Consider the following 224,981-nt stretch of genomic DNA (forward strand, 5'->3'; position numbering starts at 1 on the left):
AATGGGTTCAGTCCCATTCTTCCAGGACCTCAGGCTCCTAGCCCAAGCAAGGGTCCTGTGACTCCTTCTGTACCACAGTGAGGTTGAATGTTCTGTGAGGCTGGGCGTGTGACTTTATGTGACCCCTTGTTTGGTTCTTTTAAAGTAGCCCGTGTGAGCATGGCGCTCTTAGCCAGGAGGCTGCCTCGCTATGGAACCTTCTGGTGCATAGCTGGTTAGAAAAGGAACGATATTCTGTGGAAGCACTTGGAAAGGTGAGACCACAGAAGTCGCCTTCCTTCCTGGAGACAGATCAATATAAATGGGAAAGTGTCAATGTTGCCTAAAGGCCTGAGATGACACAGGCAACTCCAGCGGTGGGAGATTCTGCTTAGGTCGCTCTGCCAGGAGGCTGAGGTCTGAAGACCCAGCCAAGAGCTCCATACACCCCAGGGAGGTGAGGGGAGCGCAGCGGTAGGTCACTTGCCTGCCTCCCTGGGTTCAGTCCCTACAGGGACAAGAGCAAAGACACCTGAAGTCAAGAAAAACTTCCCCAGTGTCCCAAGGCCTCTCAAGCTTACAGATCTGGGGACACTACCCCCATTATTGTGGGGACTGTAGTCTGGGGGTATGACTTCCTGCCACTCTGTCACAGGTGAGGCAGATGGTGAAAATGGAAGGACAGTGAGAATCGGCTGAGGGTTTGAGGGAAGGTGTCCGTGAGTGGGGTCGACCTTAAGATAAGAGAAGGGGCTGGCGGGGAGATGGGATGGCTAACTCTTTTTCCAGGAGAGCTGGGAAGGGGGTGACCAAAGGTGAAGGCCGGTCTAAGCGCCTAGCTGAGGAAGCACAGAGGCTAGGGAGTAGACCGGGCATCCGAAACGGCAGTAGTGAAAAGCCACCAGTACTCTGCTGGCCCGGCTCAGAGGAAAGATCGTGGGTTCTGAGATAGTCGACCACAAGATGGAAAGGGGGTAGACCCTCCCTTGTTCCATAGGTCCCCAAGGCCTCAGAGCCCAGCTGCAGTCGCAGCCCAAGAACGCACGCCCCGCTCTGCCCGCCAGGTGTCGCTGCGGCCCCGGGGAAGCGAGAGCGGTTGCTGGTCCCGCTCCAGGAGCTGCCAGCCGACAAACGTCCCCCCACTACTACCACCCCGGGTCCGACGTGCGTCCCTCCTCGTCCTCCCCCACGCTGAGTCGTATTCCTGGACTCGTGACGTCTGGCGCGAACCCTGACCCTCACCAGGTGGCTGCGGCAGTGATGACAGCAGCCTCCCTGTGCCCTGGTGTCGTTTGGGGACGTCTGTCATCGGGGCGTAATTCCTGACTGCCCTCAACCTGCAGAAGGATTATCTGAAAAGCCAAGTCGGCCCACTCAGGACCCGCCGATCTCCGTGTCCGTTTGTCTGCCTGTCCTGAGTCTGATAGCAGCGCATGAGTTCATCAGCATTAGCCCCTTCTCCAGGACCTAACCTGATCCAGGCCTACCATCAGCACAGAAAGACATTCTTGTGTGTGTTCCCCGTCTCCACCGCTCCGTGTTTCGTTGCACCTCCTGCACTCCTTCCCTCAGCCCACTATCTTGCTAGGGTCTGTAGCCTGGGGGACCTGAGGTGGGCCCAGAGAAGTCAAGAAAAATCTGCTGTCGTCGGTGGTTATGCTCTGACCTCAGCTTGGCTCATCGTTGTCGTCGCTGTGAGTCCTTAAGCCCTGGTCCACCCTCTCTGAGTTTAAGTCTTTCCTGAGTCCAGACTGCGGCACGGTGGAGTCATGGAAGTGAAAGCGAAAAGCCCCAGCAGTGGCGGGAAGGTTTTCCTCTGCAACAGAGTCTCTGAGGCATTTGTTGGGAAAGGGCCCGGGCGCTGTAGGCAGCCTGCTGGGGAAGAGTGTGAAGAAACAGTGAGATCTTTCCCTCCCCTCGCCCTCAGCCGTGGAATAGTTCCCCCAGAGGGGCAAGGCCCAGAGATTATGGGTCAAAGGCCACTTGAAAAATTTAAGGGGGTGGACCTCTGCTTCTCCGCCTCTGGCCTCCCTTTTCTATCGCGCTTTCGTGTGGCCTCAGAAGTTGATCAGGTTGTCTAACCTTAATCTCCCACATTGTAGCCAGAACAGAGGCCTAGGTCCAGGGAAGGGAACACCCTGCCCCCGTCCCCAGGGTGCGCGCGGGGTGGGGGGGGGCGGAGATGCTAGAGCACAGCTTAGCTAGCAGAGGGGTGTACCCTGCTCTGGAACTGTCAGTTCAGGCAGTTAAGTCACAGCCTCCCTACCCCTTTCTCGGAGGCTGCTCTCCAGGCCCGGTGTCCCGGGGACGCAGGACGAGAGTAGTGGGGATGACAAGGGCCTGGGCATCCATCCTGGTCCATTTCGAGTCATGAGAGCGTAAAGACCGCTAACCCCCAGACGAGGGACTAGGAAGGAGTGTGGTAAGACAGGGGAGGAGAGGGCTGGTTTCGTGGGCACTGGGGGGCTCTGCCTCGTACTCCTCTCGGGGATGCTAGAAGGACCCTGGAGTTGATCTCGGGTGTGCCAGAGCGTCGGTGCGAGACACCAAAGAGCAGAACGGACGAGAGTGTGTGCAGGAGAGACCTGGCCAAAGCTGAGAGTGTGCTGAGCGATCCCGGGGGTGGGTGCGCGCCCCGCCGCCCTAGGAGAGCGGGCGGAGTGGGTGTGGGTGTGTGCGCGCGCGTTTGCGAGACCCGCGGCCCGGGCTGCACGTGAAGCACAGGGTCCATAGGCGTCCTGAGGGCACGCTGGAGAAAGGGCGAAGGCGAGGGGGCCACGCGTGCCAGTGCGGGCGAGCGTGCCAGCGGGGGGTAGGACGCCTGCTTGCGCGGGGCTAGTGGGAGTGGGGGCTCACAGGCCTGCGCGGGCGAGCGTGCCCCCGCGAGCGTGCCGCGCGTGCCAGGCGCGGGAACGTGCCAAGGCGGGGGCGCGCGGGGGCCGAGGCGGGGAGGGGGGTCGTGGCGCGCTGCCGCGGAGGCGCGGGGAGACAAGGCGAGAGGGGGAGGGGAGCAAGGGCGCGCGCGGCCGAGCGGGCGCCCGCGGTCACATGGGCGAGGGAAGGAGGGAGGGAGCGCGCGAGGGAGGGAGGAGGATGGGGGGGTTAAAGCCGCGGAGAGCCGAGGAGCCGGTGCAGAGCGGGCGGCGGCGGCGGCAGTGGAGGCGGCGGCTCCAGCCGGCGCGGCGCGGGGCTCGGCAGTGGGATCCGGCCGCGGTGCTCGCTCCGCGCTCCTGCCTCGCTCTCCGCCTGCAGCGGCCGAAGGGCGCGGCGCGGAGCCCGGGTGGCTCGAGGGCGCGGTGAGTGTTCCGTGGCCGTCTGCGCGAGGCTAGACCCTCGAACGCTCAGGCGGACAGACCTCGTGCGCGCGGGTAGAGAGAGTGAGGGGACACGCGTGGACCCCGCGATCGGGGGAGGTAGGAAAGTTCACGAGAAACTTTGCCCGCAAACTCGGGGGCGGGGGCGCACGAGCAGCAGCCCCCCACGTCCTGGAGTGCCAGGGGTTGGGCGTGGTGGTGTTGGTGAAGCTGGGCAACCGGCTGGAGGGAGGTGGCCGGGGCGGTTGGTCCTAGTGTCCCTGTTCTTCCCACCCTTGAGCAGCATGCACGGGGTCTGGGAAAATTCTAGAGCTGGGGGATTTCAGTGGCCCCCCACGCACGCAAAGCTTGCTTCTTTTTCGGAGAGAAAAAAAAATCTGCACTTGAAAGTGCCCGGGAGTGTAAAAGGATGGCTGCGCTTCTTCCAGTGCCCAGGTCTCCGTGTGAATCCGCGTGTGTTGTGTGTGTGTGTGTGTCGGTATGATCCTGCTGTGGTTTTCTCATGAGTCCGCCTAGATGTATCTCCACGCAGTGAGTCCCCTTCAGTGTGTCTCTTTGTAAGTCCTCTGGTTTGTGTGATTCCATGACTGTGGCATACCCCCCAAGCGTCTCTTCTGTGAGTCTGCCCATGTGTGCCTTCTCCGGTGCGGCTGGGTGTCCCCAGGTTGTTCAGAGTAGTGTATCTCCCGGTGCGTGGGGGGCTGGGCCGCGAGGAGGTCACCAGACGGACAGCTCTCCTCGACTCCTCTTCTCTGCCGAGCTTCTCCAGCGTCTAGCTCGCTGGCTCCCCGGGCCCCCTCCCCCTCCAGTAGCTTCAGGCGGGCAGGACTATTTCACGCCTTGTTGAAAATTCAGGATTTTCTTTCTTTCTGTCTAGTCTCTCTGTTTGAGAATTCATCCCCCCTCACCCCCGCATGTATGTATGTATGTGTGTGTGCAAGCGTGTCTGGCACCTTATCTTGTCGGCAACACTGGGTGTGGGTCTGTATTCTGTGTCTTTAACACAAGTTGTTGTGCCTGTGATATATTTGTGTCTGTGTCACAGGATGTATTTGTGTGCCATATTCACCGAGGTGGTAAGAGTTGGGAATACTGAGTATGTTTGTGCATCAGTTGTGGGTTCTGGAGTGAAAAATAGGGTGTATTTTTGTGCATCTAACCAGGGTGTCTGTCATTACGTGGAGATGCAGGGCTAGCTTGGATCTGGGAGGTGACCGAACGGTGAGTCTCATGTCTTGCCCCTATCTCCACTCTCACAGCCCACACAAATCCTTTCTGTCGGTTCCTGCAGCTCTAGGAAGGATTAAGATGGAGCTAAAGGTTCAGCCCCTGTCAGAACTGATACTCCAGTTGGGACTGAGTCTACCCAAAGAGTAAGAGTTTAAAGTTCACACTCAAGACTTCCTGGGGTTCTGGAATTCACACTCTGATTCACACTGGAACACTTAAACTCCTTCCAGAGACTTGGGGGATTACACTCATGGATTTGCATTCAGAATCACACCAGGACAGCAGGGTTCACGTTCAGATTTACATTTCCTTCCTGGGGTTTGCTCTCCTATTTGGGTCTGCTCTCATGTGGGGCTCATACTTGCATATATATCTCTACCCTTTAGCTTGTAGGTTTACGTGGAGACTTAGAGCAAGCCCACGGAAGCTCGCTGGGGCTCAAGGACTAGTACTTTGACTCCTCCTAAAACCATTGGAGCTTCTTCAGATTGACGCTTTTATTCCGAGGTTCTGGCTCACAGAGATTAGAGGCATGGGACCCAGCAGAGGCAGATGCGTCTCTGTGAGTTCGAGGCCAGCCTGGTCTACAGAGCAAGTTCCAGGACAGTGAGGGCTGTCAGGGGGTGTAGCGGGGTGGGGGGGACAGCCCATTTGTGAACTCGAGGACTCTTTTGGGACTCTGCGGTTCGAGTCAGGCCCACATGCTCTGTGGCATTTGCGTTCTGACTTTCATCTCTGCTCACATTCAGATTCAGCAGTGCTCATATGAGGACCTTTGGTTCACACTCAGATTCACATGGGGATTCGAAGCATTGAACTTAAGGGGGGTAGCCTTGGACTCCTTCCCTCCGGCTCAGGCGATCCTGACTCACACTCAGACCCACAGAAGGATCTGAGAGCTCCTACTCAGATTCATAATAGAACTCATGTGCCCACACTACGGATTCTCTTTCTGTCCTGTAGATCGAGTAGACTGTAGCGCAGGGACGGAACACTTGGATCTACAGAGACACCGTGGGGTTAACATTCATCCTTAAAAAGGGAAGCTTGGACTCACACCCAGACCGACCGCCTCGAGGGCCAAGAGCTCACTCTGTTTAACACGGAACTGTCTGGGGCTCCCAGGACTCAGTTGAACTCTCTGTGCTCACTTTCTGACCCCCTGGGGCCTACAGTCCAGCACACCTCAGGACCTTAGTTCTTGGGTCTCCAGCACTGCCAGAGAACCAGCCAAAGGAATAAACAAAAGAAACCTGCACTCGGGCTGCAGAGTTCTCACTCAGTCTGACGTTAGAGCCGGGTGCTTACACAAAACTCATACTTCTGTCCTGTGGCTCGTACTCAGACCCTTACTAAGATTGCGATGTTCACAGTTCCGGTTTGGAACATAGACTTAGTCACGTGTGTGCTCGTGTCTTTCTTCGGGTTGTGGTGCTGCATCAGGGCAACCGAGGCAGCGGAAACAGAGCCATCCTGAAGACTGGATGAAGATGGGGCATACTTTTGGTTACGGTGGTGAGAAACGCTGACTGGTCAAGCCTCCCTAGCAGCCTTCCACAGCCAGCTAAGCCCTCGGCAGGATGTCTGAGTGGTTTGTTGGTACGAGGGTCAGTGAACCGTCAGATTCCTTCATGTGCCATGTACATGCTCCTCAAATAGTTGTGGGCACCACTTCCCTGGAGGAAAGGAGCGGGGTGAGGTGGGGGCAAATGAGGCTCTTGTCTTCCCCAGACATCCCTCCCTCAACCCACTCATCCTGGGGGGGTGGGGGGTGCACCAGGAAAGTTCCCAGGTGCTGCATTTGTGATGCTAAGAGAGGAGAGCCGCCTGTCCTTCTCTTTCTACCTCTGCTCACTGGGAGAAGGGCAGGGGCCAGGTTGTACGTTTCCTGGCTCCAGTGTTTACCCAGGAACTCTCCCCCCCTCTTCCCCTCCCCCGCCACCCGTGCACGCTCCCTGAAAGAACAGTAGCCCTAGGGAGTCTGGGTTGCAGCCAGCCCTGGGACTTTACCTGCCTTAGAGAAATTATCCCAGAGTTCACAAGCCCACTGTGGAGACGAGTGGGTGGGGCCACCCGAGGCATACTGCCCCCACCCCTAGGAGCTTATACAGTAGAGCCGTGGTCCCTGGAGGGGACACATCAGGCTGAGGTGGTCAGGCTTTAACTGTTCCACAGCCTTGAAGGATGTACCCCTTTGGACACGTGCTCTCCAGCTCCCTTATGGGGGGAGGGGGCTCGGAGGCGAGGCGTCCTGCACTCTGCCCCCCCATGGCGAGTTGAAGTGTAAATGAATCGGAAACATATGGAGTGGATTTTCTTTGAAATGCAGATTGGTTGTGTGGGGGGGACCATGTGTGCCTGGTTGGGGGGGGGGTCCCAGAAAGCAAGAAGGCTGAAGTGAACTGACCCCTCCTCCAGAACCATTACCTGGTGGGGGAACTCCCGTGCCCCTGGGTGACCACACCCACGTAGGCTCTGGTTTCCTATGGGAAGGGACTATGGGTGGAGGGCAAGGGGTCATTGTCCCCCTTTATCTTTGCAACAGGCAAGGGGAGTCCCTTAAGTATGGGCTGGGGGTCCCCAGAGGCAGGAACTCTGGCTGCCAAAGGGTGAAAGGAGGGGCTGGGGCTATGGCAGAAGCAACTGAAGTTAGACCGTGGTGGTGACTTACCAGGACCTGTGTGGCGGGGGGGGGGGGGGGGGGGGGGGGGGGAGGATGGGCTGGAGAGCCCCTGAACCTGTGGGACAGATCTCCCAGAGCAGCGTCCAGCCAAACCCCTATGAATTCTTGCCGTGCATAGCTCAGTGAGGTGGTAGAGTTGCCTGTGAACTTGGTGGGCTCTGGATCTGGCTGCTTCTGCACTGTACCTGCTGTGATACAGATGGGTATATAGTAGGAGAACAGCATCTTTTCTCTTACGTCTAACCAGGTGCTTCTTGTGAGCAGCACTGTATTTGCAGGAAGTAGGTTCTCAATACATGTTGAGGTCTGATTATGGGGAGAAGAGTTTGGGGTTCGAGGCCCAGCAGCTCCTCTATACAGCCCTCTTTGGTCCACAGGGTCTATGAGTGACTTGCAAGTTAGAAATAGGAAAAGCTTCCCTTTGCTTAAGAATGAGGGTAGAAATTAGACATTTCTTTCGTTAGGTCTGATTGAGAGCAACAGGACAGTAACCTGGTCCTGAGGCGCTGATTGGAGGTCATTCTGCCCCTCCCCACCTAGGCGATTTTTCTGATGATGGGATAGTGTCGAATGTATCCCCTCACTCCCTGTAGGTCCAGAGAATGGAGCCCAGATCCGAGTCACCAAAACTTGGCTCTGAAGCCTGGTAGCTGCTTCAGGCGGGGTGGACTGTCCATATTGATTATTAATGTCTGAGAACACAGCATTTGGACCTTAGAAGTACTCAGTCCTCCTGGATCCTGGGAGTTACGGGGGGCAGTGTGAGCATGGCTGCACCTTAGATGAAGAGAGAAAAGGAGAGACTCACACCCATGTTACAGTGAGAGTCTCCTAGGGAAAGCTAGGTGGATGTGAGCATGGGGAAACCGAGCATGCTTGGGTGGGAAATGCAGGAGAGACGGAGCCTTTGATTTGTACAGAGCAAAAGTTTATAAAATCAGTTGTGTGAATTAGTCAGACTGTGGCAGCGTTCAGGGCCCTTGGCGGTCATAAACACTGCAGGACTCCCTCCTCAGCAGGCCGAGAGCACCCAGAACTAAACATTAAGTTGTCAGTAGGCACCTTTTCAAGTTCTGAGCAAGTGTGTGGTAAGTAAACAGACTCCCTAAGTACCCTCTTCTGAGGCGCTGCGCATCCCTGGCCCTCTTCACGCAGAGACCCCCTTTTGTAGACTTCTACCTCACTTCTGACCTCAGGCCTTTGTGTGGCTCTCTCCTCAGAAGGAGGAACTACTCTGCATGGTGGTCCCCCCAAAAAAGGCAAGGGTCCAGTATCAGAAGGCAGATGCCACGTGACCTTGGCCCGTGACCTTTCCAGGCCCCTCCGTGAAATTGCAGGATGGGGGGGCTGGGCCCTGGCCCAGGCCTGGAGAGAAGGCGGTTTTGGCACCCATCCAGGCCCCTGACGTCAATGTCTCTCCAAATAATGGAATCAATATTGGGGTGGGGGGGCAAGCGTGAACCAGGCCCCAGCGATTAGAAACAGATCAGCACAGACCCGCAGCTGATTCTGATAGACATGCTTTGGAGCTTTAGGGTGGGAGGCCTGTAAGGAGGTACACTGGGTGGGGGGGGCATAGGGAGGCACTGAGGAGTGGGGAGCCAGAACCACCCAGCATCCAAAGCTGGAGGGTATACAAGTGGTCGGAGCGCCGGAGTAGGGTTTGGAGGTCCCTTGTCCTGGTGCCCCTTTCCTTTGAGACCAAGTGTGGGTGGTGCCGCCTGTCTCTAAACCTATGCCTATGGTAGGCGTGAGAATTCACCTGCCTGCATCTCAGCCTGGGCCCCTTGGCCACATCAGCGTCAGGGTTCTAACACAGGTGTGGGGGAGGTGCGCGTGAGACTGAGTGGGATGACGTCTGCCTTGGCACCTGAGGGCACTCGGCCAAGTTAGAGAGATGGGTGGCCCCCTGCAGAGCGGGAATCTGGCCTGTCAGCTCACATTCTCAGTCTCCTCGAAAGCTGCAGGTGAGGCTGGAGAGGGTCAGGGGTCCGCGGTGGGGAGGGAGGGGGCTGGCCTGGCGGCAGCTGACAAAAAACAGGAAGAAGGGCTGGGGGAGTAGCTGTAATTACAGGGCATTTATTATTAATCAGATGAAATTGCTGGAAGCAGCTGGTGTAATGTGCGTTGCGATACTGCATGCTTCTCCCAACACGCACACTCGCACATACATGCCACACACAGGCAGCTTGAGCCTAGCTGGCTTTTTTTTTTTTTGTAGTGAAGGTCAGATGGCTCTATATTTGTCTGTGTCTGTATATCAGTGCGTATCAGTCTTTGTTTTCGTGTTAGCCTGTCCCCTCTGTGCTATTGTCTCTGTCAAGCTACCTGTCGTTCTTCTACTTGATGTCTGCCTGTCTTCCATCTCCCTCTCTTTGGGCCTTGGTGTGTTGGTATCTGTCACCACCAGCCAGCCTGTCTCTCTAACACACTGTTTTAGTTACTGGCCTTTTCTGGTTAGTGATGTTTCTGGTTTCTGGGCAGGATTCCATGACAGAGTCCCTTTCCTCATGAGCGTGCATGTAGGCCCCTAATCATACCGGCAGATTTATTCTGGGACCTGTTGAGGGAGCAGTCAGACCCTGGATATCTCCTGGGAACTTGTAGAAGGCGAGGGGTCTATTGAGTGGCTAGATTTCATGGAAGCTTTTCGACAACCCTGAACTCCCAGGGCCCTTGCCAGTGGCCAGTTGTGTGATTTGGGACAAACTGCATTTGCAGTCTCAGGGTTCTCACGACACGACAGAATAGAAATAAGGTTGTCGCCGAATGCTGTTTTGATGATTCAGCACAAAAATGTAACTTAAGGGGCTTGTGAGATGACTCAGGCTTGAAGAGCTCCTTCCTGCTCTTGCAGAGGATCCGGGTTCAGGTCCCAGCATCCACATGGCTTGTGACTTCCGTTAAGGGAGTCTGATGCCTCTACTGATTTCTGCAGCCTCCTGCATGCATGTGATACACATACATATACACACCTAGCATGCACACAGATGACACAAGTTAAGGGCTGGAGACAGGACTCAGTGGTTATTAAAAGCATTGCTGCTCCCACAAAAGACCCAGGACCCGCATGCGGCTCATGTGGCTCTGGAACTCCAGTCCCAAGGGAATCTCCCGAGCTCCAGGAGTATGCACAATCACATGGTGTGCACAAATGCGGGCAGAATACTCAGACACATGAAACAATAAAGCAGACAGCTCTACAAAAGTAAAGGAAGATGCAGGCCAGTGGTGCACGCCGTTAATCCCAGCTCTCGGGAGGCAGAGGCGGTCAGATCTCTGTGAGTTCGAGGCCAGCCTGGTCTACAGAGTGAGTTCCAGGACAGCTAAGGCTACATAGAGAAACCCTGTCTCAAGAAAAAAAAAACACCAAAAATTTATAAAAAGGAAGAATATCTGTAAGTTAATCTGGGTGTAGTGGCACACACTTTTGGGGGGCAGAGGCAGGAAGCTGTCTTGAATTTTAGACAAGCCTGGTCCGTATAGTAAGAGCCTCTCTGAAAAACAAGAAGGCAGAAGTCAGTTAAGGACTTAATATAAAGTCTTCCGTGCCAAGCCCCTGAGCAGTTCCTAGCTGGCGGGCCACGGGTGTAACTCGGTGAGCGTGCGTCCTAGCACGGGTTCCCCGGCACTGCAGGCATGAAGAACTAATCCTAGCTGTGTGTAGCTCTGGAAAGGCACTGTGTAAATGGGTGGGAGCCACAGAGGCAAGCTGGTAGAAATAAGGCTTCAAAAGGGGGTACTGACTCCACCCTAGGCTCCAGGAGTGATCAGCTCCACAGTCTTGTCCAAATTATTTAACATCTTTGAACACCAGGTTACTTTTTAGCTGTCAAGTGGCAAGACACCTAGCTCTTGAGAGATCACCAAGAGGGGATAGTGCAGATGAGCGTAGCCTTTCCTGGCACTTGGTAGATGCTCAGCAAATTGTAGTGGGGATGGGGAGGGTATCAGAATGATGCCACAGTGCTCGGTGTGTGTGTGTGTGTGTGTGTGTGTGTGTGTAAGCGTGCGTGTGTATCTGCACAGGCGCGTGTGGCGGGGAGGTCCTTCCGTCTGAGCCCTGCTTGTGTGGGAATTTGTGGTATGTATCTGTGAGTGGTGTCAGGCCTGTCTTGTGCCCTTTGTTTGTCCCTGTGGTTTAGAACTGAAGTCAGCGAGGAAACGGTAGAGGAACGCTATACTGTTTTCTTCTCTTCCAGGCATATCTGCTTCTTCATATATGATAATAACAGCTAGCTTGCAGGGACGGGCAGTGCTGGGAAACCCACGCTAGGTGCACACTCTCACAGAGCTGTAGCCCCAGCTCATCCACTGGCAATGGCTCAGGCTCTTGTTTCAGCAGACACCCCAAGTCCTACAGTTACGTTTTTGTGCTGAATCACTAAAACAATGCTCCAAGGAAACCCTGCTTCCCTTTCCCAGATAAGAACCCCGAGATGGCCAGTCTCCCCTTCAGTGGGCCTGTGAGGATGGAAGGAGCTACATGAGACCTGACCTGTGTCCTTTGCCCTTCTAGAGACCCGCCACACCACTTTGTCCTCTTGGTGTTGGAAGTCCCGGGAAGAGTTTGGTCTGGAGAGGAGGGTAATATTGATGTGCCTGCAGTACAACTGGTGTTGGAGAGGTAGGTGCTGAGAGCCCAGGCGGGGCTGGAGGCCCTTCACGCCCCTGGTTTAGACCCCGAGAAGGAAAGGGCACCACCAGGTCAGAATACACTTCTGCGCCAGGGGAACCGAAGGCCGGATTTAGGACCGCTTGTCGCTGTCTTCGTGTCTTCCACATCCTTCTCCCCCCTCAACCATCTCCCTGGCCCTCAGGGAGCAGCTGACCTAGGAGGAGGTGGACCAGCAGGTGGGAAGGCCCCAAATCTTCTGAACCTGACTCCCCTTGCCTCTTATTCAAGCCAGGCAAGGCCCCTGGATTGGCAGCCCCGGGGTGGGGGCATCTGAGGAATTGAGGCACTGAAGCGGAACGGAAGGGCCTATTGTCCAAAACCCGCCAAAGGCCTACAAAGGCCAGAAGCCCACAAAGGCCGGTTAGGCTTTTCATCTCAGTTCCCAAACAGACTGGCCATTTTCCCGGCTTGGGGCGCTGGGGGGGGGGGAGGTAGGTTGCCCGGGGGGGGGGGGTTGCTTGCCGGGGAGGGGGGGGGGGAGCGGACACCAACCCTTCAAAACCAGGAGTTCATGTGAAGGATATTCTTAAGTGGGGTATCCCAATGTGGCGGGACATTTGATCACACTGCAGTTCAGAATGGCACATGGCCTTACAGGGAACTTAGGTGGTTCGGGGGCCCAGAAGAGGAAGGACGATGGCTGTAGTGTTAGGAGCCAAGGAAGTGGGTGAGGCCTGTGTTAGCAGCTCTTATCGGGAGGGGCTAGGAAATGGACTTGCAGAATAATAGGTGATGTTTTGGGTGTACCCGGGAATCTGATGTCCTGTGAGGACAACAGACTGCTGGACCATCAGAGGACATAATTCATACCCCTCCCGATTGGGAGCCCTGTAGGAAGCTAGGAGACAGCCTTGAGGAGGAGATGGTGGTGCTCAGGAGAAAAAAATGAGCTCCCTGCAGCAAGAGGGACTGAGGCCAGACAGCAGGAAGGACTTCCTGCCAGTGAACAGTAGCTCAGATGCCCTGACCCTGTCCCTGGGGATCTCGGAGGATCGCAGAGAGCAGGGGAGCTGGAGACACCCCAGGGGCTCAGGCTGCAGCAGCTTCTGTGGGGCTGAGGAGGCTGAGGAGGGAGGGCTTGGCAATTCCGTCCTCCCTCCCCCAGCAGCACCTCCAGCCCCGCTTTAAAAACAGTTTTCTAATTTAACAAAGTGGATGAAAAACTGTTTTTGGAAATAAAAGATATGTGCTGTCTCCCAGGCTAGCACTCAGCCCTTGCAGAGAGCCTCTCCCTGGGTCTCCGCTGCTGCTGGTGTCTGCTTTCCTCTCTGTCTTTTTGTGTTTGTTTCTGCTCGGCATCCCCCACCTTTGCTATGGCCTCCCATCACCTCTCTCCATCTCGGCCTCCACAGGAGTCTTACCCTTAGTCTTCTCCCCTCTCAGTCCTCTGCATCTACTCCTCTCTCTCCTCCCTGTCTCTCTCTTCCGGGCGTCTCTCCCCCTATTTGTCTCTGTCTCCCTGCCCGTCTCAATCTCTGTCTCACTCCACCCCCCCTTCTTCTCCCCCAACCCGAGCTCTAAATGGGTCTATTTAAAACGCCCGACGCTGCCAAGTCAGAAAAACGTCTCCTGATAAAGCGCATTAGGCGGAGGGAGGGAGGAGGGGGGAAGGAGGGAGCGGCAGGCGGACAGATTGATCCAAGCCCGTAACCCCATTAATCAGGCAGCGTGGATCCCCCTCCCTCCCCCGACTTCAGCCCCTTCTAAGCTAAAAGCCCCTTAAATATTTATCACCCCTCCCCCACGGGGGCGAGGGGAGGGGCATGTGGCCCTTGGTGAGCATCCCCGGCTGCCTGGTCCATCCCCGTGCCAGTGTGTGCAAATGTGTTCATGTGCTCCCGTGTACATGCGTGGGTGTGCGAGCCTGACCGGCCCAAGGCCTAGTTGCTGTCTTGGCCCACTACTATGTGAGTAGCTGAGTCCTTTAGGTAGCTTTCTGGTACCCCAGGAGCTTGGCCCTCCTGAATGAGGCTTGGGCAAGTAGAGCAAGAAGTGTGTGTGTGTGTGGGGAGGGGGGGTCATTGGAGTGGAAGTCCGGTGGCCTTTGCACTGTCCTTCCAGAGTGCAAAGCAGTCAATAGGGCTCAATTTCTCCACTCCATCAGATTCCCAGTGCAGGTAGTTAACTTGGGAGAACAGTCCCAGGCCCAGTTTCCTGAAGTGCACAGTGGAAAGCAGGCTGAAGGCTGAAGTCTCTCTCCCCTTTGCTTCGAGGGCAAAATTATGGCTGGGAATTGGGGATGTCTGCCATTTCCTAAAAAATGCAGATAACCCGGGCTTCGGCAGTTCCCCATCACTCCCAAGAGAATAGGAAGGTGGCCCTGAGCTGGGATGAGTCGCGCGCCTCCCGGCTAGCTAATACCCGGGCAGCAGGGGTCAGCCCCGAGCCCCCACATCCACGCCGCGATTGGGGGGAGCGGGACCCGCCACCCCCGGCTGTGCCGAGGGTCCCCACCCCTCCCCCAGCATCAAGTGCCACATCTCCTCCTGACTCAGACAATTAGATTCAAAGGATGACCTCACTGCATGCCGTCCCTCACTTGCTGCCTCGGCTCGCTCGCTCGGCTCCCGGCGCGCTGCCTCCCCCTCCCGGCCCGCTGGCCGCCCCGCTCGCCCTCTCGCTCGCCCGCTGGCTCCGGCGCGGCCGTGGCGTTCCTGCCCGGCCCCTCGGGGGTGGGGAAGCCCTGGGGACCGATGCCCGCGGGCTGTCGGGCGGACCCACGGAGCGCCGAGCACCGGCCGGGCGCCTGCGCGGGGACCCAGGTCAGTGCGCGCGGCCGCGGGGCCGAGAACTTGTCACCCCGCCGCCCCGCTGCGGCGAAGACGCCCCCGCCCGCGCCAGCCCGCCAGCCCGCCGCGGCGCTTCCCGCTCCTTCCTCGGCCCCCGCCCCCCGCGGCTGCTCGGCGCTCCCCCTGCCAAGCTGTCTCTCTTCTCTGCGCCTTCTCCCCAGCCCCCCTGCCTCAGCAGCCGGTGGGAGGGACTGGGACTTCCTGAGGTCTCAGGGATGGGGCCGGGGCCCATTGGCTGCAGGCAGACCAGGCCTCTGAGAGGGGAGGGGGCTCTGGCTGCATCCATCGGCCTGGGGGAGGGGGCTACCGAGAGGGAGGCCTAGGCAGTGGGGGTGACATCTAGACAGGGGATGAGTTCCTGATATCTCTCTTCTCTCACATCCTGTGGGCCTCTTGCCTAGTTTCATTTGATCCCCGAAGCCTGGCTTCATTCGTCCACACCTCCCAGCTCACTGTTAGTCCCCAGTGCCTGGCCTCATTTGTCCACACCTCCTAGCTCGGTGAAGTCCCTAGTACCTGTCTTCATTTGACCCCAGTGCCTACGTTCTTGGGCGCCCTGTCCCGTGATTCCCTTATACCCCACTGCCTGATTTCTTTTGTGCCTCGTTCCTTCTGCTTTCCTCAATTGGTGATCACCTGGCCTTTGTGGGATTGCCCTGCCTCGTTGGTTTCCTTCCGGTATTGTATTGTCCTGGTGTCTGCTCTCATGCCTAGCTAGGGACCATTGCAGGCTTGTCCACAGCTAGAGTGGCAAGTGCTAGGAATGTCAGCAGCATCCCGGCTTGTTCCAGGTTGGGGACTGGCCAGCTCAGCCTGGATTCCATTCTGCCCGGACTGTGACTTAAGACCTGGTGTCAGCTCTGGTGATAGGAGTTGAGGGTGGAACTCCTGTGCCCAAGAACACTTTAGGACTCTTGTTCTCAGTGGTTGGTTGGGCGAGCACCCAGGTTTCTGCTGAGCACCTGTCTCCACCTCACTTTGGGCTTCCAGACAGTCAGAAGAGGGCTTGGGTGTGATTGTTTAGGTAAAGACATTTTCATTTTCTTCCCCCTCTCCTCCTCTCACGGAGGCCAGCTCATTGGATGCATTAGCGACAGGGACAGCGACAGGGACAGGTAGGGAGCACCATGTGCGGACGGACAGGGGAAGGGATGGATCCTTAGAGGGAGACCTGTCGCTCTTAGCCTGGAGAAGTCCTGGAGGCAGGAGGGCCTGAGGCACAGGAAGCCTTCCTGGTTCTCCCTCCATCCCAGAATGCTGTGGAGAGCTGGGCTGGAGGAAGAGGAGCTGGCTGGGAAATAACTCTTGGCCTTTACCTTTTTAAAGAAGGGAACCCTCTCCTCCCTTTTCGCCGTCCTGACTTCAGCAGCTTTGCTTTCTCTTCTTCGCCCAAGCACCTCCAGGATCCAGTGTGTGTGTTTGCCTGTGAGCATCTGTGTGTTTCCCATTGTGAGGACAGCAGGCTGGGGGTGACCAGGGAGCTCTGTGTTTCTGGAGGTAAGGGTGGCGTCTGCACGGAAGGTTGGCAGCTCTGAGTGTGATGGCATCCATGTGTGAAAGGAGAGTGTTCTCTGTGAGGGAGTCTCTGTGTGCAACTGTGACTTTAGTGTGTGTGTGTGTGTGTGTGTGTGTGAGAGAGAGAGAGAGAGAGAGAGAGAAAGAGAGAGAGAGAGAGAGAGAGGACCAGTGTATGAAGCTGTGGCAGTGGGTGTCCACAGGGAGGCCATGATATGCAGTTGTGATAACAGACTGAATGTTTGTGTGTGTGTGTGTGTGTGTGTGTGTGTGTGTGTGTGTCTCCTGGGATTGTCTGCAGGGTGCTGGCTGTGTGTATGTGGAGATGGGGCCTTGGGAAGCTCTGGAGGTGACTTTGAGAGCCCTCTAGCATGTGTTTTGTCTTGGGATGAGGTGAACAGTGGGTCCTGTGTCACCCTGCGCTGCTGGTGTGTGTGAACATGTGGGTGTGTGTATTCATGCCTGTGTTTACCATCAGGAACAGATTGTGAGGAGTAGGGAGGGGGAGGGAGGGTGGCTTGCTCTTACCCAGCAGACCAGAAGGTTCCTCAGAAAGAGCATGCATGGTACACGTGCGTGCAAAGGGGGCAGAGAAAACAGAACATTGTTCCGTAAGGAAAAAGAAACTTCTCCCTCCACCAACTCTGGCTCTGCCAAAAACACTATCCTCAGTTCTTCCTGTTAAAAATTCCTGCTTCACATGCCCTGCTGGGTGTGCGTGCATGCGTGCGTGTGTGTGTGTGTGTGCGCGCGTGTGTGTGTGTCTGCATGTGTGTGAGATGCATGCAGGGACTTCTTTTCTGAGGGGGAGTGGGTTTTGTTGTGGTGGTGGTGGTTTTGTTTTTTGTTTTGTTATAGGGTCTCTCTACCTAGTCCTGGCTGTTCTGGAACTTACTATGCAGACCAGGCTGGCTTCTAACTCAGTGGAGATCTACCTGCCTCTGCTTCCCCAGTGCTGGGATTAAAGGTGTGTGCCACCATGCTCGTGTGTGTTTGTACTATGACAGTGATCTGGCAGGGGTGAGGGTGGGGGATGGTAGAGATGCTGAAGCAAACAGGTCTGTGAATTCGGTCCCAAGTCTGAAGCGCTGTTTTGTTCATCCCGCCTCCATGGAGGGCACTGCCTGCGGTCTCTTTCCTGCTGCCACACTTGCAGACCCTTTCCTTCCTCCTGCCCTGGCTACAGAGTCTTCCCTCCTCCCTCCTGCTTTGCCCATCCCCCAGGGATCTTGGCGTTCTGGCCATCTGACCTCCTACTGCTACTGTCTCTCCGAAGGAGCAACACCCACCCCTCACAACCCTTCACCCAACCGTGGGCCTTTCCTAGGTGGAGGGGTCCCCCTGATTCTTCTGTGATCCATAGACTGGACTGGGCTTGCGGAATAGGGAGTTTGTCACCTGTGCCTCAGGCTCAATGAAGCTGTCCAGAGTATGTGCCCTAAAAAACATGAATTCACCTGCCCTGTGCTGCTCTCCATGTGAGAGGCAGGGACTGGAGCCATTGACTTCTGAAGGAAAAAGCTCAGATCCTCTGCACCTAGAGGGCCGTTTGAGCACAGCTCCCAGGGCTCCAAGTGGACCTCTGCACCTGGGCACAGGCTGGCGGTTGGATTCCCATCTTCCCAAGACATCTCCAGCTGCTCAGCCAGGCTCATCATGTGAGGGCCCCAGGCTCCCCCAACACGCCTGCACACACGTGCAGCTAGCAGGGCACGCACATGCTGAACTCAGGGTCCCCACGGTACAAAAGGCTGGGGGGGGGGAGCACTTAGAGTCCAGGCTGCTGCCAAAATCCATCGGAATCTGTGTGTCGTCGTCCCCCCCCCCCCCACAGGCCCTCATCTCCGGCTGTGGAGGTCACAACAGCAGGTACGGATACCCACCCCCCAACTCACTCACATTGGGCTGCCTCCTTTGCTACCTCAGCCAGCGGCTGGGGCTGGGGGATTGCTCCCCCTGCCTCCTTCCTGCCCAACCACCCCCCCCCCCCCCGCACTGGTGTTCAGCTTGTCCTGCCCCTTCTAAGGAGGAGGGCACGTGTAATGGTGTGGCATCTCCCCCTCCCCAGTACTGACACTTGCTCCATAGTGGGAGGGGGTGTGGCAGCCCAGAAGGAGAACAAGGCTTGAATTCCAACTTCAGTCACAGCTTCTGGGTCCTGGGTCCTTTGAGGTGATAAGCCCTAAGAGATGAGAGGAAGAAGAGGTCTAGATTCAAAAGGAAGGGAAAAGACAGAGACAAGAGAGTCAGAAACACAGGAGGGAGACAGGCTGTGTTGAGCTGGCCCCTGACCGGTGCCCTCCCCTTCGCTGGTGAGGGGACCTGCAGACCAACTGCCAGGAGCCAGGCCTCCTTCCTTGACCTAGTCCCGCCCCCGCCCTCCCTCAGCCCCTGAACCATTCAGGCCTCCACACCAGCCCCACCGCCCACACTGTCCTGGTTGTCTAGGCCTGGTGGGATCTGGGGCCTCCCAGCCCCGACTCCACCTCCCCCTCCCAGAGCTTCCTGCCCTGTCTCTCCCAAGCTCCCTCTTGTCCAGGACAGGGCTCGTTTTTTCCCTGCTCACCCTATCCCTGTCCCTGTGTCCACTCTCTTCCTTGCCCCACCCCAATGTCTCCACAGGTCGGAGGCTTACTGACTCCCAGGCGTTTGAATCAGTGTCCCGTGTGTGTTTGACTCATGCGTATACATAGGACTTTTAGGGCTGTTGTGAGAAGATGAGGCAGAAATGGAGAACCAGTGTACCCTTCCTGCTCATGTTGTGGGAGTTTGGAGTCTGGAGTTGTCGAAGGGGACAGGAGGCTGTGAGAGAGTCCTTCAGCCCTGGACTGGGCACTGAAAGGAGTCCTGGCCAGTGACCACTGAATCTCAATTACCCAACTTGGAGATGGATTGGTAACCTTGCTTTGAGGTCACTGCAGGAGACCGCCCTTCTTCTCTGTCAAGGCCAGAATGAACATTCCTGACTCTCCTGCCAGCCTCCACCCAAAGCTCAGGACACGCTACTGCAGATCAGCACTTAAAACTGAGGCTGAGACCCAGTCAGCGGTGTTCCTAACCCCCACCCCAACCTGTTTTTGGCAGAGATTCCCCAAAGTTCTGGCTGTTGCTCTACAGGCATAATAGGGGCTTTCCAAAGGACCTCCACAAGATTGTACCTTTAGGTAGGTAACAAGTGAGGTGGGGTCATAGGACAACTGGGACATTGCTGGAGCTGGTAAGAGTGGTCTTAGGGTCCTGGATCCTAAGCCAGACTCCAAAACTGGGTAATTGAGATCCCCAGGGTGGAGCTTGTCACTGTGTCTGGCAGTATTACTAATGGTGACTGTCAGCCTCCATGAGCGCTAATATTTCTGTGAACTGGTATCATTCCGTATGTCACTGAGTCTGTCAACATCTCTGTGTCACCATGTGCTACTCTGTGTGACTGTGTCCATCTTAGCAGGTGTTAGTGCATTGTTGGTATTCTTGTGATTGTCACTTACTGCAACATTGTTACTGTGATGACTGTCAGCATCCTTGTGTGTCATTTTGAACAGTGCATTTTACAATGTATCATTTCACATTGCAATTGTATCATTTTCACAGATTTATTTTCACTGTGTGATAGTATCTTGTGTCCCCACTGGGGCAGTGACACTAAATTGGGCCCTGGGATTTGTCTTATATGTCACTTGTATGTATAAATAATGATGACCCTGGGGTTCCATGTGAGAAGAAGTGCTGGGAACCTGTTCTTTCTGTTAGAACACTCTGTCCATCTTTTTCTGGGGCTGACATCTTCAAGTGATCCATAAGGGAGCCTAGGCCAGCATCCTTCCTTCCCTGGGATTGTATGACATTTATCATCTACATCGATCCTAGACTCACGGAGTATGGACTTGGAAAATTCCTGGGAAAGAGCAGGTGGTGTTGGGTTCTGGATGCCTCTGGCTGCAGTCTCCCCATTTGGAGAGTGGGCCTTCCTGGGACTTTGGGGAGAGGTGGGAGCCGAACTTTCCTGAGTCCTTTTGTTGTTTTGTATCCGCTGGAGCAGAGGGATGAGGGTTTATTTCACCCGTTTCCTAGAGGCTAGGCTTCCAGATCCCCAGTGGGAATCCTTCCAAGCGGAGAAAGAACCTGTCCTGGCTGCTGCATTGACCAGCTCCAGGAGTGACGCAGGCTCCTCCAGATGATCCAGGGTGGGCAGAGAGAGCCTTTGCGCCTGTCTTCCCCTTTGCCCTGGAGTATCTGCAGTTCCCAGTGTGCCCTGTCTTCCTCCCTCTATCTCTTCTTCCATGCCAGCCTCCGTTCCTTGTCTGTTGAAGTATCTGCTCAGCACTCTGTCTCACCATGCCTGTTCCCCTACCCAAGGCTTTCCCATTTCTGTGTGCCCAGACCCTGCCGTGTCTGTCTTGGTACCCCACCCCCACTCTGCAGCACTAGCTTGCTCACTAGCTCGCTGCAGCACCCGTCTCCTGTGGCTGCAGCCCCGTTGGCCCAGGGCCCGGCCCTTACAGTAACTCATCGGGCTGATGGAGGCGACTTTGATGAAGAAGTCTCCCCTCCCCCTGTGGGGGCCTGAAAGTGTGTGTGTGTGTGTGTGTGTGTGTGTGTGTGTGCGCGCGCGCGCGCGTGTACATGCTGGGGAGGATGCATGTGTGCCTGTCCTGAATATCTTCCCCTTCCAGCCTGACTGACTAGGACCCAGAAGGAGTAGGGAGCAGAGGTGTCCCTTTCCATACTCTAACCCTCCCTCTGGCTCTACCCTCTCTACCACTCTGCCTGCCTACCTGCCTGCCTGCCTGTGTCCTGGTTCTCGTTCCCAGGTGGTGGTCAGTGAACTGGCACCGAGGCAGAGGATTTAGGAGAAAAGCATGGACAGATGGCAGAGATGGAGGGGGAGGGTCTGAAGGTTACTTTCCAAGGGTGCATGAGGGTTGTCGCAGGGGGACCAGGTAGGATTCCAGCCTGTCTCTTTCTCTAGAACCAACTCTGAATTCTAGCTGACTGGGTTCATTTTGTAACCTGCTAGTTAGGTATCTTTGGTCTTAACCTCCTAGGCCTAAGGAGTGGCTGAAAATGAGGCAGGTTGAGGGTCATAAAGAACCTGGCCAAAAGGTAACCAAGGCTCTAGGAGTCACCGATGTGGAAAAGGAGTCAGGACCACACCGTCAAAGTGTAAAGTGTGCCTGCCACTATGACCATAAGGACAAGCAGGCTCAGAGGAGTTGAACAATCTGGGGTGGGTTAGCATAGCAGAAGGCAAGTGGGAGCTTTTCCCGTAAAGGAGCTCCCAGGAAGTCAGGTTTACTTCCACCCTAGTTACATCAGCTAATGCCCACCGTCCTCTCCCTTGTTATAGCTGTGGTCTCTCCCGCTCTTCCTCTGGGTGTCTCTGGCAGTATTTCTGATGCTATCTCTGGCTGTGTCCCTGACAGTGTCTCTGGCAGTGTTTTCAGTGGTGCGGATACTTCCTGACTGAGCATCCGGCTGTGGCTCTGGTTCTTTCTCTAGCTTTTTGTCTGAGTGTATGCCTGTTTGTGTCTAGCAATTTCTCTGCTTGTGTGTCAGAGTTTCCCTGGCTGTGTTTCTGACGGTGTCTCTGGCACTGACTGTGTCGCTGCTGCTGGTTTCTTTGCCTGAGCTCTTGCTCTTCCTCGGCTGGGGTCTGGCTGAGCAGCTTGCTGTGTTTTTGGCTGCTTCTCTGTTGTGCTGGCTATACTCTGATCACTTCTCTGTCTGGTTATCTGGCTGTATTCATCGTCTGATGCTGTCGCTGACAGTTCTAGTGTGGAGCTGATTGTTTGGGGCTACGTCTGGTTGTTTGGGCAGTGTTTTTGGCCAAGGTCTACTGTGAGGCTGCCTGGACGTGACAGCAGCCATGGTCCAGACTGGACCAGTCATAGTATCTGCTGGTGTCTATCTTTGGGTCTCTACTTCTGCATGGTTGACAGCCCCTTGGTTTCTCTCCTTGCTTTGCAAAAGGGAGGTTATCACAGTGAGAGCCTGTACTACAGGAAATGGTTATTTCCCTGCCTCAGATCTGAGCATGTGCTGTGGTGGGGAAATTGGACTGATTCCAGGGGCAGGACGTTAAGTGGGGGAGACCACTAGATTCTGCCTGGTTTCTGGGGACATGTCCTGGATGTACTTTATGTACCTACATAAGTACATGTAGACACTGATTCTCCTGGGCTGGGGGTCCCTGGCTACTGAGATATGAACAGACTTCATTTTCTTTTGATCACTGATACACAATAAAGCCAAAGCTACCTCTGGTTTGGCTTGTGTGACACTGTACCCTGAGTTTCCCAGAGCCCAGTAGGAGTTTGGGTAGAGGCCAGTGATAGATCCAAGGGGCTCTTGAACATCCAGGTTTCTGGCTCCCCTCCCCACCCAGGAGTACAGCGGGGGGCTTTATATTCAAGGCAATTTGGAGAAGTACAGACCTTCAATTAAGCTAAAGCATCGCCCCTGTAGTTTGTGGTGTGGATGCCTAATTAGCTAAGCTCACTGGTAGAGATATGTTTTTTAATTTTGAAGAATGGCCCTGGCATTACCGACGCTCTATAACTCATCCGAGGTTGACTACATTCTGCAGTCAGCACTCTTACTGAATGACAAACCACCGTAGCTGTCTCCTACCGTTTTAGCAACCCCTTCCCACATTGCTGGAAAGGGAACCCCGAACCCCATTAAGAGAAGTGTTTGGTGTCAAGGTGCCCCGGCTCCAGGGCTGAGATTTACCAGCCTTCCAAGCAGCACCCCCAGCCCCACCAGGGGGTTCCTGCCTGGGCTGATGCTGCCCCTCCACAATCCATTTCTCCCAACAGATGGCTGCTTCTGTCCCATGGGCCTGCTGTGCTGTGCTTGCTGCCGCTGCCGCCGCTGTCTACACCCAGAAACACAGTCCACAGGGTGAGTGTTTGGGAGAGCTGCTTGCCAGTTCCTCAAGAACGGTGCATGAGTCGTTGTTGGCACAGCCGCACATGGATGCCCCCCAGAATCACACTGGTGCACAGTCACATACGCGTCGCCCAAAGGACATGTAGTCATGGGATAGTGATAAACTGGTGTCTCATGGGCACAGCCCCCCACAGTCACACCTGGATTGTCACATGCTGATTGTGTCTCTGGCTTGGAATAGTTTGTTCTGTAGGGAAGGTAGAGGATACAGGCAGGTGGGATAGGACTTGGGAATGGAGGTAGGGGCAGGGCCTCTGAACGGTATTTAGGTAAATTTTGTAGGGATGTAGGGGGCATTTAAGAGACTAGACAAAACTACTACAGGTTACTTCCTGATGTCATCTTTATCACTGAAGGGTAGTGACAGAGATTAAGACAGGTGAGAGGGGACTGGTGCACTAAGGGTGGGCCCTGGCTGAAGAGGGCAGGACTGTTGCAGTTGGGTGATTGGTCGGTAGCTTCTCTACCCATCTCCCACCTGTTTGTCTAGTGAGGCCTGAGTCCCCATAGCTTCTACTGGGGAACTATGTGCTCTCTTAACACAACTATCAGCTCTTTAACCAGCCACCCTGAAGTCTGAACTTGCAAGTTGTCTCCAGTAAGGTTTCTCCCGTTTCTCCTTGGCTGGGGGAGGCAGACGCAGAACATGAGAGGAAGTAACTCCAGGCATTGAACAGATCTTAAGGACTGAGCACCTCTGTCCTCAAGACTGTAGGTTGAAAGGGTAGTGGGGTCAAGGAATCCATGGCCTCTTCCTTCTGAGACTCGCAACTGAGGCCCAGAGAGAGCCCGATCAGTCCCAGAGCTCCTGGCTGGATCAGCACAGGGCCTACCAGGTGCCTCTGCTATTGCGTGTAAAGATCTCTGCTTACACGTTAAGGCAGGGCTGCGTATGGCCAGGGCCCTGGCAGAGGATCACAATTCAGAGTGCATGAGACTTCTTTTGTGTAGGGGAGAGCATGGCTCTGTTGGGTGTCTCTGTGCGGTTGTGTCTTTATGGGCTGTGCATCACCTGGGTGACTGCCCCTTACGTGCTGTATCTTTGTAGTTGAGACTATACCGTGTTTGTGAGCGCATGTATTTCTTCATGTATGTCTGCCCTTGTTGAGATTCCCCCTGTTGATGAGACCCTGTCCCCGTGAGTAACGGAGCCTCTAGGTGACGGCTCCCTTTCCATCCATGCCTGTGATCTTGTGTAAGGTGTTCCCATCCCCGAAAGGGCGTAGAGTCCCTGTGCGATTGAACCTGCGTGTGACTGTAACCCTGTGATGAGCGGCTGCTGTTGCTTTCTTTGTGGGTGACTGTCCTCCTCCTGCATGTGTGGTGATGCGAAGTTGCTTAGGACACCCGGGGGGACTGTTTCCGGCATGTAGTCCCCATGTGAGTCTGTGTGTGCAGGTGTGAGGGAGGCGTTAGCTCTGTCCCTCTGTGTTCTCCATGTCCATGACCTCATCCTGTCTCTGTCTCTCATCCTGGCTTCTAACAACCTTTTCACAGCTGATTCCTTTGGAGCGTTTGTCACTGCGTCAGGGCAAAGAACCCCATCCTCCCCCTGCTGCTTGATTTAATTTCTGAAATGGACAGCACATCAGGAGGGGCACCTGCAGGGCTGTCCAGAGACAGACTATTAAACCAGTGCCATTTCTGAAGCTGTCGCATGGCCACGCACGGCAGTGTGTATTGTTGTTGGTAGTGAAACGGTCATGGCATCGTGTGATCGTCATGTTGTGTTGCTCCTGTCTCAGCACCATGGCCTGCAGTTGTCCTCGGCGGCTACATGGCTCTTCTGCCCTTCCTTTGTCATTGCTCCCAGCTTGTGGCTTCATGGTTTGGTTTCGAGGCAGACAGTGTGCGATGGGGGAGAGCGTTCGTCCACTGCTGTGGCATTTCTTGTCAGATGTTTCCTCCTCTGTGGCTGTGCCACCCTGCCCCAGCACTAAAGGGCCACACGCCGTCCATGTTTGTTCCGAGCGGCTTTTGGACAGTGTTGATGTGTTGCTGCTGGGACCCTGACGGCCACGCCCCCTCCCCAACGGTCAGTTTTCAACCTCCTCCTCAGGCAGCTGGATGCAGAGTCTCTGTTGGGGGGGCTGTGTGGAGAGAGGGGCTTGGCATGTTTCCTGGAAGCTCCAGGTTTTTGGAAGGGAGGTTGGAAGGGGGCTCAGTGGCCGGAGCTATTTGATTGAGGGGGGGGCTCAATGGCCTGAGCCTTGGACACTGGGCCTCTGATCAGGGGGAGGCCTCCATTCAGCCTCTGGTCCAGCCTCACAGCTGTGGCCTCCAAGGCCCCTAGCCACCGCCCTTCCGCCTGTTCATCCTCTGTTCGGCTGGTCCCAAGCCCCACAGACAAGTGGTCAGGGCTGGCTCTGTTCCCTGCTTCCCCCTCCTCTGGACAGGGACAGAGAGGCTCAAAGAGGGGCAAGGCAGAGACAGACAGCAAGGGACACAGACCTGGAGAGACGGAGACCCTGGCCAGCGAGGGCTGCAGGCAGCAAACCGGACAAATGTTCCCACCCAGAGAACAGCAGTCCTGGGAAGGGGGCTACGTTGAGGAGGATGACTGAGGGGCCCTTGAGGGGTCCCTCCGCCTCCCCTTGAAGTCCTGGTGGTGTTAACAAGTCTAATTAAGAGGCCACTGGCCCAACTTAATTGGCTCGTTAACAGGAATTGCCTCTGAAAATCCCCCAACTCAGCGGGGTGGCTCTCTGGAGGGGAGATGTGAGGGAGTGTTAACAGGGATCCTGCAGCCCCCTCCCTGCTGCCCCTTCCTCCTCCCTTCTTCCCTCCCACCCTCACTACACAGATCTGGCTGGGATGAGGGAAGCATCTGTCCTTCCAGGCTCAGGGGGCAGGAGGTGGGGGTGTCTGAAGATTCTGATTCTGCATGCCTGCCCCTCCGCTGCTGCCTGGAGAGCTGCCTCTCTGACTCCCGTCCTCCACCTGGCGCTGCCTTCCGACAGGTGCTCCCTTCTCCCCTCCGAGCTCCAGTCTCCTGGGTTCAGTCCATCACGCCTCGGTTGGCCTGGGCTGCCAGGACCAGGGCAGGAGTTTGGTTTTAGTTCTGACAGGCTCCTCCTGGGGCAATGGAGGAATGGACAGAGTACTCCTTCAGTCCCAGCCCTCACCCCACCGCAAGCGGTCTCTGCTTCACAAAGTTGACAGTTGCCAGAAGTCCCCAGGGCTTCCTTCTTCAAGGCCTGCCTGCTATTCCTGCTGCCACTGCCCAAGCCCTGGATGGTTAAGGTGGGGGCAGGGAGCTTATGTGGAGTGGACTAAGTTAAGGGTGGAGGGGGGGACTAGAAGAAAGATAAGGGAAAGACAACAGGACAGAAAGACAAGAATGAGGGAGAGAAATGAGGCAGAGAAAAGAGTCCAGGAGGGGCACCTCCCACACCATTGTAATGTCAGTGAAGGAGACAGACCTGGAGACATAGACTTTGGCACAAGGAGAGTGACAGAGGCAGCCAGCAGGACATATGTTCCAGTCCAAAGAATAGTGGTCCTGGGAAGTGATGGGCTGGGCTTCTTGATGACAATAAGTTAGAGTCAGCCAGGCAGAGGTGGCTCACGCCTTAAATCCCAGGACTCAGGAGGCAGGGGTATCTTTGAGTTTGAGTCTAGCCTGGTCTACAGAGCAAATTTCAGGGTAGCCAGGTTCTACGCAAAGAAACCCTGTCTTGAACCACATCCCGCCCCCTCTCCCCCCCCCAAAAAAGAGAAAGGAAAGAAGTAGCTATCTAGTTAGTTAGGGTCATAAGGGTCAGGAAACCCTTGTAAAAGATGTAGAATCTGAAGAGGAACTGAAATCTCACTGAGACTAGATCCTTCCAAAGCCGCACAACACCTGCCTTCCCTCTCCCCACAGAGACACTGTCTCCTGTGCATACCAGAAGGAAAACACTCACGCACTTGCACGGACACAGCCAAGTTCCATGTCCAGCGACCCTCACCCTCTCACTCCGGCCCCTTCTGTCTCCAGGAAGGACTCTAACCTGCGCCTTTTGTTTCTGCCCTCCCTGGCCCCACAGAAGCACCCCACGTGCAGTATGAGCGCCTGGGCTCAGATGTGATGCTGCCGTGTGGGACTGCAAGCTGGGATGCAACTGTCACATGGAGGGTGAACGGGACAGATCTGGCCCCTGACCTGCTCAATGGCTCTCAGCTGGTATTACGGAGCCTAGAACTGGGCCACAGTGGCCTGTACGCCTGTTTCCACCGTGACTCCTGGCACCTGCGCCACCAAGTCCTCCTACATGTGGGCTGTAAGTACGATCCTGGGCTGTGACCTCTTCTCGGACGCTTTCCCTTCCTGTTGGGAGGGAAGGTGAGAGGCTGCAGCCTGACCTTTGCTTTCTGATCCTACCTAACCTGTTCTTCTGACCTCTGGGTCTCACCATGCTCAACGAGTCCAAACCCTGGTCACTTTATATATTCTACAGATATCCATGAAGGTCTTTAAGTCCCGAAGTCCTTTTGTCCCCTACGACATAGTGGGCAGAAGAGGGCCGGCAAGGCTTAGTGGGTGGAAATGGATCCTAGGGTCACAGCTCTGAGCTGGAGTGGCCTCCCCATGTCTGCTCCCACAGGAGCCGATCAACATGCTGGAGGGAAGGAAATAGGACATAAGGTTATTACGCGTAGGAGCGGCTGGGAGGCCCCAGGGAGGGAAGAAGGCTTCCTACGGGAGAAGACACATGGAGACTCCAGATTTAGAAGATATATGGGATCAGAATTTATCTGTTTCCCTTTTTCTCTATAGTTTTGTTGTTGTTTGTTTGTTTGTTTGTTTGAGACAGGGTCTTACTATGCCACCTTGGCTGGCCTCAGACTCACAGAGATCTGCCTGCCTTTGACCTTTGAATGCTGAGATTTAAGGCATGCACCACCACCCCCAGCTGGGAACATCGTTTCTTGACCGAGAGATGACCAGGCCTCAAAGTCACTTGGGTTGATGACTGTGGAGACAGGGCACTAAGGGAAGTGACAGAGTCCAGATCACAGTCCTGGTCCTGGGAACTGGCGCGTGATACGGTCAGAATCTGGTTCAGGCAGTGAAGGGAAGTATACTGGAGGGGACCAGGCAAGGGCAGAAAGGAGGCCGTAGAAGATGCAGGAGACACAGTGAGGACCTGGGACCAGAGGATGGAGTAAAGGACATAGAGATGTGGGACCTTCAGGAACTGGTGATGAGCTGGAGACAGGAAAGACTAGAGAACTGGGGGCAGAAAGGTGGAGAGGGCTGGTGGCATGGTCACTGAGACACGTCCGTGACAGGAAGGAACGAGAGAAAAAGTGTGTTCTATTTGGGCAGTGTCTGGACTTGGGTCTCTCTAGATTCAGATTGGAAATGAGACCCTAAAGACAAGTATTTTATTTTGCACGGGATAAAAAGCTCTTAAAGAGTGGGAAGGAGACATAGAAAAGGGAAGTGGTTATTTAATAAGAAATGAGTTATCAGGAAGATGAAATGGCTCAGCAAATAAACCCCATGTCTTCAGATTCCTGCAAGCTGTCTTCTGGTCTCCAAACATACATGCTATGGCAAGAATGGACCACCACCCCCTCACACACACACACTAAATGTAATAACTAGAAACAAAAAGGATAAGTTATTAGTGGGCATAATGGCACATACATACATTCCCAACACTCAGGAGGCAAAAGCAGGAGAATTGCAGGTTTAAGGCCAGCCCATCCATCTGGTCACACCTGTCATGAAAGGGGGGAGGTTCACCAGGGTGGTCTTGTCTCTTGATGACAAGAGCCACCAGTGAGGGAACTCTGGGTATGTGACGGAAGAGGCATCCTCAGAGTTGTCCTCCTGAGAAGTAAGGAAAGTTAGAATTCTTAAAAATAATTTATTTATTCTTATTTTATGTTCATTGGTGTTTGGCCTGCAGATATGTCCATATGAGGGACATACCCTCATAGAGTTACAGACAGTGGTAAGCTGACTTGTGGGTGCTGGGAATTGATCTCGGGTCCTCTGGAAGACCTGGGAACTGGAGTGTTTAACCCTCTCCTGCCATCATGATAGAGGATTCTCCTGGCGGAGTCTATATCTGAGCTAAAGAGTCAAGCTTCTTTGTCCTTGTCACATTTGGATTTACCCCACAGCCAACAGATTATTCTTTTTATCCCCTGGAAGCTACCTGGGAGCAGGCCCCTGTTCACTGTCAGGGGACCAATGTGGACAGCCATGCAAAATGTTAGGCTGAAAAGTTACTTAGGAATGACCACAAAAAATACCTTCGTTGGGCTTGAGTGAGGTGTGAGAATACATTAGCAGAGACGTCCTTTCCTGTGGAAAACCCTTTTTCTTTTTCGTGACGGTTTCTTCTGTTTCCTGGAACTCGCTGTGTAGACCATACTGGCCTCAGACTCAGAGATCCACCTGCCTCTGCCTCCTAAGTTCTGGGATTTGGAAGGAAAAGTATCGGTCAGGACATCCCAAGGCCAAGTTCTCAGCACAAAGGAGATTTATTTACTCCAGAGGAACAGAGGGGATAAGAGACAAAAGCAGGAGATAGAAGACAGGGAGAAGGGGAAGGGAACAAGGAAGAGGGGGCAGGGATATTTGTCCTGGGGAAGGCGGACAGCAGCAAAGAACTGCCTCTGGATAGAGGGGACAGATATGGCATATAGGAAAATGGTGGCATATAAAGATACAAGGGAGCCAGGCGGCCATGGCGCACGCCTTTAATCCCAGCACTCGGGAGGCAGAGGCAGGCGGATCTCTGAGTTCAAGGCCAGCCTGGTCTACAAGAGCTAGTTCCAGGACAGGCTCCAAAGTAACACAGAGAAACCCTGTCTCGAAAACCAAACAAGCAAAGGTACAAGGGGAAACTGCATGTTAGGATGAGGTGTTTAATTTTAATTGGGCATGTTAATTAAGTGAGCCAAAGGGGGCTTCTGATTCCTAGACTCTAGTACTTTGATAGATAAATCTTGGCCAAATAAGGGAATGGACCTCAGGGGCTAGCTTCAGAATGTAATCTAACAGTTTTTAGCAAGGCAGAGGGAATTGAGGAGAAGGGCAGGGTCTGCCAGAGCCACATACTCGGTTGGTCTAGAGTCCCTTCAGGATTAAAGGTGTGTGTAGCTACTTACCGCCCAGTGGCTGGAAAGAAACCTTTTCAAACTGTTTACTCTGAAGAGATGACATTCATTTTAAGTGTGAGCCAAAGATGGAGCAACCCCTGTTGTCCTTATGGAGAAATGCAGGGCCAGCTCAACCAGAGCCTCCTTGGTTTAGCACAAAGCAACAGTGGAAATCAGATTAGCTCCAACCCTTACACTGGAGAGAGGCTGTTTGTTGTCCTCCTCAGTTGCCCACTCTCCTTATTTCTTCCTTATTTCTCAGTTTGGCTCCTCAAATGATGCAGAAGACTGGTGGTAATGGCTTGTGTCTGGTAGCCCTTAACTCGATTTCTGGTGCTATGATCTTTGAGAGGCCTTTGGAGGAAAACTGAGTTTTGAAGTCACATCCATAGTCTTCACCAACAGGCATGGCCACAGCATCTCTACTGTGACCAGGGTCCAGGCCATTTAGATCTCCCTTGCCCTTGCCCCTCGGGGGAGGGCTGGAATGAACCGGTTGTAACATCTGTAACAGGTAGTTATCTCTCATTGCCTTATTTCCGTCTAGAGGAACGGGATATTAATTACGATCATCTCGGTCACTGTGTAATAACAAGAGGCAGAGTTTGACAATGCTCAGTGTGCAGGCGTTCTTCTCGCCAGTGCCCCAAGGGCATGGCGACACTACCGGTGGTTTGTGGGTCCTTCAGACCTAGAATTATTATTGAATGTTTATCCTAAACATATGCCATCTTTATTCCCAAGTCTCCAAAGGGACTTGGTCATGGCGATACTCTGGTGGAGGACTCCCTCACCAGGCAGCTCTGCTCCTGACCACTGCCCTTCTGGCAGGTGAACCCCTCACACAGCAGCAAGGCAGAGCCTGCGGATGTGTTAGGAAATGGGATCACAATGTTCCTTTTAGGAGCATCTTTTTTTTTTTGTTTGTTTACTGGACACTGCCTATCATTCCAATCTTAAGCTAAAACAAACCAGAGATTAAAATAATTTTTAAATGGACACTTTCTTGTTCGGCCCCTCCCACCGAGAGTCATCAGTGAGAAGCTCCTGGTTCAGCACCGCTGCCCCCAGCTCTGTTTGGCTGGGAAGGAAAGAGTAGCTCACGGGACTGTGGTTAGAGATGTCAGGGAGAAGTGCGCGGGAGGAAGGAGGGGGTGTTTGGGAGTCCAGAACTTGGTACCTCAAGAGATCTCACAAGCAAAGGTTAAGACAGGCCATGAGCTTTGAATGCCAGGCAGGAGGAGTGTGGGTGTGGTGTGGGCAGGGCTGCAGTGGAAGGGTCAGTGCGCCCCACCCTGGCCTGATCTGGTCTGGCTCAGGGTGTGGGCAGCCTGCCTCTCCTCCTCTCTAGGCCAGCGGGCAGACCTCATGCGTGCTGGGGGCTCCAGCCCAGGCGGGCTGGCTAGATGAGAGGAAAAACATGCGGTTTGGTGGGCTGGACATGGAAAAACAAGCCAATTAGGAGGAAAACAAACAAACCCCAGGCCAGCAGAGGCACACGCACACGGCCCTGTATGGGACTCAGACACTGTCCCAGCTGACACAGTCACTTTGACATCTCAGTCACCCCTGCTAGGGGAGACGTGGGCTGCCTGCGCATCTAAGAGCACGTTGCACACCCAGGTGGACGCTGTCCTGTGTGTAGAGGAGTTTGCTCAACCTCCCTGACATACTCTCACGTCAGGTCCAGCCCATCTGTGGATTTCCTGGGAACTCAGGGTATCTTCTCATACCCTTGGTTTGAAAAGTACACGCAGAACCAGGTGTAGTGGCGCACACCTTTAATCCCAGCACTAGGAGGCAGAGGCCAGTTTGAATTTGAGGCCAGCCTGGTCCACAGAGTGAGTTCTAGGCCAGTCGGGGTTACGTGAGACCTGTCTCCAGGGGAAAAAAAAAAGCACTCAGACTTAAGCTTCATCACATCTACAATGTAGCTGGCTGGCTGTGTTTCAGGCACAATCACACACTCGGGACATAAGATACCAACCCTTGCCCTCATAGACAACCTCTGGCCAACAGTCTCACCCCACGTCAGCTTGCCCCACACAGCCTCCACTTTACACCACCAAGAGCTGCGTGTGAAGCCCCCTTGCAGCCACAGTGACTTAAAAACAGGTTTCCCGAGCTTACACTCAGCAACAGGGCCTCCCAGTCCCACACTGTCCCACAGCCTCACTCTTGGTCTCTCTCGGCACCCCCATCCCCGCCTACCCGGCCCCTCAGCTGGGCTCCAGCTGCAGCAAGTCAACTCCTTTTCTTCCTTTTCTTTGTTTTTCTTTCCTCCTTTTCCCTCTGAGAAACCTGGTCCCTGTCAGGGAACCCAAATCCTCCTCTTCTCAGGGCCCGGGGCCAGGCAGGAGTAGCCAGATGACAGACCAAACCCCTGCTCGGCCCCTACCCCCTGTGACCTGTCCAGGGGAGGGGGCGGTGAGTCCAGTGCCATGGCCTGCTCTGCCCTCCACACCCCGGGCAGGCAGCGGGGCGCTGACTCTGCAGCTTCACCCCCCCCCCTCCCCAGCGCTCTTCTCCTTTGAAGCTGGGGGTAAGGGGGGGCGGCAGCAGGAGCGGGGAGTGGAGGTTTCTCAGCGACCTCAGAATGTCCTTTCCTCCTTGAGTCTGCTGCCAACTCTGGCCTGGCCCCCAGGCCCCCAGAAGGCACTTCCTGTGTCCTTGGCCACCCCCGTACAGCACTCTATACCCCTGGGGCAGAGAGGGCAGGAACACCACAGGCAAACGGGATGATGTGAGACCAACATACGCCGGGCAGGTTCCCCAGGAAGGGTGAACCGGGAGCCGTGGTGGGCAGATGCAAGGCCTCTGTGTGCTCTCCCCTGCTCTGCCCACTGTGGCTCCACCTGGTGCCCTTCCTGCTCCTCATCTCCCGCCCAGGCGGGTTTGCACTCCCGGGCTTGTGTCTCAGACTCATCCACATTTTCACACAGACTTTGCATACTACATGTGTGCAGGAAGTCACCCCAATTCATGGACACTGTGGAAACCTCAGCTTCCTGAGGGTCACTGCAGTCAGCCTACAGACGTAGACATGTACTCCGCTTCACTGTCCCTGGCCTGTTGAGTTACCCCCTCCCATTTCCTGTCCACCTGTCAGGCAGGAGGCGGGGAGGGGAGAGGCACAGAAGGGAGGTGTCAGTGTCCCTGGGGCCACAGACAGACATTCCTTGCCTGGGTCAGATCACAGAGGCTGCCTCCTTCCAGGAACTTGAGCCGCCTGTGCTCACGCCTTGCCCAATGCCTGGGCTAAATGCTCACAGCAGCAAAAAACACAGACAACAGAAAGAACTTCCCCCAATGTAGTCTTGTGGATGAGTGATACCTTTGTGAGATGCATTTCAATTCTGGGTTTCCACGTGTCCTCTCCGAATCTCCTTATTCCCAATTGAGGGCAGCCACCGATCGTGTCACAGCCTTTCTCAGGGTGGCAGAACATTTGGAGCCAGGAGCCGGGAGTGAGGTGGGGGGAGGGAGGGGGAGCCCACCGGTGGAGCAGCCGCTGTCTTCCAGCAGACACTTTGTACACATAAATATTCACATATGGCCATGTATGACCAAGAGCGACCTGGACGCTTTATACTACCAGTCACTCCTTCATGTCTGGGAAATGTGTTCATGTGCGCTGGTACACGCAGATATGTACACACGTGGACATGCTCGTGGCTAGCCAGCTTGTACTCCTGTGCAGCTACCAAGTCTGTCCTTACAGCAGTCCACAGACGGGAAGCCCGGAGGATGGGTCTCTTCTCTAGAAGGTGCACAGGTCACCCTGGAGGACCACTCGGATCCCTTCAGTGTCCAGGGCGCTTCTTTGGAAGTGAACACATTTATGACAGGAGACATGGGCAGGGACAAGTCCCTGAGACATCGCCTCCGTGCTGTGATTGATGAGCTGGGACTCGCAGCCCCCTCCCCTTCCCACCCCCTCCCTGCTGCCCCCTCCCCAGTTCCTGCCTCCATGGAGCAGGTGTGGGGGGGAATCCTCCACACAGCCTTGTTTTTCTTTAATTAAACATCTGGCTCTCTGTGGCCTGGGAAGCCTCAGACCCTTGCTGACAGCACCCCCCCCACCTTTGGCATCGATGATAGGTAAGGGGGGAGCGCTGGGGCTCTGAGGCCCACCTGTCCCCAGACTAGTACAGGGGACTGGAGGCTTCGGGGAAGCCCTGACCTCCGTCTCCTCACCCCTAGTGCCGCCGCGAGAGCCTGTCCTCAGCTGCCGCTCCAACACTTACCCCAAGGGCTTCTACTGCAGCTGGCATCTGCCCACCCCCACCTACATCCCCAATACCTTCAATGTGACTGTGCTGTGAGTAACTGCGCTCTTGACCCTGTTCAAGCCCTGACCTTTGACCTCTCCCTCTCCTCATCATGTCCCGAGTCCAAGACCCCAGCCCAGCCTTGGGGCTTCACCTTCCCCCAGCCTGCCCCGACCTGACCCTTGATGTTGGTAACAGTACCTGGGCCTCGTTCCTTTCCAGGCACGGCTCCAAAATTATGGTCTGTGAGAAGGACCCAGCCCTCAAGAACCGCTGCCACATTCGCTACATGCACCTGTTCTCGACCATCAAGTACAAGGTCTCCATAAGTGTCAGCAATGCCCTGGGCCACAATGCCACGGCCATCACCTTTGACGAGTTCACCATCGGTGCGTGTGGTGGTGATGGGGGTGGGGGAGCTGCATACTCTGGGATGTGAAGGTGTGTCAGAGGTCTACGTGAGCATGGGGGGATGTTCACATGTGCAGAACTGCCAAACATGCCTTCATAAACACCTGTGATCGTACGAGTGGCTAGCCTTACCCGCAGGGCGGAGACCTCTCTCTCCAGCGGCTCTTTTCGTTGTCTCTCTGGCTCAAAGAACATGCAACAGGGGGGAGGGGGGAGGAGGGAGGACTGGGCCAGACTCCTGTGCAGCTGCAGCCCCCCCCCCCATGCTAATGGCTTCCTTACGGTCTGTGATAAATGAGGCGTCAGTACAGGAGACAGGAGTGGGACAGACACTGCCCTCACCCACCCCTTATCCCATCCAGACCCTCTGCTTACCCTTGCCCTGTGCCAGACAGGCTTTGCCTGCTCTACCCCATCCCAGTCAGACCCTTTATTGGTCTCTGAGACTGTCTCCTGCCTTCCTCTCCTCCATCTTCCTCACAAGCCTCACAGCTGGATCTTTAGTCCGATTAGTTCTGTACGAGCTGGGTCCTCAGACGCCGCCACCGTCACACCCCACAGAGCATCCTCAAATCTAGACCCTAATGAGGGTGTCCAATCTCAGTTTAGAGCTGAAAAGGAAAAAACTGAGGGACAGCCGTCGGGCTCTGGCGTAAGAGGGTGATCTGGTTGTGTTGACTTTGTCCTTGGCGTCCTGGACAGCCTGAGGATGGAGTTGTGATGGAGGTTGGTTGGAATGTAGGATGTTGGTATCAAGAGCCGGTGACTCTGACTGTAGCGACAGCCAGGGACGATGATGGGGAGGTCAGAGCTGGTAATTAGAGGTTGTTCACCGCAGTTGCCAGAGCTGACAACGGGAAAGAGGGATGGCGGCTGTGGCAGCCTCAACAGTTGGCAACACAGATGGAGGATCGGTGGCTGGAGCTGACAGTATGGTGCTGTTCCCAGGGATTAACACACTAATGAAGCAATGTCTCCTTAATAGTGAAGCCCGATCCTCCAGAAAACGTAGTAGCCCGGCCAGTGCCCAGCAACCCTCGTCGGCTGGAGGTGACATGGCAGACACCCTCAACCTGGCCTGACCCCGAGTCCTTTCCTCTCAAGTTCTTCCTGCGCTACCGGCCTCTCATCCTGGACCAGTGGCAGCATGTGAGTGTCTGGCCTTGCCTAGATCCTGGTGCCCGAGTGTGCAGTAGGGTGAGAGAGGAGACTGCCCCAGGGAGTGTCAGTGCCAGTGAGGGACCCGATGGTGGTCTAAGAGGCTTGCCACGGGGAGAAAGGGATCAGGTAGGCTTGGGAAAGTGAATGGAGCTGAGGGAGGCGTCCTCATCAGAACATGTCTCTTGGGGCTCCCAGTAGAAGGAAGACATGCTTAGAGGAAGGCAACAGGGTCTCCTAGCCTGTTCCTGATGTTCCCTATTCCTAATCTCTGGCTGTCAGCCCTGACCAGGTGTCTCCCATGCCACAGTGGGTCTATGATGGACCCAAAGACCAGGATGGCCCCACCCCTCAGAGACTGGCAGATGGGCCCAAGGGGTTAGGACCAGACACTGTGGTCACATTTGGTCTAGGGGGTGAGTTTAGATCATGATGGCTATTCAGGCCCCAAAGTTAGGCCTAGTTTAAAGGTCAGCTTAAGGTTATAGGTCAGGGGTAGCCTGGGCTGGGAACCAAACAGTGGACAAGGGGGCCATCCGGGGCGAGGCTATGGTCTGGATATTGGTCAAGCTGTGACAGAGAACTCTAGGAAACAGCCAGTGTTGTGAAGACTTCTGGCTGTTCTCATATCGAGAGCCCAGGGCCTATTTGGCTGTGGGCACTCTGGGTGGCCCTTGAGCTCTGGGCTAGGACCGTTTGGGAGTGTTGCATGAGGCAAGCCAGCCTGTCTGCTGGGGTCAGCTTGAACCCCCACCAGACTCCAGTGCCATCTCCTTATGCCTTTCTCCTGCCTGGCCTTTAAAGTACGTAATTTGATTCCTAGGTGCCTGTCCTGGTTGTAGGCCTGGCCCCCACAAAGGCTACTCACACTCTCACGTGCTCCCTGACAGAGTCCGGAGTCCCTCCTGCCTGGCCAGCTGCCCGCGCCTAATGCATTGCTAATAACCAGGGTCTGGTTTCACAAGCCCCCTCCCCCGCTAACGAGCTACAGGCAGCAGCCCTGCGCGTCGCAGTGCACACGCCTTGCAGTGGACCTGGCACCCTGCCCACCACACACACGGGAACATGCACACACACACACGTGGCTCCCAGCAGGAACCATACCGCATACATGTGTGAGACCGACATGCCAGGGACCGTACATTGGCCTGTGCTGTGGGCAGAACACGCCTCTACACTGAGAACATCATGTCCTATGGCACATGTACCCTAGTCCGTGACTCATAGTCATCGGAACAGGTTAGATCTGTGGCTCTTTTCAGCTTGAATTTTGTGTAGAGCATCTTCCCTGTCCTTGGTTTTGGGGAGTAGCAGGTGTATGTCTGCAAGAGGAGAGCAGAGAAAAACACCACTTGGATTTTCGGGGACGAGGTAGCCTAGGGATATGTAAATAAGAACAGAGACCAGGAGGTAAGGCAGAGGCTGTCTCAGCACGAACAAGGAGGAAGGCAAGAACTGGAACCCAGTGTGGGTCCCTTTGTCACCTGCTGTGGCCCTAACTCCACCTAATCAGTATCTGACATTTGCAGCCGACTGAGGAGAGGGTTTCAAGTGAGCGGCAGTGACAGCTCCTGTTAATTGAAGAGTTCTTCTCTTAAGGGTTAGTGACAACCTCTCAAGGAGGGTCCAGGCCTAGGATTGTCACTGCCCAGAGATCATGGGCAAAAAGCATAGTGTCATGAGTCCACCAGTGACCTACCCACCTTGGCTCTCTCCTTTGTCTTTGGGGAGGTCTATAGGCCAAGAAGAAAGGAGAGGTGAGCTAATCAGCCAGAGGGGATCTTTATAGACAGAGGAGGACCTGTGGTGCCCACCCACATTCCAGGGCTGGGAATGGGATTGACTGTGCCAGGGTCTGGGCTTGAGTGTATTTCAGCATGACCCTGACCTTTCCCAGGGTCTCCAGCGTCAGGATCACAGAGGCTTCCTGCTCTACATGGGCCTGCCAGCCTGCGGATAGGTGCACGTACATGCACACGCACACGCACGCAGGCATATCACAGACCAGCACGTCAGGTAGTCTAGATCTTATTTTTCTGTGGAGAATATTGGAACGGGAACCAAAAGGCCCTAACGCCAGACGTGGCCCAGAGCAGTCCCCTCCTTCACCCCCACCGGCTGCCCCTGTTTACGAGACGGCTTTAATGAGGCAGCGGGTGCTGCTGAGATGAACCAGAGCCCGGCCTGGGCCTGGGAGGGACGCCGGACAGGCAGGCCGCCCTGGAGAGTCGAGGGGAGACCAGGAGGATGAGGCCAGCAAACGGGGGTGAGGTGGTGATGCCATGCCTCCAGGAAGGAATGGAGCAGCAGTCCTGTCACCCTAGGGCGGAGTGATAACTCGTGGAAGCCTTCCTGGGAGAGCCCTGCTGGGGCTGGGTGGTGGGCACACTGGCTCTGGATAAAACCCACAGTGACAGTGTCAGCTGAAGCCTGATTGGCAGTCTCTTCATAGCTTAGTCCTCATTATAACGCTGAGGTAGACCTATCAGGAACACCAGTTTATGGATAGGAACACAAAGCCAATGGAGGATGAGTAGCTTGATCTCCAAATTAGCAAGAGATGGAGCCAAAATTTTATCTTAGGTATCTCTCCAGTATCAGTGCTTGTGACCTTTCCCCCGTGGCTCCCCGAGAGGAGGCAGCCTACCCAGCACATTGCTCACCGCTAGCCTTCCTCTTGGCACCATTGCATCTTAGACAACAGCATCACGGCTACTGAGCAGAGTCACTCTGGGAGCCTGAGGTCCCCTCCTCGAAGCTAGGTTCTTCTTCCAGATGTCTTTATTCTCCCACAGACAGGAAAGGTCGCTCGTTATGGCCCCTCTCCCCACAGGAAGTCCTCACTCCCTTCAGGGATCCATTCATGTTCCCCTCCCCAGATGTATCTTTGCTTCTTTTGGTGTGTGTGTGTGTGTGTGTGTGTGTGTGTGTGCGCGTGTGTGACTCACTTGTCACCCCAAAGGTGTCTCTTACCCCATCCCGCGATCGGGCTTGCAGGTGGAGCTGTCAGATGGCACAGCGCACACCATCACGGACGCCTATGCTGGGAAGGAGTACATCATCCAGGTGGCAGCTAAGGACAATGAGATTGGGACGTGGAGTGACTGGAGCGTGGCTGCTCATGCCACACCCTGGACAGAGGAGCCTCGACATCTCACCACTGAAGCCCAGGCCCCCGGTGAGCCTGCCTGCCCCCTGCCCTGTCCTCTGCGCACACACCCCTCAAGCTCCTCCTTGTAGTACGGCCTCTGAGACGCATCCTCCCTGACTGTCACAGACCCACCCATCTGCCCAATACCTGTGTTCCTGGGTCTTGCTCTCTAGATATCCTTGGTGGGGGTTATTGGGTACAGTGGTCGCCTATGTGTCTTGGGAAGCAGGATGGGTGGGAAAGACACTAATCTGAGGAAGCAGGGACAATGTACCTCAGGAAACCCCAGCTCTGGGTGGGACCCAGTCCTGGCCCGGCCCTGAGTTTTCCCCATGTTCCCCAGAGACCACGACCAGCACCACCAGCTCCTTGGCACCCCCCCCCACCACGAAGATCTGTGACCCTGGAGAGCTAGGCAGCGGCGGAGGACCCTCCATACCCTTCTTGACCGGTGTCCCTGTCACTCTGGCCCTGGCTGCCGCTGCTGTCACAGCCAACAATCTCCTGATCTGGTAGGTGGAGTGAGGCTGGGCGGCTGTGGAAGGGAGGGCCTTAGGGACCTCCATCCCAGCCGCAGCTCTCACAGCCCCCCCCCCCCCCCCGCCTCCCGCGTGTCTCCTCAGAGCCGGGCATCCCATGAGGACATGCCAGAGCGCCTGCAGAGGAGCAGGAGGCCGGAGCTGAGCCTGTAGACCCCGGCTTCTATTTTGCACACGGGCAGGAGGATCTTTTGCATTCTCTTCAGACACAATTTGTAGAGACCCCGGCAGGCCCGGGCCTGCCGTCACCTAGCCCCACCACACCAAGCCGGCCCTCCTTTCTATCCACGGAGGAGGACCATGCAGCTAACCCACCCACCAAAGACCTCTCTCATCTTGCCCCCCTCGGGCTGGACCCTCCAACGCCAGCGACTCCCAGGAGCCCTTGGGGGACCTAAGGGGAACCCCCCATATCCACAGTTTTCTCCTCCTGCCCCAGCCTCCTGTCTATCCCAGGGTCTCTGTTGCCACCATCAGATTATAAGCTCCTGACACTGGGGGGGCCCAGCCATCCCCCTCCCCCCAGTGCCCACACTTTTCAGTCCCCTCCACCTCTGCCCGTTTTGTACGATCCTCCATTGACCCTTTCCTCCCCCCAGTATTTAATGTCCTGTCAGTCCCTTCTAGTCTGACTCAATGGTAACTTGCTGTATTTGAATTTTTTATAGATGTATATACAGGGGTGGGGGGTAGGGGTTCTCATTAAACGTCACCATTTCATGAGACCTTGGAATAGAACCGCTTTGGGAGGGAACCACTCTTCCGAGGACTTCTGCCCTGCAGGCACAGAAGGAGAGAGAAGCCAGGTTGGGGAAGGTGGAAAACGGTTTAGCCTTCAGGTCACAATCATGTGCTCTGCTTCTTAAGGGCTTGGGCTTCCCTGGAGCGTGCATCCAAGGACAAACTTGTGGGAAATGGGCTCAAGTGCAAGCTGGACCCATGTTGGGTACCAGTCACTTGTAGAGGCTGCTGAAGTTCTGGCTGGCGGCTTATAGATTATCCCCAGAGATTCCTTCTAGAAGTGCCCAGATAAGGGGCATAGTCCAGATGGATCAGCAGGGATTCCGCCAGGCTACAGAGGTTCAAAACACAATGTCCTGGGTCTGGCCAAGCAAGAAGGCAGCCTGAAGGCAGAGGCTTCCTGGAGCATGGATAGGAACTGTACCTGGGCTTCAGAACGGGCATTATACAGGGGTTAAGCCTCAGATTTAGATTATATTCCAGCCAGATGTGGTGGCACATTCTTCTAATCCTAGCACCCAGGAGGCAGAGGCAGGAAGATCTCTTGAGTCTGAGGCTAGTCTGGTGTACATAGTGAGTTCTAGGACAACCAGGGCTATGTGGAGAAAGACCCAATTTCTCTTACAGAAGCCATCGTACCAGAGCTTCTTTGCTGGAAATACCCAGGGCTAGAGTTAGGTTGACAGACTTTTGAGGTAGAGTGGGAAGAGGCTAGAGTCCTAGCCTGAAAGCCAGGCTGTTCTGTGTACTTCGAGTAAAGGGAGGTGTCGTCAAAGCCCCATACACCAGTGCGTTACTATAGCCCGCACTCACCGTAGCAGGTGGGTGCTAGATGCCACCAACAATTCTCCTGATGGTGACACAACCCCACCCTCTCAGACCAGGCCCGTGTGAGGCCATGCCTTGGGAGGGAGATCCCAGAACCTGGAGTGTTGGTGCATCAGGCCTAGACTAGACTAGGTCCAGACCAAGTTAGTCCCGGAGCTGGGACTGCAGAGTGAAGGAGAGAAGCTAGCGGAGAGAGAGTTTCAGGTGGAGACTTGTGGGTAGAAAAGACCTGATTCAGGGCAAACTGGCTTTTCTGTTACAGGATCTCACTATGCATCTCTGGGCACCCTAGAACTCACTTATGTAGACCAGGGTGGCCTCAAACTCACAGAGATTCACCTGTCTCTGCCTCCCGAGTGTTGGGAGTAAAGGCGTGTGCCACTATGCCTGGCTAACCTGTGACTTTTCAAACCGTGGGCACAGGAAGAGACTCCCAGAGTGGGCATCCTGAGAAGTAACTGTGGACCTGCATCTGCACCCTGAACTCTGCCTGCTGGTTTGGGCTCAGTGAGGTGTGGCTCAGGCTGGAGTCTGCATCCTAGGTCCAGCAGGCTTAGAGAGGTCAGGGGTTACCAGCTCCCTTGCCAAGAACAGCAGGGTTAGAGTGATCAGGGGCTACCAGTTCCCTTGCCAAGAATATCATATTCCTGCAGTGTGTTAGAACTTTGCCTATCTTTAAGGTGGGTGGGCTGAAGTTAGGGGGTCTCTGACTTGTGCTGCCTCTCTGCATTGAGAGCCTTGGTCAGCCCTGACCCACCCACCGCCCACCCAGGGCTTGGGCATCAGCAATCTGGCCTCCATTAGCAACATGGGAAAGCAATTATGTTGGGCCTGGGAAGGAGGGGGCAGAACGAGGAGAGGGGGCCTGCTAAAGCCTTAGAAGCTGGTGGCAGGGAGAACTGGGGTATCAGCCTTGTCCCAAGCCCTTCTGGTTAGTGTCATTGACTCTGGCTAAGGGTATGCCTCCTTTCAGGTCCCTCACCCCTTAACCCCGGAGAACATTCACTTTGGGGGGTCTTGGCTGCCTTTCTGAGCACCATCTCTCCACAGCCTTTTGCAGGGGCAGTTCTCAAGAGCCTGGGATGAGGACAGGCATCAGTTCTTGGAGCTGGAACAGAACTCAAAGAATCAGAATATTTCTGAGGGGCCAGGGGAGCAGGGGTTCAGATCTGCAGCCTGGGTAGCAGCAACCCAGACTTCCAGTCCATTAGTTCTCTTTGCACCCACAAAGTGCACTGGGCATGGGGTACCCTCTGTGTCTTGATCCCTCCTCTCAGTGTGGCTGCTGTATGCTTAGAACATTAAGCCTCTCCTCTCTGACCTGACCTGACCTGACTCCTTTCTCTATATTTGTCTCCCTCTGGATCAGTGTTTGTACTGGTCCCATTCTTTAAAGATTTATTTTATTTTAATCAAGTGTATATATGTGGAGGACTGTCCGTGGAGTCAGATCCCTGGAACTGGAGTCACAGGCAGTGTGTGCTGCCTGGCATGGACGCTGGGAAGTGAACTCAGGTCCTCTGGAAGATCAGTACATATTCTTACCTACTGAGCCTTCTCTCTATCTCCCGGTCCCAATTTTTGTATCTCTGTACATCTCTCTGTCTTTCCTCCTCTGTCTTTTATATTCTTTTCCCTCTTTATTCATCTCTTGCCCTCAGACTCCTTCCTTTTCCCAGGGTCTCTCTGCCTGGTCCCTCTCTTTTCTCTTTGCCTTTCTCCCCATCTCCCTCTGCCTCCAACCCTATCTGGTCTGTCTCTTCATATCTCCATCCCCGTCTCTGTGTATAAGTGTCTTTTTCTACCATCATCTCCATCCCTATGTCCATCTCAGTCTTGGCCCCTCTTCCCAGACTCAACCTCTCTTCCTTGGCCTCCCTCTGAGTTCCTGCCCCACATCCAGACCCTAGTCTGTGGCCTTTGCTCCTCTCTGACCTGAGCCAGGGTCTGTCCTAGATTCTGCTGCCCCCTCTCGGCCACCTGCCTGCCCTTCATTCCTGTTCCGAGGCTAGTGGCTATCAGCATAGAAATCCGGTGTCTCCTGCCCTAGCCAGGGTAGAGGTAACGATTAGGCATGGCTCCTTCTGGACTTCCCTCGACCCTGAGAGTTGTCGAGAGTAGGGCGCTCACTACCTCTGTGTGAGGCGATTCAAGAAGCTCATTGCCACAAGGAGAGAACAGAGTGCTTGGCTCCAGATTCTAGCAGTATGTCCTACACCTGTATGTCTTTGTGCCCTCCGTACCCACAGCCAAACGCTCCTAACCTTCAGGAACGTCACATCTCTGACAGTTAAGTGCTAGAGCCCTGGCAGGAAAGATTGGGGCATAATTCCCTCTACTTCCACCTCTTCTCCAGGTGAAAAGGGAGGTGTGAGGAGAGCAGCAGGGGGACCTTATCAGGTAATGCCACTCTGGATTGGGGGGTTAACCTGAGGGTGAGCCGCGTGAGAGGCCTGGGTAACAGGGTCAGCTTGAAGGGGCCTAGCTGTCTGGCCGGTGCATCCTGGGAGATGGTGGTTGAAAGGACTAGTCAGAAGGAGGAGGCCTGACAGGTCCTGGCTGAGGAGACGTATCTGAAGACACAGTGCATCAAAGGAATAAGCTCTCCAGCTGGTCCTGGTTTGCCTGGGACTTGCCCAGTTTCGGTACCGAATATCTCAAATCTCTGAAAACCCATCCCAGGTTAAGTGGGACAATTAGCTTCTCTATCTGCAACGGCTTTGCTGCCCGTCCCGATCTGAGTGGACGGACTGGTGTGGGGAATAGCTTAGGGGTTCTAATCGGATAGTTTACTTTGAGAGGGAGGCTGTTCTGGGCCAGATTTCTTTGACGGGATAGCAGGCCAAGAAGGTGTATGGAGTACTTCCAGGGCGGTGGCTCGGGGGTGGCCACCAGGGGGCAGGGCAGGTTCTCAGGAGATTCAGGCAATGGCCCCAGAGAAGCCAGAGGCCTGGGGCTGTGTGCAAAGGATATGGGTACAACAGCAGATGCCACTGTGGCCTGGCACGCCAACTGTGGTGATGTGCAGATATGCAGCGTTACGTGTTGGGTGACTTGGCGGACAGGGTACAGCTGTGTGGTATGCTGGCTTGTTGCTCGTCCGGTGTGGCCATAGTTGAGGCCTTGCCTGTGGCTGTGGAAAGAACAGGAACACCTGGGGCCTTATTAGGACAGGGATGTAGGTGAACGTAACTGCAGAGGAAAGGGGTTTGGGAAGAGGACGAAGGAGGGCTAGGGTGAGACAGGGCTGAAGCCATCATAGAATCTTTCCACCCGGCCCCGTGAAGAAAATGAACAAAAACCAACACAGAACACTGCCCATGCCCAACCAAAGGACTTTAGGGGAAACCCTTAAATATGACAACCCCCGTCAGAGTAACACGAGAGTCTAGTGCAGTAACCCTTCCCTTCCACAAAAGCGGCACTCGGAAAGGGTGAACTGGCCCGAGACTTTATACTAACAGTGACCCTACAGGTGAACTCATAAGCACACGGAAAGTCGGGCATCGTAATGAAGGAACTACAAAAAAGTAATAATGTCTTTATTGGTTCTTTGGGAATTTCACATCATGCACCCTAATTCTGCTCACCTCCTGGTCCCTCCATATCCTCCCCTCACCCCTGCAAAACAAAAACAAAGCAAATGAGAAAAACAAGAACAAACCCACGCCACCCCCCAAAAACCCCACCTCTCTTTGTTTCTCTGTCTTTCCCGCCTCTCCAGCACCTCTCCATTCGTCCTGCTGGCACTGGGAGTGGTGTGTCACACAGTACACACTTTGTCCCATCAGCTCTACTAGCAAATGTGTGTTGCAGTGAGTCACTGGTCTGGTTTCTGGTACACAGTCATCCCTACACCCTCACCGAGCTCCTCTGGAATATCCCACAGTTGCTCCCAAGTCATGGAGATCCTGCTGGTCTTGTTCCACTGAACCAGTCCCTCCATGAGTTCCAGCAAGTCCTAAATGGGGTAGATGTTAGGGTGGGCCAACTCAAGCCGGGCTGTGGTCCTAGGTGGCCATTCCAGGCTACCTGGGCTATCCACCTCAGGTGAGGGGGCGGAGCCAGCTCCCCAATGCCCTTGCCCTTGCCGACAGGATTGGTTCTCCCTTGCCTGTGGTGAGGAGTGGGGCCTTCTCTCCCAAGAGCAGGGGTCAGCTCTCCCATGGGGATTAGGGCCAGATCTTTTGCTGCAGTGACCAGCGAGAGGCAGGGCCAGCTTTCCTTGGGCCGGTGAAGGGCAGAGCCAGCTCAGCGTGGCCCTATGGTTTTATCATGCATGGCTCTTACGTCTTCCTGAGGAGACACAGGCCACAGACTACAACTTCTGCTGGACCATGGACCCAGACATGGCCCTCAGCAGCAGCCTGGGCCAGGACAGCATCCTGGCTCTGGGTGGAAGCATTGGGCACTGAGATTGGGATGGCGCTAGTGGCGTCATGGCACCCAGGACACCACCAAGGCCTCAGGTTGCAGCCCCAACCTTGGGCTTCTGTGCAACCTTTAGTGGCAATACAGGACTTGGACCCCAGCACAGACCCCAGCTGCTCTAGGATCACAGCCCCAGACATAGTCCTTACAACAGCCAGGTCTGGATGTCACCATTGCCCCAAGTGGCAGTGCAGGCCACTCAGATAGCCACGGCCCCAGAGGCAGTATGGCCCTCAGACACCAACGTGGTCCCAGACCTCAGGCATCCTCATGGCCTTCGATGGTACCAGGAGCTTTGGACGTCAACACAGACCCTGGCTGCAGTAAGGCCATGGACCCAGACATGATTGTCACCATGACATTGGGTAGTCACACAGGCCATTCAGATCTGCATGGCCCAGGCCTTCATCATGGAAGTTGGTCCTCAGACCCCAACAAGGACTCAGGTGGCTGACCTGACCTTGGGCATCCACACAGCCTCCAGTGGCAACAGGAGCCACATACGCCCATCCAAACCCTGGCCACTATAGGGCCACAGACTCAGACATGGCCCTTGACAACAGGCTGGGCCCAAAGGACACCATGACCCTGGCTACAGTATATCCTGATAAAGCAACTTTTTAAGTAGAAGCCCTGTGCCCTTCTGTGACACCCCCACAGAAACAAGAAGAACATGGCATCTTCCATGGTACGGACTGCGGTTCCAGGGGCTTGAGCTAAAACTGTAAGATTGGAATATGCTCCGCCTTCACTTGGAGCCAATGTCTAGTAGGGTCCTGGGTGGACGGATACATAAGCACCAGCAAGGTTGTCTGGTAGTCTCAGCCAGGCCACCATCTAGCCATAGAATTAGGAGGCGTAGCCGGCCAAAAGCAGCATCTGTTTTCTAGGGGAGGATAAATTAGTAGGGATGGAGGGGTCTACAATGCAAAGGAGAAGTTTGTTAAGCATGCACCTTGGCAGGTAGCAGAAAGAGAAAAAGAAGAGGGTGGCTTTTGGGTTTAAAGACCATAAGCAAAACACAGGCAGGAAGGAAAGTGAGAGAGAGGGAAAGAGGAGGGGGAGGAATGTGGAACATAACATACACACACTTGCACACTTGAGTGCACACACACACACACCAATCTAGGAGGAAATATAAATAAGGAATAAAAGCAGATTTCCCACAAGTTCTTCCTATGTAGGTCTCGCTAATATATAAAATGGATAGGACAAGGAACCCAAGGACAAGATGGTAAAAGAGAATGAGGTGAGAAGGGGCAGGGGAGGACAGGAATAATAGAGAACCAAAGCAGTAATGCTGTCTGTGCAGCCAGTAAGCCAGAAATAGTAGCGTGCAGTGGTCGGAAGTGACATGGAGTCATCCGGGAGAAAAAGATGAGGCCAGGAAAGTACCAGGCAGGCAAGAGGACCAAACCACAAGCGTAGCCATGAACATCCTTAAAACAAGTGAAGGCTCTGAAAATGGAGCACAAGAAGGTGCTACACAGAGGAAATCCCCCAGTGAAGAACCGGATACTCGTCTTGAAGAAGATGACCTACACACCAGAGTGGTTGACCTTGGGGCCTGCTGGTCTCACCGGTCCGGCACTGCTCCAGACTTGTGCTGTACGAAGGTAATGGCATCTATCGAAGTTTAAACGACAGGGCTCAGGGGTCATCATGAACCTGAGGGTGGGGCAGGGCTAGGGATGTGGCTCAGTAGTTTGCCTAGCGTGAAGCCCTTGATTCAGTCCTCAGCATCGCTTAAATCAAGATGTGGAGATACAGGCCTGTGATCCCAGCACTCAGGAGGATCAGGAGTTCAAGGTCATCCTCAGCTATGTAGTGCGTCTGAGGCCATCCTGGGATACAGAAAACCTTGTGGGTTTTGTTTTTGTTTTTGAAAGACAAAATCCAGTCAGCCAAGAAATTAATGAAAACCACAACTGGAGGAAAGATGGTTGTAGGAAAAGGGCTGGTGGTGACATTAATTCCATTTAGGTTAAGATTAAACTGTGGGAATTTCAGTTGTAGGACAAAATGTAAATATTATAAATCTTGATAAAATAAAAACAACATTGGCAACACAATCTGGAGAGAAGGGTGGGAGGAGGTCGGTGCTGGTCACATTTTCTTCCCCAGTGCAGAGTAAATTAACAGTGTATAAAACTGAAACATGATGGTACAATCCTACCCCAGCTTTTTAAAATTTTTTATTTATTTATTTTTAAGTTTCATTTTACATTCCAACCACAGTTCTCCCCCTCCCCTCCTCCTATCCCCTCTCACATACCCCCCAGGCCACCCCCCATCCACTCCTCCCATGGGGAGTCAACAAAGCCTGGCACATTAAGTTGGGGCAGAACCAAGCCCCTCTCCCCTGCATTAAGGCTGAGCATGGCATCCCATCCTACGGAATGGGCTCCAACAAGCTAGCTCATGCACCATCGGGCCCACTGCCAGGGGCCCTTCAGATAGTCCAAGCTTCCCCACTGTCTCCCACATATGGAGGACCTAATTCAGCCCCATGGAGGCTCCACAGCTGCCGGTCTAAAGTTCATGAGTTTCCTCGAGCTTGGTTCAGCTGTCTCGGTAATTTCTCTGTCATGATCGTGACCTCCCTTGCTCACATGTTCCCTCCTCTCTCTCTTTTTGATTGGATTCCTGGAGCTCAGCTTGTTGCTTGGCTGTGGAGCTCTGAATCTGGTTCCATCAGTTACTGGATTGAGGTATTCACCAATTTGATTACAGGAGAAGGCCAGTTTAGGCACCCTCTCTACTGTTGCTAGGAATCTTAGGTACCACAGCCTCTTTTTCTTTTGTTTGTTTGTTTGTTTGTTTGTTTGTTTTTCGAGACAGGATTTCTCTGTAGCTTTGGAGTCCTGGAAATCCCTCTGTAGACCAGGCTGGCCTTAAACTCACAGAGATCCACCTATCTCTGCCTCCCGAATGCTGGGATTAAAGACCTGTGCCACCACCGCCCAGCTACCCCAGCTTCTTAATTGAAAGTATTTTTCTAAACTCAAGAGTGGTCTTTTAGGAATGACTGCTTTTTGAGAAATAATTCAACCTGAGTTCATTTATTGTATTTTTACTTGTCTCTTTTCCCGGTTAAATTCAAGTTAATGTTTTGCTTTCGGTTAAAAAAAAATTTGCTGTATCATGTGCAATTAGAACTATATGAACAGTTCCATCCTTAGCTCCACACCGTTCCCTCTTACCTCAATGCTTCTTTCTCTATGTATGCATATGCTAAATCTAACACCGGCTGTTTTAGGATGGTGACACTGACTTGCAATTTTTAAAAATTATCTACAACTTTAATAATAACATTTTTTTGGTGTATTTAAAAAAATGTCTGCCTAAGACCAGTCATGGTGCCACATGCTTTTAAGTCCAGCAATCAGGAAGCAGAGACAGATGGATCTCTGTGAAGCCAGCCTGGTCTACACAGCCAGATCCAGGCCAAACAGTGCTACGTAGTGAAACCTCCTCTCTCTCTCTCTCTCTCTCTCTCTCTCTCTCTCTCTCTCTCTCACACACACACACACACACACACACACACACACACACACAGAGAGAGAGAGAGAGAGACAGACAGACAGACAGACAGACAGAGAGACTTAACTTATATGAACATCAGAGTGCTAGGCTTAAATTTCAGGATAACTAAACACACATTAGAGGGCATTTTGAAGATCATGAGATAATCGGCCACCCTCCTGTGCTGGGTTGAATAATGGTGCCCAACATGTCCAAGTCTGAGTTCCCAGACCTGTGACTATTACCTCACCTGAGAAAAGAAGCTTGAAGACGTGATTAAGATCAGGATCTTGAGATGCAAAGATTACTCTGGACTGTGCTGACGTGCCTGGGAATCATGGTGGTTCTTAATGAAGGGGGGAGGGACTTAGCGAAGGTGCCAGAATGATGGTAGCAAATGCTGGATATTGTGCTCTGAGGATGAGGTCGTCGTCCACAGCCAGGGAGCAGGAGCGTCCACCAGAAGCTGAGATCAGTTTCTCTGACACCTTGACCTTAGCCCAGTGAAATGGACTTCAGACCACCAGCCTTTAGACTAAGTAAAGGCGTGTTGTTCAGAGACACTAAGTTTCTACAAACTTGTTACAGTGGTGTCAAGAAGCTCATTGGCACTTCCTGCACACCCTTCCCATGGCCCAGTCGACCTTTCATCCAGCCAGTTACGACACTCCCACCTTCAACTGTGCTTGTCACTGCCTGTTGTGGATACTCGTGGGTCTCGGCCTCTCTCCCTCTTTCTCCCTATTCTACATCTACCTGCTTTTTCTCTTGTCTTGGACATAATGTTCTTCTGAGCATTATTTCTAGGAAGCTGGTCCCTGTCATTGATTTAAAACACTATCTGGTACTTGTCGAGTGACTCCTGGATTAGTTTATTTTAACATGGGTATATTATGACTACTGACCTGGAACTTGTTTGTAGGACAGGCTAGTCTTGAACTCACAGAGATCCTCCTGCACCTGACTTCCTGAATGCTGAGATTTAAGGCTGTGCCACCATGCCCAGCTTATTATGGAAAAAACAACGCAACAAAAATTTTATTTTTTTTATTTTATTAGGTTTTTAGACACGGTCTCATTTTGAAGTCTAGCCTGGCCTTGGATTTGTTATACTCTTGCCTTGGCCTCCTAAGTGCTGGGTTTCTAGGTGTCTTAATAAGCTTCCAGTTGCTGGGTTAAACACCCCGACCAAAAGCTATTTGGGAGGAGAAGGTTTATTTCACCTTACAACTTAACACTGAAGAAAGCCAGGGTAGGAATTGGAGGCCTGGATGGAAGCAGAAGCCATGGAGGAAGGCTGCTTACTGACTTGCTCCCCATGGCTTACTTATATAACCTAGGACCACCTGGCCAGAGGTGGCACCACACCCATAATGGACCAGGCCCTCCCGTATCAATCATTGATCAAGAAAATGCCCCTTCTGAACTTGCCTACTGGCTGGTCTGATAAGAAACATGTTCTCAACCCAGGTTCCTTCCCAAATAACTCCATCCAGTTTATGTGAAGCTGACAAAAGGCTAACCGTCATACAAGCGTGTAGCTCACTCCCAGATGCCAGTGAACTTTTCTGAGTCAGACTTTCTGTTCGTGTGTTATCTAGGCAATGAATGTCAGACATGCGCATTCTCTGTGTGAACATGTGTTTTTGTTTGCATACACTTAGTGGGTTTTCAAAGGCTTATTTTAGTTTATTTTGTGTTTGTATATTTTTTCTGAATGTGTGCATGCGTGCCACATGTGTGTCTTGTGCCCTTGGAGGTCAGAGCAGGGTGTTGGATTCCCTAGAACTGGAGACCACCAGGTTCTCCTCAAGAGTAACAAGTGTTCACAACAGCGAAGCCATACCTCCATCCCCCACTTAGTGGTTTTTTGAACAATTATTTATTTATTTGAGAGAGTACACAATTCCAAAGTGCACATGTAGTAGTCGGAGGAAAAATTGAGGGATTCCTCTCTATATGTGAGTCCCAGGGATTGAACTCAGGTTGCTGGGCTTGGCAGCAGGCGTCTTTGCCTGCTGAGCCCTCTCTCCAGCCCCGTATACTTAGTGTTTATGAAACAGAAACTATTGATTTTGTACACCTGAGCACACACAGCATTAGATTTAATGTCAGTGGGAAACGCTTGTCAATGGGGAAAAGATTGGGGCTATGATGAGGCAGAAAACACCACCTGTCTGCGAAGGGCACCACATGAAGAAAGAGGAGCGGAAAAAGCCAGACTCTTCTGTGCTTCATGGGGGCTGGGGTAGGAGTTGGGACTGCAGAAGATGGGGGCCACATGCCCAAGGTTTTGGAATCGAGCTGAGGTTCTGAAGTTTTCGCTGACAGTTGAGAGCTCGAGACTGAGACAATAGGTCAGCTTCATGGGCACTGTGCGTAGGAATACAGGAAAGAAAAAGAATGTGGACCGTTGGTGACGGGGGGCTCTGAGAAGTCCTGGGAGAAGCTTTGGTTAGATGGTGTGTAAAGTCACGTGCAGCTTCTGCCGGGGAATGTAGTCAGTTAGTGGGATGCTTGCCTAATCATGCACAGAACCCTAGGTGTCACAACATATGCCTGTAATCCCAGTGTTTGGGAAGTGAAGGCATGAGGATAAATTCAAGGATAGCCTCGGCTATATAGTGAGTTTGAGGCCAGCTTAGACTTGAAGATATCCTATCTCAAAACAACCCAAAATCTCTCGCCATGCAGTCAAGAGGACCAAAGTTCTAATATCCAGGACCTGCATAAAAGCCCAACACAGTATAATTCCAGCACTCCCACAGGAAGATGGGAGCTGGGATGTGGGCCAGCTAGCCTGCATAGACAACACAGAAACATCAAAGACCCTGTCTCAAGGTGGAAGCAAGGGCCAACACACTTTGATAGGTCTGTAATCATCTTCCGTCCATTCAGTTAGCAACCAGCCAGCTACGGCAACACAAAGTTTGGCTTCTTGCTATGTTCAGGCAGAAGGACTAGGGTTGGGCATTGAGAAGTGTGCTTACTGGAATACACGGTCCTAAATCTTGGTGAGCAAGGTTTTGGGAAGGAGAGTGGAGGGAGAGGATAATAAGACCAGCTACTAAAATAGCCGACATGAGAAGACAAGATTTGGGCTATAGTTTGAACATCCTATCACTTGCTAGGGTCACACAGCTGGTGAGGGACAGACAGGTTGAGACTTTCAGATACCAGTTACTAAAGCTACCTCCTGATAAAAGTGTCAGCAGGTAAGATGCTGACTAAGCCTGGGGTGGTGCTAGGTGCCTGAAAATCCAGAACTAGGGAGTCTGAGGCAGGAGGATAGTAGGTTCAAGGCCAGCCTGCATTACATAGCAAGACCATGTTTCAAACAATGACTTTAAGGTCAGATAAATCTTGGCTTCTGCTGACCTCGAGACAAGTTGATATCCTCTTTACTACTCTGTTTTAGGAAAATAGTGTATTAATATCTGCCTCTCTGTGTTCTGGGGATTTAATAAAGTAACACACATAATGAACTTGGCACCACACCTACCTATGGTAACACTACAAACCTCGGGTCTTAATAACGACAGAAGCAACAGTAAATAGCATCTGGGAGTTGGGGAGTGAGATCTGGGTTAGTGGTAAAGCATCGTCTAAACAAAAGTGGGCACTAAAGCGATGCAGAGAAGCTTGGTGCAGATGGGAGAAGGGGATAGGGGAGGGGACAGGGAAGGGACGGAGGGGGGGCACAGGGAGCGGTGTCCACGAAGGAGCTAAGGAGGGCCAGAGAGTCTGGGAGCCAGTGAGCTAGAGTCAAGGGCAAAGGAGTGGTTTAGGTTCAAATACAGACTCTATCACTTGTTGCTATGGGACCTTGGGAAAACTCCTTGGTCGTCTGGAGCCTTGGTTTCCTCACCTGTCTCCTCCACCTGTCTCACGTGGAGGAGAAGGAGTATCTACAAGGATGTAAAGCGCCAACAGAGTACTGGTGCTTCATAAGCAAAAGTTGTTTTAGTCGGAGAAAGCACCTGCCTGGGAGACAAGAACGGACAGTTTCAAGAGGTATCCTTGGCTGCAGCGCTGCCAGACGGGCGACACAGATAAGGGCTAAAAGTGTTCGCTGGAAACGACACAGGTATGAAAGGGACCTTGGTGAGCCAGCCTCCAGGATAGTGAGAGCGGAAGGCTGAGATGGGGTGCTGAGGTTTGCTGTGGGAGGGTGGAGCTAGGAAAGGAGGTAAGGGCTGGGGAGCCTGAGCTGTGAGTTAGGGAGTGGGGACAGTGTTAGGCAGGGTTTGGGGGAAGGGAAGTCAGCACATAGCAAGTGCTGTCCCAGAATGAAGTGGCTCTGCCCTACCCAACCCTACCAGGGAGACCTGGCTCCAGCTCTGGAACTCTGTTCTTCACACAATGCTTCTCTGTCTGGGTACCTGGTGCTCCCATGGCTACAGCTTGGGTCACCCAAAGCTGAGGCCAGGCACCTCCTCTCCCTGTCCTACTTTCTATTGCAGCTTGGGAAAGTGGCTCCTATCTTGTGACCCAGCTCTGGCTTCTGTCCTTGATCCTGCACAACACAAGGGAAGCGGGTAATGGTTTCAATAGCTGTCAGTTTATCCTTCCTTCTGGTTCCTTCCCACCAGTATCTGTACACATAAGAAATTTAAAATTTCATTTAAAAACTTATACTTATCGATGATCGATTGCCGGGGGGCGGAGCATAACAGGTCCTAGGACTAAAATAAACTGGACCTGAAAATGAGAGACTGACTGAGCTGGTGGACAGGAGGCAGTGGGCACCTCCTAACCCCAGTGTGAGAGGGGCCCGTGAGATGGCCCAGTGGGTAGAGTCTTGCTCCCAAGTCTGATGACTGGAGTTTGATACCCAGAACCTGCATGGTTGAAAGAAAGAACCAGCTCACCCAAGTTGCACACACACACTCGGCAAACACACGCACACATATACATGCATACATACATGCATGCACACATACATATGTACATACATAAAAATGCAATAACCCCAGTGTAAGGCTCTGGGAGTCTTTTTCCATGACAGCAGTGCAATTACTTTACTACAGTTGTCTCTTCGGAGAGCTTGCGCCAGCTAAAGCTGACTCGCTTGAAGATGCAGTGATTAAAAAGCCAAGCTCTCCAGAGTGGGTGGTCGCTAGCAGCTAGGAGAAACAGAGTGCTTTGGATCTGGAGAAGAGAATTTGATTTCGCCTTGACCCCAGATTGCTAGGAGTAAGACAATTATGCTGCCTTGCCGAGTTTCAGACGCTGTTATTTGTTCCTCTCTAATTAAGAAACTGTGAGTTACCAGCAATCAGGGCCGGGATACACGGAGCCATCTGAAGACTAGGAACCTCCACTTGGTGTTCCTAGCCTGATGGGCAAATGGGGTAACACTTTCGTTATGACGTCATTGGCTAGGGTGGGATAAAATGAGCACATTATTCTTGGACAGTATAAAAAAAGGCCATTAGCCTGTGTTTCCCAATAAGCCCGAAGGCATGGTGAGAGGAATCAGGAAAAATCACTCAGAACCTTGCCCAGACTGTGGGTCTTCTTGGTGGTTCGGGGACCTTGGCTCCACTAATTTCTTGTGTTGCTCTACTGTACAGTAGTAGAAATATTTGATGTTCATGAGTGTCTTTCATCCTCCACACAGTTTTCCACATGGAAAATGTCCAATTTTAAAATCCTACCTTTAGAAATAAAAATTACTTATGCTTTACCCCGTCTCCCTGACATCTTATCAGGAGTGTTGGTGCAAACTGGAGGTGAGCATAGCTCTGTAAGTTCAAGGTCAGTCTGGTTCACTTCCTAAGTTTCAGGCCTGTCACGGCTGCACAGTGATAACCTGTCTCCAGAAAAGGAAAACAAATCCTGCCTCCATAGGGGGTGGAAATTGGAAGTGGCGTGTGCTCTCTGCAGCTCGGGCTGCTGGTCCACCAGCATGTGAGCTTCTGAGTGGAGGGGAACAACAAAAATAATCTGACTAAAGTAGACTAGTATTTCTGGTTCCCTTTCCTTCAGAGCACAGAAAGATCGACTTCCTGTGTCCTTTGATGTTCGGTGTGGCTGTGAGATTTGATCAATGCAATGACGGCAGAAGCCACTGTCCGATTGCTTTAGTTTGTTTCTTTCTTTGAGACAATGTCTCATGCGCCCAGGCTGGCCTCAAACTTGGTATGTAGCTGAAGCTGGCCTTGGACTCCTAATCCTTCTGCCTTCACCTCCCAAAGTCCTGGCCTTAAAGGCTCAGGAGACGCTGTGTGTGTGTGTGTGTGTGTGTGTGTGTGTGTGTGTGTGTGTGTCTACATAGCAACAGCAAGCCTGACACTTCCGTTAGGAAGGTGGCATCCATGGGCATGGTGGCTCACGCCTGTAATCCTGCCACTTAGGAGGCTGGGACTGGAGAATTTCTGCAAGTTCCAGGCCTGTCTGGGCTACAGAGTAAGACCCTGACTATATACAGGGTGGAACTCCCTGCAGCCTGGCCCACACTGGAACTATAGTCCAAGCAAGAAATGTGTCTGTGCTGTTTGAAGTCAGTACAATATGAGAGCTGTTTGTAATAATTCTGCCTCCTAGATAGTCTTGATTGGCATAGATAGGAAGCATGCTGACATAGGACTTTGGTTTCTGCTGTTGGTAGGAACGCAAGTGTCCAGCTTTGGAGCTGGTAGTGGCAACAGCCGTGGTTTCCCAGTGGTTGCAATAATGAGTTCCTACCACAACAGTGCTGTGGGCTGTAACATTGGCAGGCAATGGAGCTCAGAGTGGCAATGGCTGTGGCTTCCTCATCGGGCTTTGTGATCTGGCTTGGGTGTCGGTCCTAGTAGCTTAGCCTCAAGACCATTTCCCAGTTCCCCTAACAATTCTGGGCTAAATAATCTCCTTTAGCAAGTCCCTTCTCTGCTCTAACTATCCAGTGAAGATTCTATTGTTTGTGAAAAAGAACCCTGGCCGGCAAAATTACTATATTTTAAAAAGTTTATATCCCATTGATTACAAGAGGCAAGTTACTTTGTGAATTCCTAAGGGGAAAAGGGACTAGAAATCTATTACATGCCATTACTTGAAAAACCCCTTCTGATTCCAAAGTTGTTTAAGCTACAGAAGAAATAAAAACCCTTAGGATCAATGAAACACATTTTAGCAAATGGGACCTCCACTCATAAAACCATGAAATTGCTAAGTTGTTTATTGTTGTTTTATTTATTGAGTTTTTACATTTAGTTGGTGGTGGTTGTGGCAGCGGTGGCGGTGGCATTCCAGAGCAGTGGAGATAAGAGGACAACTTGAAGGAGTTGGCGCTTTCCTTCCATTATGTGGGTCACAGGGATCCAGCTCAGGTCATCAGACTTTTCAGATGCCTTTATTGGCGCGCACACACACACAAGAGACAGAGACAGCACACTGTACCTGTGTATTGTATCATCTGGAGAGGGACCTCCACACCTAATCCTCATCAATGCAGAAATCTATGCTCACTCAATCTTAGGACAATCCCTAAAACAACACTAGAAAGGCAGTATTCCTTGTAACAGTCCTTTCTAACACTGAAGAAAAATCTCATCATTGTGAATAAAAGCTGGACAGGTTGGCCAAGTAACGTCATAACCAGAGACGTGAGCCAGCAAACAGGCATCGTGAAGTTGTCTAGTCTCAGAATTTTATTATTTGTGGCCCCAGACATATAGACGATGCTGTGGATTAGTGACAAGTACATAATGTTTCATTTTTATTCCATTTTATTCTCTATTTTTCCATCTCATGGGAGGGACAGATCATTAGTTTAAAGGTAGTCAAAGGGTACTGGGCTTATTAGAAACCATATTCCTATCTCATGGAAACCTAAGCAGATCATGAAGGGACATTACCCAGAGAACCTGTATTTGAATGGTGGTCCTGTAAAATAACCCTCAGAGGTATTGGCTGAGTTGCCCTTCATTGGCAAGGGGGTGAATTTATTGTCACACACACATATGTAATCTCCCATTGTCAACTTGATGAGACCTAGAACCACCTGGGTGTGGCTGTGGCAATTACTTCCATTAGGTTATTTGACGTCAGAAGACTTGTCCACTGTGGGTGACACCATTCCCTGAGCTGAGATGATTCAGGACTTTATAAGAAGGAGAAAGTAAGCCTAACACAATTATACAGTACTCCCTGCTTCTTGACTGTGGATTTGATGTGGCTTTCCTATAATGGTGACTACAACTTCATATTGAAAGCCAAAATAAACTCTTGTTTGGTTTGGCGTCATTGTTTTGTTTGTTTGTTTTTCTGAGACAGGGTTTCTTTCTTTCCCTTTCTTCCTTCCTTCCTTCCTTCCTTCCTTTCTTTCTTATGTATACAATGTTCTGCCTGCATGTATTCTTGCAGGCCAGAAGAGGGCACCAGATCTCATTACAGATGGTTGTGAGCCACTATGTGGTTGTTGGGAATTGAACTCAGGACCTTTGGAAGAGCAGTCACTCTCCGGCCCCTTAACTCTTCTTTAAGTTGCTTTTGTTAGGGTATTTAACAACCCCAACAGGAAAAGTAACTAAGACAGTGAGTTACATTGTTGTAACAAACACTTGAGATACTCAACATTATTTATTTGTCTCTTGGGACTTGGTCTCACTATGTAGCCCTGGCTGTCCTGGAATTCACTATGTAGACCAGGTGGGCCTTGAACTTACAGAGATCCTCTTACTTCTGCCTTCCGAGACCTGGGATTAAAGGCATGAGCCACCATGTCTGGCTGATAGTCAACTTTAAAAAAATAAAAAAGAGCAAGATGGGTTAGTGGGTAAATATTTTACCACCAGGCCTAAATGATCTGAGTTGATTCCTGGAACTCACTGATGAGATCAGAAAACCAACTCCTAAAAGTTATCCTCTGACCTCCACACTGTGCGACTCCTGCGCGCGCACACACACACACACACACACACACACACACACACACTAAAGAAATCATACATACAATAAAAACTTTAAAGTAAAAGGGTTTATTTTGTCTCTCAGTTCTGTAGGAGTCCGTGACTTCCTAGCTTAGTTGCTTTGGGGCTTGTGTACGTCAGGGCAGAAAGAGGGCAAAGCTACCTGCTTCTTGGCCCAGACAAGTAAAACAGAGGAAAAGATTCAATTTCCACAGTCCCCTGCAAGAACACCCCTGCAGTAACTCAACACTTCCCCCCTTCCAATAGCGCCAACCTGGGGCTCAAGCCTGTAACACATGGCCTTGAGGGACGTTCTAGATCCAGATTCTAGTTTCTGAGGATATTTTGGAACTGTATACAGAGAAAATGATGTGTCCATGTCTGGCAGTAATGTATAGAAACAGCGAGCATTTGCCGTTCTGTTCTTGACCTTTCTGGACGCCACCCACCCTACTTCCATAAGGTTATCATGTGGGTCACGCTAGCTGGCTGGACTCCCTTTTCTTGACCTCTGTTGAGCAGTTCAAAGTCAAGCAAATCAGAGTAGTTTCTGAGGGATTTCAAATTGCATCTCAAAAGCAGCAGTGGCGGCAGCAGCCACTCCACCTGTCTCCCCTTGACTACCTCCACAGTAAGATTTTGATATCTGGAATTGCTCAAAGTCTTGTTTTCACCATGTGAACATTAGAGACCATACGAGAGTGGGGATGACCAGGGCATGCAGCAGGCTCTTGGGACAGTTTAAACCAGTTCTGACTCTCCTTAAGTGAGCTCATACAGTGTTTTTGACTTAACTTTCTTTCACCCTGTTGTAAACACTCACTGGACATCCTTGCTGGACTTCAGAGTCGCTTACCCACACCTACTGAACAGCTCCACTAAAGCATCTCATTGGCTCCTCAAATTTGACATCTCCAAACATTGTCCAAGTCCTTTGCTGAAACTTACATTTAAATTATATTTATTAGGTGTGGGGGGCACACGTGTACTACAGTGATTATTAGGTGTGGGGGGCACACGTGTACTACAATGATTATTAGGTGGGGCACACGTGTACTACAGTGATTATTAGGTGGGGCACACGTGTACTACAATGATTATTAGGTGGGGCACACGTGTACTACAGTGATTATTAGGTGGGGCACACGTGTACTACAATGATTATTAGGTGGGACACACGTGTACTACAATGATTATTAGGTGGGGCACACGTGTACTACAGTGATTATTAGGTGGGGCACACGTGTACTACAGTGATTATTAGGTGGGGGGCACACGTGTACTACAGTGATTATTAGGTGTGGGGGGCACACGTGTACTACAGTGATTATTAGGTGGGGGGCACACGTGTACTACAGTGATTATTAGGTGTGGGGGGCACACGTGTACTACAGTGATTATTAGGTGTGGGGGGCACACGTGTACTACAGTGATTATTAGGTGGGGCACACGTGTACTACAATGATCATTAGGTGTGGGGGGGCACACGTGTACTACAATGATTATTAGGTGGGGGGCACACGTGTACTACAATGTTCATTAGGTGTGGGGGCACACGTGTACTACAGTGATTATTAGGTGGGGGGCACACGTGTACTACAGTGATTATTAGGTGGGGGGCACACGTGTACTACAATGATTATTAGGTGGGGCACACGTGTACTACAGTGATTATTAGGTGGGGCACACGTGTACTACAGTGATTATTAGGTGGGGCACACGTGTACTACAATGATTATTAGGTGGGGGCACACGTGTACTACAATGATTATTAGGTGGGGGGCACACGTGTACTACAGTGATTATTAGGTGTGGGGGGCACACGTGTACTACAGTGATTATTAGGTGGGGCACACGTGTACTACAATGATCATTAGGTGTGGGGGGGCACACGTGTACTACAATGATTATTAGGTGGGGGGCACACGTGTACTACAATGTTCATTAGGTGTGGAGGCACACGTGTACTACAGTGATTATTAGGTGGGGGGCACACGTGTACTACAGTGATTATTAGGTGGGGGGCACACGTGTACTACAATGATTATTAGGTGGGGCACACGTGTACTACAGTGATTATTAGGTGGGGCACACGTGTACTACAGTGATTATTAGGTGGGGCACACGTGTACTACAATGATTATTAGGTGGGGGCACACGTGTACTACAATGATTATTAGGTGGGGGGCACACGTGTACTACAGTGATTATTAGGTGTGGGGGGCACACGTGTACTACAATGATTATTAGGTGGGGGGCACACGTGTACTACAATGATCATTAGGTGTGGGGGCACACGTGTACTACAGTGAGGAGCATGGAAGTCAGTGGGCAACTGGGGTCAGGTCTCAAGTTCCCACACTGATCCCAGGACTGGACTCGTCATCAGGCTTGGTGGCAAGTGCGTCTACCAGCTGAGTCATCTCCTCAGCCCCTCCTGTGTGTTCGTTATCACTAGACCTTGCATCAGAGTGTTGCAGCTACTAACCAGCTACCCCGAAATGTCCTCTTCGAATTTCCCCTGTTTTCTGAGCTCTGCCTACTGATGCTCTTGAGTACCCCAAATGCCCTCCCACTCTGCCAGCCACATTTTTAGCTCCTCATCAATACCCCTGTCTTCCTTTCACCCTCAAATGCTTTCAAAACTCCCTTCCACCCAACAGCCCAAATCATCCCTCTAATTTCTGGATATGATCACACCACTCCGATGCTCAGAATTCTTCAGTGACTCCCCACTGTTTCCAGGATAAAATCCGGACCCCTGTGGCGGGGTCACAAATTCGCTCACATCACGCTCAGATGTGCGGCCATATGTCTCCTCTCTTTCCTATCACTGATCTGATCTTCCTCACAATACCCCCACCCTGCTGGGTAACAGGGGGGAAACTAAAATTAATCCATTCTGACAAACTCCACGGGGTCTGTAGTTTATTTTAGACAGCCTCTAACACAGTAGCTTTAGATGATTCAGCCCTCCAGATTACTTCCCCTTCTCCTCTTCAAATCATATCCAGGTTTCCAGCGGGCTTCTTGGAAGGAGGGGCCCTGCCTCTCAGCCACCTGGTCCTGGGGGTTATGTCAGCCGGCATTTGCTCTTGCAGTTGGTGTGGTACTAATGAGAAATCTGAAAAATAGCTATTATTATAACCATCTTGTAGAGAAGAAAGCCCTTGTTAGGAGAGTCAAGAAATTTGCCCAACGTCACAAAGTTAGAAAGTGGAGCTGTGAACCAACACCACCACGACTCCAGTAGACATTTTGCTGTGAGTGTAGTATTCCACAGAGAAGTTAAGGCCGAGTATGCGGCAGTGAGAGTCGCCATGATAAAACTGATCGTCGGTGGACAATATGTACGTGAGGCAAGAGGGCTCAGACAAGAACACTTAGGAATCACTGGAGGGCTCGGAATGTAACTCAGTGGCATGCATGAGTCCAAAACCCTTGTGAGGGTCAGGAAGAGGAAGGCCTGCTTGAGCGCTCCTGTCCAAACTGCTTTGGTCTCAGGAGAGCTATCAGGACGAAGAGGCAGGCATACATCAAGCGCAGATCTAGTTCAACTGAGCCATTCTTCAGGTGTCTGTCTCTCCAGCAAGCAAAGCACAAGCTCCTGACCAACACTGGGTGAGAAATCAGTAAAACGCAACAAAGGTCTTGTGTTGCCAGAGATCACACTGTTCTTAGGACAAGGGGCAATCTATAGGAGATGATGCGGAGTGGGCACGGGCGGTGTAGGAAGATAAGGGGGGGGGGGAGGAGGGTCAGGTGTGGAGACGCTTGTACTTTTTCCAGATAACAGGGACAGACTTCTACCAGATATGGAGGGGTGGACGCCTGGGGTGCATTCCAGGTGTGGAAGGTGCAAGAAATCACTGCAAAAAGGTGAGCCTGGCCCTCCACCCTCAAGGGATGAATCAAAACAAAGTGGCCCCTTCATCCCCCACCACCACCACTCTCGCCACCCCCCCTCCGCCCCTCCCTCCTTCTCTCCTGCACCAGGACAGTCGTGTCCCACCCCAGAGCACAACCAATGGTGCGGGAACTTGGCCCGACCAGCCAATTGAACAGCGGCAGCGGCGCAGCGATGGCCCCGCCCCCGAAGGGCCGCAGGCCGCTGGCCACTCACGAGGCGGGGCTCTTCGCTGTTTTTGCTGCCCGCCGAGCTCCGCCGAGCTCAGCCGACTCCCTCCCGCCGTAGCCGAGCCCAGTCGAACCCAGCCGAACTCAGCCGAGCCCAGCCGAACTCCTCGACGCTCCAGCCGCCGCCGCCCGAGCGCCGCCGAGCGAGCGAGCTAGCGGCCCCGGCCGCGGAGGAGGCGCCGCCCCAGGGGGAGGAGGTGCCCGCTCTCCGCAGACCGCCCGCGGCAGAGGCCGGCCCGGTCGCGCCCCGGCGGGAGCGGCCGGCGGAGGCTGCGCGGCCCAGGGGGAGGGCCCGGGGAGTGGACGTCGCCCCTGCCCGCCTCCCACCGCCCCCCCCCCCCCGCCCGCCCGCAGGCTTTCGAGCCTCAGTCGGCGCTGAGCATCCCGCTGCCCCGGACCCTCCCGCGGGCGCGCACCGGGCTTAACTCAGGTAAGGGAGGGGGGGTGCTCCTCCACGGGCAGGGGGTCGAGATACAGAGATCCTGAACGGAGATGAAGAGACAGTGACCCACACGGAGACAAGAGACATAGCTTGGAGGAGAGATAGACAAAGACAGAGACACATGCGAGACGCACAGAACCACAGATGCCGACCCCATGGAGAAAGGGCAGAGGGCAGAGGGGCATAGTCGTGAAAAGAGAGATTCACAGAGACAGACTGGTGAAGAAATGAGACACACATGAAACACTCAAAACACTCTGAGATAGGGACACAGAGACAGACAGCCACACACCTTCACAGAGGTAGGTATGGAGGGACAAGGATGCAGATCCAGCAAGGGACAGAGAGGCAGGAAGGTGTAACGTTCAGACACACACACCTGACCCAGGGAGGCAAAGTTCCAGGGAAAGGCACACCTCCGCACACAGCCCTGGATATACAAGACCCACACATTCCTGCCAGGGCCTCCACAAAGTTCCATTCTGTGCGACACACCTCTGCAGGTTTCCTCGACTGGCTTACTGCAGCCTTGGGAAAGAGAGGATGCCCTAGCCTCTACAATGATGGTCATAATCCTCTTCCTCCTGGGCCTTGGGCCACCTCAATCCCGCCCACCAACAGCATGTCTGAAAGCTAGAGGCTTGGTGGGCAGGGCTAGGCTATACCCACCAGTTCCGAAGAAAATGAGATAAAGGCTGCCTGCCTACTACTGTCTGCCCACTCTGGCCGTGCCACAGCACCAGGTGCTCGGAGCCAGGCCCGAGGATGGAGGTACTTGAGCCTGCTGGGACTCAGTGCCCTCTGCCTGAGAGGCCAGAGGTGGGAGAGGGGAGCTGTCCCCTTAGGCTTCTGCCCACTTCTTCCTCCTCACCTCCCTCTACTTTCCTCTGTACTTCCCCAGGCTCTGGACTGCATGTGGGCATCTCCACTGCCCAGGAATCATTGTGTGAGGACAGGACAGCCTCCTTGGAACATCGGCCATACCAGAGTTGTGCCTCGGCATGGGCCTTGCCGTTGAGGCAGCTCTGCAAACTGCGCTGGCCTGAGGGTGCTGCCTGTCATGGGGGCAGCCATCTCCCAGGGGGCCCTCATCGCCATCGTCTGCAACGGCCTTGTAGGCTTCTTGCTGCTACTGCTTTGGGTCATTCTCTGCTGGGCCTGCCACTCTCGTTCTACTGACGGCGATTCTCTCTCAGAATCCAGTCCCAACTCCAGCCCTGGCCCCTGTCCTGAGAAGGCACCACCCCCCCAGAAGCCTAGCCATGAAGGCAGCTACCTGCTGCAGCCCTGAAGGCACCTGGCCTACCCTGGAGTCCTGGACCTGAGTGTACCAGAGTCAGAGTGTGGCGTCTGATCCAGTTCAGCCAGTCTGGGGTCCAGAATTTAGAGTCCAGTCTATTTGAAGCTGGACCCAGCAGCCTAGACTGTAGCCAGCCTGACTCAGAAAGCCCTGAGTAGCCCTTCAGAGACAGACCTGGAGTGGGGGGTTAGGAGCTGGTGCTAGGGTCAGGGCCATCTGGACTCTGCTCCATCCCAAGGGCCAAGGGCTGTTTACCTCCCTAAGCTCAGGGCCTCTGGGCTCTCTAGGTTGGGGAAGCAAACTGGAACCCATGGCAATAATGGGAGGGTGTCCGGGCTGGGCCCCTTCTCTGGTCCTCCCACTGTTTGTTGGATAATAAATGGAACTATGGCTTACTCTGAGACTTCTCCTCTTCTTGGGGGCTGTGTGATAGAAAAAAATCAAAGGGACGAGGTGAGTTTTCAAACAGGTTTATTTGTGTAAAGGGAGTGCAATGGAGGTTGAGGGCCAAGTCATGGGAAAAGGTGCTGTGATCTTAAGAAGATGACCGAGGAAAGCAAATACTGGGACTTGATCAAAGTGAGGTACTTAAGCATCCCTAGTGCTTAGGCACCCTGGTACCCAGGCAAAGGGCTGGACATATTGGATTCAAAAAGCAGGGCAGGGCCTGGGGCCAGTCTCTCAGGCTTTGGTTTTTACTTCCCTCACAAGGTTTAGCAGTTTGTCCAGTTTTGCGATCTCCACAGCTGGTCCCTTCTGCACCTCCTGCCCCTTCTTTTCCTGGGGAGAGGGAGATAACAGTGGGGATGGTGAAGGACCAGCTGCCTCTTCTTAGGTGCCACCCTGGCTCCTCTGCCCAGCCTGCCCTAGCTATTCCCTGACCCTCCCCTGCCCAGTAAATATTGGATTCCTGATGCTGGCACTCAGTCCTTCCCCTGCTCAGGTCAGGTGACTCGGAGCCTCATCGGAGGGCCTGGGAGGAGGATTCCAACTCTAGCTCCGAGGCTCAGCCGGGGCTCCGTGCCGGCAGGAGTGGGAAACGGCATTTTTATCCCTAGATTCTCAGAAGTCGGCCAGGGAGAGCTGTAGGCTCCGGGGAGAGCTTTTCATTAGGACCACCCAGGCTCAGCCCTGCAAAGAGGAGATAGATGCTTGCTGCAGGAGAGGGAGGCAAGGACTAGGCCACAGGTGTCCTCATCGGCTCGAGAAGGGGTGCCACTCGAAGCTAGACCTGATGTGTCACGTACCCAGGGTTGGGGAAAGCACCAGGAGCCGCACGGGAGCAGACAATTTTCCATGCGACTCCATGCGGTGGGAACTGTCTCTCAGGTCCCGAGTATCTGACCCTTGGTCCCACCTGCAAGCCTTCTAGTGCCTCCACTTCTAAGTTGGGCCCTGAGAAAATGGAGTTTGGGCACAGATATGTTTGGCCCACAGGCTTAAAAATTCTGTAGCTGGCCACATCGGTCACATTCTCCCTGCTGGCCAGACAGTGGGATGTGGACTGTGCCCAGACAGTCTGGGCAGCTGTCTTCCCTCCTGCCTTCCCTTTCTTCTCTGCCACCTGTGCCCACTGTTTCCTGGCACCTGCCCAGCCACACCTGCTGGGGCTGTAAGGTCAAGGGAGCCTGAGAGCCAGTGGGCTCCTTCCTGGCCCCATCTAGCTGCAGCCACTCTGCAGAGCTCCAGTTTCCTCTGGCCTTGACCGCCACACCTGCTCCCAGGTCTGTTCCCGCAGCCCCTGGCGTGCAGTCTGGTGTGGCTCACTGATCCACTTGGGGGAGGCACAGGATGGTTGTCTTTTCTATCTTCCCATTCTCTCTCCATAATTAAACTGTTTCTCAGTCTTACTCCATCCTCTGGTATTTAAGGAACCTGACTTTTAGTTCCATTGCTGTCATTAGTCCCCCAAGACTGGACAAGTTCCTTCCTGAGCCTCACTTTCCCAACCATACAGGAGGAAACGAAAGGCAGCTCTTGACCTCTGATGGCAAGGGCAGGAGGGATGCCCAGGGGACTTCCTTTTGTATGAATCACTTGAGTGCTGACAGGGTCACCTCACAGGAACTTCTAATCCTCCCAAGTGCTAGCCCCCGCTGTCCTTGCTCAGATCCTGGGTGATTTAGGTTTCCTGAGTCAGAGTTTCACTCCCTCAGTCATAACTGACCCCTGCTTTGTGAGGAGATGGAACTATGATAAATCTTGCTCCCCAGGATCAACTGGGTAGCATTCCTTCATATCTACCATGCTTACGGTGTCAGGGCTGTGCCCCTCTCCTAAAGGGTGGCCATCATCCTCCCAGGGGGCTGTCCAGCTCTGCCATCTTAAGCCTGCCCCTCATTAAATTAAGAACAGATTTTATCTGTTCCACAAACATTGCTGCCTCCTTTCTCCCTCTGGAGGCCAAGGAGTTGGGCTCAGCAAAGAGATTTAGACCATGCCTGACTTCCCCCAACCCCCAGAGCCCACCGCAGCCTGCGGGCCACAGCTGCAGGCGCTTAGCAGCCTTCTGAGTATTTATAGCCAAGTCCACCCCCCTCCCCCAGCTGGCTACAATTATGGGAGTCCATACTTCCAGCCCATGCCTCCCTGGCCATGGTGGGGAATAGTCTATGCCAGTATCCAAAGGATGGTGCACAGTGCCTGGCTGGGTAGGAACACTTGGGGAAGAAGACAGTAGCTGAACAAGACAGCCCCAGACCCTGCCCCAAACTGCAGTATATGCCTCAGATTATACCCTGGAGGTTCAATGGTCAGGGCTACTTGGCCGACCCTGACCCTGGCCCAAAGCTGGGCAGAGAGCAAAGAGTCATTTCTGCTTTCACATACAAATGGGTTCTGTTTTATTTTTTTGTTGGGTCCCAAGGCTCTGGATTCTAAGGCCTGCACTGTGAGGCCTGAGCCTTAAATCTGAATTTGGGCTCAGGTATAGATTTGAAGTCATTGCTCTGGGCTTTGTGTCATACATTTGGAGTCCTTGGGCTGGGTCTTCTCATCATTAAAGACCCAAGAAACAGAATCCAGAACTCAGAAGGAGGCCTGCATCGCTGCTGACCTAGTTACCCTGCTCATGGCTCATTTCCTCCTTCCCTGGGTAGACTCCTGGCTCCCAGTTCAGGGATCACTGGAGCTGAAATTCTAAGCCCAGCAATAATGCTTCAGCTAAGCCTTGAGTCCCTCTCCTGGTGATCTGTCATACCCACAACATCCTGCACTTTCAATAAGCCAATGATGCCTGCCTCCCCCATGTTCCAAGCCCACTTGCCCCTTGGAAATCACCCCCTCCCAGCCCTCCAGGAAATTCACACGTAGCAGGTCAAACTGATTTCTTACTTCACAAAACCTTTTCCCAGCCTCTCCATTCAAGCAGTGGCACTATCCTTACCTTGAAGCCTTCGTTCCAGAAACTTGGGGTGGCCTCTGATCCTCCCTATCACCCCCTATCTCTTGATGGCAGCCAGACTCCCAGAGCCCATACCTTCGGCATCTTTCGCAAGTTAGGAGAGAGCTTGAGACAGGTGATGTGCCCACGGTCATCACCCACGATTATGATGGGGTGGATGGGATTGAACTGCACGTGGGTGATCTTGTTCTTCTTCTTGGCCACCACGGGCTGGTTGCAGATGGCCTCGTACTTGTTGACAGCTAAGTCAAACACATGGGCCTGCGGAGAGGTTAGTGTCACCAGTCACGTAAAGGAGGTCCTGGTCTCCCACCTTGGGCTTTCTGGGAACCCCACAGCAGGCTGAGCTGGAGACAGCGGCGGGGTGGGGGTGGGGCTTCATGTCAGTTACCTTTATTCCCGTGTTGAGGGAGCGAGGATGAAAAAGATTAGAAACCTTAAGTCTATGCAGACTAAATATTAATAGCAGCTGTGGGGGGGGTGGCATGAAAGCAGAGGGGAGGCTGTTAGAGGGGACAAAGGGAGCAGATAAGGGGGAGTCAGAGGGATGGAGAGGATAGTGAGGGAAGAAGATGGGACAAACTATAATGTCATGTATGTATAAAAATACCACAAAGAAACCCGAAGCTTTGTAAAAAGAACCAGTAATGGCAGCTACCATTTATCCAGTCTAATAAACTTACCATGTTCCAGGCTCTGGGCAGGAGTGTTATAAGGTTGGATCATCTAATTATACCCCTCACAACCACTCCATATGGCGGTTCTGTTACTATCCCGATTTTATAAATGAGGATTTGGAAGCTATTGGAGGCTAACTTGCTTGTAAGTGACAGAGCCCAGGGTTTATCCCAGCTAATAAATACAGAGTGCTCTGACTTTGATGCCTAAGTGCCCAGTAAAGTTTGATATTATCTTTGCCTCACCGGGAGTTCGAATTGCTATCAGCCTCTGCTGTGACAGCTCACAGTGCCCCTGCTTCTGCTCTTGCCCAGCTACAGTCTGTGCTCCATGCAGTACCCTGACTTCCCTTTAAAACAATTTCTCCCAGTCTCCCTGGAGCCTCAGTGTGCACAGCTTCCCCGCCTCATCTTCAGAATGCTGCTCCTATGGGGAGGGCATGGTGACACAGGCCTTTAATCCCAGCACTCAGGAGGCAGAGACAGGTGGACCTCTGTGAGTTGGAGGTCAGCCTGGTCTACATAAGAGGACAGGCAGAACTACATAATAGAGAGACGCCGCCTCCAAATAAATAAAGGTTCAAGACTAGTACTTGCCATTCAGCTTCCAGTATGAGTTTCGCCTCACCAAAGAAGCCTTTCCTAAGAAACTACCTGGCTCCCACTGCCACCCCAGGGCCCTACTCTATAGCTGGCCTGCTGGCACTTACTACATCATGCAGACCGGCTTCAAACTTTTGATCTCTGGCTTCTACCTTCTGCATGCTGGAATTATAGGCATAGGCATGAAGTACCAAGCCTGGCTTTCTCTGTTCGATATAACAGCTTTATTGAGATAATAATTCATATTCTATAAGTCTCATCCATTTAACCTACCTAAAGTATATGCTTCTTGGTTTTAGGCATACCCACTTATCAAGCCATTATCATAAGCAATTTTAGAGTGTGTTCTTCACTCACAAGGCAAACTTTGTACTCATTAACTCCCCATTTTTCTCAACCCCTCTGAGGCAAACACAAATCCACTCTGCATCTCTATAGACCCATCTCTTGAGATGAGGCATACAGGGCAAATCTATTTTGGACATACCATATATTTGTTCTTTTGTGTCTGGCCTGTTTGACTTAGCATAAGCTTTTCATGCCCATCTATGTTATCATATGTTCCTTGTCTGCTGAATACGATCCTTTTGCATAGACATTGCCTTGCTTGCTATTCATGACTTGATGGACACTGGCTTCTTTCGTTGTTTGGCCATTATGAATAACGCTGATATAAACATTTGCATCCATGCATCACTCTCTTTTGGTCCTTGGCTCTAACACGGTGAGAACATGGTGCCTGTTTTCTGTTTTCCTCTTTACTATAACGTGAGCTCATAAAAGCGGGTGCCTGAACTGCCAGATCCTAGCCTGGAACGGAGCATCGTGCTGGCCCTTAGTAACATGTTCATGGGCGCTGATTGACATGAGGGCGATACCTTAATTGCTAGATTCTTTCCTTGGGTGCAGGTGCTCGTCAGGTTCTGTCAAATTCCATAAAGGAAACAAGCCTGTACCTAAGAAGGTCCCCCACCAAGGTGGCTTCCGAGTGTCTGTCACACTCTACTCAAGCTCCTCAGACCAGCTTGGGCACTTCTGGAGATGGGGGTGGGGTTACTACCTTACAGACCAGCGACTGGCCCAGAGGTTAGGCATCATCTAACTCCCTCACGGGACCTCAAGGAAGACAACTTCTGGATGGCATCTCAGCTTTCCAGAGGGCTTGCTCCCCAAGGTCCTTCCTTAAGGCCCCCTGTGATGAAGGATTCCTCCACACCTCCCTGCATAGCCTGCCCTTTAAAATACACAGTTCTATGTCCCATGGTCCCCTACTGACCTGGGGTAGCATGTGGCAGGCTCTCTAGAGACCCTGAGACACCTCCAGGTCTCCATGGTGGCTCTGCAGGGTGAGGAAGAACTACTCACCTTCCCATCCGTGGTGACCGCAGCAAACACAGTGGAAGAATATGGTGCCCAGGCCACGTCACCCACAGCTGAGTTCAGATCATAAATGAACATGGGGGTCCTGCAGTGGCAAAAAGGTCAAGCCCATAACTCAGAGGGTTCATAGTGCCAGAGCTGAGGGGAGGCCCTGGGGCTAGGCAGGGCCGAGGCAGGCCTCTCACTTGATGGTGTGGTCCCAGATCTTCACTGTCCAGTCAGAGCTGCAGGACATAAAGACCTTGGTGTGGTATGGGTTCCATATCACAGCGTCCACTGCCATGTTGTGAGCATCATAGGTGTCCAAGAATTGGCTGGAGTAGGACTTAGAGCACTATGGAGGGTAGGGGATGGATGATTCAGGAAAGCTGGGCTCAACGGTGAGAGCAAAGCCAGCTGTAACCTTTTTCCCTAGGAGCCCTAGAGGATCAGCACCTGAGCCCGGCTGTCCATCATCCATCTGCATCACCTCCCAAACTCCCGAATTCCCAAAGCACTTAAGGACTGGGGTTCAGGCTGGGCATGGAGCCCTCCTGGAGAGTGAGGGCAGATGACTGAGTAAGAAAGCGACTTCCCTCTCTGTTCAAGGCAAAGTGGGTCTCACACCCTGGGCAAGGATGCGACACAGCCTAATCTTTTGTCCAGGCGAGCACCTTGGTGGACACAGCCTTGGATTCCCCTCAGCTCAGACATCATCCACGCCACAGTGAGCATCACCCCACCTTGTACAGGCAAGAGCAGGTGTGGAGCCAGGAGCGGACTCAGATCCCCTGATTTCCCGTTCAGTGTTTGTCCTGGCCAGCAAGCCTCTCTCCCTCCCTCCAGGAGACACAGTGACTAGTCTTTCCTTCCCCTGCCTCTCTCCCGCAGCCACTGGGAGAGGTGGAGAGGGGGTGGGGACCTCTTTTGCATTCAGACCAACTCGGGCTGGGCCTCTGGGGCTCCCGGGAGGCTGTCTGTAATTAACATTCTGAGTCTCTGAGCCTAAGAAAAGCTCACAGCAAAGCTATTTCTGGACGATGGAGGTTCAGAGGGATGTTCACCTACTAACACTGAGACACGGCAGAACACCGGCTGTGAGATTGTGTCCTGCTGGCAGCTCTGCCCCTCATACTCAGAGATGAATCTGTTTGATACCTGGCCTTCAAAGCCCAGCTGAGTTCAGATCTCCTCCAGGAAGTCTGCCCAGAATGTTCTAGCTCCCCCAAGCTCCTACTCTCATATCTGCCTCTTAGGAGAGAAGGGAAGAGATGGACTCAAGTTGCTCTCTAGATTCTCCATCACCTTTCCCGATTGTAGCCCCTCTTCCTGCCACCTGAGCGGACCAAGACAAGCACTGTTCAGCTGGTGAGAGGGCTCTGCAGGTAAAGTACTTGCTGCTAAGCCAGATGACCTGAGTTCAACCCCAGGAAGACTACAAGCTGTCTGCTGACCTCCATATATGTACTGAGGCACGCATGTAGGTCACCACCAAATAAATAAATGTTAAAACAAACAAACAAACAAACAAAAAAGAGCTTGCAGGACAACTCAGTGGCTAAAAGTGCTTGCACTAAGCCTGAAGACTGGAGTTAGAGCCCCACCAACTCCACAGAATTATCCTGTGACCACCTATGCTCAGTGTGACATGAATGTGCACATACACATAACACACACACACACACACACACAAATAAGTAACAATTAAAAACATTTAAAAAAGAAATGCCTTTTTCTCCCCCCCCCCCCAAAGGCTTCAGAGCAGTGAACACTAGATGGTGTCAGCACAAGATTTGTTGTGTTCTATACCCGCCCTAGGTCTGGAGGCCTCTGTGAGGAGCTGATGGGGCATGCTGCCTCACCTTGTAGATTTTCCCCTCCTCTGTGCCCACCAGGAACATGTAGTCGATCTCTTTGTGGAAGTCAAAGGCAGTGCCACAACCTTGGAAGAGTAGGGGACAGACTTAGCCTGGTTCACAGAGAGAACCTCCCACCCAGCTCAGTGTAGGACAGATAGAACTGGGCCGCTGTGAGGGCTGGGCTCAGGCCAGGAAGGCAGAAACTGGACCGCGGGCTTGCTTGCCCTAGGCCTTTAGGACTCTACAGACAAGAATGGGGGCCTGGGTAAACAAGGCAGGAATTGAGTTAAACAGGGTCAGGGTCATGGTAAACAGGGATGGGGGTCTGCAAACAGGGACATGGTCTGTGCAAACAGGGATGGAGTCTGCATAAACAGGGTAGGAATTGAGTAAACAGGGCCGGGATCTGGGTAAACAGGGCTTAGATCTGCTTAAGCGGGGATGGCTCTGCAGAGCAGCACCTGATCTGCATAAACGGGGGCGGGGTCTGCACGCGGGAAAGAACCTGCCTGAATAGGGGTGTGTGCCGGGTGCTCAAGGGCTCCGCCCATGAGATTGGGCTCTTTGGGCTCCGCCAGTCTAGGCTCCAGTATAAATGAGGAAAGAGCGTTGGGAAAGTAAATGGCCACTGTCACCGATCCTGAGGTGCTGGGGGTCAATGGTCTTGTCCTGCTGGAGGGGTGAGGGCTGGGGCTCCTACCTACAGTGTGCAGCTGCAGCCCCTCGGGGATTTCAGTAGTGCTGCCCTCCGCCTTCAGCTTGATGACGTCTATATGAACCAGCTCGCTCTATAGTCAGAGAGGGATGGGGAGAGGTGAGGGGTGGGTTGGTTCAGGAGCTCTGCCATTAGCTCCTCCCACCTCCCCCTCCATGACCCTTTCTGGGAAACAGGCACCTTTACGAGGGTCCATGACACAATCCTGCCATCAGATGACACAGAGAAGAAGTTAAGGTTGTTGTCCATGTCGTCCTTCTGCCATTTGACCTGAAGCATCACAAGCCACAAGTTTTGGAATTCTGTTAGAGAGTTGAGTTAGGGCTCAGAAGTACCAGGAGCCCATTTTCCAGAACTGTATGATGAGACCTCTCAATCTCATTTCAGCCAGCTCTTCTTCCAACCTGGGGCCACAGTATCAGCCAGAGCATTGCCCTAAGATGCGCTCTGGGCAGTAGTGGTTTTAGCAGTATGGTTGTGGGAAGTCCTGGTTCTTGGTTTAATCTCCCCACACAGCCATGACCTGGAAAAGTCAGAGCCCCACAACTAGTGTTTCACTTATAAAATGGAAGTCATGATAACAAGTGAGAAGTAAAAATATCTTTTGTATGTAAAATCTTCAGAACATTGGATATAGTAAATGTTCAAAAAATACTAGCTAATGGGGCCAAACCTTCAGTTTCATGGTATCTGTGTGAATTGACTCCCAGCATTCAGAAGACAGGAGGATCATGAGTTCTAGACCAGCCTGGGATAAAGAGCAAGATCCTGTCTCAAAAACAAACAAAGTCTCTAGCTAGTTAGTATCCTCACTACCGCCATCATCCTAGGAAGGAGGGCTGCAAACCAGGGCCTGTTCCCTGCTCCATGACTGAGGGAAGGAGTCGGTCCCCTCTTCTAGGCTTGACCTTTTTCTTGAAAGAGTCCCCTTTGTTCCCACCTTCAATCCGACACCAGCTCCTGCTCCCAGAATCTTGCTCCCAAATCCCAGATTTGAGCTGCATTTCTCCATCTGCAAATCCGGGTTAATTACCCTACCCCACCCGTCTTCTCAGGGCTGGAAGCAAACATATGGGAAAGTGTTTTGGAGACAGAGCTGTTGTCTTATGAAGATGACACGCTTGAGGCTCAAGTTTCTGCTGCCAGATGTGGAGGCTTGGCCAAGCCAAGTCCCAGAAAGCCGGGGTGGGGCTGGGTGCCCAGAGCTTTCCAGCCTCTGACTCCCTCCAGACCCCCCATGCTGGGACCCCTGTCCAGTCCCCTCCCTCTGTCACAAGCTGAGGTCCAGAAAGGGAGGCCAAGAACCTAGGCCTGTTGCCTGTAACTGCTGTTGCCTGCAACCGCAGCTGTCACCATGGCTGTTGGGGGGGGGGGGTTGTCTTTCTCCATCCAGCCCCTAGGCCTGGTGAATCAGATTGGAGCTGCTGCAGGAAGCAAGGCTGAGTCCTGCCTGGGCCTGTCTGGGTAGCGGGTTCTTTTGTGCTTTCACTGGGAGGCTGTAAGGCACAATATGGATGGATCTTGAGACCACTTCCCCTTCTGTGCAAACATGGTCCCTTTAAAGGGGGGAGGGGACAACAGTGTCAAAGGCCAGGCTGTAAGAGGCGCAGGGGAGCTGCAAAGGGAAGTGTTTAATGAGCAGACGCTAGCACTCATGGAAATTGTATTTCACACCCCACTTAGCAGCCTCATACCCAGTGTGCGTGTGTGTGTGCCTGCGCGTGCACGTGTGTGAGCGTGTGTGTGTCTGTGTGCGTGTGCATGTGTGCACGTGTGTGTATGCATGTGCATGTGTGCCTTGTGCACGTGTGTGTATGTTAGTGTGTGTGCATGTGTGTGAGCGTGTGTGTGCATGTGTGTGAGCATGTGAGTGTGTGTGCATGTGAGTGTGTGTGCTTGAGTATGCGTGTGTATGTGTGTCTTGTGCACGTGTGCACATGTGCGCGCGTTTGAGTGTGTGCATTGTGTGCCTGTGTGAACGTGCGTGTGAGTGTGTGTGTGTGTGTGTGTGCAGATCACACACATTTTCCTAGAGTGGAGGTGAGAGAGAAGGAATAAAGCTGAGAGGAAAGGGTTACCAACAGGGTCCAGAGGATCAGTGAGACCCCAGGGACCAGCATGGGAACACTGCCCTGAATTCTTTTTCCCCTTACCTGATCACGATTGAGCATGGGACCAGCCTCTGCTCATACTTTCTTCCTGTTCCTTTTCTAGAACTGTACAGTATGGAGTGGTTGCTAGTTTAGGCTTCACAGTAGGGTTTGATCAGGACTCAGACACCCAGGGGCCGCCTGGGGAAGGAGCCTGTGCTATATAGGACAGACATGAGCACAGTCTGAAAACCCGGGCTCTGCAGCCTCCTGTGGCTTCCAAAGACAACAGGTCTGAATGCTCCAGACTGTTAACTGAAGTCCTTAACGAAGTCTCTCGTGTCCAGACACACGGCACAGCCCCTTTAAGGACCTGGTTCTTAGCTCTTGGGTATCTCATTCAACCAGCCTGGCTCTTAATAGCACACTTCCTGGAGTTTTCCCTCTGCCTTCTTTATTAACCTCTGGTCACACAAGTTCCTCTCTGTCGTTTCCCACATCTACTGATGCCCTATTGGACACCCCAAACCCGGGCAATACAATTCTTCCCTTTCCGCATAGTTAAACAGCTCCTTCTATTGATGCCCCTGCCCCAACAGCTTCCTATCCTATGTCCGCATCTCCATCTCCATGAACTCTGCGCTCTTCCAGCCTTCAGACCTCATGCTGCAGCCAGAGAGCCTTTCCAAAGCACTGTGGTGACTGTTACATCTCCACCCGGTCCTCTGATGATTGGGTGTGATTGTCAAACTGTGCTCTTAGGATGTCTTAGGACCCCTGGGAAGTACCGCAGGAGGCAGCAGAAAATGACAACAGGGGACCCTTAAGTAAGCAAGGCCCTGGTTTTATCAGAGCCGGTCCGCTCTCATCTTTTTTTGATATTTTTGTACTTTTGTATTAACCTTACATTTGAAACTGCTGATCTGTGATGCCCAAGCTAAGCACACTCCCAGCTGGGTGCCTGCTGGGTGCAGACCGTCCCTCTTCCTGCGCATGCTCTGGTCCTACGCATGCTCCGAATGACGCACTGTTTCCCAGTGGACCACTGTACTCGAAGTCCTTTATTATTGCACAGTGGTTCCTTTTGTCACAGTGATGTCCTTTCGATCCAGATCAGGAGTCAGGTGTGGTGGCCGACACCTTTGATCCCAGCATTCCAGAGGTAGAGGCAGAGGCAGAGGCAGAGGCAGAGGCAGGAGGATCTCTATAAGTTCAAGGACAAGTTGGTCTACACAGTGAGTTCCAAGACAGCCAGAACCACACAGAGAAACCCTGTCTCAAAAAATAAAATAAAAATCCAGATCAGAGGTTAGGTCCCCTAGAAAGATCTGCCTGGCCTCCTGCCTTTGGTGCCCACTGAGGACAGCATTCCCTCTGTTCCCTCTGTGCACGCTTACCGAGCACTGAGAAGTCTGCCCCACCCTGGTCAGACTGCGGTTATTTCTCACCAAGAACTCCAGAGACCCTTAAGCATCCTCAGCAACCAAGGAGCAAACAGGGAAGAGTTAATGAATGGATGAATGATGGAGGCCGTGAGCGAAAAAGAAGGAAACAGGAAGTGGACAGATGAGTGACAGATGGGTCCACGTTACGGGCTGTGACTGTAGCCTGACCCTGGATTTTGCAAAGGTAGCTGCCCTGTTTTCCTGGCAGGACAGAGGAGAGCAGACCATCCTGTCTAGATAAACTGGGTATTCTGGGACTACTCCCACTCTGCTATTTGATTTAGAGAGCATGGCAGGGTGGGAACAGACTGCTTGGTCTGGATCAGTTCTACAATCCTGGGTTTGAGGAGAGGAAGGGTGGCCAAGTCAACTATGGCCACTTCTACACAGCTATGGCTGTGTAGTGCTGTGTAGTCTGGGGGAGCAGAGTCAGGGCTCTAAAGCCTTTGGTGACATCCATGTGCGTGGAGATAGTGAATTGGGATGTGGACTTTTGGGTGTATAGGACCCCACTGGGCCCCACTTCGTAGACAGTGAGATAGGTATGTAGCCCAGGGGCGGCCTCTCTGACACCATTTGCCCCAGGCTCTGGGGAGAAGTTGAAGCTGAGAGGATGCTGTATCCCTGGGGCCTGAGAAGCCTACTCTCCACTCAGGCCTGTCCAGAGTGTACACCCAGTGCCTGGGGCAAGGGACTCAGGGTCAAAAGAGGTGAGCACAAGACACCTGCATAAAGATAGTCAGGCTGGAGAACAGAGGAAGACAGAGCCCTAAGCATTGTCTGAAGAGCCCGGAGACTTGGGGCAACTTGAGGCAGAAATCTAACCTCAGCTTCTCAGACCCGCCCATGAAAGCGCTGCACAGTTTAAAAGAGAGGGGGGGGGCACCTTTGGGGCACAGTGGCGATGACCTGCTCTCTGAGTCAGAGGCCACGCCTACCTTGCTAAGCCTGGCTAGAGAAGGGGGTTGCTACAAAGAGGCTCAAGACCAGACTGCCTATCAGACTCTCCAGCCTCACTGAGAGGGCATGCAATAGCATTTTTATCTGGGGATGTCCCCAAGTCTTGCTCGGGTGGCAGATGAGGGCCCCTGTGGGTCCAGGAACCTTGTAGATGAGGATCTGAGCCAGAGGTCCTGAGGCATCCAGCTGTGGCTGCTGCGGTATTGATGGACCAGTGAGTCTTGGCGGACAGCTACGGTTTTCATACTGGAACTTAGGGGCAGCAGACCCCAGCTCTTTGTTTTTTGTTTGTTTTTGTTGTTGTTTTCCTGAGACAGCATTTCTCTGTGTAGCCCTGGCTTCCTGGAACTCGTTCTGTAGACCAGGTTGGCCTCAAACCCAGAGATCTCCCTGCCTCTGTCTCCCAGGTTCTGGGATTAAAGGCGCCTCCCATAGACACCAGTTTTAAAAGAAAACTTTGGACTCCTAAGTCTCACCTTTGCCCCTCTCTGTCCCCTCTCACATCCAGCTCCTGGGCCAGATACCTCTTCCCCAGTCCCTTGCTTGTGGTTGTCTCCTCCCCAAAGTCCCTTGTTCATGGCTCCTAAGCACACATGCTCTTCCCACCGGGTCCCAGTCTGACCTGCCATACGGGGTCCGTGTGCTTGCCCGACTTGGAGGTGCTGCGGAAGCAGGGCTGCGAATGAGGTTTCTTGAGGTTGTAAATGGCCACATTGCCATCGTAGTAGCCCACGACCACCAGGTAGGGGTGGTCTACGTGCATGTCCAGACACATGATGCCACTCTCACTGCTGAAGATGTACTCCGGGAAGCTAGGGTTCTTCATGCTGTAGAGCAGCAGCATGCCCCGGCTCTGTTTCATGAAGTCATCTGCCCAGGGAAGATAGGACACTACAGATGAAGGTCGGTCCATTCTACCAGGGGAGCCCCCAGGTGGGCGCCCCACCAGATGAGTAGGCCCGACCTGGCTGTGCCTATGAGAGAGATGGGATACCTCTGGCCTTCATTCTGTGACTATGACATGGAAGTGTGAACTTGGCACTGGTAAAGGTGACCGGGCCAATCACCAACAGTCACTCTCTAGTCTCTCTAGGGTACAGAACGGGGGTGCAAGCTCAGACTGTCACTGTTTGAAGAATGTGAGTAGATTTGGGGAGGCAGAGTTCCCTCAGCAGGGGTTTGAATACCCAGGTTAGGGGCAAGCACATGTTCCTCACAAATCTCCAGTCGAGGATAGGAACAGCTTGAACTACTGTGCTATTGTCTAACCAGGCATGGTGATATAGGCCTGTGATCCCATCACTTAGGGGCTGGGGCAGGAGGAGTGCAGGTTCAAGGCCAGCCTGGGAAACTTAGTTCAGACCCTGCCTCAAAAATTAAAGAAGAAGAAAAAAGAAAGGACAAAGAAGGAGAAAGTTGAGGGGGATATAGGAGAAATAGAGGATGGGGAGGAAGAGTAAGGAGAGGGAGGAAGAAGGGGAGAGGAGAAAGGAAGGAAAAAGGAACAGGAGGAGGAGCACACAAAGCCCAGGCTTCAGTCTGCAGCTCAGCATGCAGGACAGAGCAACAAAGGCCTGCTGCTGTCTGCGGTCAGCCCATGGCAGTCACCTGGAAGCATTTCCTCATAATCTTACCACACAGCTCCCAAGAGCAGCTGTGCCCCGGCTCTAAGAGACCTCCAATATCTGGAAGTCTCCAGCCAAACAGGTCAAGGTCCAAAGGCCCACTCGGCTCAGATGCAGATCTTGGTAATCAGTGATGGAGCACTCAGCGGAGGTCCTCTTTCCTACCAGCCCCACATCGTCTCCTGCACATCATCTCCTAACTCTCCTGATAGGCAACTAGCACACGGACCCAGCCCTCGCATCCAGACCTCCCAGCCTTCCCAAGCTGAGGGAGCCAGAGCTGGGAAGGTAGAAGACAGTCCAGTATGGCTCTCCATCTTGCACCTCCTACCCCAGGCAGCCTTTGACCTTTGCACTCTCCCTGTCCCCAGGCTTTCTCCTCTAGCCTGACGACTACAGAGCCTGGCCATGAGCTGCTAAGTAGCCAGTCCTGAGGTGTGCAGTGGTGTGGGAGAGATAGGAAATTGTTATCTTGCGGGCAACTTGAGGAGTTTGGGTTAGTCATGTCTTTCTGTTTTTATTGCTAAGGCATCCCACATAGTCCCTGGGCTCACATGACCTTGGCTATTATAGTCTATATTCTAGGTATTGCCACCCCAGAGATTCCGCAAAGGCCAGGCCTATGGAAAAGCCCACCTTCCTTTGCTGTTCTGAGGCTCTGCTCAGGAGCCCCCTCTGGACCCCTTGCAGGCCATGCATGCGAGGAGGAGCTACACTGACAGCGAAGGCTTCTAGGGTTCAGCCTGAGCCATGGAGGAGGTGGTACAGGAAGGAAAATGCTTCTGTCTTAGGAGAAGCAAACTTGGGTCCTCATGGTCTCCTTATAACAGACCCAGATCTTAGAACAACTGACGCCATGATGGAAGAGCCATGCAGGCCATAAAACTTAGCACATTGACAGCACCACCTGCCAAAATGAAAACAAAGACCTAATCCATCAAAGTCCATAGTTCTGGGAAAGGCTCTAAATGTACTAACTTGATTTTTGGCTTCTGTAGTCTCACTTCTGACTAACTGTTCCTGTTAACTGAAGAGTGTCAACCCAGGACTTGGTTTTTGTGTTTAAAAGCTCCCCCTTTGTGCTTAAAAGGCTTGGTGCTACACTGGGCCCTGAGCACCCAATGGAGTCAAGCTAAGGAAGAGTTTCTATTGGCTTAAACCCATGTCTGAGCAGTCTTCTCTGGTAGATACCCCATAACACCTTGAAGCCACTGTCACAGTAGGGGGTTGCCTTGAAGTTGGTGGGGAGAAGCTGGCAGTACCTCCCTTTGTGAGCTCCTAGGTGGTCCCCGAGGGTTATTCTCCAAGGGAAAAGATCTAGATCTGGCCAAGGCCATTGCTACTCTTGAAGAGCTAGGACTGTCACTCTTGCCCCTTATGTCTATCAGACAGACCCTGAGCACCTTCCTCTCCCTACCTCCCACTCCGTCACTCCTGGTTCACCCTGCAAGGCTCATCGCTGGGCCCTCCAGCTGGCCACCAGCCAGAGGTGAGCCACTGGGGCTTCTGATTCCCATCTGTCCTCCATGTTAGCCAAGACTGGCAAAGGGTGTGACATGGACAGGTAAGAGGGAGAATGGGAGACTGGACAAACGGCAGGTGAGGCCAAGAGCAACACACAGCCTGGCCCCTTGACAGGCCGTGGTGATGAGCTACTTTCTCTGAACAAACTCCAGATGCCTCGGCTCCTGTAGACATGCACAGTGCTCATGACCTGTGAAGCCAGGAAAAGGGGAAAGGGAGCCCTGGGCTGCTCAGTAACTGAATGGAAGGCATTTCTGCCCTGTTTCCTGAACCACTGCAACACGCAGGAATCGTGGCCTCCCAACTTTATACATGGAAAAACTGAGTCTCAGAGGGGAAAAATGGTCTACTTGCATGCATAATACATGCCACATGTCACATGGTATCCTTTTAGTAGTTGGGCTTACCTTTCTCTGTTAATCTGGTCTCTGAAGTGATTTTTAATTATTTATTTGCATGTGTGTGGTACTTAACTGCATGGCAAGTGTGTGGAAGGCAGAGGACAACCTGTGACTTCTCTCCTTCTACTCTGGGTTCCAGGGATCAAGCTTAGTTTGTCAGGCTAGGTGGCAAACACCTTTACCTGCTGGCCTGGTAATTTGGTCTTTACATGGAAGAGGACAGAGGAAGGGGCAGAGACAGCTACAACAGTGGTGGTTCTTGGCAAAACCAAAACAAATCTCCGGGTTCTTGATTAGACAACGTGTAAGGCATAGGGCAGACAAGCACAGTAAAGGGAATGGCTGCCCAGAGGGAAGCAGGTTTCATGAATAAGGTACACAAGGAGCAAGCAATCACACAGTGTGGTGGGCACAGGCATGCTGGGATTCAGTTGTGCTATCTCCTCCTGGCTTTAGACATCTCTGTTACTTGAAAGTAAAGGAGTCCTCCTTGCAGGGTGGTGGTGGCACATGTTTTTAATCCTAGCACTCAGAAGGCAGAGGCAGGGAGATCTCTGTAAGTTCAAGGCCAGCTTGGTCTACAGCAAGGGCTACACAGAGAAACCCTGTCTCCAACCCCCTCCCCAAAAAAGGAGTCCTCCTTGATACAGAGCACAGTTCCTACTCCTGGTTAGAGTATGTGTTTTGTGAATTTTAGCTCAAGGATCCTTTTGTCAAAATCTATCAAGAAAGCTGAGAAAAACCTCATCTGACTGGGATTTCCTCTTGACTCTTGTACCGTGAACTTCTCATTCTTGACCCCAATGGCTCTCTGAGATCTCATGATTCCTCTTTACATGTATACCCAGTGTGACATCACAGCTCCAACCCCCAGCAACCCCATGATATCATTCATCTTATCTAGAAACCATTAAGTCAACATTATTGCTCAAATCACCAGTGGTCCTCATATAGCATCATCATTACTAATGATTGGTGTCATCATTGCCAAATCATCCAAAAATCTTAGTATGATATCACCAACCAGAACACCAGAAGCCTGATGATGTCACTGCTCAGCCACCCAATATTCCCAGTACACCATTAGCCAAGTCGCCAGCAGTCCAGGGTGACATTAGGATCATATAGTGCATCAGGTACCAATGAGACTGGAAGCCTTGGGTCTCTGTCCCTGGGGTACTTTGTTCTTAACGCCACAGATTTCCTAGTTCCAGTGACCCCAGATGGGAGCCACTCAGCTTTGTATAACAAGACAAAGACTCTAGTTTGGGGCCAATGAAGAAATTCTAGAGTCCCCCGGACTACAGGGTTTCAGGAATTATGTGTGGCTGGGTATAACAAAAAGTGGATCAGAGGGAGGGAAAAGGTCTAGGAGTGAGAGAGTCTACTAGTCTTGATATTCTCTGGGAATCCTTCCAAAACATTCAGCTACTGGGGCTCTGGCTTCTGAGAAAGTGCTGTTTCCACCATCGGTATAAAGAATGGAAAAAGGTTAAAGTCAATAATGGAACACATCTTAGCACACATCTGGCTCTTTCTGGTGATGGGGATTGTCTCCTGCTAACCCCACTCCACTGTATTGTCACGATGACTCTCCTGTCGATGATCCACAAGACTCAACCCTATTGACAGAGCCTTATGTGACAGTTCTTCTAAAACTCAGGAATGGGAGGGAGGAAGGGAGAGAAAGACAGACAGACAGACAGTTACTCTTACTGGGGACCAAATCTAGGCAAGTTATATACCACTGAGCCTAGCTCTCTTGTTTTTTTTTTTCTTTTTCTTTTGAAACAGGGATCTCACTAAGTTGCCCTGGCTGGCCTTGAACTTACTCTATAGTCCAGGCAGGCCATGAACTTGCCATCCTGCTTCAGCCTCCTGAGTAGCTGGGATTACATGTCTAGGTTACTAGGCCTGGCCTCATGTATATGTCTTAATTCTACCACAGACCAAAGCTCTGACTGTCATCAGCTTCTGCATCTGGAGCCCTGGCAGAACAATCTCCAATGAGCAGGACAGATCAACATCTTCTCAAACCACAGTCTATCACTGGGGCCTCGGACCCACAAGTGCCACCCCATCTGCTGCAGTGCTGGGTTACAAGGGGTGGGCACTGTAGAACATTCTGGTTGCAGAACTATCCTGACTCAAGGAGAGCAAGGCAGGTGGAGGGCATGTTGGGGCACAAGGCTAACACCAGGTCAGCGGTCAGTAGGAAGTAGATGCCAACTGCAGAGACAAAGATACCATGCCAGTCTTGGCTGGCAGGCCCCTTCTCGTACTGTGGCATCCTAAACGAGGCCAGCCTAGGACTGGTTCCAAGGCAGCAGCTGTCTGATGACTCCCTTATTAAGTCATGCAAGAGGCACTTGGAGGGGGCGTGGAGTAGGCAGAATAATGCCCCCCCCCACAAATGTCCACATCCTAATCCCTAGAGCCTATAAATATGTCACTTTGTATGGCAAAAGGGACTTCGCAGATGTGATTAAGTTAAAGACTTTGAGATGGGGAGATTATCTTGGATTACCCGTGTGGATTTGATGTAATCGTAAGAGTTCTTATAAGGGAAAGAAGGAGGCAAGAGAGTCAGAGAATCCGACATGACGGCAGAAGCCGATGTCAGGGTGATGCGGTTGCGGCTGGAAGAGGGCCACAAGCCATGGAATGTAGGCAGCCACTAAAAGCTGGAAACAGAAGAAGGAACAGGTCTCCCTGGGGGGCCTCCAGAGGGAACACAACCCTGCTGACACCTGATTTTAACTCAGTGGAATCCACCTTGAGGTCCCGGCCTCTGGACTCAGAAGAAATGTGTTACTTAAGCCATTGTGTTTAGTCACTTGCTGCTGCAGCAACAGGAACCAAACATCAGAGGCGTTTGGGGAAGGGTGGACCAAATGCTAATTTTAGAAGTCAGAGCAACGACACTTCTTTCTGGGTGACACAGACATCAGATGGATAGCTGCAGTGGTCCTCGGCCCTCTGATACCAGCAGTGAAATGCCCTCCATCCCTACCCCACCCCACCCCCTGCCACCTTGGACTCTGGGAACAGAAATGCCCCCTTGTGTTGGGATTTCCACAATTTCCATAGGCAGAGGACCGGCCCAAGGCTGCCATGGAAAAGCGTCTTGAATCCAGGAGAGCTCCGAACCTCAGCATGGCCAGAGGCACTGGACTCAGGCGGGGCTCAGGCTCTCAGGCAATGGGGCTTTTCCTAGGCATCCTTGTCAGATAGGGAGTTGTATTTAAACAGTGTGGGAAGTAAGAGCAAGGCCTTGGAGACAGAATACATCAATTGGGACATTTAATTTGATTTAGGGAAAATGAGGCAAACATTTGAGAACCTAAATAACTAACCAGTAATTAAACTAACAACGAAATGCCCTCGCACTGCAACCCGGCAAGCATAGTGGCCTTTATGGACTGTATTTACAAAGAGACCTGACAACATAATTAGTCCTGTAAATTTTACGCAGCCTGCAGCTAAGGAGTGATGGATTCTGTGTGCGGAGGATGAACAGGGAGAAATGAGGTGGATGAATTTCCATTTTCAGTAAATGAAATTAACACTGCTTAATTAGTGAGGCTGACAAATGAATGACCGGGAAAGATTTAAATCCTTACGAGTAAATCTCTGGCCTGGGCAAGTTCAAGGGACAGAGCAGCAGTGAGTTGAGTGTTCGGAACCAAGAACTGCCGTTGGCCTCCTCTGAGGCACTGCCCCAGAGAAAGGCTGGGCAGGAGGACAGCTGGCTCCTTTGCCCTTCCAGTGTGGGACCTGCTGGGAAGCTTCCTTCTCCATCTCCTGTAGGATGGTCTCAGGACCACAAAGAGAATCTGTTAGGCCACCCCACCTGGCAGACCCTGAGGAGTCTCTGTTTCCCTGCACGGGCTAAGGAGCTGGACTGGACCCCTTCGGTAGCAAATGCTGGCACAGTCCATCCCAGCTGTTCCAAGACCATCTTTTCCTGAATTGACTTTCTTTTATCTTCCAGTATTCCTCACCCCCATTCACCTGCTGACAGCCTCTTTCTCCCTTGAGCTTGTGACATGGAGCCTGAACTATGGGGCATCCCTGACTCTGTGCTTTGAGTAGCCGAGCATGCTGGTACCAGAAGCCATAGTGGGAAGGCAGATTTACATAGTGGGAAAACAGTATTACAGTTTATACTTCTCTGTCTCTCTGTTTCTCTCTGTGTGTCTCTCTCTCCCTCTCTGTCTCTCTGTCTCTCTCTGTCTCTCTCTGTCTCTCTCTCTCTCTCTGTCTCTCTCTCTCTCAGGGGTGGTTTTTGAGACGCGGTTTCTCTGAGTAGTCTTGGCTGTCCTAGAATTCATTCTGTAGACCAGGCTGGCCTCCAAATCACAGAGATCCACCTGCCTCTGCCTCCTGAGTGCTGGGATTAAATGGGATTAAAGGCTTATGCCACCAGGCCTGGTTTCCTTTTTTCTTCTTGCTCCATATCTAACCCCAGGAAATTGGATCCTAAGGATGTGACAGGCCCCAGTCCTTCCTAGAATGCATGCCTTTCCTTCTTTTACTGGCTAGTTTTTATGTCAACTTGAGACAAGCTAGAGTCAGCTGAGAGGAGGGAGCCTCAATTAAGAAAATGTGTTCATAAGATGAGGCTGTAGACAAGCCTGAACTCTATAAAAGAGCAAGCTGAGCAAGCCATGAGGAGCAAACCTGTAAGCAGCACCCTCCATGGCCCCTGCATCAGCTCCTGCCTCCAGGTTCCTGCCCTGCTTGAGTTCCTGCCCCGGCTCCCTTTGATAATGAACTGTGTGTGATGTGGAAGCACAAGGCGAATAAACCCCCTCCTCCCCAAGTCACTTTGGCCATGTGTTTTCTAGCAGCAATAGTAACCCTAACTAAGACACTACATAATTTTTCTGTAGCTGGGTTATAAAATAAACATCTGAATTTTAGGAGGAACGGGAGCTTCAAAGGCCTGAGCTGCACTTATCAGACTCAATCTCGGAAATAAACCCAAGTCTCACTCAGTGTCTCTTCGGTTTTTCTCCCCTGGGGGAGTGGTATTTGGGAACTTTCAAAGGCTATGATAGAGGCTGATAGGACTAGCTGCTCCTCGTGATGACCCTGTCCGCAACTGGGGTGCTGCAAACCGGGGTGCTGCCTCAGCTTCCGCTTTTCCTTCCATGGAGCACACATCTGAGAACACAAGTTGCTCCAGGTGATCTCAGGAGCCAGTGCAGAATTTCTGGGGCCCCACCTCGGCTGGCCCTGCTCAGGCCTGAGGCTGGTGCTGTAATAGATGGTCATCTGAAAACTGGCCAGGGACAGCGGCGAACAGCATTGCCTCTGCCACGGCTTCTGAAGAGGTCCCCATCTCCTCTGCTCTGCTCAGGCCCTCTAAGGGGTTTTGCCGGGGAGAGAATAGGAAAATGTTCTTGGCCTGTATGTCTAAATGCTCCTGGAGCTTGTGGGTCTCTCCTCCTGCCTGTTGGGAGATGGCTCCAGATGGAGGCCTGGCTGGGTGTCAGTCTTGCCATGTCACTAAGGAGACAGACACACTGAGAAGTGCTCCTGCAGAGGGAGGTCCTTAACTGTGGGCACCACTGGGCCTGTGCCTCCAAAGGCTAAGGAAAGACAAAGAAGCATTTCCTGGGTAAGGGCTTGCCCAAAGGAGCTCGGCGAACCCTCCTGGAAGGTATTACTTTTTCTGACTAAGGCTACCTCCCGTGGATGGCTTCACATGGCCTTGCTTCTAACCCTGGATGGAAGATGGGCTGGAATTTATGGGGTTTCTCCTCCACCCTCTGGGGAGGCTCCCACACTCTCACCTCAGTCTCAAGCAGGGAGCCTGGAGGTCCACACCCACTCCCCGGAGGGCCTACCCAACCCCCAGGCTCTGTTCCAGGCCCAGTAGCTGCGGCAGAGAGGGGAGAATGTGCTCGGTCCCTGCCGGGGGGAGGGGGGGGCTTCACATTTGGCAGCCACCCTCAGGAGTAAGGACACAAAGCAGGCATTTAGGGCACCCTCAAAGGCAGCCCAGACCACAGGGCTGGGAGCAGCTCCAATGTCTCCTCCCTGAGAGGAATAACAAATACCGACTCCTCCTTCCCCTGGATCCCTACCCTGGGCAATCTAAGGGGCAGTGACCAGGAGCTTGTATGCCTGCCAGCCAGCAGCAGCTTAAAGAACGGAAGGATTTTTCTGTTCGCAGAAGCGAATCCTCCCAGCCAGAGAACAAGCTGTTAGCATCAGGGAGTTGTGCCTGGCTTGCCGTGTAGAGCCCTTGCCGTTAGGAGCAGGGACTATCCCCGTTCAGTGGCGGGGGCTCCTGCTTGGCCCAGGTACCATGGACACAGGTGCCACCATGCTGCCCCCACCTTGGGTACCACCCAGCAGGGCCAAGAGCACAGGTAACTGTGGTCTCCGGTGTCTCAGGAACAGAAGAATGAACTTCAAGTACTCATTTTTCCTCACCCCTACCCTGCCTCAGGCCTGGTCAGGAAGGGCCTCCATCCCCCTCTTGGAGTGGCTAGGGTCTTGCCATTTCTCCTTGGCACACCTGCACCAGGTCTCCCAGCCTCTCGTCTCAGGCCTGCATTTCCTTCCTGTACTGGACATGTTTCTGCCTCTTCTAGAATTCCTTCAGCAGTTTCCTTCTTGAATGGCTTACCAGGTCCTTTGAGGGCTGGCCCCACCATCTCTCTCCTGCCCACAGGCTTGGTCTACGCTGGCCCCTCTGCTACAAAGCCTTCTCCTTCATTCTCTGAGGTTCAGTTGGCATATTCAGCTGTATTCTCTTTACCGACACTAATTGCTCAGATGAGTGTGGGTCTTCTCATTAAAACAGTGATGCTCAACCTTCGTGGGTCTTGACCCCTTGAGGGTTGAACGACCCTTTCACAGGGGTCACCTAAGACCACCGGAAAACAGATATTATATTCTGACTCATAACAACAGCAAAAATACAGTTATGAAGTAGCAATGAAAATAATATTATGGGTGAGGGTCCCCACAACATGAGGAGCTGTATGTACTAAAGGTCACAGGAAGGTCGAGAAGCATTGCACTGGACTGTGAGCTCTCTCAGAGGGCCAGTGACAATGTCCTGGTCATCTCTGTATTTCACACACCTGCCAGAGAAAGCTCTGAACACACTAGGAGCCTAGGGTCTGTATATGCATGAGCGAACGAATGAATTGCTAGATCACTTACAGGAGCCGTGTCCCACTGCAAAGAGATCCTTGTACTTCGGATTCCTGCCAAGGAAATGTGAACTCGTTGGCACAGTAAACAGACATGGCCCTCCCCCATGGTCAAGAACATTCCCAAGGGCATGGTGACTACCTACACTGCAGACATCGACTGTCCGGCTTAGATTCTCAACAATAGTAGACATTAGATAATCCTGAAATCCAAAAAGAATCCAGGTCCTTTTTTTCCCCTACTTTGTCACGTGTCACAGTCAAGATGTAAAGTGCAATAGAAGGACATAGGGCTCAGGACTTGGCACGCAGTGGGTGCTCGGGGACCCTAGATTTGCTGCAATATCTGTGCTCACCAGCAGAGGGCGGTGACGGCCAGGCGCTTGGCTTTGTCATTTTGAAACTTCCAGAGAGGCAGCAGCGTACCCTCCTGGTCCCTGTATTCATCAGAAGCATCCTCATAGTACTTAAAATCTTAAACACAAACAGACACAGTCAGCCAGGAGCTGCCACTCTGTAGCAAATCGATACCTCCTTGGGCAATACAATGAACCTCTTTGTGTTTGGGGCTGGAAATAATAGCAGTACCATCTCAAAGGGCTATTGTGAGAATATAGGTTAAGCATAATATATGCAAAGTGCCTAGAAAAATGCCTGACACAGAACTTCCCCCTGTATACTAGTAATGCATCCATATGTGCGTGGACAGAATCCCAGGTTGTATCCCTCGTCCTTGTGAGCTTTCTCAGTGCTTCAGAAGCTCGGGCCAGAGCGGCCAGATTTCAAGGGTTCAGCTGCCAACGGCTGATTAATAGTTCTATTCATCCTGCCTCCTAGATTCCTAAAATACAGCCCGACTTTATGCTCACTGCCAAGCCTCACTGTAATGAAGGCACCAGGACGCTCCTCCGTGGGTTCCCCAAACTCAAGCTTCATCCTCAGAGTCGGCTTCCATTTTCACTAAGTTATCCAGAAGACTCACCTTTCCGCTTACCTAAGCTAGAAAGGTGGGGATTCCTTGGCTGATCTCTTTCTACCCTTTCTTTTTTGTTCTCCTGTCTTTTTACATCCATTTTTTTAAAATATTTATTTATTTATTATGTATACAATATTCTGTCTGTATGCCTGAAGGCCAGAAGAGGGCGCCAGACGTCTTTATAGATGGTTGTGAGCCACCATGTGGTTGCTGGGAATTGAACTCAGGACCTTTGGAAGAGCAGGCAATGCTCTTAACCACTGAGCCATCTCTCCAGCCCCCTTTACATCCATTTTTTAACCCATAGCTACCACTTAGGTTGAGATCACTAAACCCATCACCTGGCTATTGTATTCTTCAAGTTGGTCTCCTTCCTCCTCCCTCATTCAGTCCATGCTCTTCAGGGCCAGCAGAGCAAGAACAAACTCTCCCTCCACCGGGCCACTCTCCACACGCTTCTCATGGCTCTCCTTGAACAAGGCTCCTGGCCACCACCTCCACGTCCTTTCTGACCACTTCTTCTTGTGTTTCCCCGTGTTTCCTCATGCGTTTCCAGCTCTAGAATGCCTTGCCCCACCTGGATGACTCTTCTGCTCTTTCTCTGAGTCTTTATCCTCCTTTTCTATAGGGTCTTCGTTTTCCTTCCTTTTTTTTTTAAAGTGGGGTCTCAGTTGCAAGGCCACAGCATGTGTCGCCTATCAACTCTGTCAAGAGAGTGGCAGAGGAGTGTGGTCTGATTTGCGGGGGAGGGGTTGGGGAGAGAGAGAGAGAATCTGTGCATGGCAGCTGGGGGTCTGTAACCTATTATCACTATATACCCAAGCTGGACTGCAACGTCTGGGCTCAAGTGATCCTCCAGCCTCAGCCTTCTATGCTACAGGTGTGTGCCATTACATTTTTTTTTCACTATGTGGTTCAGGCTGGCCTGGAAATCGTGGCCATCCTCCTGTCTCAACCACCTGAATGCTGCAAGTTCAGGCATAAGCCACTATACCTGCATACCTGGCTCTTTCTTGTAGAGTTAATCTGTCTATCCCAGTCCTGCTTCTCCTCTCCTGAGACATCCATCAGTCTTTCGGCCTGCCCTCTGTGCTGCGCAGCTCCTGGAGAGCAGGACCTATGTCGTTATATCCCTCCGCGTGTCCCCAGTGCGCGGTGCAGGGACAGCCACACAGCAGGGCCCCAAAGTCAGGTGGGAAATGGTTCTGCCTTCTCTCAAGTGGAACGGCCAATTAGAAGGAGCGCCCCGATTCTGCAGTCAGAGACACGCCCAGGCATTGCCTGGACCCTCCCACAATGCCGCATACCTTGAGGCTGTTGTAGGATTACATTTAAACCTCAAAACTGTCTTGGAACAACAACAACAAACACAAAGATTTAAGTGGCCAGTCAGAAAGGTGTGAGCCTTGATCACATCAAGATTCCTGAGCTTGGGGGAGCTTTGAAAATTCCTCATTTCAGAGCGGATTAATTGGTAACACTTCTTTATTTTTATTTCTCCTTCACGATTACACTTTCCCAAAGGGAAAACACTGAGCAATTAAAAAAAATCAAAGTTCAATGCATTTTTATGTGACTGCACTCTTACAAATGAAAGTGGTTCACAAGGCCAATTTCTCCATGGATATTAATCAGGCTTGCAGCCCTGTGGTGGGCCACTTGCTGAGGCTGGGTCTCGGGAAGCCACGCTGTGTGAGTGACAGGTTCATTCACAGCGGCTGTGTACTCTGACAGCTTTGAAAGCCACTCAAGGTCGTTTTCCAGCCTGAACAGTAACGAGGGGGCTTGTTTAGGCTGCTGGGCTTGGCAGCCTTAGTTCTGTGTCCCACGGGTGAGCAATGAACATCAAGTCACCAAGAAGGGCCCGAGGCTGTCAGCAGAGGAGACCAGCCAGCAACATGGCGTTGCCAACTCTGGGGAGGCAGCTGCTCCACATAAGTGTACAGCCTCTCAGGGAGACACAAGCCACTTGGGAATGTGCTCTTCGTACCAGGGAAGGAGGCCATTTCCTTGGCGCTGTCCGAGACTCCAGAATTTCCCAGGCCCCCAGGATTGGAGCATTTTTGAATCAATTTCTATCTTCCCCTCGTCACTAATTAATTGCTAGGGTAGATGTACTGAGTGTGCTCCTGTGACATGCCTCCTCCAGCTCAGAGGCTGCTTAGCCAGTGATGAAGTGGTTCGTCAACAGATCTACCAAGGGCATGAGCACATGCACACAGACACAGGCACACACACAACAGAAAATAAATAAAAATAATAAAAACTTACATCCCTTTAAGTCTTACCTTGAGCAACATCATCATATGTGTTTTGGTTGACCATTCGCTCCACAATCTTAGCAGCTTGGGACACTTTGGTGATATCATCACTCTGTGGGATACAGAAGTCACATGTCCTCATCAGCTGGTGCCTGGCAAGGCCATGCCATGTGCCCTGAGCCAAAGCCCAGGTTTGCAACTGGTTCGGCAGTAGACCCCTGTTGTTGCCTATCTCAAAGGGCTCAGAGATGGCTCACAGCCCAGTTTCCCACAACCACCACGTTCTGGGAGCCCTTTCCTCATGGGTGCGCAGGGTCTGAGAGTCCCTGGATAAAGCTGCTTCTTATTCTCCCATCTGGTTTGTTTTGGAAAAGGCATGGAACAGAGCCCAGGAAAGCACTGGAGGACAGAGTACACTCAAGGACCTGTTAGAGACTTCGGTGGGGCAGAGAGACTTTCTCAGATCAGGGAAGACAGATTCCCATGAAAGGCCTAAGGGAGGGTCTGGCCCAAACGCCTTGCCTTACTTCTTTAGTCTCAGGGTGAGGGAGTCACAGAGGCCCAAGCGGGGAAATAAGCTTCAGGTGGAATGCAAGGCAGAACTGTGCCTGCCAAGCCAGGGCCCTTCCCAGATCACAGACAAAGCGGCAAGTTCTGCCCTGGGAAACGACTCCCTCTGAACCAAGAAGCAGCTTCCAGAGAAGTAAACTGCTTGGCAAGTTAACAGAGATGCAAGAGGTTTAGGGCTGGCAAGAAAAGCACAAACAAGGAGGGGAAGAGATGACGGTTCAGCAGTTAGAAGCACTTACTGCTCTTGCACGAGACTAGAATTCCATTCCCAGTACACATTCTGGGGAGCTCACAACAGCCTCTAACTCCAGCTCCAGGGGAATCTGTGCCTCTAGACGCCAAGGACATCGCCTCCCTGTGCATACAACCCTCTTCCCCTACATACACATAATTAAAAATACAAAAATAAGTCTTTAAAAAAAGAAAAGAACAAAGAGTTTGGGATGAGTGGCAGAAGGGAACAAGCTAAGTATGTATCCAGACAGTGACCACGGGATGGATGTACGAATCCTGGAGACTAGCACTGCTGGGGGAGGCCATGCTGGCTGGGATTAAGAGACTAGGTTGTGGGGGCGGCAAGATTGCTCAGTGGGTAGAGCCTGAAGATCTATGTTCATCCCCGGGACTCACATGGTGGAAGGAGAGAAATGACTCCCACAAATTTACTTCTGTCTTCCACACATGCTGTGGCTCGTGTGAGACACTCTTTCCACAAATTAAATAAGTAAAATCTAGTTAAAAACCTTAAGAAGAGACAAGGTTCTAGATCACACAGGTGTATTTCTTTCCCAGTTAGACACAACCCTGAGCAAGTTACTTTGATTCTCTGGGTCGCAGAGTCCTGGGACAAAGTGAGGATGGATTGGTGGCCTCTCACTCAGAGACCATGTGGGGGGTAAACACAACAATGCAACGTTGATTTAACTCAGTTCCTGGTGGCAGCGCAGTTGGAGGAAACACAGTTGAGTGGTGGAGGCTCACGCATTGGCATCTGGGAAATGGCTCTTGGAGGGCCCTTCACCACTCTTCAGACTGACTCTATCTCAGAAAACTGGGCAAGGAGGGCCAGCGTTGGAGTCTGTAAGTATAGCGCTCAGAGTTCACCTGTTCCCAGATTCCCCCTTCCACTTCTTGACCTAAAGCACAAGCTCTCCTTTCATTGCTTCCGGGCCAGCTTGACTCTCCCTGTGTGCGGCAATGCTTGCTGTGGACAGCTAGCCAGTTAACTGACACTAGCTTTCCTGGCTCTTCTGCTACAATCTGAACTACAGACCTGAAGGTAACCCCTCTGATGCTGCACTGCAGTGCCTCAGCTCCCCACGTCAATGCTCCCTACCGCAATCTCGTCCAAGCTCCACAAGCCTGTGTGGCCTGTTACCAACAGTGGCAATGCTGCTAGCCCTGTGTCTACACATTATTGTGGCTCATCGACAATCTTGCAAAGTGTGACATCATTTCAGATGGCTTTACAATTTGGGAAACTGAGGCTTCTTAAAGCTCCAGCTCATATTATCAAAGCCAGACTTGAATCGCGAGGCTGTGGGCTTCAGAGGCCATGCTCTTGTCCCTACTCCATCTGACTACACTATCCTTGTCCTGGGAGACCTAGGCCGGACTCTAGATGTGCCCAGAGGAGAGTATAGTGGGTATCACCTCCACTGCTCCAGATGCCATCCTGCTGGAGCAGCCACAGCTCTTTGTGGGTTCTGTCTGACCTGGTGGCTTCTGATCCCATTCCCCTATGCCTGCCAAATCCTCCAGACCAGACAAGCTTGCATTCATTTCTGTGTATTCAGCCAAGTCACTAATGAACCTGAGACCTTCTTGTAGGATATCATGAACTTACTCTCTTTTCTCCCTGCCCACACCTGAGCCTTTTACCAACCTAAACAGACAGAGGTCTTTGAGGAAACCGTGTTTCTCTGCTATAGCTCTAGGTCTAGGCAAAAGGGAAGGTGCCGCCATCCTCACTCGTTCTTAGAGACAACTGGGCTCAGCACCTGGCATTCCCAGCTAGAACTCAGTTCCTTTGGGGAAAGGGTTCTTGCCAAGATACTCACCCAGGAATGGTGTACATTATTCACACAGTGTCCTACCTCACCATGGCTTCTTGGCCTAGCGGATCAGTGTGGGAGAATATTCATCTATTCATCTAAGTGAAACTCTGTGAAACTGTTACTTTGCCTCTCTAAAATACCTGATTGGACTAATAAAGAGCTGAATGGCCAATAGCTAGACAGGAGAGGGATAGGTCAGGCAGAGAGAATAAATAAAGAAAAGAATGAGAAGAGGGGGAGTGAGAAAAGAAGAAAAGAAGGAGAGGAAGACGCCAGGAGCCAGCTACCCAGCCAGACAAGGAATAAGAAGAAAAGAAAAGATATACAGAAATAGAGAAAGATTAAAACCCAGAGGCAAAAGGTAAACAGGATAATTTAAGTTAAGAAAAGCTGGCTGGAAATAAGCCAAGCTGAGGCCGGGAATTTATAAGAAAGAATCGTCTCCATGTGATTATTTGGGAGCTGGATGGCAGGCCCCTCAAAGAGCAAAGAGTAAAAGAAGTAAAAAACAAAGCAACTACACATCAGAATCTGCCCATATCCCTGTTTCCCCTATCAGCAAACTGGATGAAGCAGAGTGACAGGAAGTGTTGACATCAGCTTTGGCAGGCTTTAGGTCCCACATCAATTTTCAGTCTCAGCCACAGAGTCTTCTGTTTTCTGGGTCTTGATGACTCTAGTTGGGGTTTCTGCCATTATGGGTTCCAGCAGGGCCAATAGCTCAAACTCTCAAGGATCTTCAGCCTAACCCAGACTAGAGCCTCCTCTGGTGCCTTGAGGAATGGTGCGAGGGAGCCAAGGATACTGACACAGCCCTCGAGGCAGGGGCTCTATCCCACAGAGACTGTGTTCTTAGGATGGCCATGACCACTCAGTGTTTGATCAGTGATTCAAAGGAAATGAAAGTCTCTATTAAGTCATAGCAGGGGACCCTCAAACCTCCTGTCAAGTGTGACATCAGGGTCATGGAACAGAACTAAGAGGACGTGGGCACAGCTCGGGTAAAGAAAACAACTTTCTTAACTGAGCTGAGTTTTAGTGCGGTTGCAGAGGAGCAGAGCCACTTCCCTGTGAGTGCCCTGGGCGCTCTCCAAAGTGCTGAAACCAGCCCCTAGCTTCTTGTGACCCTCTTCCAAAGCAGGTCACATCCATAGAATCTTCACTCTGGGACTCCTTCTCCAAACCTAGATTTCTCTCTGTCTTTAGGAATAAATGAGGTCCCCAGCATCTCCTGTGGTGCTATCCCCCATACCATCGCCCCATGGTTGCATCCCTTTACTCTATGGTGATCCCTAAACTCCTGCAGGCTCACCCTTCTAAGTCCCCAGCCATGGTCTTTCTAAAACTCCCACTTGGCTCCTTATGGTCAACCCAACTCGAGGCAGCCACATCCACTGGCCTGATGATTGTGGTACCTAAGACACTTTTGAAGACTCACTGGCCTAGTTTCACATCTGTAGCTGTGATAGAAATACCCTGACAAGAGCAACTTAGGGGGAAATGGTTTATTTTAGTTCAAAATTCCAGGTTACAGTACATCATAGCTGGAAATTCAAGGCAGCAAGAACTTGAGGCATCTAGTCACATCACAGTCGGGGAAAGACAATGAATGCATGTACGCTTAATACTCAGCTCACGTTCTCCATGCTACACAGTCCAGCACCCAAACCTAGGGAATAGCGCCACCTACAGTGGGTTGGGTCTTTCCTTACCCATTAATGTAACCCAGACAGCCCCCACAGACACACCCACAGGCCAATCTGATCTACAACCCCCTTGAGACTCTTCCCAGGTGCTAGATCATGTCACGTTGACAACTAAAATGATCATGTCACTCACTTTAACTATCAGACGTAATTAAATCAAAGACTGAGGGCAGAAGAACTTAACTCACCCTAAACTCAGCGAAGACAACTTATCCTTAGATTCTCACCCCTAACACAACTTGGTGACTTTCCTATGATATAGGTAATACAGACTTTTCAAGAAACTCCGTCCTAGGCCAGTGACTCCCAAACCCTTCTGATCAGGGGGAAGATGGGGACTGCCAGAGACAATTCTAGCTGTCCTTTACGTCTTCTCCTGAGGTAAGAAATTACCCACACCTCAATATCAGCCTTCCCCCTTGAGCATCTGTGAACCCCTTCTATGTAGCAAGCTTTTATTTACCTACAGCCCAAGGCCCCACTCAGACATTCTGTGACCGAGCTGCAGACACCCCCACCAAACCTGGGACTCCATAGATGTCAGTTTCCTCATGGCCATCTTCTCTGTCTTCTTAGCCACTGGAGTCTTTGTCTTCTCCTTCTCTTTGGTCTTTTCCTGTTTCTCAAGCTCATCTACATAGGCATCATAGATTTCCCACTAGGCGAGAGCAAGACAGAAGAGTCACCAGAGGGCAGAGCTTTCAGAGGGCCAGCTCTTCAGCCTGCAGGAGTCGGCTGTGTTAACCTGTCAAGCTGGCACCCTCCTGTCATTGAATTTCATGTTCAAAGTCCATCTTCCCTACCAGTCATCTGCTCTAGAACAGGAAGGAAGGAGTTTTCAGGGTTCTTCTAGGCTGGGCTTAGCCACCCTGAAGCACAGGGTCTGCATCTTAAGCTGGAAGTCAGTTCTAGGTTTCAACCCACAACAGGAAGAGAAAATGTGCATCCATTTGGTAACTAATAATTTGTTGAAGATATCTAAGACTGAATTAAGAAATATTTTTTAAAAATCTTCCTCAGTTGGTAAGATAGCTTGGAGACTAAAGGCCCTTTCCAGCAAGCCTGATGACCCGAGTTCAATCCCTGGGACCCATATGTTGGAAGGAAAACTGACTTCTGAAAGCTACCCTCTGACCTCCATGCATGGAACACACACACACACACACACACACACACACACACACACACACACACAGAGAGACAGAGACAGAGACAGAGACAGAGAGAGTTAATGGGAAAAATGTCTGCCTCTGCGGTAGTGGAAAAACATATTGGCTCCAGCTGACCATCTACTTCACTGCCCATCTCAAGATTAGAAAGAATAATAATAAATAGGCGTTCTGCCAACTAGAGCTGGAGAAAGGAAAACCCAAGGGCTGTAGCAGCTGTAGCAGAAGCAGCAGCAAGAATCTGGGGCTGGGCAGATGCAGTAGCTCACAGGGAGTGCTTCCCAGACTGGGCAGTCACTGCCACCTGGAGGCCAGATAGGCACACCTTACATTTAAAAATTCTCCCCTCTCTGTGCCGCACTTTGGCGGCGTTTGTTATCTCATTCAGAGCCCGCCAACACCCCTGCATGGCGGCCGGCCATCCTTTGTTGACAAAGAAAGAAACAGAAGGATTAAGAAAGAAGCAAGCATACTATGTCCAGGATCCCACAGTAGGAAGAGCAGAACTTGGGCCTGATTCTAGCACCTGTCCAAGTCAGCACCACAGCCAGGAGGGCTTAATGGAAAGGAGGAGAGTCCCCAAGAATACAAAAGGCAGTCAGAATGTTGGCACTTTAAAGTCAATCACAGGGTGCCACAGGCTACAGAGTCCACGGGAACAAGCATTCTACCATGTCCTGGGGAAGGCTCCAGAAGCCATCCATGCCTCCAGCATGGCGGCACGAAGCAGGTTCAGCACTCACTATGGGGGACCTAATGTGATGTGCCCAGTGTTCGGGACTGATAGCTCAGGACGACATGCAGGGAGATGGATGGATAATTAAGGCAGACTGGAAGACATGCCAGTCTCCTGTGCTGCTGAGTGTTCCAGGACGCATGGGAGGGCAGATGGAAACAGCTTTCGGGCTGACCCAGGATCTTACCTGATTGGCTGTGGCTGAAAAGTTTGTTCTTGGTGGAGGCTCCATCTGACACTCTCGATCCTAGAGAACAGAGACAACAGGGGACCCACAGATGGTCTCTCCTCCCTCTCCCTTAACCCAACAGACAGACAGCTTTAGGAGAAGCATTTTGGTTGGAGCTGAGGAAGGGGTGGGACAGAACTGGAGAAGCAAAGAAGAGCCTGGTGAAAGACGGAATTATTCAAATCCCACATTTGTTTTTCCATTCTGGCCTCCTTCAGTAGCCTAAGCTGGAGGACAAGGGCAGTGAAGATCAATTATGCCAGTTTTAAATCAAGAAGAGGTCCAGGTTGGAGATGGACAGGCTTGCAAGAGGTCAGCCTGTCACCAGTCTCCAGACACAATGCACAGAAGCTAGCCTCCCACAAGCACCAGGGCTAATGTCCCTTACATGAGAAGGCTTCTCCTCAAAACTGGGCTCTCTGCGTCCAGCATGTAAGTTGCTTGCTCCACACTGTGTATAACCCGACTATCCAATATCAACCTAAGGACCACACAGGGTGATGAGGTGCTGCCCAAGACTGACTGACCCTGGAGACCTTGCCTCCATCATAGATGCACTGTGTTCATAGTAGAACACTTAGTGAGCATCCCTTACCTAAAACCGTGTCAGGCTCTCTCAGCCTGCTTCTCAGGACCCTTCATCATCAGGGAATGTTCTAGCTTTTCCAAGCTGATCTACCACAGAGACCATCAACCTCTATTAATATTGTTTCTAGACTCCCCATCCCCCTGGCACACTGTGGTCCTGATTTCTACTCCATCTTCCCAGTCTAGCCCAAGTTGCAGCCTCTCAGTGGAGTCCAAGGGCTCTGGCCTTCCTCTGAATGACTAGATGGCTTACAGGGACTTGAACACATATTCCAGTTTTCCTTGGAGAGGGAAGCTGTGGTCTGTCCTGTCGCCCCTCTCCAGGCTCAGGCCTGCAAGTACTGGTCTTAGGCTTAGGTCTGCCTTGCCATGGTCTATCAGAGAACTTCAAAGTAAAGGGGTGTGGTGAGGGAATCTACCCTGAGGGGAATTGCTGAATATCTGTAAAGGAAGGGGTGGGGGGATCTACCCGGAGGGGGTTGTTAAAGGTCTGGGATGCTCTCTCGCTGAAGTTAAACTGGTTAGTGAGCTTTCGTTCCTTGGGTTGCACAGGAGCCATCAGTTCCTCTTCTGTCACTTTTTCAGTGGTCTGGAAACAAAGATCAGGAGGCCAGGGTTTAGCTGTGGGAGGGAGACAGTGGACAGGAGTAAGGGGAAGGAAGCCCTGGCCGGGCAGGATGGGGGCGGGCAGAGGATGCTGCCAGGAGCGCTGGCACATGCAGCCTCTCTCACCGTTCTTCCCTGAGTCACCCCTAAAGCCTCCATCCATAGCGGCCCTGGAATGGTGGGAACAAAGAGCAATGCTGTCGCACCTCGGTTGCAGCAGGCACGTCTGTTTGACTCCCAGCTTCGGTCTCTGCTTCTTTGGGTTCTTCATCCTCTTCAATGATCTCTGTGTCTGAAGTCACCACCTTGGCCGACTCCTGTGAACCTTGACAGGATACTGCTGATGAGTTCAGGGTCCAAGCCAGCTCAGTCCTGCCTGCCAGGCCCTGCTTGTCCCTTGGGCTCCCCATGACCTGGGTTAGCTCCCAGGTCTGTCCAGACCAGCTCCTCAGAGATCCAGGCTTGGGGCTGCAGTCCTAGGCTGGCCGTGTCCTACCTGCCACCAGCTCCTCTCGGTAGTGCTGTCTCCGCCCTTCATCGGAGTCCTTGGGGATCAGGTTTCCCACCTGGCTGAAGTGAATCGCCAATTGGTTCACAAAGCCAATAAGTTTATATGTGCCTTCCTGGAAAGAGGGGATCCCACAAAGGGCTGGCATCAGAATGTAGTCTGCCTTAATTCTCTAGAGCAGAGATTCTCAACCTTCCCAATGCTGTGACCGTTTAATACAGTTCCTCATGTTTTGGTGACCCCCACCATAAAATTATTTTCATTGTTACCTCATAACTGTAATTTTGCTACTGCTATGAATTGTAATGTAAATATCTATGTTTTCCTATGGTGTTAGGAGACCCCTGTGAAAGGGTTGTTTGCCCCCAAAGGGGTGGTGACCCACAGATTGAGAACCACTGCTCTAAATTAGCAATCCACCTCTGCTACAGGGACTATAACCCCCAATCCTAATGTTTTCACTAAATTTCTGCTTAAGGGGAAAAAAGACAAATAAATGAGGGGTTTTTTTTTTTGTAAGTTCTCATCAAAGACTCATTTTTTAATTTTTTTTTTTTTTTTTTTTGAGATTGGGTCTGACTACATAGCCCACAGTGGCCTGGGACTCTCTGTGGGCCAGGCGGGCTTCAAACTCAGTGCCGCTTAGTTCTACCTCCCAAGTGCTGGGATTAAAGGTACGTGCCATCACACCCAGCCTTAAAGACGTATTTTTAAATATCCTCTGCATGCAGCCTGAAGTGGCCCACATTTACCCATCACTGGTTCAGGAGCTTTGTCTCCTACATTCATGCCAAGGGGTTCCCAGCTCACCTGCCTCACCTTGAGCAGGTCAGACATAATTGTCCAAACACCTAGCACAGCCTCGCCATGCTACTTTAATGGATGTCAGAGGGACCAGAACATCAGAGGTGACCAGATCTCTTGCCTGCTATTTCTGTTCAAGAGGACCACAGAGGTCCAGAGAAAGTTTGGGTTTGGCACTTGTCCAGGTCACATAGCAGATGAGAAGCAGGACTGGGCTTCAAGCCCAGGAAACCGTATTTGTTCGTTCAACAAATAATTTTGAGCAGCTACCATGAGCCAAGTATTTTCTAGGTGCCCAGGACATAAAGTTGAGCAACAACAGACACAGTTCCTGCTTTTGCAGAGCCCATGGTCTGGAGTTCCTGTGTATATCGTGTTGATTGGCCTCCTAGCAACCCCAAAAATGGGCTTGGAGACCAGAGGTCCCTTCCCTTCTTTTTTTTTAAAGATTTATTTATTATGTATACATCTATGTACTTATTATATATACAGTATTTATGTGTTTATTATGTATACTGTATTCTCAGTATTCTGTCTGCATGCAGGCCAGATGAGGGCGCCAGATCTCATTACAGATGGTTGTGAGCCACCATGTGGGTGCTGGGAATTGAACTCAGTACCTTTGGAAGAGCAGGCAGTGCTCTTAACTGCTGAGCCATCTCTCCAGCCCCCCCCCCTTCTTTTAAGACAGTTCTGTTCAACCATTTTACATCATGTGGAAAATAATCATATTTATATGGCACCCTGAGATTAAAAAATCTTGCTGGGCAGTGGTGGCACAGGCCTTCAATCTCAACACTCAGAAGACAGATGCAGAAGGATATCTGAGTTTGAGGCCAGCCTGGTCTACAGAGAGAGTTTCAGGACAGCCAGGACTGTTGCTCATAGAAACCCTGTCTCAAACAACAACAACAACAAAAATAAAATAAAATCAAAGTCCCTATGAAGCCCTTTCTCTCTGTAAAGGACGAGGGACAGGAAGTGTGGTTAAAAGCATGGTCCTTGTGAGCAGAGCTAGAGTCAAGTTCTCGGTCTGCTGTCATTACCTTCATGACCTTATCTTAAACCCCCAGGCCCTGGATTCTTTCTTCTATCAAATAAAATAATTATATCCAATTTCAAGGAAGTTTAAGTTTTGGCAATAATGAAAGCAATCCATTAACACAATCCTAACACACAGTAGGTGCCCAGTATTAACACAATCCTAACACATAGTAGGTGCCCAGTATTAATGCTCAATGAACAGTAACTGATAATCTGATGGAGGTTCCCATGAGAACAAATGATCCATCCAGTTTTCCTCTAAGACATCACCTCAATCCTGTCCTCAACAGCTGACTGGGAACTTCCTCTTCAATTTAGGGATGGAATTTGAATTCTTTAGCACATCAAGAAAGAGTAGCAGCTTTGGAACCTAAAACCAGACCTTTCAGAACCAACCGTGTAGAGACAGCTGTGTGGGAGAATGTTCTACAGGCCAAGCTAAGGTGAGTGTCCCTGGAGAGCAAGAAGAGGATACTGAAGTGGAAAAACAATGCTTGCCCTGAGGTGCACCTTCCACAGCCAGGCCACTGAGTCCCAGCAGGCCCCTATTTCTAATGTCAAGACAGGGTACAGGAAGGTATAACCCTGTCTAACATGACTTCAGGGAGTGAAAGACAGCTCTCCTCCAACCTCTGTAAATTGCCATGTAGCAAAACTCTTGAATAGCTTCTTTTGGGAAACATATCTGGATTTGCTTCAACATCTTTGTGGAGGAGCCGACTACACAATCTGAATAAGAAGCAGTATATTCATGAAATTTTCATAAGACATACACAGATGTTCATTATTTAGCAGCATTATTTAGAATTGCTCAAAAAAGAAACAATCCAAATGTCCATCAACTGAACAATAAGGAAAATGGAGCATATTCATAGAATATAAAATATTATTTGGCAATAAGAAGACATGGAGTATTGACATGTGCTATAACATGGATGAGTTGGAAACATCATGCTGAATGAAAAAAGCCAGTCACAAAAGACTAGAAACTATAGGACCCATCTCTTCACATGTCCAGAATACACAAGTCTAGAGACAGAAATTAACCTAGTGCTTCCCAGGGCTAGAGGAGATGGAGACTTGAGTAGTCACAGCTATGAGGTGTGGCGTTTTCTGGGAGGAAATGTTCTAAGTCTGGCAAGGCAGTGCACACCTATAACCCTAGCCTCAAGAGTGAAAGCAGAAGGACCAGGAATTCAAGGTCATACTCAGCTGCACAGCAAACTCAAGGTCATCTTGGATTACAAGAGAGTTTGTCTCTAGGAAACAAAGCTAGGACAGAAATGTATGGAAACAGGTTGTGTTGAGAGTTGTACCTGGCATCCTACGTAAAAATACTTCATCTAGGGCTGGAGAGATGGCTCAGTGGTTAAGAGCATTGCCTGCTCTTCCAAAGGTCCTGAGTTCAATTCCCAGCAACCACATGGTGGGTCACAACCATTTGTAATGAGGTCTGGTGCCCTCTTCTGGCCTGTAGGCATACATGTAGACAGAATATTGTATACATAATAAATAAATAAATATATTTAAAAAAATACTTCATCTAGGATCTGAGACTGGCACAAGGAGTGGAACTAAAAGGCCTCAAAGTGAAGTAAGAAACAGAGGCATGACTTCCACTTTAGCTCAAAAGCATTCTGATTCTCTCCAGGCCTTACAGGAGCTGACCTGCCGTGGTCTAAAGCATGGTGCTGTCTCGTATGTATGTATGTATTTATATATGAATGTATGTATGTATTTATTTATTTATTTATTATGTATACAACATTCTGCCTCCATGTATGCCTGCACGCCAGAGGAGGGCACCAGACCTCATTACAGATGGTTGTCAGCCACCATGTGGTTGTTGGGAATAGAACTCAGGACCTCTGGAAGAGCAGCCAATGCTCTTAACCACTGAGCCATCTCTCCAGCTCGGTGCTGTCTCTTATGAAGACATGCTGCAGGTTATCTGCTAAGAACTTTCTCACACCATGATCACTAAAAGATGGCCCTGGGAGTCATCCACCTGCCTGGATGGCTCACATATCAAGAGACTCTGCCCAGAGCCTGCCAGAATTCCTCTCAGATGGGAAGGCCCTGTGTGATTTGAGGCCAACATCTCTTGCAGAGAGGACTCTGTTCTACCCAGGTGCCTTGCTGGAGGAAAAGCTAAGCTTCTAAAGATCCAATACCTTGTGTTGGTGAAAAATGTGTTCTGTGTATTGGAAACATTGAAACAAATCATTTTCTTTTCTTTTTTGGGGGGTGGGGTTTCAAGATAGGATTTCTCTGTGTAACAGTTCCAGCTCTCCTGGAACTCACTTTGTAGACCACGCTGGTCTCAAACTCAGTGAGATCCACCTGCTTGGAAAAAAAAAATCATTTTCTAACTAAATGGTTCAATATTCTTAAAAATAAAAATATATTAAAAAGCTGGGGATGTGGATCAGTGGCAGAGCACTTGAGTGGTATGAGCAAAGCTCTGGGCTTAATAAATTCAGTCCCCGCACCACAAACAAACAAACAAAAACAACTCCTCAGGTACTGAAGGCTTTGCAATTAACAAGACTTCTTCACTGAAAAATTCCAAAGGGGCCTGTGAGGTGGCTTAGCAGATGGGGGCACTTGCTTCCAAGCCTGACAGCCTCAGTTTGAAACCCTGGATCTTCTCTGGAAAATTGTCCTCTGACCTCTGAGCTCCGCATGCACACTGGAATCCTGTCTCCTCTCTCCTGCTCTTCCCTCTTTTGTGCATGCGTGTATTCTCTCTCTCTCTCTCTCTCTCTCTCTCTCTCTCTTTCTCTCCCTCCCTCCCTCCCTCCCTCCCTCTCTCTCCCCTTCTCTCCAAATAAAATGTACTAAAATGAAAAAAAAAAAAAAACAAACAAACATCTCTGGAACATCCCATGCAAAACACGAGGTTTCTAGCCAAGGACCTCAGTTTACAAGTGACTTTGTACAGTGGCCTGGAGCCTTGTGCAATGTGCTCAGCCACTGCCCGGGAGGGCATGACTTACTTTGAAGCTGTACCTGACAATATTCTGGGGTGCATGTGGGTTGTTGGCTGTCAGGATGCGAGTGAACTCCTCCTTTAACTCCTGAGGGAGACAAACACAAGGGGGTCATGCAGAAAGCTCTCCCTCCCATCGCCTCTGAGACTTGGCCCCCCCCGGGGTACCTGTAAGCTCTGTGAAAGCCTCTAATCTACCCTGTGGAAGACCCCACATCCGAGATGTGCAAGGGATGGAGTTTGCTCACTCACCGCATCAGTCAACTCCAGCTGGTCAGGGGGTCGAACGGTGGCTCTGGATTGGGACCACTCATCAGTTCCTTCTCCCACATCCGTCCCTGAATCTTCATCCTGAACAAAACCACAGTAGGGTCAGGAGGGCCCAATCTGCTTGAGCAAGCAAGCAATGCTGCAGGAATCCCCTTTATTCACAAGTCCTCCCTGAAGCCAAGTTCTATCCACTGTGCACAAACTACTCATGGAAGACTCTAAAGGAGCTGCGGATGCCAGGTTTCTCAGTGCCTAGGAGACCATAGCCACCTCTATGTCAGGGTTCACCTGAAACACTGTTGTGGGCCTTTTGGCCCCAGCAGGGCATCAGAAGAACCGGCTCTTCCTATTGCCTTCCACAAAGCCTAGAAGTTGAAGTCCATGACCAGCTGCCCAATACTTTATGCAATGTGCTTAGACAGCCAGAGAGAGCCCAAACTGTTCTCCAACCACTGTGATCCAAATTTGTACTTGACCTTCCAATCTGCCACATCAAGATTAAAAAAAAAAAGACTCTTTAAACAAATACTGACTTGTACTTTGCTCCTTGAAGCCAAAAGGAGTCCAGAAAAAGAAGTTCTGCATTGTTAAATGCCTTGCCAAAGTGGCCATGGGGTATCTGAAATGCTCATCTTTACTAACAGTCAAAGACATTCAAAACAAAGCAACAGTGAAACTGGAAAACAACAAGAAGAGCCTCTGAAAGGTGGGCTCCCAGGGATGGGCACAACCTTTCTAAAGAGTAATGTGGGAATATTTACCCAAGTCTAATAATTGTTTATACTCTTTGACTCAAATATTTATACGCAGGAATTTACAAAAAAAAAATAATAATAACTAGCCAGGCAGTGGTGGCGCACGCCTTTAACTGCAGCACTTGGGTGGCGGAGGCAAGTGAATCTCTGTGAAGTTTGAGGTCAGGCTGGTTTACAAAACATGTTCCAGGACAGCCAGTGCTGTTATACAGAGAAATCCTGACTCAGAAAGGAAGGAAAGAAGAGAGGGAGGAAGGGAGGGAGAGAGGGAGGGAGGGAAGGACGGAAGGAGGGAGGGAGGAAGAGAAAGAAAGAAAAAGAAAGAAAGAAAGAAAGAAAGAAAGAAAGAAAGAAAATCACAACCATGCCCAGAGACACAGGTGATAGAAGGATGGTCATAATAGTGAAAAAGGGGAAATGCTGACATTTTTCCTCTAAAGCGAGGCATGGTGGAACTTATTAAGACATGACCTTAAGGAATATATGGTTGAATCTTGTGCAATAATTTCAAGTGTTATAATAAAGTGTATATATATATATATGTATATATATATATAGAGAGAGAGAGAATGGAAAGTACCCAAATATTTATATTTAAAATGGTTATAAAATAATAAATACTGTTTTTGTTACTTTTAAATATGTATATATTTATTCTATGTGCATAAAAATATCTGGGAATATATGACATTGCATGTTAAATAAAAAGCAATCCTAGGGTAGTAGCCTAAGCATAATTTTAAGGTCCTTCTAGCTTGTTCAAATTTTTTAAAACTATGTGGTTAATTTTCAATAGCCAAAATGCCACCAACATCTTGCTTGGTGCCTGGTGGTCCCAACACTTACTCTCTTCCTGGCTCCTCTGGTCACACTGATACTCTAAAGGAAGATAAAAACAAAAGGTGAGTCAGAGGTGAAATGAGAAAAGAACTACATCAACTATGCCTCAAGGAGGCTTCTGCCCAAGGACTTCACCGCAAAGGGTTGTGAACTCTCCCAGATCTCAGAAACCATCCTGGGGTCACCTGCAATGGCAGCAGGTGCTTCTTAGGTGAGTCAAGGAGGCCCTGTATCTAAGGCAACCCTGTTTTAGCATCACCACAATTAATCCATAAGTAGTATCCCGGGAAACTTAGCACTGGGAATTTCTTACTTGTAACTAATTCAACAAATATATTTTCAAGTAATTTATCTAATTTTATTTTATGTGTATTGTGTGAGGGTGTCAGATCCCCTTGAACTGGAGTTGTAGACAGTTGTGCGCTGCCATGCTGGGAACTAAACTTGGGTCCTCTGGAAGAGCAGCCAGTTCTCTTAATCTCTGAGCCATCTCTCCAGCCCAACAAATATTTTTGACATATATTCTAAGAGTCGAGGATGGAGCTTGGTTGGTAGAATGCTAACTGCCATACACAAAACTCTGAATTCACTCCCTAGTAACACATAAAACCAGGATTGGTTGGCTAGTGAGATGGTTCAGTGGGTAAAGGCACTTATTTCCAAGGCTGGTACCTGAGTTTTATCCCTGGCACCCACCCACATGGTAGAAGGAGGGAGGAGTCTCCCACAAATGTCTCTGACCTCCATATAAGTGCTGTGGCACATACACTCACATGCTCACACACATGCTTGCACTTTTGATCCCAGCTCTCAGGAAGCAGAAAAAGGTGGATCTTTGCGCATTTGAGACAAGCCTGGTATACATAGTGAGTTTCAGGTCAGGGACTGTCCAAAAAAACCAAACAAATGCAAAGCTAGCAGGCATGGTGGTGTAAGCCTGTACTCCAGCCCTGGGGAGGTAGCGGCAGGAAAATAAAGTATATACCAAGTGTTCAGCACTGAACTGGGCAATATGGGACTTCAAAGGCATCTTATGTTCATAAACATAACCTGTTGGAGTAAATATAAAATCATATGAACAGATGCTTATTTGGGTAAAATATTATTATATCCCCAGTACCTGTAATGCCCAAACACAGAAGGTATTTGGATGACTTACAGAATAGATTAAAGAATTCCATCAAACCTCATAGGTGATGACAACCTTGGGAAAGGTTTTCCTCTCTGAGCTTCAGTCTCCTCATCAGTGAAAGGTACAGAATGGAACATGATAACCTCCAATTCTGTATGTTAAAACTTCATGTTCAGGGGCTGGAGTGGTGGAGCTGGAAAGATGGCTCAGCAGTCAAGAGCACTGGCTGCTCTTCCAGAGGACATGGGCTTGATTCCCAGTACTCACAACGGAGATTTACAACCATCTGTAACTCTGGTTCCAGGAGACCTGACACCTTTTCTGACCTCTGAGGGGACCACACACACACATGGTACACAGACATGCATGCAGACAAAATACCCATACACAATGTAAATGAATTAAAAGAAAAATTTAAATGTTATGTTCCCAAGAGAATATAGTTTTAATGTCTTCCCAAAATTCACATGTTTGAAGGCCTGGTCCCCAGGTTGGGTACTGGGAAGCAATAGGACCTTTAAAGGTCCTAGTTGGAAACCCTTGGGATATTGTGAACACACCATTGGAAGGCATTAGGGCAATGCTGTAACCTGTAACATTGTAGCTCTCAGAGAGAACTCTTATAAAAGGAACAAGCCTGGCACCTCTTTCTCCCTTTGCTGCTGACTCAAGATGAGATCCTTCCTCCTGAGCTAGCTCTGCCATGTGGTGCTCACCTCAGCAGGCTGATGCAGAACTGTGAGCGAAAATGAACCCCTTTTCTAGCTGGACTTGGTGGCACACCTTTAATCCCAGCACTCAAGAGGCAGAGGCAGGTGGATCTCTGAGTTCAGTCTAGTCTATAGAGTGAGTTCCAGGACAGCCTGGGCCACACAGAGAAACCCTGTCTCAAAATAACCAAAACAACAAGAACAAAAGCCCTCTTTTCTTCAAAATCCCAGTGTTTGCTCCATTGACAGAAGCTGTCTAACATATAGTGACATGCTCAGTTCGATTCGATAAACATTTGTAGGGGATCTATTTGCTGTGCAGTAACCTAAACAGGACAAAAAGGTGAGACTCCTGTTCAAGTTTACTTAGAGTTCATGAAGGACAGGGGAGTGGTGTCAATGACCACCACTCAATAAACCCAAGTTCTTTTGAAAGCTAGCTTTGTGCCAGGGTGCTATAGGACTGTATGGATTGTATCTTCTGTGCCAGGGTGCTATAGGACTGTATGGGTAGTATCTTCTGTGCCAGGGTGCTATAGGACTGTATGGGTGGTACCTTCTGTGCCAGGATGCTATAGGACTGTATGGGTGGTATCTTCTGTGTCAGGGTGCCATAGGACTGTATGGGTGGTACCTTCTGTGCCAGGGTGCTATAAGACTGTATGGGTGGTACCTTCTGTGTCAGGGTGCTATAGGACTGTATAGGTGGTATCTTCTGTGCCAGGGTGCTATAGGACTGTATGGGTGGTACCTTCTGTGCCAGGGTGCTATAGGACTGTTTTGGGCGGTACCTTCCGTGCCAGGGTGCTGTAGGACTGTATGGATGGTACCTTCTGTGCCAGGGTGCTATAGGACTGTATGGGTGGTACCTTCCATGCTAGGGTGCTATGGTACTGTATGGGTGGTACCTTCTCAGCCTGAGCTACACACAAAGATGCCAGAGGTTACCACCTATCTGGGTGCCAACAGAACAAGATTGTCATGGTGGGGATGTTGTTTTTAACATCTGTTTTTATTTATGTGTATGTTCATGTATCTTGTGTATGTATGTCACATGTGTGTGGGTACCCATGAAGCCAAAAGAGAGCATAGGAGCCTCTGGGCCGAGTTTATAAGTGATTGTGAGCCACACCACAAGGATGATGGGACCCAAGCTCATGTCTTCTGGAAGAGTAGCTAGGACTCTTAATCATTGAACCATCTCTTCAGCCAGAGATTTTTTTTCTTTCTTTCTTTTTTGTTTTTTAAGGAAAAAACATCAGGTGAGAAAAGGACAATGACACAGACGGAAAAATGTTTCATCAGACAAAATCTAGCATGTGAAATGAAGGGGTAGACTAGACCATCTATCACAGCTCTTACAGTCACAGGGTCCTTGGGAACGGCTTGGACTTTGAGAAGAGTGGGTTGTAGGTGAAGGAAAAAAGCACTTCTCAGCCAGGGCTGGGATTCAGGCTGGGAAGGCAGGCAGCAGAGCTCAGATTTCATCTAGGATGCCAAGGTTTCCAGCGATGGCTAGGCCTTCCTTTGAAGAGACTCTGATCTTTAAGGTTGGAATCATCATAACATCCAACAGCTTTATAGCCCACAACAGAGCAATGAAGGGCCAATCCCCAGCCTTAAGTAGAAAATACCACCAGCCTTAAGTAGAAAATAAGACCCAGCTACCACTGCCCTGTGGATGTCCAGCTACCATTGCCCTGTGGATGTCCAGCTACACTGCCCTGTGGATGTCCAGTTACCACTGCCCTGTGGATGTGTCCAGTTACCACTGCCCTGTGGATGTCCAGTTACCACTGCCCTGTGGATGTCCAGTTACCACTGCCCTGTGGATGTGTCCAGTTACCACTGCCCTGTGGATGTCCAGTTACCACTGCCCTGTGGATGTCCAGTTACCACTGCCCTGTGGATGTCCAGTTACCACTGCCCTGTGGATGTCCAGTTACCACTGCCCTGTGGATGTCCAGTTACCACTGCCCTGTGGATGTGTCCAGTTACCACTGCCCTGTGGATGTCCAGTTACCACTGCCCTATGGATGTCCAGTTACCACTGCCCTGTGGATGTCCAGTTACCACTGCCCTGTGGATGTGTCCAGTTACCACTGCCCTGTGGATGTCCAGTTACCACTGCCCTGTGGATGTGTCCAGTTACCACTGCCCTGCAAATGTCTGTAAAACATTTATCTGGCAATGAAAGAACTGACAGGGCACTTTGAGTGTGATTGTTTTTGGCAGTTGGAAATATTTCAATTAACACACTATAAAAGCCACACTATAATAAATACAAAACAGGCCAATGAAATCAGCTACAGCCCTGACTTCCCAACCATGGCAAAGGAGATTGAATGTCAGGCTGCCACTTTGGGCCCTTGGTCTTCCAGAAGGAGACGCCTGAGACAGACAAGCCTGAATTCCTGAAAAGCTTTTGATGGTTACTTCCAGAAGCCATCAAACCACAGAAGAAGAAAGCCCAGACCCCTTCCCGGGCCCTTGGAATGTCATCAGTCTGGCCCCATGTCTCCATTCCAGCCTCTCCTTCCCCTCTGACATCAGAACTTTAAGGTAATCTATCAAGGCTACTTCTAGTCCTTGAGACTGACCTGGGCCTTCCCGCCTCTCCTACCTGCTGACACCTCTGCCTAATAAAAACCCACTCACCCGGCCTCTGCTCCATCTAACTGCTTTTACCACCTTCTCTACCCTCTGCCCTTCCCTCCCTCCTCCTGAGCAGGCTCCCTTCCACTTTTGATTACCACACAAACACTGGCTGTTGTGAGATTAAGGACCCAATTAGTCTTTAATTAGATACTCCATTGTCTCTTTTGGTTTACAAGAGGAGACAGTGCTGGGAGAAGAATCATAACACTGCAGTACATACGGGAGGTGGCCGAGAAATTCCAACTCCCAACACAAACAGCCTGCTAGTCTTGTGCTATTGCTCAAAGAAGGCGCTCTTCTCTTGGGCAGGTTATTCTGTATGGCCCACTGAAGCTATCTATGGAGCAAGACAGGAAAAAGCGTACCCAGCCCACTATGGCAAGTGGCATAACTCTGGTTGTTAGTGAGATGTGAGATGTCCCAGCCTGAACGTCTTTACAGCAGGACATTCTTCTATTGTCATTGCCTAACTACATTTGATTTCCCTGTCTCCAGTTTCTCTCCCCTCTAACTATATCACTAATACCATTTTCAGTCCGTGGGATTGCCATTCACTAAACTATTTATGTATATTATCACATTTAATATTTATCATTAGCCTTTGGGGTTAGAGCATCATCATCCCCACTTTACAGGCGAGGAAATGAAGGTTTAGAGAGATGGAGCAACTGGTCCTAAATTAACACAATTGAGATCACACTTGTGATCACACTTTCAGTCACTATAGTCTTCCCCAAATGTAAATCTGGCACTCCCTTGACTTATGCTCTCCAAGAAGTCTCCACTGGGTAGGAGAGGGAGCCCATGCCTTCTTCATGACCTCGTTCCTTTCCTTCTCACAGCCACACTCAGTCACTTAGAGGACTCCCAAGTGTAAGCAGGAGAGAGCCATGAAAGCAGGGATCCTGAGCCTATGTGTCTGATGGTGGACATGTCCCCTGGCACCGTCCCCGCTAGGCGACACCTGCCCACATAAAATGACTTCTCTCCTGGAGTAGGAGTTGTGGGTGTCATGTCCAGCTGTGAAGGAGGCCAAATGAAGCCTTGACAGAGCCCCAAAGGCTGGCCAAGGAGACACGAGGAAGATAAGACTTTGGTGCAGAAACAAAAGGAGTAGCCTGGCCACAGGTGAAGCCAAGAATTCCAGCAGAAAGTAAGGTGTTCCTTGTCCCAGGATGATGGTGACTCCTGATCCCATTCCTATCTAAACATCTTTCATCATCAAAACTACAACCAAGCGGTGTTTTGGAGTGTGCCACACATTTAATACCTAACTTCTGTAAACAAACAAACAAAGTCTTTCTCCTTGCTGTGTGCCCCATTTCCTGAGGCATGTGACTTTTCTCTTCTATGCTAAGCTTCTTGCTCCCCTACCACCAACCATGATGTCCGGCCACAATTAGCACCCTTCTGTCAAGCTGGCCTTCCGGTCATTAAGATGCTGCCTTTTGGAAGCAGGACAGGGCGGGGAGGGGCTTGGTGGCACATGCCTTTAATCCCAGCGCTGGGGAGGCAGAGGCAGGCGGATCTCTGTGAGTTCAAGACCATCCTGGTCTACAGAGTGAATTCCAGAACAGCCAGGCCCCGTCTCCAAACAAACAACAAAGCTTCGGCCTCTCTGCCCACCACCAGCTCTTTCCTCGGGCAGAGCCCTGGATCACCTTCTCGGCTCGGCATGCTTTTGCAAGATCTTTTACATTAAGATTTCTCCTAGGCGGGTCTTCCGAGGACAGGGATGCTTCCATTCCCAGCATCCACATTAGGCACTTTACAACTGCCTTTAACTCTAGATCCTGGGACATTCCGTGCCTCTGACCTTTGTAGGCACCTGCATTCACATACAAGTACACATACACACATAATTAATAACTTAATAATAATAAATAATTAAAAAAATCTCTTGGCCTTTTCTGACTTCCAGTGCTGGCCCTGTTTATACCCAGCCTTCAGTGTAGCCCAGTGTGTCCTAGGATACTCGAGGAAGCCAGAGGCCAGAGAACAGTTTCCAGGGCTGTGGACAGGAACTGAGTGAGAATAAGACAGCTAACAAGAGACTTTCTCATTATAGCAGTAATGAACCAAGATCTGTTCAGTTGGCACAGTGCAGGAAGGGGAGAGAGGAGGGGAAGAGGCAGGTAGGAACCAGCTGGCCGCACCAGCATCCTTAGCTGCAGTCTGGTAAGCACTCACTCAGGCAAGCACTCCGTATCAGGCATTAGCAGTGATTATACCTGCTCCTCAGAGGCTCCTACAAAGCAGGTAAAATGGTTCTCATTTTAAAGATAAGGCTCTTGAGAGCAGTTCACACAAATGATGTGCACAAAGCAAGGGTACATTGAAAACAAACTTCCCAGTCATGGTGACTGACGGTGACTGTTGCCGCCTGCTGTGCCTTTGCCAGCACTTAGAATTAATTTGTTTCTTACTGTTTTGGTACAGCACAAGTAGCCTGCCTATCCCTTAGCATAATTTAGCGTAAAGAAATTAATTTAAAAATTCCCTCCCTCTCTCTGTGTGGTCCAGGCTATGCTGGAACTTGCTTTGTAGACCAGGCTGGCTTTGAACTCAGAGATCTGCTTGCCTCTGCCTCTGCCTCTGCCTCCCAAGTGCTGGGGTCAAAGGCCGTGTGATGGAAACACCCAGTAATTTTAAATTTCTTAAGTCTTCAGGACTGAAAAAAAAAGGAGTAAAGTGCACACCTTTAATTCCAGTGCTTGGGAGACAGGCAGGCAGATCTCTGTGAGTTTAACGCCAGCCTGGTCTACATAGTGAGTTCCAGGACAGGCAGCCAATACAGTAAAACCCTGCCTTTAAAAAAAAAAAAAGTAAGCCAATGAGGACTACTGAGAACTCAAGAACAATGGCAATGGGTTTCTAATCCTACTGCACGCACTGGCTTTGTGGGAGCCTAGGCAGTTTGGATGCTCAACTTACTAGACCTGGATGGAGGTGGGGGTTCCTTGGACTTCCCACAGGACAGGGAACCCTGATTGCTTTTCGGGCTGAGGGGGCGGGGGGGAAATGGGAGGCGGTGTCGGGGAAGAGACAGAAATCTTTAATAAATAAATAAATTAAAAAAAAAAAGTAAGCCAGCAGTGGTGGTGCAGGCCTTTAATCCTAGCCCTGGGAAGGCAGAGGTAAGGGAATCCCTGTGAGTTCGAAACCAGCGTGGTCTACAAGAGCTAGTTCCAGGACAGCTAGGACTGTTACACAGGGAAACTCTTTCTCGAAAAAAAAAAAAAAAGTAAGCCATTCCTTACCATTTTTAAAATGAGGGTGCAATTAGGCGGAGCCATGGAGACAAAGTGTGGGCTTTGACGCCAACCTTACTTTGAGCATCCACTGTGTCGCGGGCTAATTCCATGACGCTAGGAGAAACAAACACTAGTCCTCTCCATCGCAGCGCCTTTGTCTTTAAAACAGGCATCATAGAAATCCCCTCCCAAGCAATCACAGGTTTGTGAGGATTCAGTGAGCTGATGCGCAGCTGATGCACCATGACAAATGGTGGCTCGCGGCATCCACGCTCCCGTGTGTGGAAACTGCTGGGCCCTACGCCTGAAGAATCTGTGCGCGCCTCTGCCCGTTAGGGAGCACCCACTCTAGGAATGACTAGTCTTCAGCAACTCACGTGTCACTGAAGAACCCACGCAGCTACGCGATTGTTCCTGGAAAGGGGGCTCTTCAAAGCATGCAACCCCACAGACGCTGCTTCCTCTTTCCTGGGGCCCAGGAGACCGTGTTTACCATTCAGTTGTCTTGGTCCTTATTTTAAAACTCACTAACAGGCTTCCATTAAGCTCAATTGAAACCAAATACCTCACCAGCTTGCAGCTTCAGTTTCTAAAAAGTAGAAGCCCTCGGTCCCACGGGAATGGCAATTCACCAACACATCTTCATCCAACTACAGAGAATGCATTTCAGACCTGAGCCGAGGCTCACAGAAGCACACAGTAAGTGTTTAATGAGAGACCCTGAGTTTGGGAACAGTGGTTTGCAGGGTGATAAGCACTGTCCCACACTGTTCTGAGAGAACACTTGATGCAAACGTTCTGTGGGTAATTTGGTAATGCATACCAAAATTTAAAATACAGATGTGCCAGGGCTGGAAAGATGACTCAACACTTAAGAGCACTGGCTACTCTTCCAGAGGACTGGGGTTCAATTCCCAGTACCCACATGCTGGCTCATATCTGTCCATAACATATATATATATATATATATATATATATATATATATATATATATATATACATATAATCTTTAATAAAACAAAAAAAAGGAGTGGATGTAGACTATGAAACTAGATTGGAGGCCAAAGGGAGCAAGACACAGTAGAAAAGGCGGGCCCTTGAAAGCAGAAGGGAGATGCCTGGAGATGAAGGCACAAGGGAGGAGAAGCGGTGAGAAATGACAAAGCCAAACTGACCAACAAATGCTACAATGTGACCTAATCATTTGTAAGATAATAATAATATAAAAATAAAATGAAACTTCATAATGCTTAACAAACAAAAAGCAAGTTATAGGGGTTAAGTATGGAGTTCACTAGAACATCCTGAGCTTGATCGCTAGCACAGGAAAAGAAAGAGAGAAGAGGTAAGGAAAAAAAGATGAAGAAGAGGGGGAAGGAGAAAGAAGTAATAAAGAAAAAAAAACCACACAAGTTACAGGAATAGAGGTCCCTTGTTTTAATGTGTCTAGGGGGGCAGAGAGATGGCTCAGCAGGTAAAGGCGCCTGCCACCAGAACCCAGTGGACAAGAAAGAGACAAAAACTCAGCCCTGAATCACCTTGGAAACCTATAAGGGCAAAGCCAACTAACTCTATGGATTTCTTCCAGATACGGGGCTGGAGATGAAGCAGTGTCTAGTCTAGAAGATAAGAGCTCAGGGGCTGTGGGGGATGGATGGCCCAGGAGACAAAGACATTTGGTGTCAAGCTTTCAGACCTTGGGACTCATGGTGGAAGGTGGAAGGAGAGATTTACCCAGCAGTCCTCTGACTTCCTCATGGACACTCACCTGGAGGCATCCACTCACGCACATTAAATAACGAATGAATGAATGAAGAAAAGAAGGGAGTGAGAAGAAAACAAAGCTCCAAACAAGCCGTGCTGGATCCCTGGCTCTGCCACACACTATATGTGGTCACTGACCACAACTCTCTCTGGTCCTCACTCTTGTCTACAGAGCAGGGGAGAATATCAGTGCCCACCTCACAGAACATATCCTCTCAGGTAGCACACAAAGAATGCTCATCCAGAGCCCAGCACCAGCAAGTCCTTAACTACCAATTAATGTAGACTTTCTCTGTCCCACCAGCCAGCTCCCAAATCACACGGAGACTTTTTAGTTATGAACGCTCAGCCTTAGCTTAGGCATATCCCGCTAGCTCTTATAACTTAATTTAATCTGTTTTTCTTCATCCATGTTTTGCTTTGGGGCTGTTTACCATTCTTTCATTCTGTAAGTCCTACTTTCCTACTTCCTTTGTGTCTGGCTGCCTGGAGACTGCCTGGCTAACTGGTCCTGGGCCTCTTCCTCTATTTCTCCTTTGTTCTCTCTCAAGCCTAGATTCCTCTTCCTACTTAGTCTCTCTGGCCGCCAGCCCAGCCTATCCCTCTACTGCCTAGTTATTGGCTGTTCAGCTTTTATTAGACCAATCAGGTGCCTTAGGCAGGCAAGACAAAACAGCAACACATCTTTTATAGTTAAACAATTATTCTCTTCCACAACCATGGGTGGTGATATAGGTTTTACAGCTGTTATTACTATTACAGCACAGTCTGCTACACAAGGCAACCAGTCTCTCTCTGAGGGCAGATAACTGAAGAGTGTGTTGTCCTGGGCCCAAGAAGTGTGTCAGGGAGTAATCTGCAAATCTCAGGGTGTCACAGTAAGACATTTACATTATAAAGAATTTACATTATAAAGAATCTTTCAATTTGCCACACATTCTTGAGTACACAATCCCATCTGACCCTTATAACAATACTTAGGGATAGATGTTGTATTTATCAGGTTTTTTTCTGAATCTAGAGGTGCCACCATATGAATTTTCTCCTTTATTCTGTTAATGTCAAGAAAGACTTCGGTTTTGGTTTTGTTTGCTTGTTTTCACATTAAACTGATTTGAGTTCTTCGACATTCTCAAGGCAAACCACACTCGATCTAATATGTATTTTGGCATGTTGCTGGAACAGCTTTAATAACATTTTGTCAAATCTTCTTTTGCATTGATGTTTCTAAGGATTAGTTCACAACTTTCTTCGTGTATAATAGTTTGGTTTTGCTACCCGCCTTCTGCTACATCATCGTTCTGTTTGTAAAAGGATACTGTGTAAGACTGGGGTTTCGCCGTTTTGTTTAGTACTGCTTGATTTGAGACAGGGTCTCTTTCACAATGACCATGCTGGCCTTGAATTTTGTTCCTCCTTCCTCAGCTTTCTGGGTAGCTGGGGTTATAATTCATGCCACCAAGGCAGGAAAGTCTGAAGTTCTTTGTTCCCAATCATTTACACCTAAAGTTTCGTTTGGGGGAGGTTTTAAATCATGAATTCAGTTTCTTTAATAGATAAGGGTATTTTCCATTTTTTCTTACATCAGCTGAGGTGAATTATATTTTTCAAGAAGTTTGTCCATTTCATATATGTTGCATCAAGTTGTTAATAATATTCTCCTACTATCCATTTAATATCTATAGGACCTGAAACTGGCTACTGTATCATTTTAAAAATCTCACTAAGGCTTGATAATTCTTTTTTTTAAAAAAAATCAACGTTGTAGAGCCCAGCCACAATGGATACACCAGCAACACAATAACTGGTGCAGCTACGGCTCAGGGAACATTGTGGAAGCGGGGTGGAAAGACTGTGAGAGCCAGAGGATCAGGGAGTCTGCTGTGAGACTGGGTCTCTAGTAACATCAGAAGCTACATGTATGAAGTCTCACTAATATGACTGCCTAGACATGAGCTGAACAAGGATAACAACAACAGACATGCCAAAGAGGATGGGGAAGACCTCCAGGCCTCAGCTCTATACAAAGGAATGCTGAGAGCGGAAGCAAGTTTTCCCGTCAAGTACGCACCAATCGGCTGGCCACAATAAAGTGGTCAGTCCTGTATGCATACAGACGAGCAGCATCACACAGACCGAGAAGGCTGCGTTTGGGAATGTATATGTATACACATATACGTTTATGCATGCAACAACAATTAATGAAAAAGAGGCCATCAGTTTGAAAGAGAGCAAGGAGTGTGAGAGGGTTTGGAGGGAGGACAGGGAAAGGAGAAATGATGTAATTATATTATAATCTCAAAAACAAAATAAATAATAAAAATCAACTTTATTACTCCTTCCAAAGACCCAGCTTCTGACTCTGCTAAACTTTTTTCTTTCCACGTTTCTCCGAAACAATAAATTAATTCATCAAAAAAACACAGATGTCAAATAAAAACTGATTCAGCTACTTTAGATTTGATTTGGTTATTTTTCTATGTTCTTTAATACTTTTACATGCATTTCTTTATCTATCTATCTCCTTATTTATTGTCACAGCACACATGTGGAGGGCAGAGGGGAGCTCGCGGGAGTCAGTTCTCTTCTTCCACTGTGTGGGCCCAGGAGGTGAACTAAGTTCATCAGGTTTGACAAGTGCCCTGACCCACTGAACCATCTCACTGACCTCTTCCTTTCTTAAAGGTTAATTTTATTTTTATTTATGTGTGCATGTGTGCTGGTATATGCATTGAATTACCTTGGAAGTGGAGTTATAGGTGGCTGTGAACTGTCTGATATGCATGCTAGGATCTGAGCTCAGGTCCTTTGGAAGGAAGGTAGACACTGCACCGCTGAGCACCTCTCCTTGCCCCCCCCACGCTCCCCCCACCCCCAGCATGGCGCTGGAGCAATGACTCAGCAGTTAAGAGCACTGGCTACTATTCCAGAGGACCTGAGTTCAATTCCTCCTACCCACAACTGCCTGTAGTTCCAGTTCCAGGGGATCCAACACCCTCACATGGACATGCATACTGCAAAACAACAATGCACATAAAATAAAAGTAAATAAATCATTTTAAAGGGGGTCTAAGCCTTTCTTCTTTTCCAATAAAGCATTTAAAAAGCTATAGAGGCCCCACTCTAGCAGCACCCCACAATTTTTATAATATTTATTACCTTCAGTTAAGGCATTTTCTAATTTCTCTTGGGTTTTGTGTGTGTGTGTGTGTGTGTGCGTGCGTGCGTGCGTGTGTGTGTGTGTGTGTGTGTTTTGTCCATGAATCATTTAGAAGTTTAATGGTTTAATGTTTGGAAATTTTGAATATATTGCTTAACTCTATTTTGTCTAAATTATGCTTAAATGTTTTGTCCTCAGTGGATATATTAAATTTCAATTGAATTAAAACCTGCAGGAGCTTAATCTTTAGAAATATATATATATTTTAATTTATTTATTTATTAAGGATTTCTGCCTCCTCCCCGCCACCGCCTCCCATCTTTAGAAATATATTAAGGCTATGTTTAATCCCAGTGTACAGTGGATCTCTGGAAACAGTCTGTAGTACTTGAGTGTAATGTTCTATAAATGTTAATTAGGTCAAGTTGGTTGATGGTACTGTTCAGACTTCTGTACCTCTCAATTAGTGAGGGAAGAGTGCTAAAAATCTATACTTATTTCTCCGTTTCTCTCTCTTTAGTTCTGCCAATTCTTAATTCCCTTATATTTTAAGGGTCTAGTAATAGATGCATATACTTTGTGTTTTTCTTCTTTCTTAAATGAACCTTTAATCATTCTAAAATGGGAAAATTTCTTATTTTGAAAGTTACTTTGTGTAACAAAGAAAGCTGCTTATATTTGCCACTTGCATTGCATGCTGTCATCATCATCATCATCAACAGAGCCTTAGGTAACTCAGGCTGGTCTTGAACTCACAATGGAGCCACAGGACTGGGCTATTCTGGATCTTCCTGCCTCTACACTAACTCTGGCTTACACAGTACATTTTCCCATCTTTTGTACTCTCTTTATGTCTTTACATTTAAACCCTATATCATGTAGGCAACATACAGCTTGAGTTTGAGCTTTATCCCCCAGCCTGATCAGCTCTACCTCTTTTGGTGAAGGTATTGATTAGTGTGACTATCTTTGCTTTGTCGCTCTTTTCTCTCTCTCTCTCTCTCTCTCTCTCTCTCTCTCTCTCTGTTATATTTCTTTTTTGTTTTCTATTTTTTCATCATTTGATTTTTATTAATCCTTAGTAATTTTTGTGGATGTGTTGATTGAGAAAAATCTTCAGTGTCCTATTTCATTTTCTTGGTTGGTTTTTCATCTGTGCCTTTTTGCACAGTGTTTATGTGTTTATGTCTGTGTTTGTTGGAAGGTCTGCAGCATGTGCCTTCTGCCAAGAGTAACTTGCTAAACCAGGTGTGGCCATGCACTTGGGGTGTAGAGGAGGGAGGATCTGGGGGTCAAGGCTGGTCTTGAGTACATGACAAATTTCTGGCCACCCTTGGCTATATCAGACTGTCTCAAGAAAGGACAAAGCAACAGAAAAGAACATCAGGCCACTCTACACTTCACAATGCAGTTACTGTCTACTAAGAAGGCATATCATACCACTTCACAACGTAATAATAGTGGATTTTGTCTTGTTTATGGCAGGGTCTCAAGTAGTCAGGCTTACACTTGCACTTCCAATACCGGAGTGCGTTACTGAGCCCACTCGCAATAACTTCACCTTATAATTCCATTTGTCGGGGCTGGAGAGATGGCTCAGAGGTTAAGAGCATTGCCTCCTCTTCCAAAGGTCCTGAGTTCAATTCCCAGCAACCACATGGTGGCTCACAACCATCTGTAATGGGGTCTGCTGCCCTCTTCTGGCCTGCAGGCATACACACAAACAGAGTATTGTATACATAATAAATAAAGAAATATTTAAAAAAAAAATTCCATTTGTCACCACTACCTTTAACCTATATGGTCATATATTTCATTTCCACATAGATTATGGGTCCCACATGATAATATTAATAATAATTACTTTTGCAGTAAATAATTCCTTGCCCTTTAAAAAATTAATATAAGGGTGGGGGCAGCATGCCTTTACCAGCATGTTTCCTATTACCAATGTGCTCCTGTCTTGATGTGTGATGATAATAAATCTCTCAGCTTTGGGTCACTTGAAAAGATGTTTCATCCTTTTCTGAGGAACCCTTTTTATTACTGTTTTTGTTTACCACTATTAGTGTGTATGCGTGTGGATGTGCACACAGATGGAGGTCAGGAGACAACTCTTGGGAGCCAGCTCTCTGCTTCCACTGTGGGCTCTGGGAACTGAGCCTAGGCTGCCAAGCTCGCTTAGTGAGAGCTTTACCCTCACAGACATTTCACTGGCCCTGTTACTTTTTCTTGAGAGGTGTTTTGCTGGATAGAGAATTCTGGGTTAATAGTAATTTCTTTCAGTGCTTTAAATATATAATTGCCTTGTGTCTGGACTCCATTGAGAAGTAATACATAATTTATACCGCTGTTCACTGTACACAATACGTCTTCCTCTATTCCTACCCCCACATCTTAGACACTTTGATTTCCCCCCACCTTCCTCTGAAACTACAAGATCTCTAGAAAGAATCTGTGAGTTGGATGGATTAGAAGTGGCTCCAGGATGTGGCAAATATATAGACTGAGGCAAATGGAAGGGATGTGGGGTGCAAAAGCCTAGAGCCAGCTCTTCGTTCTGCTCCCTCTGTGCCTTGGGCACTGGGCAGACCAGGGTCATGTCACCTTCAGGGAATTCTTGGGAAACAAGGTGGAAAGGGGCTGAGGGTCTGGTGAAGCAGCAAGAACACAGGCCAAGGCCAGGAGACTGCCTGGCTCCCTGTGACCAGCGGTGCAGGGCTCTGCAGCAGCACAGAACCTCAAGATGTCTGAAGTGCCAGACTTTGCCAGGCCTGTTGAGCGCAGTCCTCAGGAAACTGCGGAGCACAGTCCAGGGGCAGAGTGAATGATTTCATTTTTATCTTTGGTTTTCAAAGGTGTTATTATAAGGGATCTGACTTTATTGCATTTATCCTGCTTGGACTCAGTGAGTTTTTCATCATTCCGTAAGTTTCCCATCATTTGGGGAAACTCTAAACACTACTTCTTTCTCTTTTACTTTTCCTTCTAGCAGTCCAATAACATACATATTCCAAGTATACATGTGATGCATTCCCACAGGCGACTAAAGCTCCTTTTTTAAAATCCGTGTTTCCTTCTGTTCTATGATCTAGATTGTTCCCATTCACCCATGTACCCAGAATGCACCTTTCTGGGCCTAACGCACTGGAAGGTATGCGCACGGCTGTTCTTCCATTTCCAACAGGCTTACGCCAGACAAACCCAATTGTAAATGAAAAGTGCTGTAAGCCAAACGCATGCACTGCACCTAAGATACCAAACGCATTGCTTAGCAACACAGTCGGCTGTGATAGCGGTCAGGTCATCCAAGTACATTTTCGCTTCTGATAGTGTGTTTTCCTATTACTTCTATATTTCTGCTGAGGTTTCCCGTCTGTCCATCCATTAAGACAGTGATGTCTTTCATTCTGTAAGATGACTGCTTTGGAACCTTTGCCTGCTCTCACCACTACCTATAGCTCATCTCTCGCACTGCAAGGCTCTTCTATCTTCTATCTTCTGCTCCACACACACACACCCCAGCCATTGTCATGAGGCAGAGAACAAGGGTAAAATGTGTGACTCGTATCGGGTGTTTCCTTTCCTGCAGGAATCAATGTCCCGTGCTGCTCATGGCTCTGTGCCTTAAAATGACTGCCTTAGAACCGTGTCCACATTTATAGTAACTCACCCTGGGAGGCAAGTCAGGGATTAATGCTTCAGGATGGCAAGATTACAACTCCCCTATGGTAACATCTCTAAGGGTTATATAGAAACTATATGGTATCTTAAAATTCACACAGAAATGTGCTATTTTTTTTAAGTTCTACAGTAAAGGCTTTTGTAAAGGTCATACGAGCCCTTTGTAATGTAAATATCAGCCCTGAATGAAGGCATTGGACTAGAAGAAATCTGAGGCCCCTTCGTGCACAATTCATGAGAAAGAAGAGATTTACCAGAAACAACACACAAGTTACTTTAGTGTAAACCAAGTTATACCTTGCATTGAAGAAAACAATTTTAAAAAGAGTATATCTAAAGCAAACTGCCCTGCTCCCAGCTTTTGTCTCGTGCTGATAACAGACTCCATGAACTAAAGTCGCAAAGCTAAGGCCAGACAGACTCCTTCCCTAAGAGTCTGAACCAGCGCCACAGAGAGAGAGAGAGAGAGAGAGAGCTGGTAGTTGGCTGGAGATACTGATGGGAATGCTCAGGGGGGAGAGACCAGCCAGAGCAGGTATGATGAACTAGAACCACACTAAGGTTACAAGGGAGCAGACGTGAAAACACTGGCTAGTTGGGAAAGAAGAGTGGTTACTGAGAGAAGTAGAGAGGCTGCGAGCGATGTGGACAAAGCCGTGGATCTCTACACCTGTTTCAGACTGGATGGCTTTCCAACTCCAGTGCCAGGCTATCTATACGTCTATCTATATGTGATGCATCTCTGTGGGATACCACACAGCCCTCCACATAGACACATTGCACATTCTCCCTCCTGCCTCTTTTGAGCTAACTTGAGGACTTCTGTTCTCTTACCTACAATGTGGATAGACTCTGACTGATGATGCTTTGACTTACTTGTTTTCATCCTATGATGAGTGGAAGTGATACGCATTCTGTACAGACAACACTTTAAATTCTGGTCCCTCCCTGTGCCACACCATAGGGTATACTTCCTCCAGATGCTAGGCAGCAGCGGTGAGGCAGAACGCCCAAGCAGCTAAGTGATCTTAAGGGTAAATAACTCATACTCTACAATGAACTGTGTTGCTAAACTATGACGCTTGGTAAGTGATGTGTAGTAAATGCATTCAACTTGCAATATTTTCCATTGGCAGTGGGTTTATATGGCTGTAAACCTATTGAAGAGAAAAAAAGCAAAACACCGGTATATATTCCTTAGAATTTCTTATAAGAGTAAAGGAAATGGCTTAAGCATTCTAGGGAGAGAGGCCAAAACCATCACAAAAGCAAGAAGCATAGACATAGGTGTCGTCTATTCAAGGATCCACAGATTATTTGATCTATCTATCCTCCAGGGCTGGATCTGAATACATGCATGGAAAGAACAAGTAAATAAGAAAATAAATATGAGGTATATAATAGAGGAGGAGGAGGAACCTAAGCTAACACCAGAGTCAGGGTCCCTCCTTGTATGCGGGATTGGTCTGCTTTCACTAGGATAAAGGCAGCACGAGCAACTTCTCTAGGCAGCAAGAAGTTAGTGCTCAAAGTATTGCCATACGTACCTTTCCATCATCCGTCATTCCATCACGAGCCACTCATCTCCTGATCCACCCAGTATTTATGGTGCAGGTCCTGGGACAAGAGCTAAAGGCACAGAGCTGGGCTAGCTCCCACTCCCGAGGGCTCTCAAAGCAGGGAGGCAAGATAAATGGAAGACATTAAAACCCAGCGGCTCCAAAGCGTGGTGACACTCGAAGAAGTGGAACTAAAGTTTGATCAACAGCTACATTCTTTGCTCCTCTCACACCACCCTGTCAGTGCTCAGCAACAGGGAAGATTGAGCACGCCATACACATTCCTAACTGGCAGAAACGATTTCATGTGGCTTGCGCACAGCTGGAACCAAAGAACCCACATTACTCTTCGGCTGGCAGGCTGCAAAGCCCAATGATAAGCACAAGGGTGCTCTGTCATTATTATTCGAGTACCTGGCATGTCCCAAATCCTAACAATGTGTTAGGCTCCAAAGCGAAGGGGGGGTGGGAGTGGGGCTGGGTTCTGGCCTCAAACGCTCACAGCTGTTTTGTAATCTGATAATTGCGCATGACAAACCTCAGACCATAACTCTGAAAATAGCATGACTGCAATCATAACAAAATGGAACAGCCATTGGCAAAATTTGTTTTCTAGTTATCACTTCCAGAAGGAATTCCGTAACACTATTAGGGGAAGAGAAGAGAAAACCCTCTCAACTTCCTGCCACGAAACCTCAAAATTACCATCGTCAGCACCCTCCTTTCCTCTCCCCTGTTTCAAAGCAGGCCCCTCCCGTCTGTGCAGATCCCTTCCCACCTTCTCAGAAACTTGGGTCGCCATAATTCAATTTTTCTCTCCTTTATCTTTAGCTTCTCTCCATCCGGATCTTTTGCCACAGGGCTTAATATATTCAAGTTTTACTTTCATCTTAAAAAGAAATATCCCTGCCCATATGGTCTTCACTGCCTTCTAGTTCACAGTCCCGCTTTTACCTCTGAAGTTGTTCTCTGCAAAGTCCTTAATGAAATCCTAATCCTTGCATCTGAAGGCCACGTCTTTGTGGTTACTCTGCTGACACTTGAGTAGCGGGCCACATGGCTGGCAGCTCACTCTTTCCCTCAGTCGCTGAAGAACTACCCACCACCCCACTGTCTTGCTTCTTTGGTTATTTCTTAGTCTTCATTTTGGATGCATGTGTGTCTGTTCATACCTTAGATGTTGGCATTCCTCTCACACGTCTTCCCTGTTTCTCCCAGGGTCAATGTGAGAGACACAGTATGGAACACCCACTACTGTATTCCCTCATTCACTTAACGCTCAGCCATTCTCTGAGAGTTTCTGATATGAGAGCCACTGTTAGCCTGAGAATACAGCTGTAAACACAGGCATCCACAAGCTCTGCTCCAAGGGGCATACAATCTCACAAGAGACACACAACGACCAAACAATTACATAACCAAATGAATGAATAATCACAAACCTTGATTCACGCTATGGGAGAAAGGAACATACAGCATAATAATGCAGACGTAAATATGAACAACTATGAACTTTAGCCCCATCTTCAGTAACAGGGCAAGAGACATCAGAACGGGTTGTGGGGATTGACATCTGACTTAAAAATCTTGGGATTACATGTATGAGTGAGGATATGAAGACTGTTTGGAACAGAGGGAAAGGCAGGCATGCCTGTAGTCACAGCATTTGGGAGGCAAAAACAGGAGGTTCAGGAGCTCAAGGCCTGCTTCATCTGGGCCCCATGACAAACAAAACAAAATATCATAAATAGGGGATAGCACACACAAGTGAGGTACAGTATTGGTGAGGGAAGAACAGTACACATTAAGTTTTAACGCATGAGCAAGCCTCAGTCCATTCAGGCCCCAAGGGATTATCTAAAAATCGGGACTCTATCCGGAAAACAATGGGAGTCATTAAAAAGTTCTGAACGGGGAATAGCCTAATCGTGTTGGCAGTTTGGAAAGATTTGGGGTTTGGTTTGTTTTGAATTACATTTATGTGTTTATTTATCTATGTGTGTGTGTGTGTGAGCTCTTGCGGGCACTCATGTACCATATCATGCATGAGGAGGCCAGAGGACCATCTCTGGCAATTGGTTTTCTCCTTCTACCATATGGGTTCTCAGGATAGAATTCGAGTCTTCAGGCTTGATGCCAAGCTCCTCTTTTCCCACTGAGACATCTCATCGGCGCAAATTTTTGTTTTTTGAAGCAAGGCCTTGCTGTGTGCTACCATGCTTAGTGAAAAAAAAAATATTTTTGATGCAGTGTAGAGAATGGATTTGAAGGGGCATGAGCATGTGCGAGCCTTCTGTAGCATTCTAGGTGGGAGAGGTTTATAGATTGGGTTTGAGAATGGGAGTGATTTAGACTGAGAGGTATTTAGAAGGAAGTGAGGTGGAAAAGTCTGGGAAGAAATTACTTATCTAATGCTCTCTTCCAATCTCTCGCCAATCCTGCCCCTTACTCCCTAGTAAGTTTTCATCCAGATCACTATTTCTGAAAGTGTTGCCCCAGGGGGGTTTCTTGAAAGACCACAAAGTTGACTAAATGTAAGTCCTTTTGGGGGGGGGGGACTTTTATAAGCAAACAATGCAAAATTCCAGGTCTTTTTTTTTAATGATAACCAACTGAGTTATAAAGGGGTACTAAAATTTGTTAGTCATAAACTAAAATTAGCTCTTAACTGGAGTTCACAGAAGACTCTAATTTGGTTTTCTACTAAGAAGTCTGGCTGCCAGGCAATGTTTGGCAACGCTGCAAAGCTCCTGCGCATAACACACACAGCTAGCTGGCATGCTCACCACTTTTAGGAAGGGCAGTTTGTCATGGGGCATTACCAGGGATGTTTGGAGCTGGGGTTTACGGTGCCTGGCATTCATGCATTTTAATTACAAATTATGATTCATGGAGTGCCATCGTGACCGCTTTAATATGGTGTGAGTTATTTGATTAACTCTTGGGGGTAAAAGCATGAGAGGCAAGAGACACCTCTCTGACCTTGTCCCCACTACCTGCCTCTCTGCCTTGCTGAGCCAGAACATGAATAGCAGGGCCCAGCCACAGGAGCCTTACACTTGCTGTGCCAACCGTCTGGAAGGCTCCCCACTCCCCCGCCCCCAGTGATACCACACCTCCTGCCTTTCTTGAAGGTTTTTGCTCTGTTGTTGCCTCTGAAGACTTTATTTAAATTACAATCATCTGAAGGCAAATGTCTAACTACATCACCCTGATTTGTGTTTCTTCTCGGCACCCACTACTGTCTAACATACCACGTGCTTTACTTATTTATTTGTTGACAGTCTCCCTGCACATGGCAGATAAGCTCCACAAGAGCTTATCTTTTGTGCATGTGTGTTGTCTCCTTCTGTGTCACCGATACCTACGACAGTACCTGGCACAGAGAAGACCCTCTCCATCTGCAATTACTGCATAAGACGGAGTAGTTACCTCATGAAGATTTTTAACCTCTTAGTACCTTACACCTAGCTCCTAAGCCACAGATGAGCATAGTTCAAACCCAAGTCATTCATAGCCCTGCTGCCAAGGCAGCCACACACCCAGAGCCCAGAGGAGTTCGTTCATACATGCATTTCCAGGTCTCACTAAGCTTCCTGTTATTAGTAGTCTCATCCAGGCTTCCTCCTTCCCATCCATCAAACACACTCAGATGAAAACTTCCAAAGACAAGCTTGTGCATCCAGACTGATATTCGACCAGTTTCTTTCAGAATTAAATATATGCAAGGTTTTATCCAAGAAACGGAGAGGAACAATGAATGAGAATACGTATTTGAGCTTTGCCACAATAGAGTTTATACAGGGGTAGCCATGTCACCCTGCTCTGTTTCCAGAAAGTGGACTTAGTCCTTTGTAGGAAAATAGGAATACTGCGTTGAAACTTGACATACAAGAAAGAAAAAGGAAATTTAGGGCAGGGCAAGGTGAAGCAGATGGCAGCAGGCGGAAAAGACTGCACCAGCCACAGGGCAAGAGCAGTTTCAAAGGCCTGAAGGAGAAAGTGTGGATATCGGTCTGCAGGGAGAGGGCAGGTCAGGGTACTCATGGGAGAATTCTCATGTAGGTAATGTTAAGTCTGAAGTAGACTGGGTAGCAGTCCATTTGGGGTCGTCCTTCCCTTTGAAACAACCTAGTTAGACTTTTGAGACTCTTTAAGAGCAATCGAAAATACTAAAAAGCAGGACGGGAGAGATGGTTCCGCCGTCAGGAGCATGAACTGCTCCTGCAGACAACCTGAGTCTGATTCCCAGAGTCCACTTCTGCTGGCTGGCAACCATCTGAAATTCTAACTCCAGGGGTATCTGATGCCTCTCGTCTCAACAGCCACCTACACACACACACACACACACACACACACACACACACACACACCTTTAAAAGACCTGATCAGTGGCATGTCATGAACCGACAGTAAGCTTCTCTCTGTCCTCTAACTATCCCGATCCTGACCTTTCCTCACCACTGTGGGCTTCCAAGGCCTACTGTCCTCCTCCCTGAAGCCTGTCTACTGCTTCAACCTACATGCCTTCCTCTCCTTCAGTCCCAGGAACTCTTCTCTCTCTGCTCTCTTTACCCTAAGAGTCAGAAACAACATCCCAAGTATGTCCAGTACTAAGTATACCTTAGTATCTAGTACTGATCTAAATTGAGTTTCGCCCAGACAAGATCATGATAAACACAGCCTAACCTTTGGTTACAGCAGACTAGTGCTCATAGTGTACTGAAATACCCTTCCCTCCAGCTGACAGGGCTGAGGTGTGCGGCCGTAACTGAAATACCCTTCCCTCCAGCCGACAGGGCTGAGGTGTGCGGGCCCGTTCACCTAGGTTGCTGTCCTCACTATCTGTTGCCACCTCTTTCTGCTCTCAATGTAACTAGTCATCGATGCTTCCCCTAATGAGACTGGAGACATGCCTCCTGTTTAAAGTCCAAGATGCTAGACCAATTGTTAGAGGGAAGAGGGAGGGAGAGCTCAAGTGGACTAAGGCACAGAGACTTTCTTGTAATAGGGGACATATTCTATATTTTGATTGTATCTATAAGTGTACAACTCTGTCAAAACCCAGAACATATAAAAGGATCTTATTATATATCACTAGCTAGACCTTGGTACTTTCAAATTAAAGCAAGCTGCCCATAAACTAAGGGCCAGCTGCCTTAAGCACCCTACAATAGTTTCAAAACACAGCTCGGACACAACATAAAACTAGGGCATGGCCAACACATGAACAGAATAACCTCTCAATGGCTACATAACTCTAAGAATAATAGGCTCTTCAACTTTAGATGACCAACGTAAAAGAAGTGGAGGGCACAAGGTTAGTATACAAAAATATGTACCAAAATATGCAAAGTCACAAACATCATGGATATAGATCTGCCCTCCCAATCTCAATATACCTAAGCTTAAAGTGTAGAAAACTTAAAAACAAATGAAGCCTTAAGAGAAGTTAGAAAAGCAATTTCTGAAGGACGGAGTCATTCTTTTATATCTCAGAATGTTCCTTGAGAACCCAAGACTAGCTTGTCATCCGTGGTGATCCTGGGGGTGATTTGATTGGAAACTCCCGTGGGAAGGATGACATCTTGCCAGATGACATAGATACAGCATTCACATGGCTGAGTCTCATAGGGAGGAGACAAGTTTGATGGCAGGGAAAGAGTCTTTCTCCTCCTCTTGTCTGTTTGACTTCTCTCTCAAAACTCCCACATGGCGAATGGCCCCTTGTCCCCACACTTAGCTCAGAGCACTGTACAGCAGAATGCTGGACAAAAAGTCCTTTGGGACAAGAATGAGAGGGGCAATGAAGAAGGGGCTGAAGGGAGTAGAGGTGGAAGGGCTAAGAGAGATGGACTGGAGGGGATAGGCCTGTGAAGTGAAGAGGTGGAAATAGGGAAAGGACAGATGAGGCTAAAAATAAAATGACAGTGGGTTCAGGAAAATATGGGAGCGAAGGACAGATTTGTGAGAGAGAACGGGAGAATCAGGTCAGTGGGAACACAAGCCAGGAGTCACAAGAGAGAGAGGCTGGCGATCAACAGGGAATAATTGGCGGTTAAGGTCAGAGGTCATCAGAAGACAGCAGGCCACAGTATGACATTACCTGCTTACGAGTCTGTTTCTGGGGCATTGCTGCAAAAATGGAAAGCACCTCAAACCCTGAAAAAGAAGCCTACAAAATGCTCCCTTTCCTGGGGAGAATTCTCTCCTTCTGGACCACACACAAGAAATGCAGACTCTCTTCCACTTCAATTCCCAGTTACCAGGGTTCTTCAGGGACAGCTGTCGTCGTGGGTCCCCCGCGCCCTTGTAGAACAGCATCGGCTCCTCCCTGACGCGGTTACCCAGCAACCGACAGGCAGCCAAAGCGCAGGCGCGCCTAGCGCCCCCTCCCGGCACGGGGTGGAGGCGGAGCTGGCTCCGCCAGGCTCCTCTGGCTCCGCTAAGCCCCGCCCCCGCAGCAAAAAAAAAAAAAAAAAGACGTCCGCCCGCCGCGCGCACTGGGAGCTCCCGCAAGTGGGCAGGGCTAGGGCTTCCAGACCCCGCCTTCTCATGAATAATGCAAGTCCGGGCGGTGTCCCGGACCCGGAAGTGGAGTTGCAGAGTCACCGCAGTGGCTGAGCTGCTGACAGGAGGCGGCGGCGGAGGAGGAGGCGAGGCAAGACCTGCGGCTCCGCGGGGCCAGTGCCGCGGTAGCTCTAGGCAACCCCACGGAGCTACGCCGGCCACAGTCAGCCCGCGAGCCTCTCGCCGCCTGTCCATCCTTCCATCCGCTTATCCGCCCGACTGGTCAGGGGCGGCCTAGTCTGCATCATCTGCCGGGCTTCTGGGGCCGCCGCCCCGCGCGGTCCCGTCGGCGTCCCTGGCCGCGCCCGGCCCCTGGCCCGCTCGCCCGCCGGCACCATGATGGAGGAGATCGACCGGTTCCAGGTGCCCACCGCGCACTCGGAGATGCAGCCGCTGGTGAGGGGGCGGGCGGCGGGCAGGCCAGGGCCGGGAGGGGCGCCGCCGGAGGGGAGGGAAGGAACTAGGCCGTGGGGATTGTGCGAGGGGAGCGCCATCTGATAAGGCAGGGGGAGCCCTGAAAACGCAGTGCCGGGGGAGGGAGTCTTGCAGAGCGAGAAAACCGTGGGAGACTACCTGCGGTGAGAGCGAAGGACCTGGAAGGGCGGAGGACCCGGTCAGTGGAGGCAGAACGCGGTCGGATAGGACAGAGAGAAGCCCGATAGCGCACACCGCTAGTGGGGGGGGGGGGGGTCATCTAGAGGGTGTCATAGGGCATCTTTGCTTTGGCCGCAGGCCCAGAGAATCGGGATGGGGGTGGGTAAGAAAGGCGTTTAGCCTTCGAGGCCTGTGATGCTCAGGGCGAGGGAGAAGGCCAGGAGATCAGTCAGTCTAAAGAGGACTGCAAATAGGCTTTTGCAGAGGCCTGCCCTCCAGTCCTTTATATAAATAGCAAGCTGAATGGGAACCAGGCACCGATGAGGGCAGAGGTTCGGTGCAGGCCCTGGGAATTCCCTTCTCGAGAGAGAGGAGCGCCCCCAGTTCAAGCTGGGGGCATCTGGAATCGGGGAAGAGTGTGCGGTGGCGAGATGTCATCAAGGATCAAGGGTGTCCATGCGAACACTAAGATACCTCCAGGATAGGAGGTGGCGCTGCGCTGGAGCAGCCTGTACAGACCGGTTGGGAATTCGGAAGAGCCCTTGTCATCTTAGGCCTACGTGCTTGGAGTCTTTGCAGGGCGGGGGATCCTGCCTCGGGTCCGCGGTCCTGGAGTCAGGCAGGAATGATGTCATCGATGCCGGCGCCAAGGGGATGGAAGGGGGAGGGTGATACCGGTTTGTGGAGGCATGGCCTAAAGAAGATGATGCCTGTTGGCCATTGCCCTAGGGCTACCTGGCTGTCATTGGGGCCAGCAAATGGGTAGGAAGGTCAGAGGCCTAGCCAGCTGGACTAGAGAAGGGGGAGGGGCAGAATGCTGAGGCTGTATTCGTTCACTTCACCCACCTTGGGGCCCGTGCTGTAAGAGCTAAAAGGAGGCAGGAGAGGCTGGGAACCAAAAGGTGTGGATTCCGTGCTCTCTGCTGGCACTGACTTTTGCTCTTCCACCTCTGAAGCTCCGGGGCTCCCTAGGTCTCTTCCCTCGGTGTTAGTCAGGGTGGCCCAGAATAGGTTCTTCTCTTGGGTCTGCAGCTTCACAATTGACAGTATGCTTTATGGTTTCCTAGATAAGTAACTTGCCTATTACAGTAGCTAAGATGGACCAAGGTAGAAAGGTGGGAGCTATGGCAATCCCCATGCCACATAGTTTGCTGGATAATTGGCATCTAGCTGGAGATACATGTCTTCTACATTTTGTGATATTGGAACAGACTGGGCTTTGTAGAAGTGTACAGCATTAAACTGAGAGAGGTCCTGGAGGACTTTTTCCTACATTGATTCCTCTACCATAAAATCCCCCAGGGAGCAGTCTGTGCTATGAACGTAAAGAAGGACCTTGATTGGGTTAGAACTTTGCTTTATAGGCTCCCTATTCAGCTAACCTTGTTTCCAAACTAGAATGCCCTTCCAGTTCTAAACTAATCTAAGCTAATCCTGTGTGGAAGGGTGGGTGAAGGGGGTGGAGCTTCTAGTAAGTCGAATAAAGGAGTTGGTTCTTTTTTCTCATCTGAGGTTCCTGAGATAATAGCTGTCCAAGAAAGAGAAGAAGGGGTAAGGCCATCAGGTTTGTGCAGATATCCTTGGTGACGGTTATTTCCTGGTATTATTCTTTTTTTTTGTTTGTTTGTTTTTTGTTTTGTTTTTCGAGACAGGGTTTCTCTGTGGTTTTGGAGCCTGTCCTGGAACTAGCTCTTGTAGACCAGGCTGGTCTCGAACTCACAGAGATCCGCCTGCCTCTGCCTCCCGAGTGCTGGGATTAAAGGCGTGCGCCACCACCGCCCGGCCCTGGTATTATTCTTAATCACGGGTGGAAGACTCCTGAGCTGTTTTGGTTTGTGTGGCCCTGAAGAAGGAGGAGTTTGCGGTGAGGGGGTGCTCATTAGGATAGCTGTAGCTGCTCACACCCTTTTTTGAAAGCTAGGGTAGTCTGCACGAGAAGACTGTGTTGAGGTTGAGTGAATCTTAAAGAAATAACAATATAGCCCAACACTTATGGGTCATAGACCCTGTTTCTTGACTCTGCTCCTATATTCAAATCTAGAGACACCCCAGAATCCTTAAGGGCCCTTTATTCTGTTGAGAGCAGCAGACCCTTGTGTAGCCTTTCCCCCAGGGACCTTCATTTGGGTCATAAGGAATCAAGGTACACACCACAGAAGGAGAGGGTAGAACAATTTTGTGGGGTGCTTGGGGAAAGACCATCAAAAGCAGGGTCCCAGGCTCAGATGCACTTGGGATGTCTTCCACTTTTTGCTGTTATTTATAGTGACCTCTAGGAAGTCTCTCATTCTCTTTGAACTGGTTTTCCATTTACAAAAATGAAGACAAACTATTCATTTAATGTTTAAACAATAGTTCCTTTTTGGAGCCTATCCTGGAACCAGCTCTTGTAGACCAGGCTGGCCTCTAACTCACAGAGATCCACCTGCCTCTGCCTCCCAAGTGCTGGGATAAAAGGCGTGTGCCACCACCACCTAGCAAACAATAGTTCCTCATTCTCCCTTCCAAAGAATACCACGGTGTCTGATATATTGACTCAGAAAATTGAGTTACCAATTTGACCATCTACACTGTTTCAAATACTACACAAGGTATCAGGAACACAGTGATTAGCCACATAAGTTTAGATGGGGCCATGCCCTGCTGGAACACACAGTTCGGTAAAAAGCTTATTTCTCTAGCTCATTCCATGAGTGAGCTCCCTGAGAGCAGAGTGAAGTCTGCCTCCTTAGACCCCAAGAAAAAAATGGAAGCTCCATTATTGGCTTCATTGCCCCTTTCAGGACCTGCATGTATGGACAGAGGCCTGTGTCTTGGGCCCCATCATACAATAGCCCTCCCCTAGGAGAAGCATCTTTTTCTTTATTTTTACTTGAAAGAGAAACTCATCTTGAAAAAGAGGCTTGGGGGAGTGGCAGCCCTTGAGAGAGAAGGTGCAGCCAGTAGATCTGGGTGTTTCCAAGGTGCTAATTTAAGCATTAGCTCTCAGCTAGTGGGAGGCAGAGGAAGAAATCCCTGCCTTGTTGTTGCTGCTGCTGTTACCACAGCTGCCTTGAGCCTCCTGTGTGGGGTGGGAGTTTGCCCAAAAGGAGTGGCTTCCCTTCTTTCCCTATCATGCCAATTATTTAACTGGCCTGGATGCATCTCAGCAGCTGAACCAGGTCCCAGCCTATCTCTGGGCTCCCCAGGGTCTCTTCTTGTCTCCTTAGGAAAGAGACAGGAGCTCTTCTTGATGATCTATTCCCTGGGCTCTGCTCCTGCTGTGTCTGTCTTCCAGAAACTTTGGGATGACCCATTTTGTGTGACAGCTGTGCCATACACCTCACTGATCCTGGGGAACTCCCTGCTTCCCAGGGCTCTGTTGAGCAATTGAGTAGTATTTGGGCTGTTATTGGTATGAGTGGCAGCCCTCTGGCCTGTTGTCTGTTCAACTGGTTGGTGCAGCCACACAGTCTACATCTTGGAAGAGATTTGTTGCAAGAAAAACAAATAGAGCTTTTGAGTACTTAATTTCATCAAGCAACACTCTGCCTCCTGTGCAGTTGGAGGCATAAGATACAGAGTGGCATATGGCAGCAGACGTGGTCCTTGCACGCTTGAGAGAATGCTAGTCTGGCCTCACTGAAACCAGATTACCCATTAACTCATTTGTTTAGTTCATGAGTGTTTGCTACATGTCTGCTCAGTTCCTGGTACTTTAAGGATGCAGAGACTAGTAACAGCTCCAGGAGAAGGATGGGCTCAAATGATAACAGGAAGGTTTATAGGTATATGTCAGCATGAATAGCAGTGCATAGTGATCCTGAGAGTGAGAGGATGCTGCCATTCTGACTTTTTGGCTGTTGGAGCTGAAAGAGGAGTTTGAGACTGCTGTTACCTGTTGAGTCTAAGGGATGGAGATTGCCAGGGCGTCAACTCAGTGACTGGGCCATTTCCTGAAAGTGGAAGACAGAGCATCACAAAGATAGTAGATGAGCATTTTGGAAGACTAGCCTATATGTCTGCTCTAGTCTATGTGCCTTGTAGTCAGATGGCTTTTCAGTTAAGGGTGGATTCTCCCAGTGTATCCATGTGGCTCCTGGAGAGAGGACATCCCTCTCCATCTTCCTCTATGGAAAACTGAGTTTGGGTTTGCCAGAACCTTAGTCTTTACATACACAGCTCCTTCTCAAAAAAAAAAAAAAAAATTCTAAGAAAGAACCTAGATGCTGGGCTGGGCTCAACAAGTAGATTCTCACTGTAGAAGTATGCCCAGAGCAGGGTTGTTTGAGGCACCATGAGCACCACAGGAGAACCAAGAAGCAGGGCCCAGTGCCCAAAGATGGGGCTCTTATCCAATGGTAAGGGAGGACTTCACAGAGTCAACACTGCTAACCAGCTCTTCGAAGAGAATTAGGAACACAAGTCTGATGTGGTGCAGAAAAGGCAAGAATTCCAGGCACCAGACATGGAAGAAAAAAATACAGAGTACATTTGGGATGAATTAAAGGCTGTAACTAAGGGCAACAAATCTGAGCTTAGGTTTCTCTAGTGGTGAATGAGAGGTTGGAGAAGGTGAGGCTGGAGGGTGAGATGTCAATAGGGAGGTGGGTGAAGAGGATGAGGCTGAACTAAAGCAGGGTGAGGGAGGGGACAGGTGTGAATAAAATGCCAGGGCAGAGGATGGAGCCTCTTTAGAGATGGGTGGAGAGCTAGGGAAGCAGAGGCAGCTCCACGGTTTCGGATGTGGACACTTGGATGGAGGAGGGACCACCACTAACCATCTCAGGAAATATGAAGGCCTGGCCCTCTTTAAGGACTTCTTGTAATAGAGAATGCGTCTCTTTTCCTTTGCTTGACTTCTGAGATTATGGGGAACTCAGGAGTTCTAGAAAGCCAAACATGATGACAGTGCCCCTAGCTTCATAGGGTCCCCAAGACAGCTCCTCTGAATATTTCTGACAGTGAGTCCTCCAGCCTCACAGGGCCCCCGAGTACAAGCTCCTCTGAATATTTCTCCCCTGCAGCCTACTTTGCCCAGTACAGAGTTGGTGGCAGCAAGAAACCATAATGGGATTTTTATTGTTTTCTAGACAGAATCCCATGTTACCCAGGGTGGCCTCAGACTCAGTAAGTCGCTATAGACAATCTTGAACTTCTGATATTCCTGCCTCTGCTATATACAATCTTGAACTCCTGATCTTCCAGCCTCTGCCTCTGTGTGTAGCTAAGAATATAAATCACAGTACAGCTAACAGTGACCTTGAACTTTGGATCCTCCTCCCTCCACCTTCTAGGCACTGAGATTCCAGTGTAATCTGCAATCCTCTGACCTGGTATAAATTTCTGGCCTGACTTATCATCTGTTTGGTCAGATTTATGGTTTTGTTTCACTGATTTATTCTACCATGAATGTGTGCATGCCACAGCATCATCCACAAGAGTCACAAGATAAAAGGGCATATATATGCCTCCCTTTTCTTAAAGCACTTCATACCCTGCAAGCTGGATTGATTTGAAACCCGGGTACTACTCCTTGCAGCCAAGGGGTGCCGAAGTATTCATTCACAGGCCCAAGAACCCACTGCTGCTAGCCCTGTGTGAATAGGAATGGAAGGTAGAGACTTCTTCCCTTGAACCTCATTAGCTTCTGGGCCCCACTGCCCTCGAAGAAAGGACAGATGGAGGGCTAGTTATGTACCTCAGTTGGCAGAGCACTTGAACAGAAAACCCTGGGTTCCATCCTCACCACTGCACAAACTGGGTGTGGTAATGCTCACCTGTAATTCCAGCACTTGGGAAAGGGAAGCAGGAGGATCAAAAGTTTGAGGTCATCCTTGGCTACATAATGAGTTTGAGGCCAGCCTGGGCTACATGAGACTCTATCTCAAAAAAACAAAGAAAGATAGGTTGGAGAGATGGCTTCATGGTTTGAATGTTTGGCTCTTCAGAGGACCCATAGTTAAGTTCCCAGTACCCATGTTGTGTGAGGCTCACAATGACCTGCAACTCCAGTTCTAGGGCATCCCACATCTTCTGGCTTCCACAGGCATCCACATACATTCACACAAACACATAACCACACACACACAAAGAGAGAGCAGACGGAACCTTGTCCTGTTTTTTTGTTGTTGTTGTTGTTGGTTTGTTTTGGTTTTGGTTTTGATTTTTTGTTTTGGGTTTTTTTTTTGTTTGTTTTTTATCAGCTTGACACAAGCTAGAGCTATTGGAGAGTAGGAAACCACAACTGAGAAAATGCCTCCCTGAGATTGGCGTGTAAGCAAGTCTGTGGGGCATTTTCTTAATTTGTGATCAATATGGGAGGACCAAGTCCACTGTGGGTGGTCCACCGCTGGAGAGATGGTCCTGGGTTCTATAAGAAAGTAGAGAAAGTAGGCAGAGCAAGCCATGAGGAGCAATCCAGTAAGCAGCACTCCTCCATTGCCTCTGCTTCAGTGCCTGCCTCCAGGTTCCTGCCCTGACTTTTCTTGGAGACCGAGAGTGACCTGAGAGTTACAAGCTGAAATAAACCTTTTCCTCCCAAGTTGCTCTGGTGATGGTGTTCATCACCGCAATAGAAACCTAAGACAAGCCTTGTGCACGGAAAGGGCTTAGCTGTGCTGTGCCTTTCAGCTGACTGTGGGGAAACTGGTACAAGGAGCTCCCTAGAGAGCTGGGGATGGAGAATCAGACCAAAGCAGATACCCAGAGTCTGGTTGAAGTCTGGAGCCATTGTTTCCTAAGGAGGCTGGTGGAATGGGTCTGTAGTCCCAGCGCTGGAGAGAAACAGGTGATCCCTGGAGCCCACTGACCAGCCACTCTAGGCAATCTGTGAGCTCCAGGTTCAGCAAATGAGCTTGTCTCAAAAATAAAATGGAAGTGGTAAGGGAAAAACCAACATTTATCTCTGACCTCCAGATGTGCTCACACAAATGTATATACACACTGGCATGCACATGTGAGCCACACGAACATACCCAAGGGGCTGGAGAGATGGCTCACTGGTTAAGAGCACTGGTTGCTCTTCCAGAGGACCCAAGTTCAATTCCCAGCATTTTCATCAAGTAGACTCAAAACTACTTATAACTCCTCCAAGGGTCCCAATGCCCTCTTCTGGCCACTGTGGGCAACTTCACACACATAGCAGACAGACACACACACACAAAATAAATAAATAAATAAATAAATAAATAAATAAATAAATAAAATTTAAGAAATAAATCCTCAAGCCGGGCAGTGGTGGCGCACGCCTTTAATCCCAGCACTCGGGAGGCAGAGGCAGGCGGATCTCTGGGAGTTCGAGGCCAGCCTGGTCTACAAGAGCTAGTTCCAGGACAGGAACCAAAAGCTACGGAGAAACCCTGTCTCGAAAAATCAAAAAAAAAAGAAAAAAAGAAAGAAAGAAATCCTCAAAATTCCATTAAATTTTTTACTGAATTGCTGAGCATGGGGAGTACACCTTTAATGCTAATGCTAGGGAGGCTGAGGCAGGAGGATCTTGAGTTTGAGTTCTGTTTGGAATACACAGCAAGCTCCAGGTCTGCATGGGCAATATACCAGCACTGTATGGAAAAAAAAAAAAACAAAAAACCAAATAACACACAAACTGTGAAGTGAGAATCTATATATTTCTATATATTTCAATATATAGTTACTTTTATTATAACTACAGTCAATCTGTGAGTTATTTACAGTTCCCATATTAATTATATATAAAGAAACTAGTGATAGTTAGCCATGACTTAGACTTAGAACTGCATCTCCTAAAGTATTTTGTTAATAATATTGATTCTTTGGGATACTTAAGATAAAAAAGTCTTCTTACCCAAATTCCTAGGAAATCACTACCTACTCTGTCCTGCTAGAGTATCCACTAGCATTGAAAAACTCTGCAAAGTCCTGCTGTAAGGCAGCATCGCCAACTGTGTTAAGTTCAACCTTTCCCATACTATGTAGCCTTGGCTGACCTCCCGCTCCCCCCAACACACACACACACAAAAAAACCATAGCAGTTTGCCTACCTTTGCTCTCGGGTGTTGGGACTGAAGGAGTATACCACACCCAGCCCAGAACATTATTTTTAATGTTATACTACTCACATCTTATCAAGCCAAACATGTTTTATTCAATTGTCTCTAGCCTCTGGTTTAGAAGAGTCTGTGTTCTGATCTACTTTAAATGTATATTCTTCTCTGTTCTTTAATTATTATTTTTAAAAATCTGTTTATCTTATGTTTATGAGTGTTTGGCTTGTGTACCATGTGTTTGCCTGCAGGGATCAGAAGAGGACATCAAATCCCCTGAGACTGGAGTTTCAGGTGATTGTGAGCCACTGTGTGTGCTCTGGGAGTCAAACCCAGGTCTTTCACAAGAATAGCAAGTGCTGGGCTGGAGAAATGGCTCAAGTGGTTAAGAGCATTGCTTGCTCTTCCAAAGGTCCTGAGTTCAATTCCTGGCAACCACATGGTGGCTCACAACCATCTGTAATGAGGTCTGGTGCCCTTTTCTGGCCTGCAGACATATACACAGACAGAATATTGTATACATAACGAATAAATTAATTAATTAATTAATTAAAAAAAAGAATAGCAAGTGCTTTTAACCACTGAGCCATCTCTCCGGCCTCTTTCCTGTTCTTTTGAGCCTTTCTCAGAAGCCACACCATCTTACCCAGTGTGAGGCCTAGTGGATATTACCAGCTTGACTCAGGGCCTGACTTATGGCTACCTTGTGATCTTTGGTAGAGAAGCACGTACATAGCCCTTGTTTTTCTCATGGTTTGAGGAAAAAAATGACTTTTCTTTTGTTCAGTTTTGTGAGTAGTTTGCTTTTACAAATTTATTGAGATATAATTTATATTTTGTATGCTTTAACCATTTTAAACATTACTTTTAGTTCTAGCTTGGCTACCTATGCCTTAGTTCTGTTTCTCTTTTGGCCTGTGGGCAATGATTTGTCCTTTTATGTTCAGCGAGACAGTATGGAAAATAAAGATGATAGTCCAAATGTCTTGTCAGGAAGAATGCTGTTGGGATCAAAACAAGAAATGAATCCCTGCTTTAAGAGACGTGCCGGGACCCATCTGAAGCCTTATTAAGTGCCCTGCCTCTCGTGTCAGCCCAAAGGGTGTTCCTGCACAACCACGTCACACCCTCTTGGTCTCTATGTGACACAAAGCATGGGTGATAAGTCCAATGCTGACTGAACTGTAGTGTCTGTCGGGGGCAATGTGTAGGTAGAGTGTGAGAAAGAGTCCTGGTATTATGGGAAGAGTGACATTATTGACTTTCCATGTCTGTCATGGTCTTCAGTGGGAGGAATAGCACTTTCGATGCTCTGCCCTACCATCCTGGCTTCCCTTAATCATCATCATTATCCTGGGCAGACAACACAGGAAAGGGAGACTCTGGGGGCTGGGAGCCTGCTCAGCAAGCTGTCTCACTGAGACTGCAGTCTTGTGACATAGGTACTTTCGAACTGAAAACTGACCTTTCCTAGCCCAACTCCCTAACCAGATCTGCAGCGTTAGGTATTAAAGAATATGCAAAGTTAATGGTCCTTTGGGAATTGGTGGGCTAGGTGAGAAGGTGGAACCCTCACTCTGCCAAGCAGATGAGAAGGAAAACGAAGCAGAATGAGGCAGATATCTCATTAATATGAGGGGCTGGCCTCACATAAAATGAAATAATCCCTTAACAGGAGCACAAAGAGCCCCTATTAGCCTCAGGATCTTCCTGGTTTTACTCCAGGCTAAGGAGACCCTAGTTTTCCTTCTAGGATTTTGCTGACATATCCCCTACCTCCCCCTCCCCCCACTCCACCCTACCCTGGCTGTCCTAGCCACACAAATGGATACTTGGAAGGTTTTCCACACAGTCCTGTCCGTAGGATCTGAGCAGCCCACATCACCGTGACTACCACTGTAGCTCATGATCTCTTTCCATAGTTCTGCCTTGTGTCTTGTCAAACTTGGAGCATATTGGAAATATGGTGGCCTTTTTGTTCACAGTGTAAAATCAGGAGGCAAACCTGGAACTTCATCATAAGATGGGCTGACAGGCAGTCAGGTGAGGGGCCACAGGGGCTGTGGAAGGGCAGCTTCATACTATTAAGAGCTACATCAATTGTGGGATGTAAATCTTTTCTGTTATTTTGTTTTTTTTTAAACAGGTCCTCACTCTGTAGCCCATGATGACATGGAACTCATTATGTAGCCCAGGCTGACCCCAAAGGCATATAATTCTCCTGCTTCAACTTCCTAAGTGTTAGATTACAAGCATGTGCCTACATTCCTAGTGCATGTAATAGAACCATTATTCTTGGAAAGGTAGTTATCTGAGTTCATCAAGGTAGAATCAAGGTAAGGCTGTGTGATTAGATTGGTGAGGTAGACCTTCAAAGAGAGCTGGTGCCTCAGAGGACAGGAAGTTAATACAAGTCTTCCATACGAGATGGCCACTAGGAAAGCTAACTACTCTTGGCTTACACTGATGGAAGTATGGAGTCAGATCCTAGGAGGAGATGGTTCTCTTCTATCCTGTTCTGCTCTGGTCAGCATTGTCTGAAACCATGAATTCTTTGCTCTCATCATCCAAGAGAGTGACAAAAAGAACCAAAATCATGTTATGTGAGAACAGCTGAAAGAGCTGCAGCTGTTCAGGCCGTGGGGAAACAGTCTCAGAGAGCAGAGCACATGACTAAGGCTTCGAGTCCTCACTGACCAGGACTGGGAAAGGAAGGTTGGATTTCAAGCTATCTGTGACTTCTCACAGAAGATGCAGGACCACTGGATGGGAGCATGAAGGGCTGCCTACCCCTTCCTTTCCCCATTGAATGGGAGCATAAAGGGGTGCATATCCCTCTCTTCTCTGAGGTAGTGGCTCTTAACCTGGCCAGAGGCCAAGACACCTGGAGACACACTGCTCTTTGGAAAATGCCATGCTCTTTCCAAAATAAGCAGCAGGAATTGTGCTGGAGCAGAAACCTGGCTGAGTGAGGCCGTCATGTTCCTGACACTATGAGCAGCACTTGGTTCCTGTGAGGAGCTTCTGCTAATCTCTGTATTTTGAGGTCTGTCCTCCAGGCTCCATCTTTTCCTGGCCTCCCTTTCTTTCTTTCAACAAGATGTAAGCATGCCTTCTTTCACCCTGGTGTGGGATTTTTGTATAAGGTGTTAGGCCTACCCTAAATTCCTTTTTAAGAGAGAAGAAATGGATTTCCCAAGCACTTGACCCACACTGGGAGGGTTCTTGCTGTCCATTGTGTACTCCTGTATGCAGGGTCTGAAGACAGAGAATAGGCTTGACTGTTCCCAGGGGCCAGCCTAGCATTAGCCTGGCCAGAACCTGGTCCCAGGCCCAGGGTATCCCCTTTACAACTTGAGGCCTAGTTCAGTTTTCTACATCAAGCACCACGTGAGGCCTCTAAACCAGCTTCATCCCTCAGAGCTCTTCATTTCTTCCATTCATGCCAGCCCCATGCAGGACCAGCAAGCCCCTCCACGCCCTCTCTTTATTGGTACATGGAGAATATTCTCCTCTTAAGAACTCTCTCTTATCTCTGACTACTCAATATTATTCATTCTTCAAAATCAGGACAACTCTGCTTCTCCAAGAAGCCTTCCCTGGCTATTCTTGTGTACTGTCAACTAGTCTCAAGGCCTCTAACCTCTATCTAGCCTAGCACCTAAAATGGTATATATGACATTCTGGCTCAGGATGTCCACTTCAGTGAGCTGTGCTGTCCCCAAGTCTTGTCCCCCAGCTCCTCCTCTATCTCACTGGCAGGAAGCATCTGCTCCCAGGGCTTGACAGTCCAGAAATGAAGAAACCTGTTCTTGTGAAATGGAATTACAGAAGACAGCTGGCTTGTTTCAAGGATGAGTAAGAGCAGACAGGAGTTGGGGGATTCTGAGGAATGAGTAGGTGGAAGCCAGGGAGCAGAGATGTACATATTGAAGATTTGTGGGAGTTTCAGGGGGATATATGGATTGAAGAATTCATTCATATTCAGAGCACATCCTCTGAGCATCTGCTGTATGCAAGACACTGCCCCAGAAGTAGGGAATAGAGTAATCAAGAAAGCAAACCTGGCAAGCCAGTGGGAGAAACAGATCCTAAACAGCTAAAGCACACAACCAAAATCACAGTGAGAAGCAGGTGAGTGGTAGAAACACAAGAAAAGGTGGCTTGGATGAAAACAGTGAGATGGGGTGTCAGGTGAGCCGCCTGTGAGGAAGTGCTATCTGAGCTCAGGTCCTGGGGTGCCCTGACAGGGAGTGACTTTTTGTTCCCACTGAGTCCCTTCTAAACTGGCCTTTCTCCATCCTCTCCCTTTGCAGCACTGGGTAAGTTTTCAGAAATGGGCACGTGGGAGGGCCAGTGTAGCCCTGCTCCCATTGGTAGTGAACCTTTAACCACACTGCCAGCTCTGTTGTAGCACTGGGAGAGCTATTAATAGTGTGGTGATATTTAATATTTAATGAGCACTGCTGATGAAGAGCCCTTACCTGAGTCGTCCAGCATTGTTTGTCTTGCTTATATCCTCCTAGAGATGGGAAAGGGGCCCAAGGTCTTGGTAGGAAGAGGGAAGGAAGAATACCATCCTGGACAGTTTGTCTTTAGCATGCCAGGTTCATGGTCTTAGCACAGAAGCTAAATGTGGCAGGCATCCTGTCTGAGGCAGGTCTGACTCTTGGTGGGAAAGCCACCAGCCACTTTCTTGTAGATTGCAGAGCTGTTGAAGGGAGCCTCTACTGAGCTTCCTGTGGACCCCAGAAGAGTCCCCTGAAGATGCGAGCTTCCAAAAAACCTTCCTTGCTCTCAGCTGGTCTGCTGCTCCCAGTCCTTGCTTAGAAGGGATCACAGGCTCAGAAACGCCAAGCAGGGATCATGATGTGCGGCTAGTGTTTTAGGGAAAAGGAGGAAGAATTAGGTGGTAGCAGGAAGGGAGATAAGTGAAAAAGTCAAAGACATTGGCACAAGATTGGGCCACTTATCAATCTCTCCATTAGCTTCAGCCAGAACCTCATGCCGATTAGAGGTTCTGAAATACAACAATGAAGCAATCTCAGGAAGCATCCTTGGGAGGAACTAGTTTGAGTATCTTTAATTATAGAGAGACCCTAAGGAGCTAGTGAGGGGCGCTGGCCTTGGAGCAGGAGGTATGACCAACAGTGCCAGAAAATCAACTGCCAAATCATCCTAGCCATATCTGCAATTTGACTTCTGGCTGGCCTCCTGGCCTCTTTCAGGCTACTTATAAAGTGGATAAGATCAAGCACGTGTGGATGAACTGCAAATCCCTCTATCGCTTCTAGTCCGGGTTTGATGGTGATGAAGGTGTTGGTGATCTCCTTTCCCATCAGTGGTTCCCAGGACAACTTCTATGGGATGGGGTGAAGAGGTGATGGGGCTATGGTGAGGCCAGCCTCGAGACAAAAGAGCTTTCTTCTCAGAGGGGAATCCCATGAGAGGGCAGGTGCAAGGGGAGCTGTGAAAGGGAGCCAAGACCCTGACCTTCCCCTGTGCCATGTCTGAGTCCTGCTGTCACAGGGGCACCATCCTGGAGAGCTCACTGTTGATGTAGGAAGACCTTGTCCTGCTGCTAGCTCAGTTTACGAAGGTCAGTGCTCAGGAAACATTTGAAAATCCCCTCTCCCGTGTCAGTGGGCTGAAGAAGGAGGCAGCCCCAGACTGCTGACTTTGAGTTCTTTCCAACATTTTGTCAGAGTAACCTTCAAGCATGTATACAGTAGAGAAGAAAGTAAGATGAACCCTCAGGTACACATCAGCATCAACAATTGCCAACACAAGACTGCTTCATCCAGGCCCCCACACACACATAATTCAAAATAATTCTTTCTTGCCGGGCGGTGGTGGCGCACGCCTTTAATCCCAGCACTCGGGAGGCAGAGGCAGGCGGATCTCTGTGAGTTCGAGACCAGCCTGGTCTACGAGAGCTAGTTCCAGGACAGGCTCCAAAACCACAGAGAAACCCTGTCTCGAAAAACCAAAAAAAAAAAAAAAAAAAAAATTCTTTCTTGCTTAGCATCAGCATCAGCATATGTTTCTCTTGTAAAGTCAGGTATAACAGACCATAATATTATCACATTATCTGAGAATAGTTCTTTTAAATCATGAAGTTTTAGTTGGTTTGTTTGAAACTAGTCCATTCATTGCATTCAGTTGACCTTTCTTGCTTGCTTATTTTGTTTGGTTTGGTTTGGTTTGGTTTTCAGTTTTGTTTTGTTTTAAGACAGGGTTTCTCTGTGTAGTCCTGGCTGTCCTAGAATCTGGTCTGTAGACCAGGCTGGCCTCCAACTCACAGAGATGCACATCCGCTTCTGCCTCCCTAGTGCTGGAATTAAAGATGCCCACCGCTGCCCAGCTGATTTTTTTTAAGTTTTATTGTTTATTGCACACACGTGGAGATCAGAATAACTTTGTGGAGTCAGTTCTGTCCTTCCATCTTTCCTTGGGCTTGGGCTCCAGGATCAAACCCAGCATGTCAGGCTTGGGCATCATGGGCTTTTCCCTAGTCCTGGTTGACGTTTCTTTACAGAGCTTCCTTCTACTTTTTCTTCTCTGACAATTTCTCTGTTTGGTGATCTTTTGTTGTTACCATTTCCTATATTCTGGATTTTGTTGACTGCATCCCTGTGGTGGTTTTAATCCTGTTTTCTCTCCTGCATGTCTGCAAACTAGTAGTAGACCAGATTCAGATTTAACCTTTTATGAAGAATGCTTGGTAGATGCACTGTGTGTTTCCCCTCTCCTCACTGAGGTGTGATCGTGCTCATCGTCCTCAACACAGTTGTCCTACTTTTTGTGGTGTTCAGACTGATTGATGGGGTAGTTAGCCTGATTACAACCCATTACAGAGGTTCCTCAACATCCGTTTGCCTAATGTTCTCAGCAGTCCCTGGTGGTCATTGCCTTGGTCCATTATTTCATTAGGAGTTTCCTCCTCCCATTAGTATCCCTGGCCCCCTCTCCTTTGCATCTGCACTCTCCACACTGTCCTTAATCCACACCATCATTTCCTTCCTCATCAGCCCAAGATGCTCAGTAGCTCTTCAGGCCTGTGGACTCCGTTTCCCTGGTGGCCTGTGCTTCCCTGAGGGGAGGCTCCTGACTTGGGTCTGTTCTCACTGCAGCAGCTTTCTGAATCATGCTAGAGCCATGACTGACCCACCCAGGGGAGTGTGAGCAGCTTGGGCTGTTCCTCCTGAGGGAGCATTCTGCAGGGAGCTGGCTTCATTTCCTCTTCTCAGGAATTTCTCAGGAGCCCTCTTCTGTACTGAGGAGAGTCTTCCACCCTTGTTTCCTCAGCTTCCTGCCCAAGCCTGGGCCCTGGCAAGGACCCAAGCCTGGCTTCCTGTTTACAGGCTGGGCGAGGTTGAGGGAGGCATGAGAAGGGCAACTCCAACACTCATGTCCTCTCTCCTCCCAAGTTTAGATGCCTATGAGGGCCTGAATAGTTGCCATCCTCTGGTACTTTGGCATCCCTGTGCCTCCCATGATTGCCGCTCCTGTTGGGTTCTTCTCAGAGGAGAGACTATGGACACTGTGTTCTGTGTGCTCATGCACCCCAGACAAAGCAGATGCACCACTTTCACTGGGAAACTCAGAGCTGGGAGCTGCTGCTTACAGACCCTGTCCCTGCCCACAGAAGTCCTACAACTCTACACCCAGCTCTTAGTCCTCTGGTCACTATGTCCAATGTATCAGAGCCTATTGCAGTCACTTCTCAGCATCTGCGGCTCTAGGACCAGTGCCCCCACCCTTCACCAAACCCATGCATATGCAAGACCCTTACTTATTTGATAGTCAAGCATGGTGGCAGTGCCTGGAGTCTCAAGGATTGCTCGAGTACTTGAGTTCAGTACTGGCCTGGACAACAAAGAAAAACAAAATTGGAAGAAGCTTAGGGTGGCATACACTCTGTACACTTGAAATCCTCCCAAGGTTCCTTGCAATGACTAACACAATGTACATGTCATGTAAATAGTTATTTTGTTGGTTTGGTTTGATTTGTTTTGATTTTGAGACAATGTCTTACTATGTAGCTCTGCTAACCTGAAACTCAGAGATTTACCTGCTTCTGCCTAAGTGATGGGATTAAAGGTGTGCACCACCATGCTGGGTATAAATGGTTATTATACTATATTGCTTAAGGAATAGTGAGTAAAGTGTGTACCTGTTCAGTAGAGATATTTTCTGCCTACTATTTTCAGTTGAAGCTTGGTTGAATCAACATATGCAGAACTCACCGATTCACAGGGCCAGCACTATAGGGTTTCTGATAAGAGGCAGCTTGGATGCCCCGCCCTCACTCTTCCTCGAACAGTGAGAACCTGAAGGGCCATATTCTGCTCCAAGAGAGGACCAGCATGGATTAATTATTTTCTCCCCTCTCCTGGATGGCCCCAGCAAGAATTATGTGAAACCCAATATCTTTCACCCCTTGAGGAGAGATTGTCAGTGATCTGAAATGACACGCATCTGCGACCCCAGCACTTGGGAGGCTGAAGTGGGATTGTGAGTTCAAGGCTAGCCTAATCCACATAGCGAGACCTTCTGTCTCAAAATAATGAAACGATCAACAAGAACCAGATGTGATGGCACACATTTGTGATCCCCAGTACTCATGAGGCTGAAGCAAGAGAATTACTTCATGTCTGAAGTCAGCCAAGACTACACAGTGTTCCCAGGTGAACCTGGAACATACAGTAAAACCTAACCTACCTGAACTTCCCAAACTCCCTAAAAAAGCACAAAGAGACGTAGAGAAAAGTGTGTTGCTAGGTAGCAGGGAAGTTTGTTACCCCTTACACACCAGCTTCTGCTCCCACCTGTAAAGATTCAATCCGTGAGCAGGGAATGGTAATGGGCACCTGTAGTCTTGACACCTAGAAGGTGGAGGAGGCAGGAGTCAAGGTCACCCTCAGCTACAGTAAATTCAAGGCTAGTCTGGGCTGCAGGAGAGCTTGTCTGAAAACAAAAGAAAAAGACTGGGGTCCTTGAGTGGCCCTCAAGGCCTCAGGTCATCTACCTGCAGCTCCTGCAAGGCCTCAGGTCATCTGTTGCAGCTCCTGCAAGGCCTCAAGTCATCTACCTGCAGCTCCTGCAAGGCCTCAGGTCATCTGCCTGCAGCTCCTGCAAGGCCTCAGGTCATCTGCCTGCAGCTCCTGCAAGGCCTCAGGTCATCTGCCTGCAGCTCCTGCAAGGCTTCAGGTCATCTGCCTGCAGCCTTCCTGTTCAGCTCACCTCTTCCATAGCCTTCTCCACCGACTGCATTCTGCCCTTGTTTTCTCTGAGGTCTGCTTCCTTTTGCTTCAGGGCTTTTGCACATAGTTTTGCTTTTGGAATGTTTTGTTGTCTGGGCTGACTCCAACTCATCTCCTAAACTTGCCTTGGGAGCAGCTTTCCTTATTGTATTTTTCACAGGTGTAACTTGAGAAATGTGTGCACAATTGTTCTATTGCTATAGAGCTTTAAGTTCCATAGGGTGGAGACCATTTCTGTTTTTACATTATTCCCCTGCAAAGTGCCCATCTCATAGTATTCTTTCCCTGAATACCGGTTGAACGAATGAGTGGAGGGTAATAGTAACCGGTGTCATTCCACCATATTTAATATGTGCCCTGCTAATGGTGAGCGTTTTCCATGCCTGCAACATTTTACTTAACCTTTACCACCCTGTGAAGGAGTCCCCTCTTCATCTACAGAGAAGGGACCGAAACATAAGGTCACTCAGCAAATTGACAAGCCACTTCAAACCCAGGTGTTCAAACCTCAAAGCCCATTCTCTTAACCGTAGTACCACACTGCCCCCTTTTGGCATGTCACAGAGTTGCCACTGGGTCCTGGCTAATTTCAGCTGTATAAATGAGTACTTGGCAGAACTGGCTTTGGAGCCCGGCTGTGAAAGGGCATGGGTGGTGAGATTCAACCTGGGCTGCTGCTGTTCTAGGCTCATACAGTTCAGGGTCTGTCGCCCCATATGTTTTCCATAGACCCTTTGCCACCTCCGGGCTATAATATAGCATCTTACTTCAGAGAAAAGAAGGGCCAGCTGTTTAAACGGCCTGATCTGCACTGTCCAGGGAGTAAACAGCTCTGATTAAGATCCCAATAAAAATAATTGAAAGGGGAAAAAGGAGTGTTTGTCTCTTTGTGGTTTAGTCACTAAAACAGCACTCTGGAACTTAGCTTTAAGGCATTCCTGGGAAATTCAGGCCCAGTGAGAGGACAATACCTTGATTACAGCAAAGCTCAAGTTATCCAGCATCCCAGGGCTTCTCTGGTGGCAGGGAACTTGGAACTGGTGAATACTTTAGACTAGATGGGGACATGAAAATGAGAAATAAGTGGCATAAATATAAAACCCAGCTCCCATTTGTTGATCATGCCAACCATGCTGTAAATAAAGCATTCTGCATTCATTATTGCCTTCTTTCTAACACCAGCCTTGCAAACTAGTTAATACTGCACCCATAAAATGAAAGAGGCATTAGTAAAGGGACTTGCCAGAAGTCGTACAACAACTGGTCTTCCTGATTTAAACCAGAGTATCCCCCAAACTGAGTTGGTGAGGATAGACAGCTAACAATGGAGCCTCATTCCTATTTTAGGAATGTGGTTAAACTAGAAAAATAGGCAAATGTATAAAGACTTCCCTTTACTAGGCATTATAATTGTTTTTTAATAAATATATCTAGGTGTTACAGTCCATTCCTGTAATCCTGGAACTCTGGAGACTGAAGCTGGAGGACCACAAGTTCAAAGTCAGAGTGAGCTCTGTGCTGAGACACTGCCTTAGAACATGAAAACAAACATGTATATAATTTTATAATGTAGCATTAAAATAGTTGCAGTCAACATAATACCTACAATAGATGCACCATTATCACAGTGAGAATAGGAAATTTTAAAAAGCAAAGAGGCTAGGCATGGTGATGCACACCTTTTATTCTAGCACTTGGGATGCAGAGGCAGGAGGATTTCTCTGAACTCCGAGGCCAGCCTGATCTGCATAGTGAGCTCCAGGGCAGCCAGGGCTACTGAAACTCTGTCTCAACTTACCACCTCTAAAAACAAACAAAGAGCCTAAGCCTTTGGCCATGGAGACTGATTAAATAAATCATGGAACACCCTTCCCACAGCATACACCTAGGGAGTTTCTTGTGGGAGAGGTGAGCCAGGCATGGTAAGCCCATGCCTATAATTCTAGTACTTGGGACACCAAGGAAGGAGGATCAGGAGCTCGGGGTCAGCTTTGGCTACATAAAAAATTCAAAATAAAAGTCAGCCAGCTAGATGAGCTGACTCGACAGGTAAAGACCCTTGCTAGATAATCCTGGTTGACTCCAGTCTGATTCCCAGAGCCCACGTGAAGATGGAAGAGAGAACCGATTCTACAGTCAGCCTCTGACCTCTTCATATGTACTGTGGCACATGTGTCCACACACACCATACACACTAATAATGAGTACTTTTTAGATGAAAAGATATTTATAAGCTATTTTTCCTTGGCATAAAAAACATATAACAGGGGCTGGAGAGATGGCTCAGCAGTAAAGAGCACTGGCTGTTCTTCCAAAGGACCCAGGTTCAATTCCCAGCTAACAACTGCCTGTAACTCCAGTTTCTGGGGATCTGATACCTTCACACCAATCCACATAAAATAAAGTTAAATAAATTTTTAAAAAAACCACAAAGATTTTGTAGTATTTAAAAAAAGCATATAACATAAAAGTTGCCTTCATAAGATGCATATGAAATGTGGGTAGTCTGATTCCATCTGTGCTTAAGTCTATAGGTATAACAATACATTTTAAAGTCTGAAAGTATAGAGCAGCAACAGTTCTAATCATATGAGAACTTTCACTTTCTTCCTCATTCACCTTTGTACTGGACTCTGTTAAGAGAAATCAACTTATTTTTTATAATTCCTTTTTCTCTTTTGTGTAACAAATGCTAAAAATTGCACTCTTTCTCCTGGCCCTACACAGACACTAGAGCTGTTCTCCATCACTCACGTGTGTGTAGAATCAGGAATTGTGTGGACAAGTTGACTAAATGCATTGAGAGTGGAAATGTCACCTCTTACCTGTCAGCTACTCATCTGGCCGTCTTGTCCCTGCCGGGCCCCTCAGCTTTGACCTAACACACTCCGTTCACGTCTCTCTGCCTTCTCAAACTCTGCAGAGCCTGGCTGTGAGGAGACAAGGCTTTTCTTTGGAAATGAAAAGCTCAACACTGAACAGACATATTCTTGCCTCTTAACTCCCTGCTTCACCTTCACCAGCAAAGAAAGGCGAGGAGGAGAGTTTAGTTTCAGACTCCCCAAGCTACAGCCATGATCACGTGTTTGGTGGTCTCCTTTCTGCTTGTGTTTTCAGTGCAGCCTTTTCATGTGGCAAAGTAGGGAAGGGACCAGAAAACGTAACTACTCCTGGCTCGGGGACTACGTGCAGCCTTATTTTTTTCCCCTGCAAAATAGTAATAAATAACAGATACTACTTCTATGTCTTATGATTGTCAGAGATTAAATGAGAAAACATAAGTTGCAATACAAAGATAAATGTCTATTTTTTAATGTAATCTTTTCAGCTATGTGTTATGCTCTTATGTCTACATACTTCCACATCTTCTTATTATGAAGTAACAGTTTAATAGGAAGATAAGAGATAGTGAACAATCTTGAAAGCTCACTTCTTAAAACCAACCTAAGAGGACTGGAGAGATAGCTCAGCAATTAAGAGCACTGGCTGCTCTTCCGGAGGACCCATGGTAAAGTCTCAGCAACCACATGGCAGCTCACAACTGGCTGTAACTCCAGTTCCAGGGAATCCAACACCCTCTTTTGGTCTCTGAGGGCAAGCACGCATGTATGAAGTGCACAGCGTGCACACAGTTAAAACATCTGTATATCTAAAAATGTTGAAGCCAGGGAAGGGAGAGGGAGGGAGTCAAGCTTGTTTTCACGTCCTCTGCTCTGTACTGCCTTGTTTCCCCAGTGAACATGCCTTGCCTTTTTGAGATAAGGAAACCAATACAGATTTTTTTAATGGCTTCAGGTAATATAATCAAACTAGAAATAGTCATTGGAAGTCATCCACACAGGTTGGCAGCTGGGGCAAAGAGAACAGAGGATTTAGAAAGATAAGCAATCGGGGAAACAGCTTGATTGGCAAATTGGGATTGTACTGTGAAAACTATTGAGTGTCAGGTCAATGAGTTTCTAAGTAGTGCGAGCCATTGGAGGGTCTTGAGCAAAGCAGTACTGTAATCAGTGTTATAGTCTCAGCACAGTGTTTAAGAGTAATGAATGTGGACGAGATAGCTCAGGCCGTGGAAGCCTGGAGTCCTGATCCCAATCCCCAGAATCCGTAAGGGTGGAAACAAAGAACCAACTCCATGGTGCCGTCCTCTGACTTCCGCATGTATGCCATGGCACATGTGCTCACACATGCGTGTGTGTACACACACCACACACACACGTTTTGTTTATTGTTAGCTTTATTCATTTTACACATACTTTTTTGAAAAAGAATAATGCACAAGATGACTTGGAGAAGAAAGAAAGAAAGACAAAAATATAGTCAAGCATGGTGGTGAACTTGAGGCTACAGTAGGGAAAGCTTAAGTTCAAGACCAGCCTGAGCTATACAGGAAGTCCCTGTCTTTAAATATATGTTAAGTATTTTGAAGAAAGTGCTACATTACATTTCCAATTGATTTGCCAGAAGACCCACAGTTGGGTCTAAGAGAGACAGGAGCAACCTGTACGAAAATAGTGATGGCACTGGGTTATAACCCTCAAGTAAGATAAATATTAACCCACACTGATACATGTACATGGTTAAATAAACAAAGGAGAAGGTACAAATACTCCTTTTAGAAGAATTATGATTATATATGTTATGTATACATACATACATATGTATATATAATTTCATGAAATATATTTCATTAAAGTTTTTTTTTTTTTTGAGACAAGGTTTCTCTGTAGCTTTGGTGCCTGTCCTGGAACTAGCTCTTGTAGACCAGGCTGGCCTTGAACTCACAGAGATCCGCCTGCCTCTGCCTCCCGAGTGCTGGAATTAAAGGCGTGGGCCACCACCACCCGGCTAAAAATTTTTTTTTCCTTAGGCCTCTGGCTCGAATGAACACAGGGCGAGGGCACCACATCGATCGACAACCGGCTAAAATTTTTTGTTTGTAGACACTGAGGGAAATAAAATTACCATGGAACATCATAGTAACGATAGCTGCTGTCAAGATTCACTGACTGCTAAATCTAGAGGGTGACCCTTTAAGGAGAACCAAGATATTTGAATAGTTATATGATACTCTTACTATTAGGTGCTATGGCAGTTTAAAACATGTATCCACACTTTCTTTGACACACCTCTCTCTAGGAGAGGAAATTTAATTCTCTCCACCTTGAATATATGGTCTGGACTTGTTTTTGATGAGGAGAAAACAATATGACAGGAATAGTAATTTTACAATAGAGAGATCTGTCGAGTACCACCCTAAGTGATTAAGGTTAATCCCCCTGGTAATGAGACATGTACTTCCCAGTGTGCCATCACAAGTACATGTTACCTCCATTGTATTCTCCTCCAGACTCCATAACCTGAACTGGTTCCAGGGGCTGGAGAAATGACTCAGCAATTAGGATGAGTTAACTGAGGACCCAGATTCAGGTCCCAGCACCCACAGCCATCTACAACAGTTCGAGGGGGACCCAGCACCTCTTCTGACCTCCTCAGGCACGGATGCTCATTAGGCATGCATACACTCTGACTCAAACAAATGAAATAAAACAGCTCTTACAGAAACTTTTGGCAAATTGAAAAGACATTCTTGGAAATGCCTAGCCAGGCATTTTCTTGACCTCAAAAATCAAGAAAAGGCTGAAAATGAAAAAGGACCTAGTACAAACCCATCAAATCTTCCCATCAAATCTGTAGCTAAGTGAATAGCAGTGCTCTAGTATTGGCCTTTTAGAGCTGATCGTGTACCATAGTTGCGTTAGATGTTCCCATCAGGGGAAACTAGACGGTGAACTCTCTGAATTATCCCAATGTATAAATATAGAATTATTTAAGGACTGGTGAAGATGGCTCAGCAGGGGAAGGCCCTTGCCGCCAAGCTTGATGAGTTGAGTTTGACCCCCAAGATTTACACGGCGAAAGGCAAGAACCAGCTTCTGAAAGTTGTTCTCTGACTTGCACATGGGCACTGTAGCGCACTGCCTACCCCCATCAACAAATGAATATCATTTTAAAACATTTTTAATTATTTCAAAATAACTATAGTTATGGGTTGGAGAGATGACTCAGCTGTTAAAGGCTAGGCTCATAACCAAAATATAAGGCCAAAAATATCTCCACCACCATTTTTTAGTGTATTTGGCTAGAAAAAAAAGGCTGCCTTTAACAAGATGAGGATAGCTAAAGGGAAAATGAAGACTATATAGCAGGCTCCAGGCCAAGCTGGGCTACACAGTCCATAAACAAACAAAAACTGAAGAGAAAATAGAATTTCCAAAAAGATCTAATCAGCACTTCCAGTGATTCTGAAGTGGGGGACATTCTCCTAGGAAAAGACCATTGACTTTGCTGCAAATTAAGCTGTTTCTCACGGTGTGCAGTGTTTGTAGACACAGCCTCCTTGGGGGTGCACACAGCCTAAGGGACCTTGAAGATAATTTTCTGTTGCCTAGTCATGTATCTAGTCCCTTTGCTTTCCCCAGCGCAGACTTCAGACAGGAGTGCAGATGCCTTTGGGAAGGCCCAGGGCACAGTGGCCAGGTCATCATGGTAGAAGAAGGAGCATGTGACTGAGGCCCTGCTTCAAGTTTAACCCAGATGACCTTGAAGACATAGTAGCTGAAAAGCAGCTCATCCCTAATGACTGTGGAGTCACATTTATTCTCAGTTGTCGTCCTCTAGATAAGTGGCAGGCCCTACACACCCAAGGGATCCACTGTGCTGCCCTATACCCTCCCAAATCATGTTCAGTAATAAATTCTCATATCCAGTGGGAGGGAGTGAAAGGGCCCCTGGATTTTTAACCAGGAGCTTGGAACTGGCCCCAAGAGTTATCAGAAGGGCTGGAGAGGTGGCTTACAGTGTTTAACTTAAGGAGGCCTGAGTTCATTTCCAAGCACCCATATCAGACACCTCTCAACTGCCTATAACCCCAGCTCCAAGGAGATCCAGTGCCTCTGGCCTCTGGCCTCCACAGGCACCTGAACTCATATGTACATACACACATGTGTATAACTAAAAATAATAAAGGTAAATCTTTAAAAAAAAAAGTGAGAGAAGACAAGGAGAGGTGTGGGGGAGGTGGATACAGGAGTCAAGGGCCCAGGACGCAGAGTGCAGGAGCACTTGCCCAATCTAAGCAAATAGACTCATGGAAGTTCCAGGAGCCAGGCATGATAGCACATCCTACCACTCAGGAGGCAGAGGCAGGAGGATCTCTGTGAGTTTGTGGCCAGCCTGGTCTACAGAGTGAGTTCCAGGACAGCCAGGGCTACAGAGAGAAACCCTGTCTCAAGGGGAAAAAAATCTCCTAGGAAAAGAAGGAATGGATACTCCTAAACAGAGAGGCAAAAATGGTGTCCAGAGCAAGTGAGCCATAGGCCTGGGACCCAAAGCTCAAGAAGAGGAGATGCCCCTGCCACCTGGCTGTGGAAGAACTCAGGCTAAAAGCTAGAGGCCATGTATTAAGGACTATTGCTTTCCCTCCTTAGTTGAGAGTCTAGTCTGTTACCTGAGTCCCAGGTCATCCTCTGTGGACTGGACAGAAAGTGAAATAGGGTGGATTTATCCATTTCCTGTGCTGCTTGTGCTTGAGATAGAGAATCATCTGGTTTTGGAATGGGTACTAAACAGCATACAGTGTGATTTCTCTGTGCACATGTGTTTATGTGATTGATTAACACACACCTACCATGCACATGCTTTTTCGACTGCTCACCCTGTGGCAGAGACTATGGCAAACACTCCTCCCCATAACGTGGAGACAGGTCCTATGACGTTCCTCGTTTAAAGGTGAAATGGAGAGCCAGAGAGATCATGGTGAGGTTCATGTTAGTGGGACTTGGAGAGCTGCAGCTCAGTGGCAGAGAACCTGCCTGGCTTCAGCCACAGCTGTGGAGGAAGCCACACAGATAAATAAATGGCAGAAGTAGGACTTAATTCAAAACCACTTGTTTTGAGCATTACACTATACTTCTGCTCTTGACACACACACACACAGAGGGGTGTGCCAGGACACTAACAGTAGGTAGTTAGACCAGTGGTTTTCAACCTTCCTAATGCTGCAACCCTTTAATACAGTTTGTCATGTCGTGGTGACCCCCAAACATAAGACTATTTTTGTTGCTATTTCATATATATAATTTTGCTACTGTTATGAATTGTAATATAAATAACTGCATTTTTTGATGGGCCTAAGCACTGTAAAAGGGTCGTTTGACCCCAAAGAGTTTGAGACCCACAGGTTGAGAACCACAACTCTAGATGGTGTGATTAAATGTAATGTTTTTCTACTTTCTTCTTACCTGGACTTTTTAAGTGACTATATTCCTTTTGAATTTAGGAAAATATATCATGTTATTTAAGATTGGGTACTTCCACCAACTTCCTGTAATATCTAAGACAAGAACAAAGCAGGCACAGAGAAAGACTATCTTCTCTGAAATGGCAGAAGGGAAAATTGATACTGTGGGAGCGTGCATGTGTTGTGCGTGTGTGTTCATGTGTGTATGCGGTGTGTATTGTGCATGTGTGCACACATGTGTGTGCACGTGTATGAAATGTGCACGTGCATGTGTGCGATATCTGCATATGTGTGTGTGCATGCGTGTGTGTATGTGTGTGTGTGTGTGGTAGTCACAGAGGGGAGAGAGAAGAGAGGAGCTAATGAGTGCCACACAAAGAATTTCTCCCTTCCTTATAGTCACCTTGCCCTTGGACAAGGTTTGTTTGGTCCTGAAAGTCCATAGAGACTGGGAACATTTTTTTTCACATACACACTAAGATTCTGAATCTCAACCCTTATTAAATCTGGCTAGAAAATCAAGCTTCTGGCATGAAGCCCAGGCTGGAGCCATGAGTGATTGGAGTCATTCTGGAGCAAGTTCAGACGTACAGGACATGGACGCAAGCAGGCAGCTGGTGTCAGCCGTGGGCAAAGATGAACTGGCGGCATTTAAGGTCACCACTAACAGTAGGCAGGCCTTGTCCAGATCCTCCCATGTGTTCAGGCGGTGATTCAGAACGCTGGATAGCTCCCAAAGAAGCCCTGCTTCTCCTGGCTAAGCTTGGAGACCCATTTCATTCATTCATTCATTTAGTTTTTTTTTAGAGACAGGACTTCTATGTGTAGTCCTGACTGTCCTGGAACTCACTCTGCAGACCAGGATGGCCTTGAACTCAGAGATTCACCTGCCTCTGTCTCCTGAGTAGGACACTGACATTATTAAGGCCCTGTGTTTATTCTAATTTGAATAGCCTTTCTCAACATGTCTTTCACTTCAAGGTCCTGGCCTCTTCTCTTTCCAAGACTATCTCTGTGAGTGCAAAGGCTCTCTCTGCATCAGCACCTTTGCTACCTTCCCCAAATATACTTCTAGCCTGACTGAACTCTCCTGAGGTCACCATCTGAAGTAAGTTTCAGAGACATCATGCCATCTCCTGGGCTGTCCATGGCCAGGATCTGACACCAAAATTCCTCATGGCTGTAAGACTCTGTAGGAGTAGGGGAACAAGGGTTCTCTATCTCTTAATATCCCTGGTACCCTCCTCTTTAACCAGAGCATGAGAGAGGGACACTAAGAGAGACACTGAGAATGCTTCAGAGTCTGACAGAGGCGTCTTCCATGGCTTCCACCTCACTGCAGCCTGGCAGTGAGGACACATCTGATGTAAGACATTGTTAGGGGACGGGCACTGGCATGAATGGGAGGAGCATATCCAGCAAGTAGAAGCAGAAATGAAATGTGGGTCCCTGACTGCCTACCCCACTCTGGCCACGCATGTGGCCCAGAGCCCACACGTGGATCTTTGATTGATCACTATCATGGGAAGGGTCCTCTACCATTCTCCTAGTGATACTGAGGGATGTGAGGGCGTGAGAAGGCAGCCATTTATGGGCCTTGGATTTTCTAGTAGAAAGTTCCCCTTCCTGTCTCTCCCACAGCCAAGTGAATGTGCCAGCAAAAGAGGTAAGAACATGAATGCACCCGCAATGAGGCCCAGCAAAGATGCTCTGGGGCCATTTCTCTCAACCAGTCATGCTCTGGCCTTGTGCAGACCCTTTCCTCCAGAGACCTTGTTTTCGTCAACACTCAGGTTCCTGGATCCTTTGGTGAGGGATCCGTTACACCCCACAGTCACTGCCTAACTTATACTTCAACGAATGTACTGGTCAAAGAAACTGCCCAGATAATAGAAATGGTTTTCCCTACCCAACAGCCAAATGCATGCAGGCTGGCCCTCACGCCTAGCACAACCAGCCACAGTGGGACAAGAAGGGTAGAGAAAGAGCATTCGCTGTTTACAGAGACGTGAGTGGGCCTGGTGAAGTTTAGGCTGGGATGATGAAGGCTGCTCTCACCCCAGCTGAAGTGCTTTCAGATAGCGCTCCTGCAAATGGAGCCGCTGGCAGGGCAGTCACTGATGATTGGTAAAAAGAAAACGTTCAATGCCCTGACCTGAGCTGTTCCTCAGCCTACTCCATCTTGCTTTTGGAAACACCTCATTTCAGTTTCCAAGAGGCTCTTACCATGAGGCTGAGCACAGGCTCTCTCAACAAGTATTCATAGAGGAGAAATAAGAGCAGATGAGGGCTTTGCCCAGTCCCAAGAGATTTGTTTGTATTGGGTTTTGTTCAAGTAGAACAATCCTAACTCAGCCAGAGCTCGCTCTCAGTCTGTTCTCAGGGGCAAAGGCGCCCCTGTGTTTTCCTTCCTCATGGCGAATGCTCTGTACTCATTGTTTTATTGAGGAACTGTGATTATGTGACCACAAACCTCACTAAATTGAATACAACCCTGAGCATTCAGAAGAAACAGCGCAGGACTAAAGGGAGGGAGCAGCTGGCTGGAAAGAAGGGCCCATGAATTCTAATACCAAAGCTGCCATCTGGCATTGACCTGGGACAACTCATTTACTCTACCTGGGGCTCTTTCTGGAACTCTGGCCCTGGGCCAGAAGCCAAGCTAGCCTGGACTGTCAGGGGGTGAAGAGACCTGCCAGACCTCAGTCAGTGCAGTTCACAGCAAGCTGGAACCCACAGCCGGAGGACGGACTTACTGTCCTGGAGGTTTCTCACAGGTGTCTGCTTAGCTAGCCTTCCTGTCCAGGTGCTGAACTCCCAAGAGGTCCTGGGTCTGGCTGATCAGCATGGCTGTAACCCTGGGTTATCCAAAAGCACTGTGAATGGACAGATCAGAGCAGCCCACCTCTGTTTCCCTCAGAGGGGTTTCGGTGGTTTTGTTTTCAAGCTGCTTGTCCATTCCTCTAATACCCAACAAGAATTGAGACTTAAGCTGGTTGTGGCTGCACAGTTTGTGATCCCAGCACTTGGGAGGTAGAGACAGGAGAATTGGGTGACATGAAACCCTGCCTCAAGCAAACAGAGTCTTAATTGTTAGCTCCTGGGAGTAAATAATTGTAAATAAATAGCTGAGCTGGACCTTGGTCACCAAAAAGGTCTCGGCTTGTTCAGTTGGTCCGCAGGAGAAGTTATCTAGAGCTAAATTGCTACCTTGGCCTTGAACTTTATGTGTAACAAATGTTTTATCTGCACGTGTTTCTGTATACCATATGCGTGTCTGGTGCCCCAGGAGGCCGGAGTGGGTATCTCCTGGTCCTGGAGTAACAGATGGTTGTGAGCCACCCTGTGGTTGCTGGGAATTGAACTCAGGTCCTCTGAAAAAACAGTCAGTGTTCTAACCCCTGAACAATCTCCCAGCCCCCTTCTGAGGGGTTTAACTAGGCCTAGCCTGCAGATGAGTAAGAGCTTGGGGACTCCTGCTGGGATTATTTTCCAAATTAACTTCCTGGAAAGCAGTTTTTCAGCTTTTAGCTCTAAGAAAAGCCCTAAGAGGATACACAGTTGCAACATTTGTCTGGGTCACCACTAGTCAAGCCCTAGCTACCAGCCTTTGTCACCTGTCACAAACAGACCCTTGCCTTAGCCTGCATTGTCTGTCGTCAGATTATAGCCCACACTTCTCTGTACCAGGCACTGGGAAAAGACACCGTGGAGAAAGACATAGTCCCCACCTCCAGGAACATTTATTAAACAAATAAATTGTATGAATAATCATTTAATAACATTTGTTAAGTGCATGAAAATGAGGAGGGCGGGAATTGTGAGTATATTACAGAAATGTCAAACCCTGACTTCCATGGGGAGCTTCTAGAGACAACATTCCAGTGGAGGCTGAGGATGAAAGATCCAAGAAGAGGAATATGAGGTGGGAGCGTTTGGGGTGGCCCACTGGGAACAAGACTAGTGACACAGAGTACAGCAAGCCAGGGAAGAATGGTACAAGGGCTGGGGAGCCTGAAGGGAAAGCCGGCTCTGCTCCTTAGCCCCCCACCATTCTCAGCCCATCTGAGTCATTCCTTCTCTCCCGCTGCTGTGTGTGGGTCCTGGGGCAGGTGAGCATCTGCTCCAGCGCTAGCGCGGCAGACTGTGGAAAAGGGCCTAGTCCTAGCCTGGGAAGCCTTCCAGTGGAGTGGGCTCCATAGCAGCACAGCTGAGGAAGGAGGTAGACACACCAGGCACTTACCTTCCCTGCAAATCCTCTCTGCATGTTTTCTCCATCACTTTGAACTGTTTATGAACACACAACAGAAGCCATTTTGCTGTTTCGATGGCTCCTCTGGGACTTCCATACCATGCCCACTCCCTCCTGAGGAGGATTGAAAAAAAATAAATAAAACATCTGCTTTCGAGAGTCTATACTTGAATTTCAGAAACTAAATTACATTACTGCATACGGTGAGACGGCGCCATTGCCTGCTCCTATCTGTGTGCTCCAGGCACCACGAGGCAGATAGCATCAGCCTGTCAAAGCAGCTGGATCCACACAGTTTGCAGCCAGCTGGAGCAGGGCCAGAAGGAGTCAGAGTGGAGGTGCAAAACTCTCTCAGAATCCAGAGCACCCCAGAGTCTACTGTGCGCAGGCACCTGGGATTTGGGGTTTTCTCCATAAATTATCGGTTCTTCTATCTGTAAAGAGAGAAGCTATCTTAATGGACCTTGATGTAACAAGCTGAAATTGCTCTCTGAAACGCTGAATCACACAAAAGCACTCGTGACAGTGTGCTCAAAAGGTTTCCTCTGGGGTCAAGATGGACAGGGCAAGGAAAGAGTAGAAACTAATATGTAAAAGATCAGTTCCTATGATCTTTTTTAAGGTTTTTAAATTTTTATTTTATTTCTATGGATGTTTTACCTGTGTGTGTGTCTGTGTACCATTTATATGCAGTGCCCATCAAGGCCAGAAGAGGACACCAGATCTGGAGTTACAAATAGTTGTGAGGCACCATATGGATACTGGGAATTGAACCCAGGTCCTCTGAAGGGTGGAGGTGGGGGAAGTCAGCCAGTGCTCTAACCACTCAGCAATCTCTCCAGCCTGTTTTTGTGGTATTTTTGAGACAGAATCTCACTCTGTAACCTAGGCTTCTATCCTCCTGTCTCAGCCTCTCCAATGCCAGGATTCCAGATACTAGGTACCACACTTATATTTGTATGTTTAAAAACCGAAGTAGTCCCAGAAATAAATATTCTATGCTTCCTTGAAGCCCAGGTATGAAGGTCTCATAACCAGAGTTCTCACTAAAACCAGGTTGTAGAGTGGGTAAAGAAAGCATTGTTTCTCTGCCAGGGAACACAGTAACTCTTGGGGTCTCCTTCCTGATTGTAACCAAGATTTAATTCTACAGAGCAAGCATTCCTCTCATAGCAGAAAGTCTTTAGATTATTGAGTTATTTCAAGAGCATCAAATGTCATAATACATTCATTCAACTTGGGAAGTATTTATAGGCCAGTTTTCATGAATAGCAAATGCAAGCTGTTCATGTCTAAAACATGATTGTTTCCCCAAATGCATTTGCTCTCCAACGTCAAGGTTTTGAGAAGAATTCAGCCTCAGTGAGGTTGCCAGTCCTGTGCCATAGCTCAGGTCTGCCTTCCCTCACCCTAGTGCCTTCCCATTCACTGTTGAATTCAGTGTCTAGATGAAGAATCGGAAGGGCAAAGATGTACCCCTAGCTTTAGCTGCATGGTCTAAATTTCTCTGGCTGTAGTGGGGAAATGTTGTTTACTGAATCTACTACACCTGAAGATGAATTAATAAAGTCATGATTGTTTTTTATATTTGTTTGTTTGTTGTTTATTTTGTGCTTACAGAAGGATGTTATTGAGGGTTTGAAAAGTAAGAAATTATGATACCCACTTCCCAGAGCACAGGTTCCCAGGCTGAGCCTCTGTGTGGCTGTTTATAATTGCTGAAGCAGGTGTTCCACGTTCTGGGAAAATTGAGTTACTATTTCTATCTGTCTTGGCTTCCCAGGCCCCTCCTGAAGTCTGTACCGGCTCCCTGTCCCAAAAACTAGAAGTTCAGACCATTGCTGGCTGCTTTTTGCTATAGTCTGGAGAGCATGGCCAGAGGCTATCAGGGAACTCTGGGATTTCCAGAATTGAGTCAAACGCCCACCTGCACCACTTGCTCTCACCTCTAGATTGGCCAGAGCCTGCTCAGCATCCCCTGTTCTGTAAATGATTGTTCCCCTCTTACCACTAAGAATGTAGCCAGGGGGCTGGGCAATGGTGGTGCATGCCTTTAATCCCAGCACTCAGGAGCAGAGGCAGGTGAATCTCTGTGAGTTCAAAGCCAGCCTGGTCTACAAGAGCTAGTTCCAGGACAGGCTCCAAAGCTACAGAGAAACCTTGCTTCAAAACACTCACACAAACAAACAAAAAAGAATGTAACTAGGCTAAGATTGGGGTACAGGAATCTTTGTGAAACTGTCTGGGGACATTGGGAGACCTGACCTAGAGCATTTCCATTCAAAAGCATAACCCTGTACTAACATTTCCGTCCCCTGGGATCTGAAATGAAATGTGGACCCCTGGCTGCAGTCCATAGTTACTGAACTAGGCTCTGCACCTCACCAATTCCCAGGTGATCTGTGCACATATTCATGTTGCTGGCCTAGGATAACAGGGACGTGGACTGCATGGGGTGCCACACCTATGTAGAAGAGGCGAATTCTGCACAGGTGGATGGGACTGTGGTAGAGGAATGCAGCCAGGGCAGAGGCATCCTCTGAGGTGTGTTACTTGTACAGAGGCTTAGGGATTGCACACATTGTTTTTCTTTCAAGAGTCTTTCCCTGTGGGAGCCTTGGGCATGAGGTTGCACCCCTGAATTATTCAGTCAGGGTCACATCAGCCAGGAAGTGATGGGTGAGCCAGAATAGGCTACAGTCCACTTTGAGTCTGAGAAGACCCTTTAGCAGAGACCCCATGACAATCTACTTGGGCAGTTGATTATTATCCTTGAGAGCTGCATAACTAGCCATTAATTGTGTGACCCTGGCTGTCCTAGAACTAGCCCTGTAGACCAGGCTGGCCTTAAACTCACACAGATCCCCCTGTCTCTGCCTCCCTAGTGCTGGGATTAAAGGTGTGCACCACCATGCCTGACTCTCACCCCACATCTAACGTATTCTTAGTGGGAATATAGCGCTCAGAGGGAACATGTCCAAGGCCCTGCCTTTGATTCCTAGCACAACCAAACAGGATAGCAGAGAGGGGAGCAAAGGAGGAAAGAAAAGAGTGAATAGAAAGAAGTAAATAAGCCAATAAATCATCTTCGTGGTAAAAACCAGGGCCCAGTCTCGTCGCCCCAGGAGAGAGCATGTCCTACCCATTGCTGTTGTTCAGGAAACATCACATTCTTAAGGATGGGAGAAGAAAAAGGAGGAGGAGGAGGAGGAAAAGAAGAAATAATAATAGTAATGGTAATAATAATAGTAATAACAGAGCATTTGGCCAGAGTTAAGCTTTAGAGCTGTAAGTTGGCTTTACGACAAGTCTTACACAGTAAGATATTGTCGAGGAGGAGGAAGAGAAGAGAAGAAAAGAAAGAAGGTTAGTCAACAACAACAACAAATTCTCTTTAGTGTTTTGGGATTTAGCTCAGTGTTAGAGTGCTTGCCTAACAAGCGTAAGGCCTGGATTCAGTCCTCAGCTCTGGGAAAGAAAGAAAGAAAGAAAGAAAGAAAGAAAGAAAGAAAGAAAGAAAGAAAGAGAAAGAGAAAGGAATAATCCCCTTTAGTGAAATTTAGGGCCAAGGTTCAGGGGAGGATCCTCAAGTGACTCTGCCCAGGCACCCCAGTGTCTGCTGATATTTCTCTTGCTCTAGCTTCATTACCTCCTACCCATGACCACGTCCAAGTCCCTGCCACGAGACAGTTCTGGGCAGTGTCTTTTGTGTGTGCCTCTTGCTTTGCCTTGAAGAACCCGAATCCACATCCTGGAAGGAAATGGGCCTCAGCTCCAAACCCTGGGTCCCCTCCAGCTCTCCTGTGCATAGAATCATTTTTCTTCTATGAAAGTTTCATTCCCCAGAGATCTGTGTTGATTGAATCTGAATTTAAAAAGAGGAGGGACTACTTATTACTTTACTGCCCACCCTGACAGCATATTCTCCTGCCTAGATCCTGCTGGTAATTTGTGTGTGTGTGTGTATTTGTGTGTGTGTGTGTGCGTGTATGTGTTAAAGTATGCATAGCATAGCATTTACCATTTTAACCCATTGTTAATCCTTTTTAAAGGAACTTTGTATCTATACTTCTTTAATTAAGTGAGGTGACCTTTCTCTAAAGAGGTTGAAATGAAGTGGGTGGGAATAAATGGTATTCAAAGACCTTGTAGATCACATCAGAGCATAACCAGGACAAGGAGGGAGACTCCATAATACATGGGCAGGGCTGAAGGTCAGGGCTAAGCCAAACCAGGCTCCCCTGAAGGAACCAAGAGCTCTGAGCTCCTGGCACTTACCTCCTGGCCTTTATACTCAGATTTCCCCAGACCAAAGCTGCTGAACTCAAGCAGCTGTTCCATCTCCCAAACAAGGAGTCCTGGTTCCAGGTTTCTGGTGAGTGTTTCATGATTTTCTTTCCTGGGGAGACATAAATGTCTATACACCCCAGCTAGAGAAGTCCACTGACATACCAACATCCAACTTGGTAAACAGAGCCTCTACTGAGATCCCAAGGGTAAGTCCCAGGTAGCTGCACCGCTAACGCATCCCATCCCAGTACATTGTTTCCTTGTAGACTGGCAATTGGAATCTTGGGGTGGGGTGGCACTGGGAAGGTATGATGAGCATCATACCTACTTTCTCCCTCCATGAGAGCGTTACTAGACTCCCTTCGCTCCTGTGGGTCTTAAGATCATCACAGATGCTCTGAGAGGGTGGTGCTCATGCCCAAGCTGGAGTAAGCAGCTTCACTCCGGTAGGAGAGAATGAGGATCTGGAAATTGATCTGGAAGATGTACAGCCTAACTATGAAGAACAGGATGCTAGATCTTTAAAATACACTGACTGGCTGAGGAGGTGGCTCAGCAGGTAAAGTGCTTGCTACACAGGCATGAGATCCTGAGTTTGCATCTCCAGCACCCACATGAATGACAGGCAGGCCTGTAATGCCATTACTGGGGAGGTGGAAAGGAACAACTCCCAGCAAAATCTGGCTCCCTAAACTAGTCAAATTGGTGAGCTGTAGGTTTAGCCAAAGACCCTTCCTCAATGTATAAGGTGAAAAGTGGTTACCAATATCAACTTTCAGCCTCCACATGTGTATGCACTCATAGGTGCCCACACACGTACACGATACATGGAAAACATACACACAAAAATAAGTAAGTAAAAGTAATCCCCCTGGCCCCAGACTTTACATTTCTTTCAAGTATCCACCATAGAACTGAAAACTAATATGTGAAAGACCTGAGCATGGTCATGCATGGCTGTAATTCAAGTACTTGGTAGGGGAAGGCATGAGCATCCGAAGTTCAAGGCCATTCTTAACTGCACAGTGAGTTTGAGACCAGCATGGGCTACATGGCACCTGTCTCAAAAGAAAAAAGAAGAAAAGAAAGGAAAAGAAAAGAAAAGAAAGAAGGGGGCCGGGCGGTGGTGGCGCACGCCTTTAATCCCAGCACTTGGGAGGCAGAGGCAGGCGGATCTCTGTGAGTTCGAGACCAGCCTGGTCTACAAGAGCTAGTTCCAGGACAGGCTCCAAAACCACAGAGAAACCCTGTCTTGAAAAAACCAAAAAAAAAAAAAAGAAAGAAAAGAAAAGAAAGAAGGGAACTAGAGAAATGGCTCAGTGGTTAAGAGCAGTGGCTGCTCTTCCAGAGGACCAAGGTCTGGTTCCCAGCACCCAAACAGCTGCTCACAATCCTCTGTTATTCTAGTTTCAGGGGATCTGTTGTCTTCTTCTGGCCTCTCTGGGAACCAGGCATACATGTGGTACACAGACACTCATGCAGGTAAAATATCCATACATATAATTTTAAGTTTAAAAAAAGAAAAGAAGGAAGAGAAGAGAAGGGAAAGTGTGGCAGACGAGAAGACTCAGTGGGTAAAGGTGCTTGTGCATGAACCCTGTGACCTGACTTTCATCCTCAGAACCCACGTGAAAAGAGAGAAGCAATTCCACAAAGTTGTCTTCTGACTTCCGTGTATGTGCAATCACACATCACACACACACACACTTGTTTTAATGTTAACATAGGAACTGCCACACAAGCTTCAATAACTTCCAGGTCAGCCTGCTTAGTTCTCCCAGCCCTAGTCTGAAGGCAAAGGATACGCTTTGTGAGGTTGCCCTCCTGGCTCTGCCATCTCCATGGTTCCTGTAGCTGGTGTTCTGACACAAACAAGGACCTAATGGGCATAAGTGTTGTGATTAGCTACCAGGCAATACTGGTGATTCCCTTAGGCCTCCCCAAACTGCAGTGTGACAGACCTGTCCCTCCTTTTTCCCCCCACTAGTAGCCTCAGGAATATTTTGTCTGGAAGGTGATCCTTTGAAAGAAGATTCCCCAGAGAGAAGAGGAAAATGAGAGCTGAAGCTCTAGGAAGATGATGGATAGGTTTGGTGGCCTGGAATTCCCTGGCACACAGTGTGAAATAAAATATTAAAAAGCAACCATATTCTCACTCATGATTAGGAGCATTGTAAATTGGAACAATCCTTTGGGAAAATGATTTGTAATATATATATATATATATATATATATATATATATATATATATATAATCTTAAAAACATTCGTGCTTTTGACTTTATAATTTTACTTTATTTATGAAATGCTTCCAAATGCATCATTTGCAACAGTGAAAAATTACAAACATCCTGAATGTCAGCCCAAAGGATTACAAAGTTATTGTCCCTCTCCCTGTGGATACTTATGCAGCCATTTAATAGAGAGCAACAAAAGCAGTTCTAGAGTATGGAGAACTGTGTTGCAGTACTAATCTGTGTGTGCTGTATGTGTACACATTGTGTGCATGTGTGCATGATCCAGCATGTGGGTGCTGGAGGTTGATGTTAGGTGTCTTCTGTCACTCATTACCATATTTTTTGAGACAGGGTCCACTCTCACTGAACCTGGAGCTCACTGTTTGACCAGAAAACCCCCAGAACCCCTCTTGCCTTCCCAGGACTCAGTTACAGGATGTGCCACATGCCTTGCTTTTCATATGTGTACTGGGAACCCAACCTTAGGTCCTCATACCTGCACAGCAAGAACTTCACCCACGGACCAGCTCTCCAGCCCTCTGATACCAATTGTTTAAAATACCAAATAGGCCAAGTGTAGCAATACATGCCAGTAATCCCAGCATGCTGTAGGAAGACATAGGTGAATCATGGGTTTGAGGCCAGCCTGGGCTACAGCTCAGGCTAGTCTAAGCTACATAGCAATAGCCTGTCTCAATAAATGAATAGCCAAAATAAAATAAAATACAGAATAGGCCTGGCACAGTGTTGCTGCTGGAAACTGAGGTAGAAGCCTGAGTTTAGTGCCAGCCTGTCTCAATAAAACAATAGTAACAACGGCAATCAGAATAGAACATATCATGTGCTTTTCTTTTTAGGTTTTTTAAAATGTGTATTGTATGGCCATGCTTGTGCCTATACAGGCTGGAAGAGGGTGTTGGATCCACAGGAGCTGGAGTTACAGACATTAGTGAGCCACCAATGAATGTGGGTGCTGGGAACCAAACTCTGGTCTCCTGCAAGAACAGCAAACATGCTTAACCACTGAGCAATCCAGCCCGTCTTGTTTTCCTTTAAATGTGTTATGCATGTGTGTTAGTTTGTGCTTTTTGGTTATAGAAACAAGATTTAACTGAAGTTGGTTTACCCAGAACAAAAGACCAGTCTACAAAGACAGTAGAATTTCTTTAGGGCTTTTCTTTTCCTCCTTCTATTTGCAGTATTGGGAGTTGAACCCAGGATTTTGAGCCTGCTAAGTGCTCTACCACAAAGCAATACCCTTCACCCCAACACTATGGCTCTGCAGTGAAGTGCTCAAGGGTAAGGCAGCTGTGGATCCAGAGCCTGGCCTGGGAGCCCCTTCCGTCTCCCCTTCACACGGGCTCTTCTGTGTGTCCTTGTCCACAGGTATTCTCGGTTAATCCCACTTCACAGTTCTCGAGGAAACTGGCTGGCTCTGTCTGATCCAAGCATATATCCAGAGAGGTGGGATTACACAGAAGCAGCCTATCCTGCGCCCTCTTCCAGCTTGAAGAGAAGAGGAAGCTCCAGAGAGCTACCAGCTGTAGTGTACACAAGACACCAGTATGCTGGATTGGTAATAGATATTGCCTCAAAGTGGTGGGATAAGCGCAGCTTTTAAAAACTAAGCATTGGGGCCTAGAGAGATGGCTCAGTGATTAAAAGCACTGGCTACTCTTCCAGAGGACCAGGTTTGATTCCCAGAACCCACATGGTGACTCAGCAACTGTCTATAACTCCCATCCTAGGGAATCCAATGCTTTCTTCTGGCTTCTGCAGACATCAGGTACAAATGTGGTTCGCTGACTCAGGTACAGACCAAACATCCATGCCCACAAAAGGAAAGAAGGAAGGAAGGACAGAAGGAAGGAAGGAAGAGTTTAAATGCACATTGATTACTTTATAGGAGGAAACTGCTTTGGACTTGCTGCCACTTTCCCACAGGTGCATTAGGCTTGGGTCAGCAGCACTCTTCTCCATTTTGATGCTCCAAATGACAGATACCATAAATGCTAAGTCCTGAGCCTACAAGATGGCTCAGCTGGGACAGGTACTTGCTGGTACCAAGCTGGATGATCTGAGTTCAATCCCTGGGACCCATAAGGAAGGAACTGACTCCTGCAAGCCATCCTTTGACCTGAGCATGCCAGCACAGACACACACACACTGTGTGTGTGATATTTTAAAATATTTCTTAAAGACACCAAGGTTTACTGGTGCTTGTGTTTGGTAGTGGACTAGGCAGTTGAAAGAGACAGTGTGTATAGTGGCACATGCCTGAAGTCTCAGTACTTGGAAGGCTGAAGCAGGGTGATTATTATGTATTTGAAACCAGGTTGGGATACACAACAATACCAAGAAATACCAAGTTAGAACTACCCAGGTTTTTTTGAGAACCTGTCTCAAAAATATAAAATTAAGCCGGGCGGTGGTGGCGCACGCCTTTAATCCCAGCACTCGGAGGCAGAGGCAGGCGGATCTCTGTGAGTTCGAGACCAGCCTGGTCTACAAGAGCTAATTCCAGGACAGGCTCCAAAACCACAGAGAAACCCTGTCTCAAAAAACCAATTTTATATATATATAAAATTAAATTAAAAGCTGGGCATAATCCCCATACTCAGAAGGATCTCTGTGAGTTTGAGGCCAGTCTCGTTTACAGAGATAGTTCCAGGTCAGGCTCCAAAGCTACACAGAGAAACCCTGTCTCAAAAACAAAACAAAAAAGCCCACTTCTTACTTCCATGACCAACATGAGTTCCTAGATCTCAGATCTAACATGAGAATCCTTTGTTAGTGCCTGTGAGCTTGCATGTGTGCATGAATGTATGCGTGTCCTTACCCCCAGGTGCTCTGCACATGTGTAGAGTATGGACTTCCATCTGCACTCCCCTGCCAGTGTGTAACCCACAATAGAAGAGAGTGGACAATGTATTAATTTTGTTTGAATTGAGTGTTTTATTAGAGGAAAAACTCAGGAGTCTGGAGACTTAAATTAGTAAGAGAAGCCTCCCTGAGCTAGGGACTCTCTGCCCTCACCCCTTCTGTTCCCCTCATCTTTGTAAGAGCCAAACATGAGAAATCATTTTCCTTGTGTTTCCCTGGTTTCTCCTCCAGCTCCTCCTCAGAGACCGTAACCCACGAAAAGTCTTTCCCTATAAATGGGATCCCTAAAGTCCTTCCTATGTCCCAGAAAGAAAGATAGAAGCCCCAGCCAGTTGCTTAGCTCTGGAGGGGAGATAGGAGACAAAACAAGAGAAGGCGTCTCCCTAGCGGTGGACACCCAGTGAAGCTAATGTGTTTTTGCTAGCTCTCCCACCTAATATATCTTAATATTTCTAATTCTACCCACCACCAAGGGTTGTCTGAGTGGCAGGTGTGTAGACCTGAACAAGAGTGCTAAAGCCACAGGTGACTGTTGAACTGCTCTCTGGACAAATCATGACAATCACTGAGCTGGTCATCTCCCATCAACACACCTACTTGCCAGAGAGTGACCTGAACTGGGGCCTCCCCTGATTTTCTATTTTTTATCAGCATTATCTTTGCTGACCCCAACGTCTTGATAGTTTGTCTTTCTTCCTTTCTGATGTCACCCAGAGATACATGACTCTATTCCAGAGGTGGCCATTTAGCATTCCTAACTCAGCACCTCCTTCTCCAGCTCCCTCTGACACTGGAGGAAAATTCATTATGTGCTGTGAAGAACGGTCAGACGATGTTGCTGTGTGCATCTTACTTCACTCTTCATTCGAAGTCCATTTCAGTTCCCTTCTTCCTGAGAACTGCTGCTTGGAAATGAAGACAGAGGTTACGTTCCCCCGCGGGGAAAATGAAATTGAATACTTCCTCTACCTGAACCATCCACGCTCAGTTCACAAAACAAAAGCAGCATTGTTCAGCACCTCGGAGAGCGCCTTTCATCCCCCCAGGCTGGATTACACGCTCAAAGGTGAAGTGTCAGCAGACCGTTCCTTCTGACCAGCCACCAGCATCCTCTTGGTGCTCGCCTCTTCCTGTTCCCAGCCAGGCCTTTGGAATGAACTTCCTCAACTTTCCACTGACCTTTCTGACCCAATTATCTGCAACCCCCCCATGTCAGCACTTCCTTGACCTTTCTGAAAGAGCTTCTCTCTTCTGGTCTGGCTTTGTCTACTCCAGACTCCTCACTATGCCCCCCCATTACAACCTCTTTTTAGATACCCAACTCTTTCTTTTTAGTGTAGGACAGTGGTCGTGTGTCCCCAGCCCTAGAGAAGTCCTACAACTTTGACGTTTCCTGCGGCTGTCATCCATTCCTGTCTCTTCCTTCTCCCATGCAGCTCCTTGAAATATCTTCTACCCACTACCTCCACTTCCCTGTTTCCTCCCTTGTAACATGATCTCTGCTCCTGTCCTTCAGCTGAAACTGTGTCCAGGGGTGCCAGGATATCCTTGTTTCTAAATTTTGTCTTTATCTTGTGGACCAAGCTTCTCTTTGGGGCACTTGAAACTTTACAGCTCCCCACTGTATTCCTGCCTCATCCCGCTGCTCCAACCCAGTCTCTTCCACATGTTCCTGAGGTTGTCTGCTCCTTGAGGCTTCAGCCTGGGTTCTTAGCTTTTCCATTTTGTCCGTTCTCTCTAGAAAGATTTATCCTCCCCTAAGCCTCAGTCATGACCAGCCTTTCTCCCCAGTTCCCAAACCCAAATCCTACTGACTAGTGATATGTTTCCCAAAAGATATACGCAAACACAATGTATCTCCAAATTAGCTAACCTGGTTTTCCCTGGCAGTGCCCTCCCTCCCCTGCATTTCTGAGTAATTAGTATTTTTTTCTACATACTCCAGACAGAAAACTAGAGGCGTATAGACACTCTCTCATACACACTGGGCTTCAGAGTATTGTTATGGCTTCTGCTTCTGCTGCCTTTCCTTTGCACAAATCATCTTTCCTCCAGTCTCATTCCCTGACTACATGTCTCCCACACTGCTGCTGGCAAGGAGGGTTCTTTATGTCAAGTATGTTCATTTCAAGTAAGCTCCTGTGCTTAGGTTTTGTTTTTCCCATTATCATCTAAGAAAAAAATCCAACTCAAGACCCACCTTCCACTGCGCTCTGAGCCTGCCGTCCTCACTTCTGCCCTCTAGGGTTCAGCTGTCGCAGAAGTGACTGCTCCTGGAAAGTGTCTTGCCAGCTGCAGGCTCTGAACTTCCGCAATTGTTCCTAAATGTTCTTCCCAGGAACTGCCAAGCTGGTATTTTGACGTCACTCCCATTTCACCCTTAGTCCTGTTCCTTGCCTGTTTGAGGCAAGGTCTCATTATGTAGTCCTGGTTGGCCTGGAATTCCCTGTGTAGACAAGACTGCCCTGGAGCTCATAGATATCCGCCTGCTCTGCCTCCATAGTGCTGGGGTTAAAGGTGTAGCCACCACACCCAAACCTTCTACTTTTTATGCTCATTTTACCTTGATTGGTAATTACCAGACACTTGAAGATGGGCCTATTTTCTGTTTATCTCTATGATGCTTGCAGAGTTGTTATGAATAGGAAGATATAGCTTGGTGAGAGAAGACAGAAGGCTCCCTACTCAGGCCTTCCCCAACCCTGTGGAGATGGTTCTTCCCACGGAGGGCTCCACATATAAGCCACATCTCAACCTGTGTGGTGCCAGAGCTTTGGCTGTGGGCTGCTGGACACTCCCAGAGCACACTGAGCTTCTACAGATAACATCTTTGTGTTAATGCAGATGCAGTGCTCAGCATTTACTGCAGTGAGTGGTAAATCCTCACATGCGTCTTGGATGTACATATTAATATCCATCTCAATTTAGAATTGAAGAAACAAAATCATACCACTAGTAAATGGCTGAGCTGGGATCTAAGCCCAGGGGCAGTGCCTCCAGAGTCTTGTTCTGTATGTGTGTGTGTGTGTGTGTGTGAGAGAGAGAGAGAGAGAGAGAGAGAGAGAGAGAGAGAGAGAACATATATGCTATAGTATTCATGTGGAAGTCAGAGGACAACTTTTGAGAAATGGTTCTCTCCTTCCACTGTGGGCTCCAGGATTTGAACTCAGATTGTCAGAATTTCTTGGCTAGCACTTTCCTGCTAAACCATCTCACTAGCCCCACAGCCTCTATCTTTTGCCACCGCAATCTCTGTCTCAGTCCGTGTGACAAAGGGTGGGATTGGGTGGGTCGTCTTCCCTTCATCAGATATCCCCTTGGCACTGAGAGTTCAGTCACAGCACCCAAGCCTTTTCCCAGTGGAGGAGAGGTAGAGCGTGAATATCCAGGAGACAGCCACAGCTACACTGTCTACTGGGTGCTTGTGAGTTTCAGGGGCTCATGAACCTGCACAAGAAATTACAGCACAGGTCTCTTGTGCTTTTTTTTCCCCATCCAGAGTTCTTCTGGAGCAGGCTGTAGATGATCATCCAGGACAGCACTCCTTCCTGCCACCTCCCCAGGCCCTTCCCTCTTGCCTATGAGCCTTGCAGACAGAGTCTCTTCCTTCGCGCCTATGAGCCTTGCAGACAGAGTCTCTTCCCTCTTGCCTATGAGCCTTGCAGACAGAGTCTCTTCCTTCATGCCTATGAGCCTTGCAGACAGAGTCTCTTCCTTCGTGCCCACTCTTGCTCGTCTCCATCTATCCAGCTCACCATAGGTCTCTTGGGGCGCAGTATACATTTTTATTTGCTGTGCTTCCCCAGCTGTGACCAGCCCAGGCAGCTGAGAGCCTTGAAGAGTTAGTACAGCCCCAGAGAGATGATGCACATGTGGAGGCTTGCATGCAGGCAGATGTGTGGCCGCACAGGAGGCGCAGCCTCCCAGAGGGCTGTCTTTGTTTCCCAGTCTCGGTCAGTCTCTCCTTAGCATCTTCCTTTTGAGCAAGGCCGTTGGTTCCCTCAGCTCCTCTGAGGGCCCAGGTGTCCTTTATTTGCTCATTTATTGTGGGGTGGGGAAAGAAGAAGGCATTGAATTCCTTGGATCTGCCTAGTGTGGATGCTAGCAGCTGAAGCAGGTCCTCTAGAACAGCTGTGCTCTTAATACTGAGCCATTGTTTCAGTTTTTGGTTTTGGTTTGGATATTTTGTTTTGTTTGTTTATTTTTTGAGACAAGGTTTCTGTGTGTCCCTGTCTGTTCTGAAACTTGCTCTGTAGATCAGGCTGCCTGGTCTCAACTCAGAAATCTGCCTGCCTCTGCCTCCTGAGTGCTGGAATTAAAGGAGCACACTACCATGTCCAGCTCATTTTTCCTTATTTTAAGAAACAAAGAATTGATAGAGGGTGGGGAGATGACTCATGGGCAAAATGTTTGCTGTGCCAGCGTATGTACCTGAGTTCAAACCCCGGCACCCATGTAAAAGCTGGACGTGACCGTGTGTTCCTGTAACCCCAGTGCTGGGGGAACAAAGTGGTGAAAACAGGCAGATCTCCGGGCTCACTGGCCAGCCAGTCTAGCCTAATTGTAGAACTCCAGATTCAGTGAGAAAGCGGTAGAAACAGCCACTCAGCATGGACCCTTCCACCTCTCTATGCACACAGGCATAAGTGAATGCACCCTCATAAACACATGTGCACAGATTGGTACCCAGGATCTCACTAGTGTTGTTTTCTGTACTTTCCATAAAGCATTTTAAAAGACTAGATTGGATTAAATCAATGAACTTTTAACGTTTTATTTTTATTTTATTTATTTAGTTATTTACATGTGGAAGTCAGAGAACAGCTTGCAAGAGTTGGTTCTTGCCTTCCACTATGTGGATTCCAGGGATTGTGAGCCTCACCTACTGAGCCATCTCTCAGGGCTCTAGTTAGTGGGTTTTTCTTAAGCAACAAAATGATTTTGCTAGCCCAAATTTTGCAGAAAGGTCAATATAGAAGTAAGTTCCCATGCCTTTCCTTGGTTAAAGGGAACCCAGGATCCTTCCATTCCTACATGTACACCCCTCTTACATTCCAGCCCCACCCAGAGCTAATGAAAATTGCTGGACCACACTTACTCTAAGGATGCTTCTGGCTCCTTCACTTCCTCTGACTGTGTTGATGTTGTGCTGGCCATTAGCCTATAGCCCGAGCTATTAATCTTCTCTGCAGACTTTGGAGGATTTGTTTGAATGGTTGTAGAGACATGGATTGCTGTTAGAGATGCATTTCCAGGTCTGTCTCTGCTGAGTGTTTATTAATAATCTTGTTAATCCCCACTCTAGTTCCCGGATCTAGCTAACGCCTGTCGGAAGTCCTTAGGGAGCATTTTAAATTCTCTCTGATTCTTGGAGCCAGACGCTTCCTTCTGCCTGAGTCTTCTCTACTACTGTTCATGAATATTTTACATTTAATCTCTACGCAGTGGTCATGGTGCACTGCCTGCATTTCTCAGAGAAGACACTCAAAGTCTCCAGCGTTTGATGGCACTGTGCCAGAGACCTTTGTAGTTGCCGCTTAAGTGGCCTTCTACCATGGGCAGTGACGGAGGCGCTGCTGGAGTAGGGGAGTTTGGCATGGAGCCTCTCAGCCCAGGGCTTTGATCCTAAGGCTTCACTCAAGATCAAATACTAGCAGGAACTGCCAGTGGGTCTTGAGAGCCATGATGGGGTCACCAACCAGAGTTGCTCAACAGCTCCCCAGTCCTCAGCCTAGGTTTTCTGCCTCACATAGTACCTCTGATACCTGCAACCTCAGAGAAGAAAATGATGCACCTCTCTGCGCTGGGGCACTATGCCTCAGCCTCAGTTGCCTATGGGTCCTCTAAAATCAACCTCGGGGAAAACACAGTGAGACCAAACACTCATGTGTCAGGTCGAGGAGGGAGGGTCAAGGAACAGGTACATGTTAAAAGGCCTCATTTAGAAGCCATCCGCATAACATGTCAATCCAGACTGCAGGAGGCATCAAGTTTCTTCAAGGAGAAAATGGAGTCAGAAGGGTGGGGCCCTGCTGAGAAGACAAAGAGGTGTGGATAGACACAGAAATGATCAGAAGCAAAAGACAGACCATGAGAGCACAGCATCCCGAGGAAGCCAGTTCCAATGGATGTGCGTGCTGTGTCGCTTCCTGACAAAGATTACAGAAAGGATGAAGGACTGTGACTAGGGAGCCTAGAAATGGGCCATATCTTCTCTGGCATGGTAACACCTGCAGGTTTACAGGGTTTTCCGTCTGAAAATCCCTCCCTCTGGATGTCTGGGGGGTGAGCTCACCCTACAGCCTAAGAGTAATGGCGGTGTCCAGCCATCAAGTCTCCTCTATGGGTAGCAACCGAGATAAGGGCCACTGCAGGCCAGCTTTTCCAAGGTGCAGTTTGAAAGGAGTGTCCCAAGGAGTTCTGCAGAGTGAGGAGGACGAGGATTGGGAAGGTTTGCCACCTGGAAGTTATCTGAGGTGCAAGCACTTCTGAAATGTGGGTGCTGCCACAGGGCTCCTATCACCCTCTCACCTCACCCATGGCTAAGGGGTGGAGACTGAGGCAGAGATCCAGGCTCTTCCCTTAGGGACTTGAAAGCCTCCGTGGCAGCTTAGCCCACCCAGGAACAGACGGGTCAAGATCTCCCTCCCAAACACCTAGACTCTTCCTTCACACAGTAGTAACAAGTCAGTGCTCATGCCCACTGCCCATTTTTATTTTATTTTCATGCGTATATGATCTGCTTGTGTGCACATACTCGTGTGTGTGAGAGTGGGTGTGCTCACGTCTTGGCATGCGTGCTAAGGTCAGAGGATCAGTCCTGGCATTCTACTGCCTGTCGTTTTCTCTGCTGCGCATACCAGGCCAGCTAGACTGTGAGCTCCTAGAGAGTCTCCTGTCTCTGCCTCCATCTCACTCTGTAGGAACCCTGGACTGCAGACACTCAGTGCTCCCAGCTTTTCCTGAGTTCTGGGGATTTGAACCCAGGTCCTCATGCTTGCACAGCAAACACTTCAGCCACTGAGCCACTTCTCCAGACCTCACTTCATTTTAAATGGGTCACCAGGAGCTACACAGATCCCTGGACCTGATTCTGGAGCCAGTCCTGGAGCCTTCTATCTGCTTTCTGTGTCTTCGGGGACAGAGCAGGCAGCATGGATCTGCTGCAGTTCTCAGACCTTAACTTGGCCACTCTAATCCCTGGCTAAAGATGGTAGCACCCAGATTGCATTGATCCTCCTGGTACTTAATTCAGAAACCCACAATCAGCCGAAGTGCGGAGAATAAGTGTCAGTGGCATGCCCAGCCACAAATGGAACCCTTTATCACAGCCCCACAATGTTCAAGGGCCATTGAGGAAGAGGGAACAGAAAGATTATAAGAGCCAAAAGTCAGGAAGAACCAGATCAAAACAGTGTCTTCCAGACCCGTGAAGTCACAGCAGCAGTGGTTACCTGCACAAGTCTGCACAGATCAAGCCCATCGATATTCTAGCGGGAGTGGAGAGGGCTCTTGATTCTGCACCCCTAACTGGGGTGTATAAGCTGCTTGTGGTTTCTGGGAAGGGGAGAAAGAGTCAATTTTCTTTTAAGACTGTGGCTGTTGGTGGGTCAACTGTGCTCCAGTGGACAGCCCCACACCCAGAAGTAGAAGGTCAGCACAAATTGAACTTCTGAGTTATTAAAAAAGAAAAGGAATGGGGCTGGAGAGACAGCTTAGAGGTTAAGAGTACTGGCTGCTCTTCCAGAGGTCCTGAGCTCAATTCCCAGCACCCACATGGTGACTCACAACCATCTAGAATGAGATCTGGTGCCCTCTTCGGGCCTGCAGGCATACATGCAGGCAGAACACTGTATGCATAATAAATAAATCTTTAAAAAGAAAGAAAGGAAGGAAGGAAGGAAGGAAAGAAAGAAGGAAGGAAGAAAGGTAGGTACCACAAAGTTGAGGGAAGGGTGAGGAGGTAAGGGAGGATCTGGCAGGAGTAGGGATGAATATGATCAAAATACATTGTATGAAGTTCTCAAAGAATAAAAACATTTTTACATTTATTTGATTTTACTTGTGTATTTTACCTACATGTATGTATATACACCACATGTGTGCCTCGTGCCACAGAGGTCAGAAGAGGAATCAGAAGGTTGTAAACCTCCATGTGGGTAAAATCAAATCCAGATCCTCTGCAAGAGCAAATGCTCTTACCCACTGAGCCACGTCTACAGGCCTGAGAATAAAAGCATTTTAAAATAAGAGTTGGTCGTCCCAAGAGAAGCTCATCTTTAGCTTCCTCTAAAATTGTGAATTTGACCATTATAAATCAGAAATTATTGAAAAATATTCATCTTTGTGTGTTCTAGAAAAATTACAACAAAACTCAGGTTGCCTATTGTAAAAAGAAACATCTCAAATCTAGGTGCAAGTACTTCTTAACCTGAATAAAATCTTTAATCTCCCCCACAGAAACAGAAGTTGGTCATCCACTTCTCTGTATATAGATGACATGAGACAGGATGGGTCTCATGCAAGAGGGACGGCACTTGGGAGAGATGTCAAGGCTAGCTAAGGACTCTGGGCAGCACAGGGTGTATCCAGACTTGGAGGCTAGTGAGATCTTGTGTAGGGCAATTGCAAAGGCTGCACACTCAAAATGGGTGATTGCCTACCTCAGCAGCAGCAGCCTGTCTTCTGCTTTTAGGGCAGCACAGGTGGCCACCTGCTGATGTGTCTTCTCATCCACCATCCGCAGCCAGCCCCCAGGGCACACTCCCTAGGGCTCATCTGGGAACTTCACAAGGATTTATTCCTTAGTCAGTGGCTCAACTCATGGGGTCTTGCCTGGATTGGTCAGTTGTCTGGATCCTGCAGAGAGGAAACAGACAAAGAAGAGCCCTCTCAGGGAAGACCTGCTCTGACCTAACCTACCCTTAAGCCAGAGGGACCTAGATGACCCTTTTCCTGAGAAATATGTTGAAAAGCCTGCGAGCCAGAGAGCCTGTAGGTGAACTTGTAGAGGAAGTCCTCTGGGTTTGGGGAAGGGTGGGCTTTCTGGTGCAGCTGTGTGTGGGGAGGACATACATCCTGGCTTTTTTACTAAGGTAGAAAATGAGTCTACCTCTCTCTCCCTGGAGACTGGCCTGCTGCTGAAACTCAGAGGGGAGCTGAGAAGGTTTGCTTCAGGGTTCAGGTCAATCCCACCCCCACCCCCCCAGATCACATGCTAATAGTTCCCTGTCTCTCTACTTTCTCTCCAGCAGGACCCAGCCGCCAGCTCTATCTCAGAGGGAGACTGTGACGCCCGGGAGGGTGAGTCAGTAGCCATGAATTACAAACCATCCCCGCTCCAAGTGAAGCTGGGTGAGTGTGTCTGGGGGAGGAGGGCGATGTGGGAAGTGAACAAGATGCTCTCGGGCTGGGTTTACAGCAAGGTGCTACAATTAAAGTATCTCAGGCTAGATGTTTCCAAGACTAAACCTCCAAGTAAGTCACTGGCACTCCCAGGCACCTTATGTCTTGCAAGACAAAGAAGACAGTGATGTTCGGCATGGTCCTGAAACTCCGGAGAGGGCTCTGAGGCTGGAGGCCCCAGGTGCTCAAGGGGCGGCTGCAGGTGTAAAGCATGGAACCCCAGGACAGGACGCAGGAGGGCCACCCAGGAGGAACCTGCCTCCCAAGATAGAGCTGCTGCTATGATTGAGGGACCTGGGTGGCTCCTGTCTGGGGAGATTGTCTTTTCTTAGTGAACCCCAGAACCCGCTCCTTCCCAGATATTTCATCACCTTTCTCTTAGGGTAGGTTCCACGTCCTACTTCTAAGTCACCCGGCTCCCACAGCATCCACAGCTCCCCTGGCTGCAGTTCTTACCCCTCTTTTCCGAACACTGCCCCTCCCCTTTCATAGACCAAAGTCTCACTGACCCAAGGCTACTACAGACAGCAGACTTCCACTGAAAATTTGACTTCCTGAAGAAAAATTATAGCCTGTCACACACGAAAGAGATGCCCACTGGATGCAGGGCATTGCTGCCCTCAATCCTCCATCCTTCCAGCCTTTCTCAGACCTCAGGCTCCAGCTGCCCCCAAAGCTTGGAATCTTCCTCAGTTAAGACTGAGCCTCTTATCTCTTCATCATGCTTCTGCCTCCACAGCAGCCAGGACTCCTTTCCACAGAGCCTATTCTTTTAGTCTATTCAAAGAAATACAACTAAAACAGACATTACTTCTTTGCTTTTAGACCACATCCAGGCCGATTTCTAAATAGAGCAGCAGTTCTCTCAGTGGAATTGCTTGTCTTCCTAGGGCGTTCTATTCAGAGTACAGCCAGTTTTGTTTACTGTTGTTTTATGCAACAGTAAAAGTATTTTAAGTGCATATAAGCTCTCTCTCTCTCCAGAGGCAACCATTGCAGGTTCTCAGAGCTTCATTTTGTACTTTAGCACAAATGGCATTGCGTTGTACACATTTTGTGAGCCGTGTTCCTTCCCACTACATAATGTCTCAGAGCCCCTATGGAGAATGACTTCGTTCTTTTAAATGGTTGCATAGTAGTCCGTAGTCTGAGCCTTGCTGGCTTATTGTCTTCATCTTTTTTCATGATTTCAAGCGAACTTAGCGTGCTTTTAAAATAGCGTCTTTTTTTCTTCACCATTATATTACCACCAAAGCTCATGAAAATTCACAACCTGTCTCACTTGCGATAAAGAAAATCAAGAACTTTATGGCAAATTGCACCCCCTAGAGGCTGGATGTGGTAATGGCGGTTACTGCCTGCTGGAGAGGTTGGAAAAATCCCATGTAGAGGAAGAGGCAAAGACAGTTTGGCCGGCAGTAGGGCATGAGAGCTCAGAGGTGTGGGACAGAGAACATTTAAAGTGAGTCGTGGGTGCTGTAATGGCCTCCCATCCTTATGCTCTTGCTTTGTTTTTGTTTTTTTTTTTACTTATATATTTTGTTTTTGTTTTTTTTTTTTACTTATATATTTTGTTTTTGTTTTTTTGTTTTGTTTTGCTTTTTATGGCGGGGTTTTTCTGTAGACCAGGCTGGTCTTGAACTCAGAGATTCGACTGACTCTGCCTCCTGAATATGCTGGGATTGAAGGCATGTGGCACCACTGCATGGCTGCTTTTTTTTTCTTTCTTTTTTTTTTTTTTTTTTTTGAGACAACTTTCCCCTATGTTTCTGTCATAGAACAAGCCCCTTTCCTAGATCTTGGCTTTACTTGACATGAGTAAGAAAGAGCGGTTGAGCCTTCCGAACCCAGGCAGCTCCTGATAGTAATAGTGGTCATGTAGCACTAGGTGGGTCACCGGATGCCCGGCCCCATAGGTGGGCATCTGGGAGAGCTTGCAGGCTATTTAGAGGCCAAATGGGCTCCTCCAGCCTCCTGCCCCTTCCCTGACTGACCCCTTTTTGCCCCTACCACTCTGAAACCCTCAGCGAACTCCTTTCTGTCTGCATTAATCTCAAATGCCTTAGTCCCACAGTCAAGGCTTGTGTGCTCTGAGGTTTTTTTGTTGTTTTGTTTTCTGCGATGGGGGTGTGTCTCTGTGAGGGCTGAGCTCACAGCCCTCGGAAGCCTTCCGTCCCTGTGCTAGGGTACTTGGTGCATAATTGGTGATTCTGGTGCTTGTTGAACGAAAATTACCTGAGTAAATGGTTACTTTCCCAACTTCACTGCTCTCGCTCCTCTCCCTCTAGTCCATCCACAGTTATGTTCACTTCTTGATTTGTTTTCCTACATGCTTTCCTTCTTTGGGGGGTGGGGGCTTGAAACAGGGTTTCTCTGTGTAGCCCTGGCTGTCCTGGAGCTCATTCTTTAGACCAGGCTGGCCTTGAACCCAGAGAACCATCTGCCTCTGCCTCTGCCTCTGGGTGCTGGGATTAAAGACATGCGCCATCACTGCCTGGGTCATTCTTTCCTTCTTGCTCCAGAAAGGCCTCCCTGGTGGCTCCAGCTGTCTGTGCACATCTCTCTAGCCTTTCCTGACACCAAGCACACGCTGGCTGCCTAACACAGGAACTGTGGTCCCAGAGCAGGACTCAGCTCCTCTCTTCACCCACCACTGTCAGCCTCAAGTTATGCAGGACCAAGTGCATGTCCGTAAGCATCAGGTGCCTGGAGGGCCACGGGCTCTCTGCCAGCTGGAAAGGAAAGGCCCAGAGCAGGCCACCGGCCAGGCAGCAAGGCCTGGTAGCCCTGGGGCAGGACACAGCTTCTTTCCCATATTCTCCTGCAGAGAAGCAGCGGGAGCTGGCCCGGAAGGGTTCCCTGAAGAATGGCAGCATGGGCAGCCCTGTCAACCAGCAACCCAAGAAGAACAATGTGATGGCCCGGACGAGGTAGGCATCCTTGCCCCACTGAGACCCTACCGGCCAGCACCTGGGCTCCAGTCTCCCCCTCCTCCAGGAATCCAAGGGGAGGGGGAGGAAAATGAGAGGACGGGACCCCATCAAATCCTCTGCCATGTTTGTATGCTCCAGCTGGCACTCCAACTCCCCAATTCTTTACCCAGGCTGGTCGTCCCTAATAAAGGCTACTCCTCGCTTGACCAGAGCCCTGATGAGAAGCCACTGGTAGCTCTTGACACAGACAGGTGTGTATGGGGCCTGGGGGCAGCTGGGCAAGCCTATGATCCTATGTGAGCACAGATGGGGTTGTACGGGCTACACCTGCCATTTTGCCAGAACTCTCCATGGGTGAAATTTCCCAAGGGGTGGGGTTTTGGAGGTTTGTTTGTTTGTTTGTTTGTTTGTTTGTTTTTGGACTGGGCATAGAGAGGTTAGAGTGAGAAGAACCCTGTTTCAGGGGAGCATCTGGCTAGCCAGAGACTTTGAGAAAAATCCAAACAGGATGATTTGAATCTAGGGAGAGAAAAGTTAAAACAAAACAAAAACAGAGGACGAGGAGGAAAGAAAGATTGGGAGCAGTTCTATCCTGAAGGATTTAATAAGCCACTTTATTTAAAGGTCATACTGGGAAACCTGTCTTTGCGAACATATATTTGCATAATAAGCATGGGTTATTTAAATCATACTGTTGGGGGACGGCGGGTATGGCAAAGATACCGAGAATTTTCTATTTAATTTTCCTGAATCACTTCCTCTCCTTTTTTCTCCACGGTCAGCGATGATGACTTCGACATGTCCAGATACTCTTCTTCTGGCTACTCCTCTGCGGAGGTGAGGCTCCACCCCTTGCCTCCACAGACAACGGGAGCCAGACAGCAAGGCTGGGGCTGTCTAGGGGCAGAAGGCACGCAGGTGGGGCCGAGCCATGTGGGGGACAGGGCTCCACTTAAGGCGGGGCCTGGACTCGGGGAGCTTGGGAAGAAATCACTACCCAGAATTGCAGTGAGCCCGGGGTTATTAAAGTGGAGCTGTAAAATAGAACAGGTGTGAAATGCATGCAACAACTTGCAGGAGTGGACCTGAAATCGGGCAAATCCCGAACAGGGCCAGCGTGGACGTGAGAAGTTGACCTTCGACTAATGGGGGGGGGAGGGGACTGCCTGTTGAAGCCCCGCACCTTAGGAAGACTTGCCTGGAGGAAATGAAACGCAAGTCACGCTGGAGTTTGAAATAAATCTAGGTTGAAAAGGGGCCGTCACGGTGGCCTCGGGGTGACAGTGGCGGCCCCAGCCCAGGGTTTTGCCCTTCCAACTGACTCGAACCTTTTCTACAGCAGATCAACCAAGATTTGAACATCCAGCTGCTGAAGGATGGCTACCGGTTAGACGAGATCCCCGACGACGAGGACCTAGATCTCATCCCCCCTAAGTCCGTGAACCCCACCTGCATGTGCTGCCAGGCCACTTCCTCCACCGCCTGCCACATTCAGTAGCGGGCGGGGTCGCCGCGGCGCACGGGGCGGGGCCGAGTAGGGCCAGGTGGGAAGTGACAGGGGCCGACCCCTACCTAGCTGGCCCACCGGCCCTCCTTACAGCCCCGAGCTCCTTACAGCCGCCAACCTCGTAACAGTCATTGCTTCCTCCTATGGTAGGACGTGTAACTCTGTGTGTTCATGGAGCCGGAGAAACCAAAACCGGGTCTGTCTCCAGCCCCGGGGCTGAGGAGGGGGGACGCTGTTTGCTCAGTTACTTGGGAGAGACCACACCCAAGCACCCTGCCACCTCTCCCCAGAGCTGCAGTCGGGGGCAGCACTAAAGGCCAGGAGGCCAACTGTAAGCAATCGGGTGAAGGGATCACAAGGCCAGGGGTTTGGCCCCATGCCAGCGAAGCCATGAATTTCCCAACCCCAGCCTGGAAAGGAAGGGAAGGGGTTGTAGAAGAAAAGGCCCCAAGCAATGGGGACAATTCTCAACACCTCAGAGCGCCTCTCCCCAAACCCGGTGCCAGTCCGTATACCTATTTGTGTTCCCCCTCATCTCCAGATGGGATGCCAGGCAGAGCTGTCCACTGCCTCCTCTCTTCCCTCCATCACATTTCCCTGCTTCATAAAGTGGGCCTTAGAGAGAGGCCAGGTTCGGGGATGGTATGACCTGTTCTCAAGCGCCACTAAGCAATGCATCTGTCTCTCTGCCCGTCTCCCCCCCCTCCCCCAGTCTTCTGGTTATTGGTTCCAGGCTGGAAGCAGGAGATAAGGCTGGCCTCCAGTGCCCTGTCCCCATTTCACGTTAGCCCAAGGTCAAGGAGGCTGTCTTCCAGAAAGGCTCTTCAAGAGCAAGCTTAGGAGAATACAATGCACCAAGTGGCTGTATGTATGTGGTAGTGTGTGTGTGTGTGTGTGTGTGTGTGTGTGTGTATGTATGTATGTTTGTGTATGTATGTGTGTGTGTGTGTGTGTATGTGTGTGTATGTGTTGGATGAACCTGTCTGTCCAGGTCAACCTGGCGGGTGTCTGTGGTGGGGAAATGGCTATGGTCTGTTTACTGTGTGAAAGGCAGCTCTGCTCGGGAATACTGTTGGCTGAGGGCATAGCCTGGCAATCAGAAGCCTGGGTTCTGGTCCCTCTCCCTGAGCTCTTAAGCAATTCCCAGGCTTCTCTAGGGCTTCAGTTCTCTCAACTGAAAAATAAAAATAGCTGACATTAGTGACAGAGTTTTTTCATATCTGAAGGAATTTCTGCAGAGAGCCATGAGATCTGTCTCTGAGGGTGTGTGCCTGTGTAGACATGGGAGCACATGCGAATGTGTGTGTGTGTGTGTGTGTGCGCGCGCATGCGCGCGCGTGCAGCTGTATGGGGTGTCGTGCATACTGTTGTTTCTGCTGCTCTGGCTGATCTGGGGAGGGAAAGCTGAGGATGTAACTCAGTGAGGAGGGGATGGTGGCTCTCTGCTGGCTGGGCAGTAATAGACCTGCCCTCGTGTGAAGACAACTGGAAACACAGACAGCCTCAGACTGCTAGGTCTATGCCCCACCAGCCTCCTCTCACCTAGCCAAAGTGGCCAAAGTGTAGCTTCTTCAGGCCTCCTGCTGACACCCCAGACAGCTGGTGTTTCCGCTATCATGGCTACTACGCTCACACACCACGCTCTGGGTGCCAGTCCTGGGAGGTGGGAGCTAGAGCGGACATGGTGAGAGGGAGGGGTGGGGCTGTTGGCTTAGGAAGGAGAGCACCTCTCCTACACCACACCACACGGGGGCTGCCACTCCAAAGTGTCAGAGTATAGCTCTCCAACCCCCACACCTCCTTCCCAGCTTACCTACCCTAGTGCAGAGATCCTAACTAGACAATGAGAAAATGCCAAAGGAGGCAAGTCAGAGAAAGTATGTGCCAGGCCACGAGGCCCATAGTGGCCCCCTCCCCCACCCTGGTTAGCATCCCCACCACCCATCCTCTGGGCCCCAGAACTAGAACTCCTACGACCCCACCCCAATGGGCTCTTTGGCTCGCCTTCTAGAACATGGGTACCTCCTCTTTTAGACTGCTGACTCTGCTGCCGACTAACTGTGGGATTCTGGCCCATTTGACGTCTGTGGCCCTGAGAGCCGGGGAAGCGCCCTCCCCACGGGACAGACTTGTTCATTAGCAGGCAAGGGCTTTAGACTGAGGTGGTTCATACACAGCGGGTAGGGATAGGAAGCTGGCAGCCAGCAGCTTCTGTGTCCAAGGAGAGTCCAAGGTGCCCTCCCTCACTGTCTGGAAGTTGAAGGGGAAGAGCCAGGGCCTTAGCTTGCCTCTGCTTCCCCACCCCTTGTAGATACTGCCTTAACACTCCCCCACCCTCGGCTGTGGCTGCCACCCAGCCAGGTTTCTCCGAGCTCACTAATTTATTTCCAAGAAGGTGTGTGGAAGACATGAGCCGTGTATAATATTTTTTTTAACATTTCCATCGCAGTATTGACCATCATCCTTGGTTGTGTATCGTGTAACACAAATAATGATATTAAAAGCATCAAACAAGCCAGACTGAGCTCCTTACCTGGGGTGTGGGCCGAGGAAGGGAGGAAACTGACCCCCTGGATGCACATTGTCCCTCCCTCTGCTTGTTCCTGGTGTGTGGCCCTAGTCCATCAAGCCCCTCCTAACCTCTGCCTGTCTTCAGCAGTGAGAAGTGTGGCCTAAAAGTTTTCTAGGGGCTTCCTGAACTCTTGGGAAATGAGGGTTTTGAAAGGTTCAAGGCAGGAAGGGGCTGGCATAGGGAGGAAAGGGTGCGGCCAAGGCAAGTGATATCACAATGGGCACTGCCCATCCTGAAAAGGAAGTTGGGTGGGGTAGAAGCAAGAAGGCCGAGGGGGGAAGGACACTGAGAGGTCCCCAAAAAGGAGGGGGTCACAGCAGCTGGGGCACCTTCCAGGCTGGAGGTGTGGGCTATCTCCGGGAAGGGGTGGTCACTGATGTCCAGCAGGAGTCCTTGAAAGGCAGAGCCCACTAGAACATCCCTGAGACTCCACCATGTTCCTCTTCTCCCGGAAGACCAAGACCCCCATCAGCACCTACAGTGACTCCTACAGGGCTCCTACCTCCATCAAGGAGGTCTATAAGGACCCACCTCTATGGGCCTGGGAAGCCAACAAGTTTGTGACCCCAGTAAGTACAGGTTTCGGGTGGCATGGTTATACAATCGTGTATCTGGATGACTGGCCGCTGTCCCTGTGTTTGTAGTTATTTTTGGTATTTTTTTTCATTTATGTGTTTGTTTGTTTGTTTGTTGAGACAAGGCCAAGCCTAGGCTGGCCTTCGTCTTGTGACAATGCTCCTACTTCAACCTCCCACGTTGCCTGGGGTTGCAGGCATGACCCATGCCTAGCCATTCTGTGACTGCTTTGCCTTTATTAAGACAGAGTCTAATAACACAGTCAGGCCTTAAACTTGTAGTGTAACTTGCCTTACTTTCCTCATCCTCCTGCCTCAGCCTCTCGAGTGCTGGGATTGTAGCATGTGCATCACCATACCTGCCTTTATTTTTTTTGTGTGTGTCATTGTTCATTTTGTGGTGCTGGAAATCAAATCCAGGTGTCAAGCATGCTAAGTGTTCTACTCCCTGAACTATAACGCTAGCTATTAAATTTTTTTAATTTAATTTTTTAAGTATTTTTCGTTTGTATCCTTTTTGTTTACATGAATACTGGGGATCCAAACTCAGGGCTCGTGCCTACACAGCAGGTGCTATTACTCATTGAGCCATCGCCCCAGCTTCTTAAAGTTTGATATGAGGGTCCCCTGAACTCGCTCCGTTTCCCAAGCAATCCTCCTGCCTCAACCCTCCAGCAGTGTGGAAAATAGTATAGGGTCCTGTTCTCATGGGACTACAGTGGGGCGGGAGTAATGATAAACAAGAATAAAGCCACAGAATTTCTAAGTTGTCCAAAATGCTGTCCAGCAAATAAACATCATAATGGAAGTGGAGGAAGCCCACTCCCACGGGTCACAGAAGGCCTTTCTCTCAAGGTGACCTTCAGCTGGAACGAGAAAGAAAAGGGAAAAGCAGGTAAAGAGTTAAAAGAGAGCTGAAAGTTCCACGTGACCAGAAAGTGCAAATGCCCTGGGGCTACCTGTAAGACAGCCTGGAAGGCCCAAGAGGCTGACCCTAGGCCTAGGCATCACAGTCCCTTCTGTGTCTGGAGACAGGTGAGGAACAATGAGTGTGTGGGAATTAGAGCTTGTGGTAACAAAAGAAATTCACGAATAGAAATTTATAAAGTATTTTTGTCCAAATGTGCTCTGAAAAAAGTAAGGAGGAAGGGGGAGCTTGGAAGACGGCAAATTGAGCTAAATTGGGCTGCATACGGATACCTGTATAAAGCCCTAAGTCTCACATGAAGTTAATTTTTAATTTTTATTCTATTTTGAACAACCACGAGTGATAAATATAGTGATAAGAAAGACAGGATTGCCTGGTAACAAATGCCAATGTCAGCGCCACGTGAGACGCATATGCTTAACTAGGGAAAGCAGAGGAACTAAATCTGGGGGCTCCAGACTGAAATTCAAGGTCCAGTGTTTCTGAACCTTTGCATATTCACACACACACCCATGCACACACACACCCATTCACACACACTCGCCAGCATACACACCTGCACACACCTTCACACCTGCATACACACACATACTCACACCTGCATGTACACACAACACATACCTGCATACACACACAATACACACTTGCATACACACACGTACACCTGCATGTACACACAACACATACCTGCATACACACACAATACACATTTGCATACACACACATACACCTGCATGTACACACAACACATACCTGCATACACACAATACAGATTTGCATACACACATACACCTGCATGTACACACAACACATACCTGCATATACACACACCTACATGCACACACATACTCACACCTGCATACACACATAACACACACCTATGTAGTGATGAGCTGCAGGACTGTTTTTCATCCCACCTGGCTCCCACATGGCTAGATTAGCCCTGGAAATAACAACACACAAACTGTATTCTTTTAAACACTGCCTGGCCCATTAGTTTCAGCCCCTTATGGGCTAACTCTCACATCTTGATTAACCCATTTCTAATAATCTGTGTAGCGCCACAAGGTGGTGGCTTACCAGGAAAGATTCAGCATGTCTGACCTGGCCGCTGGCTCCTTGGCGTCTGCCTCACTTCCCTTCTTCCCAGCATTCTGTTCTGTCTACTTCACCCACCTATGTTCTGACCTATCAGACCAAGCAGTTTTCTTTATTAATTAACCAATGAAACAACAGATAGATAGAAGACCCACCTACATCACACCTACATGCATGCACACACACACCTGCATACATGCAACACAAACCTGCACACACACACACACACTTTCACACCTGCATGCACACACACACACACACACACACACACACAAACCACTGTATAACTTCTATGGGAGAAAATACCCTCACTGCAGGTCTTCAGGTATCCAAAGTGCCACAAACAACATACGTTCACAATAAGATGTAGGACAAATCAAGGCTGGCGGTGCCGCTTGGTGGTAGAGCACTTGCGGAGCATGCTTGATGCCCTAGATTGCATCCCCAACACTGATAAAAAGATAAGAAAACTGGGTGCTGGTGACGCACGCCTTTGATGCCAGTACTCAGGAGGCAGAGGCAGGTGGATCTCTGTAAGTTCTAGGCCAGCCTGGTCTACAGAGCGAGTTCCAGGACAGGCTCCAAAGCTACAGGGAAACCCTGTCTTGAAAAAAAAAAAAACAAGAAGAAGAAAGGAAGGAAGGAAGGAAAGAAAGAAGGATAAGTGGGACTGGGGAGACGGCTGCATTGGTAAGGTGGCTGCTGTACAGGCATGAGGATGTCAATTCAATTCCCAACACCCAGTGTAAAAAGCCAGGTGCAGTGACTCACGCCTGTAATGCCATAGCTGGGGAAGTTGAGGCAGGAGGACCCCTGGGGCCCTTTGGCAAGTCACTCAACCAGATCTCCGGGCCCAGTGAGAGACCCTGTCTCAAAAGTAAGGCAGAGACTGATAAAGGAAGACATTGAACATTGCCTTGGCCTTCACAAGAACATCCATATATTCACAGTTGCACACACACACACACACACACACACAAACAAATGATAAGGAATTTTCCAAGGGCTGGAGAGATGGCTCAGGGGTTAAGAGCACTGGCTGCTCTTACAGGGGTCCTGAGTTCAATTCCCAGCAACCACATGGTCGCTCACAACCATCTATAAAGAGATCTGGTGCCCTCTTCTGGCCTGGACATGTATATGCAGGCAGAATAAGTAAATAAATCTTTTTAAAATTCCAAATAGATATTAATCACATATGTTAATTAAAAAGTTATACAAAACAATAAATAGATGAGTTAAACAAAAGAGCATACATCAAGAATAGACTCATACATATACGGAAACAATATTAAGTAAAAATGGTTGACAATAAAACCATGGAAAAGGATTCATCGAGCTTGGGGCAGCATGACAAATCCACGGAAGAAAAATAGACTGCTTGGTAAGAAAGCTAGTGGTTCATATGGATAGAAATAAAATTAATATCTAATACCACACCCAAAATGAAAGTCCTGTCAGATTAAATATGGAAAGTAATACCATATAACTTTCGGAAGAGAACACAGAACACCATTTCCATTATCTGAGAGTATGGCCAGATTTCTTTACCCATAAAAGGCATTAACCATCAAACAGATTAATAATTCAGCTGGTTTAAATGAAGAACTTCTGTTCATCAAAGACACATTAAAGAAAAAAGCCACAAACTGAGAGATTTGCAACATGTAACTGATTAGTATACAGAATACATAAAGAAGTATAATCCTCTGGGCTAAAATTGAACACACATGCCTTCTGACCCCTGCCCGAAACTACAGTAAACAGACACCCGAGACCCAGCTTCACAAGGGCGGTGAGAAAACGCTAGTGGCAAGAAAACCTGGCAAGCGGGAAGAATGACAGAGAGCAGCAACTGGCCTAGCACAGCACGCCTGAGAAAGCGGTCGGAAAGCCAGGAGTGGGACGGCCGACATCATTCGGATACAGAATTCCGAAAGGCTCAGGGATAGGCCACTGGGGTTCTCTGGAACTGAAGGTGCAATAGGACCAAGGCTAAAATATGGATATTTGAAAGTCATTTAAGCAGTTAAACCTACTCATCGTTTTTATTCCTTGCTGCGGGCTGACTGCCTGGCTCTGTCTCTAGAAAAGTCACAGGCTTTTTTTTTTCTGTCCTCTTTTTCCTGGCAAGGATCTTGAAAGCAGATGCGCATCCGTATATTGACGGTCAAAACCCCCGGCAGCCCTCTCTGCACTGACAGCTGGGTCTTTTCACTACGCCAAAGATTAAAGGAGCCTTCCCAAAGAATCCCATCCCCACAAGAGGAAAGGTGTGAGGAACACTGGTGTTAGACTCTGCAGGCAACAGTCCAGTTGGACTAGGGGTGGGCGCCATGCCAGTTACCCGGGCAAGATCGCTCAAGGCCTCGGATACAAACTCTCTTAGCTTTCTATTTATGAACGTGAGCAAAGACCACAGACATCTTAGGAAAACCTCTAACAGAAAAATGGTTGATGCCTGTGAGTTCTTCTAAATGGTTCTCTCTCTCTCTCTCTCTCTCTCTCTCTCTCTCTCTCTCTCTGTGTGTGTGTGTGTGTGTGTGTGTGTGTGTGTGTGTGTTCTGTACCAGTGGAGGCCTGAAGTTGATACTGGGAGTCTCCTTCAATTGTTCTCCATTTTTTTTTAAAGCGTGTTTTGCTTGTACACACATCTGTGCACTGTGCACAAGTCCCTGGAGGTCAGAAGAGGGTATCAGATCCCTTGGAACTGGAGTTCCACCTGTTGAGCCACCACCATGTGGGTTCTGGGAAGCGAACCCAGGTCCTCTTCAAACACAGCAAGGGACTTAACTACCGAGCTCTCTCTCCGCACCCTCCATCTAGCTATCTTATTTGAGACAGCGCCTTTCACAGAACATGGGACTCAAAGACTCAGCTGTTCTCACTGGTCAATGAGCTACAGGGATCTGCCTGTTTTCCGCTCCCTGCTCTCAGCATGAGGGTTATAAGCATCCTTCACGGGCTGGAGAGAGGGTTCAGAGGTTAAAAACATTGGCTGCTCTTCCAGAGGTCCTGAGTTCAATTCCAGCAACCTGGTGGTGGCTCACAACCATCTACAATGAGATCTAGTGTCCTCTCTGGCATGCAAGCATACATGGAGGCAGAACACTGTATACATAATAAATAAATAAATAAATAAATAAATAAATAAATAAAATCTTAAAAAAAATAAGCATGCTTCACTGCACCTGGCTTTTTTTACAATCCAAAACTCAGGTCTCCATGCTTGCCCAGCTGACACTTCACTGATCCAGCCCTGAATGGCTGCTTCTCTCTCTCTCTCTCTCTCTCTCTCTCTCTCTCTCTCTCTCTCTGTGTGTGTGTGTGTGTGTGTGTGTGTGTCTGACGGTTTAGGAAGAATATTTAGTATGTGTATATAAGAATGTACATCTGTGTGTGTGTTTAAATGCAGCTAGACTATGTATATAAAGCTCAGGGAAGCGCTGAACTATAGCTCCCTTGCACATGAAGCTGCTTCCACCCACAGATATGGCAGAACATCATCAGCTAGGCACACATTATCCCCCAAGGTCCTGAACTAAGGACTTTTCTGGGAGCAACCAGGCATCAGCCATACACACACATAAAAAGTCTTTGCCTTTGAAATCAAAGGGTCAAGGGTCTCAGCTAGCTTTTCAGACTGGCTATGGGACATGGGACCTATGCCTTATTTGGATTTCTGCCCTCAGTTGAAGACAAGGGACCCCAAAAGGAAGTCTTCATTCAGGTTTTCATAGATCTATCCAAACAAGGAGTGCTGGGCTGAGGTGAAATAAACTTCAATAAGTAGAAGACTCCAGAGACAAGAATAAGAAAAGGAAAAAAGCAGGGGCAGGGGTGGCGCAGGCCATTAAGCCCAGGACGCGGGAGGCAGAGGCAGGCGAATCAAGGTGAATCAAGGTCTACAGTTCCAGGACAGTCCGGGATGCACAAAGAAACCCAGTCTTGGGAAAAAAAAATATTCAGGTGATGGTGGCACATGCCTTTAATCCCAGCACTCGGAAGGCAGAGGCAGGTGGATCTCTGTGAGTTCAAGGTCAGCCTGGTCTACAAGAGCTAGTTCCAGGACAGGCTCTAAGAGTACAGAGAAACCCTGACTTGGAAGAAAAAAAAGGATGAGGAGGAGGAGAAGAAGGAGGAGGAGGAGGAAGAGGAGGAGGAGGAGGAGGAGGAGGAAGAGGAAGAGGAAGAAGAAGAAGAAGAAGAAGAAGAAGAAGAAGAAGAAGAAGAAGAAGACAAACAAACAGAAAAACAGGAAAAACTATCAAGGATAGATAATGACCAGAACAAAGTGAGACTCAAGGTCATAGATTGTCAGAGAAAGAGCCACGGCAGTGTTTGGGTCTTGTAGAGACAGGGTGTTAAACGTTAAAGCAGATGTCCCACCAAACCCATCCTTTGGCTTCAAGGTGCTAGGTGTCCTCCCTGCCCCAGAAATCTGCATAGGGCAGTCAGTTCCCAGGAAGTCAGCCTTCCGTCTAGGTTAAGAACGCCAGTTACCCTTGTGGAGCAAACATTCTCTTCCTAGCACTCACATGGTGACTCGCCAATGCCTGTAACTCCAGTTCTTGGAGTTCTGGTGCCCTCTTTTGGCCTCTTCAGACCCTGCATTATGTGATGCGTGTACACACATGTAGGCAAAACACTCATACCCAGAAAATTAAAATTAAGGGCTGGAGAGATGGCTCAGAAGTTAAGAACACTGGCTGCTCTTCCAGAGGATCTGGGTCCAAGTCCCAGCACCCACATGGCAACTCACAACTGTCTGTAACTCCAACTCCAGGGGGTCCAACACCTTCATACACACATACATGCAGACAAGGCACCAATGCACAAGAAATAATAAATAAGGTTTTTTTAAAAAGAAAGAAAATTAAAATTAAAACAAAAATAGGTCTCTGCAGGAGGGCTAGTGAGACACTAGAATTCATCCCTCTTGTATTGGGGGGTAGGTGGGAATCCAGGCAGGCCGAACTTTTCAGGAAAGGCTAGCTCTAACTGCAGTGAGGTTCCAAGGCTTGGGATCTCTCTACATGTCTCCTCCTCTCTCCCTCCGGCCAGGGTCTGACTCAGACTATGCACCGCCATGTGGATCCCGAGGCTCTTCAGAAGATGGTCAAATGTGCTACACAGGACTACACCTATAAGAACTCCATATCAGGCCACCCTTACTTGCCTGAGAAATACTGGCTCTCTCAAGATGAAGGTAGGCTCTCAACCTCTTCCTAATTTGACCCTAGGTCATTGCCCCGGCAATAACCCTCAACTTGAGACTTGAGCCCAGTTTGGATCCTGATCTTTGTCCTGACCTTCTTACTCATGAATTAGACCAGTTCCCTAATCAACCCCCTGATACTATCACCTAGTCCAGTCCTTGACCCTAGAGAAGACTCAAACCCATATTTTTTGGGAGTTTGCAGTCTCAAAATAGAGCTGGAATCTAGCCAGGCATGGTGGCAAATAGGTACTGGTCTCAGCACGCAGGAGGTTGAGGCAGGACAATCACTTGAGCCTAGCAGATTGAGACCAACTTGAACACGGCCAGATACCATTGGAAAGACAAACATCATTGGCAAGGCCTGGAGTCTCACCCCCAGCAAGGTGGGGACAGGATTTGCCTCCTACAGGTCCTGTCTCTTCCATCCCCTTAATCAGCCTTCTCCATTGGCTTTCTCCAGCTGTCTGTCTCTCAGCCCTTCTACAGCCCGGGGCATTTTCTTTCCACCTACAGTTTTTTATCTTGCTCTGTTCTTTCACAGAGACATAGTCTAGACTCACATCGTTTCTTAAAAAACACCTTTCTCCCCTGGCTACATGTTTAGGATCTGTCTCCCTGTCTATTTCAAAAGGACAAAATGTTGTCTTCTTCATAGCTGTACCCTCTCTATCGTGGGACTTTATTGGTACATTTATTTCCAAGCTTTGTTGGATAAATTGATAATTCCCAGTTGACGCTGGGAGCCTGGAACACTGAACTTGTACTTGCGTGTGAGATTATCACACCCGTGGGAACATTCAGGGTTTAGTCTCTGAGACGGGCCCTGCATTCCACTCTTCTGACCACGCTCTCCCTGAAATAACCTCCTTCTTCAACTTCCCTGTCTCTAGCACACTCAGTGTGGAAATGGGAGCTTCCTTGGGGTGCTATCCAGAGCCGTCATCTTTGACTTGCAGACAGGGGTAGTGGAGAAATATGCCACGGCACATCTGGCGGTCAGGGCAACCGGCTTCTGTTCTCTCCTTTAAGTGGGCTCCAGGGCTGGAGTTCAAACCAGGCTTTCTGTATAAGCACCTTTACCCACATTGTCTCCCCTGAGGCCATTTTATGTAATCCATACATGGCTTTAATTACTTTTTTTTTTAAATGAGCACACATTTTATGGTGCTGTACCACACTGACTTCTTTTTTTTTAATATGTATTTATTTATTTGTTATATATACAATATTCTGTCTGTGTGTATGTCTGCAGGCCAGAAGAGGGCACCAGACCTCATTACAGATGGTTGTGAGCCATCATGTGGTTGCCGGGAATTGAACTCAGGACCTTTGGAAGAGCAGGCAATGCTCTTAACCACTGAGCCATCTCTCCAGCCCCTTTAATTACTTTTTTAAATGATTTATTTATTTTTGTTTTCTGGGCATCGATGTTTTGCCTGCATGTATGTCTATGTGAGGATGTTAGATCCCCTGGAACTGGAGTTACAGACAGGTATAAGCTTCCATGCGGGTGCTGGAAATTGAACCTGGGTCCTCTGGAAGAGCAGTTAGTGCTCACACATGCTGCCGGTCCATGGCTGTAGTTACTGTCCTTGTAAACCTCATTAGTATCCCACTCTCTTGCACTTTGACCTGGATGTTCAAACACCTCAAACTCAGTATGTTAAATCCCCTGGTTTAGAACAGCAAATTTAACACTCTCAGGGGCTGGAGAAATGGCTCAGAGGTTAAGAGCATTGCCTCCTCTTCCAAAGGTCCTGAGTTCAATTCCCAGCAACCACATGGTGGCTTACAACCATCTGTAATGGGGTCTGGTGCCCTCTTCTGGCCTGCAGGCATACAGACAGACAGAATATTGTATACATAATAAATAAATAAATATTTTTAAAAAATTTAACACTCTCCTCCCTCCCCTCAGGCAGCTGTTCTTCTTGGATTTCTTTTATGGTTTTCTAGAGCTTGGGTTATTTTGGTTTTGGTTTGGTTAATTTTGGTTTTGGTTTTGGTTTGGTTTGGCTTGGTTTTGAGGCAGTGTCCCACTATGTACCCATGGCCGGTGCAGAACTGGATGTGTTGACCAAGCTGTCTGGAACCCATAGCAATCTGCCTGCCTCTGCCTCCTGAGCGCTAGGGTTACGAGCTGTGTCACCATGCTCATTCTTTAAAAATATTTTTATTACATGTATCGGTTTCGTATGCGTGTATGGGGGACAAGACACGTCACAGTCCATATGTGGAGGTCAGAGGTCAACTTTGCGGAATCTATTCTGTCCTTCTACCACACGAGTCCCAGGGATTGAACTCAGATTGTCAGGCTTGGTAGCAAATACCTTTACTCATTGGTTCTTCTGTAGCCCAGGCTAGCCTAAAATACACAGTGTCATCCTGGCTGGCCTCGAACCCTAGGTGAGCCTCCAACCTAAGCCCCACAAATGCTGAGGTTGCAGGAATGCACCATCAGGCCAGAGTTCTTATTCATCCTGTCCCTCATCTGTCTCTGTCCTTCAGACTTGCGGGGGCAGACCATAGAGAGCCTTGGAGGACATGGTTAAAAGATGAAGCAGAGCCGGGCGATGGTGGCGCACGCCTTTAATCCCAGCACTCGGGAGGCAGAGGCAGGCGGATCTCTGTGAGTTCGAGACCAGCCTGGTCTACAGAGCTAGTTCCAGGACAGGCTCCAAAGCCACAGAGAAACCCTGTCTCGAAAAACCAAAAAAAAAAAAAGATGAAGCAGTACTAAAAGGTTTTGGACTAGAATAAATAGTATCTTGTTTTAAATTTCACTCGTGGGAAAGGGTCGTAACTTCTACACTGATGTTATGTTGTAGGACTTCAAAGATGGAGCGAGTAGACATGTAGGCTAACCCCAACAGCTTTCTACGCGCCAAGCATTCATTTACTTCTTTCCTCCTCCTCCTCGTTCCCTGCTGCTCTTCTTTAGACGGGGTCTCAGGTAGCCCAGAGCTGACCTTGAACTCCATCTGTAGCCCAGGAGGACCTTAAACTCTTGATCTTTCTGCCTCCACCTCCTCAGGCCTGGGTTCGTCTGGGCTTTTTGTCTCTTTGTTTTGGTGTTTTTAATCAGGATATTATTATATAGTCCAGGCTGGCCTTGAACTCAAAGCAATTTTCCTGCCTCAGCCCATTGGAACTACAGGCAGGAGCCACTATGTTCAGCATTTTTCTAAAACTTTTGTATAGATTGACTCATCTAGACTTCACAACAAATCCTGCACCTTTTTCCCCTGCCGCGCTGAAACTTGACGCCAGGCACTGCACCGCAGTGCATCTCTAACCATGACATTATTTTTGTCTCCTGGTGAAGGCAACACAAGGATAAAGGAGTGAGATCATAGAGGAAGAGGGAAGAAGTTCAAGTAGCTTTAAGGTTGACTAGGCAGACCTTGGGACCTGGACATGCTAGAGGGAGGGGATGCCCCGTTTCCAGGCTGGCTGATACAAAGAGGGTGCAGTCGGGCTGGAAGATTATAGCCCAATGGATACATACTTGGCTCGAGAGCATCCCTTAGGTGAGACATTTTCTGCAGCTCAATGGCAAAACCAAACCAAACACAGAAATGGTAGACAGTGGCATGGTGTTCCAGGCCTGTAATCCCATCACTAGGACTAGGGAAGGTGAGGAAGGAGCCTAAGCTACACAGAACTCCAGGCTACCTGGTAAGATCCCGCCTCCAAAGTGAATAACCAATTGGTAAGGGATCTGCAGGTCTGGACTTGGGAACCCGGGTCAGTGAGGGTCAGCTTTGTGAGAGAGATCAGAAACATCTAGACGGTCCCGGTCTCTGGGTGGACTGAGAAGTAACCCTGACGCCTCCACTCCTATGATGAAGAGGACAAATGCTGTTCAAGCTACCTGGACAATGACCGCTACAACACATGGAGGACAGGACCTTACAGCAACTACTGGAACAAGTACACCACCTGTCTCCCCCGACTGCCTAAGGTACCTACTGTTCCGACCACAGCTACCTGAGGTCTGGGACACACATGCACGTACGCACGCACGCACGCAGGCATGCACTCACACACGCACACCATCTCCACACGGCGGAGACTCTTCTCCATCAGTAAAATTGGAGTTTTTATTTTTTAGCTAACAATGGCGACCAGGAGTTGGCCTGGGATAGACCCCTGGGTTCCAATCTCTGACCCAGCTTGGTGGCGGCATAGTTACTGTGCACTCCTTGACCGTTTTTGAAGTTTGTCAAGTAGCCCTGCCTCATCTGGTCTGGCTACTGTGACGCCATTGCTACCCTCGAGTCAGTAATGAAGTAGGTCCTTCCTGCCCCACTTTCCCCCTCCATTGTGATGGGAACAAGGATAGGAGAAAGATGAGACTGCTCAACAGCAAGAGGAGACTTCCAAGAAAATGGAGTCTCCAGGCCTGTTTCAAGCCATGTAAGGCAAACTGAAATCCAGAGCAGCCCAGTTTAATGGGAGGCTGAAAGCTGGCTGAACCCTTTTGAAAGAGAACTTTCTCGTGAATCGGATTCCCCACCCCTCAAGTTCCCCCAAGAGATTCTGATGAACAAGCAATATTAGCTAGAGCCCCCTTTTATAGAGACGCCCAGACACAGAGGGCATATGGGCAAATGATAAAGTAGAGTTGTCAGAGTCCCAGGCCTAAAAGCACCTCTACCACTCACCCCTGACTCGGGTTCTAGCATCCTCACCTTCACCCTGCCGGCGTAGGCGGAGCAAATGCGTTGCCCAGCAACAACTCCAAACAACCCCTAAGAATGGGGGAATTGCGGAGGAGGGGAGACTGCGCCGCCTGAAGACAGTCTGGGCATTCAGGGAAGACAGCCCCCCCCCCCCAAAAAAAAAGAAGCAACTTGTCTCGTGACAGAGCTTAAGGTAGACTGTGTGCCGCTTCCAGGATGCCGGGATGGAGACGGTAGTGCGAGGAATGCCGTTGGAGTACCCTCCTAAGCCCGAGCGCCTCAACGCCTACGGTAAACGGCGGGTTGGGCAGGCTTACTGAGTGCGAAGGAGAAAACCAGATGGCAGGAAGGGGATATGGCGGACCAAGAGAGGGTGTAGTTGTGAGTCTGTCCCTGTTTTGTCTCTCCCTCGGACGCTGATCCTGCTTTCCCCCCCGTCCCTCTGACCCTGTCTTTGGGTATCCTGGACTCTGGGCTCAGAGCGCGAGGTAGTAGTGAACATGCTGAATTCGCTGTCCCGGAACCGGACTCTGCCACAGATTGCGCCCCGCTGCGGGTGCGTGGACCCTCTGCCGGGCCGCCTGCCATTCCAAGGATACCAAAGCCCTTGCTCCGGCCGCCACTACTGTCTGCGCGGGATGGACTACTGCACCACCGGGGAGACTAGCAGAGAACGCCGCCTGCGGCCTTTGTGTTCCGAGGAGCCGACTGTAAGGTTCGCAGGGATCCGCCCGCCTTGGCCGGGCTCCACTCACAAACGAGCCCTGCCCCCCTAGAGTCCCGCATTCTGCCTCATTCTGGCTCTGTTGTTAACACGCCAGGCCCCCATCCCCAGGGCACAAGCGAACAGCTAAGGCGGAAAACCAGCGTGAAGGTTACCCCAAGTCCTCAATCCTGTCCCTTCCTAGCGTGCTCAAGGTCAACCTGATAAGTGTTTGTACTCTTGAGATCCTGCAAAAACAGTTTAAGAGGATTCTAAAGCCCTCACACCAGCCGCAATCTTTTTCACATTCATGGGCCCTGGCCCGTACTGGACTCCTGGGACTGGAGGCAGAGGTTCTAGCCTGGGTCTGGGAGCACCGTCAGCAGGGGGCAGGTTCATCATCGGGAGAAAGGAAGTGGTTACTGCTTTCCCATAGGGTTCCTGGCTTCCTTGAGTGCTAAATGCTATGCGCACAGAGGAGCACTGCATCCAGACACAGCAGACAATACCAGTTGGGTCTGGGGAGAAACTTTCAAGTCTGTGACTGTTTAGAGCTTTACAGAAAAGCCCCGAACGCTCTCCCTAATTCTATGATGATCTCCTACCCCTCCTCAAGCCTGATTCATTGTCAAAAATTGGATCTTTTCCCTCAGAAGGAGTGTGGGTATGGGGAGCGTCTCAGCCTCTAGAAGGCCTAGAAATGCTATCTACTTGAGTTGAAGAACTCGCGGTCTCACGGAAGGGGCGGGGGCGTGCTGGATCCTCAAAGGCTGTATCTGATCCTCTCCAGACTCCTGGCAGCAAAAGCCAGGCCTTGGTGCGGAGGGGACTTCCTGGAGCCTTCTCAGAGGCCCTGCTGTAATGGGTTTATGAAGGGCCAAAGAAGGAACCACAGGACTGATACTGTATCCACGTTCTTAGTCTGGACTACTGGGCTATGAGGATATCAAAAAGCCCGACCTCTCCCTGCTCTTTCTTCCTTCACTAGGAGTGTCTCGCCCTACGTTCACCGGCCCGGAATGCAATGTGCTGTTACAACTCCCCCGCTGTCATACTACCCATTTCCCAACCTTAAGTAAGTTTGGCGCATTCACTTGTACGCTGGAGACAGTGCCTTTAGTGGCGGTGGGGGATGAGCGGGGAGACTAGTTGGGGTGGGAAATGCATGTTGAGGTGCTCAGACAGGAAATCTAACGCCAGGGGGCGCTAGTGCCATGGGGAAGTCAACGGTTGCGAGAGACCAGAAGACATCAACGAGGGCTTGAGTTGGCAGTGGACTTAAAGTCAATGGAATTGGGTTCAGGGTTTTATATAAAGGATAAAAGTCAAGGTTGAGAAGGTATGTCTTGGATATCAGAAAATCAACAGGAGAACGGAGGTCAGAAGTGAAATGTTGAGATAAGGTTAATATGGAGAATTGGAGTCAGGTTCGTCTCTCCTTGCAGATGGGACACAAGCCACTTCAAGAAAACTGGTGGTCCCCAGAGAAACAACTATGTTGTCCACCCTGAGTTTGTGTCTGAGACCTATCCTGTCTACCATTCCTGGTAACGCTTTGGCCAGGTCAAGGAAGAGGGTGGAGCAATAAACTCTTCACCGCAAAGACTGCTTCCTGTGTCCTTACCTAGAAAGATCTGGATGTGAACCCCCCCCCCTTTCCAGTCACCTCAGGACACCCCTAAGTGCCCTCCTGATACAGAAGTAACCCTGCTGATGTCCTCTTCCCCATCACCTCAGAGCTTGAGCCCAGCTAGGCATGTAGCTCCATCAACGTTGAAGACCCTCTAGCCGACATTTCCCCCAATGTACCCATAAACAGACTCCGATCACCTCCCAAAGGCTCTCTCTGCTCAGACACCTTTGCCACCCTCCCCTGCCCAGTCTAAGAGCTACAGAACATCATTTTTGGAAAGACTCGTGATCAAGAAACTTCCCATTGTAACACGTTTCTCTGTCCTACAAGGGAGCAGAGGGTGGGGTGTTCTAGAATCTTCTCTTGCCCCACTGCTTGCTTTAGGGAAAAGGGTATGGACAAAGCACCAGCTTTTTGTGTTGTTTTGTTTTTCAGGGCAGGGTTTCTCTGTGTAACTGTCCTGGAACTCTCTTTATAGACCAGGCTGGCCTTGAACTCGTGGAGATCCACCTGTGTCTACCTCCTGAGTGCCGGTATTAAAGGAGTGTGCCATTATCTCCCAGCCAGCACAGACATTACTAACTAAGGTTGTCACTGAGAGCAGGAGCTACACATTATGGATCAGAGAGTGGGCATTGCCACACACTGAGCAGAAACAGGGACATAGTTGGTCTGGTCCCGTGAGAACTGAAGGCTTAGAACACGGGCTGTTTGGGTCTACAAGTTCCCCCTGTGAAGCTTGTGACTGGGGTATTAGTGGTGAGCAGTGGGAGCACAGGTCATCCCAGAATTGTGATACCTGTTTTTCCACTTATTGTATGTGCCATGTGGAGTCAGCTCTCTCCTTCCACTCCGTGGGTTCCAGGGATCAAACTTGGGTCAGCTGACGGTGGCAAGTGCCTTTGCCTGCTTCCCATCCCTTGCACTGCACTAGTTCGTTAAAGTATCCATTTGCCCAAATTTAGAGGGAATGATGGATTCCCAAAGACCTCTTAGTCACTGTTCTATTGCTGGGAAGAGACACCATGACCACAGCAACTCTTATTAGAGAAAGCATTTAATTGGAGGCTTGCTTACAGTTTCAGAGGTTAGTCCATTATCATTGGGGGAGCATGGCAACAGGCAGGCATGGAGCTGGAGAAGTAGCTGAGAGTTCTGATGAGACTCTCTGGGCTTGGAATGGGCTTTTGAAACCTCAAAGCCTGCCCTGAGTGGCACACTTCCGCCAACAAGGCCGTTCTTACTCCAACAAAGTCATGCCCCCTAATCTTTGTAATCCTATCAAACAGTACCTAGGTACCTAAGGTACCTATGCAGTCACAATATTTGAGCCTATGGGAGTCATCCTCAAACCACCACAGCTACTCTGCCCCTCACCTTGAGGTGCTCTCATACACATAGCAAGCCTAGTCTGGAGTTGCAAGAACCCTAACATTCAGCAACTCCTTCTTCCTTTAGAACTACATCTCCCATAAGGCCTAGGGATAAATCAGGCTAGCGGGTGGCCAGCTCATTGCTGGGCGGTGCCTGAGGCGGGAGGTGGAACCCGAGGCACCAATCTAAAGGCGGGCCCAAAGGGCAGAGCTCGGGCGGTGTGAAGAAAGTTCCGGCAAGGCCCTCGGAGCTTCAAGAGACTGTGGGGGGAGGGGCCGGGCGACAGGGGTGGGGCTGGAGTCCCAGGCCTGAAGCCACATTGGACGACTGGGCGTGGCCGGGTAGCCCGAGGGCGGGGCGCAGGAGGGGCTCAACATTGCCCAGCCAGCAGCAACCCGCAGGGTCTGTGGCTGCTCAACTTCTGCTAGCGTGGAGAGAATCTGCCGGTGGATCGCTTCTCCCCTTCTTACGTGTGGTGGTCAGTGCGGTGAGTGAGCCCAGTGGGAAGACTTTGAGGCCGAGGGGTGCCGAGCTGCCTGAGGAGCACAGTTCCTGAACTTTCTCTCGTTGGTAGAGCGACCCTGGACACCTGAGCCCCTCCTTAGGCCAGCGGTTCCCAGCGGGCGACCGGTCCTTTGACCTTCCTCTGCCCCTTTGGGCCGTGTTGGGTGTGACACCAAGGGTGGGTGTGAAGTATTCCAGGCTGTGTGGAGTGCAGTCACTTGATCCTTGTGGATCCTGTCCCTGAGCAGGGGAGGGAGATGGGCAGGATCGAATTACCTTTGACATTTCCACTCCTCTCCCAATAGTGTCCGACAAAGGACTCGGCCTTAAGTGGCTCAGTTGGGCTGAGCTGGGTCCTCGCCCTTAAACTGTAAACTAGGGGCTTGCAGCCAAATCTGCGGTTGAGTGTAAAGCGAGCGGGAAGAGGCTTCTTAGGCTGAGCCTATAGGGAGGCCCATCCCACCTGCTAGCTTTAGCCTGTGTTTGGCCAGATGGCAGACGCGACAGATTACAGGGGTCTTGAACGCCACTAAGATTGAAACCACAGAGTTCCTCCCCGACAGCTGCAATACCATATGCCATTAAATTGCCCCTTTCGCACCCCTAACATCTTCCTGATCTGCCTGCGGTAAGCAGAAGCTACAGCAGCCCTAGAGAAGACCGGCCTCACTGGTCCACGCCCATCTCTCATTATGGAAGGTGGAGGCAGGATTTCGGATCCCAGGAAAGTCGTTATCTGGGTGATTACTGACAAGCCCTGTTTTCCCGTCTGTAAAAGGGACACAATAGCTCACCGTGTTAATGGTATCAGATACTACTGGTTCCTCTGGAAGAACACAGTGAGGCCCCATCAAAGTGGGTACTTAAATCTGTGGGCTCCTTTATCAAAGAATCTAATAATTCTAAACATTGTTTCTCGGAACCCAAGTGTTGAAAGGGCCTTTGAGGCCATCAAAGTGAGCTTTTCAGGCCTCCAGGGGTCATAAGAGAAGGCCAACTTAATATGGATGTTTTGAAGTTGAGGGAGACTTTCCTGTTTCGAACCAGCCCCTCTCCTTTAATCCCTTAGTACCCAAAATGTAGCCTTGGTTCCACTTAGCTTTGTAAGAGGATCAACAGTGCTCCCTCCGGGAGGCTAGGGCACTCTTTTGTGTAGGCAGAGAGGAAATAAGAGGCTCTTCCAGGCTGGGGTTGGGCAGTGATTGGAGAGATGAAAGATTGTGAGGGATAAAAATTGTAATCCCAGCAGAGGGAGGCAGAGGCAGGTGCATCTCTCAGGCCAGCCTGGTCTACAAAGAGAGTTCCAGGACAGCTAGGACTGTTACACAGAGAAACCCTGTCTCAAAAGAAACAAAAAAGAGAGGAAACAAATAAAATAGAAGAATGACGTTGAGCATTGTCTTCCAGGGTCAACATTCTGCTCTGCACCTGACTTTTTTTTTAAGACTCATTTATTTTTATTTTGTGTGTATGGGTATTTGCCAGACTGTATGTGCACCATGTTTACAGAAGCCAGAAAAGGGCATCAGATCCCTTGGGACTGGAGTTACAGACAGTCGTGAGCAGCTGTGTGAGTGGTGGGATTCGAACCCTGGGTCCCCTGGAAGTTAAGTACTCTCCTGCCCCTGGGAGAGCTGGGTGAGTAGAAGAGCCTGGATAGTTTTTCCCCTTGGAAGTCACTGGAGACAGACAGACACACATTGGCATCTGGGAAGTGGATAATTACCATCTGCCAGTCTCTCCCCCCCTCCCCAGCTGGGGAGTTCAGCAACCCTCTGGCTGGTAGTGTGTCTGTCTGCCTGTGTTTGCATGTAGCAGGTGCTGCTTCTTTGTTGGACTCTGCCCTTGAGGGTTGAGACAGGAAGACTTAGTGGCCTTAGTGGCCTTAGCAGAAGGGTGAGACAAACTGTCCCCCAAGCCTAAATTTTCCTGCAGACATATCATGTGAACATTTATTTTTTATTTTTTAAATATTTTTATGGTTTGTTTAACTTTATTTTATGTGCATTGGTGTGAAGGTGTCAGATCTCCTGGAACTGGATCTTCAGACAGTTATGAGCTGCCATATGGGTGCTGGGAATTGAACCCGGGTCCTCTGGAAGAGCAGTCAGTGCTCTTAACCACCGAGCCATCTCTCATGTGAACATTTCTATGTGTGGTGATGGGTACTTGTTCCCTGAAGAGCTGATAGGCTAAGGAAGAGGTTATCAGGCTAGATGGCTGAAATCTCCCAAAGGAGGTGACTTGAGGGTTTAGGCTCGGGAATGAGCTTGGTAGGCTTGGGATAGGCCTGGCTGGACATGGAATCAGAGAGGAACTGAGCTCAAATGTGGTGACGTATGCTTGTAATTCCAGCTGTCCAGAAGTTAGGACAGAAGGAACCCAAAGTCAGGGCCACTTGTCTGGACTGCATAGAAATGTAACTGGAACCCCATCAGGTCTTGAGCCTTGAGTACAAAGCTTGCTTGCTCTCCTGGGAGCAGAGAAGAAAGATGAGCAGAGAAATGGGCTTGATGGTAGTGGCTTAGAGCCAGGTAGAGTTTGTGGGCAAAGAGGGGCCGATCAGAGAAGCAAGATCCTTGGCCAAGCTCCTGCCCCAGTCCTAATGCCGGACCCCAGGCCCACCCTCCTCCAAACCAGTCTCTGTGACTGAATGTGGCTTTGAGTGCTCTCTTTAATTTCCAGATAGCTATCTAGCTGGACTCAAGATCAAATTCCATGACAGAGCTGTCCCTGTCCCTCTTGTCATTGCCTCCCTAGAGACAGGGAAGCCAGCATACTGGCTGCCCTGTTAAAGGTCTCAAGGGATTGGCTGGACCATCTGCCCCCTCTTACCGTGGCCTCACATGTGATAGAGTAGGCCCTCTTCTTAGCCAGGGCTTCTTGAGTGCTCCTTCTTCAGGGGCTGCCTGCTTCCGCTGTGATCCTGGACAGAGCCTCGCTTCTCCGGGAAAAGGCAGAAGAAGCATGCTCCAATTCACACTGTTCTCCCCATTCACAGAGTTCTCACCGATTTGGCAAGCAGTGGGGCCTGAGAGGAAAGAGGGTAAGCCACCGACTGTCCTGGACAAGACCCCGCCTTTGCCATTTGTCAAGCCCTTAGGCCCCTCTACTAGGCTGCAGAAATGGAAATACGCTGGAAGAGAAAGCTCAGTGTCCTCTCTCTCCCCTTTGCAGACTCCAGCAGGCCAGATTCAGATGGGCTTGGTGCGGTGGTTCCTCTCTTAGCTGGGGACTAATGTCCCAGAACCTTCGGGAGAAGAGCCAGGCCTACTGGCGACACCGACCTAGTAGCAACGCAGGCCCTAAAACCCTCGAAGTCACCCCAGCAGCAGCCATGTACACTTTCCTGCCTGACAATTTTTCACCTGCCAAACCCAAGCCCACCAAAGAACTGAGGCCTCTGCTGGGCTCGGCGGTGTTGGGACTACTGCTGGTGCTGGCAGCGGTTGTGGCCTGGTGTTACTACAGCGCCTCGCTACGCAAAGCCGAACGCCTGCGCGCAGAGCTGCTGGACCTCAATCCTGGCGGCTTCTCCATCCGTAACCAGAAGGGTGAGCAAGTCTTCCGCCTGGCCTTCCGTTCAGGTGAGCTGGACCTGGACTCCTGTAGCCGGGAGGGTGCCCGGCTTGGCTGCTCCCGAACGGTCGACGAGCGCCCGTTGTACTTCTTCATCCAGACTGTAAAACCCAAGGACACTGTCATGTGCTACCGTGTGCGCTGGGAGGAAGCTACACCGGGGCGTGCTGTGGAGCACGCCATGTTTCTGGGAGATGCTGCAGCGCACTGGTATGGCGGCGCAGAGATGAGGACGCAACACTGGCCTATCCGCCTGGATGGCCAGCAGGAGCCGCAGCCATTTGTCACGAGCGACGTCTACTCTTCTGACGCCGCCTTCGGGGGCATCCTCGAGCGCTACTGGTTATCTTCACGCGCGGCCGCCATCAAAGTTAATGACTCCGTGCCCTTCCACCTGGGTTGGAACAGCACGGAGCGTTCGATGCGGCTACAGGCACGCTACCATGACACGTCTTACAAGCCACCAGCTGGCCGTACTGCAGCGCCAGAGCTTAGCTATCGCGTGTGCGTGGGCTCAGATGTCACCTCCATCCATAAGTACATGGTTCGGCGTTACTTCAACAAGCCATCCAGGGTACCAGCAGCAGAGGCCTTCCGAGACCCCATTTGGTCCACGTGGGCGCTGTATGGGCGCGCCGTGGACCAGAACAAGGTGCTGCAATTCGCCCAGCAGATCCGTCAGCACCGCTTCAACAGCAGCCACCTGGAAATCGATGACATGTACACACCCGCCTATGGCGACTTCGATTTCGACGAGGGCAAGTTCCCCAATGCCACTGACATGTTCCACCGCCTGCGAGAGGCTGGATTCCGCGTCACACTTTGGGTGCATCCGTTTGTCAACTACAACTCGTCGCGCTTCGGCGAGGGCGTGGAGCGTGAGCTGTTCGTGCGCGAGCCCACGGGCCGGCTGCCAGCGCTGGTGCGCTGGTGGAACGGCATTGGCGCAGTGCTGGACTTCACGCGCCCAGAGGCCCGAGACTGGTTCCAGGGACATCTACGGCGCCTGCGCTCACGCTACAACGTGGAATCCTTTAAGTTCGATGCGGGTGAGGTCAGCTACCTGCCCCGGGACTTCAGCACCTACAGGCCTCTGCCCGACCCCAGTGTGTGGAGCAGACGGTACACCGAGATGGCGCTGCCCTTCTTCTCGCTAGCCGAGGTCCGCGTCGGGTACCAGTCACAAAACATCTCCTGTTTCTTCCGCCTGGTGGACCGCGACTCGGTATGGGGCTACGACCTGGGGCTGCGCTCTCTTATTCCTGCCGTACTCACGGTCAGTATGCTGGGCTATCCGTTCATCCTGCCCGATATGGTGGGTGGTAACGCGGTGCCAGAGCGTACAGCCAGCCGCCAGGATGGGCTGGGGCCGGAGCGCGAACTCTACGTGCGCTGGCTGGAGGTGGCGGCCTTCATGCCTGCCATGCAGTTTTCAATCCCGCCCTGGCAGTACGACGCAGAAGTGGTAGCCATCGCACACAAGTTCGCCGCTCTGCGCGCCTCACTCGTGGCACCACTGCTGCTCGAGCTCGCTGGTGAGGTCACCGACACTGGCGACCCCATCGTGCGCCCCCTATGGTGGATCGCACCGGGGGATGAAACGGCTCACCGCGTCGACTCGCAGTTCCTTATCGGGGATACGCTGCTGGTGGCGCCGGTGCTGGAGCCTGGTAAGCAGGAGCGTGACGTCTATCTGCCCGCCGGCAAGTGGCGCAGCTACAAGGGTGAACTTTTTGACAAGACGCCGGTGCTGCTCACGGATTACCCGGTTGACCTGGATGAGGTCGCATATTTCACCTGGGCGTCCTGACCCACTTCGAGACCTAGCAGGAATCCCACAGCCCTAATCCCAGCCTTCATGCAGAGTTTTAATCCTTTACCATACCTAAATGGTGCACCCTCAGGAAGTTCCCACCTGTGTTCCTCCTAGGAAGTGGGCACTGACTTAAAAGTGCTCCAGCCAACAGTTGGAAGTGCTGGAACAACCCCCTGCCCCAGTGCACAATCCTAACAGCCCCACCCCACCCCGACATTGACTCCAGTCTTCAGAAACCTCTTCCCTGGGTCGGAGGCCAGAGAACTTAGGACAAAGGTCTGTTCTTTCTGTTACACAGGGTCTGGTTTTAAAAGCACACAGAGAAACCTCTTCTCCCCCTGGCCTTTGTAGCCATCTTTGTCCTCTGAGATGAGGAACCGATTCTCTTTGAAAGTTCCCAAATAGTTTCCTACCATATTTAGAAAGTGTACCTTTAGCTGGGCGGTGGTGGCGCCTGCCTTTAATCCTGGCACTTGGGAAGCAGAGGTAGGCAGATCTCCGAGTTAAAGGCCATCCTGTTCTACAGAATGAGTTCCAGGACAAGCCAGGGCTACACAGAGAAACCCCGTCTTGGAAAAAAAAACAAACAAAACAAAAAAAAAAAAAAAAAGAAAGTGTATCTTCTTGACTACAGCAGCGAGGCCCTGAGCTGCTAACACACACCTGAACAGTGATTGACCTGGTCCTACTCCATCTGGGGAAGAAAAGATACAGACGTTTGGTTTGGCCAGCTGACAAGGAAGCAAAAGGTCTCTTCCTAGGCAGCAGGAGAGCTGGGCTCAGCCTGAACTAATTGTCTCTGTGAACAGACTCAACACTGTACTAACCTGTTTGTGTATATTCTGAACTCAACCTTGGACCCAGCCCTGGGCTGCAAGTGCCTAGTGGGCAGATTTGCAGGGCCATGCAGGCCGGACTCAATGCCTTAATTCAAGAACCTGTTTCTATGTGTATGTGTGCACATACTTATGTCTGTCTGTGTGTGTGTGTGTGTGTGTGAGAGAGAGAGAGAGAGAGTCACCGTGGGGTCTCTAATCCACAGAATGAATGGAATATCCCTGTGGCTGGATAAGCCTAGAGAGAAGAGGATCCAGGGGCAAACTCAAGACTTCGATTCTTGAGCTAGCCCCTTCCCAGATGGTTTCCCTCGGAGGATGCCAGCCAAGTTTAAGGATTCAAAACACTAGAGCAGGCCTGAGGAGGTGACTCCAGTAGGTGAAGGCACTTACTGGCGAGCCTGACAACCTAAATTCAATCCCTAGGTCATGTTGTAAAAGGAAATAAACAGCCCTTAACAATTACTTAACTGTCAGCCAGGTGGTGGCACACGCCTTTAATCCCAGTACTCAGGAGGCAGAGGCAGGTGGATCTCTGTGAACCCAAGGCTGTCCTGTTCTACAGAATGAGTTCCAGGGCTACACAGAGAAACCCTGTTTCAAAGAAGAAAAAAAAAATTACATAGCTGTCTCACTCTGCACACATGCTCAGGTGTGGCCTAAAGGGAACCATGTTCTTACTCTGGTCGTGATGTGTTTGGCACATGAATGGCATTACACTGACTCCTGCCAACACATGTATCGGGAAGGTCTTTCATCTCAGAAATTCTCCTGTTCTAAGATCAACTCCAGTCAGGTTTTCCTGACTCTGGCTAAGTCTGGGGGAGCGGCTTTCCAGAGAAGGTGGACCCCGAGGACCACCTCTCAGCTTCCCTCAGTGGCTCTGACAACAGCGCCTGTGCCTGGGTGAGAAGCCCTGAGCTTCAGGGTTCCCACAGACGTCCTTCTCCAGTGCCAATTCTTTTGTCCCTTTTCATTGGCGGTGTTGAAGACAGAACCCAGAGCCCCAAGCATACTAAGCAAGCTCTCTTCCAGTGAGCTACTTCCCCAGTTGGTCTTTATTTGCCAATCAGCTGGGTGACCTTGAATAAGCCGCTCAACCCTGCTGAGCCTCTGTGAAAGTGATGACGATGCCTACCTCCGAGGCCATTTTAATAACAAGCACAGATGTACAGAAAGTGCCTGGCACAAAGCAGGTGCTCAATAAAAGATGGCTCTTGTGGTGCTTGTTGTTTTCTTGTTTAAAAACAAGGGTTCTTTGGGTTTTTATTTATTCATTTATTTATTTATTTATTTTGGTTTTTCCAGACAGGGTTTCTCTGTGTAGCTTTGGAGCCTGTCCTGGAACTCACTCGGTAAACCAGGCTGGCCTCAAACTCAGAGATCCACTTGCTTCTGCCTCCCAGGGCTGGGATGAATGGCGTGCACCACCACCGCCCGGCTGGGATTTTTAAAGACTTATTTTATGCATATGAGTGTCTTGCCTGCATGTGCTTGCAGAGGTGAGAAAAGAGCAACAGATTCTCTGGAACTAGCATTATGGATGGTTGTGAGCCATCATGTGGGTGCCGGGAATCGGACTCAGTTCTCTGTAAGAGCAACAAATGCTCTTAACTGCTGAACCACCTCTCCAGCCCCTTCTGGCCTTGTCCTGTCCCCCCACACCCCTGCCAGCACCTCTTGTGCAGTCCAAATTTGTCTCTCTCCCTGTACATTGGTTCTGAAAGCCTAATGTTGCTCCACAAGGCCTGTACTCGCTGGTCTCTCCCTGTACCTAGGCTGCTGTTTACGTGTCAGTGGGGGTGACAAACAGTAATCTGGAACCCCCTTCTCTAGAGGTAATGGGGAGAACCTGAATGGCCACTGACGGGGACTTTGGGATAGGTTATGAATGGGTTAAGCTTTAGCCAAGTGAGTTTTCTAAGAGAATTTTGGCCGTCATTCCCCACTTCTGAGTAAAGTGTCTCTGATTCCTGTTCTCAGAGCAAGCGTTCTGCTGGTTCTCCTCCACAAGCACCCGGGACCCTTCTTCCCCAAATCCAGGGTGAGACTGGCCTCTCCATCCTCTGGCCCCTGTTGAACAAAGGCTTAAAGGGCGGTTTGCTAAAAGCATTGACTCTTCCCTTGGCCCTCCAGGTGTGCAATGGGTTAACGAAAAAGGCAGAAGGAAAGTTTGGTCGATGCCCCCTTTGTGCACCTGTTTCCTTTGCACCCAGTCATTCTCTCACAATCTGGTGGATTCCAGGAACACAGCCCCCATAAACATCTGTGACAAGGATCAAAGCCACCCCTACCCCAGGCAACTGAACAAGGCCTGCCAGACCAACCCTGAGATAATGATCAACCAGACCACAGTCGACCAAGGTTGATTAAATGCACGCCTCTTGCTCTGGATTCTGACCCTTTCGAACATAATCCAGGAGCGAGCGCCTCTAATGCCAGGGCTGAAGACATTGCCCGCCTTATCTTCCTAGTATAGTTACGCTGATGGAAATTCCTTTCCTGCCTTTCACCGTTTCTCTGTTTTGGAGTCAGATTTGTCAGGATCCCTAGAGTCTGACCTCTAGGATTCCAGCAACATTCCCCACTTCAGGCCTTGTTGCGACATTCCGCTGGTAGGCCTTCAAGTTAAACCCACACAAGTCTACAACCATACCACCCCAAACATGTCTGATCTCATCCAACCCACTCAGCAGTCAAGGAGAGCTATCCAAAGTTCAATCCTGTCTCTTGTGGGGTGGGGGGAATCCAAGCTCCTGTTGGTGTTCAAGCCTTCTAAGATCTGCTCCTTCTCACGCCTCTGTTTCGTCCAAAATCTCAGGTACATATAAGTATAGTTTGAAAAGCATTTGAAGAAACACTGCCTCCTATCCTGGGGACAACTGTACAACTATCCCTTGCCAGGAGAGGTCTGCTCAGACTTAGCCTTGAAGGAAAATGCAGTGGCCACTGGGTGGTTTCCTTTCCTTCCATTGTTTGGCTCCCAGGGCTTCGGCGCACAACCCCCACAGGGTACACCCCAGCTCCAAGGCACAGGCTGTGTTTTTAATCTTCGAGCTAATCATTTACTTCAGCAAGCCCAAGGATCTTTCCAGCAGCTTGATAAGAGGGGAGCTATTCAGCTTCGGGTGGCAAACCCTCAGTGGCATTGGAGGAGATAGGACTCAGAAGGCCGCCCTGTCCCTGGGGTGCTCAGGCCAAAGGATGTGGAAAGTTGTGATGTCATGCTCTGTGTCTTTGCGTTCTCTCTCCCACGTGCCTTAACCACTCTAGATTACACAAGGCCGAATGGAATGAGGGTTATGGAAAGTTCTGACTGCCTACCTACATACAGCCCCAAGGGGGCAGCCAGAGGAAGTTGGCACCACCCTCCAGTCCTCAAGTTAGTAAAGAACTGAGTCAGACCAAAGGCTAAGATGACAAGAGTTCAACATGGATGACATGAGGGCTTGCTGAAGTAAATGAGCTATTGGACCATGGTCCCTTGTAACTGATTTTAAAAAAACGACTGGATTTTCATCTGCTAGCTGTGTAACCTCTCAGCGTTTGTCAAAATTAACTACTTTTTCCAAGACCATTTCCATACCCTGAAGGAGACAACGAACCATGATATCCCGCCTCTGTCAGCTGCTTTGACCAGGTTGGTAGTCCCAGTGTGGCTCTGTGGCCTGCACAGCCACTTCTCCCACAGGGACCATACTCTCTATCAAAAGAGTCTGGTCTGCATATTGCCTAGCTGCTACCTGAATTCTATTTCGCTCTTCAGGAGTGAGAGTAGAAGCTTAGATGACGTAATAGTCATGCCAGGTTAAATTGTAGGTCTGGGACAAATAACAAAACTCTTTGATATAAGCAGAAGGATTAGTAGAAAAAGGAATCTAGCCGAGAGATCTATCTGAGAGAGCTCTGGAAGAGAAAAGGGAACATGAACTTTCATAATGCCATTGACTCTTGCCACCTCCCAGAGAGGGCAGAGAAGGGCAGAGTTATGGTGGGATCTGGTACAAGAGGAGACTGGGGAGAATTGGGAGGGGCTACCCCAGTGCGCAGAAGGGGTCCAAGGGTGAGGAGATGAGGTAAGAGGGGGAGGAGAGGAGGAAGGTGGGTAAGGTGGAAGTTGACCTTGAACTTCCAGATTAGCAGGGAGGGGGTAGACAGGGAGGGAGAGAAATGTGGAGAATGTTGCTCCATAGGAGGGGGTTGGGTAGTGTGGGCTTGAGGGAGGAGGGGAGGGGCCAGTGCCTCTGGCTGCATTGTCCAGCTGGAATTGTCAGGGTCCCAATTCCCAGATGACTGGGAATTTGGAGGCATTGCGGCCTTAGCTACCAAGACCAGTGCCGCAAGACACTGGCTACTAAGGGAAGGGCGAGAGCGCTGAGCCAAAAAACCATGGACATATGTAAGCTCTGTCAATTTGTATTGGACAGCCCCAATTTATAAAGATTTTGTAAGAGGCATCCTAGGGGTGACAGCGGATCTGGCGTTGAACTGCAAGTGCCTATTTTAAAGTCTATGTTCCACCGCGTGGCCTAAGTCTATTACAGCGCATCTGCTAAAATAGCTCTTAGGCCTAACGGGGTCAGGGAAATTGAATGCTAGGCGTCCCTAAAGCAAACAAAGTCCGTCTCAGACCCGGTCTTGCCCATCTAGTTGCTGAGCTGAGATCAAACTCTTGGCTTGGGCCCACTGTAATGACTGTTCTATCTTTTTAAGAGACAAGCCACACCCACTCCCTACCCCATCCCCAGAGGCAGGCAGGTCTTCTCTCTTTTCCAGCTCTTGGAGGGGAAATTTGGTCTCTTCTTTCTCTCTCTCTTCCTCTCTGTTCTTCTCCCCTCTCCCTTCCCTTCCAAAACCACTAAATAAATATCCAACCTCACTCTGCATGGTATGTCTATCCGTCTGTCTCTTGCCTGCTGCCGCCACATGGCTCACCACTGACCAGCCACCTTCAGAGACCTGCCGCATGGTCTCATGTGCCCTCCCTGTCTGGAACCGGCTGCTCTCAGGGCCTGCTGACTGCCACTGCCAGGGATCCTCAGCAATTTTTAATAATCTATTACACCCACAGCATCCACAAGAGTCTGATAATTGACAAAAGTAAGTACGAATGGGTCCCCCCAAAACACTGTAGCATAGACCAGAAAAAGGGACTCACAGATTCAACACAATGCCCATCAAGATCCCAGCAAAATTATTCAAAGACCTCGAAAGAATGGTACTTAACTTCATAAAGAAAAGCAAAAAACCCAGGATAGGCAAAACAATCCTGTACAATAAAAGAACTTCTGGAGGCATCACAATCCCTGACTTCAAACTCTACTACAGAGATACAGTACTGAAAACAGCCTGGTATTGGCATAAGAACAGACAGGAGGACCAATGGAACCGAACAGAAGACCCGGATGTCAATCCACAAATCTTCAAACACTTGATCTTTGACAAAGAAGCAAAAACTATCAAATGGAAAAAAGGAGGTATATTTAACAAGTGGTGCTGGCATAACTGGATATCAGCATGTAGAAGAATGAAAATAGAACCCATATCTATCACCATGCACAAAACTCAAGTTCAAATGGATCAAAGACCTCAATATAAAGCCAGCCACACTGAAACTCATAGAAGAGAAAGTGAGAAGTACACTTGAACACATTGGCATAGGGAAACACTTCCTAAATATAACCCCAGTAGCACAGACACTGAGAGAAACAATTAATAAATGTGACCTCCTGAAACTGAAAAGCTTCTGTAAAGCAAAGGACATGGTCAACAAGACAAAATGACAGCCTACAGAATGGGAAAAGATCTTCACTAACTCCACATCAGACAGAGGTCTAATCTCCAAAATATACAAAGAACTCAAGAAATTGGACACCAAAAGATCACATAATCCAATAAAAAAAATGGAGTACAGACCTAAACAGAGAATTCTCAACAGAGGAATCTAAAATGGCGGAAAGACACTTAAGGAAATGCTCAGCATCCTTAGCCATCAGAGAAATGCAAATCAAAACAACTCTGAGATTCCATTTTACACCTGTAAGAATGGCCAAGATCAAAAACACTGATGACAACTTATGCTGAAGAGGTTGTGGTGAAAAGGGAACACTCCTGCATTGCTGGTGGGAATGCAAGTTGGTACAGCCCCTTTGGATGTCAGTGTGGTGATTTCTCAGAAAATTAGGAAACAACCTTCCTCAAGACCCAGTAATACCACTTTGGGGTATATATCCAAAGGATGCTCAATCGTGCCACAAGGACATGTGCTCAACTATGTTCATAGCAGCTTTGTTTGTCATAGCCAGAACCTGAAAACAACCTAAATGCCCCTCAACCAAAGAATGGATAAGGAAAATGTGGTACATTTACACAATGGAGTACTACACAGCAGGAAAAAAATGACAGCTTGAATTTTGCAGGCAAATGGATAGAGCTAGAAAACATTATTTTGAGTGAAGTAACCCAGACACAGAAAGACAGTTATCACATGTACTCACTCATAGGTGGTTTTTAAATATAAAGCAAAGAAAGCCAGCCTACAACCCACAATCCCAGAGAACCTAGACAACAATGCGAACACTAAGAGAGACTTACATAGATCTAATCTACACGGGATGTAGAAAGTATAAAAAGACAAGATCTCCTTAGTAAATTGGGAGCATGGGGACCTTGGGAGAGGGTTGAAGGGGGGAGGGGAGAGCAGGGAGGGGAGCAGAGAAAACTGTAGAGCTCAATAAATATCAATAAAAAAAACTGAGAAAAAAAGAATAAAGACATTATAAGATAATGAAAAAGAAAAAGGGACTCACCAAGATGCATCCACTGTACCCCGAGAGCCAGTTTTAGCGTGGCGTGGAGAGCTCAGATTGTGGACTAGGGGGCTTTCGACACGTGGCCTATGGCCACACAGAAAGGCTACCCTACATGGTGGGACCTCCAAGATGTTAGGAATTTTCCTAATGCAAGCTCTCTACCGACGCAAAAATCCCAATCAAGCCAAATCACAACAAGCCAAATTAAAAATATTCAGGTTTGGTCAAGATTTTGCTGGGCTGTCTTGACCCTCCTCTGGGGAGGGGTTAAGGCTTGTTGGGCACAGGAACAGGGCCTCCAAAGATGGAGGCCAGAGACTGGGACTTGGGACTTACACTGACCATTGACAATTCTGCCTTGGCCCTACATTTTCCAGCCATAGCTTGGAAACTAGACTAGAACTTTATGGTCCCTGTAGGGTTAGGCTTAAAGTGCTTACCTTAAACTTACCTTAAAATACTGTCTTAGCAAACTGTAAACTTTTTTGTATAAGTTTCTTAGAAAAATCAAAGGCAAAACTCAACTTATTTTCAATTAAAATTGTTATTCAGTGATCATAATTTACTTACTGTACCACAAGCTTACCTCAAACTCACTATATAGTTTGTCTTAGCCTTGAAATTGAAGCAATTCTCCTGCTTCAGCCTCCTAAGTGCCAGAATTAGAGGCATGAGCATGACTTAGCATCGCCTCTATGTCTGACTTAAAATATTTTTAAAGGAATAAGCAAAAGAAATGTAAGGCTATACATTGGCAACTATGCATTGCCGAAAGACATTAAAGGTAACATAGAAGTGAAGACATAGGTGTATATTGTAATATTTACTACTGTGAAGATCGCAATACTCCACTAACCTAAATCCCAGCCAAATTATCCCAGCCAAATTATCTGTGGAAATCAACAAACTGATCTAAAATTCATAGGAAGCCAGATGTTGTGGCTACTCCTTAATTTAGTCCCAGTACTTGAGAGGCAGAGGTAAGTAGATCTCTGTGAGGTCAAGGCCAACCTTGTAAATTCCAGGCCAGCCGGAGCTACAAAGTGAGGTGCTGTATCAAAAATAAACAAATGAATAAATAGATAAAATACATAGGGAAATGTAGGGAGCACAGAATAACCAAGACAATTTTGAGAAAGAACAAAACTGGAGGAGTCACACTTTTCAATTTCAATGCTTATTATAAACCTATACTAAGAAAGACAATGTGATACTAGCACTAGTATTAAGATAGACATATATTATCAGATGCGGCAGTGCATGCCTTTAATCCCAGCACACAGGCGGCAGAGGTAGGCAGATCTCTGATCTACATAGTGAGTTCCAGGACAGCAAGAGCCTGAGACCCTGTCTAGAAAAACAAAACAATGAAAACAAAACAAAAAGATAGACATCATCTAGGGAAGGTGAGCTGTCTTCTCACTGCGTGGGTGTGTGCTATGCAAGCCTGACAGACTAAATTCAATCCCTAGAACCCACATAAAGGTGGAAGGAAAAATCTGATTCCACAATTGTCCTCTGACCTCTGCGTGTGCACTGTGGTACACGAGCAACCCCAAGTGCCCACCCTGCATACCCTGCATAACACACCCACGTTAGAATTTCTATTTAAAATAGAGTCTTTTTATTAAACAGCTCTGGCTGTCCTGGAACTTGCACTGTAGACCATGCTGGCCTCAGACTCCCAGATATCCACCTGCTTATGCCTTCAGAGTACTGGCAAGATCAGGAATAATTTTTTTTAATTTATTTATTTATTATATATACACTTTCCAGGATACAGTGCCAGATCTCATTACAGATGGTTGTGAGCCACCATGTGGTTGCTGGGAATTAAACTCAGGACCTCTGGAAGAGCAGCTAGTGCTCTTAACCTCTGAGCCATCTCTCCAACCCCCCAGGAATCATTTTTTTAACAATAGTGCCAAGACAGCAGAATAATCACATACAAAGTATGATTGGTGTTGGACCCTCTACTTCTTATCACGTAAAAAGTTAGTTCAAAATGCATGACAGGCCCAAACACAACTAAAACTTTAAACTCCTAGAAGAGCTGGTGCTGGTGATGAAGGTCTGCAATCCCAGCTACTTAGGAGGAGACAGTGGAATCACACATGAAGGCCTGCCTGGGTTACAGTGGGTTCATAACCAGCCTGGACAGTTTAGTGAGACCTTTCCTCCAACACAAAATAAAAGGAGGGCTGGGTATGTATCTCAGTGGCAGAGCATCTCAGCACACATGAGGTCCTGGATTCAATCCCTAGTACTGAAAAGAAAACATATGTGTAAATCTCCATTACCTTAATCTCCAAAAGGTTCTTAGGGAGTGGCATTATTTGAACCGGTTAGGACATGTGGCCTTGTTAGAGGAATTGTGTCACTGGGGGGGGGGGGGGGTTCAGAAGCTCAAGCCAGGACTGGTGGCTCACTGTCTCTTCCTGCTGCCTGCTGATCCAGATGTAGAACTCTCAGCTACCTCTCCAGCACCGTGTCTACCTGCATGCTGCCATGCTCCCCACCATGACAATGATGGACTGAACCTCTGAACTGTAAGCCAGCCCCAATGAAATGTTTTCCTTTGTAAGAGTTGCTGTGGTCATGGTGTCTCCTCACAGCAACCAAACACTGACTAAAGCAGAAAAGATGTTGGAGAGGCTCTGTAGATATGCCAGTCCTCAGACATCACTGTGGGCCTGTAAGAAGCACAGCCACTTTAAAAGCAGTCTGGGAGTACTCAAAGGCTAGACATAGCTACCTCCTGATACTACAACTCTACATTTAGTTATACCCAAAGAAATAAAATTTTTAATAATAGCTTAAAAAGCCAGGCAGTAGTGGCACATGTCTTTAATCCCAGCACTTGGGAGGCAGAGGCAGGTGGATCTCAGTGAATTCGGGGCCATCCTGGTCTACAAAGCAAGTTCCAGGACAGCCAGAACTGTTACACAGAGAAACCCTATTTCAAAAAAAACCAATAAAATAATAGCTTAAAAAAGGGAACAACTCAAATTGGGTCGACTAAATAAGGAACAGAAAAATTATGGAATATGAAGCATTAATTCATGCTACAAAATGAATGACCCCTGAAAATACTAGTCATAAAAGACTACAAATTGTGTACCACATAGCGAATCTAGAATAGGCAAATCTGTAAGGGACTGAAAGTAGATTGGTGCTTGCCTAAGGTTTGAGAGAAACAGCTTGATTGCTGATGGTTATAGGTTCTTGGTTTTTTGTATTGTAGGTGATTAAAATGCTCTAAAATTGTGCCTGGTGGTGGTGATTAACCTGGTGGTGGTGGAGAGAGAAGCAGGTGGATCTCTGTGAGTACAAGGTCATCCTGCTCTACAAAGTGAGTTCCAGGACAGTCAGGGCTACACAGAGAAACCCTGTTTCAAAAAAAAAAATCTAAAATTGTAATTCCATAACTCAATTAACATATTAAAACCCTTCAGTGTGTACACTTTAAAATGAGTGTTTCAAATGGTATATGAATTATATTTCAACAAAGCTATGATCATAAAAGTGGAATGAGGTAACATTATTATAACATGAGTAAACCTTGAACACATGTTAAGTGAAAAAAGTAAGATATGAAAGTCACAAATTATGTGATTCACCTTATGTACTTATTGTTTTTTTGGGAGGGGTCTCAAGTAGCCCAGGCTGGCCTTAGACTTGCTAGCTTCTGAGGATGACCTTGAACTCCTGTTCCTTCTTCCTGTACCCCCTCACCCCCAGTGCTGGGGTTACAGGTCTGCACCACCATGCTTGGCTGCAGGATCCCACTTACATGAAATGCTGAGAACAGAGAAATCTACAGGCAGGAAGTAGGGTAAGTGGCAGCAGAGAAAACACGAGGATGCTTCCTCAGAGGTATGATAGTTTCTTTTTTTGAGTGTTGAGAATCTTCTAAAATTAGGTAGTGGTGATGATTACACATCCGTGTGAATAAAGAAAAACTACTAAATTATTCTTTTCAAAATGATGTACTACCCAGGATTGTGGTACAAGCTTTTAATCCCAGCACTTGGAAGGTAGAGGTAGGTGGATCTCTGTGAGTTCAAGGCCAGCCTAGTCTACAAGTGAGTTCCAGGCAACCCAAGGCTTTGTAATAAGACCTTCTCTGTCTCACAAAAAAATTGATGACTCATATATATAAATTATGCCTCGATTGTTCTTTTAAAGCCTCCAATCCAGGTATGGTGGCATATGCCATGAACCCCAGCACTCAGGATACCAAAGCAGGAGGATCACCTCCAATTTAAGGTCAGCCTGGACTACGTGTGAGTTCCAGGTCAGCCTGGAACAGAGTGAGACTGTTCATTCTAGAATAAACAGAAACTAGAACTCTGGTTCCAGCCTTTTCACCTGTTATTATTTTAGCCTTATAACAACACATTTTACCCATCTTTTGTTTCTGCATGAAGCTTGATCTGATGCCGGGGAAGGAATAGCTAACGTGAATGTCCCTTTCTAATTGAAAAAAATTCCATTGTCTTTGGTCCTTCTTTTCCTCTTTCTCAGCCCTTTGAAGCTTCATACATCTTTTGAAAAAGATTTATTTATTTATTTATTTATTTATTTATTATGTATACAATATTCTGCCTGCATGTATGTCTGCATGCCAGAAGAGGGCATCAGATCTCATTACAGATGGTTGTGAGCCACCATGTGGGTGCTGGGAATTGAACTCAGGAAGGGTCCTCTGGAAGAGCAGCCAGTGCTCTTAACCTCTGAGCCACCTCTCCAACCCCCAAAGCTTCATACTTATAAAAACTATATCTGCTTGTAAACAATTTGCCATACTTTGAACATTTTCTGCTCATACCCAAACCAGTTTTGTCTTTCTTACAGGAACAGCCTCTCTTCTCAAGAACACGCCTTTTAAGCTTGTGTGGTGTCACATGCCTGTATTCACAGCGCCCAGCGAGCTAAGGCAGGAGGACTGTGTGTTTGAGGACAACTTGGGCTACATAGTTAAGAGATTTGTCTCAAAAAGCTAAAAAAAAAAAACAAACAAACAAAAAAAAACAAAAAAAAAAAACGAACTGAAGAGATAGATGCTCAGTGGTTAAGAGCACTGGCTGCTCCAGAGAACCCAGGCTCAATTCCTAGTGCCCACACTCAGCACTCAACCTCTGAGTGTCACTTCCAGGGATCCACTGCCCTCTTCTGGCCTTCTTAGGCACTGCACACAGGTGGTACACACACATTCAGGCAAAACTCTTTACACAGGAAATAAAAACACATACATCTTTAAAAAAATTAATTTGTATTCTTTCAAAAAGTCAAGAATAAAAAGTAAAGTAAATAAAACAAACCTTTTACTAATAGCCACAATAAATAGAAACAAAACTTTTAAAAGCTATGATTTATACAAAGGTATCAGCATTTTAGAAAACTTGGAAAACTCATAAAGTAGAAATAAAAAGACAGTTATCATTCTGTTTCCTCAACCAAAACTTATTTTCTAAATTTCCAGGTAAGTTTATATATCTATTATTACAACGCGATGCTTTTCGTTGTTGGTGGTGTTGTTGTTGTTTGAAACAGTGTTTCTCTGTGTAACAGCTCAGGTTGTCCTGTACTTGCTTTGTAGACCAGGTTGGCCAGACTCCCTCTGGCTCCTGAGTGCTGGGATTAAAAGCGTGTACCACCATCACTCAGATACACAATGTATTGCTTTAAAGTACACAGACACACACAGACACACACAGACACACACACACACACACACACGAATTGTGTAATGCTTTAACCCAGCTAATTAACACACATCTCACCTTGTTGCCATTTTTTTGCAACACTTAATGTTCATTCTCTACACAGGGTGTGGGGTGAAGCTCTGTTGAGAGAGTGCTGGCACCACAAACACTGGACAAAGAACTGGTTAATCCCAACACTGGAGGCAGATCCAGGTAGATCTTTGTGAGTTCAAGTCCAGTCATGCGTACATTGCAAATTCCAGGCTAGTCAAAAGGCTCATAGTGAGATCTTGTCTCAAAAAAAAGCTCAAAGTCATACTTAGATATAATGAGTTTGAGGACAGCCTGGGATTTGAGACCCTGTCTCAAAAGTAGTAGTAGTAGTAATTAATAATAATAATATATTAAAAGAAAGAAAAATACTGTTACCAGAAATAGTTTTCCTGCCTGCTAATAAACCCAGAAACCATTTCCTTATTTTTTTCTTTTTTAAAGATTTGTTTATTTTCACTTCATGTATGTGTACTATGCCTGTCCGAACTTTCTTCAGCGATGGACTATGAGGAAGAGTAAGCCAAATAAACCCTCTCCTCCCCAACTTGCTTTTGGTCATGGTGTTTCATCACAGCAATAGTAACCCTAAGATATACAGGAACTTAGAAGGTAATACTAAGAGCAGGGCAGATGGTGGAAGTCTAGCTCATGAGGTGTCAGAGGGAAGTTTGAAAGTTCCTCAAAGACTATGGGAGCTGTGAGCTATTCTGAATTAAGAATCTGTGGTTCTGGTCAGTTCGTGCTGAAGAACCTGTTGCGTTTAAGAAAAGACCAACGTAGAGGCAAATCTTCTGAGAATTGTCTCCTTGGGGTCAGCACATGGGTTTTAAGGCTATGAAGGAGTCATGAAGAGCAGCTGAAGCTTGGCACACTGTAAGTAGCCGGGAGAGGCCACTGGGGATTATAGATGCATGTTGCCAGGACTGGTTTGTAGTTTATTTCTTATGTATATGAGTGTTTGGCCTGCATGTATGCATGTGTACCTGTGCATACCACATGTGTGCCTGGTGCCCATGGAAGTCAGAAGAGGGCATCAGATCCCCTGGAACTGCAGCTGCAGGTGCTTATGAGCCACCACAGAGGCACTGAGAATGAAACCCAGGTCCTTTGCAAGAGCAACAAGCACGCTTACCACTAAGGCATCTCTCCAGCCCTCTGTGTCTACAGAGAGCTACATTACAGTGTTAACAGAACACTCTGTAAGGACCTTCTGACTGCTGGCGGTGATGTGTGAAGAGGGCAAGCCTGAGGAACTGGCTCTCTCCTTCCCTGTGGGATACGGGGATCACACTCAGGTTGTCAGGCTTGCACAGTGAGCGCTTTAACCCACTGAGCCACCTCACTGGCCACGTTGTAAGATATTCTAGAGAATCTAACTGTGCCATCTTATTTTCAAAGCTTCCCACATATAGACAATTTCCAGGACCAAGGGCTATTTCCTTTCTTTCCTCCTTTTCCCCACTTTCTCCTTGCCCTGTCTGCTATTTTTATTTTTAGATTAAAAAAAATTATCTTATGTGTATGGGCATTTTGCCTGCATGGATGTCTGGGTACCATATGCATGCCATGACCAGAAGAGGACACTGGATTCTTTAGAACTGGAGTTACAGATGGTAATGAGTCACCACGTGGGTGCTAGGAATCAAACCCAGGTCCCCTAGAAAAGCAGGCAGTGCCCTTGACCACTGAGTCATCTCCCCAGCCCGTTTTTGTTTCTTGTAGCTCAGGCTGGCCTTGAACTCTCAGCAGTCCTCCTGTCTCAGCCTCTAAAGTGCTGAGGTTACAAGCATTTGACGCCATGCCAGGCCTCATAAATTTCCCCTGCAATGAAAATAAGCAGCATAATCAGGTCCTTTTCAGTCCCTTCCAACTTCGATGTATGAGGTTTTAGAATGTTCAGATTCTGGTCTCTTCGAGGAGCACGGGCAGACTGGCCAGTCCTTGTTAGGAGGCAGCCTGTCTGTGGTTTGGCACCACTGCCCAGCAGGCCTTTATTAAATCAGTGGGATGTGGTCCCTGCTGGCCTGGAAGAGAACATTAAGCTCCAAAAACTTCCTGCAGCAGGCCTCCTTTGGGGAATGCTGCTCAAAGGGGCGAGGAACAAAGCCACTTAGGTCCTTGGCTGTGCTCCAGGATCTGTTCACTAGGGCTTCTGCTTCTGCCCTGTCTGCACAGAGAGCCCGTGACTGGAAACATCTGGAAGGCTGCTTAAGCCCGGGTGACTCTGCTCTCCTTCCTGACTCTGGTAATCCACCCTGCCCTTTGCCAATGCCCCTTCCCTTCCAGTCTTCTGTGCCTCACTGGGCAACAACCCTCTAATAAAATCCGCATGAACCCAGCTGCTAACGGCTGCTGGACAGGCTCTCGGATCTGACACCTGCCTTGGCATTCCTTGAGCCCTAGTAGCCAGGCAAAAGAAGGCCAAGACCCAACTCTTGCACCTCGGGGTCTTACAGCGGCGTCATGGAGAGAGTCAACAGGCAGAGGTTAGGAAGAAATGGCAACACTAAGTTCGCTTACCGTGGGGAAGGTAGTTTTGGGTGAGGGGCAGAGCCCATGAACTTGGGCTTGTTTCATTCTCTACCTCAGCCATGATGACAAGGCTCTCTACTCTGGGGAACAGGCCAGGTTAAACGGCAAGGCACAAGTGCTACTAACCTGATTATCCACCTGTTTCCCACCTCTCTGTTTTAGCCCAGGCAGCCCAA

The 224,981-nt window shown here is 49.2% G+C and overlaps 6 protein-coding genes across 23 annotated transcripts; 5 read left to right on the forward strand and 1 right to left on the reverse strand.

Moving 5' to 3' along the window:
- The first annotated feature begins 3,083 nt into the window (after nucleotides 1-3,083).
- Cntfr (ciliary neurotrophic factor receptor) lies at nucleotides 3,084-40,474 on the forward strand. 7 transcript variants are annotated; one of them, XM_041667562.1, is made up of 10 exons: nucleotides 3,084-3,392; nucleotides 11,726-11,833; nucleotides 23,004-23,088; nucleotides 27,165-27,398; nucleotides 34,441-34,558; nucleotides 34,731-34,897; nucleotides 35,905-36,068; nucleotides 39,075-39,255; nucleotides 39,572-39,740; nucleotides 39,852-40,474. In XM_041667562.1, coding segments are annotated over exons 3-10 (1,119 nt in total). In that variant the 5' UTR covers nucleotides 3,084-3,392; nucleotides 11,726-11,833; the 3' UTR covers nucleotides 39,853-40,474. The 7 variants fall into 7 exon arrangements, with proteins under 7 accessions (XP_041523496.1, XP_041523497.1, XP_041523501.1 ...); XM_041667563.1 differs by having other exon boundaries at nucleotides 3,084-3,275; XM_041667567.1 differs by lacking the exon at nucleotides 23,004-23,088.
- A 21,872-nt stretch (nucleotides 40,475-62,346) lies between these two features.
- Enho (energy homeostasis associated) lies at nucleotides 62,347-64,454 on the forward strand. 2 transcript variants are annotated; one of them, XM_041667708.1, is made up of 3 exons: nucleotides 62,347-62,753; nucleotides 63,269-63,536; nucleotides 63,667-64,454. In XM_041667708.1, the coding sequence occupies exon 3, from the start codon at nucleotides 63,826-63,828 to the stop codon at nucleotides 64,054-64,056; it is 231 nt and encodes a 76-aa protein (XP_041523642.1). In that variant the 5' UTR covers nucleotides 62,347-62,753; nucleotides 63,269-63,536; nucleotides 63,667-63,825; the 3' UTR covers nucleotides 64,057-64,454. The 2 variants fall into 2 exon arrangements, with proteins under 2 accessions (XP_041523642.1, XP_041523641.1); XM_041667707.1 differs by lacking the exon at nucleotides 63,269-63,536.
- A 105-nt stretch (nucleotides 64,455-64,559) lies between these two features.
- Nucleotides 64,560-130,169, reverse strand: Dnai1 (dynein axonemal intermediate chain 1). 2 transcript variants are annotated; one of them, XM_041667738.1, is made up of 20 exons: nucleotides 130,040-130,169; nucleotides 106,019-106,051; nucleotides 104,400-104,498; nucleotides 104,155-104,235; nucleotides 99,296-99,422; nucleotides 99,006-99,124; nucleotides 98,663-98,782; nucleotides 97,564-97,623; nucleotides 95,995-96,129; nucleotides 91,166-91,250; nucleotides 88,258-88,375; nucleotides 87,912-87,955; nucleotides 77,799-78,046; nucleotides 72,862-72,951; nucleotides 72,667-72,754; nucleotides 71,970-72,049; nucleotides 70,314-70,462; nucleotides 70,114-70,213; nucleotides 67,544-67,729; nucleotides 64,560-64,845 (listed from the first exon to the last, which is right to left on the reverse strand). In XM_041667738.1, exons 1-20 carry the CDS (start codon nucleotides 130,064-130,066, stop codon nucleotides 64,747-64,749), a joined length of 2,088 nt encoding a protein of 695 aa, XP_041523672.1. In that variant the 5' UTR covers nucleotides 130,067-130,169; the 3' UTR covers nucleotides 64,560-64,746. The 2 variants fall into 2 exon arrangements, with proteins under 2 accessions (XP_041523672.1, XP_041523673.1); XM_041667739.1 differs by lacking the exon at nucleotides 106,019-106,051 and having other exon boundaries at nucleotides 130,040-130,077.
- Nucleotides 130,170-130,528: 359 nt separating this feature from the next.
- On the forward strand, nucleotides 130,529-186,693 carry Fam219a (family with sequence similarity 219 member A). Of its 8 annotated transcripts, none has more exons than XM_041667406.1 (6): nucleotides 130,529-130,899; nucleotides 179,582-179,684; nucleotides 182,563-182,665; nucleotides 182,839-182,919; nucleotides 183,451-183,505; nucleotides 184,011-186,693. In XM_041667406.1, the coding sequence occupies exons 1-6, from the start codon at nucleotides 130,840-130,842 to the stop codon at nucleotides 184,164-184,166; spliced, it is 558 nt and encodes a 185-aa protein (XP_041523340.1). In that variant the 5' UTR covers nucleotides 130,529-130,839; the 3' UTR covers nucleotides 184,167-186,693. The 8 variants fall into 8 exon arrangements, with proteins under 8 accessions (XP_041523340.1, XP_041523344.1, XP_041523341.1 ...); XM_041667410.1 differs by having other exon boundaries at nucleotides 179,582-179,633; XM_041667407.1 differs by having other exon boundaries at nucleotides 179,585-179,684.
- Nucleotides 186,694-186,802: 109 nt separating this feature from the next.
- CUNH9orf24 (chromosome unknown C9orf24 homolog) lies at nucleotides 186,803-201,560 on the forward strand. Of its 2 annotated transcripts, XM_041667402.1 has the most exons (7): nucleotides 186,803-187,316; nucleotides 194,413-194,557; nucleotides 198,421-198,533; nucleotides 199,470-199,545; nucleotides 199,735-199,969; nucleotides 200,946-201,032; nucleotides 201,403-201,560. In XM_041667402.1, the coding sequence occupies exons 1-7, from the start codon at nucleotides 187,182-187,184 to the stop codon at nucleotides 201,506-201,508; spliced, it is 897 nt and encodes a 298-aa protein (XP_041523336.1). In that variant the 5' UTR covers nucleotides 186,803-187,181; the 3' UTR covers nucleotides 201,509-201,560. The 2 variants fall into 2 exon arrangements, with proteins under 2 accessions (XP_041523336.1, XP_041523337.1); XM_041667403.1 differs by lacking the exon at nucleotides 199,735-199,969.
- A 1,603-nt stretch (nucleotides 201,561-203,163) lies between these two features.
- On the forward strand, nucleotides 203,164-210,921 carry Myorg (myogenesis regulating glycosidase (putative)). 2 transcript variants are annotated; one of them, XM_041667582.1, is made up of 3 exons: nucleotides 203,164-203,451; nucleotides 206,470-206,514; nucleotides 206,646-210,921. In XM_041667582.1, exon 3 carries the CDS (start codon nucleotides 206,707-206,709, stop codon nucleotides 208,855-208,857), a length of 2,151 nt encoding a protein of 716 aa, XP_041523516.1. In that variant the 5' UTR covers nucleotides 203,164-203,451; nucleotides 206,470-206,514; nucleotides 206,646-206,706; the 3' UTR covers nucleotides 208,858-210,921. The 2 variants fall into 2 exon arrangements, with proteins under 2 accessions (XP_041523516.1, XP_041523515.1); XM_041667581.1 differs by lacking the exon at nucleotides 206,470-206,514.
- The last annotated feature ends 14,060 nt before the right edge of the window (nucleotides 210,922-224,981 follow it).

Source organism: Microtus oregoni, unplaced genomic scaffold (assembly GCF_018167655.1).
Source record: "Microtus oregoni isolate MIOR12 unplaced genomic scaffold, Mior012 000017F_ref0000208, whole genome shotgun sequence".
NCBI lineage: Eukaryota > Metazoa > Chordata > Mammalia > Rodentia > Cricetidae > Microtus > Microtus oregoni.

What these genes read in the sequence shown, in the direction of transcription:
- CUNH9orf24 (XM_041667402.1), top strand. Translation starts at nt 187,182, where the DNA reads ATGTTCCTCTTCTCCCGGAAGACCAAGACCCCCATCAGCACCTACAGT. An exon ending in CCAACAAGTTTGTGACCCCA is followed by an intron (nt 187,317 to 194,412) that starts GTAAGTACAGGT and finishes CCCTCCGGCCAG; the next exon opens with GGTCTGACTCAGACTATGCA. An exon ending in CTGGCTCTCTCAAGATGAAG is followed by an intron (nt 194,558 to 198,420) that starts GTAGGCTCTCAA and finishes CCTATGATGAAG; the next exon opens with AGGACAAATGCTGTTCAAGC.
- Enho (XM_041667708.1), top strand. Translation starts at nt 63,826, where the DNA reads ATGGGGGCAGCCATCTCCCAGGGGGCCCTCATCGCCATCGTCTGCAAC.
- Fam219a (XM_041667404.1), top strand. Translation starts at nt 130,840, where the DNA reads ATGATGGAGGAGATCGACCGGTTCCAGGTGCCCACCGCGCACTCGGAG. An exon ending in CCCGCTCCAAGTGAAGCTGG is followed by an intron (nt 179,685 to 182,562) that starts GTGAGTGTGTCT and finishes ATTCTCCTGCAG; the next exon opens with AGAAGCAGCGGGAGCTGGCC. An exon ending in AATGTGATGGCCCGGACGAG is followed by an intron (nt 182,666 to 182,838) that starts GTAGGCATCCTT and finishes TTCTTTACCCAG; the next exon opens with GCTGGTCGTCCCTAATAAAG.
- Cntfr (XM_041667562.1), top strand. Translation starts at nt 23,004, where the DNA reads ATGGCTGCTTCTGTCCCATGGGCCTGCTGTGCTGTGCTTGCTGCCGCT. An exon ending in AGTCCTCCTACATGTGGGCT is followed by an intron (nt 27,399 to 34,440) that starts GTAAGTACGATC and finishes CCTCACCCCTAG; the next exon opens with TGCCGCCGCGAGAGCCTGTC. An exon ending in CTTTGACGAGTTCACCATCG is followed by an intron (nt 34,898 to 35,904) that starts GTGCGTGTGGTG and finishes TCTCCTTAATAG; the next exon opens with TGAAGCCCGATCCTCCAGAA.
- Myorg (XM_041667582.1), top strand. Translation starts at nt 206,707, where the DNA reads ATGTCCCAGAACCTTCGGGAGAAGAGCCAGGCCTACTGGCGACACCGA.
- Dnai1 (XM_041667738.1), bottom strand. Translation starts at nt 130,066, where the DNA reads ATGCCCCAGAAACAGACTCGTAAGCAG. An exon ending in TTTCAGCCACAGCCAATCAG is followed by an intron (nt 96,130 to 97,563) that starts GTAAGATCCTGG and finishes GCTCTCGCCTAG; the next exon opens with TGGGAAATCTATGATGCCTA. An exon ending in CGGTCACCACGGATGGGAAG is followed by an intron (nt 67,730 to 70,113) that starts GTGAGTAGTTCT and finishes ACCTCTCCGCAG; the next exon opens with GCCCATGTGTTTGACTTAGC.